This window comes from Cupressus sempervirens, chromosome 5 (assembly GCF_028749045.1).
Source record: "Cupressus sempervirens isolate cs-2001-9-10 chromosome 5, ASM2874904v1, whole genome shotgun sequence".
Taxonomy (NCBI): Eukaryota; Viridiplantae; Streptophyta; class Pinopsida; order Cupressales; family Cupressaceae; genus Cupressus; species Cupressus sempervirens.
This window is the reverse complement of record NC_143122.1, coordinates 513,058,531-513,324,930: the sequence shown is the minus strand read 5'-3', so window position 1 is coordinate 513,324,930 and position 266,400 is coordinate 513,058,531. Positions and strand designations below refer to the sequence as shown.

At 36.1% G+C, this 266,400-nt stretch overlaps 4 protein-coding genes across 8 annotated transcripts; 3 read left to right on the top strand and 1 right to left on the bottom strand.

Moving 5' to 3' along the window:
* Positions 1-100,093: 100,093 nt before the first annotated feature.
* On the bottom strand, positions 100,094-254,229 carry LOC149556957 (uncharacterized). 5 transcript variants are annotated; one of them, XM_089831596.1, is made up of 6 exons: positions 253,943-254,229; positions 253,759-253,857; positions 103,552-103,818; positions 101,889-102,093; positions 101,434-101,726; positions 100,094-101,343 (listed from the first exon to the last, which is right to left on the bottom strand). In XM_089831596.1, the coding sequence occupies exons 1-6, from the start codon at positions 253,952-253,954 to the stop codon at positions 100,399-100,401; spliced, it is 1,821 nt and encodes a 606-aa protein (XP_089687722.1). In that variant the 5' UTR covers positions 253,955-254,229; the 3' UTR covers positions 100,094-100,398. The 5 variants fall into 5 exon arrangements, with proteins under 5 accessions (XP_089687722.1, XP_089687725.1, XP_089687723.1 ...); XM_089831599.1 differs by lacking the exons at positions 253,759-253,857; positions 253,943-254,229 and adding exons at positions 107,260-107,590; positions 107,728-108,093; XM_089831597.1 differs by lacking the exons at positions 253,759-253,857; positions 253,943-254,229 and adding exons at positions 107,417-107,590; positions 107,728-107,862.
* LOC149556960 (uncharacterized) lies at positions 124,477-125,272 on the top strand. The gene is made up of 2 exons (XM_089785942.1): positions 124,477-124,892; positions 125,032-125,272. The coding sequence occupies exons 1-2, from the start codon at positions 124,510-124,512 to the stop codon at positions 125,270-125,272; spliced, it is 624 nt and encodes a 207-aa protein (XP_089642068.1). The 5' UTR covers positions 124,477-124,509.
* Positions 244,957-246,006, top strand: LOC149556959 (uncharacterized). Its single transcript, XM_089831602.1, has 2 exons — positions 244,957-245,049; positions 245,239-246,006. The coding sequence occupies exon 2, from the start codon at positions 245,271-245,273 to the stop codon at positions 245,877-245,879; it is 609 nt and encodes a 202-aa protein (XP_089687728.1). The 5' UTR covers positions 244,957-245,049; positions 245,239-245,270; the 3' UTR covers positions 245,880-246,006.
* On the top strand, positions 246,004-248,392 carry LOC149556958 (uncharacterized). Its single transcript, XM_089831601.1, has 5 exons — positions 246,004-246,230; positions 246,348-246,500; positions 246,586-246,986; positions 247,091-247,496; positions 247,632-248,392. The coding sequence occupies exons 1-5, from the start codon at positions 246,017-246,019 to the stop codon at positions 248,213-248,215; spliced, it is 1,758 nt and encodes a 585-aa protein (XP_089687727.1). The 5' UTR covers positions 246,004-246,016; the 3' UTR covers positions 248,216-248,392.
* Positions 254,230-266,400: the final 12,171 nt, after the last annotated feature.

Sequence of the window (266,400 nt, the reverse complement as noted above, 5' to 3'; positions counted from 1 at the left end):
CATAATAGCTTGAAACATTTCCTTGGACAGAAGGACCTTAATGACAGGCAACAAAAATGGGTGAGTAAATTACAGGCCTATGATTTCGACATAGCCTATGTCAAAGGGAAGAAAAATATTGTTGCAGATGCTTTATCTAGAAGGCCTCATTTGCTTGCTGTTGGGATAGTCATGGATGATTGGAGAGAGATGATCTTGGCAGAATATGCTAAGGATAGTTGGGCATCTAGCATTATTGAGGGAGCTATTCAAGATAGTCGATAAACTGTCGTAAATGATCTGATCATCTACAAGGAAAGGATTTATTTAGTACCCGGGTATGCTATGAAGCAGAAGATTTTGAGGGCATTTCATGATTCACCAATGGTAGGACATCCTGGATTCTTTAAGACATATCGGCAGGTGAGAGAGCGCTTCACTTGGAAAGGACTCAAATCAGAGGTGCTTCAGTTTGTGAGGGAATGCCCTGTGTGTCAGCAGAACAAACAGGAACATTCTTTTCTGGGTGGTTTACTACAGCCCCTACCCATACCAGAGAAGAAGTGGGATAGCATTTCCATGGATTTTATCACAGGCCTCCCCAAGGCACAGGGTCGGGATTGTATCTTTGTTGTGGTAGACAGATTGACGAAATTTGCACATTTCTTTGCAATTTCGTCTACATATTCAGCAGCACAAACAACAAAACTATTTTTTCGAGAGGTATTCAGACTACATGGGATGCCACAGAGCATAGTCAGTGATAGAGACATCAGATTTATGAGCCACTTTTGGCAGGAGTTGTTCAGGTTATGTGGAACAGAGCTCACTCCGAGTACCAGCTACCACCCCCAAACTGATGGGCAGATAGAGATAGTGAACAAATGGGTTGAGGGGTACCTTCAAAACTACATTGCAGGAGAGCAGAAGGCTTGGGTGAAGTGTCTACATCTAGGGGAGTACTGCTATAATACCTCTTTCCATATGTCTATTCAAATGTCCCCTTTTATGGCACTGTACGGGTATGATGCTCCTAATTTTTTGGATTTGTTAATTGGGGACAGTAGGGTGCCTAAGGCCAAGGATACTTTGCAGGAGTGCCAAGACATTATGCGATCCTTGAAAGAAAATTTGCAAAAAGCACAAAATTAGCAGAAGCAATATGCTGATCAGCATAGGGTTGAGAGGTCTTTTGGGGTGGGAGATATGGTGTACCTCATGTTACAACCGTATAGACAGTCCTCTCTCAAGAAGAGTGGAGCAGAGAAATTGAAACCATGCTACTATGGACCATTCAAAGTAATCAGGAGAGTGGGCGAAGTAGCTTATGAATTGGAGTTGCCTCCAGACAGTAAAGTGCATAATGTGTTCCATGTGTCACGCCTTAAGAAGGCATTGGGTCACAATGTGGTGCCTTCAGTAGTATTGCCACCTCTTGATGATGAGGGAAAGCTTATCTTGGTTCCCGAGGCCATACTTGACTCCAGGGAGAGGGTGCTTCGCAGGAGGACTATCAGGGAGTATCTAGTGAAGTGGAGGAACCTACCTGTCGAGGATGCTACTTGGGAAAATGAGCAGATTTTGCAGCATACAGAGCTGAAATTGCTTGAGGACAAGAAATTTTGGGAAGGGAAGACTGTAATGTCCCCTTTCTAGCATTCATAGCATGATGTTGTCATTAGCCTATTTCCCCACAGTCCCGTAGGCTAACTAGGACATTAAAGGGGCCTAGAAGCCATTTGGCCTAGACAGTTTCAGTTGCAGGTCTTTTTGAGGGGTTCTGGGGCAACTTTGGGCATACTTACTATTTATAATAAGTCATCTTGGACATGGCCGGACATTCAGTCACAGTGGTATGTCGATGGTAATTGTTTAAAATCGATAAGAAAACTTATTTATCATTGATAAGATTTGTTATGCATTGATAAAGCCATTTTATAAAGTTAAATTTAAATATTTAACTTTATTAATGCATATACTATAGTTTGTGGGAAATATTTAAATTAAAAGAGTTCCCTTTATTTTTATAACACATTGGAGACATAAGGTACATAAAGGGAGTTATGTTTTATCCCACATTGAGAAAACGAAAGATTGAGCTCTTGTGAGAACACTATAAAAGAAATGGAAGAGCTTTTTTTTTGTATGCTTGGATGAAGATTAATGTTATGTTGCTAGATATCTGATTATCGGGCTTGGAGGACGGAATCCCTCTTTGCTAGCATTCTCTTCGCTGTTGGAAGACACAGTCAGGAGGATCAAGGGTGTTTTCACTTTAGGAAATACACTGGCTTTCATTTGGGGCATTCGCATAAAGAAATTTACAAGGGTTTGAGATGCAGATCTGAAGTTAGTTATTGCTATAGTGCCGCATGAACAGTATTTTGCTACAGTCGACATGAACAGTATTTTGCTACAGTACGGCGTGAACAGTGTTGGTATCAAGTTTACTTGTTTTTTCGACTGATTAGAAGTTTGGAGGGCTGCCGACTACATCTGCAAAATACTACGACAACTAATTCCAGGTTTCTTCTGTCAAATTTTGATACTTTGCATAATAATTGTTGAATACAAGTTTGAATAGTTGTTGCAGCCTTTAAGGCAACTGTAAGTGCACATCTACATTTAAAAATCACCCTTAATCAGCAGATTGAAAGAGTTTCCAGATTTTTCATATACTGTTGAATGTGTGCCTAGTATTTGTGAAAATGTTATGATGTGTATTATGCATTTTAATGTCACTTCATAGTTGTTCGTAAATCTACTCATTGGAAAGCAATTTATTGAGGAAATCAACTTTATGAGTTTGCATACAAAGTGTTTGACAATATTCCTTAAGTTAAATTTCTACAAGTCAAAGTTCAAATCAGGGGAGGATATTACAGAACTACTGAAAAAACTACCAAATAATTAAATCTTGAAAAGTGTTCGAGGCATAACTTGGGAAAGATTTTAAGCAATATGGTCAATTTTCACAAAAACCCATTACATATTTGTAAACGTATGTTCAAAAACATTAAGCTTTTGATTGAAAGAGCATTGTCATTCTCATCTCCCCTAATACTTTGTTAAAATCTCAAACCCAACTCATTTATTCTTCTAAATTGAACTATTAATTTTTAATGAAAAATGGTTCAATTTTTTAAGATTTCTTTTTATGCTTAAATTTATTTTATTTATTTCTCATTATTAAAATTATTGAGGCAAATGATAAATAAATCATATTCTCTTCATACCTTCCCCTACCCTTTGATTCACATACACCACATTTTCAATTGTCTAATCTCCAAGCAGTTATAAATGCTCAAACTTTTAGCATTCCTAACATATAACAATCTTCATGCTCAAAACTCAAAATTCCAACTTCTAAGAGGTTATAGGATTGCTTAAATTTAGAGCATTCCAACTTATGAGCCTAACCTGTACTTACTTTTTAAATTTGAGTGTTTCCAAGAAAATAACTATCAATGTTACTTTCAACCTCCATTGATATATTGAGAAGAGTAGTGGTGTGATATACCATAATTGCAAGGGTGGTTCAAATGGCTTTGTTGATAAAGACTTTAGTAAGTGTCAAGCAAATGCAAATGTGAGATATCATATCATATTTACGAGTGCACTAGTAAAATGTCGGTAAAACATGGGAGTTCACACAAAACATTTGAAAGTGTTTGATCAAGTTCCTCATAGAAATTTATCATTTAATGAAATGCAAAGGAATACAATGGTTGTAGGAAACATAGGAATGGCATTTCACGTAATGCAAATGAATGCAATGGTTGTAGGGAACGTGTGTGGACTACTTGATATAATGCCTCAAAGAAATGTGGAATCATATACAACACACTTGAATTATTTGCCAAAATACCTACAAAGATGTCATCTCAAAGAGTGAAATAAATAATAAAATAATTGCAAATGTATACAGTAAAAAGATATATTACAAATGTTATGGGAATTCTAAAGCTAACACAATCAAAATTTGTAGGGAAATGCAGACTTTAGAAACTTGAGGAAAACATATTTTGCAAGTGTAGTACCATTTCACAATCTTTGCCAATATCATCCCTTATTGTTTTGAAATGGGAACTTTGAACCCATAAAAATGTGGGATATTGACTTGTGTATAAAATTGGAAGCTTAGTTGAAGTCGTGCCACTCAAAGTTCTCATACACATGAATGAAAAACGTGAAAGCATCTACTATAAAATTTTGCAGCTTTAGCAATCCAAAGACATTGGGAAGAGAAAATAAAGCTTGGAAAAATATAGAAAGAAAATAAAGCATTAAAGTAAAATAATTTATTGGTGTTTTCTGCAAAAGATCGTCTTGGCCTTTGGTTTTTGGCAACAGTGGGTGAATTGGATTATGAGTTGTGTTACCTCAACTTCTTTTTCTGCTCTGGTGAACGGTGTTCCTTCAGAGCCCTTGGTGCCTCTAGAGGACTTTTCCAAGGGGATCCTATTTCACCTTATCTCTTTATCATTCTAGCTGAGGGTTTAGGTCACTTTCTTAAGCTTCGTGCTCACAAAGGTTTGATTCATGGGTGGAAATAGGGTGTTGGCTTGCTTCCTATTTCACATCTTCAATTTGTGGATGATACTTCATTTATGGGATAGGCCCATCTTCAAGAAGCTACTTCTTTTAGGCATGCTTTGGATGTGTATCTTGTAGCTTCAGGGTAGAAAGTTAATGAGAAAAAATCCTCCATTTTTTCCTTCAATACTCCCCAGGCTATTTAGAGGTGTATTGTTGCTATTTTGAGATTTCAGATTGGGTCTCTTCCCTTTGTTTATTTGGGTATTCCTCTTACTGTTGGTAGACATCCTAGATCTTCTTGGCAAGTTTTGCTTGATAAACTATGAAAAAAGGTTAATCATTGGACTCATCGACGGCTATCAACTGCTACTCGCCTGACTCTATTAAAATCGATTATTCAAGCCCTTCCTATTTATAGGTGTTTTGCTCAAGCTGCTCCTATGTATTTTCTTCAAGAATTTAATGCTCTATCCTGTCAATTCCTTTGGAGTGGGAACCTTTCAACTCCTAAATGGAGTCTAGTTAAATGGGAAACAACGTGTAGACCTCAGAAGGAGGGTGGCCTTGGCTTATGATCAACTATGGTAAATGGATAGGTTCTCGCTACAAAACTTTATTAGTGTTGGTGCACTAACCAACATCAACTTTGGGCTCGTATTCTCACCCATAAGTATTTTCCAAATATTGGTGTGGTTGAAGTTCACCACTTTCCTCTGGAAGGGAGAGGATCCATGATTTGGAATACGCTAAAGTTTGGAGCTTAGTTGGTTAAAGATGGTCTCTTTTGGATTTTTCATTCAAGATCACAAGCTTTATTTTGGCTTGACTCTTGGGATGGGCACCTTCCTATTCTTACCACTCATCCTCAACGACATGCCCTCTACCAAAATTTTGGTGTTTTTGGTTGGGACACAATTGATTTTTATAAGATAGGGTGTGTTAGAGGTTTGGCTCCTTCCTTTCATTGAAAACACCCTTCTGAATGGCATCTAGGAGGATCTAAGGAGGATAGGAAGGAGGTTCTAGATTTTGTAGTCTCCTAAGTTTACTACTTTGGTTGGTAATGATGTTCTTGCTTGGGACAACGAAGATTTGTTTGGAAAATTTTTTGTGTCTACACAATTTGTTGAGCTTCTTCGGCAAACATTGGGGGACATTCAGATGCCTTGGTGGAAACAAGTCTCATACAATTTTTTTTGGCCCAAATGTAATTTTTTAATGTGGTTGGTGGTCCATAGCCAATGTCTTGCATGGGTAATTTATGCAAGTGTGGCTTCCAAGGACCCTCAATGTGTGTTCTATGTCAGAGTAGTGAAGAAAATATCTCTCATCTCCTTTTCCAATGCTCTTTCACTAGACATATTTGGCACTCTTGGATGTGAAATGTGTGAAACCAATCCTATTGGCATGTTTCCTCACTAGCAGAATTCTTTGCTCGCTGGGGTAAGGCTCCTATCAAGACTTCATTTCTTCAAGTTGCCTAGACTCTTGGACCCTCCTTTATTATTTGGCATATCTGGTTGTAAAGGAACCGTCGAATCTTTAAGGATGAGTTTTTAGAGGTTCCTCACTTATGGTGGAAAATTCGCCATTCTTTGGGGGGAAACTGTTTCTGCAAATGTGACACTTCTAAGGCCATGGAACCAAGGGAGATTATTTTCAATAGTCATCTAAATATTCCTCCATTGCATGAAAAACTATTAAGAAAGATGTGTAGACATCCCTTGCAAAAGATAAATAGGGTGGGGAAGTGGAGTGCCCTTCGCAGGGTACTCTTAAAATCAACACAGATGGGTCTTCCAAGGGAAATCCAGGCCCTACTAGCATTGGTGGTGTTGGTAGAGATAGTAAGGGGGATGTCTAGTTTGTGTTTTCTATTTATAAAGGTCATCACACTAACAACCTAATGGAGGCCATAGCTATTTTGTATGTTGTGAACAATGCTTGTGACCTTGGTTGGAGAAGGCTTATCTGTGAATTTGACTCACAAGTGGTGATACATATATTGAATCAACAACATTTTGAAGTTGTTAATTGGAAGTTAGCTTTGATTGCGAACTAGATTCATAATTTGTGTACTTCTTTGGAGTCTATTACTTTCACTCATATTCCCAGGGAATGGAATAGTGTTGTTGATTGTTTGGTGAAGTGGGCTTCTAACCATATATGTAATTGGAACATTGTTGATAAGATTCAACTTCTGATGGGCTTGTCCCATCAACTTGATCACTTGGTTGATCTTGACAGGGTTGTTTGATGCCCTTTCTCTATTTGTTCTTGTTTCTCTTTCAGCTTGAATAAATTTTCACCCCTCCTTTATTTCAAAAGTAAACTAATTTATAAATCTATTCAATATTGACTATTTTTACAATAAAGAAACCATTGTTAAGAGACAGAAAATTACGATGAAATGCATGAGCAACACTTATGTGAAACACATGACTAGTTTACAACACTTCAATGATATGCATGAGAAACTGATACTGTAGTAAATGAATGAGCAATTACCATCAGTCCTTAGGCATCAATATTTGGAGGAAATAACTAAAATTATGCAATGGGATTTTTGTTATGAACAAGATGAAAATTAACAGTAAATGTTGTAGATCGATAAATCATTGTAAAATTGAAGTCCAAGGCTATTAACCCCCTTAAAGTGAATTGAGGAAAGAAACTAATGAAAGGAAATTTGGAAGGGGGAAAATCCAAGCCCCCTCCCCCCTAAACAAAGACAGAGGCAATTATATGACATTTAAAAGAACATCCTCTAAGACATAAGAAAGGTGTGCACAACTATTGAATGGTTACTTGTGTGGATATTGAAATTACAGAATTAGAAATAAAAATATGAGTAGGTGGAACACGAAAGCCAAAAAAAAAATTCTAAGCATAACCAATAAGGCTATTGAACTAAAATAGACAATGTATTTAAATCAAAATACCAAACATTATTTTAATGAAACCTCATTTCTTTTTCTTTCCCCTCTAATTTAATATGTTTCTCTTTGTTGGCAAATGCACAAATAATGAGAGTAAATGACTCATTTAATAGCTTCCCTATTTCAAATGAAATGAAACAATAAAAAAGAATAAAAAGTCAAGTGAGAAAAAGATGGGTTAGTGGTTAATAATAAAAAGTAAGTAATATAATCACATTTTAATTTTTTTTAATCTGTAAATGACCGAGGCCTTGATTATATTGATAATAATAATATTAATACAATAAAGTAACTTTGTTCAAACAGGCACTAGTAGGAAAGAACGAAGAAGAAAATATTCAGTCTTGCCCAGGACCATAGTCTTATATTATTACATAATTAGAAGGGGCATTACCCCAGTTGACTATTTCAATCTTTTATTTTGAGTACAAGAAGATAAATAATATAAAATTGATCAATCAAGCTACTTTGATCAAAATGAGAATTAAAAAATTCGATCAGATCTAGTATCTTAGTGTAATGTCCCCTTTTGGGACATTTTTGATTTCCTTTCTATTTGTATTAGTTTGACAATATGTGCTATGATATTCCTCTCAATGTTTTGATTTTGTATATATATGCATGTTTCATAGAGTCATGTCTTTTCGTTAATAATAATTATATTATATTAAGAATTATAATTATATTAATTGTATATATTTATATTTAGAATATACCATATATTAAACATATAACATATATTATATCTATCATTATTAATAATATTACTTTTTATAGATATTATTTATTCATTAATCGGGTATATCATAGTATTGAGATATATATAATTTATTTAAATAAGCTTTGATTATATTGATTAATATCATAAGATATATTATACATCATTATAATATATCAACTATATATATTATATTATATTAAAATACTTTATTAATATAGTATAGCTATATTAAACATATCTTTATCATTATTTATTATTTCATTCGTATTACTATTATAATACGACATACATAATATAATTATTATAATATTACTTATAGCATAATAATATTATTTATTAATATTACTTTATATATATAAAGTATTTATTATTATTTAAATTACTTGTCAAAATGGGGACATCACACTTAGGTAGGATCCACTTCTAAAGAAATGATTTCCTCTTATTAACCTGTTGATCAGAAATAACACTTAACGAACACATTAGTTTAGTTAGTGATAAAATTAATAAATAAAATCCTTGAATTTATGGATTGAAGATAATAAAATTTTGAGTTTAACCAAAGGGTACAGGATTGCTTGAATCTAGCTTTCCTATTAATTGTTTCTTTCTATATTCTCTACATGATTAGTATGATACATATATATTCTAACAGGCATCTAAAGTCTAATAATAATTATTACAAAATTCCAATACAATGTTAAGTGGATTTACTAATACTATAGATGTTATATTATTTAATTCTTATTTTCTGAGTTATCCTTAGGCCTCATTTGGAAGATTTATCTAGTCATAATTAGAAGAATAACTTGGATTCTGATTATTTATCTTGCATTATGCAGGACTACTTATTTGATCATTATATATTAAAATATTTTCACCATTTGCACCCTTGTTTGACCGATCTACCTTTTTGTTGCCTTCCCTAAAAATGTGGGCGATCTAAAAATTTATAAAATGATCCAAAATATTAAGCATTTCTTCAAGTTTCGAGTTTAAAACCCAAGTAATATAATCACATTTAAATCTGACATAAAATGAGAAAATAAAAGTCATTTGAATATCAAATGTAAATAAAAGACGAGCATAAATAAATAAAATTTATTTATGTCTAGTGGGGGACAATAGGACATAAGAAAATCAATTGAGACCAACATTGGGATAATAATTAATTAATTAATTAAACACACTAAAATAATAATAAAGAGAGATAAGATGACTAAAATATGGTAGGATAATAGATGAGTCAAAATAATCCAAAATAATTCAAAAAACTTGAAATGAAAAAAATTAACCAATGATATAAAAGTCAACTAAAATGGGAGCTAGGTGATTCAACCATTTTTAGGTGCACATTTTGTCCCTCTAGATGATTGTTTTAAAATAGTGGCTCAAAAATAAAAAGTTGATAGGGTGCCCTCTCGAGAAATTGGGCAAAAATTTGAAAGAAAATGGCAATTTTTCAAAAATGATGCGAGGAATGTGAGACCGAAAAATATTGCTTGAATGGAAACAAGATTGATCAAGGAAGGGCATACACTAAAAGAAGAGAAAAAAAAAACCAACACAAGAGAACACAAGAAAAAGACAAAATAGGAAAACAAATAAAAAATTAATCAGTGTTTTTCTTTATCAATATTCTATTTTCCTTTTGTAGAGATCTTTTATATAGAAAATAGGATGCATCATAGTGTGACATACATGAAGTCAAATAAACCGTGTATTCTATTTTGCATGAGAACACATATAATGCAAACAAGGATATCCCCAATGCGCCTTGAAGCATACATATATCAAGAGGCGAGGTATATGAAACAATCAACAAGTGAACATCATGTGAACATAGACATCCAAATGATACATGCCCCATAACTTCATGAAAACATTCCACAAATAGATGATCAAGCCAACAAAAAAAACCATGAAACATCCTAGACACTCCCATTAGTCGCTGGCATCCTTGAGTAGCATAAGAACACACTATTAAAATGGAATCAATAGAAGATAAGACTTACTAAACAAAATAAGCCAACAACCAATCAAATCTAATTGTCATAGTTGAAAATTTGATGATAATAATGATCGACGTGTATGATTTTAAGAGAACAGATCCTATATAAGACAAATTATTGACCATGATAATGTCTAGTTTTAGAAAGGACAAATCTAATTTAAGACAAATGATTGTAGGACAAGTAAAAAATATTGAGTAATGATATCTAATTGATGACTTGATTAGGTAGGTTTGTCTCTTGATGCATGATCTGTGCAACATAGGGTCCTAAAACTCTAGATTGCATTTGTTGAGATGCATGTCTTATCACAAGGGATAATTATTGAAAATGCTAAATGAAATTAAATTGGTGCCAAAAACTAACACTTCATTGATTTGGAATTTAAAAAATAATTTTTTTTAAAGATATTTTAAGTTTTTTTTAAGTTTTTAAAATTCTTTTGTTTTGATTTTGGATATTTTACAAAATTTTAAGGACTTAATTTATTTTAAAAATATTTTTATTCTTGAGCAAGATGTTTTTGTTTTCCCTCAATATTTAACAAGGTAGGGGCATTATCAATGGATAAGGAAGGATGGCAGTGTGTGTGAAAATTATACGTATAGCTGCATAACATTACAATAAATCATTATATGTCAAGTTAAACAAATTAGATAATTAGATGAACCAAGCATGATTAACCAAACAAACTAATTTATTGCCTCATATCTAATACAAGTATGAGTTGCTCTCCAATTTTAAAGTTATAAGTGACTAGACTATACTAGAATGAAGAATTTAATATGGATGAAGATTATTCTTTTTTCTTAAATGCATTTTCTATGCAATATTAAGAAATTGAGCTAGATGAATTAATGATGATGCAATAATGAAAACACGATGATTCTATATGATATGAAAAATTGAGTGAAATAATTATAATACATAATCTTCAAAAGGTGTGCACAATATCTCTAGAAAAATTGACATGATAACTTTACTCTTGAATTGCACATGAAAAATGAAGGGAGGAGCCTTGTTTGTATAGAAAACCTAGGAAAAAAACAATTGAGATAAATAGTTTAGATTCACCTAAAGATGAGTTAAAATTTAGTTTTAAAGCACAAACCTCGAGTTGAGTGATTACTTTAAGAGGTAGAATCACATTTCACCAATATGATTTTGACTGATTTTCAAAGATAGGGGAGTTAACAGATTGATCTAATCTGTCAAGTTCAACTAACAACTTACTCCCTTTTTAGTATTATGCATTCTTTAATTAACTTGCTTTTTCAATTTATGAATACTCGAGTTATCTTTTTTAATTTCCTTTTTATCTTAATTTGTTTATTTATGAAAATTCAAGTTTTCACTCAAACTTGGATTTTATCCTTATTTTCAACAATTTTGGATAATTGAATATTTATCTCATTTAATTGATTTTTTAAAATTTTAAATATTTATTTAAATAAGTGATAATTTTAGAGATTTAATTTAATTTAATCATAATAGGTTTTTAATGTGTAAATGGAAAATGGGTTCAATTTAATTAATGTGCTAAGATAAATAATTAAATTAATTGTTTTAGAATGATATGATTGCCAATTAATGTCAATATTTAAGAATTTATTGATTTTTTTTATGATTATTCCAAATGTTGATGATTTATGTAAATTTGATTTTTAAATTAGATTGTTGATAGAAATTAAAGTGTCTTTTTGGTTTTGAATCTTTCTTATGTTTTTGATCAATATGTCAGATTTGAGGCACCTAGTTTAGAGTACCAATTTTAGGTGATTACATTTTCCCTTCTTTGAATTAATGTGTATTTTATATGAATAATATTTATTTTAATGGAGGGGTTAAAATTTATTCAAGAGAAATTAGGAAAACAAATAGAAGGCCAAGGGCTCAAGCAAAACAAAAACCACAAAGCAAGGAGCTCCAAATAGAACATCCCAAAAATATCACTACATGTTTTTTTCATCCAACAATAACCTCTCCAAAATCTCAGGATAATTAGGGGATAAACCATGCCTCCCCCCAATCTCCTAGCCATCTAAATTCTTTGAAGCCCACTTTGCCTTATAGTTAACCACTTTGGTTCACTCCCTAAGGCTATGACAAAAGTGTACATAAATCAGAACTAAACCAACAAGTAGAAAATAAATAAAAGATTATGCCCATTGTCATTGGTTCCCTAGTTAAGATGCACATCCTAGAGTTGCTCCAAGGGGAATAACAAGCAAAAAATCAATAAAAGAGAACATGGAAAAATATTTCAGTAGAGCTCAAGCATGTTTAAGTTTTCATTTTCATTTCATAAGTTCAATTGTCTTTCATGATTGATGTTCAAGGTGTCAATGGATAAAACCCTTTAGTGGTTAGTAGACATAAAATTGACTCAGATTGGATGGACAATTGCTAATACACAGATGACTCAATTCAAACGTAAGGATATTGGCCCCTAGTATAGATTGATTGCCCCAAGATTATAATATTGATCGATTTTAAGCCATGAAGGTTCTAGGGAGAACTACTAGTACTGCAAAAACATCTAAAAAGCTATACACAAGATAAAGTAGTAGATGAAAGAAACAAAACTCAAAATAAGTAAACTTGTGAGCAAAGAAAAACAATAAAGCCACCAAGGGACACATTAATATATTGAGCATTTTGATACAAGAGGTGCCTACTTACTAGGTTTTCACATTCTTGGAAAGGATTTTAGTTTTGTGAAATGTCCCTTTTCTGATTTTATATGATATTTCCAACCTTTAATCAGATCTTTAAGATCAAACAACTAATATCCCAAAGATCCACCAAATTCCTCAAGAAACCCCAAATCAGGTATGCTAAAAATAGTGCTAAAAGCTTCACAACTTCACAAATTATTAATAAATCTGAAAATGGAAATTTTTACAGAACTTTCAGCAGCATAACAGCCTAAAAATTGACATTTCCAGATCCGTATAGCCTTTACACAACAGCTCAAAAATGTAGGACCAAAACTATGCTCATTGGGCTCCCGAAATAGCACAAAATATGCCCGAAAACACCACAAAAACACTAATAATCTATCTCAGAAGTTTAATCACATCCCAATATATATATTCAGCTCTATTTTAACATTTAAAAGTCTGATATACAGCAGCAACCCAAACTGATATGAAATACTCAACTGTAAACACCAAACTCATACAAAAACACACCCGAAAACTCACAAATCTGCACTGTTCAGCACAAAGGCAAACTCTGTATGAGCATGCACATGGAATGGCTTCAAACTCCCATCCTTAGCCTTCCTGGAAACCTGCAAACTCTCGTTCTTGGGTCTCCCTGGAAACCTGCAAACTCTCGTTCTTGGGTCTCCTTCTCCACAGGTTTGGCAGCCTCTGAAGAATAACAAAGAATGAGCAAAAATCAAGTTCTGGAATGAGCCTAAAATGCCTCCAAAACCCCTTAAAAGAGGGCATAACTGTAACTCACGTCCAAGAGAGGTTAATGAAACTTATTTTAATAATAATTTTCATTTATCAGTCCAACGGTTTCCAAAGATTAACCCCCTTTTTCTGAAACTTCACTTTCTTGGGCCTGCCTGCCTTAGCAAAGATTATTATTTTTTAATTATTTGAAAAGGGGACATGACAAGTCCTCCCCTCCCAAACATTTCTTTTCCTCAAGCAATGGCTGAACAATAAACCAATCAATCCACCTGGATCCCAAATGTAGTCATGAACTATACTACTACCAATTAACACAGGCTCCTGCAATATCCTCTGCAATATGACCAAGAGGAATCCATAATCAAATTGACAATTATAGCTCAACGAAACTCCGAAATCACCACTACCACAATAAAAAACCCATGAGGCACAAACTCTTAGAACATCAGAACCCAAGTAAAGTAGACAAATCAAACTACCAACACAGTAAATACCATCAACGCATCCCATTGGCCTATACGGAATGTACAATCCAACTTTGCAACAATGGTGAATGCTCTCGAATGAAACTGTACCAAGTATGGAGAATCCACACACTGTACAACTCCTGCAGTCAACACAACTTTGCAAATCACCGGCCACTATCTCATAACCATAACTCCCATGCACTACTGATGGTGAAAAGACATTACAAGGTAAAGAGTAAGAAATGGAATCCAAACCAAATTTGTCTTCCATCAACTCCTCAGCACAAGGATCAAATGCTAACTGATGTACATACCCTGCAATATAATGTTGATAAAAAAACCAACCTCAATCAACAACTCACCATGAAGAAGTGATACAACCCACTGTGACTGATCATCGGCTAAGTCAGGAGATATCATAGCCAAAGGAGTAGAATCAATAACAACACCTGCTAAAGCATCACTCCAAAACTCTTTCTCTAAGTCATGTATTATCAACCTGTCAACTGCAGGACCTATCACCATGTCATGCCCATCACAACTCTCATCCCGAGGCATCAAACTATCCCATAACTGATGATAAGCACTAGGAACCAAAGTACATCTCTGTATCATCATCTCATCAACATGGTCATCAAAGGTAGATTGATGAGCATACCTCACAGTGTAATGCCGATAGAATGCACCAATCTCAGTCAGTGGCTCAGACTGCAATCCAGATGTAACTAACTGCAATCGATCATTAACCAAGTTGGAACTGACTACTACCTCTGAAGACATTGCGAAGGGAGTAGTATTACTAGCAGGAACCATGCCAACTATCAGCTCACCAACATCACACATGGTCTTTGATACAACATCTCTAGTCTTCGTGCCATTAGTACTAGAGGTCACTACCATGTCAGGAACACCACAAAAATCTGCTATAGCACCCAACTCAATTGAACCTGACTCTAGTGGGAATGAACCTGATATGCCAATGTTAGTATCAAGGATGGATGCATCCCCATCTCCACTGTCTCTAACAATCTCGGCCATGGACATCCTTGGATCACCAAACACCACAGCTTGTGACTGTATAGAATCAGGTAAAGACTGTAGTCGCTCTAACTCCATGGTCACCTTAGCCAAATGAAACTGTGACTCCTTGAAAGCCAACTGTGTACTCTCAAGAATCTCAGAAGTCACCTCAAGCTGCTCAGTAAGCTCACTCACCTCATCTTCCTTGGCCAACAATGCATCATATGCTATACTGCCCCACTTCATAAGATAATCTCTGTTGGCTACCAACTACATATAATTCTGTCTCAAAATCCGAATAGCCTCCCATAAAGAGTGGAACTCTGTCAAGGAAAGATAACTGCCTCCCTGCTCATCACTAGTAGGAGAACCCCATCCATAAACTGCTAACAACTGACGAGCAGCATCGAAATGCTGGCAAGTGATAGCAATATCTCGATCACTAACTCTCAACTGATTAGACACATGATGGCACTAGCTTGATTGTCTCCTATAAACCTCCTCTGATGCACTATCTAAAGGAGTATCCTCAAAGTTACTAGTCTCTAGAGTATTACCATCCACATCTTGTGAATCAAATCTAAAGCTCATATCAACATACGGAGTATCAAAAACTATAGCACTGTTGTCCAACTCCTCTGTACCCAAAGAAACTAAGTCTTCAAAACTTCCCACTGCATCCTCCTGGATGTCATCAATGCCAATATGATCCTGGGACTCATCTATACACACTGCCAAATATGAAAGATCATCAACACATTCCAACAAGTGTGGTCGATTGGATATATAAAAAAATCCCAACACCGGTGTATAAAAACTAATACCAACATCAGACAAGATACTGGCACAAGAAAAGACAACACCATGTAATCTGCTAATCAAATCCATGATAGCACCCAAACAAACACTGCTACCAAAAAGTGTTAAAGATCTCTAGTCAACTGAATCCCAAACGCCAATATAACAATCCCGAGTCCATATCCGTAAACTAGAATCAACTGGTAACTCAAGCAAACTCCTCACCTGAGTAATATGACCAATACCAACTAACTCCACATACTTGTCATGATGAGATAATGAAGTCACAATACTATCTTTGTTCACCTTCAGCTGGCGGGATAAATCATGTGAAGTACTACCTGCCTCAACCTCATGTGATGAAGCATCTAACTGTGCCTGGTACTCTTTCTCAGCAAAGTCATGAATGCTCAATTTTTGCTCATCTCTACCAGGTATCTCACGATCCTGCACAACAACATCCTCATAATCATCATCTGAACCCACTACACTGTAGTTACTGCCTGTTGTAACTATACCATCCTGAATACCTGTGGCATCACCCTTTGACAACCTGTAAACAATTGTCTCAATTTGAGTATCAAGTTGGCCGTTACTATCAATCTGTGTAATATCCTTTCCCACCACCTCCTGTGGCAGAGTAGAATCTGAGACCTCTACCTAGCTATCAGCTAGTTTCTCAAACTCCTCATGCAAGTTCTTGGGAATTGTGTAATCTGTCCTGTGAGAAAATCTGCCAAATAGAAATCCAGTCAACTTATCCACCTTAGCTGGGTCAGATAACATGTAATTCATTATACGGTGGTGCTCAACCAACTGTTTAGACATGTCATGGCTTATTTTCATAAGTTTATCTCGAATGTCTAAATAACCATCCTTTCTACTATTTTGACTCTGGCTATCAATTGTCCAAGATCGTTCCCTCTGAGACTCTGTACTATAACTGTCCATTCTGGATAAAGTAGAGTGTAACCCCAATAGGATATAACTTCTTCAAACACCAAGAACTAACATGAAAATGATTAGAAGTAGCATGCAACCATAGATTTGGACATGCAACTCATTAGAAGCAACATGCAACCACCAAATTATGACATGCAAGATCTGGGTAGTTGTCAAATCTGACATGCAAGATCTGGGTAGTTGTCAAAACTGACATGCAAACTTCTACAACCACCAAATTCACCAAGAACTAACATGAAAATGATTAGAAGTAGCATGAAACCATAGATTTGGACATGCAACTGATTAGAAGCAACATGCAACCACCAAATTATGACATGCAAGATCTAGGTACTTGTCAAAATTGAAATGCAAACTTCTACAACCACTAAATTCACCAAGAACTAACATGAAAATGATTAGAAGTAGCATGCAACCATAAATTTTGACATGCAGCTGATTAGAAGCAACATGCAATCATAAATTATGACATGCAAGATTTGGGTAGTTCTCAAAACTGAAATGCAAGATCTCGATAGTTGTTAAAACTGACCTGCAAACTTCTACAAACCCTCAGGCTGGCAAGATCATGGCTCTGATACCACTGAAATGTCCCTTTTCTGATTTTATATGATATTTCCAACCTTTAATCAGATCTTTAAGATCAAACAACTAATATCCCAAAGATCCACCAAATTCCTCAAGAAACCCCAAATCGGGTATGCTGAAAATAGTGCTAAAAGCTTCACAACTTCACAAATTATTAATAAATCTGAAAATGGAAATTTTTACAGAACTTTCAGCAGCATAACAGCCTAAAAATTAACATTTCCAGATTCGTATAGCCTTTACACAACAGCTCGAAAATGTAGGACCAAAACTATGCTCATTGGGCTCCCGAAATAGCACAAAATATGCTCGAAAATACCACAAAAACACTAATAATCTATCTCAGAAGTTTAATCACGTCCCAATATATATATTCAGCTCTGTTTTAACATTTAAAAGTCTGATATACAGCAGCAAACCAAACTAATATGAAATACTCAACTGTAAACACCAAACTCATACAAAAACACACCCGAAAACTCACAAATCTGCACTGTTCAGCACAAAGGCAAACTCTGTATGAGCATGCACATGGAATGGCTTCAAACTCCCATCCTTAGCCTTCCTGGAAACCTGCAAACTCTCGTTCTTGGGTCTCCCTGGAAACCTGCAAACTCCCGTTCTTGGGTCTCCTTCTCCACAGGTTTGGCAGCCTCTGAAGAATAACAAAGAATGAGCAAAAATCAAGTTCTGAAACGAGCCCAAAATGCCTCCAAAACCCCTTAAAAGAGGGCATAACTGTAACTCACGTCCAAGAGAGGTTAATGAAACTTATTTTAATAATAATTTTTATTTATTAGTCCAACGGTTTCCAAAGATTAACCCCCTTTTTCCGAAACTTCACTTTCTTGGGCCTGCCTGCCTTAGCAAAGATTTTTTTTTTTTAATTATTTGAAAAGGGGACATGACATTTTGCTACTAGAATGCTTATTTGCCAAGTTTTCATCAAGGCTCTTTTTCTTCTTTTCCAATTTTTTTGGTTCTTTTCTTTCTCTTTCTAATTTTTTTTTTGTATTTTTGTATTTTTGATTTTCTTTTAGTATTACCAAGACACCTATTTCTAATGCAAAAAGAGGGGTAAAAATTTATTAAGACAGAAAGGAATACAACGAGGAGAGCTCAACAAGGAGCTCGATCCTAAGCAACAAGATCATCAAATTCATGCACCATCTCAAAGGACAGTTGCCTCCTATCCCTAATATTCCAACTCGGATCATGACTAGAAGCCCATTTGGCTAAATAATCAGCAGTTCTATTCCATTCACGAGGAATATACGTGAACCTAATGAACTGAAAAGAGGAAGAGAAGAAAAGAATCTGCTTAACAACAGTGGCCAGCTGCCAACTAACATCCTCAAGCTCTTGTGAAGAAAGCATGTTCACTACCACCTGGGAATCAGACTCACAGATAATCTTACTCCATCCCCGCAAGCAACACTGTTCCACAACATATAAAATAGCCTGAGCTTCCATGAGATTGTTAGTATAATCACCCTTATGAACTGAGAAGAAAAATTTAACATCCCCAGAACTACAACGAGCCACTCCGCCAATACTAGTCGGACCAGGATTCCCACGGGAAGAACCATCAGTATTAATTTTTAGAACTCCACAGGGAGGAGGAGTCCAGTGCCCATCCCAGTTAACCCGACCCTTCCTCTGATGGTGAAACTACCTGGACATAGAAGGAAACCTATGAGCTGCAACCCCATCCTACAGATGAAAATTGAGGCAATTACAGATAGCAAGATCAACCTGATCCATACCTCCATCAAGCTCACACTTCACAAGAATAGTTTCCTGAAGAGAATGTGATATTTTCCACCAAAGATGCAAAACACCAAGCCGAACATCTTGGAATATGCGATGATTCCTCTCCAACCAGATATGCCAAAGCATGAAAGATGGGCCAGCAATCCAAGCAGCATGGAGAGAAGAAGACTTGGAGGGAGCAGTACCCAAGCGGGCCCAGAACTCAGGCAAAGAGGAAGCATGCCGAAAAGAGCAACCCCAAGCGCTCCACCAAAGGTGCCATATCTAAGTAGAATAGGAGAAATGGAAGAATAGATGGGAGACAGACTCCTCTCCATTACCACACAAAACACAATAAGAGGGGCCCTGAAATCCATGTTTACAAAGATTATCCCAGGTAAGACAACAGTTGTGAGCCACTAGCCACATGAAAAAATTGCACTTGGACCAAGAAACTTTATTCCAAACTTGCTTCCACCAAGGGACCTTAGCATCCCCAAATAATTGTCTAGTTATCTCCTGATACCTAGCAGAGACATGATATTTACCAGACAAGGTACTGCCCCAAGCCAAAACATCTGAACCAAGCATAGAAGAACACTCTCTATAGGCCAAAATTTGAGAAAGCTCCTGACGATCCATGTCTGTACCTCCAGGAGGCCAATCAGAAGAATGCTTCCATCTGTAACCAACAACAGGTCCCAATTGATAAGGAGTCTTGTAATGAGCCACTTTATCCCATCCAGCCGCAAGAAAAGAGTCACAAAGAGGCTGAAGATGAGGGTATATGGATAAAATGGAAGGGAATCCATCCCAAGCATTAGACCAAAACAAAGCCTGAGAACCTCCTTTACATATCCAGAACAGACCCCTCTTCACCAACATCGCACCTGTCTTCAAAGTATGCTAAACCATTGAGCCACGACCTTCAAGAGGAAGTGCAGAAACAGAGCAAGGATTAGCACCATGAAAATATTTATGAGTGATAATACGAGCCCAAAGTTGATTTTGTCCAGAGCACCATCGCCAATAAAGTTTAGCAGCCAAAGCTTGACTACTCAATAGAGTAGATCGAAGACCAAGACCACCCTCCTTTTTAGGCCTACAAATAGTTGCCCAATTAACCAAGCTCCATTTAGTACTACGCAAATTACCACTCCAAAGGAATAGTCAATAAAGAGCATCAAACTCCTTGAGAAAGTAAATAGGTGTAGCATGAACCATGCTACGATAAGTAGGAAGAGCTTGGATAACAACTTGAAGAAGAGTAACCCGGGCAGCAATAAAAAGCCATCTATGAGTCCAATGATTTACCTTATCCTGAAGCTTGGTAATAAAATTTTTCTAGAAGAGATGTGGTTGCCTGGAAACAGCAATAGGAATGCCAAGATAAGTCAAAGAAAGTGATCCTATCTGAAACCGTAGGATACCAACAATCCTGTGCTGAATAGAATCAGGAATGTTAAAAAAGTAAATGGAAGATTTGTGCTCATTAACTTTCTGGCCTAAAGCTGCTAAATAAACATCCAAAGCATGTCAAAAGGCTTCAGCTTCCTTGATCCTAGCAAGACCAGCAAGAGCAGAATCATCAACAAATTGAAGATGGGAAAGAGAAGGTAAGCCATTAGCCCACCGCCAGCCTTGAATAGAATTCTGGGACACCTGATGCTTAATGAATCTGCCCAAGCCTTTAGCCATGATGATGAATAGATATGGGGAGAGAGGGTCACCTTGGTGGAGGCCTCTAGAAGCACCAAATAGTTGAGAAGGTTGACCATTAATAAGAATAGAAAAAGAGGCAGAAGTAACACAACTCATAATCCAACTCACCTAGTTAGAGCTAAATCCAAAAGAAAGAAGAATACTCCTTAGGAAGCTCCATTTAACTCTATCATAGGCCTTAGCCATATCCAGCTTAACAAACATGGCTCTCTCCCTTGAAGTAGCCATAGAATGAATAGCCTCAGTAGCAATAACCACCCCATCCAAAATTTGTCTACCAGCAACAAAACCACCTTGTTCTTCTGAGATAATAATGGGAAGCCACCTTTTCAGTCTCTCAGCAATCAACTTAGTAATAACTTTTTAAACCACATTACATAAGGCAATTGGTCTAAAAAACTCCAATTGATTAGCACCCTCTCTCTTAGGAATAAGAGTCAAGAATGTAGAGTTCAAAGCTTGAAGCATCTGCTTGCTAGTATAGGATTCTTTAACCACCTCCAACAAATCATGATTAATGATGTCCCAAAATTCCTGAAAGAATTCAACTGGAAAGCCATCAGGACCAGGAGCTTTCCCCTTAGGCATGCCAAAGACCACCTCCTCCAGCTCTTCCAAAGAGATAGGACGCATGAGATAATCATTCATTTCCTGAGTGATATGGGAAGGAATACAGGACAAAATAAGATTTTCTTCATTATCAGCAAGAGGAGAGTCCTCAAAGAAGAGGGTAGAGAAGTACCAAATAGCCTCCTAGAACAAAGCTGGCAAGGAATTCAGTTGGATACCTTGAGAATTAACCAAAGAAGAGATAGTGCTATGATTTCAGCGAGATTGCACTGTTTTACGAAAAAAGGCAATGTTTCGATCACCTTCCTAGAGCCAATCAACTCTAGCCTTTGGCTTCCAAAAAATTTTCTCTCAAAGTTCCCATTCTTCTAGAGCTCTAGAAGCAAGGGATTCAGCCTTGCCAAGATCCTCTGAGAAACCTCGATCTCTAATCTCCCTTGTGATGACATCAAGATCTTCTTGAGCAAGCCTCTTCATAAAGTGAAGGTTCCCAAAGCATTCCCTATTCCATATCTTGAGCTGCCTTTTAACATATTGAAGCCTTTTAGAAAATGAGAACATGGTAGTACCATATGCAGGAGCACCATCTTTCCACCAACAAAAAATAAAATCATGAAGAGAGGAGTCACGAAGCCACATCAACTGGAACTTAAAAGGAGGATGCATCAAAACATAAGCCCCTATAGCAGAAACTTTGATTGGCCAATGATCTGAACCCCTCCAATCAAGGATTTTTGAAGAGATAGTAAGGGTGCCACTAACCCAGAAGCAAGAAACAAGAAATCTATCCAGACGTTCTGAGATAGCAGCAACACTAGTCCTGCGATTATTCTAGGTATAGAGACCATTAGAAGGCTTAACATCAGAGAGATGCAAAAGAGATATGTGTTGTCGAAGAAGAGCAGAAGAAGGCCCCAATCTAGCCAAACCATCATGCTTCTCCTCCAGACTTAAAACTAAATTGAAGTCCCCTGCTAACACCCAAGGATGATAAGGATGACAATTTCTAACATATTGAATATGTTCCCAAAGTTCCTCCTTTCCCACAAGATTAACAGGTGCATACACATTAGTAACCATGATTACCTCTCCTGAGTCTAGAGCAGAAGCTACCATAGAGAGAGCTGAGCGAGAAGACATCCAGCCAAGAGGAGAAATTTTTTGAGGATCCCAAAATATAGCTAAACCACCCGCACTGCCTATTGCCCCAACACACTGGCATTGGCCACGAGACCAAATACTAGAGGTATGTTGGACCATAGACTCCACAGAGAGCTTAGTCTCTTGGATACAAAAAACATCAGGACTATGATCAACCACCAAATTATGAATAGCTTTTTGTCTAGGGATGCTATCCAACCCCCTTACATTCCATGAGAGAATAATCATCATTGGGTAGAATTGGGAAAATGAGAATCCAAAGGTTTCACTGAACCAGACTCAATCAATATATCTCCTGTGAGTTTAATCTTCTCTTGGTCTGTTTTGCGCCCACTCCTTAGAGGGGGAGTAGAAGAAGGCCGCTTAAAGGGTCGAGGCATCAACCCCAAGGGGAGAGGAGAACCCTTGCCCTTACCTGATGGTAGCACATCCTTAACCAAGTCAGCTAAAACAACATCATTATCCTCCAACACTGCAGGAGTCACCAAAGCCTCTGTCACAGGAGCTACAGGGACCTCACAGTTCTGATATACTACAACTTGGGATGCCCCACAAGCATCAATAGGAACAGATCTCTCATCTGGGAAAACTGGATCAGAAGAGATAGGAGGAGGAATACCCTCCTCTAGAACCATACTATCCATCACCTCAAAACGGTTAAAACTTGAATCAGATAATCTCTCTTTCAAAGGCCTCTTTTGACCATGTCCCTTAGCTCGAGGGTGAACAGGGGTAAATCCATCCTTATCCTGCATTTGAGCCTTACCCTTACCTGTAGCATCTTGCGAATTCATCCCCTTGGTAGTATTAGCCATTTGAGATTGTCCTTTCCCTATAGTATCTGCCAAACCACCAGCATTGCTAGCTGTAGAACCATCCACTCCTTTGAAACTCGAGTTACGGGGGCACTGACACTGTAAATGACCATACTCATGACAAATTCAGCAACGGAAAGGGAGGGATTCATAATCTAACTGCTGCACCCAAGAAGAATCCCCCATACAAATTTCCAAAGAATCTGGTAATGGGTTATTCAAATTAATTTCAACAAAAATTCTAGCATAAGAAATAACCTTTTTATCGAGGGATTGATGTGTGATCGTAGCTGGCTTCCCCAACAAAGCAGCAATTTGTCGAAGGATGTCTTCATGCCAAAGTTCCAAGGGAAGACGAGGCAAGCGAACCCAAACTGGCACTGTTGAAGGGAGATCCTCAGCAGAATTAAAACCTAAATGCCAAGGTTTGACAAATAACCCCACATGGTTGTAGAAATAAGGGCCTCCTTCAAAAACACGATCCCGATCAGACATGCAAGAGAATACAACAAAAAAATAACTATTCCCTACCAACATAATCTCCATATCGCCTTCCACCTGCCATGAATAGCAGATCCATGCCTCAAGAGCGGATAGGGAAATCCGGATGCCAAGAAATTTTCATATCAAAGCATGCTTGGTCCAATAATCAATGTCCTCCATTATAGCCGTTGGAGGAATAACCAGAACAGGCGATCATGGCTACGCGAAAAACAACCATTAACTTTTTTCAGCTTGGAGCTCTCCCCTAAATAAAACGATTCATATCGCATTGCATGCATAGTTCACCTTTGCCCTGAAGAGCGTAGATGTCAACTGATCTGAAAGATTTCAGACACCTATTTCTATGTTTTCAATTGGATAATGAGTTTTCAAGGCTTTTTCTAAATTTTAGGACTTTTAGATACGTACAACATATTATAAGAATGTCAGTTATAGTATTTCTTTGAATGAATGGTTTTAATAGGCTCTTAGAGTTGTTCTCCTTTCATAGTTGATAGCTGATATGCACCATATCTGAAGACTTGAGTAACAATGTATGGACCAAGTTACTTAGGTTTGAACTTACCCTTTCGTTCTCTATTTTGTTGGTTCTTTAGATTCTCTCTCAGAGCGAGATCACACACTTAAATTTCTCTATGCCTTATCTTCTTGTTATATCTCTTGGACATTCTCTTTTGATAAGATCTTAAATGATCAAATGCCACTTGATGACATTCAAATTCAAGCTCTTATAGCCTATATATTATCTAATCACCATCAGTAATCAGACATCTTAGAGAAATTTCTATAGTGTGAATCTCAACCTCAATAGGTAAGAAAAATTCACCTCTATACACCAAAGAAAAAGGTGCTACCCCAATAGGTGTTATAATATTAGTCCCATAATCCCATAAAGGTATATTCAATTGAAGGTGCTAGTTCCTTCCATATTTGTTGGCTATTCAATGTAGGATCTTTAGTATAGTCTTATTTGATGCCTCTTTTTGTCCATTATATTGAGGATAGTAAATGGAAGACTAATGTTATGTAATCTTGAACTTAGCACAAAGCTCTTTGACATCCTTGTTTTTGAACTACCTCCCACTATCTATGATGATAAAAGAGGGAACACCTTATCTACAAATGATATAGTTCAAGATGAACATTGCTAGTTGTTTTCCTATGGCTTTAATAAGAGGTATTGCCTCTATAGACACCTAAATATGATCATATAAATTTGTAATCAAATTTAATAATCTTCTAAAGCACATTTTAATTAAATATTAAATTATTTTATCATTATCCTCTAATTAATTAATTAATTATAGGCCAATTAATAAATTAATAGATAAACAATAGTCTAATTTATTAATAAAACCCCCCTTCCTCTATTAAATTAAATAAATGCAAAACCTATTTAGTTTAATCTTTAAAACCCTTGTCTATTAATTAATTTAATTAATTAAATTTCTCCACCCACAAAAGCATACTCTAAACCAACAGTTACCCAAACAGAACTCATGCACTAAATATTCCTCTTTTAATTAAATAATTTATTTAATTATTAAATCTCATGTACCAATAATTTCTCTTTTAATTAAACAATTAATTAATTTAATTAAATCTCATGTACAGATAATTCCTCTTTTAATTGAATAATTTATTAAATTAATTAAATCTCATGTACCAATTATTCCTCTTTTAACTTAATAATTCAATTATTTAATTAAATCTCAAGCACCAAATAATTCCTCTTTTAATTGAATAATTCATTTATTTAATTAAACTCATCCACCAACTTTCTCTAACAAATCCATCCACCTCCCACATCCTCTAGTTGACTAAGCCTCCTTAGCCACCTTAATTGAAACACACCACCTCCTCTTGCATGTCTAAAATCCCTCGCCTGATCACTTACATAAATTAAGGCATGATTTATTCCTTCTGACTCAAGCCCAAGTCCACTCTCATGCCACATTTCCCTCATCCATCTTTAAAAATAGAAGTCCATCTCCTCCACCTATAACAGTCAACTGAAGCCTATCTTACACCTCACTTAGCTAATCATCTATCAAGAATTCTTATCTCCTTCTCACTCAATTGCCTATAAATTGAACCATTTTCTCCTCACAAATCATCCACCTAATGAGTAGAATCATTACACCATTTTGAGAGCTAATTACTTTCAAAGTGCTATTTGGCAATGTTTAGATTTTCATGCATCCATTCATGATCGTCCATTGTTGAAGCATCAAGCATATAATTGAGTATACATCCATCATCATGACCACATCAACACATCAAGGAGGCTATAGAGGTATTCAGGCTTGCATTCTCATTTTTGGGGTTTCCTTATTGGTTTATCATATATGTTTGTTAGTTGATTGATTTTGTTAGATGTTTGGCTTTGGCTTTATATCTTTTGCATCTTGACTCTAATGCATACATTCTCACTACTCCACACTTTAGAAAGTCCTTATGCGCAATCCTCTATCACTAAAGTGTTTTCCTTAGAATTTCTAGATGCTTTTGAGTTTAGGTGCTAGGTGCTACCAATAAATCCATGCATGATACATCTTTTCCTCTCGTTACACTTGGGCCCATCAGTATCGAGTCCTATCGATCTCTCTAGCACACAACTATTCTTTTTTGATTTACTCTTTCTTTTGCAATTGGATTTCAATTTTTGTTCTTGATTATCTTTTCTAATAAATTTTGTTATCCCCTCCTTAAGGTCGCTATGATCATTCATATCATGGAGTGTTGCAAATGGGGCAATCAAGGGGAAAGTTCTTGATCTGTCTTTTTTTTTTTTTTTCTTTCTTCTCTGTTTGTGATTCGGTTAGGTATAACCCTTGCATATCCAAACATAGGATCATTTATGATTACATGGTGCACTTGGAAAATATCGCTTGTTTGTGGGTTACCCAATACCGTTTCCACTCTGATTTCCATTGGGTTTCATGTGTGATGTTATGACGACCCTTTCATATTTTTTTTGAGTTAGTCCTATGCAAAAATGATGACAAGGCCTTGATGTTCTTGGTAACATGCGTCAGTCCTTGCTATTGATATATTAAATTAAGTGCTCAACTACATGGTGGTTCTCCTAATGGAGAAGTCCACACTCGAAGATTCAAATAGTTTCCATCTCATCCTCCCATTTCACAAAGAAACACCAAAAAGAGTTCATTTTAATCCTATCAACATCAATCCTTTCATTATTCTATCAACATCTATCCTACATCTTGTTGGTAATTTGGCTAGGTAGTGTTAGATTGTGGCAACTGATTAGGGAAGTACTGTACATACTCCATAATTCCTCAGTGAGGTTAGGCTACAACTATCCTAGGGATCTGGGGTGGAGCCTTGAAGATTTTTTTATGTGGCTATTTTATCAACATTTTATGGCTGACATGTTGTAATTGGTTTTAACCCTAAAGCAACAAAAAAATTGTATAAAAGGGCTTAGGGTTAGGGATTGTTTCATAAGGTGTGATCCAAAAATTGCTTCTTATGGTGATATTGAGTTGTAAGGGATTATAGATTGTAATCAGGTTGTAATCACTGAATCGTAATAATATTGGACTTTCTATTTGGTAGATTTAGCCCAAGGTTCAAGTGAACCACGCTAAATCTTGGTGTCTTGTGTTCTTTTCTATGTGATCTATTATTTTTTGATATTGTTTATATTTGCATGTAATTTTTATTTATGTCTGAGGTTTAATCCTAACAAGTGGTATCAAAGCAAGGTTGTTTTTCAATTATCCTTTGTAAGAAAGTCTCATAGTTTAGTGGGAGCGATGGAAGATGAGGGTAAGCTGAGGGTTGACAAGTTTAATGGGCAAAATTTTCAATTATGGAAGATGCAAATGGAGGACTATCTTTATTAGAAGGATATATGGAACCCATTGGAAGGAAAAAACAAGAATCAGGGATCTATAACAAATGATGATTGAGATCTTTTAGATAGAAAGGCACTTGGAAGTATTTGATTATGCTTGGCACCATCGGTGGCATTTAATATAATAGAAGTGAAGACAAAATAAGAGTTGATGGAAACCCTAGTGAAATTGTATGAAAAGCCCTCCGCTTGAAACAAGGTACTTCTCATGAAGCATTTATTTAATATGAAAATGGAAAAAGGTGGATCTGTTGCAGATCATTTAAATGAGTTTAATACTATTACTAATCAATTATCTTCTATGGGTATTAATTTTGATAAAGAAATCAGGGCTATCTTGATTTTGTGTTCTATCTTGAAAGCTGGAATGACTTGGTAATGGTTGTGAGTAATTCCATTTCTGGATCTAATACTCTAATATATGATGTGATCAATGTTATTTTGAGTGAGAAAACTCATAGGAAATCCTCAAGTGGATCTACATCAGGAAGTGCTTTGAATGCACAAAGCAAAGGTAGAACGATTGAGAGAGGAAGTAATTCTAGAAATCATGGGAGATCAAGAGGAAATTCAAAAGGGAAGAGGTCCCAATTGAGAGGACTAAACAACTGTTGGTACTATGGAAAACTAGGGCATAAGAAGAAAGATTCTTGGACTCAAAAGAAAAATGAAGGAGAAAAGAAAGATGGAGACAAAGAAACAAATGTGGTAAGTAACAAATCCAAAGAGGATGTTTTGATTCTGTCTTTAGAAAGTGTTGATGATTCATGGGTTTTAGATTCCAGTACCTCATTTCATGCTACACCTCATAGAGGTTATTTCATTGATTATGTACAAGGGGATTTTGGGCTTGTTTATTTGGGGGACAATGAACCTTGTCAGATTGTTGGAAAGGGAAAAGCTAAGATTAAGTTGCAAAATGAGAATCATTGGCTACTACATGAGGTAAGACATGTTCCAAGGTTGAGTAGGAATTTAATTTTAGTAGGGCAAGTTGTTGATGAGGGTTGTGTAATTACTTTTAATGATAAATATTGAAAGATTTCAAAAGGTTTCCTTGTAGTAACAAGAGGTGTGAAAGTAAGCACCTTATATCTTTGTATAGGTTATATTGTTCCTTCTACTTTCATTATTTTAGAGAAACATGAATGTTCAGGAATAGTTGTTGTAGTTGAGCAAGGAGAACAAATAGCTGATGTAGATTTTGATATAGCATTGTGGCACTATAGACTTGGGCACATGAGTGAAAAAGGTATGAAAGTACTTCATTCAAAGAAAGTTTTACCAGGTCTAAAATGTGTTAATATAGATTTCTATGAAAGTTCTATGTATGAAAAATAAAAGAGAGTGATTTTTGTGAAGACTGGAAAGGAAAATAAAAGGGAGAAATTAGAGCTTGTGCATACAGATGTATGGAGACTAGCTCAAGTATCTTCCCTTGGTATCTCTCATTATTATGTTACATTTATTGATGATGCAACTAAAAAAGTATGGATTTATTTTCTTAGATAGAAATTTGATGTATTTCAAACTTTTAAGAAATGAAAATGCTTGGTTGAAAATGAGATTGGCAAGAAATTAAAATGTCTTAGATATGATAATGGTGTTGAGTATTGCAATCATGAATTTGAAGATTATTGCTCCACTAATGGTATTCATAGATAGAAAATTGTTCCAAGGACTCCACAGGAAAATGGAGTGGCTGAACACATGAACAAGACTATAATAGAGCATACAAGGAGCATGAGGTTTCATATTGGGTTTCCCTTACACATGTGGGTGGAGATTGTCAATATTTTTGTATATTTGATTAATAGAGGTCCCTCTACTCCTTTGGGTTGTGGTATTTTAGGGGAAGCATGGACTGGTAAGAAGGTGAGTTATTCTTTTCTCAAACCTTCGACTATGAAGCATTTGGTCATATAGATTCTAAAAATAGAACCAAGATGGAAGCTAAGTCAAAGAAATGTGAATTTGTTGGATATGGCATTAATGAATTTAGTTATGGCTTTGAGATTTTGAAAATTGTAAAATTAAAGAGGTAGGGATTTCATATTCAATGAGAAAGTGTTGTACAAAGATCTGTTGCAGCAACATAAGAAGAAAGAAGATGATTATGTAGTGTTGGATGATACTCCAAAATATGATGTTCTAGCAATTCCTCATGATGTGCAACAACCACAAAAATAAATACCACACACACCAGTGAATATTAGACAATCAACAAGACTAATTAGACCTCCAGAAAAAATTTCTCCCTGTTTATATTCTATTTTACTAATAGATGTTGGTGAACCTAAATGATATGATGAAGTTGCACAGGTGGATACTAAGATTTAGTGGGAGTTTGCAATGAAAGATAAAATTGACTCTTTGTTGAAAAATAAGACATGGGATTTATGCAAGTTGCCTATAGGTAAAAGGGATTTACAAAATAAATGGGTTTACAAGTTGAAAGAAGAGGATGGAGGTATGAAAAGATTTAAAGCTAGGTTAGTTGTAAAAGGATTTGCACAGAAAAGAGGCACTGATTTTGATGAGATATTCTCTCATGTTGCTAAAATGACTTCTATTCACATTATTTTAAGTATTGTGGCTATTGAAGGTTTTCATTTGGAGTAGCTTGATGTTAAAACAATCTTCTATGTTGATTTGGCTAAAGAGATATATATGGCTCAACCATAGGGATTTGAGGTCAAAGGTAAGGACAACTTAGTGTGCAGATTGAAAAAAAGTTTATATGGCTTGAAGCAAGCACCTCGAAAATGGTATTTGAAATTTGACATTTTTATGCATGACCATGGATATAGTACGTGTCATTTAGATCATTGTGTTTATTTTAAGAGGTTGGCTAATGACAGTTACATTATTTTATGTTTATATGTTGATGATATGCTTGTAGCTGGGTCTAACATGGATCACATTAAGGGGCTAAAATGCTAGTTAGCACATGCATTTGCTATGAAGGATTTGGGAGCAACAAAAAAAATCTTTGGTATGACGATTTGCAGAGATAGGAAGAATAGGAAATTGATGCTATCTTAGATTGATTATGCTAAGAAGGTGTTGCAACATTTCTCTATGGAGAATGCTAAACCTGTTAGCACACCTTTACTTGGTCATTTGAAGTTGACTAAGGAGATGTTTCCCAAGACATAAGAAGATGAGGATAAGATGTCCAAGATACCCTATGCTTGAGATGTAGGAAGCTTGATGTATGCTATGGCTTGTACAAGGCCAGATATTGCACATACAATGGGAGTCATTAGCAGGTATATGAGCCATCCAATAATTGAGCATTGGAATGCAATCAAATGGATTCTCAAATATTTCAAAGGAACATCTAGTAAGTGTTTACACTTTGGGGGCTCTACTACTGACTTATAGGGCTATGTTGACTCATATTTGGTAGGGGATATTGATACCAAGCATAGTACTATAGGTTATGTATTTACTATTGGTAGGGCAGCCGTGAGCTAGGTTTCTAGGTTTTAGAAGGTTAATTTTTTATCCACTATAGAGGTAGAGTATGTTGCTACTACAGAGGCATCAAAGGAGATGATATGGCTTCATTTCTTCTTGGAATAATTGGGACACCCTTAGATGGATAATTATTTGTTTATAGATAGCCAGAGTGTCATTCATCTTGCAAAGAATTTAGATCTGCATTCAAAGACAAAACACATTTAATTGTGGAACCATTTCATTCGGTCAATTTTGGATGATGGATAGTTAAAGCTAGACAAGATACATACAAATAAAAATCTAGCAGATATGTTTACAAAGGTAGTAACAAGGGAGAAGCTAAACTCCTCTTTAGCTTTGGTTGGTCTTCTAGATTGAACAAGAATAAAAGAACAATAGAGTCCAGGGTGGTTTGATCTAGTAGGAGCCTCATGGAGTAGTGACATAGCTATAGGATTAGTCTCTAAGTGGGAGATTGTTGTTTAGTGTGGAGCCTGATTAGTCTGCAAGTGGGAGATTGTCAGATTATGGTGACTAATCAGGGAAGTACTGTACATACTCCATAATTCTTTGGCTATTTTATTAGCATTTTATGGCCATCATATTGTAACTAGTTTTAACCCTAAAACAACAAAAATACTTGTATAAAACGGTTTAGTTAGGGATTGTTTCATAAGGTGTGATGCAGAAATTGCTTCTTGTAGTGGTATTGAGCTGTAAGGGATTGCATATTATAATTAGGTTGTAATCACTGGATTGTAATAATATTGGACTTTTTTTTTAGTGGATGTAGCCTAGGGTTTGGGTGAACCACGTTAAATCTTGGTGTCTTGTGTTCTTTTCTGTATGATCTATTACTTTCTAATATTGTTTATATTTGCATGTAATTGTTATTTTTGTCTAAGGTTTAATCCTAACAGGTAGGACAAGTTTGAATAAAGTAAGAGTTGTCATTAATGGCAACATATACTTTGTATATAGAAGGCATTGCAAACATACGAAGATTTCATAGTTTGATAATGGAAATTGTTTAAGTACAAGTTAGTTGTCTAATAGAGCAAATAGAGATTTGATCAATGAAGTTTACAAAAGCATTATTGGTGCATTTAGTGTTGGGTACATACAATGTAGAGTGTCAGGATGATGTATGCTAGAGCACGAGTCAGTACAAACATTATAGAATAAGTTATGAATTATATACCAGTAAAGGCAGTGTACAAGCATAACAAAGTATGATGAAAAAAATGTGAATCATGGGTTAAGGATTTTTTTTTTAATGAAATAATTACTTGAATCTTTAGCGATGACATCCTAGATGTTAACCCTAAGAGGGAAAGAGTTAGTTTTGTATTTTTCCAAGCATGTGAAAGCTAGGTAAGGCCACACAACTTGTTCCCACTTTTCATCATGAATGAACCAGATGAAAAGTGAGAAAATAAAATTAAAGCAGCCTCAAGAAAAGCATGTGGCTTCCATCAAAGCCCTTTCCACATGGCTTCAAACGAAGCCATGTGGAAAGGGCTTCGATGAAAGTCGCAAGCTTTGCTTGAAGCCCCTACCACCCAGGGGCCCGCTTGGGCTTTGAGTGAAGCCATGGGCTTCCTTCAAAGCCTTTATGGCTTTGTGTGAAGCCCCAAAGGCTTTGTTCAAAGCCTATAAAACCCTAACTGCAAACAAAAATGGCAATTTTTAAGCCATTACCATTTTCAAATGTCATTATCACGACGATGGTTTTGCAACAGTGTTTGGAGCAAAGTTCATGACATTTGCAGTTACACCATCATTCTAGATTTTAGCATTTTCAACCTTCTTTGAGCATTCAACATACTAGGTATGTTCATTTTTGTAATTTCAATTAATATTTAGTTATTTTTAATGATCGTTTAATTATTTTGATGAATTATTAGTAGTTTTTTTTAATATTTAGTTAGTTTTATGAATTTATTTAGCTTTTTTATGGGTATTTTATTATTTTTAGTATGCAATAATTAATTTTATGTTTATATGTTGTATTTTAGTTTAATTTTAGAAAATATTGTCAAAATTGTAGTTAATGGAAGAAATATTATATGTTTAGTTTATTTAAAATGCTAGGTAGATAAACAATAAAAACAAAAAATATGATTAGATTTAGAAACCCAAAAATATGATTAGATTTAGAAAACCAAAAATAGGATTTGATGTAGAATACTAAAAATATGATCTAAGATGTAGAAAACCAACAATAGGATTAGATGTAGCAAATAAAAAATGATTTAAAATTCTAGATGAATGAAAATTAATAAAACATTATCTTCAATATCTAGAAAAACTCTCTCATCACTTTCTGTCACTTCTCACTTTCTCTCTCCTCAAACTTTCTCTCTCTTCTCACTTTCTCTCTCCTCATACTTTCTTTCTCCTTGAACTCTCTCTCTTCTCTCACTTCTCTCTCATCTCTTTCTCTCTTATCACTTTCTCTTTCACACAAGTTCTTTATCTCCTCACACTCTCTCCCTCTTCTTACTTTCTCTCTCCTCTCACTTCTCTCTGTAGACACCTAAAAACCTTTAGAAAATAAAGTATTTTTATTTTTTGAAAAAGTCCTGATGACATCATCATTTATTAATTAATTAATTAATTAATTTTTATGCCATTAAATCCCTTTATCTTAATTAAAAATATTTAATTAAGGAATCCCTCCCAAAAATGTTTAAATCTTATTTAAACATTATTTCTTTATTTATTAATTATTTAATTAATAAATTGACCAAAAATCCTAAAATAAATAAATTAATTATTTTTTACCCAAAACTTGGCCAATTTCCTTATGACCAATAACCTCTTCCAAAATCTTCTAATCCTTCTTTAATTTCGATTAAAGGCTAATCTCATCATTTCCTACCCCTAACCCCAACTCAAAATATTTAATTAAAATTAAATATTAATCCTCATGTTTATTAAAAAAGTTTTAATAAATATCTCCTCAACCCAAACCCTTGAAATAAATAAAACTTTATTTATTTCCTAAAAATCTAATTTATCCTCATCCTAGGAAATTCTAGACTATTCTAGAAAGTCTTTATCCTCATCTAAAATCTAGACTCTTCTAGAAGATGTCTTTAAACCTAATCCTAATCCCCTCCTAACCTTGTCACATTCCCTAAACATGGGTTAAAACTTACTAACCCAAGCCAAAGTTAACAAATATCTCCTCCTTCACCCACCCTCATTAAATGCCATCCACTTGCCTATCCCTAAGCTAATCCTAAACCATCCTAATCCATCCTCTAATCATTTGCACAAGCCTAAACAAGCTTAAAACCTTCCTAATCAAGTCCAAGTCAAAATTGCTCTCATCACCCTCAAAATATCTCAACCATAAAACTTTATGAAGTCCACTAGGTCATAAATGACTCTTACAAGCCCTTTTATTGCTCTTACAAGTCATTATGAGGGTCTTTATGAAGATTTTATCCCTTGAGCCTCCTTTGTTGACTCATCCTTTCCCTTTCCTCCATCCTCTCACCATGTGACATGTGTCACTCCTTGATTGGCTATAAGGAAGCACAATCCATGTGCTCTCCTCTCATGCAATCTAAGCCCTCCATAAGCTTTTTCCCATCCTTGCATCTTAGCCCTCAAACCCTCAAGCCTCTTGCCTATAAATTTGATCCTTCCCCTTTGCAAAATAACACAATCCATGAAGTAAAGTTATAATGCTATTTTGAGAGCCAAATCCATACTAAAGCCATCTATCCACACCAAAAATCCACAATCATCCATTGAAGCCTTTGGAAGCATATTGAGCATACATCCTATCCATTTAGATAAAGCTACTCAACAAGAGAGCTTCTTATTGAGAGAGTCCATTAATGGCTCATATTCTCAATTGAGAGCTCATCTTAGTCTATCTTGAAGTTTATGAATTTTGTTTAGTTTGTAGAAGCTTTATTTAAATTTGGTTTCTATTAGCATACTAACATTGCTCATATACATTTTGGCACGCCCGGTGGGACCCCGCATGGGTCATCTTCATTAGCTTTTTTAGTCAAGTTTTGTATGTCATTTGCTGATTTTGGCTAATTTTGCTTGTTTTTGTGATTGGTAGGATTGTATAAATTGGTTTTGTAGGTCCACATGAGCATGAAGAAGACAAAGGAACTCATAGTCTATCTCATAGTATTTGCAGATTTTTCAAGCTTATAGTTGGACAAAGCACTTGGAATTATTCTTCCTCTTCTTGTCTATATTCTTCTTATTCCATCTACTTCTTCTTCTTCTTGTGGGAGATCTTGGCCATTTTTTTTTTTAAGAAAGAAAAATCATACACACTTCTTTTTAATGCTTAAAATGAACCCCCAAATCATACTTAAATCCATTAAAAAATTAAAAATTTGCAAAAAAGAAAAAGTCTTTTAACAAGTGAAACTAAAACAATCTAATCATTTGCATCCTTGCAACATCAAGGTTTTAGATGCATTCATGCAAAGTTAGGAACACTTCATTTTTGGGAATTTAAAAAGAACTTCAAGTTTCCATTTCAAAAGGTTCAAAATCAACACTAAGTGCACACTAAAATCTAAATCAAACTCAAAGCATCAATCAAGGATAAAATGAACCTCATTTGCAAATATGTTAAAGTTCTTTTAAAAATCTCATGAAAACTAAGAGTCCTAAATAGTTGCCAAAATTGTCCTAAAAAGCTTTGTTATTTGTTCCAAACAAATGTCTTGTTGCAAAATCTTGAATGTTTCTTAGGTTTTTTATGCATCAAAACAATCTAAGAATATCATTTTTGGGCTTAAAACATGCAAACTAGAACACAAAATCTTGAATGAAAAGCAAAGTCCAAAGAGTCATTTTCACTTTTGAGTCCAAAACAATCTTGAATGATCTAAGGTTAAAACAAAGCACTTCAAAGTTCTTAAAACAACACACAAAATCTCAATCTTGAATGCTCAAAAGAAAACACTTGAATGTTTAACCACTTTTCTTTGAATGTATGTTGCTAAAATCACTCTTGAATGCCATGGATTAAAATCAAATTTTCCTTGAATGCATGATTAAAACAACAAATCCAATCTTGAATTCTAAGGATCAATTAACCATTGCAATATCAAACACTTCATTTGGAGCTTCTAAAAATTGAACAAAACAAATCTCTTTTCCACATGCAATCTAGGTAAAGTTTGATTTTTGGACATTTAAGAAACCTTGTTAAGTTAAAATAAAAATTTGCAAAAATCAATTTGAGTAGTTCCTTGGACTCACCTCTTTTCTAATCACCCATCAAATATTAACCATTGGTTGCAATCTCAGTGCCATTTATGGGGATGGGTCTACTTGAAAAAGGTGTTAAATGTTCCACAATCTAACTCACTCACTTGGTCTTTGAATGTTTGCTTTAACTTTATCAAAATTCTTAAATGATCAAAACTCTAGATTAAATCGATCACACTTCAAGTTTGGGCACTAAAATTGAACAACAACTGACGTGGAGAGCCTCCGGGCGCACGCTTGAAATCGAATCTCACACACTTTTGTTTTGGGCTTAAAATAAACTCACACTCAATCTTGAATGCCTTAAAGAAAAATCAATTGATACTTGACGTGGAGGGCCTCCAGTCACATGGGTTTACCTTCTTCTTGACCCTAACTCTTCTTCTTGTTCGCATTCTTCGATCAATTTTATTTTTGTCGACGCTTCAAAGTTGGAATAAACATTGTATCTTAAACATGAGTGCTTGCAAAGTCTAGATCAGAAAACTTAAGCGTCAGTTGGTAAAAGAACAAGCGTGTTTTTTAGCCCAAGATCATCCAAGTCTTCTCTCCCCTTGTCCTCTTTCGAGGCCATCTTGGGTGCATAAGATTAGGATCCAAAATCTTGTCTTAGATTTTTAGGAGGCCTGCTTGGGGATTTCATCACCCCTTGGGATGACCTCAACTCCAGTGTTCTAGCGGAGTATAAAGATCGAGAGGTGAATCCAAAGACACCTCTCTTGGGATCAAAATTTTGTCACTCGGGCTAAGCCTCAAGGAACTTTATACCCTTGAGAAGTGAAAGAGGAGAAGTGGGTTACCGCTCCTCTCGGCTGTGTGACATCTTTTTGGTCTCATCTATGAATTTGGGCCTCACGTACCTTGGGTATATCGAGGACTCCTTACCTAAACCAACTGTCAACCTTGTAGACAACCATCTAGGATGTTAATGTGTTTGAGGTGACTGATCGAAACATTTGTAGAACATAAACACTCCTTGGTGCAAGTATCACTTTCTGAGAATCAAAAACTTCTATCTGGTTGTTTCTATCTATTGCTTGATCTTTTATTTGTTGAATGAATGTTTGCCAAACTTGGTCAATCCTAGCTTAGGGCATACTTAGCGTAGTCACTGCCTATTCCAGAAGTTGAACGAGTTGAAGCAAAACAACCAAGATCTCTCAAAGCCAAGTAGATTCAAAAATTGATGTCAGAGCAACCCAAACCCAAACAGAAGTTCCACAAAGTTAAACTCAAACCATCTCTAGCATACCAAGAACTTTCAGCCAAGAGAAAAGAAATAACACCAAGCCCATGAATTGCCAAACTCCACAAAGCAGAGGACAAAGCTACCGACGAAGCACTTCAAGAGGCCTGGTTAGAGCGCACCATCAAATTTAGCCAACATCCAGGAGTTAATCCTGCTTATGCCTTACCAACTAGGCATGATTTCTATGATTAGACACCCTTGTTTCTCCACATCTTCTTGGATTAGCTTCACTTTAGAGTCATCTTTGTAGAAAAGCCAGCCATCTTAGGTTATCCCCTTAAGCATTATTAGCTCATCCATCTCATTTAGAATCAAACCATCTAGCCAGCAATCAAAACCTCACATCCAAGCCTTCAAAATTGTTGTCACTTTTGCCAAAAGTTTGCCACTCCTAAAATCTTTCAAATCCATCAATCTCACCAAGGTTATCCCTTTGACAGAGCTTTGTCTAGGGTAATCTAGCTTTGTCACTTGTTATCCCTCATCACCTTGAGCTAAAGGTTGGGATCCACAAGTGGTCAATCTCGTGTTCTTCCTAAAGGATCATCAGTCTATCCTTAAGTTGACACAATCACCACCAAGCTTGCACATAGGAAAGCAGACCTTTCATGCTTTGGCAACATATCTTTGAAGTTAGAATCTCCAACCCAATCCTCCTTAGGTTTTGTCATATAGCTTTGCCTTAACCTAGGAAATCATTTGCATAGAGAAGCCTTCCCCCTTTTGCATCCATCAGCATTATTGCATCTCATCCCTAGGAGCATTTTTCATGCCACCCGTCACTCGCTTAGCCAAGAAGAAAGAAACAATGGAGCCCTATCATTTGGATCGAACAACCTCACCCCCCTTGAGCACTCAGCCATCCTTCAACCCAGAGAAAGCTATGCCATCATGTACTGACATTGAAGCTTTCATGAACCAACCAGAAAATGTAGTATTGGTAAATGCCATTATAGACAAGAACAAAGAGACAATCATGGCTAATTTTCGAAGGGAAAATGTAGGAACCTTTGACTTTGGAAGACCCCCTCCATTATTAGATCCATCTCACCCATTGTTTGGGCAGCTACGACCACCCATAGGCTCTTATGATCCAAATTATCCTCAATATATGCCAAAAGAAGAGCCTCCAGCCAATCCATATGATCCAACAGACCCAAACATACCATCATCCACCCAAGTTGAAATCTCCATGCCGCAAGCCAACCCATCCACCACCACTCCATCCTTGGTTCATACCTCTCCGCTCCAAACCCCCTTTACCCAAAACAGCTCACCGTTCACCCCCTTCACTATTGCTGCAGCTGCTCCCCAACCCAGCCTTCCAAATCCACCCATCTCACAAATCAGTGCTAGCATCTTTGGCCAACTTCAGAAATATACAACAGGGATGCCACCCATGGGGCCAAGTAATCAACCTTTCATCACCCCCAGCTTGTTCACTGTATCCCAAAGCACAATCCCATCATTTCCATTAGGTCTTGGGAGCTCAATACCATTAGCCACAAATCTACAAGCTACTACCCTCACTCCACAAAGCTATAAAATCCCACAAGCTACTACCAATTTTCTACCAAACTCCCAAGTGACCCCAGCCCCTGCCACCACTCTACCAAGCTTCCAAATCCAACCACAAAGCTATCAAACCCCATCAGTTCCATTCCCAAGCTTTCAATTCCCACCACCTCCACCACCAACTAATCCATTACCTCCAATTACCAACTACTTTTCAATGCCACTTCTAGGAGGTAATCCACCACCCTAGCCAACCACCAATTATTTGCAGATACCATCCCAAATGGGGGCACAACCCACATATATTGGTCAAACCCCACAAGCCCCCCGATCCTTTCCCCAAGCCTCTCAACCATCTTATACCTTACCTCCACAAAGCAATCCATTTATCCCACAGCCAGCTTATGTTCCTCAATCCAAACCTCAAATCCCATATCTACAGCAAGCCTCGCAGCACATGCAGCAATATGCGCCACCTCCCCCTCAGCAACCTGTCATCCACCATGCAGCTGCCCAAACAATGTACAATCCCTATCAAAAAATCCCTCATAGCCATCCATATTCAGTGGCCCCATCTAGCACATACCTACCTCAAGGAACTCCTACATTGGGGGCACCCCAACCATCACCTATCAATTCAGAATGGGAGCAAATGAAGATAGCTCTGAAAGCCATCCAAGAAGGGAATGATCCGAAGACATTCAATTTTGAGAATGTGTGTCCTTACCCATTTGACAGAGCCATTACCATGACACCATTTCCCAAACACTTTGAGGTACCCAAATTTGACAAATTCAGAGGAAAAGGAGACCCTGCCACACATATCAAAGAATTTTACATGCACTGCCAGGACGTAGCATACAATGATGTCTTCCTCTTGCACCTTTTTCCCAAAAGCTTAGCTGGACCAGCTCTTGAATGGTTTTATAGAATCCCCTATGGCACAATTAAAAACTTTGCTGAATTATCTGAGGCATTTGTAGCCCAATATGCTCATCTTGTTGAAACAGAGCTATCAATAGTTGATCTTGTCCACACCAAGAAAAAAGGTGGAGAAAGCCTTGCCAAATACCTGCAAAGATGGCAAACCCTTACCACCCGCATATCCTGCACCTTGCCAGAACGCCATGTGGTGAAAATGTTTATTGATAATGCCCATCCTAGCTTGGCTCACCACATGACCATGAATTGTTTGCAAACCTACAAAGATATCAAAGAGAAAGGAATGATCCTTGAGCAAGGACTCATTAAAGATGGTGTGGTCAAGCTTTACAAGGAAGCCAACCAAAATCAATCACATTCCAATGACAAGTCTAGGTATTGGAACAAAAACAAGCACGTTGCAACAGATGGCGTCACTGACACCAGACATGTGAATATTGTTGGTCCTTCTCACAATCAGTCCAACCCACCATATCAACCAAAAAATCAACAAGCTATCAACTACCAACAACAGAATAACCAAAGTTATCAAAACCACAATCCAAAACCCAACTTCCAAGGGTCTAGCAATCAAGCTAATGCCATCAATGTAGCTGCAGGACAAAAGCCTAGATTCCAACCTACACCTAGAAACTATACACCCCTTGGTGAGCCATTGGATGTCATTTTTGAGAAATTAGTCAAAGAAAACCTCATCAAATTTCCTCCTACCCAAAAAATTGACCCAAGCCAATCCAAAGCTGCATGGTACAAAGATAATGAGTACTGCAAATTTCATAGGGTAAAAGGTCACACTACCCTCAGATGCATGAAACTGAAAGACTATGTGCAGGACCTCATTGATCGAAAGGAAATCACTGTTGGTGCCCAAACCTCTCCCAATGCAGGCTTACAGATCTATCAAAATGCTTTTCCTCCACACCACAACCAAAATCTTGGAAAAGCACCTATCTAAACCAACAACAACAACACCAACAATCGTCAGCCAAACCAACAGCATGGGAAGAACAATGACCACACTTCATCCTATATAGACTATGGTAGCCTTATAGGTTGTATATCTGAGAAAGAGCCTTCCGTCAATGTTATCAATATCCAAGGACCAAACAATGAGTGTGCAGTCACCACTCGAAGAGCACGATTTAACATCGCAGGCCCACCTGTTACACCAACACCATCAGCTCCATCAAAAAGCCAGTACAATATCTTGGAACACCTTGGGAACATGCCAGCCCAAATCTTCATTTTAGACCTTCTTCGCACTAGTCCTGTGTACAAGAACATCCTTGAAAGTGCTCTCATAGAATCTCGTGTCCCTTCTGATATCAATGCTACTAATTTTTGTAATCTTGTTGGACACCTCTCATCCTCATGTGCCCTATCGTTCAAACCCACCGACATACCCGTGGTCGAGCTAGATCACACCCTTCTGCTTCGCATAGCCATCATGGTATCCAACTTTGCTGTAAAAAGAGTAATGATAGATAATGGATCAGCCTTGAATATTTGCACCCTAAAATTCATAAAACAAGCTGGGTATACTAAGGCAGATATCATCAGTGAGGTTATCACCATCAAAGCTTATGACAACTTGGAAAGAACCACAGAAGGAACTATTTTGCTACCAATGCAAGAGACACTCTGCCATGTTATTGATCTAAACCTACCATTTAACATCCTCCTCGGTCGCCCATGGATTCATGCCATGAAAGCCGTTCCATCCATTTACCATCAGTGCATCAAATTTTCGCATCAAGGCACTGAGGTAACCATCCATGCCGATCCAGAACCCTTTGCTTATTGCAATGCAGTTGAAGCTTCATATACAAACCATTGACCTAGAATTGATATCGGCACATCCATCGCCAGCTCATCCCACACTTATAATGACCCAGAAACCATCCTCGCCTCTACCCTGTCTACCGTGAAGATCAATAACAAAGGTTGTGGAGAGTATAGTCTGTCAGATGCATTTGTTGTCGGGGCACTCCCACTTGATCCACATGCCCATGGACGACCAACATATCACAAAGCTAAGGAGGTTCCACCTCCTCGATACAAACAGTTTGGCCCAACAACCTTTGTATCCTCAAAAATCCCTCTTCATGAGGAGCTCACTCCAGATATCAACAAATGGTTACATAAGGATGCACCTCAAAGAAATCAAGCACGCCTTGATCACTTTAGCCAAAAGTATCCCCAAGAAAATAAGCTCATCACTAACAAATGGAACTATCAAGGTGGTGGTCTAGGACCAGAAGAAAGAGGCATGCAGTGCCCCATCGACGCACACAAGTGGGAATCGAAGTCAGGTCTTGGCGTTGGCATACCCACAATTGGGGGCACCAATGAGAACGGTCACGCTTTTTTAAACATTCACCGCAACCTTGTCGAAATCGAAGACATTCCTGAGGAAGTTGAAAAGAGAGCCTACGACGATATCCTAGACCAAATCTCCCTCGGAGACTCTGTTCTCCAAGAACTATCCATCCACCTCATTGACCTACCACTCACCCATCCACAACTCATAGATTGGGACCAACCAAGTGTCATACACATCGATGAGTTCACATCAGAGGAGGCACTTCTAAGATTCATGAGAGCTGAAACTCCTCACAAGAAAACAAAGCCAGATTCTACCTATATCTACAAGCTAGATCCCAAGGGGTATTTTGGAGAAAATCCCCAACCTAGTTTCGATACACCCAAAATTGGAACTAAGGTGAATCTAAGACTAGCTAAGGCAACGAAGAGAACCCCTCAGCAAGAAAATCTAGAAGAACATGAGGATTTAGCATTGCCTCCTCAAGATAATCAACCAGAGGTGTCTTCTATTCTAATTGAGGATACTCGAGAAGTCAACATTGGTTCATCAGAGATCCCTAGACTTGTTCACATTGCTGCATCCCTATCACAAGACCAAGCTGACCTCCTCTTTGAGGTCTTAAGAGAGAACATTGGCCGATTTGCATGGTCATATCAGGACATGCCAGGACTTGATCCAAAGCTTGTAGTTCATCATCTTGCAGTTGATCCAAAGATCAAGCCCGTCAGACAAAAGCTTAGAAAAATGCACCCCAAGGTGGCATTATTGGTCAAAGCTGAATTAGAAAGAATGTTAGCTGCTAAGGTTATCCGACCTATCGACTACTCATAGTGGATCTCCAACATGGCCCCTGTCACTAAACCTTCCGGTGACATCAGAATCTGCACTGATTTTAGAGATCTTAACAAAGCTTGTCCAAAAGATGATTTTCCCTTGCCCAACATAGATATGATTGTAGATCTTACAGCTAGACATGAAATTTTGTCCCTCATGGATGGATTTTCTGGGTATAATCAAATCAAGATTGCAGAAGAGGATCAGCATAAGACAACATTCACTACCCCTTGGGGAACCTTTTGCTACAACATGATGCCTTTTGGCCTAAAGAATGCTGGGGCTACCTATCAAAGAGCTATGACAGCCATTTTTCATGATCTCATCCATAGCATTTTGGAGGATTATGTGGATGATATCTTGGTCAAGTCTCATACCTTCATGGATCATCTTGCTGACCTGGAGAAAGTCTTTGATAGGTTAGCCAAATATCATCTCATGCTGAATCCCAAGAAATGTGTCTTTGGGGTCACATCTGGCAAGCTCCTAGGTTTCATAGTTTCTAAACGAGGTATAGAGATCGACCCCAAGAAGGTCAAGGCTATCTTAGACATGCCTCCTCCCCAGACACTGTGACAGCTTCACTCTCTTCAAGGAAAGCTCCAATCTGTTCGACGCTTCATCTCCCAGCTTGTAGATAAGTGTACACCATTTTCACATTTACTGAAGAAGGATGAGAACTTCAAGTGGGATCCTTTATGTCAGCGCAGCTTCGACCATCTCAAGCAGTATCTCATCAATCCCCCTATCTTGGTTCCACCAGTTCCTGGTCGTCCCCTAATTTTGTACATATCAGCAACACCTACTGCTCTAGGGGCACTTCTAGCACAGCTTGATGACTACAACAAAGAAAGAGCCATCTACTACATTAGTAGAACCCTAGTTGGTTATGAACTCAATTACACTCCTATGGAAAAAGATTGTTTAGCAGTTGTTTTCTCAACTCAAAAGCTTCGCCATTACATGCTAAGTCATACCATCCAACTAGTCTCCAAGATTGACCCTCTCAAGTATATGCCCTCTAGAACAGCACTTACAGGCCGTTTGGCCAAATGGGTTATGCTCCTTAGTGAATTTGACATCCAGTATGTGGATAGAAAGGCAATCAAAGGGAAAGCTATAGCTGATGCACCTCTAATAGATGCTTATCCATTGATCACAGAATTTCCAGATGAGCATATCTGTCTAATTGAAGAACAACCCCCATGGAAACTTTATTTTGATGGCTCATACACATCTCATGGATCAGGGGTAGGAATATTGTTGGTCACACCTCAAGGAGATTACATTCCAAAAGCCTTCAAGCTACAATTCTTTAGCACCAACAATATAGCTGAATATGAGGCCCTCATAGCAGGATTAAAGATAGCTGCAGAATGGAACATTGTTGAGCTACAAATCTTTGGTGATTCTCAGCTCATCATCAAGCAAGCCCTAAATGAATATCAAACCAAAGATGAAAAGCTATTACCCTACAAAGAGCTGGTTGATCAGCTAACCCAACATTTTACAAAGCTTCAGTTTACACAAGTGCCTCGAATACAGAACAAAGCAACAGATGCTATGGCTACTATAGGCTCGCTCTTGGAAATTCCCCAAGCAGCTACACAGTATGTGTTTTTAGTGGAGCAGCTCCTCACACCCGCCTATGCGAATGAGGATTCAAACTGTGTTTGTATCTTGGTTGGTCCCCAATCCCCTTGGTACCATGAGATTCACGCTTACCTTAACGATGGTATCATATCCCCTCACCTCACACATACCCAACACCAGAACCTCATCCAAAAATCATCCCACTATGTTATCATAGTTAATACCCTATATCGTCGGGGTTATCACGATACTCTCTCTCGATGTTTAGACCAAAATGAGGCCGCGATGGTGTTAAAGGAAGTACACTCTGGACTTTGCGGTGCCCACACGAGTGGTATTGTCCTAGCGCGACAAATCCTTAGAGCAGGCTACTATTGGCCTATCATTGAAGAAGACTCCTGTGACTTTGTCAGAAAGTGTCTCCCATGTCAGCAGCATGAAAATCTTGTGCACGCTCCGGCACAGGATCTACAGCCTATTGCACCACCTTGGCCTTTTGCTTGTTGGGGCCTTGATCTAGTTGGAACTATCACACCCCTCTCATCTGATGGACATAAATGGATAATAACAGCTACAGACTATTTCACTAAATGGGTGGAAGTAGTCCCCCTAGTCTCAGCTATAGGAGTTCAGGTCTCCAAGTTCATCTTGTACCACATTGTTTGCCGCTTCGGCATCCCATCCACCATCTTCACCGACCACGGAGGTAACTTTGAAAATCTCAACATGGAAGAATTATGCACTTCCCTCCACATCCATCACCGCTTTTCTAGCCCATATTTCCCACAAGGTAATGGCCAGGCAGAGGCAACTAACAAAACCCTCCTCAAAATTCTAAAGAAAGTTGTCAATGATTCCGGCCGTGATTGGCACCTACAAATAAATCCAGCCCTATGGGCCTATCGAACTTCCTTCCGTACATCCACAGGCACAACTCCATACTCCCTAGTCTATGGTGCCAAAGCGGTACTACCTATAGAGGTTGAACTTCCCTCCTTGCGCATATCTTTGCAAGGGCAAATATCAGATGAAGAATATAGAGTAGCTCGACTCACCCAGCTAGATCTCTTAGACGAGAAGCAGCAACAAGCCTATGATCATCTCACAGTCTATCAAACTCATCTCAAAAGAAATTTCAACAAGAAGGTGCTTCCACGACACTTTCAGCCAGGTGACATGGTCCTCAAAGAAAACATGAAAGTCCAAGTAGATCGAGAAAAGAAAGGCAAGTTTGAACCTACATGGCTTGGTCCTTATGTTGTCACTGCTTCCTTTGGCTCTGGAGCTTATCAGCTATCTACACTAGAAGGAGAACTCTTGAATGATCTTACTAACATCATTCATCTCAAGAAGTTCTATGCTTGAAGATCCTTGGTATACCAGGCTTTTGAAAAATACAAAAGAAAAAAATAGTAAAGAGAAATAAGTGTCCAATGGTGAAAACTTGGCAATTCAAGCACCTTGGATAGATACCTTGGTGAAAACCTGGTAATTCAGGCACCTTGTGTACTAAAGACTAATCCATTATCTATCACTATCCTATCCCTCATCCATTTACCCACCATCCCATAAGACACACTTGCTTGTTCCCTTGGTGTTCCAACCAAATATCCAAAATCTGATGAAGCTTGTAAATACCTCCTGTACAGCTTGTAAATCTTGTACCAAAGCTTGTATTATACCTTGTAAATCGTGTACCATACCTTGTCTATCCGAATCTTGTCCAAAGTTTGTACCATATTCCAGCCTATAAATAATCTTGTATCCTAGCTTGTATACTATCACGTGCACACACAAAACCCCATTTTCACTTAATCTTTTCGCAAACCATCTACCTATCCACCTATCACCTATTATAGACATCCCATCCTTCACAAACATTTCCATCTCAAAAAAATCAAAACATGAAAAAACTTGTACATTTGTAACATATCTTGGTCCATCAGCTTATACATCCTCTTTAGCTTAGTACCATTGTATCTATCCAGCGTTCGTGTCAGTTCGTCCTTGGTCAACATCTTGCACACATCGCACACTTTGGTTAGATATTCTAATGCATCCTTTAGCTAGATTTCCTATCACCAAAGTGTTATCTTTCTTAGTTCAGCTTGCCAGACGCATCACTCACCCAAATCCACCAGCTTAGGTGCTCTCCGATAGGTCCTTGCAGGATATAGCTTTCCTCATGTCTGATCTTGGTCCGCTAGTACCTCGTCCTACCCATCTCGTTGGCAAACGGTTCTCTTTTGGATTTTCACTTTCTTTTGATTTGGGATCTTCCCTTTTGGGTCTTGAAGTATCTTTTCCAAGAAATCTCCTTGTTCCCTCCTCAAGGTTGCCATGATCTTCCATATCATGGTATGCTGCGAATGGGGCAATTAGAGCGTAAGGTCTTGATCAGGTCTTTCGTTTGTTTTTCTTTTCTGCTTGTGGGTTCTCCAATGTCGTTTCCACACTGCTTCCTCTAGGATTCATGTGTGATGTTGGGGCAATCCTTGCGTGTTTGTTTTGAGTTAGTTTGTCAATCCTTTGGATGGTTGGTGAAAAGGCCTTGATGTTCTTGGTAACCTTGGCAATTAACCAACAGTCCTATAGCAAATCTAGTGCTCAACTACATGGTGGTACTTCTCTTTGAAGTATCCCCCCGCTCAAAAAGCTTCAATGGTTTTCCTTCATCTCTATTATCCCCCATCCGTATCTAGCATCCGTCTCTCCTACCCCAGCTTATGCATCAGTATCTCTTTGAATCACTCATCACTCTTAGCATTAGGGATCCACAATCCTAGTCTTAGGGATCCACCAATCCAAATCAATCCACCAAGCCTCATCTTTTGAGATCCACAATCCTAGTCCTAGGGATCTCCGAAACCCATCTTCCACTAATATGACTCTTTGAAATCCTGTTGCATCAGCTTTATAATCCCCTCATCCATCTCCCTATCCTGGATTCCTTTTTATAGCGCTCTGCTCCTTCATCCTCCACCTTCCCTAAGGTCTTAAGCTTGCTTCCTCTTGTGCATCTGATTCTCCTTTATCATTCTCCCATAGTGAGAGTTTGAGCTAATTCAGCCCCTTCTCTTTGCCAATCTGAGTCTCCTTGCTCATCTCGGATTCTTGTACTTTTCAAGAAGCCATCGAGCCTCGCTTTCTCTCCTCGCTACCTTCTTGAGGGGGCAACTCACAGTCCATTCTCTCCTCTTCTGCTCTAGCCTTGGGCATCTTATTTTCTTATCTTTGATGCCATGCCACTTGTGGCATCACATCAAAGAGGGGCAAAATGTAGACACCTAAAAACCTTTAAAAAATAAAGTATTTTTATTTTCTGAAAAAGTCCTGATGACATCATCATTTATTAATTAATTAATTTTTATGCCATTAAATCCCTTTATCTTAATTAAAAATATTTAATTAAGGAATCCCTTCCAAAAATGTTTAAATCTTATTTAAACATTATTTCTTTATTTATTAATTATTTAATTAATAAATTGACCAAAAATCCTAAAATAAATAAATAAATTATTTTTTGCCCAAAACTTGGCCAATTTTCTTATGACCAATAACCTCTTCCAAAATCTTCTAATCCTTCTTTAATTTCGGTTAAAGGCTAATCTCATCATTTCCTACCCCTAACCCCAACTCAAAATATTTAATTAAAATTAAATGTTAATCCTCATGTTTATTAAAAAAGTTTTAATAAATATCTCCTCAACCCAAACCCTTGAAATAAATAAAACTTTATTTATTTCCTAAAAATCTAATTTATCCTCATCCTAGGAAATTCTAGACTATTCTAGAAAGTCTTTATCCTCATCTAAAATCTAGACTCTTCTAGAAGATGTCTTTAAACCTAATCCTAATCCCCTCCTAACCTTGTCACATTCCCTAAACATGGGTTAAAACTTACTAACCCAAGCCAAAGTTAACAAATATCTCCTCCTTCACCCACCCTCATTAAATGCCATCCACTTGCCTATCCCTAAGCTAATCCTAAACCATCCTAATCCATCCTCTAATCATTTGCACAAGCCTAAACAAGCTTAAAACCTTCCTAATCAAGTCCAAGTCGAAATTGCTCTCATCACCCTCAAAATATCTCAACCATAAAACTTTATGAAGTCCACTAGGTCATAAATGACTCTTACAAGCCCTTTTATTGCTCTTACAAGTCATTATGAGGGTCTTTATGAAGATTTTATCCCTTGAGCCTCCTTTGTTGACTCATCCTTCCCCTTTCCTCCATCCTCTCACCATGTTACATGTGTCACTCCTTGATTGGCTATAAGGAAGCACAATCCACGTGCTCTCCTCTCATGCAATCTGAGCCCTCCATAAGCTTTTTCCCATCCTTGCATCTTAGCCCTCAAACCCTCAAGCCTCTTGCCTATAAATTGGATCCTTCCCCTTTGCAAAATAACACAATCCATGAAGTAAAGTTATAATGCTATTTTGAGAGCCAAATCCATACTAAAGCCATCTATCCACACCAAAAATCCACAATCATCCATTGAAGCCTTTGGAAGCATATTGAGCAAACATCCTATCCATTTAGATAAAGCTACTCAACAAGAGAGCTTCTTATTGAGAGAGTCCATTAATGGCTCATATTCTCAATTGAGAGCTCATCTTAGTCTATCTTGAAGTTTATGAATCTTGTTTAGTTTGTAGAAGCTTTATTTAAATTTGGTTTCTATTAGCATACTAACATTGCTCATATACACTCTCCTTACTTTCTCTCTCCTCACTCTCTCTCTCTCTCTCTCTCTCTCTCACACACACACACACACACACTCTTTCTCTCGCCTCACACTTTCTCTCTCCTTGAACTCTTGCTCACTTTCTCTCTCCTCACACTTTATCTCTTCTTTCAAATCTCTCTCCTCTCACTTCTCTCTGCTTTCTTTCTCTCTCCCCTCACATTGTCTCCCTCTTCTTACTTTCTCTCCTCACACTTTCTCTCTCCTTGAACTCTCTCTCTCTCTCTCTTTAGTTCTCTCTCCACTTCCTCTCTCTCTCTTCACACTCTCTCTCTTCTTACTTTCTCTCTCGTCACTTTTATAATATTAAGTTAACATTAAGGTCCCTTTATGTTCTTGTAATATTAAGTTAACATTTAGTTTGTACATCATCCCTATAGATGGCATACCACAATCAACCTCAGGATCAAGGATAGGGATATGGTCAAGAACATGATCAGGTACATGGATAGGATTAGGCATAGGATCAAAGACAGGGATAGGGATAGGGATAGGCTTAGGCTCAAGCTTAGGCTCAGGCTCAGGCTCACAGACAGGGACCACCTATTGATGTATCATCTATCCACCCTCACATTCTTGATATGTTGACTATATTCCATTTTTTTACTATAGAGATTGCTAGAATGAAATATGCTATTGAGTGATCTCAACATCATCTATATAGAGGTATATGTCAACAAATTTTGACTAGTCTTGAGGAACTTACTAACAGAATTAGATCATAGTTTGCATTTACCCCACAGTCTGTAGATAGAATTTTTGATGAGCTTAGAGCAAAGATCTTAGTTGGTATATCCTTAGACTAGGTTCAGAGCCTAGTTTCTAAGGAGATTATCAAATGAGAGGTCTTCCCATTTTATGAGGGGGAAGACCAAGGTGAGGGCATATCAGGTTACTAGATGTATTGTACCATAGATTTCTTGTATGATATACCCTTGATTCCTAGTAGCATGTGGTCGTTATCCTAATAACGACCAAATTTTGTTACAGTTTTCCTAACAGTTGTACGTAGAGTTCTGTTTGGGGCACAATATCAACTATTTAGATATTCTAGGATATTATGGTCAAGGACATGGTAGAGTTTGTGATCATGATGTATACTATGAGTTGACTCATGTTGTTCCTCATCATCATGTATTAGTGGGATCTAGGACCACAACAGTGACTCTAGTGATGGCTGCTACTACGGATAGAGTTGTCATTGCTTCTCAAAGGGAAGTAGTTGATCAGATCGAACACATTGCATCTATTTCTAGGAGCATTACATTTGACACTCTGGGCACATATCTTTTGAGTAGACCTATTCAATGCAGATCATCTTCTGAGGTATCATCAAGTACTACACTGCCCACTAATGAGATTTATAGAGTTGCATGTATTCCTATCCTAGGAGGTATATGTGGCCTCATTGGAGAGCATAGAAACATGGAGATGACCTTGTATCTTCTAGATGATCTTTTACATGCATATTCATACATTGTAGATACATAGGGGATTCCTTTACATAGTGTCACAGAGAATAGAGGCCTATATTTTGAGTGTCTCGTGACATGCCATCAGGTCATGCACACCAAAGTACACAACACTCTACACAGGACTTTGGCATTGAGAACTCTACACAACACTCTAGTGCTCAACAGTCTAGTGCTTAGCACTCAGCTCAACACTTAGCAAAACAATTTGTTATAGCTCCACTTGAGGGGACCTTATGAGTTAGTCAAGGTATTTCTATTTCTACTGATGGATTTGATGTGCTTGATCAACAGTTATGAGATTTGAGTCAAAATTATTTTCCTAGTGACATAGGATCATACATGGACATGTTGTTATTTCAGTCTACTAACTCTACAACACTTCCATCCCAACTTGTTAGTCCTTTGCACTCCTCACTATTTCAGAAGATTAAGACTATTGGAGATGGAGTTTCTATTGATGACACTTTATTACATGTCACTGATGACCCTCTTGCTCCTCAGATCTAGGTATGTCTCTTTTAAGTTTCATTTTTACAATAACAAATTTCCATGTACAAAGTTATAATTATGTACTCATATTTCCAAATGAATTATATTTTTGTAGGCACAAGTAGTAGAGCATGCTTCTTCTAGTGTGGGCTCTGATTGTAGTGGGAGAAGAGATGTTGTCGATGCGACACCTACTACTTGTGGTGGTACAAATATGATGAATGTGACACCCACTAGTGCTCATGTAATTTTTAGATAGAAATTTAAATTAATTTGAAATTTATTAGATACATGTGCACTTGTATCAATGCATTTAAATTTAAATATATACACTAAATATTTGAAACTAGAACCCATGTATATATACAGACCTATACATGTCTAACACATTGCTATATTTTAATTTGCAGGGCTCAGTTGATACTCCACATACACATGATCCTCACAATTCTCGATCAGAGGGTCTCTTTGTTTCATATGCATTTGGATGACTCTCTAGTTTAGGACACATGCACATGTTTCCTTTATCATTGATTTGATCGAGACATATACATTTTTGATATATATATATATATATGTATGTATGTATGTATGTATGTATGTATGTATGTATGTATGTTTGTACATGTATTGATCTTTGCACATACATGTGTTTATGATTCATTTTTTATTAAACACATGATTGGTTTGAAAGCTATTCAATCATCATATATGTTTCTATTTTATGGTTTGGATGTGATCTATATGTATTTCCTTTATGGTTAGACATGTGTACATGATTGCTTCAATTTATGATTAGAAATATGATATATACATGTTTCTATTTTATGGTCCATGTGATATACATGTATTTAGTATGGATAGACATGTGTACATGATTGTTTCAATTTATGATTAGAAATATGATATATGTACATGTTTCTAGTTCATGGTCCATGTGAACATGAACATGTATGTACTCAAATAAACTCCTAAACTTCATATAAATAAGAACACAAATAAAATCCTAAACTTCATATTTAAAATCAACATGTAAGTACACAAATAAACTCCTAAAATTCATATAAAATGAACATGCAAGTATTCAATATAAGTCCTAGAAAGTCACACATCAAATGAACACATACTAGTATACACTCGATTTAAGTCCTAGCATGCATATTTGTATGAAATGAACACATGTACACATGTCTAACACATATAATGAACATAAATGTATGTATGTACGAAATGGATTAAATTAAATATGAAATACGAAATATTCTAAGCAAGTGATCTAGAAATATGAAGTATTAAATGTAGCAAGTCCTAGAAATATGAAATATCAAAGCAAGTTCTACAAATATGAAATATGTCAAGTGGTTCCAGGTGGTTCCACACGCTCTAGACACATATAATGAACATACACATGTATGTATGAAATGGATTAAATTAAATACGAAATATGAAATATCTAAGCAAGTGATCTAGAAATATGAAGTATTAAATGTAGCAAGTCCTGGAAATATGAAATATCTAAGCAAGCTCTACAAATATGAAATACATGTCAAGTGGTTCCAAGTGGTTCTACACACTCATGGAGAACATTTAATATTCTCTCTTGGTCCTCAGTATCTAATCTCTACTTGCGACATCCACCTTTATGTTTAGCTAGATGTAGAGAAATGAACATAGCAATAACATGGTGACTATATTGAAGCACTTTACTATGAGGTTGGTAATCAACAAAGTGAATTCCATGTTTCACTAATTTGTGTTGCTTGAGATATGCTCCCTCCAAAACAACTGAACCTGCAGACCATGCATTTGAAATTTAATTTAATGTACATATGTATGTAATAAATAAATTCATCATTTAAATATAAAAACACATAATTTAAGTTAATTTAATGCACGTACCTATAGGGAATAACATTCCACCACTTTCTTAAAGTTCAATTAACTTCATCCTTTCAATTGTGCAACACAATAAATATTAACTCATTTCTAGATTTCCAAGCTTAACAATAGTTGCAAAGACTTTGCCTGTACATAATTTAAATATCATATAAATTGTGAACTCTAAGATTTATTTGTGACTTACATATATATATATATATATATATATATAATTTTGCTTACCAATTTGAACTAGTCCAGATATATGGTTATAATTACTAGAAATCAAAGGAATGTCATCAAAGTTTTCATCTTAATCTCAATTATCTATATCAGTAACAACAAGCGACACCGAATTCCATAGACCTACATATCCATAGTCCTGATTGATGCACTCATTGTAATTCTTAGCAATGCAATAACAACAAAAACATGAATAGTCTCTCATGTACAATGTCCAATTGCGATGATTGGTACTCATAATAGAATGTAAGGATCATGTTTTTCTATCCTCTTGTAACCATGCGTAGTTTCTCTCTCCAAAAATGAAGACACATAATTAATATATATACAAAAACAAATTATATATTCACATGTCATGTGTGTATAACTTAAATTAGATTTAAGAGAAAATATATATACACATGCATGTACATTTACCTTATATCTCCCAATAGACTTTACATGGTACTATTTGACTCACTCTTGATGTGCCAACCTTATTTAATGCAAAATATGTCTTGCACCATTCAACAACATCATGTGCACTATTTATAAGAATTCCCTCATAATTCATTTGATACTTTCATAGAACATGTTTGATACAAGCTCCAACACCATCATGTTCACCTTTGCTATGCCCACTTTCAAAGAAACTCCATACATGTGGTATATTTTCATCACAATGATATCGAAAAAGTGCATAAAATGGTTGAGATGATTTGAATTGTGCAGCACACCCATCTGACCAAACATAATGTTTATTGATACTTATGCCTCTTTATTTGATATATGCAAAAAAATTCTTGAAACAATGTTCTACATAATGAATATCATGCTCTTTATCATCACTTATGTAGAAGTGATATTCTTTTTTGATGACTCATGTTTCAACTATGCTTTGAATACCATCCAAATCTAACTATGCATGATGATAGCACACTAGTACCATAATAGTAACCTAATCTAAAAAATGGTAGTCTAATTGAATAACCTTTTGATGAACAAACGAGTAGTTTTCTACATAGTCAACAACTGATAAAATGGTTCCAAGGGGGAAGCTATCTCTAAGTGTTTGAAATTGTTGTGCTTGCCACTTTACAAAATATGCATGATGAATATATGGTTGTATCAAACTTTTAAATTTTTCCATAAATGCTCCAACAATAATCTCCTCTTCAACATATTCTAATATTTTTTTATCCTTTCCCAGATTTAGTTTGATTCCTTACATACTTGTAACCCTTGCAAGTTATCATTTTTTTGATAGATCAATATCTTCATTATTCAAAGGAAAAAGAGACAAATTAGAACACATGCCACATATTCCTCTAATGCAATTGATTTGACCAACATGATCATCTATTTTTTCACATAAAAAAGATGAGATGAACTCACTTCATCTATTAGGAGGGGAATTTTAATAACCAAAAGTTTCTTTTATAAATTTTTGATAAACTTGACAGTGGAGATCAAATTCAATATGATAACAACAACAAAAAGTTTCAAACACTTTGTTTCTCCTAACATAATATGGCTTGAATCTTTCAAATAATGTCTGCCCAACCTTTATATCAAGATTTTAACTACAAAATGAGACATACATTTTACATTGTTTTATGTCCAACCAATGTTTTGTATGATGTTCATAATGGTTAGGTCATCACTGGTATTTGATGAAGGACGAGTATTATCATTCCAAAATGATATTACCAAATTTTTGATTCTATCATCAATCATATCACAACAAGGAGCTCTACAAATAATTGCCCAATTTCCTTCCAAAGTGCTATCATCCAAAACCATTCTCCTCTTAATATATTTTGATATGATTTTTCTACTAAAACCAATATGTGATGAAATTAAAGATATATGTCTATTTTAGGGTATAGTACTACCAAGAATAGATTACAACATAACTCTTCTTGTAGTTCTCTTATCTTTACTTCGAGTTTTCTTCCCTATAGAGCTCAAACTTTTCTTAACATTTCCAACAATATCACTTTGCATGCTACAAAATTTTCTCTTTTTTGATGTTATTGCTACACCTAGAAATTTGTAATGACTCTTCCAAGTTTTTTTGTAAAAGAACACGAGCAAGTACTTGAGTTTTTTCAAGTGTTTCCAAAACATCATATTTACTTGCTATATCTTTTACTATCTTATTCATACCTCTTTTTTTTGGAAAGACTTAACTATTTAATATCAGCAAGTGATTCCATTTTATCCACATCCATTGTAAGTAAATTATCTAGATTTCTATGATTGATATTTTTCTTTACACTTGTGGCTAGTCTTATGTGTTCATCCATACCAATTTGAGAAACTGATCTTGATCCTTCTCCAAGTTCTGTTGGTTCATGTCCTGAATTATCATGTCCTGGATTGTTATGCCCTGGATTTTCATGTCCTAGATTGTTATGCCCTGGATTGTCATCTCCCAGATTGTTATGTCTTGGATTGTGATGTCCTGGATTGTCATGACTTAAATATTCTTCAGCGTGTATTTACTTGTCTTGTGATTGCTTGTTAAGATCTACATGCATATAAATGAATGAATTTAGAAAATTAATTATAAAATTGCAAATATACATGTCCATATGATTTTACACATGTATATACCTTCTCTTCTTTTGTGATAATTTGCTAAACTTTTCTCATGATTTCTCTATTTTGCATCAATTGATCTATTTCTTGCAAATTTACTTTTTCTTCCTTACTGTCATCCCATATTTGATTTTAAAAATATTTTGAATTGTCAAGTTGGTCTTGAAAAAACTAACAAAATATTTCAAATTGTCTTGAGTCTTCTTCATTTTTCTTCAAAACAACGAATTCCTTTAAGATTTTTGTGTATTGATTAAAAAATGAGCCTACAATTGTTTTTTATACCAAACAAATTAGTTTTTGACTTTATATTTTTTGGGCTGACAAGGGGCTTTGAATGAAACCCCTAGCACCCAAAATGGCTACCAAGGGGCTTCCTTCGAAGCCCCTTGACACCCAAATGTTTTCTAAGGGGCTTTGTTTGAAGTCCCATGGAAACCAAATGGGTTCCAAGGGGCTTCGAGCAAAGCCCCTTGGCATCCAAAGTGGCCAAGGGGCTTTGGTTGAAGACCCTTTATCTTAAAAGGTTTGGCCAAGGGGCTTCGACTAAAGCCCAATGACTACATAGGGGGCTTCGAATGAATCCCTCTAGGCCTTCCCACATGACCAATCTTGGTGGCTGGGAAACAGTCCAAGGGGCTTCGAAAAAACCCCCCCTTAAAAGTGGTAAACCTCCCAAATAGATTTGTTTGAAGCCTCTTCACAGAAAGACCCCAAAAATAGGCTTACAATAAAGTCATCTTTGTGGGAAGCCTCTAAAAATGGTAATTTCTCGGATTATGCTCAGTTTCTGCCAAATTTTCTTCTTTTGATGGCTCAAACAAGGGAAAAATAAATTTTGAAATGTGTTCTCCTTTCAATAAGCTTTCCAATGAATATATTTTTAGCATATATTGTGTTAATTGTGATGTTTTATTTTAAATTTTATTAAATATAGGTTTTTTTATCATTTTAGAAACCTCCATTTGAAGCCTTGGAAAAAATATAAAAGTAAAGAATAATTTTTTTTAAAAATATGATCATAAAAGCTATGTGTATTAGCTTCCTAGGAAGTCAAGAAAAAATTCATTTTGATATATACAAATCAAGTTATATTGATCAAAAGCAACCTATGTCTAAATTATCATTAGTGTCAACTTTGTTACTAAATAAAGCCTATAATTTTTGATGAAATTGAACAAATAAAAAATAAATTTAGTTATTGATGTTACTATTCTAGCCCAAAAATTATTTTGTAATTATTCTATTATTAAAAAAAAGTTATGTTGATCAATCACTTTTTGAAAATATCAATTTTTGTATAAAGCATTTCTTAGAGGAGATAAAAAAAGGACTTCAAATGAAATTATTTTAAAAATTACAATATATTGTTAGAAACTAGATAGAAAATACTAAAAATCACTAGTTTATATCATCATCAAATTCTTTACCATTTTGTTGTAATATGCATTTGAAAATCAAGTTTTCGTTAAAAATATCTACTTTAGTGTCAAACTTGGCCAAAAAGTGGGAGCCATTACCATGGCCTTACCTATTTCTTTGAAGGCTAACTGGACAATGTTTTGTGAATTGAAAAGGTATTAAGGTAGATTATAATATGCAAAGTAAAGTGTGCTTCTTAAGAAGACTATGCAAACTTTGTGTGATGTGAATTGTGATGTATGATCAGAGGAATGTGAAATTTGTGATGAGTCGTAATGACATATCAAACATTGAAGATATCAACAACAAGTAGGAGCCTTTTGTATCTATCTCTTTGTATCAAGGAACTATATTTTATATTGCATCTCTTTGAAGTGGGCTCATCTTGCATACATTTTGTAATTATATATAACAATTCCTAACAGGGTTGAGGATTTTAACAAAGCCTAGTCCTCTAACAAAGACCAAAACACTATATGTATGTAATAGACTCCTAACAAGGTCAATATCCTTAATCAAATAGTTTAAATTAGTGGATCATTTTGTTAGTACCATCCCCACTAGGGTTTTCCCTTGGCCAGGGTTTACCTAGTTAACAAAATATTGTGTTATGAGTTCTCTTATTGCATGGTTATGTTTACTATTGAACATTGTTAGTATACTTTCATATGCAATTATAAGGCAATTAATAATATCTAGTTTGGGCTAAATTCTGTAGAATATTGATCCCCCCCCCCCCCTATTTCTAACAAATCAAAGCATAGTTACTCAGAAGAGGCTTAACAACTTGAGTAATATCTTTATGGATAGGGAACAGTTATAAAAGAACCTTGAAGAAGCTCTTGAATAGATCGATATTCTTATTGAAGAAAGAGATAACCTAAAAGAAAGATATGAAGATGCAAAAGACTACATTGGGAAATTGAAAGACAAGATTGATCATCTCAAATCTAGAAAGGAACCTAAAGATCAAACAAAAGATAGTGAGCCATCGTAAAACATGAAACATAGAACTCAACTTGTTTTGTTTGTTTTGTAGGAAGCCATCGTAAAACATGAATTGATGATACTATAGATGAAAAATGAAGATAAAATAAATAAAATAAAAGAAATTTGAAAATTTGTTTTCATATGCAAGCTCACTTTACATGCCAGTTGGTATATATGGGTTGCAAGTGATGATGTTGATGGCCTATATTTTTGCTATCGTTCAACTGCCCTATTAAGAAGTAATAAATCGTAAAAATAAAGATAAAATACATTCTTGACAATCTCATGGAAAAGTTGAAGGAAGTTTGGTTTATGTTTTTACACAATGCTTAGTTATTTTTGAAATCATAATTGGTTGCAAGAATGCATATGCCCTTGAGCCATACACTATAAATTATTTAATGCATTTAGTTTTGTGAATGGTATCTTAAACTTCATTTAAAATTAATTAAATTTTACTCACAACATTGAAACCACTAATATATTATGGTTAGTCAACCAGTATGCAAACACTATTATTTATACATATGGAGCATGAATCAAAGGGAAAATTATTGGTACACATTTAAGAAAACCGGATGTATAAGTAGAGATTGCAATTCTTGACTTTCTTTGCTAGACTAGTTTTCACAAATTCAATTTAAATTTTTATTGACGTAAAATTAGAGATTCAATAGAAAGTATTAGGGAAACTAATTCATTAAAACATTCAATATTTGACTATTTTATATATTACAATAAATAAATCATCATTAGGGACAAAATTGCAATGAAATGCACAAGAAATTGACTATACGGTAAAATGCATGAACAATTACCATGAATCCTTAGCTAAGCATATACATCTAGAGGAAATGATTGAAATCACAAAATGACATAACCATTATTGTTGGGTAAAATAAAATTACTACGCAACTTTTATTTTCTTGATAGGTAAATAAAAGGTTGAAATTGGGTTCATAAATTCTATAAATTGATACTAAAAATAAGAACATTTGGGATGATAATTAAATGAAAGTTGAAACTATCAATTTTATGAAGATGTGTTGCTTATATTTTAAAGAACTTAATTTTTTATTTTTTATACAGAAAATTTCTTATTATTAAATTTGATGTCATAGTTTAAAGCCTCTATTTATGAACTTTATCATAGGTTGAAGCTTCTATTTATGAACTTTATTGTAGGTTGTTATATATGTTCTCCATTTCTAATATCATCCAGCTCAATTTGAAACTTCTATATATAAATGGTTAGAGCTTACTCACATACTTAAGTTTTGTTTCAGTTAACATGTTGTATGTGCCCTTTGAACTACTGATAAAACTACAAAATCTTAAAAAGTGCTTTTGTGCAATATGGTCAATTTTCACTAAAACCCATTTCAAAATTTGTAAAATTTTAAGGTTTACATATTTGTACTATATTAAAAAACATTAAGTTTTTGATTGAAAGAGCATTGTCATTCTCATTTCCCTTAATACTTGGTTAAAATCTCAAATCCAACTCATTTATTCTTCTAAATTGAAGTAATTTTTAATGGAAAATAGTTCAATTTTTTAAAATTACTTTTTATGCTTAAATTAATTTTATTTATTTCTCATTATAAAATTTATTGAGGCAAATGATAAATAAATCATATTCTCTTCATACCTTCCCCTACCCTTTTCCATGTTCACATACAACACATTTTCAATTGTCTAATGTCCAAGGGGTTAGAAATGCTCAAATTGTTAGCATTCCTAACATATAACTCTTCATTCCCAAAACCCAAAATTCTAACTTCTAAGAGGTTAGGATTGCTTAAGTTTAGAGTATTCCAACTTATGAGCCTAACTTGCACTTTCTTTTTAAATTTTAGTGTTTCCAAGAAAATAACTATCAATGTTACTTTCAACCTCCATTGATATATCAAGAAGAGTAGTTGTGATATACCATAATTGCAAGGGAGGTTCAAATGACTTTGTTGATAAAGACTTTATTAAGTGTCAAGCAAATGTGAATGTGAGATATCATATCATATTTACAAGTTCACTAGTAAAATGTTGGTAAAACATGAAAGTTCACACAAAACATTTGACAGTGTTTGATCAATATCCTCATAGAAATATCATTTAATGGAATGCAAAGGAATACAATGGTTGTAGGAAACATAGGAATGACATTTTACATAATGCAAGTGAATGCCATGGTTGTAGGGAACGTGTGGACTACTTGATATAATGCCTCAAAGAAATGTGGAATCATAGACAACACAAATTATTTTTTAGAATACCTACAAAGATGTCATCTCAAGGAGTGAAATAAAATATAAAATAATTATAGAATGTGTACAGTAAAAAGATATATCACAAATGTTATGGGAATTCTAAAGCTAACACAATCAAAATTTGTAGGGAAATGCAGACTTTAGAAACTTGAGGAAAACATAATTTGCAAGTGTAGTACCATTTCACAATCTTTGCCAATATCATCCCTAAACCCATCAAATTTTGGGATATTAACTTGTGTATAAAATGGGAAGCTTAGTTGAAGGCATGTGTAACTGAAAGTTCTTGTAGACATGAATGAAAAATGTGAAAACATCTAATATAAATTTTTGTAGCTTTAGCAACACAAAGACATTGGGAAGGGAAAATAAAGATTGCAAAAATATAGAAAGAAAATAAAGCATTAAAGTAAACTAATTTATAAATCCATTGAATGTTGACTATTTTTATAATAAAGAAACCATTGTTAAGAGAGAGAAAATTACGATGAAATGAATGAGCAACACTTATGTGAAACATATGATTAGTTTACAACACTACAATGATATGCATGAGAAACTAATACTATAGTAAATGCATGAGCAATTACCAACATGCCTTAGGCATATAGATTTGGAGGAAATAAATAAAACTATGCAATGGGATTTTTGTTATTAACAAGATTAAAACTAGTACTAATTGTTGTAGATTGATAAATCACTATCAAAATTGAAGTCCAAGGCTAACACCCCCTTAAAGAGAATTAAGGAGGAAAGATACTTATGAAAGGAAATTCGGAAGGGGGACAACCCAAACCCCTACTTCCCCCTCAAAAAAGATAGAGGCAATTACATGACATGTAAAAGAACATTCTCTAAGACATAAGAAAAGTGTGCACAACTATTCAATGGTTACTTGTGTGGATATCGAAATCATGGAATTAGAAATAAAAATATGAATAGGATGAACACGAAAGCTAGAAAAAACATTCTAAGCACAAACAATAAGACTATTGAATTGAAATGTACAAATAATGTATTTAAATCAAAATACTAAACATTTTTTTAATGAAACCTCATTTCTTTTTCTTTCTCCTCTAATTTGATATGTTTCTCTTTGTTGACAAATGCACAAATAATGAGAGAAAATGACTCATTTTATAGCTTCCCTATTTCAAATAAAATGACACAATGAAAAAGAATAAAAAGATAAGTTAGAAAAAGAAGGGTCAATGGTTAATAATAAAAATTAAGTAATATGATCACATTTAAATGTGACATAAAATGAGAATAAAATTCTCTTGAGTATCAAATGTAAATAAAAGATGAGAATAAATAAATAAAACTTATTTATGTCTTGGGGGGGGCAATGTGTTGTGGTTTCACAATGCATGCCCCATTTTGAGTCGCAAAATGGGGACCCCCTAGTTATAAGTTTCCCTATGATGCATCTAGTCCAAAGCCTCGGTCATTTTGGACCTTCTCCTAGGTCTAGGTCAAACCCTAACCTCTAATCGGGAAGGCTCGAGAAATTAGATAAGAGAAAAAGTGTCAAGTTTAAAGACTTTCATGTGCTTTTAAAGTTCGCACATGTGCACCAAGACAAGGTGCATAGGTGCACCAAGTGTGCAAGTGTGCACTTCACCCCATTTTGGGGATGCACACATGTGCACATGCGCATGTGCACACCCTCAAAGGTGTGCACCTTCTATGGAGGTGCACACTTAAGACCCCTGCCTCCCTCTCTCACTTGCACAAAGTGCGCAGATGCGCAGTTGCGCACATGTGCAAGGATGTTGTTGAATCATCATTTATTTTCATTGATTTTTCTTCTTTTAAGAGAAATTGTAATTCTTAGTAGAATAGATTTAGGAGAAATATTAGAACATGTTCTTATGAAACTCCAATTGGATTAGATCTTTAGGAGATAAAAGAAATAATTGGGAGAATGCCACTATTCAGAACAAATAAGAGGAGATTTTTAGGTTGATATGTTTTACTTGTTCCAATAAAATGTGATTAAGTTTTTGAGTAAATATTGGGTTCAATTGTTTAACTTTTGTTCAAATAGTTCTCATTATTTGACTCACTTATTTTTATTGTGTTGACATGAATTCTTTTCCCCTGCTTAGCTAGTTTTGAGCTTGAACTAGTGATTTTTGTGTATTCTACGGTTAACTATGTGGTTCAACCAATTGTGAGAGCTCAACATTATATTTTTTTTCATCTACCAAAATAACTTGATCAGCAAAATTTTGACTATTTTTCCTCCATTTATGCCAATATTGACTCTATTTCCTCTTTGCTTTATAGATATTCTAGGTGACATTTTTGTATCTACTTCTCATGGAGGTTACTTAGAAATTCACATTTTAATTTCTTCTATAGATAAGTTAGACATTCAATTTTTATTAGTTATATGCTTGGAAAACTTAAATTTTATCTCATATTTTCCCCTGTGGCTTCCAACTTTTACACTTACAAGTTGATTTTTCTTACATAGAGACTTTTTAAGAACCATTGCAAGAGAAACATGACATGGGTGTTGATGGGTATGAAATTTCTATTAAAAAACTTTACCAATTTTTCTTTTGAATCATGACTTACAAGATTAAACTCAAAATTTAAAAATAAAATGTGGGTTCTTAGGTATGTAACCATTTATTCTCGCTTTTCCATTCGTTCTAATATATTAGTTCTTATATCTTGCAACTAATGTCTCATTGGAGATTATTTTTTGTTGAATGTATATAACTAGTTGTAGAAGATTTTCAAACCCATACTCCACTCATTGTCACATTTATACTATGCATTCTATGTCAAGCTTGAGAGGCATCTTTTGTATGTTTAATCAAGTATCCTTATGGTGTCTTTGTCAGTTGTACTCATTGCTAGATACTAGGGTTTTGATGAACAATAAACCTTCGTGTTTTATCTAAATTTAATATTTAAACTTTTCTTGAGGTTATGTTTAATTATCTACATTCACTCCCTTGCAAGATGATAGTGGTGTAGGTTTCATTTTTATTAAAATATTTTTCCAATGAAATTCATAGATAGTGGTTTTGAAGAACATTGTTGAGACAAAACCAAACATGGGTCATGCCATTTTTTTTGAGATATCATCATTATTTCCTACTAGTTTTCACTGCTCTTGCATATTGGGCCAATATTTGAAGAATTTGAGAAAGCTTTTTTTATTATGATACTAACAAGGTGATTCTTGTGTTTCACATATACAACTGCAACTTATGAAAGTTAATCTTCAAGCCTTCCAAGGAAAAGATTGTGTTATGAATCTATTGTGGAACCGTAGTTGCATGAATGGAACTAAGCTATGAAAGACAAAAATACATAGGTATATATGAAGTGCATAAATATTTAGGGGCAGAAATAGAATGTTGCCCAAAAATGTAATGTCAATGTGGAAGAACCTGTAACAACTGATTGAAGGTAAACATCAAGGTAAGGGTAAATGTGTTGAATGGTCTCATCAAAATCAATGGTCTTCAAAAACACACTCACCTCAACTAGCTCTCTCTTGCACAAACCTCTCGCCCACAACCCAAATAGTGAAATGATCTCGAACCTTTTTCTTTTCTTTTTTGTTTTTGAGCCTGCATTGGTCAAAATTTTGACCAAATTGAGCTCATAAAAATTAAAAGCCAAATTTGGTCGACCTTTCAACCAAATCGGGCTTGCAAACCAAAAAAATGAATCTAAAAAGCCAAAAAGGCCTTGGTCAAAATTAAAGGTCAAAAATTGACCTCAAATATATTAGTGGGTGTTGCAAAGAGGAAGAATATAACCCTTAAGGATATGACCACTTGTATGCTACAACACACATTTCTTGATCAAGATCTTTGGGTTAAAGCTATGCGGTGTGTCAATCACATCCACAAAAATGCAAGACATTGGAACCACAAAGTAACCTTGCATATTTGTTGGCTATCCTAAGGCTCTTAAGGCATACAAACTTATGGATCCAAAGACATGTGAGATTTTCTCTGGGAGGAATATTTACTTTGAAGAGAATTGTCTTGGCTTGGCTTCTTTAACTACTCTTTATTCCTCCTTCATGGAAAGTGATCATGATAACTGTTGGAAATATAAGAGGAGTAATTGAGAGGGGAGGGGTGAATCAATTACCACTAAAATAAATCCAAGATCCCTTACATGTTAGCATAGAATATAAATACTACTTAATATACTATTGCTTGGCAAACAAATAGGCACTCGGTTAATATTGATATTATGTTGTAACTCGGTAACCACTAAAATAACAACCGTAATTTGGCAAATGCTTAACATGAAAATATTAGGATATTTTCCTTGATTAACCTTAATTAACTTAGTTGCATACACATGAAATAAATAGCATGAACATAAGTGACACCAAGATTTAACGTAGAAACCCAATTTGTGAAAAACCACCAATTGCAACTAGTTACTATTTTCACTCTTCTAAAGTGAGCCCTGTTAGGAGCCAACCTTGTTAAAGGTTACAAAACACATTGTTATGTGTGACCCTGTTAGAGGATTTAATCACCCTATTAGGAGTGGCATTGTTAGAGGTCTCTAGACACTTCAATCTAGAAATTCCACCTTGTTAGAGGATTTACAAATAGCTTTTAAGCCAACTCTGTTAAGAGATTTAGATCACTACTACAATGGTTAGAAAGTAACAATGAGATGACCTAATTTTTGATGTAACTAAATTACTGATTACATATCTCAATTCTGGCTTGAATACTTGACCCTTCCTAATTGAATGTATCTTTTCAACTCCTCAAGGATATTTTTCTTATCCTTCTAACTCACTTCCTCTTAGCACCTTCTTCTCTTCCATATACTTGCACACATTCAATCCTCAACTTGACCTTATATTTATATCTTACACATTTTCAAGTTGGCTTGATTACAACTTAGAATAATTAATATTCATCTCCTCAGTTGGATAGAACCAACAAACAAATCCATTAAACTCAATATGCCAAAACAAGAAAATCCTTCATTAGCCGACCATGCTTAGTAGACACTAACTCATAATTGATTTTCCCATGTTAACCAAGTGAACTCAATTAATGTTGCATCTTCACAGAGTTCTTTTGGTAACCAAGTGAGCTCAATTAACATTGGTTCCATCCAACATTTCCTTCATTACCTGTGTGAGCTCAATTAACACTCAACTTATGCGAACTTTTCTTCAATGCCCAAGTGAACTCAGTAGTCACTACCTTCTGAACTTGGCAAGTAGTGGAATGCTTGGCAGACATAGGAAACTATCTTTATTTCCCAAGGACATACATTTTCTAGTAAACATATGACATTTTGTGTAACATCAAAGAAAATACATAATTAACCAATTGTTTTCAGCAATAACAATGACTTGGGAGATGAAACTCCATCAAATCTAACTCACAAGCCACCACCTTTTTAGGGTCCACATATATTGGGGATATTAATTCTTTGTCTTCTTCTTCAAATAGACCTCATTGGGAATAACAAACACTTGATTCAGTAGGTCCATTGGTGGGGAATCCTTCAAACACTAGGTAGACAAGAACACAACATAAATCATTTCCACATGCTTATATAGCAATTACTTCATATCCATAATCATCAAATAATTATCAGTGGTTCTTGAGTGGGATACATCCATAGAGGAAGAATATATCTCTTTAATGAAAAACAACACTTGGGACTTAGTTCCTCTTTCTAAGGGAAGAAAGTTAGTTTGGTGCAAATGGATCTAGTAAACCAAGTTTGCAATGAATGGGACTATGGATACATAAGGCTAGACTTGTTGTAAAAGGTTTCTCACAAGTTCCTAGTGTTTACTATATTGAGACCTTTGCACTAGTTTCCAAGATGATCTCCATTAATTTGGCACTTGTTATCGTTGTAGCTCATGGTTGGGTTGTACATTAGATGGATATCAATAATGCATTTTTACATGGGGATATTCTTGAAGATGATTACATAGAGCGACCATAGGGATTCATACATGATACGACTAGGTTTTTAGGTTTACAAAGGCTATGCCAAGATGGATTTCTTTCTTCTCTTAGAAGGATTCACTAGGCATCATTTAGATTTGAATGTCTATATTCTTCATAGGGCTGAATCACATTTGATACTTTTGCTTTATGTTGATGACTTGTATGTGTGTAAAAAATCTCTACAATTGTGACACAATGCTTCAATAAGTCATTAGATTCATAGTTGGATAATCAATTAATCAAATAAATAAAAATGTGAAACCATGAGAAATCTACCTATTGCCTCATAACTAATATAAGTATGAATGCTCTAAGATTTTTAAAGCTTTTTCAATCACTATAGATGCTACTAGAATGAAGGATTTAGTATGAATGCATGGTATTCTATTTATTTATTTATTTTCAATGCAATAATAAGAAAATTAATCTAGATGGACAATAATGAATAAGCATAATAAAGAAATAATCTTTAAAATGATGCACAATATCTCTAGAGAAAATCAAGAATGATTACTCTTCAATTGTACATGAGAAATCAGGGATTGGATCCTTGAATATATAGGTCTTGAGGTTGAGTTAAAGTTGAGTTCAAAACCATGTTCCTCATGTTGATTAGATACCTTGGCACTACAATATTTGGGGTCAAATTGCGAAGGTAATTTGTGGCAACAGTGTAATTTGTGGTATTTTTCATGTTTTTTTATTGCAATTGTCCCCAACATTATTGCAATACCAATTTTGGTGTCATAATTGCGACACCCACGTGAGTATTAAAAAAATAGAAAACATGACATAAATCATTCCCCATTTGTTTTGATTGTGGAGAGCTTAATGGGAAAGAGGGTTGAGAGCTCCGAATGAGGGTGGAGAGCGATGAACGTTGGCATGCCCTTATGATTGGTGCATTTTGTTGCTATGATCTCTACATTTCGTTCTTGTGTTGTTTCTCTATGATTTTGTTGTTGTGATCTCTATAGTTTGTTGTCATGCCCTTGCTCTACAATTTGGTTGTTGTGCCCTTGTGATCTCTGCATTTCATTTTTGTGCCCTTTCTCTGTGATTTGGTTGCCATGCCCTTGTGATCTCTCCATTTCATTTTCGTGCCCTTGCTCTGTGATTTTGTTGACATTCCCTTGCTTTGTGATTTTTTTTCCATGTCATGCCCTTGCTCCATGATTTCGTTGCCATGTCATGCCATTGCTCTATCATTTCATTTTTGTGCCCTAGCTTTGCCATTTTCTTCAAGGGCTATGTAAATATTTGTTTCTTTTCCTTCTAAATAGATATCTCCTTATATTTCCTTCTAAACATGTATATTTAGAGATCTTTTTTAAGGTGCTTATTACATCTTAGCACAATAGAAAAATTGATCTAGCTGCATACATATTCTAGAATCCAAATAATAAAATAATAAAATTCACTCAACTCGTGCTAAGTGACTTACCTCAAGATCCTTCACAAAAATAATGCAGACCAGGAAAAAAGGGAAAAGTTTGCAAGAAATTTTACAAAAACATATCATATTAGATATTTTTAGAAAGAAACTAACCATAACCCAGTAAATTGGGTCTATTTTCTAATTAGTTGGGTTGATTACAAATTATTGTAGAACTATCATCAAATTAGGTACAATAAAATGAACAATCAGTTGTTCCCATCTAGCAGGATCAAATACAATTTTTCATGGTGATAAAAATTGCATATGAAGATGCATCACTTGAATGCCAGGCATGAAGCGTATTCCCAAATTTATAATGAATGGTTGGATATAAAGGCTCCATACACTAGCCCAACAATGGAAGTCAAGGATGTAACCATGCATGTATTGGCATGCTTTCCTTGCGAGGATCCCAAGTATCTACTATTGTTGTTAATTTGGGCATCACTATATGGTCTAGAATGTTATGAAGTACTGAAGTAGTTAGTAACTTCTCCCATGTCTCTAGAAAATGTAGCATAGGTTCAAGGTCCCCTAGCTCCTAGGAATTTGTAGCAACCATTATCACTGTTGGAAGAATAAATTCAATGAAGATTTTAGTGTAAGGAGTTGAAGAAGCAAGTTCTCCTTTTGTGTAAATGTCATAATCATAAGGCTCATTCCCTTGCAGAAGCCTCTACCACAATGTCATTACCTCTAAACCATGCAAAGGATGTTGAAGTGCTTCCCAACCTTGAAACACTCTTATAAGCATTTGATACTTGGGATCATCATAGGGAGACTGTGCCAGTGCCAATACTTGAAATACTCTTATAATAATTTGATATTTGGACTGAAAATTCCTAAAGACACTTACAAACTATGATTCCAATGTCAGAGTACCTACCACAACACTTTCTTGGATCCTATCTAGTGGCTCCCATAATATCCTCAATGTTGTCTAGATGTTTTTTTTTTTGTGTAGTCTCTTTGTAAAGCCACTCCTTCTCCTTCTCTTTCTAAAGTTGCTCCTTCTCCTTCACTATTGTGCCTTAAATTTTGATTATCAAACTTTTGAATATCTACCTCTACCTTATCTAATATCAACTTCACATTGTGTTGCAACTCTGACATAGGTGTTTGATCATCGATAGCTTTCATTTCAACATTCAAGTTTTCAAGATTGGTCAACACCCTCACTTGCAAACCTCTCATTTCAAGCACTTCCTATATTGTTTCAACACCATGTTCTTGCTCCTAAGTTAATAGTTCTTCAGATGCATTCTCTTGTAAAAAAATAATTTTGTTGAACAATTGTAAACTCTTAGAAAGTGCATTGTTGTTTTCATGTATGTATGTATATATGATAATTAATAATAATGTTTTCATGTTTATCAAAATAATAACTAACATTACCATTGGATCATATAATAATGAAGTAATCAACCTAGTTAATCAACAACTAGACTAATTTAACTGGTGTTTCCAATGTCATAGTACCTACCGCAATACTTTCTTTGATTCTATCCAGTGGCTTCCATAATATCTTCTATGTTGTCTAGTTGTTGTTTTTATCATGTGGTCTCTTTCTAAAGTTGCTCCTTCTCCTTCACTCTTGTGCCTTAAATTTTGATTATCAAACTTTTGAATATTTTCCTCTACCTCATCAAAATTAACTTTGCAGCGTGTTGTAACTCTAGCATAGGTGTTTGATCATCGATAGCTTTCATGTCAACAATCAAGTTTTCAAGATTGATCAACACCCTCACTAGCGAACCTCTCATGTTAAGCAATTTTTGTACTATTTCAACAACATTTTCATGTAAAACATTAATTTTGTTGAACAATTGTAAACTCTTAGAAAGTGCATTGTTGTTTTCATGTATGTAGTGTTGGTAAATAGTTTTTCCCTCACCTTGAATTGGCTTTACCTTGACTCCTAAAGCCCAAGATTGTGAGAAGAAAGCTATCTACAATAGATTGGATTAGTGCACTCCTATGTCACTAATCCCTGAATTGAAGGGTTCAACTCCCCTATGTGAATATGATATTCAATGAATGATGTTTTTACTTGATCAAATGGTGATTATGGGGTATGCTCTTAACCTGAGAGTAGAAGTTCTCTGAATCATTTTGTTAATTCAGAGGACAATACCGAAAGAAAGAAATAGTGGTATTGTAAACACATAATAAGCCATATGAAAACTTCTATTCATTCATGATACTAAAAAATTATATACAATTATGGAGAATCTCGTAAGTGAGATGTATGCCTAAGATTCAAATCATTTTTTAGACAAACTCATGGATGAGTTGTATGTCCAAGTTCATATAAGTTGGGCTATCCCCTGAATGAGATGTATGTCCATGAACTCCATAGGAGGTGGGCAATCTTGTGGATGAGATGTATGCTCACAAACTCCATATACAAGATCTAGTACAAATTGGCAATCTCAACAAAAATAAGATGTATCTCCACATCGTTCTCTTGTTCAATTCATCTTGAGCCTCTTTATGCATCTTCATGGAAGTTGAAAAGGTCACTTCTACATCTTCATTAGAAATTGAATGGACAATTCAAAAAAATTGAAAAGTGTTTGCAATTAAATAGAGATAATAATTAAATAAAAGATCTAATTTAATCTAAAATATTAGTTAATTCTAATCATTCCTCCCCTCTTACGAGGCAATGGGCCCCATTGTCTTATCAAATTTTGTGAGATATATACTCAATAATGATTTTTCAATGCAATTTAAAATTGAGATATTTTGAGATAAATGCCTATATGGAGATATCCTCTTAGTTCTCATGATCTCTCCATCTCTTAAATGAACAATAACACCAATTTATCTGTCCTTCCACTATTGGTAGTCTTTACAATCATAGCTCTACAAGAAATGTCACTTCTCTATGGTGATGAGTAACTTCTTTACTGCCTATAATAGAAGTGATAGCTGAATTTTATGTAGTAGAGTGGAGTTTTATGCCCCATGTCCTGAACAACTACTATAATAATCTCTTTCAGTGATGCACCAACAACATAGATCGTTCCAATTTCACAAAGAATAACTCCACTTTTGCGAAAGGGATACCAATTGGATTTTGTTCCAATTCATTAGATGCACAACCCATCTCAATGTCTTTACCAATGACCTATGAAGAAGCCCCCTTGATCCATTCAAATCCTCCACCATCTATGAAAAACTAATGTGACTAGTTATTGCAACAATTTTGATGGATATGGGAAATATGCCATTTCTACTAGTGCAGTCTCACTTCATACACCAAGAACCCAATGTTCAAAACTTATTTCAACACCGCCAGATGATAATGATGTTTCATATACCAAAGAATGTAAAGGGGTGACAGTTCAAGTCCATGTAGTAGGGATATCTACATCAACCTGTTTCAATGTCTTCACCAATGACCTATGAAGAAGCCCCTTTGATCCATTCAAATCCTCCACCATCTATGAAAAACTAATGTGACCGATTATTTCAACAATTTTGATAGATATGGGAAATATACCATTTCTACCAGTGCAGTCTCACTTCATACACTAAGAACCCAATGTTCAAAACTTATTTCAACACCACCAGATGATAATGACATTTCATATACTAGAGAATGTAAAGGGGCGATAGTTCAAGTCCATGTAGTAGGGACATCAACATGATCACTTTGAGTGTAGGAGGGATGTACAACCATACTAGAGTAGTTTTTAGCATGAATTTATACTATTCTTTGATTAAGGTTGAGTTATTGATCCTCAAAAAGTTGCCCAATAATTTTGGATTCTCCATAAACAACATCAAGGTGATGTTTATGGTTGATATGCAAAAGACCTCACACACAACACTCCATCCTCTCGTCTACATTTTCCCTCAAAATTATCGAAAGTATCTATCATCATTAACATCATCAACATCAAGCACGTTGCCAATTAGTTTTACCATATCTACTTCATCCAGTTTGGCTCAAGCATCATCTACTAATGCTACTAGGAAAATTAGTGGAAGTACAACAAAAATGATAACTCCATCTGCTTGGACGCCTCAAATGCCATGAAATCAAAATATTCTTATAAAGCTTGAGAGTGAGGCTGCGATAGTGGTAGAGTCTCAACATAGCTTAGAAAGAAAATTGGAGTTGATCAAGATAAATTAGCAAGAGCCCATGAAAACCTCAATGAATTTTTCAAATTCCCTTTGCAAGGCCTTGAACATAATGGTAGAACAGAAGTTTAAAAAAATTGTATTGTTTGACAATGACATCCAAAATAAAAATGATAGACATGTTGCTTCATTTTCTACTAGGAATGTGTGATTAAGTTATTTTTGCACTGCCACTTCAACTTCCACCATATCTTGTGACAAAAAAATCCATTAATTACCTCAATGCTTGGAAGATGAAGTGTCATTAAAGGGAACGGTTGAGAAGAACCAACAATCCCTCGTGCAAGCTTATTGTAATTTGAAAGATTGATTATCAATTTTGTATCAATTTAAAATATGATGTTGATTTTTGAGGAAGAATACCGCTATAAGAACACCTTCATATTGGGATAAATCTAATTGTAGGTACATCTGAAATGAGACCAAACTTGTCTCTGATACCACTGATCTGAATCATTTTTTCAATTCAGAGGAAAATACCCAAAGAAAGAAATAGTGGTATTGTAAACACATAATAAGACATATGAAAAATTCTATTCATTCATGATACTAAAAAATTATGTACAATTATGGAGAATCTTGTAAGTGAGATGTGTGTCTAAGATTCAAATCATTTTTTGGATAAACTCATGGATGAGTTGTATGTCCAAGTTCATTAAAGTTGGGCTCTCCCCTAAATGAGATGTATGTCCATGCACTCCATAGGAGGTGGTAAATCTCGTGGATGATATGTATGCTCACAAACTCCATATATAAGATCTGGTACAAATTAGCAATCTCAACAAACGAGATGTATCTCCATATCGTTCTCTTATTCAATTCACCTTGAGCCTCTCTATACATCTCCATGGAGGTTGAAAAGGTCACTTCATCTAAATCTTCATTAGAAATTGAATGGAGAATTCAAAAAACTTAAAAAGTCTTTTCAATTGAATAGAGATAATAATTAATTAAAATATTTGATTTAATCTAATATGCAAGTCAATTTTGATCAAGAAGTGGCTAACTAGATTGCTCATAGACATAAGCAACCTAGGCAAGGTTTAGGGAAAACTACTAACACTACTCCTACTCCTAAATTCAAAATGTATCTAAGCTATCAGAATATAGTCCGAGCAATGGAAAGGAAGCAAATTTGCATGTAAAAGGTAAAGTGAAATCTACCTATACTGCTAACCCTCTTCTGAAGTGGAATCTAGAGAGAAGTTATCAACTTCATACACAACTGTCCTTCAGCTTTATAAGAAACTAACCTACATGAAGAACTATCTTGACTAGAGGAGACAATGCCCTTAACATCAAAAGTTTTGATCCTAAATGGAATCAAGACCAACAAGATCCTAGTTGTAGACATCATACACATCCTCCATTTCACACACCCTCTTGATTCTCACTCAGTATCTGGAAATACAAGGGGAGAATTTGCATGAAACTCTCCAATCCTCTATTGATTGAAATGAAATGAAATATATAGGCTCCTTGCCTTGGGTTCTTGGCCATTTACAGTCATTATTACATGGAAGACTAGGAATTTTCAGCTACATTCAATTATTGCATTACCACAAAACTGGAATATCAATAGTTATTCATTACATATCCCAGGGGAAGTGCTTTTATTCTTTAGAATAATTGAGAGGGGGAGTGAATAGATTATCCAAGGACCAGATGTGCAAATAAAACTTTTCACAACTTAGTGAACCCATATTCATAAAACATTTTCATCATGCATGCATCCATTAGATCATACAATCACTTAAACTTTGTAGATTACTGTCAAATCAAATTTGCATAAATGTAAGCATGAAACATAATAGATTCAATAACACATTTGACACAATGATTTAACGTGGAAACTTAATTTGGGAAAAATCACCAGTAACATGTGACTCATTCTCACTCTTCTGAAGTGATGCCCTATGAAAGGTCAACCTTGTTAAAGGTTACAATGCACACTGTTAAATGTGACCTGGTTAAAGGATTTCAATCACCTTATTAGGAGTGAGCTTTGTTAGATGAATTTAGATCATTCACTTGGAATGTCACCTGGTTAAAGGATTTACAAATGACTATTAGTTCAACCTTAATCCAAAGGATTTACCCTAGACTAGTACAATGATTAGAAAGTAACAGTAAGGCTTAATCTGATAGCAACTTACAACACACTTGCAAATTACAGATCTTTTTTCAATCCTCCATTGTACTTGGCTTTCACACACTTCAACTCTGATAGATTTTTCACCCTTCAATCATCCATACCCTTAAGCCTTCTTGCTTTTCTTTCCATTCACTGAATGAAGCAATACCCTAGACTCCTTGTCTTCCTTAGGTTCTTGCACATGACAACCTCTGCTAACTAGCGATCTCTATAAATAAAAATTTAAGATCTTTTGTCATTTATCCTCCATTATCCATTTTAGGGTTAGGTTGGATTAGGTAGGATTCAATGAATCTACGCATCTTGCATTTTATTCCCTTCTAGAAAATTTTCCTTCAATCCTCTTTGAATTAGCCTCAAAATGGTTCATCTTGAAATTTGTGCTTCTAGCTCATTAAGCTTATCTTCCACATGGTTCACACAATCCAAGAAATCAAACTTGTCAACTCATATTCATCAAATTCATGGTCTTTCTCATAATGCTAACACTCAACATTAACTTTCTTCTAATGCTCGTTATATATTGTGTTGCTCGACATCTGCTATCAAATCACTCGACATGAATTAAAGTTTACTGGTGCTTGACTTCAACTAAACTTTACTTGGCTTACACTTTATCACTCGACATATATTGAAATTTTACTTTTCTCAGCTCCAACTAATTTTCTACTTGGCTTACACTAACATTGCTTGGCACCTACTATGTAGATTGTTAAGCTTGACAGACACAATTCATTTTGCTTTTTCTTCTAAACTTAATTAGTATATCCATCTTTTGCAACCTTAAGTAAATAATCAATGCACTATAGTATCATTGTCTTAACTGATCCTTGTACTCCTTTTTCATTTCATAATTCAACCTTTCCTCTAGGTGTATTGTTACCTCATTTGATCAAATCATCTTCACCAATCAAACAAATGATATTACTCAAATCATCCAGTAGCAGGCTTGACATCAGTGACAAAAAAATGATTGAAACACATTTTCATACTCGTATCAATTTGTTTTCAACAAGACGAAGAGATACAATAGAAATGATAAGAATAGAGAAAGTCAACCATTACATTATCACTGAGAAACATGTAGAAAACCCTAATATTCTTCCTTTTGGCATTGATGGATTCTTCTGTATAAGTTTTCATTCTCTATTAATGCTCTAATCAATGCTCCAGTTCACTCTACAACCAAAAATATTTGAACTTGTTGATGAAACATTGGCTCTTCCTTTGAGAACTTCTTTTTCCTTTGACTAACCGTTGACTTTAAATATGAGTCATTGATCTTTCAATGGATGGTTGCGATTAGATCTTTTACCTTGGCGAAGACCTTTAAGTGATTTTCCAAAACCCTAAGCTAAACCATAGATTAAAATTCATCAATGGCTAGAGATTCATCTGAATTGTTGCCTTATGTTTTAACTAGGTCCACGTGGCCTTCCTTTATTTGATCTCCATCTTAAACGGGCCTAGATGATCACCTTCCTTTATAAAACACATCAACATGGTTAATTTTTTCATGCATCTTATCTTCACAAGATTACGGGTGTCATATAATCTTTACACCATTTAATTTGGGCCCAAAATGGATTTGAGTGTGACAAATGTCATTATTCTAGAGACTTTCTCCACAAAAGAATATCAGTCAACATTTAGTCCCAAACTTCATTCAGAGTTGTTGATCTAATCTCCATCCAACGGTTAGGATCATTTGACCTTAAACTTGATATTGCTTAGTGCACCATGGGACCCTCACCACGTAGAAGCTTATGATTGGGTTTTGACTATTCAACTTTAGAGACTATGTAAACATGAAAGTTAAATCACTGTCATCGATTTGACTCTATCTGATGGTCCAGAATCATTAATAGATCCCTTTGACCTTTCAATACTCATCTTGCCATCTTGACTATGGTTCTCCACCATTACTGAATATATGAGCTCTTCCTCTGCATCGGATTCAAATTCTCTTCCTTCTAACTTATTTCCATGATATGCATCATACCCTATGGCCTTGATTTTGATGTTCTCTATTGCCTTTTGCTCTAAATATAAGTGTGATTTTCTTTTCAAAAGCATCTTGTCTTCACCATGAATACTTGATCAAAGCATGTGGGTTTTAGAACAACTTCCCTCTCATCTAGGAAATGCATAGAATTACTCTCCCTTTCCTAATCACCTAATATGAACGAATGCATTATATTTCTTTTGAATGATCACCTAGGTGCACACAAAGGGATAGATGAGAAGAGCATTTCCTTAAGGGAAATCTAGACCCAAACATGACATCACATTGACTCAACCCTAATCCTAGAAGTTTGAAAAATATAGGGGAACTAAAATCATGACAACAATTAACTCTGACTTGGGGAATTAGGCATAAATGCCTAAGCATGAACCTAGAAATCTTTTGGTTTTGCAAAAGAGATCGACAAAGACACACACAAGCACACACAACAACAGACCACCTCATTTCCTTTATTACAAAAAATGCCAAATAGAAAAGATTAGTGCCTTAGTCCATTGGGTTGCAGAGTCTTAAATAGCACAAGGAAATGTTATCTATTTGGGTGGTGGGAAAGTAGGGCAACCAACACAAAGGGAAAGCAAACACAAAAAGAAGGAAAGGAAAGAAGGACAACTAAACTAAACACACACCTAACCTAACATATGTATAGAGGTGATATGAATCTCACCTTATGAAACTAGCAGCAAAAGGTACTCAAGTGAATCCACTTACTAATTGGTTGAAGTAGGATCCGTTCCTCCACAATTGATTTTTCTTTCTAAGCAAGATTCCTAGTTGTAATAGTAGCAACAACATGGAAAATCCACATGATTGTTTGATTATATGCATTAGCTGGCTATATATTCATTCAAGTCTAGAAAACCATGCCTGATCATAGACCACCTCTTCTTCTTCAAAGCTCTTGATGTTGTTATGTAGATGATTTTCAACATTGAAAAGAAGGTAGGTAAACCTTTTCTTGATGAAAGTGGGAAGACTCTTATATTTAGTATTTTCTAGGTCATCATATCCCTCCTTATAGACCTCAACTTCATAACATCTCCTTCACCATAGGTTACTCTTTAGGACAATCACCCACCTTGTTGCCATCGGGAACAAAAAATTCTTTTGTCATGCAAGATTCTTCTTTCCTTACATCCTCTAGTGTGTGTCAAAAGTTTTCTCAATAAGAGGTTCACACTTTGGAATGACAATGTCTAGCTCATAAGGATGAGAAGGAAGAACATCAAACAACTCATCTTCAATAAGGAATAACATCTCCTTCACCACAGGGTACTCTTTAGGACAATCACCCACCTTGTTGCCATGGGGAACAAAAATTTATTTTGTCATGCAAGATTCTTCTTTCCTTACATCCTCTAGTGTGTGTCAAAATTTTTCTCAATAATAAGTTCACACTTTGGAATGATAATGTCTGGTTCATAAGGATGAGAAGGAAGAACATCAAACAACTCATCTTCAATAGCAAGATCCATCATACCTGAGTTGTTTTTAGAGATTCCTACTATCCACTTCATTGTTTCTTCAAAGGTGTTATATATGAACATTCAAAAAACTCACAAATAGTACATCCACCCTTAAGCCCTCTTCAACAAGTCCTTCATCAGGTGAGCATTTCTCAATAGGAGATGACCAAAAGGGAGAAACTTCTCTTTCTATGTCTTCTACATTTCTTTTGTTATTTAGGACTTGTTCTTCATCATCATCAGAGGTAAGGGTATTATAATCATAGATGAAATTGCCAAAACTAGAAGTTGTATCAAGATGGAAAATGGTCTCATAAAAGGGCTCTTCCTTGTCATTGTTGACTAGTTTTATATAAAGGATCGGGGTTGATTGAGACATATGGTAACCAAGGTCTTCATCTTCAATCATTAGGCTTCCTATGCTATTTTTACAAGAAAAGTGAGAAGGTTCAACAACTTGAGGATTGACATTCATGATATCCTCTTGAGGGTATTCAAAAAATGAATCTATAATCTCAGTAGGATGGGATAGGCTTTGACACATTTCAGAATGAGACTCAACAATTATAAAATCCCTATTATCAAGAACCTTAGCATCTTATATTCCTTTTTATTAGTCCTAATAAATGTAAGCTCTTTTCAATCCAAATAACTTCTTGTTTGGTAGTTTCAAGATCAAAAATTGCAATCTCCTTAAGTTGATATCTTATCTCCAAAGACATGTTAGGATGAAGAATACAGCTTGGTCATAGGAGTTGGGCATGCTATCTTCAGGGATCTTGTTGTATGTGCTCAAACCGGTCCATGAAATCTTGGATCCCTTCATCATCATTCCTCTTGATCTTCAAAAGGTTGAGTGCTAGTGAAGTCATGTCTTCTTCTTCTTTTGCATGATGTACAAGAACATTCTCTTCCTCATACTGAAGGCTCCTCTCTTCTCACCTTGTCAACTACCATTGACGTCTCACCTCTTGGATGGGATGGATGCTTTGGAATGTAATGATAACTATCTTTACTTGAACTGATATTTTCTTCATTAGATGAATCTAATGAAGACTTATTGTCTCCTCCTTCAAGATCAGGAGGGTTCACCTATTCGCCGATAATTGGGACAGACACAAGTGACTACATTGGTAGTTCTTCATGCTCAAATACCATTTGTTTCTTCAGCCTCAACATCTTACTCTCACACTCTTGCAAGTATTTTAATTTATGGAAATGATTATAGAGGTGATTCCATAGCTTCCTTTCTTTGGAGTCATCCCCTCTGCTAAGACTCTCGCCAAAATTGAGCAAGATCTTTTGAAACACTTCATCATTCGTTGTATGGAGTTGTTTGAGAGTAGGCTCAGGCCTTGGCCTTTTCTCAGTTTTCACATTAGGCATGGCCATTTCTTCACTTGTTTGGGTCCAAGCTGAGACTTCTCCTTTTGGGTGCGCACAAGAACATTCATCATTTTTTTCACAAAGAGGAGTAAGCTCTTCTTCTATAGGAACATAGGTACACACAAGTGGAGGAGCATTAGCTCTAGCTATTAGTTCTTTCTTTATTTATTCCATCTCCTGCATCATCTCTCGTAACTGTACTCAACCCAGTCTTCTATCTCATGGTATCTTGTACAAAAACGGTGCCAAAGTCTCTGACTATCAATGTAAAAGTTGCACTTCTGATATTTTTTATAAAGTTTATGAAGCAAAGGATCACTCCATCTATAGAGGTCTTCAAGGGTAGATTCAAGTCTAGACTTGACTATCTTCTTACCATTAGGTTTGGTCATTATACAGAGTTTCCAATCCTAAACATACAAGATAATTTAAAACATAGGGGAATACTAATCTTGAGATACCAGAGATCCTATTAGGATTTCTCCTCAGTGGAATCATTTGATAACCAGAGATTCATTCAGGTTTCCCTAGTATAGTCACCAAAACCTATTGGTAAACAGTTTGTTCCTCACCTTGAATTGACTTTACATTGACTCCTTATGCCCAAGATTGTGAGAAACAAGCTATCTATAAAAAATTGGATTAGTGCACTCCTATGTCACTAATCCCTTAATTGAAGGGTACAACTCCCCTATAATATGAATACAATATTCAATTAATGATGTTTTTACTTGATCAAAGGATGACTATGTGGTATGCTCTTAATCTAAGAACAAAAGAGGCTAACTAGATTGCTCATAGACATAAGCAACCTAGGCAAAGTTTAGGGCTAACTACTAACACTACTCCTACTCCTAAATGAAAAATGCAACTAAGCTATCATAATATAGCTCGGGCAATGGAAAGGAAGAAGATTTTAATGTGAAAGGTAAAGTGGAATCTACCTATACTGCTAACCCTCTTCTGAAGTGGAATCCAAAGAGAAATTATCATCTTCATACACAAATGTCCTTCAACTCCGTAAGAAACTAACCTACATGTAGAAGTATCTTGACTAGAGGAGAAAATGCCCTTAACATCAAAATTGTTGATCCTAAATGGAATCAAGACCACCAAGATCCTAGTTGTAGACATCATACACATCCTCCATTTCACACACCCTCTCGACTCTCACTCGGTATTTGGAAATACAGGGGGAGAAGTTGCATGAAACTTGCCCATCCTTTATTGATTGAAATGAAATTACATATATGGGCCCCCTTCCTTGGGGTCTTGGCAATTTACAATCATTATGACATGGAAGACTATTATTCTTTAGTTACATTCAATTATTACATTACCACAACACTGGAATATCAACAATTATCGGTTACATATTCAAGGAGAAGAAGAGATACAACAAAAAGGATAAGAATAGAGAAGGTCAACCATTACATTATCATTGAAAAATATGCAAAAAACCCTACAATTCTTCATGTGTTCATTCTCTATTAATGCTCCAATCAATGCTCCTGTTCACTCTGCAACCAAAACTATCAAACTCATCGATGAAACATTAGCTCTTCATTTGAGATCTTCTTTTGTCTTTGACTAACCCTTGACTTTAAATATGAGTTGTTGATCTTGCAACAGACAGTTGTGATTAGATCTTTTACCTTGGAAAAGAGCTTTAAGTTCTTTTCTGAAACCCTAAGTTGGATCATGGATTAAAATTCATCAATGACTAGAGATTCATCTGAAGTGTTGTCTTGTGTTTTAACTAGGTCCACGCGACCTTCCTTTATTCTCTCTCCATCTTAGCTGGGCCCAAATGATCACCTTTCTTTATAAAACACATCAACGATTAATGCTTTCATACATCCTATCTTTACGAGATTATGGGGGTCGTACAATCTGAACACCATTTAATTTTGGCCCAAAATGGATTTTAGTGTGACAAGTGTCGTTATTCCAAAGACCTTGTCCAAAAAAAATTATCGCTCAACATTTACGCCTGAAATTCATTCAGATTCATTGATCTAATCTCCATTCGACAATTAGGATCATCTGACCTTTAACTTTATATTGCTTAGTGCACTGTGGAACCCTCACTGCATGGAAGCTTATGATTGGGTTTTGACTATTCAACTTCAAAGACTGCATAAACATGAAAGTTAAATCAATGTCATCGATTTGACTCTATCTGATGGTCCAGAATCATTCATAGATCCCTTTGACCTTTCAACATTCATCCTACCACCTTGACAATGGTTCTCCACCATTATTGAATATTTCAACTCTTCCTTTGCATAAGACTCAAATGCTCTTCCTTATAACTTGTTTCCATGATCTGCATCATATCCTCTAGCCTTGATCTCAATGTTCTCTATTGCCTTTTTCTCTTAATATAAGTGTGATCTTCCTTTCAAAAGCATCATGTCTTCACCATGAACACTTGAACAAAGCATGAGGGTTTCAAAACAACTTCTCTCTCATCTAGGAAATGCATAGACTTACCCTCCCTTTTCTAATCACTTAATATGAACAAATGCATTAGATTTCTTTTGAATACCCACCTAGATGCACATAGAGGGATAGATGAGAGGAGAACTTCCATAAGGGCAATCTAGACCCAGACATGATATCACATTGACTCAACCCTAATCCTAGAAGTTCAAAAAATATAGGGAAACTAAAATTATGGCAACAATATGTATATATGTATGTATGTATGTATGTGTATATATATGTATGTATATATATGTATGTATGTATGTATATACATATGTATGTGTCTACACATTAATATATACACACATATCTTTGTGTCTATGTATCTATGTATACAAAAAGATCTTATCGATTGTGGATTATGGATTATAAACAAAAAAGAAAAGAAAACATGACATTGATCATCCCCATTTGTTTTGATTGATTATGGAGAGTTGTGTGAAAAAGAGGGTGGAGAGCTTTGAATGAGCAGCGAGAGCTCTGAATGTTGGTGGAGATCTAGGATTTTCTTGTTGTTCCCTTTTGATCATTGCATTTCGTTGTCGTGTTGTGCTCTTGTGATATTCATGCTCTTGTTCATATATAACGTATGTATATATGTATATGTATGTATGTATGTATGTATACAAAGAGATCTTGTGGATTGTGGATTATGGATTATAAACAAGAAAGAAAAGAAAACATGACATTGATCATTCCCCATTTGTTTCGATTGATTGTGGAGAGTTGTGCGCAAAAGAGAGTGAAGAGCTACGAATGAGCATGGAGAGCTCTAAACATTGGTGGAAATCTAGGATTTTGTTGTTGTACCCTTGTGATCATTGCATTTCATTGTCATGTTGTGCCCTTGTGATCTTTGTGCTCTTGTTCATATATAATGTATGTATATGTATGTATGTATGTATGTATGTATTTATATATGCATGTATTTATGTATGTATGTATATGTATGTATGTATGTATATAAATAGAGAGATCTTGGCACAACAGAAAAACAATGAAACTCGCTCAATAGGTAACATGGCCACAAATGCAATGGAAATGCCTATTGCTAAGTAGATTTCTCTTTCTCTCTCTCATTTTTCATGTGTTTATTTCACTTGAACTATTATTTTTTAGGGGGCATTTTTTAATATGGGTTTCATTTTATGCAGAAGGTGATGAGGACATTCTTGGATGTACCCGTGTGATGAATTGCTCATGAGAAATGGAGATGGACTTCCCTTGAGAGTAGCAAGAGGTGATGACGATATTCTAGGTACTTTAAAGATTGATCTCATGACATTCAAGGTAACTTACCATGCTTATACACGTATGGATATTTAGGTTATCAACCTTACATTTAATAAAAGGAATATGTGCTTTTAAACAAGCTTTTGTCACATTGATTATTGTTACAAGATTTTAAACATAACTATATAAGGAGTGAGTTAGGACATATATAAGTTAACCTTACATTAATTGTAAACTACAACACAAAGGTTGCACTAGGGTATTACAGTATTGTAGTTATAGAAAACCACCTAATTGGCTTGAGTGGGTGTATGATGGCAAAGAGTTGTATTAGGTGATTAAAGCTCACTAGTGGTTATAGGAATACAACTACATCAAAAAAATTAGAAAGTACAATTACATATTCGTTAGAGTGAGTAGTTCAAGGGTCTTGATCCCATGGATATGGGTATATAGGCAGCCCGGTAGGCAGAGTATGCCTCCAATGTGCAGACGCCTTGGACATAGTTAGGTAGCACTTAATTATTTTAAGACATTATATGTTAACTCACGAGGCTCATTCCCTTGTAGAAGCCTCTGCCACAATGACATTACCTCTAAACGATGCAAAGGATGTATGTGTGTATGTATGTATACATGTATGTGTGTATATGTATGTATGTATGTATAACAAAGGTCAAACTCACTTGTTTGCCTCACATACTTGGAATACAAAAATAGTCCTAGATTAAAAAAAATGAAAATCTCCTATTTGATATAATACCCTCAATTGGGCTATGTCCGATGACTAAGTTATGTATCTACATCACAAACAAGATTAAGTAAATGGCTCTTGAATTTTAATTCAAAGTCAATTTTCCTAAAGTTCTTTTTATTTCACCAAGACTATTGTTGCTTTTTCAGTATGAGTCTGGTTTTATGAAGACTTTGGTAGCAACATTATTACAAGAGTGAGAATCGAAACTGCTACCTGCATTTTCATTTTTAATAAAAACTTATAAGTAACAAGTAGTTTGACATGAAACTTTGACAAATTCAGTGTTTCCTTTTAGATACATTCTAATCCACAATGAACCAACAAGAAGTTAACTTTGAATAACTTAAGAAATAGTACCACCAAAAAATGAGTGGCCCATACACTTTTCAAACAGAGTTTCTCGCTGCATGATGCATTTAAGGTAAAAATTAAGTTTCAAGTGAAGTACATTGTTGATATTAATCAAACAACATTCTAATTATTTTCAAAATGGTGAGCCCAAAAATATTGTTTCGCCAATTTACAAATAGAAATCTATTTTGAAATATAGCAAAAAACAAATCTTGCAGTTACCAAATCCTAATATATAACCCACCATATTAGATTATGAATCAATGGAAACCTAAAATATAAAACCTTTTACTTCTTAGTAACATGTCTACAGAAAGAGAAAATAAATCTCATACCATGTACATACTAAATTGTACAAAATAATATCTCAAGGAGCTTATAGGCTCATGCAAATAGTCTTTGACTTCAGTCACATATTTTATGCCTTTGTCACAATGATTCATTGGTCTAGTTGTTGATTAGCTAGGTTGTGTAATCACCTAAAAATGGTCATCTAGACTATTAGCCCCCTTTTCAACATTTTGGCTAAATTAATTTAATCGTTTACCTAGACCAAATTGCTAATAATCAATTTATTTGATTATAACCTATAGTTTGACTATGCTATCTTAAGTTCATTATTTGATTAAAAGAACATGTCCCCTTTTAATTAAATAAAACACCCCATTCTTCTAACCCACTTAAAGTGCACACATAAAGTCCTTTTTCTATTTTACAATTAAAAGAAAAGGCTTGTGAGACTTTTGTCTTATATGACAAGTCAACTTATATTCTATTGGTTGACTTGTGTGTGCACATGGATCACTCTTCTTTTTGAATTCCACCATTGATCATCCACCATCTTCATCTTCATCTCTATCGTCCGTACAACTTTAAAAGGGAGAGAGCTTTCCCCCTCAAATCATATCCTCATTTTGAATATTGTTATGCTGCAGGTTTTCTAACAGGTTTCTTTGGAGCTTTGTGGAGAACTTCTACTTCTTGTCTACATTCTCTCATCCATGGCATCATGGCATTCTAGCTTAGCTTAGCTTTTATTTTTACATGTAGCTTAATCTTCATTTGCATTGCATTCTTGAGGAACTCCTTGAGACATTTGCATTCTTGCATCTTGTCTTTGGAACCTCCCATTGCATGGTTTACTAGCAAGAAGAGTATCTCTAAGGCTCATCTGAGAGCTTTCTTATTCTTAAAATATACTCTCTTGCACTCCATGGATAGGGAGCACTAAGCCGGCATCCAAACATTCCAACTCATGGAATCGTTTGGATAGAATGGTTTAGAGTGGGACACTTTTGAGTGTACATTTTTGGCGCCCACCGTGGGGCTTGAATCAAGTTTCTAGCTCCATTTGCTTTTATTTTTCATCTCTAGTTTTTTACAACAGCATATTGGATCTAATCAAATGCTTTTGTAGAATTATCACTTTGGTTTTAAGGCCAACCCATAAGTAGATTGGTTTGAAGGCCAAAAACTTAGTTGGTTTAAATATTTGATCATATCTTTTAAACCGCTTGGAGTTTGGTTCTAAACCTTTTTTTGCAGGTTGGGTATGTACTCAAAATGTCTCAATCCGATTTTCAGAACATTTTGACATGATTTTGGGAGTTATGATTTTTTCTTTTTCTTTTTTTTATAAAAAGTTGTTTCTGATTGCAAATCAGCAAATTTTTCAAAAAAACTTACATTTTCAGAAAGGGTTTTTAATTCTAATGGGGGTTCTTTCTTTGTGTTTTGAATTTTGAGGTCGTATTAAGGATCAAAAACTCAATTTGATAAATTTGGCCTGTTTTGACAAAATCAATCTCTAGAGCGCAAATGAAGAGATTTTTTAAATTTCTTTCATTTTTGGAAAGCTCTCTGATTTTTAACAGGGTTCTCTTCTTTTCATTTTTATTTTTAGATACGAAATCATAACAAACAAGTCCAATCTTGTTGACTAGGTCAAAATCAAAGAGTAAAAATGAGAGCATTTGTGATTAACTTGCACTTTCTTTGCATGCACTGGGTTGGAAGATAAATTGGATTTTTGAGGCAACTCACCACTTTTTATTGTATATTTTTATGTTATTTCACACTAACTTTTGGTGCTAACAAGTTGTGATTACAGGTTGCCATCCTTATGAAAAAAATTGAAACATTGCATAAAAAGAATGCATGTCAAAGCTTCAAATGCACAAGGGCTACTAACGATTGTTTGCAGGGCTTCCCAATGCATAAAAACCCAATTTGGCTTGTTATTTACTTTTACATGTGCGGCATATACTAGTTGTTTATTTTTAGGCACATTAAAACTTACAATTGGGATCTTTTGGTAATAGGAGAGTATGCTCTTCACCCTTGTGGTGAATCAGAAATCTTGACTTATCATTTGGTTTCAAGAGTAAGAGACAACTGAATCTTCTTGGCATTTTTGGGAGAAAATGATTGGAATAGGAGAGTATGCTCTTTACCCTTGTGGTGAATCAAAAATCTTGACTTCCAAAAGTTGATCCACTCTTTGTGTAGTTTAGAATCCTTTAGAGGGCCTGCTCTTGGACAACCTGAGAGGAACGACCCAAGTGGGGACAAGCAGATTACTCGACTCTTCCAACCCACTGTAAAATCAAGGCTATAAAGGACACAAAACCTTGGTAGACATAGTGTTTGTCTTCGCCTAGTGTGATCACTTATAGAATTTTGACCATAGGGAGATCACTAGGCAAGAATGCTTAAGGTACTCTTTTGGTCGCGAGATCGGTTACTCATCACAAGGTGAGGTGTCCTGTAATTGGGAGCAAGAGGAACACTATGAATGGAAGCCCTATCTAAACACCCTAAGTTAGTAACTACCTTTTTTAGCCGCTCAACTTCTTGGTGCAAGGATCGATCCTAGTGGACTACCCGAATCACCCCAAGATTTTACACTCACCATCTATGTTCCCTTGGTTGTGCTTATGACACTTCCATGACAAAGCCAATATCTGTTGTGGGAAACCACTTGGTGTGAGGCAAAGGAGCATCAAGTGTGGGCCAAGTTGTTGAGTAATGAACCATGACTTCTAGGTAGATATTGCTTGATGTGTTCTTGAATGTGCTAGACCTGTGAAAATCTTTTGAACATACATATGATGATAGTCCTAGGAATTTCTTTTAAGACGTCACATATGCTTGTATCATGCAAGGTTGCTTTGTCCCTTGCTTGATTGTTTGAAGAATACTCCATGTGTCACTATCTTGCTTGGAAAAAAATTGCTTTTGAACATCAAACTTGCTATGCTATCAACTATTGTCAAACTTTGTCAACCAAGTCAAAACATCAAATGCAAACATTTTCTTGTGTTGCTTGCTAAGGGGAGTCTCATCATTTGATTTTTATTTTTTATGTCTCTAGTTCTTGAACACGCTTAAAGTGACTCTTTGGTCTTGGTGCTCTTGGTCTTTCTATCTTCATGGTCTATGCATGCTTGCTAGTTATCCTTTTGCTAAAATGGTTACCTAGATTTTTTGACTACACTCTTGGGTTGGAGAGTTGTTCACTTGTCACCCTGCTTGCTCTATCTATTTGGCTATTTGGGCATCTTGCGTAGCTATTGACTTGAGTCATTCATGTCGTAAGTTTCTTGGACATATTGTTTGACAAGTCGCTTTAATCTCTCTCTACTATCTTGGCAAGTGAACACTCTACCTCCTATAGTTTCAACATCAAGTTATCTTCTAGGCTCTTTTATGCTTGGCTTTGCATCTAAAACTATGGGATCTAAACCTTGTGCTACCAAACTTCAACCAAATCTAGATAATCATGATATCCTCCATGTCACTAAAGAGTTTCAAGATTTATATGTGCAATACAAAGAACTAGAAGAGACAAATGATCTTTCTTACCTTCATTTCTCTAAGCGCATGACAAAAATGAAGTCTAAACTTGAGAAAAGGTTAGAGGAGAATATTGCATCATTACATGAATCTTCCTTAAGGTCTTTACATGATGTGAGTCACCTTCTTTGAGTCATCCTCTTCTTTTAGGTCTACATGCTCTACTTTAAGACATCAAATGTCTTCTTCTTCTAGATCTAAAGACCTCTTTAGAGAACAAGCAAGTGATACCTCCTTTGAGCCTATGCTAAAATTTCATGATGGACCTATCTTTGACCAAGATAATGATGAAGACATGGATGCATACCATTCACATGAGAAACAACAAAAGGACTCTAGACATAATTTTGATAGAACTTTTGCTCCCTTGGAAGATTCTTATGATGACACTTTGCAAAAACTTCTTGGCAATAAGATCATCATGTTACCTAAGTCTAGCTCATATGGAAACCCATTCTTGGATATCTATTGTGCTTATCATCAACATAATGAGCATAGTACATCAGATTACATTGAGCTAAAACATTAAATCCAAGATCTTATTGATAATGGAATTATTGGAACCTCTAGTGACTCATGTGTTGAGGATACTTCTCTTGAGCAAGATTACATTAATGAACCTATGTCTAGTAGTGGCTCCATTACATCTTCCACTTCTTCCAACACTCATGCATCTCCCAACACTTCAAATCTTTCCAACATGCCTCTATCAAATAAAGAACCTAATGCTTTCCACATTGACTACATGTATCCTCAAGGGCTACCTCTAAAAGAAACTCAAGCTAACCTTCACTTGGCTGCAAACCTTTTCCATGCTACTAATCCTAAACATCCTCAACCTTCATGCACTACTATGCCTAATCCAAGCACTACTCCATTCACTCTTCATTTTCCCTTGTCCTTAGAAGTGGCTCCATGTCAAGAGGGCTCTCAAAATGAAAAATTAAGAAAGATCAAGATCAAGCACCCTTTCATCTCCTTCAAAATGTCACTCCTCCATATCCTATGTCTTATCCACCTCCTAAGTATGATGAATGCACTACTTCCACTATTTTCCTTGAGCTTACTGAAAATTATGAGAAAAGTTCTCTTCCTATGCTATCCAAAGCTACTTGTCAAGATCAAAGCATCCCCTCATGTTCTACTTCTCCACATCCACTTCAAAATTGTGCTCAAGCTTCAAGTGCTTCTATTAAAAATGTTGTTCCTATCAAAGGTACTTATGAGTCCATTGATGGCTTTGACCATGTTGCTCATTCTAAAGATGTTGATATCCCTTTCCACTATCCCTTTGCATCTTCTAAATCTATCCTTGGTCCTTATCCATCTAAGCTAAAGCATTCAAACCTTCCATCCATATTGGGGCCTTATGTTCCTCCATCTCCTACATTCACTCATAGCTCATTCCCTAGCTCTCCTATATTACCTCAAGATCAACAAAGACACTCATCCTTGATGACTTTTCACCCATCTATACATCTAAACCAGTCATATCATCCTTATTCATCCACAAATCCCAAGTCCTTTGGAAGTGAGAATAAAAATAAGAATCCATTAAAAAAGAAAAATCACTATGTCTCATCCAATCGACATGTGAATGCTAAGAAGGAGAATGTGCAAAAGAGATTGCAAAGGTCCACTATTAAAAAAGCTAAATCAAAGAAAATATGGGTTCCTAAACCCATTATTGAAGAAATGTGTTTTGAAGTATCCAAAGGAAAATCTAAAGCTATATGGATTCCCAAGTCTCTTTTAAAATACTTGAATATTGAAAATACTTCAAAGTTGACATTCAAGCTTCCAAAGGCTTCCATTCCATCTTCTTCCAAAAATCTTCCTAAAAATATTCCAAATCCTTCCACTCCACTTTTTTCAAAATCTTTTCTACCACCTCATACATCTAAATCTCAAGCTATTTCATCCATGATTCCTCCATTATTCCAATACCCTTCAAGCTGTGTGTCAATGTTGATCTTGTACAATATTTCAACTACCCTCATGAAATCCTCTAAAGCTTACACTAACTTTCTATACATGAACTATTATCCTCCATATACTCTTCCTACTACCATTTCTCTTTCATCACCCTATCAATATCTTTGAGCATACCTTTCTATGGTCTTGGCTTATCATGACTTATCTTTTCTATAGGAGCATTATCTACATTCAAATAGCTTCATCTCTTTCTAAAAATTCAAAAAAAAAAAAAAAAATGAAAATGTGCCTTGGTGAAAACTACTTCTTGTGACACCTTGGTAGCAAAAATAAAGAGAAATAAATCTATCCTATGGTGAAAATTACTTCTTGTGACACCTTGGATAAGTACCATGATGAAAACTTGGCAAACAGGCATCATACGTAATTCTTCCATCATCCATCTATCCCTTCTTCTCTCTTTGATCTTGACAATGTTGAGCTATCTTTGCATATTGGCTATCTTATCCACCAAATTTTCTATTGTGCTCTCCTATTCACTCATAGCCTCTATCTTGAGCTTTATTCTTATTACTCTATCCCATTGCTATCTTATCTAGTTGACCTCTTGGTCTTAATCATAATAAATGAAACATGGTTCTCATAGGTCTCTTGACATGTCTACTCTTTTGGACTACATGCTTCATGCTATCTCACTTGTTGGCTTCACTGCTTATCCTACATGCTATCTTGCTCATTTCTTTCATTGCTTATCCAAAACATGCTTCATATGACTATTTCACCTCTTTCCCTAGCTTGGGTACTCTTGAGGAGTCAGTCCTTGAGGATCACTTTCACTTGCTTCACATTCCTTTCTTATGCATCTTTGCTTATCTATCGGCTTGTTTCTCCATCGTGTCCTATACCTTGCTAGACATTAGGAGAAAATGATGTGATCTTGCTCGAGAACTAGTAATCTCTAAATTATTCTAAAAAATCCAAAAAATCATATATGATGCTGAAAAAATCTTAAAAATCAAAAAATGTCATGAAAAAATGATCATCTTAGTGAAAACCTAGCAATAGGCACTTTGATGTATCACAAAAAAAAAATTAAAAAAAAATCTGTCAAGTGGTGAAAACTTGAAAACAAGTGCTACTTGAAACCCTCGCACCTATGTCTATCAGTCTCAATCATCCACTTCGCTACACATTTCCTGGCTTGGAATTGTTTCTTGTCCTCATCTCGAGGGCATAGCTACTTAGCCTATTGAGGTATTCTTGTGCATTAGGGTTTCTTGACAACTCACAAAACAATGTTTTTCGACACTTCCCCCACTTTGACATCAAGTATTTTTCAACACTTTTTAGATAGTTTACCTACGGTCTTCGATGTCGTAATATTTCTCACTATCAGAATCAAATCTTGAAGAAATGGCCAAGTGACTTACAGACACACACTTTAACACTTAAACAACTAAGCTATGTTGATCTTTATCTACTTTGTGTGTTGTCTATGACAATTTATTTACTATATGTTCCATCCCTAGTAGTCTTTCAAGGATGTCATTGACTAGAAGACTGGGGGCATGGGACATGTTTTCTTGATTTTTGCTTGTGGGTATACTTTGTTTGTCTATAGTGTTGTAAGCATTTATGCTTGTCGTATTCAACATTTTGACTTACAAATGTATCATCCTTGATTGTTTTGCAAGACCGCACTCAGGGTTTATCCTGGCACTTATGCCTTGATACAGGTGTAATTTTGCTAAATTAAACTTAGGGAATCTAATCGCGTAGTTATCTTGACTTACATGTCTATGATGCTTAGATTGGATTTCCACATACCTATCTAATATCGATCATATTCATATCCTCATAGTTATACTAGTGATGGTTGTATGATCTCATGATGTCCCTAATCAATGCTCAATGATGAAATTAAGAGTCTAAATGTTATGCACTTCTTGCTGGTAAACCACTTTTCATATTAGCTTGCATTTTAGGTTCATTTTCTAGCTTAGTCTTGCATTCTTACATATGGGGAGAGCTCTCTCTTCATCTTTTTGTGGACATATTAGGTAACTCCTTTCATATATTTCTTTATTTTCTTCTTGTTCATGTCTTTTCACCTTCTTAATCTTTCACTTCATCTCTTTTCTATCTTATCATCACATTATATAAAGTTTTGACCTCTTAAATAATTTCAACATCCTAGATTCATTTTCGGGATCGAAATCCAAATTCGAGTTCATCTTGATGGTCAAAATTGTCTTTTAAAATTCTACTTTCTTCTGAGCAGTTAGCTGACCTTTTGAGGTCTAATCTCTGAATCATCACTGGGGCATCTTCATTTCTTCATGTCTTCATCATTTCCATACTTCATATCTACTTCAATTCACTGTTTCATGTCTAAAATCACCTTTCTACTTGTTTTGACCTAATTTTTATGCTATATCCTTCAAGGTCAACTCTAGTCAAACTGGGGCATTTTATCAATTTTTTTATAGTCATTCTTGGGCTCTAATCATCTATCTGTCATCTTGGACATTGCTATATTCTCAATTTTCTCATATCTAGCTTGTTTCTATGTCCCCTTACCTGATTTCGATTTTGATCCCGAGGGGGCAGAAATACTCTATTGCTAATTGTTACAGCTATCTATTTCTTAGGAGCATTTGTTTGACCTTATCACTTGCTTTCAATCTATTCGTTTTTCTAGGTGTTAGAATTCTTTTCGGATCCTAACATCATATTCCTAGTGTTCAGTACTACCGCTATCAGGCTGTGCATTCAGGACTTGCTATCTATTTCTGCATTTCACTCTTCAGAATCAGACATCTATATCTATCACTGCCTACTTGGCTTTCTATTTTCTTTGACATAATGTGTTCCCAGATCGATCATGCATTAGTCAAAGAGGGGCAAATGTAATCACCTAAAAATGGTCATCTAGACTATTAGCCCCCTTTTCAACATTTTGGCTAAATTAATTTAATCGTTTACCTAGACCAAATTGCTAATAATCAATTTATTTGATTATAACCTATAGTTTGACTATGCTATCCTAAGTTCATTATTTGATTAAAAGAACATGTCCCCTTTTAATTAAATAAAACACCCCATTCTTCTAACCCACTTAAAGTGCACACATAAAGTCCTTTTTCTATTTTACAATTAAAAGAAAAGGCTTGTGAGACTTTTGTCTTATATGACAAGTCAACTTATATTTTATTGGTTGACTTGTGTGTGCACATGGATCACTCTTCTTTTTGAATTCCACCGTTGATCATCCACCATCTTCATCTTCATCTCTATCGTTCATACAACTTTAAAAGGGAGAGAGCTTTCCCCCTCAAATCATATCCTCATTTTGAATATTTTTATGCTGCAAGTTTTCTAACAGGTTTCTTTGGAGCTTTGTGGAGAACTTCTACTTCTTGTCTACATTCTCTCATCCATGGCATCATGGCATTCTAGCTTAGCTTAGCTTTTATTTTTACATGTAGCTTAATCTTCATTTGCATTGCATTCTTGAGGAACTCCTTGAGACATTTGCATTCTTGCATCTTGTCTTTGGAACCTCCCATTGCATGGTTTACTAGTAAGAAGAGTATCTCTAAGGCTCATCTGAGAGCTTTCTTATTCTTAAAATATACTCTCTTGCACTCCACGGATAGGGAGCTCTAAGCTGGCATCCAAACATTCCAACTCATGGAATCGTTTGGATAGAATGGTTTAGAGTGGGACACTTTTGAGTGTACAGGTTGGTATGAAAAAATAAACAATCAGTTGTTCTAAGCTAGTAGAACTTGCTTATCATTGTCTTCCACATGCTTTTTACCTAGCACCCTCAACATCTCTACCCTAATTACTTCTTTCTCCCATTGTCTCAACCCTTCTAGGCTTTGTATCATCTTGACTTTTTACAAAGGTATGATTGTTACTAGTTTTATGATCAGAAAAAATATTTTCCATATCTCTATTCTTGTATTTTCCCCATGCATCATATATAATAGCATCATGTTCAGTACCTCCATAAATCCCATTCCTTTGATCAAAACCTTTCATAGACTTTCTATTATATTTCTTTGAATTCATTCTGGTGTGTCTATAGTTTTTATTTTTACTATCGTGGTCATGATCATATCTTCTCCTTTTTTCCCTTTTTTCCAGTAGCTTCTAAAATGATTCATTGTTTGAATCTCTTCTCTTAGGGACTTCAGCCAAAGATTTTATGCATTTGTCACTGTGATTCAGTGGTCTAGTTACTGATTAGCTAGGTTGATTACAAATCCCTGTAGAACTACCATCAAATTAGGTATGATCAAATGAACAATCAATTGTTCCCAGCTAGCAGAATCAAATACAATTTCCCAAGGTGATAAAATTGTAGATGCAGATGCATCACTTGAATGTCGGGCATGAAGTGCATTCCCCAATTTATAATGAATGGTTTGATATAAAGGCTTCATACGTTGGCCCAACAATGGAAGCCAAGGATGTATTGTGCATGTATTAGCATGCTCTCCCTACAAGGATCCCAAGTATCTACTGCTGCTATGAATTTGGGCATCACTATATGATCCAAAATGTTATGAAAACTCCTCCCATGTCTCCAAAAAAATAGCATAGGTTCAGGGTCCCTTGGCTACCAGGAATTTGTAGCAATTATTCTCACTCCTGGAAGAATAACTTCAGTGAAGAGTTGAGTGTAAGGAGTTGAAGAAGCAAGTTCTAGTTCTATGTATGTATGTATGTATGTATGTATGTATGTATGTTTGTATTTACATACATACATACATATATATATATATATATATATATATATATATATATATATATATATATATATATATATATATATATATAGACCAGGAAAAATCCAGTAACTTGAAATTTTGCAATAGTAATAGAACAAAATATGAAACGTGTGACACTGGAGAGTGCTTTCCTAACAAAAATCTATTTCTAAAATCCAACTTTGGTTATGAACATTATCAAGAGACTGCAATGCTCTTACCCCTATAACTAGTTTTCCTATTATTTTTATCTTTTGGGAGAGATTGAATGATTCTTGTGACTGTCAAATTCTACCTAGGGAGGATTAAAGACTAATGGCAAAAAGTTGTTTGTGTCAAGCTTGAATGTACAAACAACTTTTTGTCATTAGTATTTGATCCTCCCCATAATGGGCAGAATTTGATAGTCACAAGAATCATCTACTCTCTCCCAAGAGATCAAAAAAATAGGAAAACAAGTTATAGGGGTAAGAGCGTTGCAGTCTCCTGATAATGTTTATAACCAAAGTTGAATTTTAGAAATAGATTTGTTAGAAAAGCACTCTTCAACATCACATATTACATTTTTTTTCTATTACGATGTCCTCGCAATTCCAATGGCAAGCTGTCAAACACACATCATTGTTGTCGCATAAATGTCGCACGTGTGACGGCGTCTCCGACATATAGCCATCACAATCGTGATGGTGTATGTCCCCGTCTAGCTTCAATTCACAATAGTTTTTGGCATCGCAATTGCGATGGAAGCCCTTGTCATCGCAATTTACGACAACAAAAGTCTGACGCTTGTCTAATGGGAGCCAATTCTTATTGGTGTCGCTTGGGTGACAGGTGGTCATCGCAATTCGAGCCCAAATGTAGCAGTGTGGGAAGTGGAAGCATAGTTAATACTTTTGATTTCGAGCAATTTTGGAAGATAAGGGCATCAACTAATGTGTATAATTTATAAAGCTTAGTTAATAGCTTAGCCCATTTTTATAATTTGTGCATAATTCAGTTAATTGCTTTCATGATTTATGCATACATAATTTATCTATTTTATTTCTTTTTCCCGATTGATAATTTATGCAAACTCAACTTTTGACTTAAACTTGGATTTATCTTGTTTTATAAAAAAAAATTCAAATAATTGAGAGGATAATTGAATATCTATGTTAATTAATTGGATCAATTTATGAATATTTAATTATATAATTGTTATTTTTAGAGATTTAATTTAATCAAATCAATTTAATTTATTTTTCATGTGTAATTGGCAAATGGGTTCAATTTAGTTAATGTGCTAGGACAATAAACTAAATTAATTGATTTAGGAGGATTTGCTATGGAGTTTTCTCCATGGTTAAACCCATTCTGCTTGGAGGAAACTTTGTAGTTAAGTGTGCTCAAGCTAGAGTAGTACTGGGATGGGTGACCTCCCAAAAAGTTCCTTTGTGCGCATCACTTAGATCTAATGAGTGCTAGGTGTTCTATTCATTATCATGAGAGATGGGTTGGTGTAAACCACTACTCTTGAAATATGGGTCAATGTGTTTGACTCAAAAACTACATCATTCAATTGTGATAGCAATATCACAATTTGACTTGCTATGGAAAATATCTCTTACTTATCAATTGATGAGCTTAAGGTGTTTTCTAATGAATGGTTCGTAAGGCACAATACTTAATAAAGGCTTTGCAAATAGGGTTGCAATAAATGTGGGTTTAACCATGTAGAAGGCTTTGTAGTTAAGCACACTCGAGCTAGAGTAATTGGGATGGGTGACCTCCTAGGAAGTCTCGGTGCTTCACCTTTGTGAGCATCACCTAGATCCAATGATTGCTAAGTGTTATTTATTGTCATGAGATATGAGTTGGTGTAAATCACTACTTACGAAATATGTGTCAATGTGTTTGACACAAAAACTGCACAGTTAAATCTTGATAGCAATATCACAATTTGACTTGTGAAAAATATCTCCTACTTATCAATTGGTGAGCTTAAAGGGGTTTTCTAATGAATGGTTCATAAAGCACAACACTTGGTGAAGATTTTGCAAATGACATTGCAAGCATAGTGGATTTAACCATCGATAGAACTCCATAGCTAAGCGTGCTCAAGCTGGAGTAGTATTGGGATGGGTAACCTCCCAGGAAGTTTTAGTGCTTTACCTCTATGATCGTCACCTATATGCAATGAGTGTTAAGTGTTCTATTCATTGTGTTGGGTTGGTGTAAATCACTACTCATGAAAGATGGGTCAATGTGTTTGATTCAAAACTACAATGTTAAATCCTGATAGCAATATCACAATTTGACTTGTGGAAAATATCTCCTACTTATCAATTGATGAGCTTAAGGGGCTTTCTAATGAATGGAGAAAATGGGATTGCAAGCAAAGTGGGATTATCCATGAAGGAAACATTGTAGCTCAAGCCGTAGAAGTACAAAGATGGGTGAGCTCCTGGTAAGTCCTGGTGCTTTACCTCTATGAGCATCACCTAGATCCAATGAGTGTTAAGTGTTATATTCATTGTCACGAGAGATGGGTTCGTGCAAACCACTACTTATGAAATATGGATCAATGTGTTTGACACAAAAACTACACAGTTAAATCCTGATAGCAATATCACAATTTGACTTGTGAATATTATCTACTATTTAATTTATGAGCATAAGGGGCTTTCTAATGAATGGTTCATAAGGCACAACACTTGGTGAAGGCTTTGCTAATGGGGTTGCAAGCATAGTTAATTTAACCATGGAGGAAACTTCTTAGCTAAGTGCACTTGAGCTTGAGTAGTGCGTACTAAGATGGGTAACCTCCAAGGAAGTTTCAGTGCTTCACCTCTATGAACATCATTAAGATCCAATGATTGTTAAGTGTTATATTCATTGTCATGAGAGATGGGTTGGTGTAGACCCCTACTCATGAGAGATGGGTCAATTTGTTTGTGTCAAAAACTACACAAGTAAATCCTGATAGCAATATTAAATTTAACTTGTGGAAAATATCACTTGCTTATCAATTGATGAGCTTTACAGGCTTTCTATTGAATGGTTCATAAGACACAACCCTTGATGAAGGTTTTGCAAATGGGGTTGAAAGCGGAGTGAGTTTAACAACGGAAGAAACTTTGTAGTTAAGCACACTTGAGTTGGAATATACTGGGATGGTTGAACTCCCGAAAAATCCTCATGCTTCATCTCTGTGAGTATCACCTAGATCCGATGAGTTCTAGGTGTTATATTCATTGTCATGAGAGATGGTTGATGTAAGCCACTACTCATGAAGTATGGATCAATGTGTTTCACTCAAAAACTACTAATTTGAATCCTGATAGCAATATCACAATATGACTTGTGGAAAATATCTTCTACTCATCCATGTCTTGTACTTGTTTTGACATGTCAAAGTATATGTAATGCTATGTAAAAACTCCAATTTTGTCAATTTCAAGATTTTTTAAAACCTTTGCATTATAGCATATAAAGGACAAGCGATCAACCAAGAAAATCAATGGAAGTATTTATATTGTTTATATTATATTCAAAGAAATATAAAGTACAATTAATATAGAAAACTTGACTCACAAAAATATATAGAATTTTAAAAATATATTATTAATAACTAATTAATTAATAAAATGAAACAAACATTAAATGACTAAAAACCTTGTAAATAAATAAATAAAATTATTTATTTATGAAATATACCTAGACTTTAAGAACCATAAAAAAAAATCAAAATTATCAATAATTTTTTGTATAATTGACATAAAAAAAATTATAGAACAAAGTTTACCATAACAAAATTGCCTCACCATCGCTGGTTCCTTTAAGATAAAAGCGTATTTGGCATAATAATAAAAAATTAAAATATTACTTATTAAAGAACGACAAGAAGAGATCCAAAATCTTTAAGAACAGGGTTATGGCCAAATGATCCATTTGCCCAACTATCCTTATGAATGCTTGATATTCAATCATTAAAAGATACCTCGAACACATTGAGAATGGAATCTGCATGTAATTCCATTTTATCATACAATCATGTTCTTGAGGGGCATTTTTCTGAGATAGTCTGGGGTTTCTTCAACAATGCGGCGTCTTATCCAAGATCGGCTTGCTTTTGTGCCTTATTCACATTCTTATTCACATTCATTTCCCAGTACAAGAATATAACTACCTCAGATGAAATGCGCGTTCCTTACATTTGATCTGAAACATTCATTGTGTGGATAATGTACGTGCCTCCCTGAAAGTGCAATTTACCACGTAGAAGACTTGGATGTCATAAACAATCTCTTCTGTTTTAAAAATAGGATCCTTGATATGAAATATATTAACATTGTTTTACAAATATTAATAATACATCTGAATTGCCCGACGACAAATTATTATTTGAAAGCAACTAACCTCTTTAAACATGAACAAAAAGAAAAATTAATCCACACTGCGTCAGAGAATTCATCCCAAAAGGTGTACTTTTCAAAATTTAAAAACAAATTGGTTAGAATAATCAAGCTCCTTGTATGTGCAACTCTGCTCAGCTGACCACTGAAATGGATAAGATACAACATGCCGTAGATACAGAATACAAAACAAACTCCAAAGTTAGCAGAAAACTTTAAATGGTGAATAAAATGTTCTGATTCCTTTTTGCATTTCCCAAATACTTTTAACATTCTTCGAGGCATTTTATAATCACATCATCCCCATGATTTCTTCTTAGACAATGAGATGAGCTGTATTACAAAAGGGATTAGTACAGTTGGAATGAAGTTATCCATGGACTCTCATAATAAATTATAAACTAAAAGATAAGTAATTCTCAGAATCGATGTGCTGGATAATTCTCAAATATATTTCCAATATGTATCTGGATTCTGTCCCAATTTTTAATTTCAAGAAAGAACAAAATGGAACACAGAGAAAATAACCTGTGAGGGTTAACTTGCACAAATTTGAAATCTTTAATCATGCTAGAGAACTTAGCATGCAATATATATGTACATTGTTCATACCAATTGACACGGCCAACATATAATTTTGCAAAACTAGTAAATATATCTGTTACTGCTTTTTATTAAGAATGACAACAGGAATCAGAGCAATATTTAGTAGACAGCAACCATGACTGGAGAAATCAGTGTATCAATTTCTGCTTTTGTATAAGAATAAACGATTGGAATCAGAAAAAAATTCTATAAACAGCATCAATGACTAAGTATATCAGACCTGTTGAGCACCCTTCATTAATCACCTACTGTCCCCTGAAGACTCAGCCACCGAGCTAGATTTTTGTGACATCAGATTAGTAGTTCTGTGTTTCTGAGGCAACTTACCAGAAAGAATAGGGATACATTCATGTTTTTTAGTTTCCAGCGTAAGATCATTCTCTTCCTGAAGCAATTTTCCAGTTTGCTGAAATGGACTCTCCCTTCTACGCTTCCTTTGGAATGTAAATCTAGTAGGTCTGATATGGACACATTGGTCAAGAATGCTCGTGCTTATTTTGATCTCTGAACTCTGGCCTGCTTCAATATATCTCATCTGACTAGGACAGCATTTTGAATCATCTGCTGCAGAAGGAATTCCAATTCCAATTTCTTTATCAGATTCTTGTTTAGTAATATCTAAATGTGCCGATATTCGAGTTTTTTCATCACTGTGAAGAGCCTCTATTAAAACTCCGTCACCAGAAACCTGGTTATCCACAGTCTCTAATGCTATGCCTCCATTTTCAGGAGATGAATCAACAGTGGACCTGCACAATGTAGACATTACACCCATTACATCATTGACAAGCTCAGTAGAGATTCTGCAATCATCTTCAAAAGTGATGCCTGGGTTCTCCACTCCAGAATATATGGGTATCTTGTCTCCAGAGAGAATCTTAGAAGATTCAGATCCCCATGTCTTTGTTTCTCTGTCTTGGGGACAAAATGACGCATTACATATTTCAGGAAAGGAAGCCAAAGCTTGTTGTTTCTCTTCATTTCTCAGTTTCACAGTACTTTTCTTAGTTGCCACTGGTTTGTCTTCAGTACCTGGAGAAGCATCAGAATCTGAACTTGGAGATGGTTGTACCTCTCTCTGGACTAAACCACCCTCACATGAACCACATTGCCCAGTACAAGTTGCAACCAATTTGCTTTGATGAAGAAAATATCCAGCCTCTTCTTTTTGAAGAGAACTTGCATCCTGGAATCCCACATTAACTATCATATTATCAATCTTTGGACAAGGAACCTTCATTGAAATAGAAACATATCATGCTTTAACAGTACTTACAGCCACAGGCAAAACAGTTTGACCTTGATCACCTGCATCGCCTCCAACATGCACCTTCTCAATTGAGGATGCCGAAAAGTCATTCTCACCAGAAAGGCATCGTTTATTCTCATTTATTTTTAATGCAGGCAATACATCTCCAACTTCATTTATAGTTTCTCCATATATTCCATGGTGAAGTCCATTTGCAGACAATATGTTTTCTTCAGTCTTCATGATTACAGATGACAAATAATCTTTAGCACTAGTGTTCTGCTTGGAAAAGTGCCTTGTTGAAGATATCCATTGCATTGCTGCACAACCAGAATGGGCAAAACAAGGGATACAGAACACCCCACACTATGTTATGTAAATCGGTGGCATTGCTAACAGATAAAGAGAGAACTCTCTGCTCCTATTTAAATCCTCAGAAAACTAATCCAAAGCTCTAAATCTATTCATATAACTTTTCTTACTTGAATAGTCTGTTGGAAAACACATTGGAACAACACGATGTTCATCCAATGACTCTGCCATTGTTTGCATGTGCTCTAATACTTCTCCCTTTTCTTTCAACTCAATCATCAGCTTCTTAACTGTATCTTGTGTTGCTAGTAGTTTTGCCTCCATTTCTTGTGCTCGTTTCCTCTCAATCTGACAAGCTCTTTCTGCTTCAATAATCTGAAATAAAATCAATTCTTACTGCCTTTATATTTTTTTTATGCTTGGAGAATGTAACATATATAGACTAGCCAATGAACAAACTCAAGGCACTAATCTTTACTGGTTAAATTTGGTTACAAATAAAACAATATTAGGCTAGCGTAGGACAAACTTCATGTATGCTAAAGGTCTGCATACAGAGCAAACTTTATAAGAACAGATTTGAAGAAAATACACTGTGAAGAGTGTAATCATTCAGTGTGGTCTGCCCAGACCAGTCAACAAGTATTGAACTTGTGTAAGACTAATCCACACAGCTTGGTAGATACTACGATGAAAGCCAACATCAGAACATATTAAGGAGATAATTTAAGCAATTGTATGAGGCATGGAATATTACCAATAATTGTATAGTCTAATAGAGTTAGACTGCTTTTACAATGATACAAATCATATTAACCAAAAGTCCATAGTGATTGATTTGCTCCTTTTAAGGTAGATCACTAAGCTTCCCATTACTCCCAAGTTTGATAATGAGATTGGAACCCATGGAGAACAAAGAACTAAATAGCATACACAAAGGTAAGGTGAGAAATTCCCTTTCTCACACAACGGGTCTCAAGCCAAATTGAAACTCACTAAGCTGTAAACTCAAAAGTTACCTTTGAGTTGTATCGTATCATCAACAATATTGTTTTGACGAATAATATCAAAATCACTTGACCTTGCAAATATTTAAGGAAAAATTTCAAATTATGGAATAGAATGCATGTTTCAAAAATGTATATATTCCAGTGTTACACTAGTACAGGGGTACTTCGGGACGACGGGACCCCAGGGTGAGTTTCTGGGATGCGGGGAAAATGTGCCTCATTCTCGGGACGATGGGGGAACAGCCAGGGGATGGCGATAAGAGGAGGACAGGCCAAAGAGGGGTGTTGTATAGTGTACATATAGAACTTGAAATGCTAGTTATGAAATGATGTTTCAGTAGTTCACTAGAACATACCAAATTAAAATATTTGAACATAGCAAATTGCAACGTGAATTAGAACCATTGACATTCAACATAGTAGCATATTACATACCCAATAATAACATTCAAAAATCAAAATTCAAATAGAAATTCAAGTACACATCCCAACAGCAGCATGGTTGCGGAATGGCAGAGGTGGCGGTGCTTGGGTACTCGAGTACCCGATGCGGGGACGTCTCGGGGACGGGTACTTCAAGGTTTGGGAGGGGGGTGCGAATCTCCGGGTTACACTGATATATTCAGATTAAATAATTTCAAATCCAATCAAAGATAATTTGTAATAACATATTATGACTTACCTTATGCGTGATTTTGCAACTGGCTATAAGAACTTTATCTTTTATTAAAAAAAACTAAATCTGAAAAAATGAAAAATGTAAACTATCAGCCAAATTTGACTTTTAAGTTTCCCCATATAAATTCCTAGCTAAAATCAGTACCTGAGCATCCATGTTTTGCTTCAAATGTACAAGCATATTTGATGCTTCTTGCTTAGTATTGACCAAATCCTGTTCAAAATGTACGGCATTTCTTTCAGCAACCAGCACTCTCATTGCAGCCTCTTTCCCTAAATGCTGAATAATATCCATTGACGCCTGTTTAAGAGCTGACAAGAGTTGTGATTCAATAGATTCCACAAAGTGCTGCATCATCAATGTAACTCTTGCTTCAGCTTCACCTAGAGAAGGCTGGAGAACAGCCTTGACCTTCAAAAACAGCAGCATGTTTTGGATCAGTTAGTCTGAATAACACAACATTGTTTCTATAAATATTATGAGGATGCAATTATAAACTCCAAAGTTCCATTCAATTTTCCAGAATCTTTGTTAACGAAAGGATATTTCCACAATGTTTTCAGTAGAATACAGTCCAATCAATATTAATAGAGAAGGCGAATCATACACTACATATTTTCTTTAGGTTTAGACTAGCATGAACTAATCGTATAAGTCAAAATAACTGCCAGAAGAATGAGGCCCAAAATAATGACATGTCAAACAACCTCACAAAGCTAACTTAAAGCTTAGAAGTTAGAACAGAATGATGTAGTGAGGGACCTAAGGTTACATATTCATTGCATCATTCTGGTAATTTAGTCAACAATCTTAAGAATAGATAATTTTTCGCTCCTAATAGTTATTATATAAAATCAATCCAATATTGCAAAGAGAGAGTACTTATAATTTCCTTAAAAGCAAGAAAGTTCTTCCACCTCCCAATTTTCACATACCACTCCACGAGTGGACAAATTTGTACTTGGGAAACTGGGGGCCCTTGGGTCATAACTGGGGACCTGTCTGTAGCTTAGGCTTTAGTGGTATTGAAGCTACCTGCATGAGTCGCCTTATGTTTTGTACCACAAGCTGGGCTAGCCCTTGCCTTGGTTTATTTTGTATGAAGCTTCATAGAGGATCCTAGGACACTAATTTTTCAATTGTTCACTCTCTGCTGGTGGAAAGCCAGACATTTTTTAGATGAACTTGAATCTCACTTTTTACTGTACAACTAAGTTTCAGAATATAATTCCCTAAGCAAGCCATAAGAACACCATAACTCCCAAGCTGATCCCCCAATTTGTCAAATCTTTTATCAATTTTGGTGATCATTTGCATAGTTAAAAAACTCAGCAGACTTTTTATGAGCCCTTCACAAGGACTTATGAGCCCTAGGCATGAACTTGCATGAGTCCAACATGAGGACTTCCGAATCCTTCTGATGGACTCTTGATGCTGCCTGGACATGCCCAACAACTTATAATTTGGCCATTTGTTCACTTTTTGAGTCATTTGTTATTTGTGCTTGCCCAAAACAAGATGAGATGGAGGATGGCAAAGACAAGGACTTTGTTGTTGAAGAAAAAGAATCAACTCCTCATTCAAATACCTCAATGCCTCATTGTAATGTTCCCAATTTTTAATAAAATATTTTAATTAGGTTAATTAATTAAATGGTCCTAAAACTTAAATAATATCACAAGGACTTGTTTAATTAATTGATTTAATTAATAAAGGGGCCTAATTTTTACTGATTACCACAGGTGTTTGCCGTGTCAGCATTCTTTGTAAATCCAAAGGGGTATTTATGTGTAGCATGTAGGAATTTGTTAGTATGCGATTTAAATTTTTTTATTGTATAGCGAATTCATGTTGGTGTTCAATATTGTTCGCCATTTTGGAAGTGGAAGATCTTCCCTACTTGGGTTTTCTTGGTTTTGGTGGGATTCAACCGTCACCCTATTATGTTCTCTGTATTACATTGCATGGACCTGGCGAATCTGTGTGCCATCATTATATGCTAGTATAAATTCTTAGTTCGGTGTTAATTGCATAACTCTGTGATTTGGCGAATATCTCTATTGACATATATCTTGTGCAATTGGTGTTTCAATATTTGATTGGCATCTATCAATTCCCTCAACAACATGATCTATTACCACCGTACGACTGCAAGTATTAAAACAAATTGTAGTACAGCCCATACAATGCCTGCATCACACAACACCGTACACTGATGACATTCCACAAAATTGTGCGGCCAGCATAATTACCACACACACTCTCAGTCACGCAAGTCTCTCGAGGTAATATACTCCCTGTCAAGTCTCTCTAAGTAACATACTCTTAGTCATACCAGTCTCTCAAGGTAACATACTCTCAGTCATGCCAGTCTCTCAAGGTAACACACTCTCAGTCACGCGAGTCTCTCGGGTTAACACACTCTTAGTCACATGACTCTCTTAGGATAACACACTCTCTGTCACACAAGTCTCTCGGGGTAACATATTCTTTGTCACGCAAGTCTCTTAGGGTAACACACTCTTAGTCACGCAAGTCTCTTGGGTAACATACTCTTAGTCATGCGAGTCTCTTGGGGTAACATGCTCTCAGTCATGCAAACCTCTTGAGGAAACATACTCTCAATCACGCGAACCTCTCAAGGTTAGGAACATTACAATGGTATCAAAGCTGGTGATTCTACCACCTGATGGGAGAATTGAGAGTTTGGACTTGGGTCATGTTGGGGTTCGAAATTTTGGCAAAACTGAGAGCCTCGTATAAGCAAAAAATCTTAATTGCAGCCCTTGGAATCCTATGCCAAGCGAGAAAAATCTTCATGTCATCATGTTTATCACCAATAAATAAATGTGTGCACTCATTTTTGAACCTCCTACAATCAGCTCAGAAGTATATACCATATGTTGGAATTTCAAGAGTACACATGTTTACCAAATTTGCAAATAAAACATAATCCTAGATGACCATATTTGAAACCCAGTGTTTCCATACATATGAATCCTTATGGCTACCCACTAATTCTTACATATTCTGTATACTACAAAGTTCTTATATTCCAAATTTCAGATTCATGTGATTTCATTTGTTAGTTTTCCTAAAGCTAGTCCGTATGCATTTTCTTAAATGTATCGAAATAATTTTTAAGTGGTCAGCTTTACAAACCTATATTTCATTACCAGTCTGCTGCAATACCCAAATAATTTTCTCGTTTAATTGTCTTCATACTTATGGACTCATGTTTCTATGTGTAGAGCCCCATTGATCCATTTAATATTTTTCTCGGGCCTAATCTATTTTTCATTTTTCGATTTTATTTTATTTTATTTTGATGTTACAAATGTATCAAAATAGCCTTCCATATAAACTAATATTTTAAACCAAGTTCACCTTCCCCATCAAACATTGCTTTTGCAACAGACTTCCATCTGTGCATAAAAATCTGTATAATCTGGGAAATACAGATTAAATATCTAGCGATGAACATACTTAAGCAGTGTATGAAGACAAGTATAAAAGACTATTAACAGTAACCTCTTATATGCAGAGAATAGAAATATATAAGTCGTCTCATATATCAGTGTTCAAAATGTTTCGGAAAGACAACAGCAACAGCAATATATGTGATTAAGATGATATTAAGAACTTCTGATATGAGTTCAAAATCTAAAGAGAGGAGTCCACGCAGGATAGGCAACAAAAAACAAGGAGTTTGATGCCACGATGTAAATGCAGAACCATAACAATAGGAGATATCTTTGGAAACATTTTTATTTGAATGCAAAACTTCAAATGGAATATATACAGGATAGAATTAGTGCGATATGCAAGAAACTTGAGATATCTGAAAGTAACCTGCATCCCAATTATTTTTCCCCAACAAATCTTAAGGAGCAAATTGGGTCCGATGTTAGTCCAAGAGTGAACAAAACTGTGAAGCCTTTTTGCAGATTGCTTGCATAAATTACGGGTGGAATGCATGGTTGTAGCTTTGCAAATTTCTGAACCATACCTTCGTGAATACCAAGGTCTCCCTTCCAGAACTCACCCTCATCTACAAACGAGCCCATTTGAGTGATATACGCAAGTGCTGTTGAGACACAAGCAGCGTTGGGAGTTTCTACCCGATGAATGAACTACGTTGGATACATGGTCTGTTCGGAACGATACATGTATTGACAAGAATCTAAACTTGAGGTAATACACAACAACAAGAATTGCCAATATTTGTCAGTAACAAATCATAGCATATTCAGAACATACGAAAAGGATGAGAAATTGGAAGGTGATGCAACACTGAAGAAGTTATTCCATGATATTTACCGGATGCGGATGAAGGCTGTCACTGTGTGTATGAAGCGTGCGGACCCATGAAAAAATCTCCGAATGGTAAGGTCAAACTCTGTACAAGAATGCGGATAATAATCCATGGACGTCAATGGTAATGAAGAGAGCTATGACGTCGATAATAAACTAATGGTATTAATCAATCCATTGCCTTGTCTGATTATCATTAATGTTTATGGCTAAAATGAGCCATGCGAGTAAGATTAGGAAAGATATATTAAATAATGAAGACTATTTAAAAAATTTGAAAAGTTGCGATTTGGATGTATATGGAAGGGAGGCGATGTTTCATTTTGAAAAGTCACATTTTCTTAAGATACGAGATATAAATAAGACTTATTCAAGCAAAAAGACGACACATTGGACAAGCATTTAATAAGAACAAGAAAATTTGTACGGAGGGATAAGGAGCTTAAATACGACTTTACAAGGTAAATTCAAATATTTTATTTAAGGCATGGAGATTTAAATTGTAATTGATTTGTCTTTTATAATTATTTTTAAAATTTTCTAAGCAATTTATGTCAAATAAGTGGACGAAGTCATCTATGGCATTTTAAACTTAATCATTGCAGATATTGTAAAATATTTAATTGTTTCCAAATTTGTGTCTAGTCTATCTCCCTGACCTTAGGAGTTAAAGCGCAATCTGGACTAGTTTAGAATTGCGTATATATATTTGATCCATCACGTCTTGATCATTAAACTGTTTACAGTATATGTGCATAGAACATTATAAAGTTGTACGTTATAATCTTCATTGTAGTTGACTTCGTTGCCTAAATAACCTAAAGCACTGGTCTTTTGATCATTAAGTATTGGATTTATAGTTCAAGTCAGAAAATCTATAACTCCTTTCTTACAAACCTCAAATGCTTGTCAAAACCTTATACAATTTCATTCAATTACACTCAGCAGCCAGTTTCATTTTAATTGAGTTCAAGGACTTTGCCAACCGAAGAACTCCCCAATGCTTAAATTCACTTTAGAAAAGCTCTGAACCAAGTGATTAGGTTCGAGGAGAAGGTCTACCTACCTAGGTGTAGTAGAGCTTGAAATGCAGGGGAATCAAGGTAATTCTTGTTTGTTGGCCAGAACTGATTGCGGAATCCTATCAAAGAAGTGGCATGCTCTTGGATTTCCAATTTGCAAATTTGGGAATTAACAAGTCTATTTCTAGCCGATTGGAAGGCACATCTTTTGGTCGAATACTCCAACAACAATTTTGCATGCAAATTGATAGATGGCGACATTTAGGATGATCGACACAAGATAGTCGATGATATTATCTACTACAAAGACAAAATCTTTTGGGTACCCAAGTCCAAGATGAAGGAAAGGATTCTGGAAGAAGACACTTGCACAAATATTGTTGAACCAACACCCAACGATCAGCCTAATGGAAAAAAGTGTTCTACCAAGGACCCTCCGAATAAGAAAGCTCTAGCGGTAGTTGCTCAGCTTCTTGGTGATGTGGACTTGATTAAGCATTGTTTGCAGGAGCAATATTTACAATTGGTTGAATATGGAGTTTACCTTTTGGCTAGGCCTGAGGCATACGTGATTGCCACCTCTTCGTGTGAAGGGCATCCTCGTGGAAACTACTAGTTGTACCTGAGCTATGAGATCGTTGAAGAAATTTATGAGCATGATGGTATGAAAGGTTTTGGAATTGATCATCAGGGCATCTCAATGGGATCCTAATGACTCTAGGCATGGCGTGTTTATATCAGAGTGGCGCAGCAAAAGCTTGAGTGATATTTACTTTTATCGCCTACATATAAGTGTGTGTAAGTTATCATGATGTGGCATGAAGAATTCGGTAGATACAACTATCCGCGATTGGTTTGGGATCCTGGAGATATATTGGGCAAACCATTTGATGATGGATTTCTTGAGGGCAACCAATCTTTGGGCAGCGAGGATTTGTAATGTCCCCAATTTTTAATAAAATACTTTAATTAGGTCAATTAATTATATGGTCCTAAAAATTAAATAATATCACAAGGACTTAATTAATTAATTGATTTAATTAATAAAGGGGACCAATTTTTATTAATTACCCATAGGAGTTTGCCATGTCAGCATTCTTTGTAAATCCTAGGGAGTTTTCTCCATCGGGGTATTTATTTGTGGCATGTAGGAAGTTGTTAGTATGCAATTTGGATTATTTTATTATACTATGAATTCCTATTGGAGTTCAGTATTGTTCACCATTTTGAAAGTGGAAGATCTTCCCTACTTAGCTTTTCCTGATTTCGGTGGGATTCCTTGTCATATTCCATTCTCTGTATTACTTTGCATGGACCTGTCAAATGCATGTGCCATCATTATATGTGAGAATAAATTCTTCGTTTGGTATTAATTGCATAACTTTGTGATTTGGCAAATATCTCTATTGACATATATCTTGTGCAATTGGTATTTCAGTATTTAACTAGCATCTATCGATTCCCTCAACAACATGATCCATTACCACCATATGACTGCAAGTATTATAACAAATTGTAGCACGACTCATACAATGCCTACAACATACAACACCATACATTCACGGCATTCCACAAACCATATGGCCAGCATAATTACCATACACACTCTCAGTCACGCCAATCTCTCAAGGAAACATACTCAATCATGTGAGTCTCTCAAGGTAACATACTCTCAATCACACGAGTCTCTCGGTATAACATACTCTAGTCACATGAACCTCTCGAGGTCAAGAACATTAGACTAATAGTTCAAAGCGTAAATTTTTTAGTTATATTAGGAGAGGAGAGAGGAGGATGTAGTCTTTAGTTTTCTATTTTTCACATTTGAACATATCATTCTATCTAATTTTATAAACTTATGCTGCTATTTAACTTTTAAAGTTTGCAACTATGATGATATTTCATTTAGTGAGTGTTTGAGTTTCATATGACATGCGCAATGTATCAATTAAGGCTCTTAAGTTCTCTTAATGCATAAATTTGTTTTTGTATATATTTAAAACTAGGGTTTTTTCCTTTTGCTGAGTCCTCCTGTGAGTCTTTCGTGAGTCCAAGTCTATTTTTTTGGTTTGCCAAGTCTGTGGTGAGTCCGAATCTTTAATCTATGATCACTTGAACCAAAACTCTGTAATTTTAGTGATCTTGGCAGAAAGGACCCTAAATTGGTAGCATCATCGGAGAAATGATCACAGGAATAAAAAATTGACTCAGTAGTTTGTGAAGGGGCAAGGTATACTGGTAATTCATACTCTGATTTACAGTCTTTAGCTTATGTGAAGGGGAGTATAATCATAGCAGAGCGAGTATTACCAAATTTTAAAGGAAATGGACTGCAAAACTGAAAAATCCAACGGTGGAGCGAGGACTACTAAAGTTCTAGGTCATTTGGTGTAAGAGACAAAGATGGGAGGGAAATTGGTATGCAAGTGGAAATTCTATGTGGTAGCAGTAGACACATGGAGATCACCGTCAGGAGAGTTTTGTGAGACTTTGAAGTAGAGAGAAGGAAAATGGAAATATTTATTGGTTGAGTGTTTCATGTACTTGAAAATCTTTGAGAATAGTAGGAAAGATGTGATCAAAGAGATCTGCAATGAAGGATATGATGTAAAACAGCAATAAGTAATGGGAGATTGATTGTGACAAAAGGGTATCCCTAAGTAGGGATTGGGTTTAATAAGAGAATTAATCACTAAGAATAATGTACAGGTTAATAATCTCATATGTTCACTATTTGCCAATTGTCTTGGATTGCAGAAATTAGGTTTTATGAAGGAAGCAATCATGAAGGGATGTGAGACATGTCCAAGCATACAGTAAAAGATCATTCCCAGCTGTCAAAAGTAAAGGAGGAGAATGGAAAAATATAAAAAGATATTTGCATTTATTTTCTATTTGAGAATAAGATTATAATATTCTGAACTTCATATTGCTGAGTATTATCAGGCAAATACTTCTGGATTATACTTGATGTTATTGAAACCGATACATTAACTCATTTAATTCTAAAAAGTTAGTGTGGGCCCAATTTATTATTGGGAGTATTGGAGCACATAATAATATCAAACGTCAGGCATTTAATTATTTTCAGAAGAGCTTGGCCGATGAAAGATGACATATTGGAGGCTATAGTTGAATTGATGTTTAATCCTCTTTATAAAATCTTCAATAAGGTTGTGGGAGGAAATTGCCGTGTATTTGTTATTGCGAAATTAAGATTGAGAATTTAGATTTAGAGATTAATATTTCCTGACTACGGACTCAAATTAATACTTTTGCGATTGACTTGGGGCTCTCTTTGTGCGATTAAGTTCAGTGAACACTGAATACCTTGTGTGCTTACTGTTTGCTGATCTCTGTACAAATTGAAAATGTTAACGGACTGTGGATTTGGATTCTTAACACAAAATTGAATGAGCATGTGCAAACCCTTCTATCCACCAGTATCAACATATCATTCCCACTTGTGTGCAGTGCTTGTTTCCACATTATAATGGCGACAGTGACCATTTTTATCAATTTGCTACCAAAACAGTAGTTTGATTGGAGCTGTAAACCAGTATTTCTTTGCAACCGTGACTGTATACTCTTTGTCATCAAGAGTTGCTTCAAATTTTGATGGTGGCCCAAGTAATTTGAACACATCATACTTATATGTCTAAAATAGAGACAACAAAATATTCAATGGGAAAGCCTCTATTGATATTTCTGGTTTGAGTCTACTATCTAAGACAGTTGCATTTAATATAGGTAGTAGAATGAATATGTAGTGCATCTGGTATGTCGCACATGCTTCATCATTGGCATTACTTCAATGTGCAGCGGCCATTTCATTAATTCCTGCTTCAAACTGCTGAAACAGAGGTTAGTGATTTCGGGCAAGGTGCAATAGATTCCTTTTCCTTTATATTGATATTGTCTTGGTTATATTGATGAGTATTAAATAAAAAAGAAGAGCATCTGGTTGCAATTGTTATGGGATTGCTATACTATTTGAGTGATGGCATTTCAATATTGAAGCACAACATTACCTTTTTGTTTTTATTAAATGAGTATTGTTGTTAGCATTCAACAAGTATTCATCTTACAAATATTCTAAACTGAAGTTTAGCATTCAAAGAAGTTGTTTGACAAAAATTAAAATAACCAAACATTAAATTTTTAAAGGAAATAACAACGCTATCCAAGACAATGGACTTGCCAGCCTGTGGAGTGTGCATCAGATTTGGTGAAATTCAGTTTGGATTTGGAAACAGAAAAATGAAGCCAATAGAAAATCAGAAAAGTGATATTTTCTCAACAAAATTCAATGATACATTTAATGACAATAATCTAAGGGACTTGTAGAAAGCAAAGGAAGCAAGAAATTGGCTCTTTTTAATTGGATTAAAATTGGAGTCCATGAAATTTCGTGGTGGTGTTCTTTCTAAATAGAGGTATTAGACTCATATTTGTCTAAAGTGGATCAATCAGATTTGACGCTTTTGAATTGGGATTTGAAGATCTCAATGCTTGCTTTGGTCCAACACAGGTTATTGGAACATCCTTCTGAAGAGGTGACACTTGCAGTTGCTTATTGTCACAGTGAGAAAAAGTAAAGACACCCCTTGCTATGATAGATTTTTTTACCCTTCCTTTGGCATTGGAGACTGCGAGATAAATGTATCAATTGAACCCTACTGCTTAAGTTGGGCCAACTCTTTTAAGTGTAATTCTGGATCCTTTTTGTCAAAATGATCAATCGAACTCTTTGTGAATTCCACATACGAAGTGATGGAAATGTTGTTTGTCATTGATGGCAAATATGAAATAAGTTCTTACCATGCAAATAAAAATGAATCATTGTGATTAACACCTCAAGCAAGAAGGAATCTATAGAGTAATGAATACAAGACTTTAAAGTTTAAATTAAAGATTTAAACTTTATATGGCCAATACACAACTATGATAGTTATCATGTCAATCTATCTTAATACGAAAGTACAGATAGCATACAGGTAGCAAAACGAAGATGAGGAGAAAGTATCATTTTATGAACATGAAGTATATATGTGGTGTATGTCGCCATGAAGTGACTGAGAAAAGGCAATAATGTAATTCCTGTAGCTATGTAATCATCCATTCACTGCTGAGATTCAAAGCACACCAAGGCTGGGAATTTATACTAATCATGTTATATATAATCAGCAATAAACTATTGTTAGTTTCATTTCCTTGAGTATTATAGAAGGCTCGACATACCTTGGAATGGCATCTCTGCAATAAATTCACATCATACACAAAGAAGTATCTTTATCCGTTGAAAATCAAGGAAGCTCTGTCGGTATTTAAGGGTTAACTATGTCTGCCAACTCTCGACACTCGTATGATTGAAGATAGAACAGTAATCATGTTTGAAGACCAATTACAATGATAAAAATGGCAAGAAAAATAAACCTTGGTCAAATGTCTGTGGGTATTGCATAAGACTTGCTGAAGAGGTTATACTATCTCAAACAACAAAGAAAGCCAGTAGTCAGAAAAGTAGTGAAATAGAAAATTGTAGGAGGATCCACGATGATGCCAAATAAACAGCATGGAGCATGATTCGGAGGCAAACAAAATCCTATAAAGGCAGTGATTATAATTATATTTGTCAATATAATTGATTTTGAAGAAAAATATAATCACTGCAAACATCCTAAAAGTATACGCAGCGTTGGAAAAGACTCAGCATTGTGATTAAAGAAATGACAATGAATACAACTGGCATCAACTAGTATGGGTAACACTCAGTGGTTTCATAAATAATTTGATTGACACAACAATCAATATAATGGTGATGTAGTACCGAATGAAGATCACCCACTCACCACACCGACTAGGCAACGATGGAGTTTATATCAATAGAAACAATAAAATTTCGAAGACATCAGACTGAGATATGATCAATAGTAGAGAAGCAATCGAAGGAATAAAGAGAAACCTATAGAAATAATAATAGAGCGGCAATACAGCTATTTGCTATGGTGAAATGATGAAAATAACGTCATGTATTAGCAACAATCAAAAGTGGTCAACTTCTTGGAAAATAATTTATAATTCAAGACAACTTGTGCGACGGTGATAGATTATCAGTGACAAGTTTCGATAGTGAACGATGGACTCCATTCCAGTCAGCAACCGCATCTTCCATGTCATCATTCAAAATCAAGAACGAGTCGGCATAGTTGTTTCAATAAAGAGACCGTCCTATGGATTAAGATGCTCAGCAATGAGTGAACAAAGTGAAGCAATGGATTCTGAAAAAATATGCCATAAATTTAAGTGCTTATAAATCTCCAGACAGCAGCATTTAACATCCACGTAACCATTCTTTTGAAAATCAATAACTATTGAAGTTCATTAAAGACAAGGATGATTTATTAATTGAAGAGGTGCGATTAAGTTAAAAGAAAAATAATTAATTATTTATTGAAAAAGGAGACATCCTTTCAATTCAAAAGGCATGACTTTTAATATAAAACATGAAGATATAAATAAAAATGAGTGAAAAAGAATCAGAAGTAAGAGTCAGTGGTTAAAATAAGATAGTGGAATGTAATGAAAAGTAAAGAAAGAAAAAGAGAAGTCTGTGGATGTGAAAATGGAGAAGATTGAAGAAAAATAAATAAAATAATAAGAAGCCAGGAATTGAAAAATAGTAGAAGTGTCAAGGAGTATGAGAAGATGAATTATGAGAATTAAGAAATTAAGAGTTTTTGAGTGTAGATTATAAAAAGAATATTAAGACAGAAATATTTGAAATAAAGAGTGGGGAACAGAATAATGGTCTGAAAATATACAATCACATGTATTCTGAACTTATGTGTGTAAAGGAAGATTCAACGAATCTGAATTTATATATGTGTGTAAAAGAAGACTCAACGAAGGAAGGGTGTGTGTCGAATGACTAATACAGATATAAGAAGAGGAATTATGTGCTAAAAATATCCATCATCAATTGAGTTAGCAATAGTGTGAAGGTGGAGAAACAATTTGTGTGCAGTGGGTTGGTGCTCACGAAGACAACAGTGGAGGTTGCTGCTTCCAGTAGGTTGTAACCTGCAAAGTGTGGGAGTTGGAGCTTCCAGTGAGTCAGTGCTCATAAACATAGAGGTTATAGCCTCTAGTAGGTTGTAGCCTACAAAAGCATTGTAGAAGAACAGTTTATATAAAAGCATTTATTTTCATGATTTTCTCCTGCATTGGGTTTCCAGGTAAATCTTTGTGTTATTGTGTTCAAGTGCATAAGTGTTGATTTCAACATTTTGAAGTTAATTGTTTGGATAAAAGTTTAAATTGAAAATTTGTTAATATACTAATTCACCTCACCCCTCCCCCCCTCTCAGTATATTTGTGTGCTCTTCAATTGGTATCAGAGTCAGTTCCTTCTATAAAGCCTAACCACTTGAAGGTAGATCTAATGAGCATACATAGGAAAAAGGAAAGGAAATAAGAAAAAAGGAAACTCAAAGAAGAATATTTATAATAATGCATCGACTGCTAGAGCTGAAGTGATTGTCAATGAATTCTTTGAAAAAGAAGATAACTCTATATATTGTGATGATTGTGTTGAGACTATGGAAGAAAATATGTGTGGTTATATGGAGGCAGACACATGTGATGAAGTGGTACTTGGAACACACATAGTGGCATAAAGTAATGATACGATTAATCAGGATGACCTTGTAAATGATGGAAAAGAGGTGCTTGTTAATGGAAGTAATGAATCAAATACAAAAGAAGTCTCAGATGATGGAAACCTCAAAGAAGGATCTTCTACATCTACAGAAGATGAAGAAGATACCTATAACGAAGAAGAGGATGTTGATATCATGGAAGAACTTCATTATGCCTACAAGAAAAATGGATAGCTTAAGAAGAAGAATGCAAAACAAGAATCACAAATTCAAGAATTGTATGAAGCCCAAAAAGAGTCAAGGAAAGTAATTGAAACTTTGAAAGAACAATTAGAGAAAGCCAAATTGTTTCAGGAAGAGATGATAAGAAAGTTAAATGCTAAAGAAGAGAAGATAAGATAAGATAATGATATTAATGTCCAACAAAAGACCACCAAAAGGTCTATGGGACTTGAGGGTTACAACAATGAGGTTGACAAAAGCAAGAGCACCTAACAGTGTTCAAAAATAAAAGCATGCAACAAAACAAGAAGAAAAGAAACAAAGAGAGGCCAAGACAAGATTAGGAGTCCTTTCTAGGCAGAAAGAACTCAACCACAGAAGGATAAGCCTACCAATGGGTAGAAGCTTTGCTCTGTCTCTGAGAACTCATAAAGGAGTGTTGCTGTTGTAAATAACTGGTACGGAATTTGACAGATCTCGTAGATCTAGAATGGTCGGAGGAGTTGTTAGAGCTAGACGACCTTTTCACACCACGCAAAAGAGATAATGGTTTGAAAAAGGTAGTAAAATGAGCTAAGTAGAAGTATGTCGATGAGGAAGTAGTGACTGTAGAGTGCTATTATGGAGCAAAGTGGCCTCCTGAAGGTAAAGTGCAAGACACCACTGATCATAGTAACTGAAGAAATCATAAAGAGAGAAACACTCTCGAACAGACAGAAAAATCTCCCTCTGATTTCATAGTAGATAGGACAATGGAAAAGAGAGTGAATTTCTGTCTCAATCTCATCCAAAGTACATAGCTTACAGATCTACTTTCCGCTATCAATATAATGGTTGGTCTGAGCCTGAAGATGGTGGGAACCAACTCTGAAGGACCCCAGGGAGATATGCAGGGCATGAGACCACCGCCAAGAAAGGTAGCTAGGACAAACAATAATCCCATCAGAAATCCCCAAAAAGTGCTCTACATAAAAGGACATCCTCGGACGTAATCCAACAGGCAGGTTAATCCAGGTAGTGGCAATATAAATGTCAAGTCTGACATGCTCATTTAACTCCTGTCATGAGGGGAGAAGATGAGCAGGGGCATTCAGCGAGAACTAGTAAGGGGGAAAGCGGTTAATATCTATCCCAATTTATCCCAGCAAAGAAGAGGTATGTGCATACCAACAGCGAGCTCGAGGACCAAAATCAAAACTCGCAATAGTAACCGAAGAACAGTAAGCCAAGTAGGACTATCGATCATGGTCACCCACTGAATCTACAAAACCATGTAGACGATGGAAGAACCAAATCAGATAAAAAATGGCCGCAAGACTGAAAGGATGAGCGCCAAACTTAGCAAGAATGATACTGTGAGGAGTAAACCTGTGACATCTAATGATGCGCCACAAAAACAATGTTTGAACTTGCTCGATCGATGTCCAGTCAGAACCAAGCCCCAGACCACAGACCCATAAAGCACTGTTGGTCGTAGAAGGGAGTCGAAGAGGGATAACTTGGACGAGGTATCCTGAAAGTGATGTCTAAAGCACTGTTTCTCAAGCATAGCAAGAGATCCCATACCCTTGTTAATCCGTGGCAGAATCGCCGGTCTCATACTAAACCACAGCCCAAAATACTTAACCCCCAGATAAGTATAAGATGAAGTTATCTCAATCTCCTGTCCCTGAAGAAAAAAGTAAAGATGGGAAGTCTTCAAGTAGTTAAAGATCATGACTTGAGTCTTACCTAGATTAACCACAAGCTATCACTGGTCACAAAAGGAAGCTAAGCCATCAAGAAGCCTCTTTAAACTGTTTGGAGAGGAAGCAAGAAGAACCACATCATCTACAAAAAGAAGAATGGAAATCAGGACCTGATGTAGATAGCAACCATCACCTGGGAGTGAAGACTTCATAAGGAAGTCCTCAAGATCATCAATATACAACCCAAACAAAGTAGAAGAGAGAGGACATCCTTGCTTGATCCCAATAGTGCTATGGATCGGATCCGAGAAACCCTTAGGGGTTCTAAATCTGCCAATCACAGTCTCATACAATCTCATAATAGCAATAAGTAACATATCAGAAATCCCAATCTCACAAAACCTCTCAAAAAGGGCCATCCTAGGAACAGAATCAAAAGCTTTATGAAAATCAACAAAGCAACAGTAAACCTTCTCTAATCTGTGTCTAGCCTCCTCAATAATAGCTCGTAAAGTGAAGATGTGGTCCATGGTCTGATAGTCGATCTAGAAACCAGCTTGCCCTCTAACCCTAGAACCTATCCTGTCAAGTTCACCTATCAACATAGCATTAAGGGTTGTCGCATAAAGTTTGGCAAATGTATGCTCAATCATGATGGTTCTGTATTTCCATGGATCTGAAACCGGACCAGTCTTATGGATACGATAAATCAAATGCCTGGACCAAGAAATCGGGAACTCGATGCAAATCACTCTGTTGAAAAGAATAGTGAGATAGGGGCCCAGAACCGAGGCACCAAACTTGAAGAGTTTCGCCTGGAAACCATCCTCATCCCCCGCTCTGCTACATCTCAATGATCTGATGGTCTCATAAATGCAAGAAGGGGTGAACAAGTGGCAAAAAGGAGGCGGGAGGGGGTGCAAAGAAGGTTGCCCAAGGATCTCATAAAGAGCTGCAGTGTGGAAGGCAAGGGAGTGAAAGTCGAGGGTGGAGGGCGGAGGGGAACAGCGGGGAAAAGGGTGCATCAAAAGAGCTAGGGGTTGCAGATCAGCGTGGAACAAAGGGATTTGCACTGCGAAGCGATAAAGGAACGTTTCTTCTTACGAAGAAAACGAAGGTAAGACAAACAAAGGCAAGTAAAGTCAGGGGAGTTGTTTACAGCATAGGTTAATTAAGAAACGCACACAGATAGTGAACACGAACACAAACAGCAAAACTCTTCTTATTATTATTCGCATATGCCAGAACATTACATTATGCTTTAATGATCTCATGAATACAATGCTTCCTGAAAGGGTTATAAATACTTTCCGAAGAACATTCCCGAAGGAGTCCGTTGGCCACATACATGTTGCTACATAACAAAAATCTTTCTGAAGGGACTCGTCGGCTACATAACAAGAACCTTTCCGAAGGGACCCATCGGTCGATACACAATTTCCTTTCCGAAGGGACCTGTCGGCGAATACACAATTTCTACCGACGACATCATCCCCCCCAAAAAGAAAAGTCGTCTCCTGACGACTATTACAAAATCTCTGAGACAAATCAACAACCAAAATACATTGACTGACTAACTAGTCTTCAACACTGTCACCTTAGCCAATCGGACATCTGACCTTGATAGCCACCTGTGCGGCTTTCCGCCTTCCAATTCCGAGTACACTGAACCAAGTGTCGCTGCACTGCCTCCAACTCGATGATCAGCTCCTCCCGAGCTCTCTACGCATCCACCAAGACAGCTTCACGGCCAACACCTACTCTCAGTGCCTCTGGTACACAGACACTCCATGCTTGCAGCAGCTCTAAGTCTTCTCAATTGGTCAGACTTCCACGACTGATATCCGCAATGACTGGGGGTCCAGGGCGCAATTCCCCCGGCGGGGTTGAGGGGCAGCGCCCCTCGCCACCAAGCCCAAATTAGCACTCTGAAACCCACACAAAACTACACGGAACACACCATTTCTGTCATTTTCTGCCGATTCTACACTCTTTCTGGCAATCGTTGGTTTTTCCTCTACCCTGTGGCATCATCTATTACTCATTCTGAGCATTCTTGATTTGTCGACTTTTTTTTTTTTTTTCATTTTGGAATACTTCCTGCCACCCTCTGTTACATTACATCCTTAACCTTGTACGCCAATTCCTTATGCAATAACATGCAGAAGTCGTACGCCCAAACCATGAAATTCGTACACCAAGTTTTGCCTAAGAAATCTGTATAGAAATTGCAAGTTACAGGCCTTCCCAAATTCGTACGTTGGAGAAAAAACGTGTAGGATAAATTGCAAACCCCTGGTAATGTTCCTACAATCCATAGAGGAACTATCAAATGCATACGGCGGCAAGGGTAAATGTTTCACACAATCCGCATTAAGCCATCCAAAAACCGCACCCCAATCTTCAAAATCTGTGATCTTGCAATCCAAATCCATACACAAGATATGCCTGAAAATCCATACAATCACCTCGCATTCCCAACTGCAATTTCCGTACGCTGCTTTCCTTAAAAAATCCGTACAGGAAAATGGCTCTAAAATCTGTACGCAGTGAATGATGGAGAATGATTCAACAAACCGTACAATGCCCTTCAGAGTTTAGTATGGTAACTTGACCCTTCCTCTACTTATAAAATCCGTACAACTATATCTGATGGAAACCCATACGCTAGCTACCTTAATATATTTGCTTGAAAATCCGTACCAAACACAAGCTTATAACAAGCCGTACGGTATCTTCCTCCAAAAAATCCGTACAGCAGCCTCTTGAGAAACTGTACACTGCATTATTGTTATAAAATCCGTACATCACATATTAAAATCCGTACTGTTCCAAGCTCCAGAAAAATTCGTACATTGCCTTCACTTCAGCTTCTTCCAAAATCTGTACACCGTACGAATGCAAACTAATGAAATCTGTACTGCATATAAATCCGTACACTTGCCAGGGAATCCGTACAGGAAAAGCCGTACATTCTCAGACTTTATAATATGCAAAAACTGTACACTTCCTCCAAAACCGTACGGTGAATAGTTAAGAATCCGTACAGTGCTTTGTTTCCAAAATCCATACAGTAGCTTTTTCATCACTTTTTTTCTTTTTTTCGTTTTCATTTTTTTTTTCAATAGAAAAGTCAGTTTTCCCTTCCACCGTCGACATTGTCGGTCTGCAACGACGAAGGGGTCACCGAAGGCCATTCTTTGACGCAGAAGTCTTCCGGCCGTGGTAAACCTTCAGCTTCGAGCCATTCACCGCCTGAGGCACTTCCTGTCCATCCAAAGTCCATAATTTTATTGCTCCATTGTCCCCTACTTCCCGTATCTCATACGGGCCGACCCACTTAACTTTGAACTTGCCTGGTTTGATCTCATTCCGGTCATCGTACTTCAACACCCACTGTCCGAGTTGAAACTTGCTATGCCTGTTTTGCGTCATCTCCATATCGCCCAGTTTGTTCCCGAAGCTCGCTACCATGGACTCGGTCAACTGCCCCTTCTGTCCGTCAATAACACATTCACTCTGTACTGCTACAACTTTTATTGAACCCTTCCTCTTTGTTGCCTGTGCAGACCGTATCGTGTGTCTTCCTTCTTGCCGGTACCTTTCTGCTATATCTGTGGTTCGACGTAATACTTTCTTCTTGCGCAGTCTTACAGTAGAATCTTTCCTTCTTTTGGGTTTGTACTGTATGTTTTGTACTTCAGCTTCAATCATACCCGCGTTTCCTTCTTCGGCTTCTTTGTGTTGCTTCGAACATTCATTTCCTCCTTCGGCTTCTCCATGTTCCTTCAGACATTCATTTCCTTCGTCGGCTTCTCTGTGTTCCTTCGGACATTCATTTCCTCCTTCGGCTTCTCTGTGTTCCTTCGGACATTCATTTCCTCCTTCGGCTTCTCTGTGTTCCTTCGAACATTCATTTCCTTCTTCTTTCTTACCTTCGTCGATCCTTAGCATATTACAACTTGGAAAGAGCTCGTAATCCTCTATCTGCCAATGGTAAAGACCATTTACTGAATCCAAATCGTAATCTCCTTCCAATCGTAGGACTCCCTCCTGATCGGGTTCCATACTCTGCCTCCTCTCATCATCTTCTCCTTCAGAATTCGACAATAGAGCTTCTTCTCCAACCATCTGAGTGTGTAGATCGATGACATACTTCCGGCCTTTGCTTTCAAGTGATAAAGTATTTTTCTTCCAATCGTGTTTTGCCTTGGCTTGTATCAGCCACCCCCGGCCCAGAATGGCATCATATCCTCTCCGCTTCAGTGGAATAATGACAAAGTCCAATAGGAACGGTTATGTTCCAATCGTCACTGGTTGCGCTGTGAGTACTCCCAATGGCTTGATTCCATGTTGATTGGTTGTTAACAACTGGAAGGTAGGTGGCCACAATGTTGGTTGTCCCAACTTTTTCCAGGTATCCTCTGGCAGCACATTGACACCGGACCCTCCGTCCACGATCGTGTCCGTTAGCACAGTCCCGAGAATGCCCATTTCAACAACCGCCAGATAGCGTCCAGATGAAAGAGCTAACAGCATCGGATCTTCTGCACTTGCGCCACTTTCCTTCTCCTTTTTGTCCACTGTACTTGCTCCACTTTCCTGCTTCCTTCCATGTTCTCCTGGTAGTTGAGCAGCGGGAAGGATGTTTGTGAGTGCCGATCGGAGCTGAGGCATAGTGAGCAACAGATCACTTATCCTGACGGGTATCTCGAATTGCAATATTTGCCCTACAATGTTTTGTTTTGCGCAGTTCCGTACGGAGGTACTCGGAGTATCCTTTAGGTGTGCCATTTCTATCTGCATTGCTCTCTGGATCTCTGCCCGTGCTTCCTCCAATCTCTTCTTTTCCTCCGTCGGATCAGGGTTTAGCTTCACCTGCTTCCGAGTGATTGCCAGAACTTCTTTCTCGTCTCTCCCAACGGTAATCAAGTTTACTCCAGATTTCGGGCACTTAGCATCGTCATGATCACCAGGTTCACACCATCGGCACAACTTCGGTGTGTTCGCCGTTGTGCACTCTTGGGCAAAGTGACCCCACAGATTGCATGTGCGGCATTGAACTATCGGCCGACCATTCGCATCATACTGAATTCGACTCCTTCCACCTGTATTGTTGTTGCTGCTGCTGTTGTTGTTTTGACCGTGCCGATTGTTTCTGTATCCGCTCAATGTGGCACCTTCCGTACTAGTGTTCCTGTTCCCTCCTGAAGGGGATGCCTCCTGCATGAGGAACACTTGCTGTGGTGTTCTTGATTTCAGGTTGAAAGGACCATAGTTCCAAAAATCGCCATGAAATCGCCGAAATCGCGATAAGATTCATGGCTCCCGATTTTTTTGGAATCGGAAATCGCTGGTGGCGATTTTTTCCTGTGAATCGCCTGAATCGCCAAAATCGGCGATTCATGGCAAAAATCGCCAAAATTGCCATCGTGAATCTCCAGAAATCGGCCGCGGCAGCAAGGATAGAAAGTTCAATTTAAAAAAAAAAACACATGTGTTATTTGCTTTCTAAGTTGACTTTCCTCTTTGTTATAACCCTAAAGAGCCTTCTATTTGCTTAGTATGAGTAGAAGAGAGGAAGAGTGAGAGAGAAGAAGAGAAAAGAGAATCCATAGGTTTCCAACCGGCAAGAAGGAAGAGCACCAAAGAGATCAGAAGTCCATCTGGGGAGGCCATAAATTGCATTGGGAGCATTAAGGAGTCAATATCAACACTCCTCAACTCATTTGCAAGAGGTAAGTGTTGGATTTTTTTTTGCATGTTAGTGTAGTATGCATTTTTTGTTAAATTTTTTTAGTGTTCATTTGCAAATCTTGAATGTTTTTTATTTTTACTAAATTGCAAACTAGGGTTTGTTGTTTTGTAGTTTTTGTTTATTAGTTGCAAACTTTGATTTTTTACATGAATTTTTTTATTGCAGCAGCCCTTTGCTTTCATTTTCCAATTTCCACAATGGGTACAAAAGATGAATGCTGGAAATATAATGAAGAGTTTCCTGGGAGAACCAAATATCAAACAAAATGTATATTTTGCAAAGAAAAAATAAATTCGGGAGGTATCTATAGATTGAAATACCACATTGCTGGCATACCTGGCCATGATGTCATAGTTTGCACTCATCAAACCGCTGAGGCAAAACACTCTTGTTTAGTGGCATTAGAAAAAATTGAACAAGACAAGTTGACTAAGAAAATGCAACTTCAAGAGTTAAGAGGTATTGGCTCCCGTGCTCCCACATCCGCAACCGCATCTACATCTGCAAGTGCATCTGCATCAGCTTCCGCATCCGTAGGTTGTGTTGGAGAGGGTTCTTCTAGGCCTCCTTTTCATCCTAGTGCTAGTGCTCATGTGAGTGTTAGTGGTAGTCGGTCTCATACTGAGACAGAGTCCAACACCAACCTATTGCGGCCTAGAGTGCGGAAAAACAGAATGGATAGTTACTTTGTGCCCCGCACTACTCCTGGCTCCCAACCCACGCTTGAGGGCATGGGTTTGAATAAGGAGATTCATGATGCTGCCAGAAAAGAGATTTGCAAATTCTGGTACTTTTGCAACATTCCATTTATTGCAGCCAGGTAATTGATTCTTTTTTCTTTGTTATCTTCAAAGTTAAAGTTAAAAGTAAAAGTAAAACTTTAATTATATCTACTTGTTTTATGATTTTAGTTTTTGACATCTAAATTTCTAATCAATATCATTATCTATTTGTGCCAGGACTCCTTATTGGCAGAACATGATAGATGCAGTTACCATTTGTGGTCCAGGGTTTAAAGCCCCAACTGAGGCTGAGTTGAGTGGATACCTCCTGGAGGAAATGGTTGAGGATATGAGGCATGAGCTTGAGGACAACCGAAAGGAGTGGATCGAAAAGGGTTGCACCATCATGACTGATGGTTGGACGGATAGGAGGGGAAGAACATTCGTCAATTTTCTTGTATCCTGTGGAGGTGATTGATCATTCTACTTTCCTACATACATAATTTTGAATCGTGATTGACTATTTCAAATTTTGATTTGTTGATTGCTAATAGTAATTGTTACTTGTAGGATATACCATGTTCCTCAAATCCATTGATGCTTCTGCTCATGTAAAAAACGCCACATACTTATGTGAGGTTATTGAGGAAGTTGTAGCAGAGGTTGGGGAACAACATGTGGTGCAAGTGGTGACGGATAATGCAGCAAGTTATGTTGCTGCAGGTAAACTTTTAACTTTTTAAGTTTTGAAAATAAATTTATTTGAATTTTGAACTTTTTCTAATTCTAACTTAGAATTTCTAAGTTTCCTAAGTTCTAACATGTTTGAAATTTGAATTTCTAATTATCTTAAAATTGTTGTAAGCAAACTTTTGATGGAGAAGCACCCCACCATATTTTGGTCCCCTTGTGCAGCACACTGCCTTGACCTCATGTTGGAGGAAATTGGCAAACTTGAGTGGGTCAAGTCATGTGTGGAAAGGGCAAAAAACATATGCAAGTTTATTTATAATCATTCATTTGTCCTTAGCACAATGAGTAAGTACACAGGAGACAAAGAGTTAGCTTGTCCAGGGATCACGAGGTTTGCCTCAAATTTCATCACCTTGCAGTCCTTGTTGACATCAAGGGATGATTTGAGGAGCATGTTTGTTGGGCGGGAGTGGATTTCATCTTCCTATGCTACGACCACTGCAAGGATAGATGTGGTGGATTGCATATTTGATGATGATGGTTTTTGGAAACCTGCTAGAGAAATCCTTAAGGTAATTTTATTGCAATTTAACATTTAATATTTTACAGTTTACTATGCTAATTGTTTAATGATTTAGTTTTACCTTAAGTTATATTATTGAATTATTCTATGTTTAAGTTTTGACTCAAATTTTTGTTTTACTTTATATGTAGGCCACTGAGCCCCTTATATCTCTCCTACGAACTGCTGATGGGGAGAAGCCCTCTATGGGCTACATATATGAGGGCATGGATAGGGCCAAGGAGACCATTAGAGCTCAGTATGCAGGAGTGCAGGAGAAGTATGCCCCTATTTGGGACATCATTGATAGGAGATGGCAGAATCAGCTCCACAGACCCATCCATGCAGCAGCTTACTTTTTGAATTCGGCATTTCGTTTCCGTCCTGACTTCAAAGCGGATGAGGAGGTTCTCACTGGATTATATACAGTGATCCAGAGGTTGAGTACTGATGAGGATAGCAGTGCTGCAATTATTGAGCTTGATAAGTTCAATAATAAAGAAGGGCCACTTTTCTCTAGCAAGGTAGCCATAGATGCTCGGGAAACAATATAGCCAGGTAAAAATTAAATAATATATTCAATGTTCATGAATCTAGATTCTAAACTTAAAGTTGATTATGTAATTTTAGAGTTAACTTGTAATTTGTAATTTGTAAATGAGACTAATTATTTTTATTTTCCCTTATTTCAGATAGATGGTGGCAAATGTTTGGGACCACAACCCCAAAACTTCAAAAAATTGCCATTCGTATTCTGAGTCAGCCAAGCAGTGCTTCTGGATGTGAGCGCAGTTGGTCCATGTTCGAGCACATCCACTCGAAGAGGAGAAACAGGTTGACAGTACAGAGGTTGAATGATCTTGTCTTCGTTCTTTACAACCTCCGTCTTAGGATCAAACAGATTTTGGGCACTGACTCCTCTCCGATCATTCTGGAGGAGATTGATCCAGAATCAAAGTGGCTCACAGAGGTTGTAGATCCAGTCTTCACTGAGGAAGACCGTGCGTGGATTGACCACGTGGATACAGAGGCTGAGGCAGCTAGAACACGTTCTTCAGGCATTGGTAGACGCACACGTGCACGCACAGACACAGGCCCTAGCAACATTCGTGAGCCCATCTTATATGCGGGAGATATGGCTCGACAGTCCTCTAGGACCTACATTAGACGCCTTGCTACTAGGCAGACTGGACACTCAGAGGCTGAGGCTGAGGCTGTAGCCGAGCTTGAGGATGATGTTGAAGATGATGATGACTATGAGCCTAAGGCTTGAGCTGGAGCCTTGTTTTTATATTTTGTTTACAGATATTGATATTGAATCATTGATAGACATATGTTTCAAACTTTCATGGATCTTCATCTTAGATTCTTACATAAATTTATGATTTGATGTCTTATGGATCATCTTACATACATTCTATGATTTAAATCATTATGATCATTTGATTTCTATTTACTTCAGCTAGCCTACAATTTACATTTTAGATAACATAGTTACGTATGTGATGGATTTTATGTTCCATGTTTATGTATGTTAAGTTTTAACTTCTATTTGATGATGTTATAGCGTGCTTAAGTTATATTCAATAAAGGGTGCATGAAATAAGTTTTAAATTGTTAAAATCTTTAAATTTAAAAGGTTTTTTCAAATTTGCCGATTCATCGCCGATTCATTGCCGATTCACGATTTGATTCGGCCTTGCCAATTCCGATCCAATTCCGATTCATGTTTCTTTGGAAAGGACATTCCTTTACCAAGTGTCCTAGAATCTGACAAATCTCACAAAATTGATCTTTTGGGCAGGATCCCTTCGTATGGCCTTCTTTCTTGCACTCCGTACACCATAGGTCATTGCCCTTAGTCTCCTTGTTCATGTTTTTGAACTCTTTCATCATCCGAAGCATGTCCTTCTGAAGAGAACGGACTTTCTTGCTGCTGCCTTCATCGTCGCTGCTATCTTCTCTTGAAGGCTCATCGTCATCTAAATTGGATGAGTTGGTCTTCTTCTTCTTCTTTGTCTTCTATTCACTTTCGAGGTTCAATGCCCGATTGTATGCTTCAGTATATGTCGATGGTGGCACGATCTTCATTTTTTTCCGTAGCTTCGGGTGAAGGCCTTCAATGAACCATCTTTTTTGGAGCCCATCTGCCGGCTTATTCTCCATTTTACTGATTAAGTCCTTCAACCTCCTGCCGAAGACCCGTACTGTTTCATTCTTCTTTTGCTTGGTATTGAATATCTTTGCTACAATTTCATTATCGTCACGCAGAAGTTGAAATTTTGCGATGAACTCCTTAATGTTATCCCAACTGTTTAACTTTTGTGGATCAGTATCAGTAAACCAATCAATCGCAACACCCCGTAGGGTAGCACTAAATTGTCGGATCCATTCGTTTGTATCTGTTATGCCATTTGCCCTCCAGATCGTTTCACATGTTTTACAATGTCGAATGGGATCAGTTGCTTCATCACCATCAAATTTATGCAACTTTTCTTTTGGACCTGCCATTATCACTGTATGTTGGGGGTTTTGTTGTGTACCTACGTTGTTTTGCACTCCCGCACTATTTTGAGCACCCGCGCTGTTCTGAGCTCCCGCACTGTTTTGAACACCCGCACTGTTTTGCACATCCGCATTGTTTCCAACACCCGCACTGTTCTGGACACCCGCGTTGTTCTGCACACCGGCGCTATTTCCAACACCTGTGTTGTTCTGCACACCTGCGCTATTCTGCACACCTGTGTTGTTCTGCACACCCACGCTATTTTCTACACCCGCGCTGTTTTCGGCTTCCGTGTTGTTTTCGACTTCCGCGTTGTTTTCAACACCCACGTTGTTTGCAACACCCGCGCCGTTTTCGACTTCCGCGTTGTTTAGTGAAGAAGAGGGTTCGTCAACCGAAGTTGTTCATTCTGGAAGTATATCTCGGACGAAGAGGTCACTCCATGCCCGTGCTCTTTCGGCACTTCGAGCCGTGCGAGTCGATCTCCTTCCGTCAGGATTCTCTTCCCGTGGCGTATGCAGGTTCAGAAACTCCTCCCTTGCTTCTTCCACCAAATCGAGCCGCTGTCGAGTCTCTTCCAATAATTTTTCAGTGCTTTTGTGTCCATCGATAACTTGCTGAAATCTCCGTCTACGTTCAGCCTGTTGTGCCAAAATTAAATTTTCCTGTGCTGCGCGTAATTCATCCTTTTCCTTCAACTTATTCTTATTCTTGTTCAACTGATTCGGCATTTAATCTTCATTTGCACCATACCAGGTCCATCGGGCAACGGCGCCAAATTTTTACCACATAGGTTAATTAAGAATTGCACACAGATAATGAAAACGAACATGACCAGCAGAACTCTTCTTCTTATTATTTGCATATGCCAAACAGTACATTATGCTTTAATGATCTCATGAATACAATGCTTCCCGAAGGGGTTATAAATACTTTCCGAAGAACATTCCCGAAGGAGTCTGTCGGCCACATACATGTCGCTACATAACAAAAATCTTTCCGAAGGGACTCGTCGGCTACATAACAAGAACCTTTCCGAAGGGACCCGTCGGCCGATACACAATTTCTTTTCCGAAGGGACCCGTCGACTGATACACAATTTCTACCGACGACAAGAGTGAGCCTCAAAAGAAAAATGCATCGGGTGATGGAAAGCTTTGCAATCCACATCGAACCATTGGTTCATGTGACAAGTATTACGATGCTTACTGCGGAGGGGTAGTGAAGGGCGGTGAGGAATGGAAAGGATGGCTATCGCAAGCAAGTCAAACATGGAGGTGGCTTCACAAGAGTCAAAGAAACACGCAGGGTTGAGGAGTCTCGAAAGATGAGAGCGAAAAAGCTCACAATCACCGTCAAGAAAGCAGAGATGAATGGGTGAACGAGCAGTAACAGATGAGAGACGAGGCAACGAGAGAGGGGGCAGAGCAAGAGGAGAAATGCGCATACTAAGGAGAGCATGATCCGCATGAGGGAGGCAGAGGATGGTGAAACTATGGATACTAGGGATGAAGGAGGGACAGGTGAGGGCATAATCAACAACGCTAGCACTGCCACAATGAGGCCAGCAAGTAAAGAGCTCAGAGCTAAGGAAGCAAGAAAGATCGTTCAAGATCACAGTACCTAAAGACTCACATAGTTGCAGCAAATGGCAACCAAAACAAGAGAGTGGTCCAAGAGCATCATCAGAAGAATGTTGAAGCCCCAAAGTAGTCAGATCAATCTCAATGGAGCAGATAGAATCAGAACTACGATTGTAAAGCAGGGTTTGGAGTTCTCTCGTCCTTGCATTGAAATCCCCGAGAATAATGATGTCCCCTAAAGCAGCAAAATGAGAGATAGTCTTGCTAAGATCAACGAAAGAGTCCCCATCCTCAGTACCATGGATAGCGTAATGGGAGGAAGCTAGTGGAAAATAACAAATAGCCCAGAAAAAATCACGTTGACGGTAACTCTTACGGTAAATGTGAACCCACAAAAATTTGGCAAATGCATCAAAGTGAACAATAGAAGTACCATTAAAAATATCATCCTTAATCAAACAAGCTACACCACCTGACCCACGAACCCCACCAGAAGCATGAACATCCTCCCTACAAATAGATAACCATTGATAACCTATAACACCTGGAAGAGGATGCACAGGGCTTTCATGAGTCTCGGTAATAACAAGAATATTCGCGGACCCCATAGCCTCATACAAAAGACCGGGTAATGACCATAATGAACCATTACCATTCCAGCAGTTAACAAGAAGGGAGCAAGTGGGGGTCTCCCTCTTGTTTGATTGCTAGCAGGAACGTCATTTGGCCTTGGGGATTTCTGATAGCAGCCCATTTACCAATACGCCTCACCTTGACCACAACACCATGAGCATTTTTCAGCTTGGTTACCTGAGCCTTCGTGAGATCTTCATCTAGGAAAATCTTGGAAGGAAGAGAGAATAACTTTCTCTTAGCTCTGAGAGCACATAGCCTATCGGCAAGTGAGAGGAACCAGATAAATAAGACGCCACCATGACCAACCAAACACTTGTCCAACGTGATGTCAACAAGACCAAGCTGATCACAAAGGAAAGAGCGTCCAGTTGAAAGAGGATCAGATGTAGGAAGGAGTCCACGAACTCGAAGATTAAGCTCACAAACTCGCCTCACATGATCATCTTCAATCTTCCCTTGAACCATCTTGTCAAAAGTAGCTAGAGGCATAGTATCTATGATTTTGCAAAGGGAGGCCCACGACGTAACTTTCTGTATGCCAAATTAGAGGAAGAAGTCACCATGTTGAAAAGCAATTTAGAGACAACCACTGCCAAATCAAATACCAATCTTAAATTTGAAAAGAGCACTGAAATTCTGACTAATATCATTGACAGTTAGAGGCCATCTTCCAGCAAGACAGGAATAGGTTATGAAATAGGTACAAAGCATTACGACAATACATTCAAAGGCTTCATCAAAGAAGCAAGTAGTATGGAAGATTTAGTAAGAAAGAGAAAGAACTTGAAAGACATGTTGAAGTGCTAATTAATCCTATCAGAGATAAGGAAAGAATCAGAAAACCTTTTCCTCCTAGCCAAGAGCAGAAATCTGAACTCCGACATGATTTCTATGGATATTGTTATTCATGCAAATACTTTGGTCACCGAGCAAGAGAACGCAAAATACAAAATGGATGGATAAATATAAATTGTTATGGGCACTTAGCACGACATTGTAGATATGGATTCAAAGAGTATAAGCTAAAGCACATGAAAAGCAAACAAAAAGGACCTATATTTGTATGGAGGAAGAAACTTGACAAAGACAAAGAAAATAATGAAACCTCAAGCACTTCATGGCAAAATAATCAAAAGCGAAGAACTAAAAAAGCATGGAGAAAGAAGATCACTAAAGGAGAAGAAAAAATCATTGCAAGTGCAACTTGCAATTCACGTACCTCATAGTTATGAGGATAAGCATGAATTCAGGGGGAGATGCATATGAGATACCCATTAAACCCTCGGAAAATAAAGCGAGATTGTTGATGTCATGAAGATGGAAAGTTGATTGCATTGATGTCAAAGAGAAAGCTTGAAAGAGGAAGATAAAGTAATGACAAAAATAGAACATCCAGGAACAATGAATAAATACTTCTCAGGGGGAGTACAAGAGACTTTTGACAGGGGAGCATTTGATGACTAGTTTTTTGGTTACCCCTTTGCCATTGATTTCAAAGGGGGAGAGACATAGAGGGAGTATCAGGAAAGCTAAGGATGTGTTGCCATCAATGACAAAGGGGGAGATTGATGGAAATATTGTTTGTCATTGATGGCAAATATGAAATAAGTTCTTACCATGCAAATAAAAATGAATCATTGTGATTAAAATCTCAAGCAATAAGAAGCTATAGAGAAATGAATAGAAGACTTTAAAATTTAAATTAAAGATTTAAACTTTATCTGGCCAATACACAACTATGATAGTTATCATGTCAATCTATCTTAATACGAAAGTACAGATAGCATACAGGTAGTAAAATGAAGATGGGGAGAAAGTATCATTTTATGAACATGAAGTTTATATGTGGTGTATGCCGCTATGAAGTGACTGAGGAAAGGCAATAATGTAATTCCTGTAGCTATGTAATCATCCATTCACTGTTGAGATTCAAAGCACGCCAAGGCTGGGAATTTATACTAATCATGTTATATATACTCAGTAATAAACTATTGTTAGTTTCATTTGCTTGAGTATTATAGAATGCTCGACATACCTTAGAATGGTATCTCTGCAATAAATTCACATCATACACAAAGAAGTATCTTTATCCATTGATAATCAAGGAAGCTTTGTCAGTATTTAAGGGTTAACTATGTCTGCCAACTCTTGAAACTCGTATGATTGAAGATAGAACACTAATCACATTTGAAGACCAACTACGATGATAAAAGTAACAAGAAAAATAAACCTTGGTCAAATGTCTGTGGGTATTGCATAAGACTTGCTGAAGACGTAAAACTATCTCAAACAACAAAGAAAGCCAGTAGTCAGAGTAGTGAAATAGAAAATTGTAGGAGGATCCATGATGATGCCAAATAAACAGCATCGAGCATGATTCAAAGGCAAACAAAATCTATGAAGGCAGCAATTATAATTATATTTGTCAATATAATTGATTCTGAAGAAAAATATAATCACTGCAAACATCCTACAAGTATACACAGCATTGGAAAAGACTCGGCATTGTGATTAAAAAAATGAGTCACGTTGATAAGATACAATGAATACGACTGGAATCGACTAGTATGGATAACACTCGGTGGTTTCATAAATAATTTGATTGACACAACAATCAATAATATAATGGTGATGTAGCACCAAATGAAGATCAATCACTCACCACACTGACTAGAGGCAACGATGGAGTTTATATCAATAGAAACGATAAAATTTCTCAAACATCAGATGGAGATATGATCAATAGTAGAGAAGCAATCTAAGGAATAAAGAGAAACCTATAGAAATAATAATAGAGCAGTGATGCAGCTATTTGCTATGGTGAAATGATGAAAATAACATCATGTATTAGTAACAATAAAAAGAAATCAACTCCTTGGAAAAGATTGTATAATTCAAGACAACTTGTGTGATGGTGATAGATTATCAGTGACAAGTTCCGATAGAGAACGATGGACTTCATTCCAGTCAGCAACCGCATCTTCCATGTCATCATTCAAAATCAATAACAAGTCAGCATAGTTGTTTCGATAAAGAGACCGTCCTATGGATTAAGATGCTCAGCAATGAGTGAACAAATTGAAGCAACGGATTCTGATAAAAATATGCCATAAATTTAAGTCCTTATAAATCTCCAGTCAGCAGCGTTTAACATTTGCATACCATTCTTTTGGAAATCAATAACTATTGAAGTTCATTGAAGACAAGGATTATTTATTAATTGAAGAGGTGCGATTAAGTTAAGAGAAAAATAATTAATTCTATTTTGAAAAAGTAGACATCCTTTCAAATTGAAAAGACGTGACTTTTAATATAAAACATGAAGTTATAAATAAAAGTGAGTGAAAAAGAATCAGAAGTAAGAGTCAGCGACTAAAATAAGATAGTAGAATGTAGTGAAAAGTAAAGAAAGAAAAAGAGAAGTCTGTGGATATGAGAATGGAGAAGATTGAAGAAAAATAAATAAAATAACAAGAAGCCAGGGATTGAAGAATAGTAGAAGTGTTAAGTAGTATGAGAAGATGAATTATGAGAATTAAGAAATTAAGAGTTTTTAAGTGTAGATGATAAAAAGAATATTAAGACAGAAATATTTGAAATAAAGAGTGTGGAACAGAATAATGGTCTGAAAATATACAATCAGGTGTATTCTGAATTTATATGTATGTAAAGGAAGATTCAATGAATTTGAATTTATATATATGTGTGTAAAAGAAGACTCAACGAAGGAAGGGTGCGCGTTGACAGACTAATACAAATATAAGAAGAGGATTTGTGCTAAAGATATCCATCATCAATTGAGTTACCAATAGGGTGAAGATGGAGAAACAATTTGTGTGCAGTGGGTTGGTGCTCACGAAGACAACAATGGGGGTTGGTGCTTCCAGTACGTCGTAGCCTGCGAAGTGTGGGAGTCGGAGCTTCCAGTGAGTCGATGCTCATAAACGTAGAGGTTGTAGCCTCTAGTAGGTTGTAGCTGACAAAAGCATTGTAAAAGAACAGTTTATATAAAAGTATTTATTGTTGTGGTTTTCTCCCGCATTGGGTTTCCACATAAATCTTTGTGTTATTGTGTTCAAGTGCATGAGTGTTCATTTCAGCATTTGAAGTTAATTTTTTGTATAAAAGTTTAAATTAAAATTTTGTTAATGTATTGATTCACCCCCCCACCCGCACGCTCAGTATATCCGTGTGCTCTTCACGAAGTTATCTGGTCATGCCCTGTAGTGACCATGTCCTGATGCCGCTACTCATGTGCTAAGTCATCCAAATGTAATGCTGCAAATTTAATGGCTTCCTCCCCTGACATTGAGTTTAACTGTAAATATGTATCAACCTTCTTCTCCCCATCAGCTACAATATAGATTTTACCGACAACATGCAGTAGTGCTCTAGTAGTAGTCTTCTTTAAACCATCGTAGGGTAATGTGAACTTACTCATTTTCTTTTGTAGATTACTATGTTTTTCCTACCACATGTGTGAGGCAAATGCTTCAGCCTAACATCCATATATTCTCTAAAAGAGATAGCTTCCCAGAATTCTTCTCCTCCATCTTCCCAACCTCTTTGAAACTATGCATGTAACTTCGTAATATGAGGCTCATTCTCCAGTTGTACTAGACCTCTAGGGGGAATGGTGGCTACAATTGGCCTCAAACACACTGTCCTCTCTATATCTAGCTGCATGACCAAAATTATCAGTAGTCTGTCCACCTCCATTACCTTCATTTGGTGCACGGTTCTCACCATTATTTACTCCATTGTTTATGCCATTGTTGCCTCCATTGTTCGCATCATTAACATCCATTCCTAATTGTCTTGCCATCATCTGCATCATCTAGTCCATCTGCCGGTTTTGTTCCCGTACTCTTTGTTCTGCTTGTCGCTGCCCTAGTTGTAAAGCCTCAAGCATACTAAATAACTTTTCTTCTCCTGGATCCCTTCTTTCACCCATATTGCCTGTAACTTGTTTGCTTGTGCCTAAGTGTACTTCCGGATTTCTCTATTCTTCTTGCCCTATATTAAGTAATGCCCTATCCCTCCGTGCTTGATAATGATATGATAATGGTTATACACTCAATTCAATTATGTCACTGCCTCTTCATTTTGTATTGTTCGCACCAGATGGCAGGATACACCCCTTGTTCTGAGATTTTTTTGCCCTTCCAGCTCATAGGAATTTTCTCAAACAGTTGGCTTGCAATCTGAATGCTAAGTTCTTATTTGTTTCCAAAATGCAGATGTAAATGTGATTCTTATTTGTTTGCTAAGTCTCTCAGATTTTTTTGGTTTCAAATAAAGATCAATACATACCAAAATATTTAAAGAAGTCATACTAAGACTTATTTCAGACTCCAAGAATGTTTTCAGATTTATTCGAACTTCAAGAATTATTAAACAGACATAAGTATTAAAGCAGTTCATATATCCTATACCATATGCATACCCGAGCCTCTATCATCTCATGGCACTCTCTATTAAGCACATTAGTAATACTTCCTAGCTTTTTGCAGCTCTATAAGGCATCCTTGCTGCTGTTCTAAGACTAAATATACTCAAAACAGACCTGTACGGAACTATCCTAGGTGGAGGCAGCATGTTAGAGATGATTTCAGTGTGCTACAATCTGTTTACCGTATAGGGTAAAAAGATCAACACGTGTAACACGATTCAACACAGAACAAATACTTTATTCATATATGTACTTATTGATTACAATCCGAATACAATGACTACAATGATCACAATGATGATTCCAAAGTCCATCTCGGACGTGTACATATACCTTTCCGAAGGGGTGACTCAAGCGTCACACGCCCATCCAGATACTACTCTACCCGTCGGCTACACCATATATTTTACCAACAACACAATCCTGTCCAAATAAGTACGGCACCCTACAAGTAGCTTCTTAATGAGTATGGCACCCCTTTCTCAATCACAAAAGCCCAGCCATGCTGAATGCAGCCTTCAGCAGAGTCATCCAGCCAATAGAAATATATACAACGGTCCTTGGAAACACTATTATCTTGAACTCTATCAGCAGATCAGATTTATCATTTGGTTCTTCATTTCCTACTTCCAATCTCAAACCCCTCTTGGCAATATCAACTTGACAAATAGAGATCGATATAATTTACCCTGAAGCTCAAGTGGGTCACAAAATTGTATCTTCCAACAGCATCAAGATCAACAGCATAAAGTGGTTTCCTCCTCTAGGCCCTATAGAGAAGATCTCCAAAACTTCACAAATTTCTTCAAATATGCATCTAAAGAATGAGCCGTTCACTTTATTTTATAACTTCTTCTTGGAGATTCCTTAATTGACCTGTGAATGTGCGGTAAATAATAGACATTAGATTTCCACGGTCTATAACAATTGTGTTGTATATTTCTGGATTCAATTGTGTCAAATTTATCTGCATCAAATTTCCCCTTAAAATATCATTTCTCACTAAAGTGAAGAAAATGTTCTTTTAATAATAAAACGACCTATAATAAAATGTACTCTGTTTTAATAGTCACTTCATTAATAAACCATTTAATCTTCAAGCATTAAAATAAATTATCAATCAGACTCAAAAAACCATGTACTGAAATGTCATAATTACTAAGCCTACTGCTGACTTACTATAAATAGTAAGTATTTGGAAACCTTGCTAAATGAACTACGTCTAGCCTGAAACTAGAATTGCCTAGGCCAAATCTCTCTCTCATCCCTATAAAGTCTTGGTTGGCCCATGGAGACCAAGCCAAAATGAGCTAATGACACATCATGGATTGATGGTCTAGAAAGGGGACATTGTAGATTATAAGAATAGAAACTCCTATAGCACACCCTATAATTATCACATATTGAAGAAGGTTCATTGTAGAGATCCTATAGGAGTTACGTGATGTCAAGGCCCCTAATTTTGGGAAGAGGGATAAAATGTTAGAAATTATGGCAAGAGACAGATTATTTGTCATTATGTTGGATCTCAAATGTGATTAATTGATTCTTCAAATATTCAACACATTTTAAGCAAAATCAAAAACAACATTCAATTAGTGTTGAAGCAAGTATGCAAACTATTTTATCTTTAATTGTGGATGAAGATGATGATATTTTTCAGCTGTTGCAATTAGATGTGTTAGCCATTTGGAGAAAGGAGTAAAATACCTCACCTATGGCTTAAGAGTTCTCAAAAGGCTTGATTAACCAGAATATTGAAAGGTTCAAGAAACAGACTGAAAATGAACTGACCTCAATGGGTTTAGAGGTTGCAAGGTCTCGAAAAAGAGTAAAAATCAAATGAGAAGGGAGTAGATTGGTCTCACATGTTAGGAAAAATGGACACCTGATCACAATTGTAGGGTTAGTAAGGAAAATAAGTCAGCCAAAAATGTTTTGACCAGCAATGGAGATAGGAATCCCATAGTTTTGTTCCACAAAAATAACACAAATTCTTGTGAGGAGATGGATTCAACTATTGTTATAGGTGAGGGATATAGAAATCTCTATATTGGTGACTTGGAAGTTGTTAATCACAAACATTTTGATAAAGGTGATCTTACTCAAGGAGAGAGCATGTTGGAGTCTAAAGATCTTTCCAAGGAAGAAAATGAATCTTCACGTAATGATGAATCGTTTGAGGACAATGAAATAACAATAATTTTGGCCATGCATTTAGAGACGGAGGGAGATTTATCTAATAAAACTGAAAACATTACAGCAGATAATGAAATTTCTTTTAACCAAAATGCTGTCCAAACTTGTGAGTATGAATTATGCCAAGAAAATAATACTAAAACTGATTAGGAGGACCAATCAGAAAATGTATTTCAAGATAATAGTGTCGAGACACATGCTTTGAATAATCAGCTGAAATCATTGATGTTATAACTATTGTAGCCTTAATACATTATAATAACATTCACAAGATCATTAAAGACCTCTATAGGAAGGCTCAAATTGAAAGGAGACAAAATGGTATAGAAGGTGATTTTTATTTTGCATACTTGTAGGGGGTCAAAGCAGCTCTTGGATCAATGAAATCTGATTATTTGTATTTACTTCAAGGATAATATCTAAAAGGTTGTTGAAGTGTATGCTGATAGATTGAAGGAAAAGGGGGCTGATATCAATAAGCTCATCTCGGAGCTTAATGGTACTAAGGAGATATTGGAGAATACGAAGATGGTTCTTCAAGAAAATAATCAGATTGTTGTCACTAATCACTTCAAAATGTAGGAGAACAAAAGAAAGACTAAGTTTATCAAGGCGGTGATTAAGGAACTTGACTACATACAAACAACCTTATGATTTGGACAACTGTCCCAAAAGATCAAGTCATAAAATGTTGGACAAGCAAGAACTTTGGTGTGGTTGGACTAAAGGACAATTTTCAATTGATTGACAATTCGTTTTTTGAAGTAGATGTTGTTGGGTCTTATGATAATCTACTCTTCGAATTGGATGAGGAAGCTCTTTTTTAATCCAGTGATGAGAATGGAATTGATTGTGAGATTTGGGGCCTAGGTTCAATTTCTAGTGATTGGGTCTGATCACAGGATTATAGTGGATAAATTTCTAGAATTAATATTGCTTCCCACTTTACAATCTCCATACTCTAGTTCAAACTCTGATCTACGGACGAGTTGGATGGATTCTTTGGTTCAACAATGAGTAGTTCATGGTTAAAAATTGATGGTAAGATGTGATTTGATCATATAAAAGGGATTTTTGGCTACTCCCATTTTCATGACTCTTATGTATTCAGTGGTATTTCAGATTGTCTACTATTATACTAGTTCCTCCACACCATTTGTGTTGATCTCAGTATATGGATCGTTTGAATTGTGCACTTGTAGACTTCAGTGCATCTAGTTGTGGGATATTTTTTGGGCACAACTTAGTTACTCTTTAGTTCCACTTAGGAGAATTTGGGCCACTGCAATTACTTCATAATATTGTTATATGTGCTTTCAAAAGATGACAGGTTGATTGCACTAAGATGGGTTTGTTAAAATACGAGATTTTTCTACACTAGCACTTGGAGGCTAACTATAATGTCCCATTTTTGAGACATTAGAAATTCTAAAGTCCAATTCATCAAATATTAATGTTGGCTTAAGCTTAATGCAAATTTACAAAATGGGTCAAATTAATACTATAAAGTGGGTTAAAGGTGACAAATGTTAATGATGAAGGATTTCTGCAAATGTAATGGCACTGTATGTTTTTTAATGTGTTTTCCAAGTGTAGATCCTAATGCATATATATAGGAGTGCAAGAGACATTTCTCTATGTTAATCAATATTGGTTATTGAAGTTAATTTCCATTAGACACTGTTAACAACAACTATATATGTGTGTGTGTGAGTGTGTGTATGTACGTATAATTGATAATTTAATTAAATGTAATATTGTTTAACTAATAACCTTAGGGAATGAACTCTAGATCAATTCAATCCGACTAAAGATATAACATAAACACTCCCTCTTAGCTAGGGAGGATAAACACATGACTAAATATTACCTCAATGTAATATAAGAATATCTTTGATCAGAAGATAGTCAACATTTCGTATCACTTATGATATCTAGAGTAATGGCCTCTTAATGTCAAGTCACATGACATTCACCAAGTACTCCAAAAAACATTGTTCATAATGTATGTGCACATGTATCATCAATGATACTCACCATAGGAACAACCATGGTCTGTTTAAGGAATAAATCTATCATGATTTGTTTCAGCCATCATAAGATGTCTATCATAATAGAAGGCCATGGTCTATTTAGGGAGCTTAATCCACCGTGCATTTAATCATCTTTCATGATTTGTCTTAGATGTCATAAGATGTCCATCACAATAGAAGGCCATGGTCTATTTATGGAAGTTAATCCACCATGCAATTTATCATCTATTATGATCTACTTAGACATCATAAGATGTCCAACACAATAGAAGACTGAATTATTGAAAGATTGTCACCTTTCAATAACTTCTACAGATACATTTGATAATGATTTGGAAGTCGTCACTTCCTCGTGATGCACACAGGGAGTAGGCCCATTAAATCATACAATCAAACATATGACACCAAAAGTTTAGATGAAGTCAAAACTTCCTCTAATTCTGATATGATATAGATCTTTAAAAATCAACTGAAACATATCCTCTATTTGCTCCTCCTAACGGATGTGTGTAGTGAGTACTTAGATAGATGTGATAGTACTAATGTGAATTCTAGATATATATGTTGTTGGTAACATTTCTACCATTTTGGAATAAACAATGTGTCAAACTCCCTCTTAATCTGATATCAATCTCCCCTTTTCCGCAAGAGCATACTCAGAGGAAAAGATCAATGCAAATAGCTGTTATAGTACGTACTGAAATAGGAAATAAGAGGGAGACTAATAAAATACTCAAGGATAATAAATAATTCTGCATAATAATATAAGATCATTCCAAAAATAAATATCTAATTTATATTTATTCATTTTGTCAAATTTGAATATTTATTAATTACCCTTTGTATAGATAGATATTTCAAAATAATATATATATGAGTGTGTGTGTACATATATGATTATAATATCTAATAAAACATCAAACTTAGAAAGTATTATTTTATGAAATGAACACATAGCTTTATACTTACCGTATTATACTTGCAATTTGACTGGCATGGAGTAACTATTCATCGATAATAATTTAATGGATTGAATGAATAAGGGAGTTGCTCATTAAATTTCACTTGCCTTTTATTTCTCATTTTTTTGTTACACAATGGGTATAATTTCAATAGCCTTTATTCTTTCCATTAGCATGACTCTTTGTTCTCCGTCTTGGTCACATATATAGATCTGTATTGAGAGAGCCACAAGTTTTTAACTCTAAAATTTTGGTCAAAACACTTCATGTGTCACCCTTTGCTTTAATACTTTTCTTCTAACTTTGTGTTTGAATAACATTCCCTATTCATAATACTAAACATACTCAACACCAAGATTGGAAATGCTAGCTTTGACTTGCACCCTATGTGGGCTGCCAAATAGGTCACCCTCCTCCATTTGACCAGTGTGTGGCCCTTGATGTAATGTGAAATAGGCCTCTGCCAAACTGCGATAAAGCAACATCAAACAATGATAGCAAGGATTGCCCACAATGGCCAAGTTGGCCCCTTCATTCTGTGATCTCTATTACAAAACATGGGTGTCCATGTCAAAGCCATATTGCTGGTTCCATGTGTCACCACAAGTAAATCAGGTCTCAATCTTAGTGTCCCCTACCAAAAAGCAGATTTACTGACCAAGACGAGCTCCTCTAACTTTTAAAATACCCCTAAACAAAATGTAGGCCTTTCTTTAATGTGCATGGATCTAGAAGCAATCGACACCCTTCCTTGCATGAAAATAGGCATTTTAAATCTGTCATTACCATTTCAAATCATGCAGTCCACCTTTGGCATAGAATGTTGGCGTTAAAACATGTGAAATTTTACGATTGATGTTTGTTTATTATCATAAACAACATTTGCAGCCATGTTTAATATTAACTTCTCTACTGCAATGGATATCATTGCAAGGTCCAGTCATTTCATCTTTACACTATGCGTCCAATCATGTTTTTGTTGAAGGATCAAATATTTTCTTCTAACTGGAGTATCATTTGTTGTTGATTGTATTCCTTTCAGTCTTATTCTCTCCTTTCTTACATTTGAACTTGGCTCTGATACCATGTTAGTGATGAAGGATCTCTACAAATGTAAAGACACTATATGTTTTTTTATGTGTTTTCCAAGTGCATATCAAAATGCATTTATAGAGGAGTGGAAGAGACATGTCTCTATGTTAATCAATATTGGTTATTGAAGTTAATTTCCATTAGACATATTTAACAACCATACACACACACACACACATACACACACACATATATATGTCTAATTGATGATTTAATCAAATGAAATAATGTTTAGCCAATAACTATAGGGAATCAACTCTAGATCAATTCAAACCAACTAAAGCTACAACATCAACAACAAAGAAGAAGACGAAAGGACAGGAGAAAGAAATTGAAGGGTCACCCTATTTGAGCATAAAAGAAGGATGAGGAGTTCTTTTTGGGCATGCTTGGTTATTGGATTTCAGATCAGTTTTCTCTTGGAGAGACTTGGAAGCGGATTACTTTCATTTTCAGAAGCAACTTTGAGGACGGAAACCTTCTAGCCACACAACAGTGGACGAGAACCCATTGTTTGTGGGAGACGTCATTCCAAGTATCTCACTTGTGCTTACAAGTTCTTTCTTAGTTTTCCAATCTGACTATTATATTGTGTTTAAGATTGGATATTTTTATAATTGGTTATTGTATTGCTGATGTATAATGCAATAATGTATTTTGAGGTATTTTAATGAGCATTTATTGGTTCATGGTTGGTTTATTCTATTGGTTTAATTTGCAAAAGATGCATGTTGTTTTCTAAAAATTATTTGAGTAAATTTGGAAAAAGTATCCTTCGAGATATTATAGTGGTATCAAAGCATTGAACCTACCATCGTATTGGGTATAGCCATTGGTGCAATCAGAATTTAGTTGTAGCTATACAAATAGAGTAAGAGGCTTCATTAGAAACATATCTTCAAAGAAGTTTAATTAGATTTTTATTCTTTAGGTTATGAGTTTCAATTGAGAAATATTTGAAGACCTATTGTTCATTTCGAGTCAAAGACTTTTATTAGACACGGTAAGCCATCATTGTAAGATATTTTAGAAATAAATTTGCAGGCGGTTTGAATATTCGATGTCCTATTATCTTTGGCACTGGAGCTTGAGTAAATTTATCTTTATGCACCAATGTAATCTAATAGTTGCCACACACGATAATCTAGAATAGAGGTTTTCTATTCATAGAGAAGATAACAAGTGGCCATTTTAATAAGTTTTGCTTTAAAAGGGAAGACTATAGTGTGGGATCCGTCTCATATTTTGACAACATTTTTCTTGCGACTATTCACACAAATAATATTTGGAGAGCCGTGTTGGGAACTTGTTGAGGAGAGCAGTGCTCGATAGGATTGGGAAAAACCAACGATTTGGGCAGAAACTTATATGGAAAAGGAGTTGTGATTTGTGTTCACTATCATTTCCATGAGGAGGCAAAGAACGTTGTTTAAGCTTTGAGATGAATGCAGTATTGGTTCTTACCGACGTTTGTTTAAAATATAGCACGCTAGCATTATTAGGCACTAGAAAAAGACTATACGAATGTCGCTTATTCACAGGAGGCATTCTTGTTGAAGAGCTACTATTGTAATTTGAAACTTCCTCACATTACTTTAAGCAACTCGAGAATTATTATCAAAAATAGCCAAATCTTTATTGTGCAGGATAGATTGGTAATTGGTTTTGGTTCATTTGACAGAAGAGAACAATGGGGGTGTCTTCTCATCCATTGTCGTTTGTGAAAAGGCAATAATAATTGCAAACATTTCGTGTGGGAAGTTCGCTACATAAGGCATTGAACAATGAAAACAAGAAGAAAATTCCCTGTCAAGAGTGTCAGGAACTGTCATCATTATTGGTATACGATTCTAGCAACCTATGAATAATCCAGGAGGAATATTATCGTGGAATTAGTAACGGAAAAGAGTAATAAATGTCAAGTGATGAATAAAGACGTACACCAAACCTGGAATATCGTGGGAATAGTAACAGAAAATAGAAGGGATAATCAGCATTGAATTCATTGAGAGACACGTTGGCTAATGAATGGGAGCTATTGAACAAGTCGGATAAGTCTAGCGTTACAAGAACTAAGTTTTGGAAAAGGCACTCTTCGCGAAAATTCAAGGACTGTCAAAATTGTAGCTAAGTACAAGCCATTTGAAAATAAATTACTTGTAATGCCTGGAAGTGTGAATTCCACTATCAAGGAGATGCTATTTCAGACAAGAATGTCAAATTGTACAACCGGTGGACAAAGTTAGTATGTCAAATATCCTCCAAAACAAGTGGCAGCAAACATCCGAGTATTTTCCTAAGCAACACATCTTGCTAAGTTTACATACTAATTTGAAAATTGGTGTTCTCGTTGACAATCTAACTGCATCTTCAAACTATCGTTGAAGGCAAGGACTCCATATAGGTATGTGACACCTTCTCTGTTTGTGGGTTGCAAGATATACCTATGTCACTTAGAGTAGTTGAGTTGTGCATTACAGAAATATTGTTGGAGGATTATAGAATCCGTCTTTAGCTACTGTGAGTAGGGGGCTTCGTGTTAGCGGTGTTTAGTGTGGATATTGGATCTTAGCTTCTCGAACCTAAAGCATTGCATGAATGTTTCTTATAGGCACATAGTAATGCAGAAGTGTTGACAACCACAATCGTTCTAGTTACATTCAGATAGTGAGATAAAACTACTAGTGGTTTCTTGCCTAATGGAGGTCATACAAATTTTAGCACCAAAATAACCTTATGAAGAAGACAGTATGAAGGAGGTAGTGTAGCTTATTGTCGATAGTTTTCAACATCTTGGTGACAGCAGCAATCGTCATTTCCCAATGGCAGCCATACTGAAATCTTTTGCAGAAGTCAGATTGTGTAATCTTCTAATTGACTTGGGATTGTATGATTTTATTCATACCATGTTTCAGCATTTCGTGAGCACAATTAGGGAAGAGCACCATGCAGATATTTTTGCAGCTATGGAAACTATAATGGTTATAACCATAAATGAGAGTGAAACTCATTTCCAACCTCTGATATATAAGTTGTTAGCAATTTCAAGGCAAGAACAAGAAGCCTATAATACTGCTTGTAAGCTAGTCAACAAAGTGCTCAAACAGTGTGAGCTAAAACTTGAGAAGTACAAACAGCAGCAAGTTAACCAACTAATGCAACCCCCACATTGGTAAGGACAAGGACACATTGGTAAGTGGAGACTTGATTCAGGAGGCACAAGTATATCTGAAAACAAATTGGGGGTTGACTTCCAACCACTTGAGAATGAAATTATGGAAGAGCTCATTGCTACTAATGAGAGGTATCCTAAGCTCTCAATTGGTGAGTTGTAGATTGGTATTGATAAAACTAGTGAAGAGGAGAACTCCTTTGATGAATCCATAGATGAACATAGTGCTATTCTTTTGACAGCTCAAGATGAGTGCTTGACATAAGCTGTAGAAACAATTAAGTATGATGATTATATTGCTCCAACAGTTGAGGATAAAAAAATGTGTCACATGACAGCCCTTACTCCCTAGGTGAATTTAAACACAAGCTTTTATTGCTGCAAGATTTGATGGACAGGTGACTAGTTATGAAAGAAAAGTTAGTCCAAGTGTTAACAAGGGCAGATGACTCACAAATTCATTAAAGAACTTTTGTGGAAAACTCAAAGTGATGAAAAGCAACATGGTTTCTTATGTGGAGTCACTAGTGTACATCTACAAAAAATCAAAGAGGCATTTGAAGTGATGAAATCGAACTACTTGCAGCTCTTAGCGGATAGGGAGTTTTCTATTAAATTTGGTGAAGACAAGGAAAAAGAAGAGGATGAACTTTGCCTTCAGCTAAGTATGACACACTACTCCTTATATCAAGCTAAAAATCAGAATTCTATAACAACCTGTCATGTCCCTATCCCCACAGTACTTCTATGGCGCCGGATTAATCTATCTCCACATCCGGATAGATCAACAATCAAGATGCTTACTAGTCACACGGGAGATTTATCTTGAGTTCATCTTTTAATAAATTAAAAGTTCTTTGTTAAGTTACTTTTGTTTTAAAAGTCATTTACTTTATAAAGTTACTTAAGTGACTACACGACAAAATTGTTGTTTTATCCTTTCAACACTTTTCCCTTACTCTGAGGTCATACATAAGGGACTCTACCCTAGGATTTGAACACACGAAATTTTATGAACTCAATATCTAGAAAACTCTGGTTGCTTAAATGTGACTGGTCAAACTCGAGGACAAAAACCCTTGAGAAAATCAGGAGTTGGACATAGCCCTAGTCTTCTTGTGATATCTTCTTCAGTTGGAATTCAAGTTGGCACTTTCGAATTACTGTGGAAACACATTTGGTCAATGAAGAGTGAACTTACAGATTCCCGGCTCTAGAGGACAGTCAGTTTGTATGCCGACAGGTTTTGATAGCATACTATACGGAAGAGAATGAAGACTCGTCTCCTTCAATTGTTATATGGCAGTGCAGTAGTGCAGTGGTCATAGCATTGGTCGTGGTAACCAAGACAGATTGGATTGCTCTCATAGAACCTTCTCCGTGGGAGCTAGTCTATCCGTAACTGCAGGTCGAGGGGAGTCAAGGTGGTATTAGTTGGCAGAGTTGTGGTTGTTTGTTGAAGACGCTGTGTGTATGTGCAGGGAGATGGACGCATTCACAGGATAGGAGAGCCACACTACCTCTCGGTTGGGTCATGCATCCTACCTCATGTAGGTTGCAATGGGAAGAAATGCAAACGGTCGGCAGGACATAGAGGTTGAACACTCCTAAGTATGGGAAGTTGTTCGTAGATATCTGGGCAAACATTCATTGGATTTATATTTCCATTTAGATGCATAGGGTTCCCACCAGGTTTTCTACAATTCTTTGAAATATATTTATATTAGATTCAAAATCGTGCCTTTAGCATTCTGTAACCAGCTGCTTGTTATGGAATAGAATACAATGCCTGGTTGTCATATTGAGCCTCGAGGAGGCCATCTAGAACTTAATGAATAGATGCATTTTTTTATAAGTTTATGATAATCCTTCTTATCATTTTGGGAATCACCAGCACGACTGTAGTAAAATGTTTGAGGAATAGCTTTCATGATAACTGTTTGATGAAATTCTTGTCATTTTAAGTTCAATATTTTAACATCAACCAGCAGAGATCATTACGCAATCACTCGCATAGATGATGGGCATGATCATAGAACCAAGGATATCATACACATTGTTGAAGGGATCAATACCCTTGGTGAAAATGAAGATGAGCTTAGTTCCCCTACTTCACCATATTTAGATGAGGTTCATTATGATGAATAAAGCTTCAAGAACCAATAAGAAGTCAAACACATGAGTTCTGATTTTTACAATAGTGGATATATGCTCTCACCATATCATGAGGTAGAAGATGAACCAAGTGATTTTACTTCAAAATTTGTGAGTGATGATGATCATTTTGTTGATGGAGATATTGATTTGAGTGATGATACTGATGGTGGTACTAAAAATTCAGAATTGTCCATAAGTGGTTGCTACACTTGGTCTGCTGTTACATTTTCAAATTTGGCTCAATTTTCGAAAGGTGGTGAGTTGCACATTGATCTCCTTTGGAGGCACATACCTCATGAGACGATTTTCCTTTCGATACAAAGGCAAAATGACAAGGGTACCATTTCTATTCCCAATTCAGATTATCAAAGCAACCGGTGGGGGTCTTATAAGTTGAACTTCCTACATACTAGAGATGTTTTTGGTTTTGGTGGGATAATCTCTTTGTCCAGTTGGCTAATTCAGGACGATAGCTTGATAGACACCCATTTCTACACCCAGGATTACATTGACAAGTTGGTTTGGGATCCAATTGCTAACAAAGTACTTTTTTGCATTTTGTGGATTATGTTGTGATACTGCACACTTTGAGGTTTATAATCAGAGTTGCACAGCCTATGGACACAACGGAGTATCTGAGATTGACTTGGGATCCAAGAATTTCATTGGCTAAAAGGTCGTAATTAGACACCTTGCTTCACTTTGTTATAGGATATGATTTCAGGATGGGCTACAGAGCTACTTGAAGATTTACATGGGATCTTGGCACCAACTGCTTGAGGACAAACAATCTTGAGGGAGGACTAGTAATGTACGCTTTTTGAGACATTAGAAATTCTGAAGTCCAATTCATAAATCTTAATTTTGGTTTAAGGAAGCTTAATGCAAATTTACAAAACAAGTCAAATTATTATTATAAAGTGGGTTTTAGTTAACAAAGAAGAAGACGAAAGGATAGGAGAAAGAAACTAAAGGGCTGCCGTTTCAGGGCATAAAAGAAGGATGAGGAGTTCTTTTTGGGCATGCTTGGATATTGGATTTCAGATCAATTTAGAGAAAATTGGAAGCAGGTTGATTTCATTTTCAGAACTAGCTTTGAGGATGGAAACCCTCTAGCCGGATAACAGTGGATGAGAACTCATTGTTCGCGGGAGACATCATTCTAGGCATCTCACTTGTGCTTACAAGTTATTTCTTAGTTTTCCAATCTAACTGTAATACTGTGTTTAAGATTGGATATTTTGATAGTTGGTTATTGTATTTCTAATGTATAATGCAATAATGTATTTTGAGGTATTTTAATGAGCATTTACTTGTTGATGGTTGGTTTATTCTGTTGGTTTTATGTGCAAAAAATGCATGTTGGAAAATCATTTGTGAATAAATTTGGGGAAAATGTCCTTGGGATATTACACTAACTGTCAACATCATGTATTCAATGGTTGACCACAGATGTAATACTTAGTTAATGTTGACTTTTATTCTAGTCCCTTGACAATGATGGATCAGATTCTTATTTGGGACCTCATGAGGGGAGATATTGGGAATTTTATTCAGCCCTCTTAGAGTTTTCAGACCTATAGAAGTTGTTCTAGTTTTGATGGGTTGAAATGTCTTTTCATGTGACTACAACGGGTATTCTACATTTCCACAAGATATCACTTGGAGTTGGAGAGTTGTTTGGTATTGGTAGCTCCTTGAGATACTTTTATGTCTTCATATTTGACAATTATGACTGCATTGATGGTTTGGGACAACTGTAATGTCCCCTTTATTTTGGGACACTAGAAGTCAATGAAATAACTAGGTTTATAGTTGTAAAATTATACAATTTCAATTATGAATTAAATTTATCGTTTACTTCAGAAATTTAAGCGATTTATGTCAATGAATATTATTGAAGTTGTAAGTCACTTTATGTGAAAGCCGAGACTTATAAAATAAAGTAAAACTTATAATCTCACATGGCCTTGAGAAGAGGATCGACCACTTTGAGGAAGTTATAAAATCAGAGTTAAGAGCCTCATTTGAGATGCTTATGGATATTGATTTGAAGAATTAGTCCGATGCTCTGCATTTGTTGATTCTCTAAAGACGCAAACATTCAGCAAATTGACGGAAGGGTTGGATGAAACCCTAGATCTTCTAAGGAGTAGATTCATGATGGAGTTAACACGTGCTAAATTTGTAAGCTTTGAAAATCTGTTTCAAAATATATATATATATTTACATTTATTTTCAAGTTGAGCATGAGATTACAATATTTTGAATACTATTACCAAGCAAATATTTTTGGATTATACTTGATGTTATTTAAGCTGATATATTAAGTAATTTAATTCTAAAAATTTAGTGTGGCCCCAATTTATTATTTGGAGTGTTGGAGCACATAATTATATTGTTGGCAATAAGGTTGGGCCTTTAATTATTTTTAGAAGATCCTGGTTGATGAAATATGATAGATTTGAGGCTATACTTGAATCAATGTTTAATCCTCTTAATGAAGTATTCAAAAATATTGTGGGAGGATTTTTTTGTGTATTTATCATTGGAAAATAAAGGTTGAGTCTTTAGATTTGGAGATTAATATAACTTGATTGCGGACTCATAAAATTATTACTGTTGTGATTGTCATGGAGCTCTCTTTGTGCGATTAAGTTCACTGAACACCCTATCTGATTAATGTTTGGTGATCTCCATGCCAATTAATATTGCTAAGGTAGTGTGGATTTGGAATCTTAACAAGTAATTGAATAAGCATGATTGGGAACCCTTTTATCCACTGATATCTGTATATCATTCCAAGTAGTATGCAGTGCCTATTCCTACATTATAATGGCAGAAAAGACCATTGTTATTAGTTTTCTACCAAAATGCTAGTTTGGTTGGAGCTGTAAACCAGTTTATTTGCAACCATTACTCTCTACCATCGAGAGTTTCTTCAAATTGCGATGGTTGCTAGAGTAACCTGAACACATCATATTTATGTCTATGGTAGAGATGACATTGTTACCAATTGGAAAGCCCTTATTGATATCTTTGGTTTGAGTCAATTGTCTAAGGCGGTTGCAAATAATATAGTTAGTGGAATAAATTTGCATTGCATCTAGTGTGGCACACACTCTTCATCATTGGCACTCCATCATTGGCACTACTTCAATGTGCAGTAGCCATCTCATTAATTCCAATTTCAAGCCTATCATGTCCAAGGCTAGCGATTTTGGCCACGGTGCAATATATACCTATGTTTCCTTTATATTGCAATTGTCTTGGTTGTATTAATGAGTATGAAATGATATGAAGAGCATCTGTTTGTAATTATTTTTGAAATTGCTATGCTATTTATGGATGGCATTTCAATATTACTTTCAATGTCCATTAAATGAATATCATTGTTAGCATTCAAAAAGGATTCAAGTTACAAATATTGTGAACCAAAACTGAGCATTCAAAGAAGTTGTCAAACACTGTTTGACAAAATACCCAAACATTGAGTTTTGAAGGGAAATAATAAAATTTTGAGCTAAACATAAACAGGGGATATTACAATGGTATCAAAGCCAATGAACCTCCTGTGGAAAGTGCCTCAGATTTGGTGGTATTCAGTTTGGAAAAAACAAAATGAAGCCAAGAGAAATTACAAAAAGTTGTCTTTTCTCAGAAGAAGTCAAATGATACATGTAATGGCGATCAGCTAAGTAACTTGCAAAAAGAAAAGGAAGTAGAAAATTGGATCTCTTTATAATTGGATTAAAATTGGACTCCATGAAATTTCTTGATGGTGTTCTTTCTAAATTAGAGAAACTAGACTCATATTTCAGTCAGATTGGAGGCTTCTAAATTGGGCTTTGAAACCCTCAATGCTAGCTTTGGTCCAGCATGTTATTGAAACATCCTTGTGAAGCAGTTACTTCTTGTCATAGTGAGATCACAAAAATAAAAATAACAATTCTTATAGCACCCTATAATGATGACATGTTGCAAAAGGTTCTACACTTGATTATGAAGAGCCTACATAGGTTACCCAACATTAAAGTGCCTAGTTTTGGTTAGAGGGCTAAGATTTTAGAAATTATAGCAACAGCCAAACCATTCATCATTATGTTGGATCTCAAAATGTGATAAATTATTTCTTCAAATGTTTCAACACTTCTTAACCAAAATAATAAAACAACATTTAGTCAATGTTAAAGCAAGTATGCAAAAAATAATATCTTTTGTTGTGGATGAAGATGATGATATCATAGGGAGTTGCAATTAGAATTGTTCGTCATTTGGAGAAAGGAGCATAATATCTCACCTATGGCTTATGAGTTTGTCTTGTCCCCAGTTTGGGGCATTAGAAGAATCAAGCCAAATGCATAACATGTTTCAAAAGTGAATTAATTTCCACTTAAGGAAGATTATTTTAGGTCATTTAATTATTAAAAAGGAGATGATTAAGTGACAAAAAGGGAAGAACATGAAGGACAAGGAGGAATGTGAAGTCTCACCAGGGTGAGCTTAAGAGGGGGAGAGGAGCTCATTTGCAGCATGCTTGGATTTTGGAGTTTGTTTCAAATTTCTCTTTAAAAAAAGGGGAAGCTTTGGCTATATATTGAATAGTAACTACTTCTCTTGGTTATCAAAACCGTTGATTAGAATCCTACGAGCCTTGTCTGCTCGATGCTGGGATTTCTAATTGGTTATGGCCAACTTGACAGGATTGATCAATTTGATCTAGATCCTCTACGCTTTTAGCTTCGCAAAACCAAGGCCTGTACACCTAATCCTGGACAACAAAAACTTGGATCCAAAATGCTTTATAGAGAATAGATATAATGCAAAGAAAATCTCTTTAAATGGCAAGATTCTAAGGATAACTTCTGGATTGCGAATGGTGAATATTAATCTTTGAATTTCCATTACTTTAGTTGTGAATTGTTCGAAGAAAAAATTTAAAATGAATTACTAAAACAAATAAATATCAAATCCTTCAAAGGAAAAAGATTAGATTATTGCCAGCATATGGATTGAGAATTATGAGCAAGTTAATGATCAGTGCCAAAATTTAAATGGGCAATAGAGTCAAAGTATATATTCTCACATACAACTTTATGATATTAGGTATATTGTATCTATAAACAATCTAGTTATCACAATGCCTCGAATTGTTTCGTTTTATGCATATTTAAACCAGTCTATGATGTTTTAACCCTTATACGGATAAAATAGATACAAATAAAGAAAACAATAATATTTCACAATATTTGTATTTATTAGATTTAAATAGCAGCGAACAATTTGATCCACCTATCTTGATGATGAATTGTAAATTAATAAAGAATAAAATGATCACAAAGGATGCACTATATAAATTTTAACTCTAGAACAAATAAAACTCTTATTGATTATATTGTAGAAGAATTTGTATTGAAGACACTCAGATGTTGATGCTCTACTCAACACAACTTGATCTCAACCAATATCAAAGTTTATGCCCAATAATTTCAATATCCACCGGCTTGGTTCAAAATTCAATCTTTGCCAATGAAAATACCATATATCAGAGTGCAGATACAATTTCAGAATACGAAAAAATCGTAGGAATGTGTGTTAAAATTATTGTATTTGCCTCCTTATCCTTGAATAGTCTTCACTTATAGTCAATTGTGCCTTGAATATGTTGCAAGGTTCAACACATTTTCTAAGTAATAATTGAATCTGAGTAACTACATGTATGGTAGGAATAACTACATGTATGGTAGGAGCATCCCTGATAATCTGAATACACTTCTCATTCATTCCCCATGAGTCTGCAATATATAGAGATGAAATGGTTATCAATAAAACTTTCATATATCACCTTGTTGTAATTGCTTGTATGGTTCTAATTGAATCCTCTTACACCATTAATCTTGTACAATCTGTTTATATAATCAGCCATCACTACGACATCAACCATGTTACAAAAATGATTATAATCTCCGTATAAATTGTTCACAAGGTTTTCAAATATTTTCTCAAGAGTGCTTTATTCATTATACTTCTAATTTTTCTGCCTTGCATCAAATTTATTAACACCAATGGCAATATTTTATCATAAATCTCTAACATTGTTTCTCAAATGGAGACCATAAATTGTGCAAAAAATCTAGGCTTCATTAGTGGCTCTGATTGGAGACATATGGGCATGATGAGAACCTTGGCTATCTCTGGAAGAGTAGACCTGCCAAAACATGAGTAATCAATTCCTGAAATAATATAGATAAAAATTTAAAGAAATAAAAATAAAACAAAATAGGGAAAGGGAAGAAGAACTCCCCTTTATATGTTTACTGAAAGAATGACTTAAGGTATTGTTCATAAACTCAAAAATCCTATATGCGACCATCTATATCCTGTAAAACATAAGAGTGTTCCCTAGCCTTTTCAAAGATGATAAATGGTCCTAACCATAAGGCCTCAAACTTACCATGTTTCCCTTTATCTTGATCTTTTGCATTCCATTTTAGGACCCAATCATCTATCTTAAAAGATCGGTTTAAAATTTTCTTGTCATGAAGAAATTTAACTTGTTGTTTATTAATATTTTGTTCCTGCACTAGTGTCCTTACCTCATCAAGCTCAATTAGTGCGTTTAATCTATTTTTCATTAAATTGATATCCTCTAATTGTTCTTTAGTAACAAATTTGTAAACAAGCAGTAAATTGTTTAAAGGAAGCTTCGCTTCTTTGCCATAAACTAGGTTAAAAGGAGAGAAACAGGTAGATTTTTTTACCGTAATTCTGTTTGCCCACAATGCTAAATTCAGCTTCGAATCCCAAGCACGCTTGTTATTATCCAGCATCCTTCTAATAATCTTCAAGACGTTTTTGTTACTAGACTCAGCTTGCCCATTGCCTTGGGGATGATACGGAAACGAGTATGATACAGTTATGCCATATTTCCTACAAAAATCAGCAAACTTGTTAGATCTAAAACACATACCGTTAGCTGCTATAATCTTTTGAGGATCTCCGAATCTAGTTAAGATGTTCTCAGTGAGAAATTTAATTACTACTTTACTTGTAGACTATCGAGTGGGTATAGCCTCTACCCACTTGGTAAAGTAATCAATAGCTACTAGAATCCAATTGTGTCTACCGCTCGATTTATCACTAATTTCCCCTATAAAATCAATTCCCCACATCTAGAAGGGCTCTTCTGCCTGTAATGTTCTTAAGGGAAGGGCACCATAATATTTCAACTTATAGAGAATTTCTAACAAGCCTCACATCTTCGCACATAAGAATGACAATCTTTAAAAAGCTGGGGCCAATAATAACTTGCTCGCAATATTTTATGTGTCGTGGTCCTAGCTGAAAAATGACCGCCGCAAACCCCTTCATGCATCTCTCTAAGAATTAACTGTAGATTGAGCAATATCCAAACAGAAAAGTAAAATTCCATCTTGATTTTTCCAATACAGATCTCCTTGAATCAGGACATACTGAGTGGCTTGTAGTTTAGTTCTTTTTTTATTGTCACTCAAATTATCTCTACATTTTGTATGCTGTAAATAGTAAACTATACCACTATACCAAACACATCTCTCAATACTAACTTTAGTGTGATTATCAGTGATTTGATTTACTTGTACAGCTTCCAAATTTGATGCTGCCATAAGTTTAGCCAATCCCTGTCCTCTGACTAATTTTGTGATCTAAACATCTATATTAAATTCCTTGATTTAATTTATCCAATGACATCGTCTTCCAGTAGTTTCAGACTGCCTGAATATATCTTTAATGGCAACACTAGAGACATAAGCAATGACTTCAGCTCCTACCAAATAGGGTCAAAAAGATTTAACTGCTTTAACAAGGTCATAAGCCTGCTTTTCATTTATATCGTAATTAAGTTCAGCAGCTTGTAAACTCTTACTAAAGAATGCAATCAGCTGTTCATGTCCCTCATCGTTCTTCTGCAACATAACAATGGCTATAGTATGATAAGAAGCAAACAAGAATATTTGAAAAGGTTTCTTAAAGTCAGGAGATTTAAGAATTGGAGATTCCTTTATTGCTTTCTTTATCCTAGTAAATGCTCCTATAGCTTCATTATCCCATGCAATCTTTGCTCCCTTTTTAAGCATTTTAGCAATAGGTTTAATGATTCAACAAAATTAGAAAAAAACCTTGTCACGAAATTAATTTGCCCAAAGAATGATTGGATACCCTTAGTTGTTTTAGCCATCTAGATATTATCAATGGCTGCTACCCTTTCCGGATCTATCCTCACCCCTTCCCTAGAAACATATGCCCTAATAATTTCCCTTCAATGACTCCAAAATGACAATTTTTAGGGTTTAAAGAAATTCCGAACTCGAGCTCTTATGAAAATTTTCTCCAAGTGATTACAATGATCTTCCGCTCTTTTAAAAAGGCATTGAGGTCATCCTAATAAACTACCATAATTAAGTCAATTAGTCCATCAAAGGCAGCATCCATTGCCCTTTGAAAAGTCATTTTGTTGTCGGTAAAATGTATAATGTAGCCGACGGGTAGAGTAGTATCCGAACGGGTGCGTGACGCTTGAGTCACCCCTTCGGAAAGGTATATGTACACGTCCAAGATGGACTTTGGAATCATCATTGTAAATCATAAATCATTGTAGTCATCGTAATCAGATTGTAATTTGCAAGTGCATACATGAATAAAGTACCTGTTCTTAATTGAATCATGTTATACTTGTGTTGAACTTCTTACCCTATGCAATAAACATTTGGTGCCGTTGCCAGACGAACCTGGAACGAAGGAATGATATGAAGATTGATGCCGAATTTGCCAAACAAAGATCGGAATAAGGTGAAAGATAAGAATGAATTAAGTAAAGCAAAAGAAATTTTAATTTTAACACAGCAAGCAGAACGCAAACAGAGACTTCAGCAGATTGTCGAGGGGCACCGAAGGGGTGAAGAGGCACAGACGGAGAGAGTGCACTCACCTAGTAAGCTGAGGAGTGCCGAGGAATTGCTGGAAGAAACTCGACAACGCTTGAATTTGGTGGAGGAAACAAGGGAAGAATTCCTTAACCTGTATACGCCGAGGGGAGTGTCCGAACGGAAGGGAAGCAACTCGCACGGCTCGGAGTGCCGAGGGAGCATGAGCGTGGAGGGATCTCTTCGTTCCTGATACACCGGACGAACAAATACAGGCAGAGAATAGAACATCACTTGAAGACTTGTCACAAGACAACGTGGTTGTTGGGAACAAAACTGTTGTCCAAAACAGCGCGGGAGTCCAGAACAGTGCGGGAGCATAGAACAGCGCGGGAGCACAGAACAACGCGGGAGTCCAAAATAGCGCGGGAGCTCAGAACAGCGCGGGTACACAAGTACCTCAGAATCAAAGACAAGTAACAATGGCTGGCCCTAAAGAAAAGTTACCCAAGTTTCACAGTGATGGTTCAGCAAACCCTATCAGACATTGTAAAACGTGTGAAACCATATGGACGGCAAATGGTGTGACGGATGAGGATGATTGGGTAAGACAATTTCCAGCGACCCTATGGGGTGTGGTGATAGATTGGTTTTCTGACACTAGTCCTCAGAAACTTAATACATGGGAGAATGTTAAAAAAGAATTTATCGCAGAATTCAGATTACTCCGAGATGATAATGAAATAGTGGCAGAAATCTACAGCACCAAACAAGGAAAGAATGAGACAGTCCGAACCTATGCCAGGCGACTGAAGGAATTGATCGGAAAGATGGAGAGTCAACCAGCGGATGGGTTGAAAAAACGGTGGTTCGTGGAGGGGCTACGACCGGCTCTTAAAAAGAAAATGAAGATTGTACCACCGTCATCGTACATCGATGCATACACTCATGCCATGGATTTAGAAAGCGAATAGAAAACGAGTAAGAAGAAACATAAGTCCTCTAATTCAGATGATTCATCCTCGGAGAGTAGTAGTAGTGATGAGGAATCAAACAAGAAGGTGAAAGCACTACAAAAAGACATGTTGCAGATGATGAAAGAATTCAAAATTTTGAAAAAGAATTCAAATACAGTAAAAAGAGAACTGTGGTGTACAGATTGCAAGGAGGACGGACATACGAAGGGTTCATGCCCGAAGAAGCAGTTTTGTGACATCTGCCAGGTGGCGGGGCATTCCCTGAAAGAGTGCCCGTTTAATTTGAAAGCAAAAGGACACCAACAAGTGTTACTCATGCAGGAAGCGTCGAACAATAGCAATAACGCGGGCAATGATGCAACTTCAGGTGGATATAGAAATAACAATAGATGCGGAAGGGGCGGAAGCAATAACAACAATGGAGGCCGAAGTAGAATACAATATGATGCAAATGGAAGGCCGATGATACAGTGCCGGGCATGTAATCTTTGGGGTCACTTTGCGAGGGACTGTACTACAAAAGAGGCACCGCAGCTACTGTGCAGATGGTCTGGTCCAGGGGACCATGAAGATTCGAAATGTCCTAAACAAAGTGTAAATTTATTAAGTATTGAAACAAGTAACAAGAACGTGTTGGCGATCACACGGGAGCAGGCGAGGAAGGCAAAATATCCGAATGCGGAAGAAGAAAAGGAGAGGTTACAAAAAGCCCGAGCGGAGATAGAAAAGCAGATGATAGCAGAGAAGTCACAAATAAAAGACACTACTGTAACTCCGAAAAGAAACTTGACAGAACAAAGTATGGTGAAACAGATAATGCAAATGGAGGTGCCAGTTAAATTAAATGATCTTCTTATTACCATGCCACAGCTGCGTACGGCCATTATAAATATGACACCATTTCCGAGAGCAATGGAGGAAGCACAAGATGGCTAGGAGGAAACAAAGAATAGCAAGGAAACAACCTCGACGGGAGCAACAGATCCGATGTTACTAGCACTGACAACAGGTAGACACCTAGCAATACTGGAGATGGGCATTCTGGGTACGATGTTAACGGATACAATAGTAGATGGAGGATCGGGAGTAAACATGCTGCCGGAAGATATCTGGAAAAAACTGGGACAACCTACACTATGGCCACCCACCTTTCAGTTACTTACAGCAGATCAACATGGGATAAAACCCTTGGGCACTCTAATGGCGCAGCCCGTAACAATTGGGACACAACCATTTTTACTGGATTTTGTAGTTATTCCATTAAAGAGAAGAGGGTATGACACCATCCTAGGACGGGGGTGGTTGGTGCAGGCTAAGGTAAAGCATGATTGGAAAAGGAACACCCCCTGTCAATGGAGAAGGGAGGTAGGAGATTTAAAATCGATTTGCATACACAGATGGTAGGAGAAGAAGCCACGTCATCGGACTCAGAAGGCGATGGCGAGAGTGACGATGAAGGGAAAAGAAGGATGGAACCAGATGATGAAGGGGTATTGAGACTAGAAGGAGGCTCAACTGATGACGACTTAGACTCCGTGAATGGACTGCTGCATTGGAAAATGGAAGACTATGAGGTCTTTCCGAGCTGCAATATTTTGAGTGTCGAGGAGGGAAAAGAAGGCCAAGAGTTTCCGAAGGAGTACAGTGAACTGAAGGAAGGGGAAGCGCAGGTGGATGAAACACCTGCCCATACGTTCAATAAAGATAAACCAATAAAATATGAAGAGCCGGCAGTGAAAGCAATGAACTTGGGTGATGAGGAAAATCCAAAGAACATTCTTGTAGGAGACGATTGGAACCCAATATTAAAGGCAGCAGCATTCAAAATATTTATGGAGTACAAGGATGTTTTTGCTTGGACGTATAAGGACTTGAAAGGAGTACCACCAGAACTGTGTCCATCGGATACCATTAATCGAAGGCGCAGTACCAGTACGGAAGAGATCGTACCGAATGAACAAAAACTATGCAGTGCGGGTCACGGAAGAGATTGACAGGATGCTAGAGGCGGGTATCATCTTTAAAGTGCAGACAAGTGAGTGGGTATCACCGATCGTGATATCCTTGAAAAAGGATACGACACAGATAAGAATATGTGTGGATTTTCGATATCTGAATGCCGTGACAATTAAAGACCCATTTCCGATATTGTTTACAGATAGCATTTTGGAGGAAGTAGCGGGGCATGAAATTTATTCATTCATGGACAGATTCTCGGGGTATAATCAGATATCGATCGCTGAGGAGGATAAATTAAAAACGACATTCATTGTCAAGGATGGAGTATATGCATATAACAGGATGCCGTTCGGATTATGTAATGCTCCGGCGACTTTCCAAAGGATTATCCTGTATATATTTGATAAGATGTCTATTGGAAATTTTAAAGCATTTTTAGATGATTGGTCAATTTTTAGCACAGAAGACAAACACATAACGGCGTTAGGAGAGTGTATGGAGAGGTGCAGGCGAGCAAGATTAGCATTGAACCCGAAGAAGTGCAGGTTCATGGTGCCGCAGGGGAAGCTGATTGGGCATATAGTTTGTAAAGGAGGAGGATCCAGACAAGGTCTGTGTGATCTTAGAGATGCCACCCTCGACGGATGTGTCAGAAGTGAAGTCGTTTTTGGGGCACATCGGTTATTATCGAAGATTTATCAAAAACTATGCAAAATTTTCTTATCCACTGGACAAACTTACTTGCAAGGGTGAACCTTATAAATGGGAGGCTGAGCAGAACGAAGCCTTTGACGAATTGAAGACAGGGTTCGCTACGGCTCCGATTTTGGCCTATTCGAATTGGGATAAAGAATTTCATGTCCATGTAGATGCCTCAAATTATGCCATCAAAGCAACACTGGTGTAGACTGGCGACCACGGGTTGGACCATCCAGTGTACTTTGCAAGCAGATTGTTGTCGAAGGTGGAGAGAAATTACAGTACCACAGAGCGAGAGGCGTTGGGGATGGTATATGCAGTACAGAAGTTTAGACACTACTTGTTGGCTACTCCATTCGTGTTCTATGTAGATCATCAGGCGTTACTCTACTTGGTCAATAAGCCGATTATTCAAGGAAGAATAAGCCGATGGTTGTTATTATTACAGGAATTCACATTTAAGATCGTGGTACGGCCAGGGAAGAGTCATGTGAGTGCAGATCACCTATCAAGAATAAAATCGGGGGAGCCCCCTAAAGGAGTTAATGATGATTTTTCGGATGCACAACTTTTTCATGTTACAGTATTGCCAACCTAGTATACAAGCATTGGAGAATATCTATCGACGGGGCAATTTCCAAGCAACATGTCACCGAACGAAAGACGGATATTGGTGCTCAAAAGCCGAACATTTCAGTTAATAAATGGGCTGTTGTATAAAATGGGACCGGATCAGATTCTCAGATGGTGTGTTCTTAAGGAGGAAATCTCGAAAGTACTGACGGAAGCACACAAAGGCCTCGCAGGAGGACACATGGGGCCAGATACTACTGCGCGGAAAATAATTTTGGCAGGACTATGGTGGCCGACTGTATACAATGACGCCAGGGAGTGGGTCGTTGCATATGATACATGCCAACGCGCTGGAAAACCATTGAAGAGAGATTTTATGCCTTTGAACCCATCGCATGCACAGGAATTGTTTGAAAGGTAGGGACTGGATTTTATTGGACCGTTGAAGGTAAGTAAAACAAGGTGCCAATACATCGTAGTAGCGACGGAGTACTTAACTAAATGGGTGGAAGCACGCGTGTTACCAGACAATTCTGCAGTCAGCACAGCAAAATTTTTATATGAACAAATTATTACAAGGTACAGGATCCCACTCCAATTGACCAGTGATCGTGGGGGACATTTTGTTAACCACGTTATCAAAGTTCTCACTACTGATTTCAAAATTTACCATTCATTGTCGAGCCCGTACTATCCAAGGGCTAACGGATAGGCAGAAGCAACGAACAAGATTCTGGTGGGAGTGATTTACAAATCCTATGCAGTTGAGGGGGAAGACTGGGAAGAGAAGTTACCATCTGCTTTATGGGCGTACCATACCTCATATAAAGTAACTACAGGACATACCCCGTTCCAACTAATGTACGGACAGGAGGCAGTGGTGCCAACAAAATTCATGGTACCAAGCTTAAGGATAGCGATTGAGAATAAACTAGGCAACATGGAGAGCTTATGGGAGAGACTATACAATCTGAACAAACTCGATGAGCGGCAGTTGCAGGCGCAATGGATCATCGAAGTTACACAAACAAGGAGGAAGGCGTGGCATGACAAGCACCTAAAATTGAACAACTTTCAACCCGGTCAGTTAGTGCTTAAGTATAATGGACGAAATGAAATAAGGCCCGGAAAATTTAAAGTTAATTGGGTTGGACCGTACAAGATACGGGAAGTTGGATATAACGAAGCAATTAAACTGTGGACACTAGATGGAAAAGAAATACCAGATGCCGTAAATGGATCAAAGTTGAAAATATACAGGGAAAGGAGGGATCCTCCGCGGACAAACAGTTGAACGCAAAAAAAAAAGTCTATAAATAGTGTATATATGTAGGAGGTGTATATTTTGAAGTACAGTTGAAAATATATAAATTAAACATAAAAAAAAGGAAAAAAAAAAGAAAAAAAAATTATGATAAAAGTGAAAAGAAAATGAAATGAGAAATATGTAGTTGATAGGGGAAAGCAAGAAAAACATATATAATTCGAATTGTTATCGGAAGTATATTCATCATAGAGATAGATAAGGAGTAAAAGAGGTCGAGTTATATGATAAAAGAGTAAAAGAAGTGATATATGATAAATAGAATATGATCTTTAATCAAATTTATAGATATACCATAGAAGAAATGAAAAATATGAAGAAACAAAATAAAATAATTAAGTAAATCTCTGAAGAAAAAGGCCGTACGGCCTGAGAAAGAAAAGTAAAGCATTTTATATGGCCGTACGGCCCTCTTAGATAGCCGTACAGAACTTTTGAGGGAAACAGAACAAAATAAGACTACGGAGAAAGCAATAATAAGTGAGTTTATGAATTTGTAACCCGAGCTTGTAACCGGAGTGGGGGTGCAAAAGGTTGACGAACAGGAGAATTGATTGGAGTTGTAAGGGGGGGAGTTTCTCATGACCGTACGGCCAAACTAAGACTGTACGCCCTTCTATTTTGACCGTACGGCCCTCTCTCCTGACCGTACGGCCCCCTTCATTAAATAAAATAAAAAATGATAAAAGCATAACAAGACACTAACAATCTGAAGATCTATACCGTACGGCCTTCTATATTGACCGTACGGCCCTCCATCTTGACCGTATGGCCCCCCATGAAATAAATTTAAAAACATATTGAGACGTAGAGCAAAGGGAAGGAGGAACGAAGTTAGAGCCTCTCAGTCTGTACGGCCCTATTGAGAGCATCACAGTAGATAGAAATAGAAGACCGTACGGCCTGAGCAAGACTATGTATGGACTTTGAAGGAATTGAATATAAGTTGCATGACCGTACGGCCTGTGGTTCATGCTTTAAGAAAGTCCTCAGATAGAAGATCTACCCATCCATAGAGTTCCCTCTGCGAAACTATTAAGGAAATTTGATCATTGAACATGAATCTACCCTGGATGTAAAGGAGAAAGGATTACATTATCAAATTGAAGAAACTACTGCCAGAATCCATAAGTTGGGAAGGAATTGATATCTCTGAAGACCCAAACCTAAAATTGCTTGAGGTCCAGCAACCAGAGAACAGGAGGATTGTGAAGAACCCAAGAAATTGAGACCACTTGTCTAGATGGTAAACCCGTATGGAATAGGAGAACAGTGAAAGTAAACCCGTATGGTAATAAGACCGTATGGTGCCAAGGAAGAAAGTGACCGTATGAAAATTCAAATAGAGCCGATGCAAAGAAGGGCTTCAGCATACCGAAGATCACACGTACAGCAGCAGTCAGCAACTAACCCCAGTAAGATAGGAAGGAGGAGAAGCCGTACGGCTGGGAGATAAATTTCTTGGAGAGATCAAACGTACGGATGGCTGGAGAAAATAATATTGCAAGTAAGGACCGTACATAAGAAAAGATTTGAAGCGGATGGAAATGAGAAGGATGGATATCATAAGGATGGACAAACATTGAAGAAAGTCAAGCCGTACCATAGAAATTGATCATAGGATTTGAAGAAGCCGTACAGTACGGAAGACGACAAAAATTGTGAAAAGTAACTGCCATAACGGTGTGACATTTATTCACAAAACGACAAAAGGGTGACAGTTATGCAATCAGCTGGAAAGAGGGCTTGGAAGAGAAAACTGGACGAAGACATGAACAAGAATGTGAAGACACTACCATCCGGAATCCGTGTAGCAGAAGGGACTTATGCAGGGTCCAGTAGCGCAGGTGCAAGTAAAAAGAAAGCAAAGCAAATGAAGCAGCCGAGAGAACTTCCTACAATACAGAGTATCACATTTGAAGGGTTAAATGGTGCAGAGTGCCGGAAATGGTGGCAGGAGACCCCAGACAACCACCAGGTGAAGGCTAGTATCCAAAGAGCACAGGTTGAATGGGTAGTGCTAATGCCTGTATTTTGCATCAGAGACTACGACGGGTTTTTGCACATTATGATTGAAACATATGACAGGTTCTCTAAAAGCAGTACATTTGAATATCTTGGTTGCAAGTTAACAGTATCATTCAAACCGGTGGATTTTACACGGGTATTTGGCATACCCGGTCATGCACAAGGAAGGAGAAAAATAGAAAGCAAGTCGAAAAAGTTAAGCCGTGAGGTGAAGATGAAGTTGATACAGCTTGTGTGCGGAGGCCTGTCGCAGGTAGAACAGGAGGCTCTTTCAGACACATCCAAAGGTAGAGGACTAAAGAAATCTAATATCCAGGAGGGGCATTGGCATCGTTTGATGGACATAGTTAAGAGCCGTCTCACAGGTTCGAGCCGCGCTTCAGATATCTCTTTTCCCCACGTAGCCATGATGAACGGAATCTTACACGGCAGAGTTTATGATTGGGCAGCACTATTGGCCAAGCGGATGTCAGAGTTTATGACATTACAGCACAAAACGTTCTATATGCCACATTATGCTATTGGTCTGTTTTTGGATGTGACGATGCGGATGATCCCGAATGATGCACTAGAGGCAAAATCGGGACCACTCGAGCCTGGCAAACCACCTATAATGCAGTGGAAGCACTTGGATACTCTCGACACCAAAACAATAGGGCAGAAGCGACCAAGGCTGGATGGTGGCGATACAGATAGTGGCCGAGAGGAAACATCTTCAGAGGAGAACGGGTCTAAGGGGGAAGAGGAAGATGACGAAGAGGTAGAAGTAATCACGGCTACACCCTTGAGATTTTCGGCCTGTGCTTTCGACTACGACACACTTGGTTTCGGTGGGTATACACGGTATCCCAAGGTTTGGATAGATCAGACAGCCAATAGTGATGAAACCAGTCTCAGTTACGATGCAGCTCACCGTAGAGACACGAGCTGTAGCAGAGTCACATCCAGCACCAACGGAGATAGTAGCCCCGGTGGCACCGATGGAACCGGCTCGTGAGACTCTACCAGTTACAGAGAGACTTTTGTACCTAACAGGGAGATGGAGATAGACACGAAGACAGGGGTGTTGGAGACAGGGGTGTTGGAGGTACCCGTAGGCGAGGAATTGGGGGCATCAAGTGTCCTACTAGATGTAGCAGGATCTGATGCGGCGGTTGCAGAAGACACAACACTGTTGGCATCACCTGAGCAGGACAGCAAGAGAGAGGACCGGACACAAAGGGTGAGTGCTTTTCTGAGTACAAAGTTCCACCGAACTCTAGCACCTCGAGTGACATACTTGTCAACACCCACGCAAGAAGCAGTTTCGGAGAACCCACTATAGGAGGTTGTGCAAGCACAGAATGAGGGAGTAACGCGTAGCATTGTTGAGTGTATGGTAGATGAAGTAGAGAAGGCTATGGGTACACAGTAGAATAACCCACTTGTGCAGGAGGCAATGAGGACAGAGGCAATTTTTCTTGAGGATGTCGCAGCTCTAGCATCTCGGGCTCGCCAGGTTATAGATTCGGCAAAGATGCAGGCGTTGGAGTTAGTAGGGAAGGAGCTGGAGGGAGTCATATCCTTCATGAGGATGGGATGCCCAGCTGCCTTTACCGTTTGTTTTCAGGAGAGGGGATGGCCCGATGTGGAAACCATAGAGATGCGACAGGATTGGTCCATGACAAGGGAACCTGAGAGGGAGGGCAGGATTGAGATACTGATTCAGGAGATCGCAAGGTTACACAAGGAGATATATTACACCCTTCAGAGGAGTCAAGCGGACCAGCTAGCAGCTGAGAGAGCTCGGGAGGAGTCAACTGCCAGGTTTTCTTCGGGGAAGGCAGCCTGGGAATCGAAGAGGACGGCCTGGCAATCCGAGAGGTCAGCCCTGTTAGCAGCAAAAGAACAGTTAGCAGTAGCAAATGAACAGTTGAAGATAGAAAAAGAAAAGATGGCAGCAGAAAAGGAGAGGGAATTGGGAGAGGTCGGAGAGATGATGCAGTCAGCCCTAGAGCTCCAGTTGGAAGCAGAAGCTGAGCTGAAGATCAGGAAAGAACAAGTCTACAAGCTAAGGGCAGAGGTGAACAAGTTGCGGACGCAGACGGCCACTACGCCAAGGACGCATCCCTCTGTCTAGTACTTATGCATTGATGTATTTCGTTAGAAAATTTTGTTAATGAATTTTGTTGTATTGTCGTCCGGAGACAACCTTTCTTTTTGGGGGGGATGATGTTGTCGGTGAAATGTATAATGTAGCCGACAAGTAGAGTAGTATCCAAACGGGCGCGTCACGCTTGAGTCACCCCTTCGGAAAGGTATATGTACATGTCCGAGATGGACTTTGGAATCATCATTGTAAATCATAGATCATTGTAGTCATTGTAATCGGATTGTAATCTGCAAGTGCATACATGAATAAAGTACCTGTTCTGAATTGAATCGTGTTATACTTGTGTTGAACTTCTTACCCTGTGTGGTAAACACATTTGTTAACCCGAAAGGCATTCTAGCATACACGTAAGTACCCCAAGGAGTTGTGAAAGTAGTTTTATACTGTTCAGACTCTTTAACTTTAACTTGATTATAACTCGAAAATCCATCCATCATTGATAATAATTCATTACCGGTTACCTTTTGAAGTAAAATCTCCATATTATGTAATGCATAATTATTTTTTAGGGAAGATATGTTCAAATTTCTGAAATCTATACATAATCGAATATCGCCGTTCTTTTTTCTAACTTGTACTAAATTTGAAACCCATGTAGAGTGCCTAATAGGTTTAAAGATCCCAACATCTCTCAGCTTAATTAATTTGTCTTTCATTTTTGGGGCTAGAGTTGGATTGATTGAGCGTTGCCTCTACCTAAAAGGTTTAGCATCGGGTTTTAATTGTATTTCCTATTGAAAAAAATCTTCCCTATAAGCTTTAAGTTCATCATAACTCCAAGCAAAAACATGTTTGTACTTCCTTAACAAAGAGATCAACTCAATCCTAATCTTGGATGATAACTTATTCCCTATATAAACCTTTTTGGAAGAATTTTCACTTCCTAAGTTTATTTCCTCAATATCGTTTTGAATATTAGTGGATTTGCTAGGTTTTGCACTTTCTCTTTCATCAAAGATTCTTTCTAAGGCTACTAGACCCTTAGGTATTTTGTTTGTTTTTAATTGCACTATTTCTTTTCCAAATAGCATTTCCTTGCCATCCTCTTCTTCCACACATCCGTTCCAATCAATGAACTGATTTTCATAATCCTCCTCACAAGTTAAAAACCTAATAATATCTTTGTCATCTTCAAAGACCTGCTAGTTTTGCATGTTATCTAGTATTGAAGGTCTATTTTTCATTTCTACCTGAATAACCTCATCAAATGGAAGATCAATTTGTCTAATAGCAAGGTTAGCCATTATATCAGCCAAGTAGTTGGCTGACCTATCAATCCATTTTATAGAAAGAGCATCAAAAAATTCTACCAAATCTCATACATAATTACGATATTGTTTTGATCTTGGCTTCCTAGTTGAAAACGTATGCCTAATTTGGGATACAATCAAATCTGAGTCTCCTAAAACAATGAGTAATTTAAACCCATAAATCCTAGCAATATCAAGACCAATAATCAAAGCCTCATATTCAGCAATATTGTTAGTACACTCAAAATTTAATAGGAAAGGAAATTTAAAAATTTTACTTGATGGTGAAATAAATATAACACCGGCCCCATTTCCTTCTCTACTACATGCACCATCAAAAAACATCTGCCAAATGTCATTACAATTCTCTTTTGCATGTTTTGAAATTGGATTAATAACTTAGAAGCAGGTTTAGTTATACTTTCTTGGAAATTATCCATGTCAAAATGGAAAAAGTTGACTTCAGGATCAGGAATGTAATCCTCAACTAGATAATATGATTGGAGTTACCTCTCAATTCTGATCTCTTTGCCCCCTATTGGTATAGTAGCATAGGACAAATCCAGTTGTACATGATCACCAACCAAATTCAACCACTTTCTAGATAACAACATGCCATAACTTGCTGAAATCTTAACTACAGTGATGTCAATCCTGTATGATATATGCGGAAATGATGGAAAACGAAATTCAACATTTTTAATAATACCAACTACTGGCACAAATCTATTATCCATAGCATAACACTTGCCAAAAGGGGTATCAACCTTGAGACCTATTTCTTTCATTATATCAACAGACATGATATTAATTGCTGCACCAAAATCAATCATACAATTCTTTATCAATTTATTATTTATCAGCAATGTTAAATAAAATGGGTTTACTTGATTTGAAATTTGATTCTATGCTGTCCCTAGATACACAATAGGCAGTTCATTATTTCTTGCACCGTTTTTATCACTAGTATCCTCTATGCTAGATAATATCTTCAACATTTCATCCCTGTAATTAGGAAATTTCATCATTTCCAAAAGAACAGTAATTTTCTACTGAGACCATGCATGATTCATAAAATTATAATAGTCAGATATTTTCTTATTATTATTGTGTGACCAATTGTTTGGCTAGCTTAGAAGACTAATTACTTTCTTTTTGTTTAGCCTGAGCTTGACTACCAGATTTTTTATATGTTTCTAGTTGTTGCTGATTTTTTGCAAATATACCAGCAGGATTACCTTGATCAACAGTGTTGTCTTTATTTCTTCTTTGATAAGTGTGTTTAGCATGTTCTATAGCTACAATAGTATAAGCCTTCCTTTCTTCTACTGTCAATCTCCGTAAAATAGGTATATCTTCCTCATCTGAAAACACTTACTGGATACAACATTGTCAATTAAAACCCCTATAGTGATAATCAAAATTTTGGTACTCGTTTGTAGAATCATCCTCATCTCTACCCCATAATGGTTCTGATGATATGGCGTTAACCACAAATTTTTCTTCACCTTCCTAATTTTCCTCCTCAAAAACGGATTGTGCAACAATGCAATATTTAGGATCATGGGGCAGCCTACATACATCACACCATGGCCCATCATCAACAATGTTGATTTTCTTTAAAGAATCAGGGGTGTCCTTAACATAATTCAATTTTTCTGATTTCCCATCCTTCCAATTAGTATTGTAAGACATATCCTGTAGTCTCACCCTATCATTTTTGTGTAATGATGGTCTTTCATTTCTATTTTGTTTAACCTTCATTTCTTTGAGCATGTCCATGATCTTTTTTAATTCATCCTTCTTAGGGTTTTTGGGAATATATAATTTTGGGTCATCCCTTTTGTTGATTATGCTTGTTGCTTTCCTATCATTTTCAATTGTCATAGCAACTTTAAAAGCTTGTGGCAGCGAAGAAGGTCTTTGAGATCTTATCTCATAATGAGTTTTACTATCAAATGCACTTAAGTAGAAATCAATCAAAAATGAATCAACTCGTCTAGTCTCTCTAGGGATCCTATTTAAAACTTTTTCAAATCTTTTATTAAATTCTGATACTGATTCATTTGTATTCTTCTTAATACTTGTCAATTCATGTGATGCAAAAGACGTGTCATTGTGATCATCAAATTGCTCAATAAACTGATCAACAAAATCACACCATCCAAAAATGGATCCATCCGGCAAACTTTTATACCATTCTGCAGCAAACTCAATTAATGATTGCACGAAAAGTTTCATGAATACATCCTTGTGATCCTCCTCAAAATCTTCAATTACATTTTTCCAATTAATCACATGTCGCTCAGCAGATTCTGTCCCATTTCTTGAAAACTTTGGAATAGCATTCTTTCAATCATTAGTTATTGGCTTCAGATATCCTTTGATCTCTCCGAAATCAAGCTGTCTATATCTTTCAATTGTCATTGGCTGCCTTATTGCTTGATTCCTAACGCCCTAATTTTGTACCATATAACCTTGGGTGTTTTGATTGTTATTGTTTTGATTCATACCATAAGGTTGTCTAATGTTTCCACTGTTTTGTGGAACTCCTCTGGTATGGTGCCCAGTATTCCAAGCCCATTGGTTATTGTTGAAATGCCTATTAAAATTGTTATTTTGACTCATCCCTTTTGTTCTCATATAACGAATTAACATGGCTAGTAGCGAATTGTGATTCCAAATTCTTTCTATGAGGTGGATTGTACTTTGATGATGTATTTACTTCATTTTGCATTTGATCAGACCTTTCTTCCCTCCACCTGTCTGACACATCTTCATTACATGCTTTTCAAAGTGGGGAAAAAATAAGATCCTTTGATATCCCTATTTTTTCAAGGATATAATCTAGCTGCATTGTAATGTTTTTGCTAATATTGCACTACTGCCATTTGTTGTTTCAGCCATTTTCTTTATAATCATATCCCATAGCATTATCTGTTCATGCTCTTCATCATCCTTAATACGAGTTATCTTGCAATCCGGCTCTTCATCTACCCTAGGAATGTGAAAAAATGAATTACAATTTTCTTTATCCTTTTTAGGACTATTATGACTCAATTCACCCATCTCAATTTGTTTGTTGGTCCTTTCCTGAAAATTTCTGTGTCCTGTGTAAATTATTTTTTACTTTTGATTTTTACTTTTCTTATTTCTTGGTTTTTTTCTCAAAAGTTAATTGCTCAAGCCTTTTAGGTCAAGGATTCACCGATCTTCTTCCCCACATACACCTCAAAAGCAAACAAATTCTCTTCAATAAAATATATTAATGAAACACAATAGAGTCACCACTTCTTCTTTTTAAAAGAAAGAAATGTCTAGGTGTTTACCCAGCAGAGTTCATGCCAAAAAAAACTTGAATTTGAAGAATGTTTCTTTCTGAAAATATCAATAATTTTTATTTTTTTAAATTAGTTGCTTTCAAAGATTGTGTGGACTATAATAATAAAATTTTCAGATTCAAAAATTTGGACACAATCAAAATTTTTGACTTTCAAGAAGAATCTTATGTATTTTATGCTTAAATACTAATTAAAAAACTGAGTTACAAAATCTGAAAATTATATAACAGCAAATGGTAAATACTGAATTTAAACTTTAAAAAGTAGTCACAATCTTGGCAAATGATTGGAAAAAACAAAATTTGAAACTTACCATAGAATCGTGTTTTAAACAAGTCTTTGAACTAGTCTAATGGAGTAAGTATGCAAAGCTTACTTGTAAATATTCCAGTAGAGTTGCCAATCTGTTGGTTATCAAAACCGTTGATTAGAATCCTACGAGCCTTGCCTGCTCGATGCTAGGATTTCTAATTGGTTATGGCCAACTTGATAGGATTGATCAATTTGATCTAGATCCTCTGCGCTTTTGGCTTCGAAAAATCAAGACCTATAGACCTGATCCTAGACAACAAAAACTTGGATCCAAGATGCTTTATAGAGAATAGATATAATGCAAAGAAAATCTCTTTAAATGGCAAGATTCTAAGGATAACTTTTGGATTGCGAATGGCGAATATTAATCTTTGAATTTCGATTACTTTAGTTGTGAATTGCTGGAAGAAAAAATTTAAAATGAATTACTAAAACAAATAAATATCAAATCCTTCAAAGGAAAAAAATTAGATTATTGCCAGCATATGGATTGAGAATTATGAGCAAGTTAATGATCAGTGCCAAAATTTAAATGGGCAATAGAGTCAAAGTATATGTTCTCACATACAACTTTATGATATTAGGTATATTGTATCTATAAACAATCCAGTTATCACAACGCCTTGAATTGTTTCGTTTTATGCGTATTTAAACCATTCTATGATGTTTTAACCCTTATACAGACAAAATAGATAAAAATAAAGAAAACAATAATATTTCACAAAATTTTTTATCAGATTTAAATAGCAGCGAACAATTTGATCCACCTATCGTGATAATGAATTGTAAATAAATAAAGAATAAAATGATCACATAGGATGAACTATATAAATTTTAACTCTAGAACAAATAAAACTCTTACTGATTATATTGTAGAAGAATTTTTATTGAAGACACTCAAATGCTGATGCTCTACTCAACACAACTTGATCTCAACCAATATCAAAGTTTATGCCCAATAATTTCAAATCCACCGGCTTGGTTCAAAATTCAATCTTTGCCAATGAAAATACCATATATCAGAGTGCAAATAAAACTTTAGAATACGAAAAAACCGTAGGGTGCTAAAATTATTGTATTTGCCTCCTTATCCTCGAATAGTCTTCAGTTATAGTCAATTGTGCCCTGAATATGTTTCAAGGTTCAACACATTTTTTGACTAATAATTAAATCTAAGTAACTACATGTATGGTAGGAGCATCCCTGATAATCTGAATACACTTCTCATTCATTCCTCATCAGTTTATAATACATAGAGATGAAATAATTATCAATAAAACTTTCATATATCACATCCTGTTGTAATTGCTTGTATGGTTCTGATTGAATCCTCTTACACCATTAATCCCGTACAATTTGTTTATATAATCAGCCATCACTACGACATCAACCATGTTACACAAATGATTATAAAGACCTTAAGGAAGATTCATGTAATGATGCAATATTCTCCTCTAACCTTTTCTCAAGTTTAGACTTCATTTTTGTCATGCGCTTAGAGAAATGAAGGTAAGAAAGATCATTTGTCTCTTCTAGTTCTTTGTATTGCACATATAAATCTTGAAACTCTTTAGTGACATGGAGGATATCATGATTATCTAGATTTGGTTGAAGTTTGGTAGCACAAGGTTTAGATCCCATAGTTTTAGATGCAAAGCCAAGCATAAAAGAGCCTAGAAGATAACTTGATGTTGAAACTATAGGAGGTAGAGTGTTCACTTGCCAAGATAGTAGAGAGAGATTAAAGCGACTTGTCAAACAATATGTCCAAGAAACTTACGACATGAATGACTCAAGTCAATAGCTAGGCAAGATGCCCAAATAGCCAAATAGATAGAGCAAGCAGGGTGACAAGTGAACAACTCTCCAACCCAAGAGTGTAGTCAAGAAATCTAGGTAACCATTTTAGCAAAAGGATAACTAGCAAGCATGCATAGACCATGAAGATAGAAAGACCAAGAGCACCAAAACCAAAGAGTCACTTTAAGCATGTTCAAGAACTAGAGACATAAAAAATAAAAATCAAATGATGAGACTCCCCTTAGCAAGCAACACAAGAAAATGTTTGCATTTGATGTTTTGACTTGGTTGACAAAGTTTGACAATAGTTGATAGCATAGCAAGTTTGATGTTCAAAAGCAATTTCTTTCCAAGCAAAATAGTGACACATGGAGTATTCTTCAAACAATCAAGCAAGGGACAAAGCAACCTTGCATGATACAAGCATATGTGACGTCTTAAAAGAAATTCCTAGGACTATCATCATATGTATGTTCAAAAGATTTTCACAGGTCTAGCACATTCAAGAACACATCAAGCAATATCTACCTAGAAGTCATGGTTCATTACTCAACAACTTGGCCCACACTTGATGCTCCTTTGCCTCACAACCAAGGGAACATAGATGGTGAGTGTAAAATCTTGGGGTGATCCGAGTAGTCCACTAGGATCGATCCTTGCACCAAGAAGTTGAGGGGCTAAAAAAGGTAGTTACTAACTTAGGGTGTTTAGATAGGGCTTCCATTCATAGTGTTCCTCTTGCTCCCAATTACAGGACACCTCACCTTGCGATGAGTAACCGATCTCGCGACCACAAGAGTACCTTAAGCATTCTTGCCTACTGATCTCCCTATGGTCAAAATTCTATAAGTGATCACACTAGGCGAAGACAAACACTATGTCTACCAAGGTTTTGTGTCCTTTATAGCCTTGAGTTTATAGTGGGTTGGAAGAGCCGAGTAATCTGCTTGTCCCCACTTGAATTGTTTCGTTTTATGCGTATTTAAACCATTCTATGATGTTTTAACCCTTAGACAAAATAGATAAAAATAAAGAAAACAATAATATTTCACAAAATTTGTTATCAGATTTAAATAGCAGCGAACAATTTGATCCACCTATCGTGATAATGAATTGTAAATAAATAAAGAATAAAATGATCACATAGGATGAACTATATAAATTTTAACTCTAGAACAAATAAAACTCTTACTGATTATATTGTAGAAGAATTTTTATTGAAGACACTCAAATGCTGATGCTCTACTCAACACAACTTGATCTCAACCAATATCAAAGTTTATGCCCAATAATTTCAAATCCACCGGCTTGGTTCAAAATTCAATCTTTGCCAATGAAAATACCATATATCAGAGTGCAAATAAAACTTTAGAATACGAAAAAACCGTAGGGTGCTAAAATTATTGTATTTGCCTCCTTATCCTCGAATAGTCTTCAGTTATAGTCAATTGTGCCCTGAATATGTTTCAAGGTTCAACACATTTTCTGAGTAATAATTAAATCTAAGTAACTACATGTATGGTAGGAGCATCCCTAATAATCTGAATACACTTCTCATTCATTCCTCATGATTTTATAATACATAGAGATGAAATAATTATCAATAAAACTTTCATATATCACATCCTGTTGTAATTGCTTGTATGGTTCTGATTGAATCCTCTTACACCATTAATCCCGTACAATCTGTTTATATAATCAGCCATCACTACGACATCAACCATGTTACACAAATGATTATAATCTCTGTATAAATTGTTCACAAGGTTTTCAAATATTTGTTCAAGAGTGCTTTATCCATTATACTTCTAATTTTTCTTCCTTGCATCAAATTTATTAACACCAATGGCAATATTTTATCATAAATCTCTAACATTGTTTCTCAAATGGCGACCGTAAATTACGCAAAAAATCTAGGCTTCATCAACTTCTATATGTTGACGACCTCATTTTGGTAGCCAAAACAACCAATGGGCAAGGAGAACACTTGAAGGTATTGGAAACCTTTTGTCATGAAGCAGGAGTGCAAGTGAACACTAATAAAATCAAAGTGATGATCCTCTCTTTGAAAAGAAACAAGAAGACTCCAACTGAATTTCTTTTCAAAAATGAGTACAAATATCTGGGGATCAATTTTCAAAACAAATGCAGGGAAACATGACGAGAAAAAAAATCTACAAGGATGGAAAACCTTGTACTCAATACAAAATAAGTGTAAGAATGCGGAGCTATGGGATTGCAAGACAAAGAAATTGTTGTTTGTTATGTTCATAACCTCAGCGATCCTTTATGGGTGTGAAATTTGGAGCAACAGCATATCAGATAAAAAATAGAGACAAGTAGAAAGAATTTAGAAGCATCTCATCATCAGCAGCCTCAAAATTTAAACAGCAGTAACCCATGAGATCAGTGGTGGAAATAGGTAGCTTCCCATTAGAAGCTTCAACAATGATCTGATTATTGAGTTACCTACAGAAATCAACACATGGAAAATGTAAAGTTTCTTACCAGATTTCAAATTTGTGGCTTGTTGATGCACAATTTTATTGCAGATATGAACACTGTTGACAAAGGATAGATTTGCTCCAGAATTTGTAGAAGTTAGTACAGAGATAACAAAGATAATATAATATTCTTGAACTTGAAATGTCCTTTGATCCTTTGATATGCTAGAATTGATTTTGATGCCTTGTTTATTTGGGTGGATCAAGTATACATATCCCGTGGAAGGGTGTGGGGGTGAATGGTCATGTCTCCGAATGGAGACATGGACATTCATCCTCACACCTGTTCGGTGTTAACTAATCATGCCCGATTTGTTATAGACTTAACACAAGTCTAACAATGTATTACCAAACATTATGATCTGCAGCGTGATATAAAGTAAAGATTGATAGTGATCTAAATATCAAAGGAATCAGAATAAGCTTCGAACATGCCTTAAATGATCTCAAAAAATATATATATATGATAATCAGTTTCAGTTGTGCATTGATTCACATACAACAATAATATATATATTAATATATATATATATATATATATATATATATATATATATATAAAATAGTATGTGCATCATACTGTTGTACAAATATACATATGTACATATGTTGGCCACAGTTAATGTCACATCGAAGCTACATGCTACACTCCCTCTCAGCTAGGGAAGACAAAGTGCATATATATAAGTTATGCTTATTTAAAATGATATCATCTAGATATATTTAAGAAAATCAAGTCTCGTGATTTTCTTTCCAGTTATGGTGTGTACACAGATATCAAGTCTCATGATATCCACCATAAAAGTTCATGGTATATCTATAGATATTATGTCACATAATATCCATCATGAGTTTGAACATATTGATCTTCAGCAAATATCAAGTCACATGATATCTATCAACATGCTATTTTCACCATCATGATTTTTCCATAAATATCAAGTCACATGATATTCATTATGATAGTAATCTAATAATTATAAAGTCGTCACCTTATATTATTAAAATAAACATTTCATTATAAAAGATTGTCACCTTTTAATAATGTACATAGGGTAGGCCCATAAGTCATAGAGTCACACATATGACAAAAGAGTTTACACTTTAAACATCTTTATTAAAATAATACAAATTTACAAAGTTGAGACTCAGTCTCATAAACTTACAATTCAACCATACCAAGTTTCTTTTTGAAATGATCAACCTTCACTTTAGGAAGAACCTTGGTGAGAATGTCAGTTGTTTGATCACCTATATTAATATATTCCAACTAGAATACCTCTTCTTTCCACCATGTCTCCTACGTAGTGGTAAGGAATTTCTATATGCTTGGATCTATCATGAAATACCGGATTCACAGATAACTTGATACAACTTTGGTTATCACAGTGAATAGTGGTAGGTTTCATAGGCTCACAGAATAAGTTAGAAAGCAACTTCCGAAGCCACATTCCTTCTCTAACTCCCATTACTGCTGCAATATACTCTTCCTCAGTAGAACTCTGAGCAACTGAAGCTTGCTTTCTGCAGATCCAAGAGATCATGGCTGATCCTAAGCTGAAACAACATCCTGATGTGCTCTTCTGGTCTTTTACACTTCTGGCCCAATCAGAATCAATATGTCCATGTAACTCCAAATTGGTATTCTCATATTTAAGTTCATACCCAATAGTACTTTGGAGATACCTTAATATATGCTTCAAAGTAACAAGATGAATTTCACGAGGTTCACACATGAACTAACTTAATGCATTCACAGCATAGTAGATATCAGGTCAAGTATTTACAAGATACATCAGAGACCAATTCTCTATCTGTATAAAGTGGGATCAACTAGTCTAGATTCAGCACTTGCTTCCTTTAGCTTGTGTAAGTTGGTTTCCATAGGTGTTGACATAGGCCGACAATACCACATTCCAAATCTTTTTAGAATATCAATAGTATACTTCTTTTGATGCAAGAAGATATTCCCAGACTTTTGACAAACCTCCAAACCAAGGAAGTAATGAAGAATTCCTAAGTCCTTCATTTCAAATTCAAGAGCCAAATCTTTCTTACACTGATTAATGAGATGTTCTTCCCCTGTAATCAAAAGGTCATCAACATAAAGAATTAGAATCATATCACCTTTAGTTACCTTAAAGTAAAGATTTGAATCAACAACATTCTTGGTGAATCCAAGACTTAGAAGGTATTTATCAATCCTTTCATACCAAGCTTAGGGAGTCTGTTTGAGTCCATATAGAGCCCTCTTCAATTTACGTACATAAGAGGCAGCATCATGAACCACAAATCCTTCTGGTTGTTTCAAGTATATTTCTTCCTCAATTGTTCTATTTAGAAAAGCAGTTTTTACATCCATTTGATGAATTTCCCAACCTTTGACTATTGCAATGGCTATTACAGCTCTAACTGAAGTATACCTGGCAACTGGTGCAAAAGTTTCTTCAAAGTCGATTCCTTCCTTTTGAGAAAACCCTCTAGCCACAAAATGGGCATTATGTTTTTCAATGCTAACATCTACAACATATTTAACTTTGAAGAACCATTTGGAAGAAACAACAAATTTTCTTTTAGGTTTAGGAGTTATATCCTAAACATCATTTTTTAGTATCGACCGATATTCTTCTACCATTGCATCTTTCGACACTTGATGTTTAAGTGCTCCTGAAGCATTTGAAGGTTCGAGATTTGGACTCTCACACATGAATGCATTGTATGTTAATTTTTGAGTTTTTTTGCTTTCGACTGATATTCTTCTACCATTGCATCTTTCCATGCTTGATGTTTAAGCGCTTCTGAAGCATTTGAAGGTTCGAGATTTGGACTCTCACACATGAATGCATTATATGTTAATTTTTGAGGTTTTTTGCTTTCTCTGGAAGTCCCTGAAGGTGCTGCAAATTCATCTCCTTGTATAATTTTTCTTGCCCAAGGTGGCCTTTTAGAATTATCAAGACTCTCTTCTTGAGTCCCAGGAAGAATCTTAGTTTCATTTGACATCTCTTCAAGGTACTCCCTCTAAATCTCAGGATTAGGGGCCTCTTCTTAGGAATAGGATAAATCATTTGAATCTAGTTCATCTGAAGTTTTGGCTCTTTTGAAAGCAATATCTTCTTTGAAGATGACATCTCTATTGAGTTCTATATGTTTCTATCTAAGTATGTAGATTATGTATCCTTTTACTGTTTCACTAAAACCAATAAGATTTATTTTTCTTCCAGTAGGTTCTAACTTTGTCCTTTTCTCTTTAGGTACATGAACATATACAGGACATCCAAATAGCCTTAGATGACTAATTTCAAGTTTCTTTCCTGAAAATGCTTCTCTAGGAGTTTTGTTGTCCAAATATGAGTGAGGACATCTATTCTGAATATAGACTGTTGTATTAGATGCTTCAGCCCAAAATGACATGCTCGAGTTTTGATCAAAAATCATAGCCCTAGAAGCTTCTACAGTAGTTTTGTTTTTCCTTTCAACAACTCCATTTTGTTGAGGATTGTAAGGCACTGTGAACTCCCTCTTAATCCCAGCAAGTTTGCAGAATTCTTTAAATATTTCAGAAGTGTATTCTTCCTATATTATTTGTTCTCAGAACTTTAATTTTCTTTCCTGAGGACTTTTCAGTGATACTTTTGAATTCTTTAAACTTAGAAAGAATCTCTTCAAATTCTTTGCACTTAAGTATATCCATGTCTTCCTTGAAAAATCATCAACAAATATCACTTTGTACAAGAACCCTCCTATGGATGGTGTAGACATGGGTCCACATAGGTCAGAGTGCACTAGTTCTAACACATCTTTAGTTTTGCTCAAACTATGAGGAAATGACTTTTTAGTATTTTTCCCTAAGGCACAACCTTTGCAGGATTCATTGTGAATGTGTTAGTGATTTCCCGGATTTGCTGCAAATGTAATAGTACTTCCATTGTATTTGGTATGTACTTTCCAAATGGCGGCCATCTCTTTAATATAGGATGAAGTATGGATAGACATGTCTCTTTGTGAGACATGTCTATTCATTAGAATGTAATTAATATAATAAATATCTCATATATTTAATATATTAATATATATATATATATTATATATCTCACACTTAAATATATAATATATATTTGCACTATAGTTTATCCAACTAAAGCTACCAATTATTAACACTCCCTCTTAGCTTAGAGAGGATAAACAAGATTCATACACAATATGAATAACATATTACCTCAACATAAATAATGGTTTTTAGAATGTCAACTCATATGGCATCTAATCGATGCTACAAACATCAACACTCCCTCTTAGCTAGGGAAGATAAATGGTATAATCATATTACATATCTTGTAATCACATAACACATGATATGAAGTATCATCTAACATATCATACCCTAGTTTTACATATCACCTAACACCGTGATATGAGGAATCACCTAGCATGTGATACTTGGTTTTATATATCACCTAAAACATGATATGTGGAATCCCCTAACACGTGATACCTAGTTTTACATATCACCTAACACGTGATACCTAGTTTTAGATATCATCTCAATATGATATCAGAGATATGGTCTAATCAAGAATATCAAGTCTCGTGATATTCACCATAACTCAAAATTGTTCAAAGGTAATGTTTACTTGCCATAGGAACATTCATAATCTAATGTGATCAGTTTCAGCCATTATACGATGTCTATCACAATCGAGAAGGTCATGGTTTGTTTAAGGCACTGAATCTACTATGCTAGAAATCATCTATCCTAATTTGTTCCAGCCATCACACGATGTCTATCATGATAGAAGCTAAGTTATTGTAAGATTTTCATCTTCCAATAACATCAACAAATACAAGTGATAATCATTTGGAAGTTACCACTTCCTCATGATTTACTCAAGGCCCATAAGGCATTAAATGATCTCATTACTATAATAATCATTCAAATTTACCTCATAAGTGTTTCACCTTAAACAATAAAACTCTCTCTCAATCACCATGATCGAGATTGTCACAAGTTGACTGAACTCATCTGCTCCCTCTGAAGCTCGAGTTAATCGACATTTAGACCTCTTTGAAGATGCTAGACTCTCTCTGAATCTCCCTCTGAATCTTAATTCCATATGCTTTCGTCCTTGAGTTTCAAATATTTCCTTTCATAAGGTGAGCCCATATAGGAAATATAATGCATGAATCAATTTTCGTCCTTTATTGAATATTTCATCACCCCTCTTTGTACCCTGAACAGATACAAAAGAGAAAAATATTGAAAGGTGACTTTGTACAGCCACAACTTTAGAGTATCACAAATGAAATATCATCATGAGTCTCAACTTGTCATGTTACTTTTGTTCATCACTTCTAACATCCTCGGGTGTCTTTTCCCAATTGTTTAAATGACTAATTGTATTTCCCAATCCTTCACTATCTATAGTCTTGTCATTAAACGATGACATGGAACATAGTCTCAATTCTATATGATGTGTACAATCATAAACTTTGTTTTGGAAATGAATTATTTGGTCCTTTTAGTGGATTATCATACCATGTACATGGACTCATTCCCTTTGCGTTTCATATCTTGTCACTGTAATCCACGATATCGTCAATTCATCTCCATTTATAATTTCGTTTCTGATTTTCTGAATTTTGACATTTAATTTCTTTTCAAATTGCAATAGCTTGCACATAGACCCTACCCTCAGTCTCCATGCAAGGATGCTCATTGCAGTGGACTTCAAACTTGCTCACAAAGACTTAGTAGCTCGTTACACAGTGAAAGAAAGCCAACAATCTCAAGAACCTTGACCAAATCATTTTTATTTTCTCTAGTCATTATTGTTGAGATATTTGACAAGGTCAACTTTCAAACCTTGACACCAATTATCTCCCCTTCAATAGTGTTGGGTTGGACAAGTCATTGTTCTCGTGAAACGTAGATTTCTTGGTAGTCTTTTCAGAGGAGATGCACATAGATTGTGAATGAAGATGTCCTACACAAAGATATTGTCTGTCATATATATATATTTGAATATGTGTATTTGATAGGGATCTTAATCGAAAGCTATATAATAAATTACACGCTCTTTGATCACACAATTTCCTCTAACGAAATACATATAAAAAATATGTTTTCTGACAGCAAATGTACACAATCTTTAGGAAATTCTCAGTGAAAACATTGCGCCATGATCATGCAACGAGAACCTTCCTATCGATTCATGTACTTTTGGATAAATAAAACCCCAACATAGAGCCCTACAAAGTGATTTGAACATAGAACAGATCATCACTTCGAAGCTGCACAAATTCGCATACATCAAAGGTCTATGGACTTTCTCCAGAGATCTTGGAGCACCTTCTGTCGACCTTAGAGTGAATTTGCATTGTTGTTTACAGTATCCATTTATGACATTTTTTTTTTCAATTTGAAGGTGGTAGCCTCTCGCGGTGAATTGTATGACCAATGGAAGCATTTCTTTTAGAATCAAATTCATACAAAACCGGAGTAAAATATTAAAACTCATATACTTTTGGTAATTCACCCTATTATATCTTGCATTGTCAAGATTCATCCAAATCAAATACTTTAGTCAACTTTTGGGACTTCATCCTTGTTCGTTCTGAAGGATAAATCTGAAATTTCAGGATCCAATCAAATTCTGACTTGTACAAGTTTACAAGTTTTATCCTCTAAAAAAAATTAAAAATGGCATGGAATTCCTACCTCACATCCACATTTTGTATTAATATAACTTGATTGACTACACGTACTAAAATAGTAATGTTTTTGTCTTCACTTCGACATGAAATTATCTTCATCTTTATTTGCACTTTGTTTATAAGACTCCCACCCATTTAGTCTATATTGGTGGTCTAAATTTTCTGAGTGTAATCTGGGTGTATATCACTATTAAATTTTCCATACCAACCTCTCTAATTTGAATCATCCAAATATGATTCCTGTTGATGCATGCATTATTCTCTAGTAGTTCACTATTTTGCCTTTTAATTTCCTCTCATGTGTGATAAATTATTTCAATGGAAAATGTCAATAATCCTTTCTTACATTTGTAGTCTGTCTCTGATACCATGTTAGTGTTTTTCCGGATCTGCTGCAAATGTAATAGTACTGCCACTATATTTGGTATGTACTTTCAAAATGGCAGGCATCTCTCTAATATAGGATGAAGTATGGATAGATATGTCTCTTCATGGGACATGTCTTCATTAGAATGTAATTAATATAATAAATATCTCATATATTTAATATATATATATATATATATTTGCACTATAGTTTATCCAACTAAAGCTATCAATTATTAACAATATGACTTAATTTAGGCATTCCAATTACCAACTTCTCCATAGATGTTAGAGCACGGAAGTTGATATGACCTAATCTTCTATGTCATATTTCATTTGAATCTGAAGTCTCATGAACAAGTGCAAGATTTTTTTTAGTGCAAAGCTCATATAGTAGTCCTTGTCGTACTCCTATTGTTAGAGCCTTCTTTATAGTTGAATTCTTAGGCCATGCTAGTACCTTACCTTCCATGAATGCAATTCTATAACCATCATCTTGAAGTGAAAATATAGATATTAAATTCCTTTTAATACCTGGTACATAAAGAACTCCAGAAAGGTGAATAGAATTTCCAGATTTCAATTTGATGGTGTAGGTCCCAATTCCTTTTATAGAATGTGCAGAATCACCACCAATTATAACTTTTTCATCCATTTCCATTTGCATGCTTTCTAGGTTATCTGGATATCTGTTGATGTGTCTTGAAGACCCACTGTCAATTATCCAAGTGTTGGATTTAATTGATATTTGACTAGACAATGTTGAGTAGAAGGCATACTTCTTAGATTCATGATCTTCATTTGATTTATCAATTTCGGCAAACGACACTTGAAGTTTAGATCAATCAAGACAATTTAGTGCATAATGCCCATATTGATCACATCTGAAACATGGAATTTTGGACAAGTCTTTCTTCTATTTTGACTGCCTTTTCCATGAAAGTTTCTTTTCCTTTTGTTGTTCTTCTTTCCCTTCTTATGAGAGTTGGTGTTAACAACTTGAAAATCTTCATCTAAGGTTTTATGTTTCACTTTAACCATTAATCTCAATTCTTCTTGAAGGCAATCAGATCTTAATCGATCTAGTGTAGGGATTTTAGATCTTGCACTTATACCTTGTATAAAAGATTCCCAAGAATTCAGTAGTCCTCCTAATACTATTAGTGATAACTCTTGGTTCTCAATCTCATAATTAACAAAAGATGATCTCTCAATTCTGTGATTCTCATGAAGAAGGCATTCATTATTTCTCCTTTATTCATACTGATATTATTCATTTGTCTTTTAAGAGCATGTTTTCTGCCAATGTTATTTACTATGAATGCATTTTCAAGAGCTTTAAACATGCGATACGCTATATCATGTTTTTCCACAATAGGCACTATGTGATCTCGAACTACATCCATGATTATCTTCATGGCTTTCTCAATATTTTCTATCCATTCAGTTTTCTTTGGATCATCTTTAGGTTCTTTTTCATCTCTTACAAAAGATTCCAATTTGTTTTCTTTTAATAACATTGTTATAAGAAGTTTCCACGATTCGAAGTTATCAGCACTTGTAAGGTGGTGTTCGAATCTTAACATGTTTGTCATCTTGCAGAGAAATGAGAGGCTACAATTTAATGTGAAATCTGATCTCTTAAACTTAATGAGATCTCTCCTTAACAAGGCTCTGATACCATGTAAAGTTTCTTACCAGATTTCAAATTCGTGGCTTGCTGATGAACAATTTTATTGCAGGTATGAACATTGTTGACAAAGGATAGATTTGCTCCAGAATCTATAGAAGTTAGTACAGAGATAACAAAGATAATATAATATTCTTGAACTTGAAATGTCCTTTTATCCTTTGATGTTCTAGCCTTAATTGATTTTGATGCCTTGTTTATTCGGACGGATCAAGTATACATATCCTATGGAAGGGTGTGGGGGTGAATGGTCATGTCTCTAAATTTCATTCTCACACCTATTCGATGTTAACTAATAATGCCCAATTTGTTACAAACTTAACACAAGTCTAACAATGTATTACCAAACATTATGATCTGCAACCCGATATAAAGTAAAGATTGATAGTGATCTAAATATCAAAGGAATCAGAATAAGTTTCAATCATACCTTAAATGATCTCAGAAAATATATATATGATCATCGGTTACAACTGTGCATTGATTCACATACAAAAATTTTATATATATATATATATATATATATATATATAACAGTATGTGCATCATACTGTTGTACATATATACATACATATATATATATATATGCTGATCACAATTAATGTTAGACCGAAGCTACATGTTAATTTTATAACCTGATAATCACCAGGTCTGTGAGTGCAGATTGCACTCTCTAAAACTATCTACGTATGGCTTGGTATTTATATTCTCCTCTAGGCGATGACTTTTAGACTTGTTAATATTACAAAGAAACTAACACATTTTGTTAGTTATTATTTAATGTTAATTCTTCTAGCAAATCGCCGATTTTATGAAGAGATACAAAGCCGACCAAGTGAAGTGATATGTCCTTTAAAGGTGACATCCTTTAGTCTAATATTTAGAGGGTTGTGAATGTAGTTTAAAAGACACACAAACACAACAGCCTGCTGTTCTAAGTATTCTACTTCCTGCGAATTGGAAATTTAGAGATATTGTTATTCATTCAATATCGAGTATAGAGGTTTGGACCTACATTAAAGATTAGTGATATCTGCTTCAAACAATCTGAGTATACCTATTATTTAAAGGATCATTCTCTGCCATTCGAAACTGAACTATAAGTCTGATTCAAGAACAAAAGAATTTGCAGAACTTTACATGGTATCAGAGCCAAGTTATCAGATCTAGGGCTCTGCAAAATTTCAATAATCATACCTCATATATATTCAGTAGTTTTCTCCTATCTTCAATGGCATACACAATCAGACCCGAGGACAGGTTTGGAAAGAACACTTTGAAGCCTGGAAATTCAGACTCTTGATGATTCTTGAAGAGAACAATGTTAAACAATTTGTTGATGGAGCATCCAAACAACCCCTAGTTGAACCTCACAAATCCATATGGACCAATGGAAATAGAAAAGCTATTCAAATCATCTTGGATGGAGTTAAAAATGATATCGTACCTATGCTTACAAAACATCAAACTGCCTACGACATGATGAATGCATTACAGAATGCATATGAAATAAACAATGCAACTAGGGTTCTTGCACTACAAAGGCAATTGAATCACATCCAGATAAAGAAAGGAGAATCGATAAACTCTTATTTCCTAAGAGTTGTCGGCATTAGAGATGAATTATCAAACATAGGAACCATCATTAATGACACCGAACTAACGCTCATGGCCATAGATGGATTGCCAGATTCATGGGAAACATTCGCACAAAGAATAAGTGGTAGAGATTAGTTTCTGGACTTTAACAGACTTAAGAATGATTGTCTTCAAGAAGAGTTTAGAAAACTAAAGAAAGGAGGGAAACCAAAAGTAGAAGATGAAGAATTTTGCGTTCTTAATGCAAACTCCTATAAAGGCAAGAAGAAGCACTTCAAGAAGAAAAAGGGAAATCAAAAGAATGGAAAGCCCAAAAAAGATCTATTTAAAATAAAGTGTTTCAAATGTGAAAAATTTAGACACTATAGATCTAACTATCCAGAAAATTCCAAACAATAGGCAAATTGTAAAAATGTCATTAGAGAAGAAGATACTTATGATCCTGAGAACCGTGTTTTGTATTCCTCTCTATCAAATGAAATCTCAAATAAGGCATAGGTAATTGATAGTGGATCTTACAGACGTATAACGGGATACAAATAAACTCTAGATTCTTTATCAAAGAAAGTTTACAGTGAAGTTACCATTGGTGATAACTCTGCACATTCAGTTGAAGGAATTGGAAGCTTCACTTTGAAACTAAAAACAAGAAATACTCTTCTTCTTAAAGGTGTACTCTATGTACCAGGGATTAAAAGAAACCTAATCTCAATTATAGCACTTGAAGATGACGGACACAATGTTGCATTCGTGGATGGCAAAGTATTAACTTAGGCTAAGAACTCTTCCATCAAGAAAGCTAAGTTAATTGGTCAAAGAAAGGGATATTTGTATGAATTGAGTACAGAACCTAGTCAATCCATTCAAGCCCTAGTTCACGAAGCTGAAGATTCAAACGAAATATGGCACAGAAGATTAGGGCATCTAAACTTTAAAACTTTATCAGCTATGAAAAAGATAGTTACCGAATTACCCAAATTAAATAAAGATCACCCTACTATTTGCAAAGGATGTGCTCTGGGTAAAAGCACTAGAAGTCCATTTCATGATAGTACTAGGAAAACAAATAATGTACTAGAAATAATTCATTCAGATTTGTATGGACCTATGTTCGTTCCTTCTCTTGGAGGATTCTGGTATTATATCTTGTTCATAGATGACTTCTCTAGGAAAACATGGATATTTTTTTAAATGCAAGGAATCAGAAGAAATCTTACAAAGATTTAAAGAATTCAAAGCATTAACTGAAATTTTTTCTGGACATAAAATTAAAACCCTTAGAACAGATAACGAAGGAGAATATACCTCAGATTTGTTTAAAAGGTTTTTTAAAGAATCAGGGATCAAGAGGGAGTACATTGTTCCTTATAACTCAGAACAAAACGGGGTTGCTGAAAGAAAGAATAGGACAATTATAGAAGCTGCTAGGGCTATGATTTTTGACCAAAATCTAGAATACTATCTTTGTGCAGAAGCCTCTTGTACTATTTTATATATTCAAAACAGAAGCCCTCATTCCTATCTTAAAAATAAAACCCTTGAAGAAGTATTTACTGAAGTAAAACCCGATATAAGTCATCTCAGAATTTTTGGATGTCTTGTATACATTCATGTTCCAAAAGAAAAGAGAACCAAATTTGAACCCTCTGGGAGGAAAGGTATCTTTGTAGGGTATAGTGAAACTTCTAAAGCGTATAGAATTTTCATACATAGACAGAAAACTATTGAACTTAGCAGAGATGTAATCTTTGAGAAAGATCTTACATTCAAAAAAGCAATAAGTTCCGATGAACATTCTCTTTTATCAAGTTCTAAAAGAAATAGTGAATCTGAATCCCGGAGGGAGAACTTAGAAGAGGTCGAAGATGAAATTCAAAATATGAACCTTGAAGAAAATTCAAAGAAAAGACCACTTTGGGCCATAAAAACAATTGAAGCAGCTAAAGACTTTGCTGCACCTTCAAGAACAATCAGAGAAAGTAAAAGACCTAAAAGATTCTCTGGTTAAACAGCAAATATGATTGATTTATCCAAAACAGAGCCAACCAATCATTCTGATGCTATTAAACATCTAGCTTGGAAAGAAGCTATGACAGAAGAATACTAATCAATTATGAAAAATGATGTTTGGGAAATTGTTCCAAGATCAAAAGAAAAATCTATTGTTTCTTCCAAATGGATATTTAAAATAAAGCATGTTGCTAATGGTAGTATTGAGAAATATCAAGGTTGCATGGGTACGTGGGTACGGGAACGAGAACGGGTACGGGAACAGGTACGGGTACGCATATTTTTCAAAATAGGGGACGGGGGTACGTGTGTATGCCTAATTTTTTCTATATAATTAATATTTTACAGAAAATATAAAAATCAAAATATATGTCATGAGTCATGACATTGAGCATTCAAAACAAGAAATTTGAAAATAGGAGCCATTAGTTAAATTATAATATATATATATATATATATATATATATATATATATGCTATTGCTGAATGTTTAATGTTTAAAGTAATTTTCATAATGGGGGACGGAGGTACTTGGGTATGTCAAACTTATTTAAAAATTATACTTTTATAATTATAAATAATCTGAAATTATGAGTCATGACAATGGTTTTTCAAAACAAGAACAATGATAAAGTTTGCAAATGTAATGTATTGTTTTCAGTTTCAGATTTGCTATATGTTTGAAATAATAATACATGATAAATGCTTAAATGCATAACAAAGAAGGCAGACTTTAAACATGAACAAGAAGATCCTAAATCATATGACAATGGCATATTGCAAATGATAAACTTATGACTTGAACAGTGATAAAGTTTACTGTTAATGAGTATCAAAGTTTCAAACTGATTTGGTATTGAATTAAATTTGATAAACAACAAGCTAATACAAAAATAAAAAACCAAAAAAAAATCAGAATCTTAACCAAGGTCCTTAGCTATGATGCTCTCCACCGAGTACCCGGTACGTGGGATACGTGTACTCGGTACTTGGGTACGTGGGTACGAGTACCAGGGGTGTGGGTACGAGTACCCATGCAACCTTGAGAAATATAAAGCTGGATTTGTAGCCAGAGGATTTTCTCAGAAAGAAGGGATTGATTATGAAGAAACCTTTGCTCTTGTTGCTAGATATACCTCCGTACGCGCAGTCTTAGCAATTGCCGCATCAAAGGGATGGAAGATACATTAGATGGATGTAAAGACAGCATTTCTAAATGGAAAGATTTTAGAAGAAGTCTATCTGGAGCAACCGGAAGGATTTGAAACCCATGATCCTAACGCATTTGTTTGCAAACTCAAGAAAGCTCTCTATGGGCTTAAATAGGCTCCCAGGGCCTAGTATGAAAGGATTGATAAATATCTCAGCGGCTGAGGATTCTCCAAGAATGAAGCCGATCCAAACTTATATTATAAATGAGATAAATATGATATGGTAATTCTAATATTATATGTTGATTTATTAATCACATGCGATTATCATCTTATAGATCAGTGCAAGAAAGATCTAACTAGAGAATTCAAGATGAAAGGCTTGGGGCTTCTCCACTACTTCCTAGGATTGGAAGTACGACAGAATTCTGAAAGTATCATACTTAATCAAGGAAAGTCACTTCAGATATCTTGAAGAAATTTGGAATGTGGAATTGCAAGTCTATGTCTTCTCCAATGGAGACCAATTTACATAAACTTAAAGAAGCAGTTGCAGAATCACCTCCAATGGATTCTACTCTCTACAGACAGATGATTGGGTCCCTTATGTACCCAGTAAATATAAGACCGGATATTTGCTATGCTGTTCATGCCTTAAGTCAATTTATGTGTGAACCTAAGGAGATTCACCTAATTGTTGTTAAACACATTATGAGATACTTACAAGGCACTCTTAATTATGGACTCAAATATGAGAAAGTTGCTTTAGATTTGCATGGATTCACCGATTCAGATTGGGGTGGAAGTGTTAAAGACAAGAAAAGCACTTCAAGATGTTGTTTCAGTTTAGGATCAGCTATGATTTCATGGATATGCAGAAAGCAGTCTTCAGTAGCTCAGAGCTCCACTAAAGCCGAATAAATTGCAGCAATGATGGCCTCCCAAGAAGCAGTATGGCTGAGGAAGTTACTTGTGGGATTATTTGGGCAAGCCGTGAATCTTACAATTATTCATTGTGATAATCAAAGTTCCATCAAGCTCTTAGTGAATCCAGTTTTCCATGACAGATCGAAGCATATTGAAATTCCTTACCATTATGTAAGAGATATGGTAGATAGGAATTATGTAAAATTGGAATACATTTGCACTATAGATCAGACAGCAGACATTCTCACCAAACCTCTATCTAGAGTAAAGATAGAACATTTCAGGAGGAGACTTGGTATGGTTGAGTTGTAATCCATTTGTACTCTTTTGATCATTAATAAAATTATTTTATTTTTGCAAGGCTATTGACTATTATGGGCTCCACCATGTGTAATCATTATTTAAAGAGGTGACGATCTCTGAAATAATGAATACTTGTGTAAAAGGCATTATGAGAGATGACGATCTTTTAGATAATGTGCTAAACAGTAGAGTTCTACTGTAAGATCTAGATGAGTTCAAGATCGTATTGTGATGTTGACTTTGCTATGTTCATGGGTCACAAATTGGATAAAGGAAGAATTTTAGTATTCTCCAGATTTATCCTATATTCTAGTAGATCTTAAACTTAGGATCTTGTTGTGATACAGAAATACCAGTTTCTATGAGTCACAACTTGGATAAATGAAGAAAGGAAAATTACTCTTCAGATTTATCCTATAATTTATCACTAGTAACAATTATTTGTCATATCACAGATTAAGTAATATGACATTGTGTTATGTGTTCTATGATATCACATACTAAGAAAATTCAGACATATAAAGTATTAATTCTAGCTTATTCATCTGTATTGATGTTGCTAGATATGATATCTCTCTCTGTGATTATCAAGTTAAGAGGGAGTGTTAATTTTATAACTTGATAATCACCAGGTCTGTGAGTGCAGATTGCACTATCTCTAAAACTATCTATGTATGGCTGGTATTTATATTCTCCTCTAGGCAATGACTTTTAGACTTGTTAATATTACAAAGAAATTAACTCATTTTGTTAGTTATTATTTAATCTTAATTCTTCTGGCAAATCGCTGGTTTTATGAAGAGATATAAAGCTGACCAAGTGAAGGGATATGTCCTTTAAAGGTGACGTCCTTTAGTCTGATATTTAGAGGGTTGTGAATGCAGTTTAGAAGACACACAAACACAGCAGTCTGTTCTTCTAAGTATTCTACTTCCTGCGAATTGGGAATTTAGAGATATTGCTATTCATTCAATATCGAGTATAGAGGTATGGACCTGCATTAAAGATTAGTGATATCTGCTTCAAACAATCTGAGTATACATATTATTTAAAGGATCATTCTCTGCCATTCGAAACTGAACTATAAGTCTGATTCAAGAACAAAAGAATTTGCAGAACTTTACACATGCTTTAACAGAAAATCACTGTTGGCCTAGGTTAATTATGGAGGGAAGACCAGATAGGAGAAAGAGAATATGGATGAAGCAAAACAAGAAGTGGATGAAAACATGGGGGGTTAAGATTCAAGAGTGTCCAGCTAGCAATTAAGAAATGAAGACCGGAGCTTAAATAAGATTGTAAGAGTGTCTTCAGTAACAAAGGTTTAGTCAAAGCGTATATCCATAATGACTGGAGTTAAGAGTTATGGTGGTAAGAGTGCATGAATTCAAAGTGTCGAAATCTTCTAGCTTGTCATCTTGTCAAACTGGGGGGGTGGGGGGTGAGTGGGGTGCTGTTGATGTTGGAACTACATATTTCTTGTCGACTCCTATAAAGTATTGATACTGTGAGAGGTGTCTAGTTATTTGGTTGTGAAAAGTATCAAACAATATTAAGCAATGCCTACATGCTATGAATGAACAAAGCCATCATGTAGTTGGTGGATATTGAAAATTCATGCAGACATTGTGACTATGGTATGGTTCTTTCCTTATTTCAAATCTTTAATTGTAACGACTGACTACTATGGAAGCGTCAGCTCTTAGAGGTCTAGTTCAACTCTATGTATCTCCAACTCCTATACAGTGTCAAAGAGTTTTTTAGTTCAGTATTGCATTAACAGGCAGTACTGTTATGGTATACAGAGGTTTCATTAAAGTTCCCTATTCTGCTTGTGGTTCCAATAATAAAAAGATCTTATTTTATTTTTGTGATGCAGAAATCTTTTAAGAGCCATGTCCATTCATTTCCATCATAGGCAGTTTGATATTTAAATTAAAGGACCATAGGTTTGCAAGTCAGGTATGATTCAACCATCTAAGGAGATACCAGAAAATTACAAGAGAAGTTTAAATTTTTGAACAGCCTATAAACTATTGATATCATGAAGTGTGGGGGAGAATGAATAAGGAAATTGTTTCTTTCCTAAGCATTTTTGAGCTAGACTAAAGAGGGACTCACACAGAATATCACTGTTTATCTGATATCTGTCATAGGAGGCTCACAAGAAAAATCCTCTTTTCATTGTTTTGTTGGAATGCATCCTGGCAAATATCAGGGTTGAACTTTCTAACAGAGATGCCACATATGCTACTATTATCTAGAGTTTGAGTACAGAATAAGTGAGGGTCAACACACAAATTCATTCAATTGGGTTGGAAGGATAATAATACTTCAGTAATGACCCCATTGTAGAACACTCCTCTCATATGCACGCAAACCAAATTGGGGAATCATTAACTATTAATGAAGCAATGAAGTAGGGACATTGATCACACTCTCTAGTTATCTCTGAGAACAATGGTTTTCCTGATAATCACAAATAGTCGCCATTTGAGAACGGCCATTTAACTCAAAGCCGGAGGTTTGCAAATCAGTAGTTCCAGATAGTTTTTTGTTTTCTCCAGACTGTTGTAGCATTTGTGCAGGTTAGAAAACCTGTTCAATATCTTTGTTTGTGTGGCAAAAATTAAAATATAGAAATTCACTGTTACTCTTGATATTTAGACTGCATATGCTTATGAGTTCTCATACAATAGTTTGTCCATAATAAACCATTCAAACAAATTCATTACCTTAGCAAAGATTCAAATTATAATACAGTCATGTCTGACATTTCCATTAGAAATGAAAAAGATAAAAAAGGGTCCAGTTTAGGGTAGCATCTTATAGTGGTATCAAAGCTCAGTATTGAATCTTGTAACCTATTGGGGATAAGGTGAAGCATCCTAGTACTCATAATTATTATTTCACCAGGAACAAATCAAAACAAAATTTAGAAAACGAACCAGAGATTGAATAGGCTGAAACTTTTGGAGGAACAATGGGTGATAGGGATGCACATAACAGCAGGGATCCTTTTGGAGGTAGTGAAGAGGAAAATAGGGGAAAATGAGAACAATGGTTACAATGGGTATGTGGGGCCCAATGGAAACAATGGTAAAAATTCAACAAATAATAGGGATGGATGCCAAAGAACTTCTAGTTCTACAATCAACTTAGGACTACTTATGCCAACTTTTAACCAAGTGAACATTGCTCCAGCTGAAAATGAACCAGCTCAACATAAGTATCATAGGCAAGTTTGGGCAGATTGGCAAGGCTTTGGTGTTGACTTCCAGCTTGAAATGCCTTTTAACTGACTGAACAAAAGTATCAAAGGCAAGTTTGGGCAGATAGGCAAGCCAGGCTTATGGTCGAATTTCAGCTTGAAATGCATTTTTCAAAATATTAGTTTTCAAAGAAAGGAATAGACCACAAATAGGAGGCGGTGGGCTTCAAAATCTTGAAGTGCAAAAAGAGTTTAGCAAACTAACTATTCCTTATTTTGATGGTTCAGGTAAAGTCACTTCTAGATCATGGGTTCAGAAATGGAATACTTATTTTCAACTCAAACCCATGGCTAAAGATGAAGCCATTTAATATGCTATGTACAATGGGCTGATTACTCTAGGCCATGATCAAATTGTGTCATAGCAGAGTATACAGAAAAACTTATTGACAGGTTTGATAAAAAAGACCCAAAGTTAATGCAATTGGCTCAGCTTAAATAGCGTAGTTAAGTCATATATTTAGAAACTTTCAATGAGGGTGATTGACATATCAGAAAGAAGATTGATTGTTTTCTCTTTTGATGGATTATCAGAACCTTTGAGGGTTTGGGTCTAAGCTTTCATCTCACCTACCTTGTAAGGAGCAATTAAACGAGTTGGGGACATGCAAACTTCTACCTTTAGAAGTAAGTTTCAGCAAGAAGTTTTCACAACATAAAGGAACAATATTAAGAAACACTTTTAGAAAGACTAAAATCAGAACAAGAAGATACTACTTAGACTTGTGGATGATCTACTCAAGATCTTAGGAGGAAGAAATTGTGCTTCCGATGTAGAGAAACATGGGATCCAGCTCACAACTGTACAATAAATGCTAAAGAAAAACAAATTGAGTACTTTACAGCCCCTGAATCAAGTTATTTAAACCAGAGAATTGATTCAGAGTCGAATAAGGAAGAAACTTCATCAAGAGAATTGAAAAAGAACAAGGGATAGTGTCCTGTTGATATGAGTTTTATTCCACTACAACATGCAGAACTGAAGATTTGATATCCCAAGATGGAATACCAAATTTTCAACTCTCTCTTGAATAAAGATGCTCATATGCTAAACAATGTATACAGATTGTGTGATCAAATGAGACAACCTCACGGTTCCTTCTTTATCGTGGACATCACTCAATTTTATTAACTGATATGTCAGTTATCACAAAGGAACTTACGTTGTTCATTCAATGGAAACCAAATTGAATTTAAATTCTTCGAACTACTTACAACTAAACAAACTACAAAGGATAAGAGTTAAGAAGGTTAAATTAACTCTACGAAGTTATGATAATGTTGATAATGGGGTGATTCTCTAACCAATCCTTGCTTCATTGTGTCAACTAGACATACGAGGGTCCTATCTTTATAGTATGGGAGAATGCTTTTCACATTACCAATACTCACTCAAATACCCTATGAAGGCGCAATCTAAATGAACATTTCCAATCGAAGTGAAACACTTGCAACTTAGGCCTAGACTAACCTTACACTAATACTTGCAATCAGCTGTAATGTTCCCATCATAAAATAAACGATATATTAAAATTTGTTTATAGGTCGATTTAGCATATCTTGGACCCATTTTTATTTTAATTATTTCCTAAGGAGTTTTTCGTGTCTTCTGTTGGCACATAGTTTCTACCTCAACAGGGTATATATGTCCGTGAGGTCAAGTTGTTTTGGGTGCGATTTGGATTATTCTAATTGTACTACAAATTCCAGATGGAGTTCAATATTGTTTGCCATTTTGGAAGTGAAAGATCTTCCCTACTTGGCTATTCCAATTTCCGTGGGATTCAACCCCCACCTTATTTTGTATTATATACTACTCTGCTTCAGATCTAGCACATCTGGAGCACCATTCTTGCCTGTAAATATATTTCTTATTAATTGCACAAATTTCTGTTGATATACATCTGTATTGGTATCTTTGATTAGCGAGTGTTCTGTCTAGACTCAACACCAAGGAAGCCACACTCCATTATTTGTTGGTGCGATTTGTCTCCCTTACTACGGACTGATAGCCTTACGCCTCACCAATGCTCACACCCCGTACAGACAATATCCTTGTACACCAACTCCCTCACCATTGTCATGTGCCATCATCTTCCACTATCTCAGCGTACACTACTTACTTTTCTTACCATATGCCACCCGTCTTATCCCACCATACGACCACCAAACTATTCCCACCGTATGTTGGTCTCCCCATCCACCATATGGCTTCAACTCTGTACACTCATGGTACCTCCCTCTCTGTACGCTCTGCCCATTCACCCTTCCTATATGGACTCTTCCTAAACCATATCGTACGAAGACATCAAACATCATATGGCCAGTTCTTGTTTGCCCGTACAACCCCTATTGCTTCGTACGACCAAACTTTGATTGGGATATACAACTGCACTCGTCAACATCACTTTGTACACTACCAACTATGTGCACTTGGACACCTAACTCCAAGAGGAACATTAAAGTGGTATCAGAGCCAGTGATCTTGCCAATCTATGGACAGTGAATGAAGGTATATAGTCGGAAATGGAGGAGATCTCATCCAATTGATAGAATGGGAGATTCTCGAGAACCCACTCTCGCTGAAGTCATGGCATTACTAAGGGAGCTTTCAAGGAATAAGGCACATATGGAAGAAACATTGCAGAAATTGGCCAAAAGTAAAATGTCTGGTGAACAAAATGGTCATAGCAACGATTCAATTTCGGGAAAGGCAAATCCTCATCCAAAATGCTCTCGACCTTCTATGCCAACTTTCCCTCCGCGAATGGAGGTGCCGCATAGAAGAAGGGAACCAACCTTTAAGGAAGTCCAAGAACAATTAAAAGAAGATTCAAAGAATGAAAACTTACAAAGGTATATATCTGACAAAGATTACAAATAATTAAGAATGAGAGATTCTGGGGACAGAAACCCATGGTATTTCAATGATGATCTCAAATGGAAATTAAGTAAAGTAAATTTGTTGCCATTTGATGGATTTGGATCAATATCAGTACAGGCATGGGCAATGAAGGTCGATACCTACTTCCAGAGCAACCCAATGCAGAAGAAGCAGTTAAATTTGTTGCACTCCACCTAGGAGTGGCAGCACATGAATGGTGGCATCATGGCATGATTACTCTCGAACATGACCAAGTAAGCACCTGTGCATGATTACTCTCGAACATGACCAAGTAAGCACCTGTGCCAATTTTACAGAAAGGATGATAGACCAATTTGATGGAAAAGATCCAAAACTCAATTTTAACGAACTAGCACAGTTAAGGCAAACAAGATCAATTGACCACTACATCAATGAATTTTAGAAACTCTTTGTACTGGTTAAGGACATTTATGAAAAGAGATAGATAGTATTATTCATGGACAGACTGACAAAACCGTTCAGGGGTTGGATAAAGTGTTTCAAGCCCACTACCCTCTTGGAGGCTATCAAAAAGGTGCGGAGCATGGCATCATCATCTACATCTTCTCAAGGTTACTCTCACTCTGAATAGTTGTTGATTCAGAGGTACAAAGACAACAAATCCCCGCTGAAGAACCTTCATTAGATGAAGCTACCAGACAAGAACTCCAAAGGAAAAAATTATGTTTCACCTATAAGGAGACATGGGAACTAGGGCATGGATGCCTCAATAAAGGGAAAATACACTACATCGAAGTCGTATCTAATGATGAGGATGATCAGGAGGACCACAAGGTGGTCAATCTAAACCGTGTTAAGAATGTTAAGAATGTTAGCATGTGAGAAATTGAATCTATATTATTTAATCTATACTCAATCTAATAATACATAATTGATTCATTAATTATATATATATATATATATATATATATATATATATATGTATGTATGTATATATATATATATATATATATATGTATGTATGTATATATATATGTATAAAAGATTATATCGAATCCAATTATGTAATATTCCTTTGTATAGTTTCTCATAGCGGATTGTAATCTATAATCACGTAAAGGCTATTATATTGTGTTATCGGCTATTGATAATATCCTTGTTATCGGCAGTTTATTATTGACTAAGGTTATCGACTGTGATTATACTCCTGGTTATAGGCAGTTTATTATTACCGACTAAAGTTGTTGACTGTGATTAGCGGCAGATAATGACACTACGTTGATCTCTGTTGGTTATCAACCATCGTGACCTTTGTGAGTGTAAATGGTCACCATGTCTATTCACTCCCTCACCCAATTATATAAATGGTAGACTGCAATGGAGAGGAGACCAATAACAACGACAGTCTTACTCTCTCATCGCAGTCTACTATATATATATCTGTTACATACATTTATTCTTCCACTTCAATACATCATTTTATCCATCAATAATATCAAGTGTTAAGAATATAACAGTACTACTGAAAATCAACTTCTGCAATTTTAGTCATATTGAAATTGAGATTTACACCATTCAAGACCTGAGCATATTAAGATTTACATGGTATCAGAGCCAAATTGGTAGAGAAATCTCAATTTTTTTAGGAAAAAATAATGGCAAATAACGTAAGAGTGGAAGACAGACTTGAAGGTGCATCAAATTTCTTCTCTTGGAAAACCCGTATCATTACGATTCTAGAAGAATTGGAAGTTGAAGAATACATTGAAAAAGATATCCCAATACCTCAAGATCAAACCGAAAAACTCACCTGGAAAAGACGTAATAATAAAGCTAGGAAAATCATTGTTGATTCAATTAAAGATCACATCCTTCCTTCCATATCAGAGATCAAAAGTGCATATGAAGTATCCAAGACCATAAAAAATACATTTGAGATAAATAACTCAAGTAGACTAATCACCTTAAAATCTAAATTACTGAATACTAAAATGAAAAAAGGAGATTCTATTCACTCTTACTTTGAGAAAATTTCTGAAACGAAGAAACAATTATCTTCCATTGGAAACAAAATAGAAGATCAAGAACATTCATTAATAGCTCTGAGAGGGCTTCCAATGTCTTGGGATACTTTCATACAAGTTGTAAGCAGACCTTCAATTCCTACTTTTGATCAATTGAAAAATGAATGCATAGCAAAAGAATCAAGGCTAATCTCCATAGGGATCACTTCAAATCAAGAGGGAGAAAATCAGGCTCTTCACACTATCTCAAACAAAAGAAAGAGGAAATTCAATAAAAGGAAAGTTAATAATAATAAAAAGAAGTTTAATAAAGATCATTCTCATGTTAAGTTTTTTAAGTGTGAGAAAATAGGACACATCTCCAAAAACTGTCCAAATAGAGAGAAAATTCTAGCCTCCCTTGCTGAAACAAAGGAAGATGAAAATCAACTATACTATTCCGCACTTTCAAGTGAAGTGAATTCAAATAAAGAAGCTTGGATCGTAGACAGTGGTGCATCCCGTCACATCTCTAGATTCAAAGATATGTTCGATGCATTTGGAACTTATATCACTGAAGGAGTTACAATTGGAGACAATTCTACCTATCCTATAAAAGGTATTGGGACATGTTCTATAAAATTAAAAGATGGAACTACTCTAAATCTTAAAGATGTCTTATTTGTACCAGGCATAAAAAAGAACCTAATTTCTATCTCAAGTCTAATCGATGATGGATATCATGTCACCTTCAACAAAGACAAATTACTATATTGGCCTAATAACTCGAATATGAAAAATGCTATTATCATAGGGCTCAAATTTGGAACATTATATAGACTAAGCAATATTCAAACCCAAGCTCTTAGCCTTGAAACATCCAATGTTAATGAATTATGGCATAGACGACTTGGGCGCATTGGGTTTAATTCACTTCCTAATTTAGACAACTTCTGGTACTCTAAACTAGACTCATCTCATATAGGAATTCGCAAAGGGTGTGCTCTAGGGAAAATCATAAAAAAACCTTTTCCCTCTAGTGAACATAAGTCAAAAGCAGTTTTGGAATTAGTCCATTCAGACCTTTGTGGACCCATGCCCACACCTTCTCTAGGAGGTTTCCTTCATTACATATCCTTCATTGATGACTTTTCTAGGATGACTTGGATCTATTTCTTGAAAGTCAAAGAATCATATGAAGTTCTATCAAAATTCAAAACCTTCAGAGCATTAGTAGAAAATCAGACAAGTAAAAGGATTAAAACATTAAGATCAGAGAATGGAGAAGAATATACATCTAATATCTTCAAAAGTTTTTGTAATTTTGTTGGGATTAAGAGGGAGTATCTCAGTATACAGTACCTTATAATCCTCAACAAAATGGAGTCGCAGAAAGGAAAAACAGAACTATGATTGAAGCTACAAAAGCTATGTTACATGATCAAAATATGCATGCCTCATTTTGGGCAGAAGCTTCCAAGACTGCAGTATATATTCAAAACAGATGTCCACATTCATTTCTAAAGAATACCATACCTGAAAAAGTCTTCTCAGGGACCAAACCAAATCTAAGTCATCTTAGAATATTCGGATGTCCTGTATATATTCACATACCCAAAGAAAAGAGGACTAAACTTGAACCTTCTGGGAAGAGAGGTATATTTGTAGGATATAGTGAAAATTCCAAGGATTATAGAATTTAAAAGAAAACAAGAGAACTTGAAATCAATCATGTTATACTACTCTTATAACTGAGATAAACAAAATCGAACCATCAACAACTAAAGAAGCCCTAAAGTCACAAGAGTGGAAAAATGCCATGGTAGAAGAATACAATTCCATAATTCAAAATAATGTTTGGGATATTGTACCTAGGCCTAAAGACAAAACAGTTGTATCTTCAAAATGGTTATACAAAATCAAATACACCGCTGATGGAAGTATTGAAAAACACAAAGCTAGATTTCTTGCTTGAGGATTCTCCCAAAAAGCTAGCATTGACTATGAAGAAACCTTTGCTCCAATAGCTCGTTACACTTCTGTAAGAACAATTATTGCAATTGCAGCATCAAAAGGATGGAAGATTCATCAAATGGATGTAAAAACTGCTTTCCTAAATGAGGTCATTAATGAAGAGGTCTACATAGAACAACCTGAAGGGTTCACCATAAAAGATAAAAAATTATATGTATGCAAACTCAAGAAAGCACTCTATGGTCTCAAATAAGCTCCTCGAGCTTGGTATGAAAGGATAGATAACTACCTTTCCAGACTTGGATACTCAAAAAATGAAGCCGACTCTAACATATACTTCAAAACCACTAATGATGGAATGGTAATACTTGTTCTATATGTTGATGACTTGCCGATAACAGGTGATGATAAATTAATTGAAGAATGTAAACAAGATCTGATAGCTGAATTTGAAATGAAAGATTTAGGGTACTACACTACTTCTTGGGATTAGGAGTTAATCAGAAGAAAGACTACATTTTCTTACATCAAGGAAAGTACACTCAAGATATTCTGACCAGGTTTGGAATGATGGATAGTAAGCCCTTATCTACTCCGATGGAAACAAACCTACACAAGCTAAAGGAAGAAGCATCAAAATCTAAAGACATTGATCCCACTCTCTTCAGACAAATAATTGGATCACTTATGTATCTTGTGAATTCCAAACCCGGCATATGCTATGCTACAAATGTCCTTAGTCATTTTATGTGTAAACCTAAGAAGATTCATCTTATGGCTGCAAAACATATATTAAGATATTTACGAGGATCTATTGGCTTTGGATTAAAATATGAAAACGTTGAGATAAAGTTGGAAGCATATACTGACTCAGATTGGGCAGGTTGTTCCTCTAACCGCAAAAGCACTACAAGTTGTTGCTTCAGTCTTGGGTCAGAAATGATATCTTGGTTCAGCAGAAAACAACCAGTTGTTGCCTTGAGTTCTACTGAAGCTGAGTATGTAGCCGCTTCCATGGGAGCACGTGAAGCAATTTGGTTAAGGAAACTACTATTTGGGCTATTCGAAAAACCTCTAAAACCAACTGTGATTCATTGTGATAATCAAAGTTGTATCAAGCTATCAAAAAATCCAGTTTTCCACAATCGATCAAAGCATATCGAGACTCCCTATCACTACATAAGAGACATGGTCGGCAGAGATATCATTAAATTAAGTTATATCAGTACAAATGAACAAGATGCTGATATCTTCACCAAACCTCTTGCAAAATTAAAAATTGTGTACTTCAGAGGTAAACTTGGTATGACATTATTGTAAATGCATTTATCATCTAATATATTCATGAATACAATTTTATTTTTGCTTGCAAGCTTGTAATGTGGAAAGTGACGACTTTTCTTGTGAAAGGTGACGAACTTTCGTGTGTTCCGATCCTATTATAAAGTGATGACTTTATTTTAGTTGATCTATCTTCAAACAATGGTTGAATTTGGTGTTATCTTTGGGCCAGATTTTTGCCAGACACATTGATAACCTTCATGGGCCTTGTGGGCGATAGCCGGACACCATGAAAACCCATTGTTTTGAAAGTTTGGGTTATCCTTGTTCTTTGGGCCGGATTTTGCCGGACACATTGATAACCTTCATGGGTCTTTTGGACGATAGCCGGACACCATGAAAATCCATTATGTTTTCTTTTCTTCTTTCTCTCTCTTAGTTTAAAACATAATGATGATTACATCTTATTGTGTAAGTTAACCTTACTTCAATTTCCCTTGCTAAAGAGGGAGTGTTAAAATGTTAAGAATGTTAGCATGTGAGAAATTGAATCTATATTATTTAATCTATACTCAATCTAATAATACATAATTGATTCATTAATTATATACATATAATAGTGTGTGTGTGTGTGTGTATATATATATATATATATAAAAGATTATATTGAATCCAATTATGTAATATTCCTTTGTATAGTTTCTCATAGCGAATTGTAATCTATAATCACGTAAAGGCTATTATATTGTTATTGGCAGTTATTATTGACTAAGGTTATCAACTGTGATTATACTCCTGGTTATCGGCAGTTTATTATTACCGACTAAAGTTGTTGACTGTGATTAGCGGCAGATAATAACACTACGTTGATCTCTGTTGGTTATCAACCATCGTGACCTTTAAGTGTAAATGGTCACCATGTCTATTCACTCCCTCACCCAATTATATAAATGGTAGACTACGATGGAGAGGAGACCAATAACAATGGCAGTCTTACTCTCTCATCTCAGTCTACTATATATATATATATATATATATATATATATATATATATATATATATATATATATATATATATATATATATATATATATATATATATATATGTTACATACATTTATTCTTCCACTTCAATACATCATTTCATCCATCAATAATATCAAGTGTTAAGAATATAACAGTACTACTGAAAATCAACTTCTACAATTTTAGTCATATTGAAATTGAGATTTACACCATTCAAGACCTGAGCATATTAAGATTTACAAACCGTACGAAGATCGCTACATTGGTATGACGCACAGGAACTATCGCCTTCATCGGTAACCCGAGATGCATGGTATTCAGGGTACGGAGAATCCTCCAAGGATAGAGGGTCATAGTGATGTTGAACAACAAAGCCACCTTGAACTTCATAAATTCACCACTTGTAAACGAAGAGATTTACCTACAAAGGCAACATGCGAGTTTCCAAGTCAAAGTCGTCAGAGGAACACTCTTGCCATGCACGCACCTTGTTCCCCAACTCAGTATCACCATGGCTAACCACACGGTGACAAAAGACTTCTTTATAGTGGACCTGGATGATATGGAGGTCATTTTGGGTATACAGTTGATGAAATCATTGGATAAATATATACAAAGCTTCAAACGGATATTCTTCACTTTTGTATTGATAGAAGAAGGTTGTTCTCAAAGGGATGGAATATGAGGAACTGAAGGAGGTATCCACATGAAGGATGGAGGCCATCTTCCAGCATGATGACGTTGCATGGGTCATGCATTGCTTCAGTTTGACAGAACCAATAAAGGGACAACAAGCTCACTCTCAAGATGATAAACCTTATGCCATTTTGGAGCAAAATAGTAGAGTTTTTGCAGACATTCCTCCTAATATACCTCCCCGTCGAAGTTTTGAGCATACCATCAAATTGGAAGCCAACCCCAAACCAATTATCACTACACTGTACTGCCATCCTAGAAAATTTAAAGATGAGATTGCGAAAACAATCCATGAACAACTCGACAGGGGATGGATCTATCCCAAATCTAGCCCTTTTCCATCATTAGTAGTTTTGGTGAAAAAGAAGGATGGGACAATGCACATGTTTGTGAACTATTGTGTGTTAAACAAAAAGACAATAAAAAATAGATACCCTATTCTCAAGATCGATGAATTGCTTGATGAGTTGCATGGTGCGGTTTATTTTTCTAAAATAGATGTTCGCTCCGAATACCATCAAATCTGCATTCGAGAGGAAGATGTGAAAAAGATAGCTTTTTGATGTCACTACGAGCATTATGAGTTTCTGATCATACCATTTGGATTAATGAACGCACTACCTACATTTTAATCTTGCATGAATCGCATCTTCAACAAACAATTGCATAGTTCTTGATGGTATTTTTTGATGACATTCTTATTTACAGTAAAACATGGGAAGAACATTTAAACAATTTGGATAAAGTCCTTAGAATCATGGAGGTGCAGTCATTATTCACCAAACAATCAAAGTGCAAATTTGAGGTGACAGAGATATTATACCTAGGACATGTTAGTAGACATAGAGGACAAGTCCACCAAGAAAAGATACAGGCTATCCTTGATTGGCCTCCGCCAAAATCACTCCAGAGTTGCGAGGTTTCTTTGGGTTGTACAGTTACTACAGAAGGTTTGTAAAAGGCTTCTCTAAACTTAGCGCACCATTAACGGATTTGATTATGAAAGGATCATTCCACTGGAATGAAAAGACACAATACACTTTTGATAAGTTAAAAGAAGCAATGAGTACTTGCTCGATTTTTTCTTTGCCTGACTTCACTCAACCTTTCATTCTAGAGTGTGATGCTTCTGAAGAGGGCATTGGTGGAGTACTGATGTAGGAAAGGCACTCGATAGCCTATGAGAGTCAAAAACTTACACAGCGTGAAAGGTTATATTCCATCTATGACAAAGAGATGTTGGCCGTCATGCACGCCCTGACCAAGTTTTGGCAATATCTGGTCGGTGTCAAGTTCGCCATCCATACCAATCATAATAGCTTGAGATATTTTTTGGAGCAAAGGGATTTGGACGAGAGGCAACAAAAATGGGTAAGATTCAAGATGACGATTTTGACATTAAATATGTAACGGGAAAGAATAATGTCATAGCAGATGCTTTGTCAAGAAAACCCACCATCTGTTCATTACCTCGAATTTCAACCAATTGGAAGGCGTACTTATTGGTGGAGTACTCTAAGAATACTTTTGCATGCAAACTGATGGATGGTGACCATCAGGACGTCTGATACAAGGTAGTCAATCACATCATGTAGTCTAAGGATAGGATATATTTGGTACCTGAATCCATAATAAAGGATAAAGTTTTGAAGGAAATGCATTCCTCACCATTAGCTAGACACCCGGGATTCCTCAAAACATACAGGCAAATTAGAGAGATTTTCATGGAAGGGTCTTAAGAATGATGTCTTGCAGTACGTTCGGGAATGTGGAACATGCCAACAAAACAAATCTAAACACACCTTACCGACAAGCTTGTTACAACTTACAACCCTTGTCAATACCAAAATAGAAATGGGATAGCATCTCGATGGATTTCATTACTGGACTTCCAAAGGTAAATGGAAGGGACTACACTTTCATGTTGGTTGATAGATTGACAAAGTACACACACTTCTTTGCCATTCCCACCTAGTTCCAGGCCGCCCAAGTAGCATAATTATTCTTCAAGGAAATCTTCCACCTACATGGATTGCGACTAAAAATTATGCGTGACCGAGCCAGTCATTTTCTCAACACCTTCTAAACAAAACTATTTCGCCTGGCAAAAACGGAATTGTCACCCAGTACTAGTTATCATCCCCAGATCGACAAACAAACAAAAGTTGTGAACAAATGGCTGGAAGGGTATCTCTGCAATTACAATTTGGCACAACAAAAAGCGTGGGTCAAATGGCTAATTAAGAGAGTACTGCTATAATACCATTCACCACGTCCATCAGGATGGTGCCTTTCACGACAATTTATGGACATGAACCCCCCTTATTGTAGATATAGTTTTGTGTGAGAATCTTTGCACCGAGGGCAAAGGATTGGCTGCAAGGACATGACATTTTGAGGGTCTTGAAGGAAAACCTCCAATAGGCGCAAAATCAACAAAAGATGTATGCAAGGAGACATCGAAATGAGAGAAGCTTTGAGGTAGGTGATTTGGTATATTTTTGTCTTCAACCGAACAGATAGTCATCCCTAAAGGTAAGCGACAAAGAAAAGCCAAGGCCATGATTTTACGATTTGTATTGCATAAATTGATGCATAGGCAAAGTTGCTTACAAGCTTGATCTGCCAGAATGAAGTAGTATCCACAATGTCTTCCACGTATCCCGCCTGGAGAAGACCATGGGGTAGAAAATCACTGTATCCATCGACCTGCTACCTTTGAACAAAGAAGGGAAGTTGATATTGGAACTTGTCGAAATCCTTGATGTACGAAAGAGAAAATTACGAAGTCGCACCATCAAGGAATACATGGTACGCTGGAAACTTATGTTGGTCGATGACACCACTTAAGAGGGAGAACAAGTTCTTCAGCATCTAGCATTGCGTTTTCTTGAAGTAAAGCAAATTCTAGGACAGGACTGTAATGTTCCCGTCATAAAATAAACAATATATTAAAGCTTGTTTATGGGTTAATTGATTTAGCTTATCTCAAACTCAATTTTATTTTAATTATTTCCATAGGAGTTTGTCGTGTCTTCTATCGGTACATAGTTTCTCCCTTGACAAGGTATATAAGTTTGTGAGGTTGAATTGTTTTAAATGCAATTTGATTATTTTAATTGTACTGCAAATTCCAGTTGGAGTTCAGTATTGTTCGCCATTTTAGAACTGAAGGATCTTCCCTACTTGACTATTTCGATATCGATGGGAGTCAACCCCCACCCTATTTCATACTATGTACTACTCTGCTTCGGATCTGGCACATCGAAAGCACCATTCTTATCTGCAAATACATTTCTTATTATTAGCAAAATTTTGTGTCGGTATACATCTATGTTGGTATCTATGATTAGTGAGTGTTATGTTATATGATTGCTTTAGCTTGCACTGAACTTAGCACTGAGGAAGCCACACACTTCATCATTCGTTAATGTGGCTCGTCTCCCTTAGCATGGACAGGTAGTCGTACACCTCACCAATGCCCACGCCCTGTATGGACAATATCCTTGTTGTATGCCAATTTCCTCACTATTTTTGTGCACCATAATCTTCCACTATCGCACCGTACGCTACTTACTCTTCTCACCACACACCACCCATCTCATCCCACATACGGCCACCAAACTATTCCCACAATACACTAATCTCCCTATCCATCGTACGGCTTCAACTTCATACACATAGTACCTTCCTCTCCGTACGCTCTGCCCATCCACCTTTCTTGTATAGACTCTTCCCAAACCATACCGTACGGACATGCACACTGTACGGCCAGTTTTTTATTGTCCATACAGCCCCTAATGTTTTGTATGCTCAAACTTTAACTGTGATATACATTCACACTTGTCACCATCACTCTGTATGCTACCAATTGTGTGCACTTGGATACCAAACTCCAAAAGGAACATTGCATCAACAAGTACCAAAAGATACACACTAGACCCACTATTAATCACCATTCAACAATATCTTCCATCTAACTACTTCTACTTCTACTTAACATGAAATTAAATGTAATCTAAGTGAGAAAATGAAGAAACTATGCAATACTCTTAAGCAACACAAGTAATTCACCACAAAGACCATCAATAAATTAACAAATCTTTTGATAGCATTATGGAAGCAACTGTGATATCCCTTGGCATATATTTGATGGAAATCACCAGAATTGTAGAATGTATTTTTGTATGTTTAAATAGACTTCAAAGTAACAATATTTATGTTGCAGACTAGTAATGCAATAACAACAATAGCTATCTAACATTTGAAAATGGATTCGCATATAGAGTAACTCAATATACAATTCCACACTTACATCTTGAACATTTCATATAAAATTAAATCACTGATGAACTTACAAACAATTAGAGTGTCAGTTCATTTAACAGTTGGACCATGTCACTTCAATGAACTGAAGACAAGACCCGTCAGACATACCATTGTAATCACAGACCATTCAAATCGACTCCAGCATGTACAACTGCGAACAACACAGTAGCAGTCTTCTCTGGCGAACCCAGTAATGCTTATGGAAATCACCTGGAAATGGATGTCGAGGGCGGAAGTCTAGAGAAATATCAAGCACACCAACCACTTAGCATTGCAGAAAAGATGAGTCCACGTTTTATGTTTCACACCTTTGAATCTCCTAAAATTATCGTGGCATAGGTAATCAACTAGTTTCTTCTTTTTTGCTTGAAACTTCAAATTACAACCAATCACCTAGAACCTCCATTGGCTCCACATTGTCGCTTTCAATAATTTCTTGCCTTTGTGTCCTGTGCGGGTGTCCTACGATACATATCAAACTTAGCAATTTGCAAATAGAATATGACTGTGAGTGGGCTTGTCATCCCAATCACCGTATGAATATCGGTCGTCCTTCATAGAGCAAAGAGATAAAGTTACCTTAGCAATTCTAATCACTCGATTAGCTTCCCAGACTACTTGCCCAACTATGACATGCTTATGCACCCATATCGGGGTGAGGAAAATCGTTTGGGCATTACCAAAGAATTGCCATGTCAGAAAGGCATGCTAGAGAAGAGTTACACATCCACAAACACTCGTCAAAATAAAGTAAGGAGATGGCTGACAGAAAGGAATATCATTGGACCCACGGGCAAAACTAAAATGATAGAAAGCATTGTAACCGCAACATCAATTTGGGAGTTCATGGAACTTTAACACTAAATGCTAACCTTAACTTATTGCCATTCCCTTTGAGCCTTGCTAACCTATCAAAATAGTAAAATAAGCTAGCAAAAATGTGAAGCATCAATGGAGTCGGGAAGGAGATGGCAATCCTCCCTTCCCAAGATTGTTGGCCCTCCAACAATCTCAAAGCTAGATGTTGAAAAATGTGTTCCCCCTTCTAGTGGACTAAGTGCTCTTTAATGGTCCTACGTTTCATTTGTTTCTTCTTGGTTTCTAACACCTCCATAGGTATGAGTTCTAATGTTCCTTACTCATTGAGTGGTGGTAGCCTGGATAAACAAACTGTATGTTGGCCAATGGCCTTCTTGAGACAGGAGACTGTTGATGTCAGTTTTGTACCACTACATAACATATAGCAACTGAATACTTGATATGGAATATCAAACACTCAACCCTCTCTTGAAAAGTAAATACTCATGAAGAACATGAGAAAACTCCAAGGTTCCTTACACTTGTGGATACTAACTCAATTAGATTAATGTGATTTTTTGGTTAATCACATAGGTGGGCTTACGTTGTTCTTTCAAAGATGTTGGACTTTTGTTGTGATGGTGATGAAAGCTAGCTTTGCAATATATACTAGCGTCAAATGGTGTTGATGGTGATGATGGAGAGTATGTCCACCAGCAATACTTCTAATTTTCTAACTTCCTTCTTGAATGAACTCCAACTACTGAACTACTTGTTGCTTTACTTCTACTCCTATGAATGGAAAGATTAGCAAATGGACGGGGATCAAATCTGATAAAAGCTTACTAGCGGCGCTACCTCCATAGATGCAATGATTCACGGGAAAAAGACTAGATTACCATGCAAGGCTTCCTAACAAGCCACTAGGATGCTAGTGGCCTAGTTTATAGATCCCTATCAAACATCCACTAATATCACCATACAACTATCCATCTATTCTTACTCTTGCTTAACAACTTTATTGAAATAAAATCTACTTTAACAACTTCCATGGAATTTAACTCTAACTATTGGAAGTAGAAACCATGCAATAACACCAAGTATTCTTAATCACCATGCAAGACACAATAATGATAAGAGAAGCAATTTTGGTATTATCTTAAGCGGCAATTTTCTTCAACCCTTTACAAATGAGAGCAAATGGCTTCATATAGGAGCCAAAATTACAACCAACGGTAGAGATTAAGAGGCAAAATCAATGCTCCAGATCAAATCCCAAAAACCCTAATAAGGGTTGCCAACCCATCGGCCAATGAGAAGACACCACCTTATCAATGGACCAATGAAAAAAAGGAAAAGTGGCAACCAATGAGAAGGCACCAAAATGGTGTCCAATTAGAATCAAACACCTATACTACCCAAGAAGAAAGGAGAATTTGCCACTTGGGCTTACATCAAATGATCCTCTAATATAATTCTACCCTTTTCTTTCATCTTCTCATGATCCTTCTCATTTTCTTTCACATATCCAATAAAGGCATTGAGGGATACAAGGGAACCCAAATGTTTCTTCTTGATGACAACCTTCCCCAACTCATCCAATCTCAACCCAAACTCTGTCTCATTGGCATTCTCCTCTTTGATATCTTCAAAATCAAGTGCAACCCCAACATTGCCCAACATGGTTGAAATGGAAGTGTTAACGTCTGGGCTGTGATGTGCAATCTCATTTTGTATCTCCTCAAGTATCCTCAATCTGATGGTCAAGGCAACATACCAAGACTCCACCATACTCATTCCTCCTTCATCCACGAGCTTGGTTCTTTCCAAATATCTCTCCAGTAGCCCAATAAATGCTCGTAGCCTGGGAATGGTTAAGTCCTTGACTGGAAGGAAATCCTTCCACTCCCCTTCAATGTTTTGAACTTGTCTCTAATAGCCACCAATGACCTGAATGTTGAGATAAAGGCAAGAAATTTCACCCATCTTGAATTATATCACTAATTCAATCTTTAGTTTCGTGCAGTTGAGCCTATATCTCTTCTATGTTGCTCCCGCTATCTTGTGGAAGGGTTGCCTGATGCAACTATTCGATAGGATGGCAATCTCTCCAATACTTGCTTTTGGCCTTCAACTCTACAATCCTCTTGTTTGTCTTCCTCAACCTTTCTCTAATTAAAACCATGCCTTCCTGGATCTCCTCATATTCCATGTCATCTGTGATTCTTCCCAAGTTATGCTCTACTATCTCATACTCCTGGTCTACAATCTCTTCCACTGCCTTGCTAACCTTTGGTATAGCAATCTGAACTTTTCGGTGACCCTCATCGTCACTCCTGATTACCTTTGCCATCATTTTTGCAATTTGTTTCTATTTTTCACTATCTTCCTTTTCCACTAACCCTTGAATATCTTCAACTGTTTGGACAGTCACCACCTTGCTTCTTGGTATAAGCATTTTCTTTAACCATAGTAGTACAATGCATCTCCCCAAATCTGGATTTGGTTCAACTAGCAAAGCATCACCAACGGCGCTAGGCGTTTGGCTTACTTCCTCAATATCAATTGGCCTATCCTCTTCTTCACTAGTGACTGTCATATCATCTCCATGTTGGTTCTCCAAGAGAGGAGAGTATTCAGTACTATCACTATAACCACTTGATTCCAAATTAGAGCTCACCTCTATTGAAACCCTTTGTCCACTTGTATTAACCTCTCAACTCCTAGCCTCAATTATGCTCTCCCTTGACAGTACCGCATTTTGTTTCTTTGCTAGAGGCTCCTGATGTTCTTTAATTTTCTCAACCTCCAAATTTCTCTTCTTTCCCTTAACTGCTCTTTGTTGTTGGCTATTGCCCCCACCTTTCTGTATGACTGACTCCGCTAGACCTTCTTCCTTCGGTTTCATCATCTCATAAGTAAGGCATACCTTCCAACTTTGTAATTGCCTTAATTTCTCATTGTACCATGACTCGGTGTGTAGATCAATTGTCCTTGTAACTGCTAGGGATCCTGATGATCATTCCAATCCACTGGACCCAATTTTGTTTCATCGATCGTATCATAATCCTCTCTTAGCACATTTTCATCATCTTCCAGTTGATTGGGAATATCAAGGACTCTCCATCTGATTGGCCTCATCATGCCCACTAACAATCTTGAGAAAGCTAGCTTCCTCACATGAAAGTCATTCTATGCATTAGCCCAAAAATCTTCTATAGTAGTAATATGTTTGAATGTGTTTTCGTGAGATGCCTTGATAAAACCATAGGATTGAATCCCTGTCTTGCTCAATACCATCCTAGATGATACCATTCTAACTCCTCTGCAGCTGCAAAGGCGACAAGATTGGGGCAAGTATCATTGCCTATTCCAAATGAGAAGGTAATCCCTATCTCACTTTTAAGTTTCATCTTGTCATAATGCTTGAGTTGCCTAGCCAACTCCATCAAAACTATCTTGTCGAGTGGGTACCTTGGAAGTCTCTTGGGACAAACTGTACTTCCTGCCACTTGCGGAAATTGGATGAACCAACTCCCATTTTTCTTTACTTTTGCTTCCGCTTCCAATGAAAGCCTCCTAGCAAGCGTCCCTTGTAATATTCTTATCGTCTTCATGGAAAAGGCATCATAAAACATCTTATAATCTTTGGTGTTGTGCAAATGAAGCTATGGGTAGCACTCATGCACCAAACATTGCCCCAACCCAATGCCAATCACTCCTAAGGCCTTGAATCCAGGATTTTCATATAATCTCGCAATCAGGTAGAAAATATAGGATCCCATCTAGTATTGCTTTTGATTTTGCATTATCCTAAGTTGCAACTCTAAATTTTCACTTATAATTCTAGCGCAAGCAAATTTTCTTTCCATTTTCAATTTCATCAATAAAATAGTACGTCCAGTTCTCGAATTGCATACCTTGAGCTATGCCCATGATCCGGCTAAGAAGCATAATAAGGTCGCCATACTTTGATTTGAAATCTGACTTGGTGAGCTTTGACGACTTGGTAACTCCCTTCTTGCCTTCGTGCAACCAATTCTTCTTTAGATGAATGAAGTAGGCATCCTAATCATCCTGAAAATACTTGGTCGCCTGATCCATCATTACCACTATCATGCCTGTATACTGGGGAATATTAAATACTTCTTCGACCACTTGTCCGCTGATGTTAGCCAATACTCTCTTCCCATCATTAAAAATGGACTTGGTCACAATATCAAACTGGGATGCACACTCCATTACCAATTTTGGACAAGACAAAGTAGGAGGGAAAGCCACCGCGTGTACAATTCCGCTCTTGTCGATCTTCTTCACCATGGGGGATTATCCTTCCTTCAATCTACCCTTCAACTGTACCATGTTCACCGTGTCAATATTGGTATCACTTATTCGCCTCACTTTCGAAAAGAAAGTGGTCTTAGGCATCATGTCTTCTTTGCTTTTTTTAGTATTTGTTCCCTTTGGGTTCTTTCTTGCACTAACATCTACCATCCTAAACACTTATTTCTGCCCCTTTGTTGTAAATGATATGGACTACACTTATCAATCTCCAAACTTCTTTCTATCAATCGAATCTAGCTTATTTCTGCCTCTCCAAATCCTATCTCTACACTTATCAATCAACAAACTTCAATCTTAGGGGTGGGACTACCACTTATTTCTGCCTCTTTGTTACTTTAGGATGGACTACACTTATATCTCCCAACTTCAATTCTAGGGTGGTCTAACTTATTTTTGCCTCTCCAAGTGTCCTATCATGAAATCTACACTTATATCTCCCAACTTCAGCCTATCAAAAGAAATGATCGAAGTGGTGGATGAGTAGTGCAAAAAGAAGATAAGGGAAACGAACTAGGCAAGAACAAGGAATAAAATCCGCCTTTAAAACCAATCTTCACCTCAAAAGATAAACGAAAATCTTACCTCAAATCTGCCTTCTGCCAACAATCGGGCCTCCTTACCAAAAGCGTCCAATTTGAAGGAAAATCACTACCCTAGGGCAGAAAATTCTGCTCCAAATCAGAATTTTGACCTTCTAAACTCATCCTGGAAGTGACGACTATCTCATGTTGCGCAAGCTACTCAAGCTGAGGGTTAGGAATCGTGGGGGCTTTAGTGGTGGTGCAAGGGAGGTCAGGAAGTCTAGCAGCACGGCTCGAGAAACTGAGATATTGGGTGGTGGCATTATTGGTTGTAGTTATGGCACGGTAGCAAGGGTGGCCCAACTGCAGTGGGCAGCTTGAATTTCACCAAAGTGGATGCGGTGGGTTGGTTCAAATAGTCGGTTTGGCGAATTGATGTTGGGGACTTTTTGCATTGATGTCCTCTTTCCTTTTTTCATCTGCCTTTGGTTGTGTGTATGTACTTACTACAGTGTTTGAAGTTGTTGGCAAGATGGGTTTTGTCTTGTAAGTTGGTTAGTTGGGTGGCATGTTTTTGTGGGTACTGCTTGTATTGGTGAATCTGCCAACCATGTGGCTTCTCTTTTGATGGTGCTATGTAGTCATTTTGGCCAAAGAATTTATTTTATTTTTTTGTGATGGCCTGGTTATGCACTGATCTTTCTATCTATATTAATAAAAGCAACTATTATCAATCAAAAAAAAAATTGAAATCTTGGAAATTTAGAAACCACACAAAATTGGAAATATCTTTGATAATTTAGGAAAAGTAAAAATATGGGAAGTAAATCAATTTTGATTTAAATGCAAAATTTGGAAAATTTGGAAACCTCGGAAAGTTGGTAATTTCTTGAGAATTTAGGAAAATTGAAAATATGGGAAGTAAATCAATTTTGATTTAAATGCAAAATTCATCCTTTGCAATTTTGATATTGATTTTTGATTTAAAAGTTAGTTAAATATCAATTCTTCTACTATTTTATTAACAAAATTTTACAGGGTAAAAGCAAGAAAGAGCGAACGATGATCAAAATTTCAAAAAAAAAAAAAAAAAAAAATTTGGGAAAAATGGTTTGTGGACTTTAAAATAAAAAATTAATTAAATATTGATTTTTTCGATATTTAATTAATTAATGTACAAAACAAAAACAAAAAATGGAGGAATTGCTTATTTTAGAGGAATTAGTGCATACAATGGTAAAAAGGCAAAACTTGGGAAATTTTGGTCTTTTGGATTTAAAGAAAATTAATTTTCAAAAAAAATACAATTGGATAAATTATGGATGAAACTTCTCCATGAAGTTAAGAACACTCAATAAGGAAATTTCACAAAAAGGTGGTAGAAAAATTGTGACAAGTGGCACAAAATGTCTTCAAAATTGGAATCTTGGAGGGCAAGTAAAGCAACTGCCTAATTTTAGGCTACAACTATTAAAGCAAGATTTTTTTGGCTAAGGAGTCTATATGAGAGGTCCTTTCTTATTTCAATCTCACACACAGGTTTGAAGAGCAAGTGTTGAAGAAAAGTCAGAGATTCTAGTGCATTTCTAAATAGGTGTTTTTGGAAGAACGTGAAATCCCTTGAGGGAGGAATTCTGAAATTGCTTCAAAGATTGTGAAATTGCAGAAAAAAGAAATTTGTTCAATAAGTTTGGAAATTGGTGAAAAAGAATAGATTTTCACAAGAAAGAGAAAAACATCTTTCAGATAACTCTTGGTAAAATTTCCAAATTTTCTCCTTTTGATTTCACCTACCTTTTTTACTTTCTTGCATGCTTTTATGTGAATTTATTTTTTGTTTTGCAAAAGTTGAGCTGGCAAAACCTAGAGGAACAAGCGAAACTAGAAGGCAATTGATAAAGAATGAGCAAAAAGGATTTTATCTGGAATCCAAGATTGTGTCAAAATGGGCAAAAGTTGGAGATACAAACTTTGGGGCCTAGGCATTCACAAGTTTCACAAAAGAATTTTGGTTATAGATATAATCACCCGACACACCTGGCTACTTGAATTGTCAATAGTTGAATTGTAGTTGTTGTTGGCTTCCCTTCAGCATTTCAACTCACCAAATTGATCATTGGATGTGCAAGACACTACAACTCCCAGGACAATACAATCAAAGATTTAGATGGGAATGTATTTGCAGATATTTCTCCACCATCTATTACAGAGGCTTTTGGAATCCCTTCATCCAAAAAGCTAGTTTTGAAGACAAAGGAACAAGAAAATAGAGTCTACACCTCTAGGATTTAGTACTATGAGGCAATCATAAACATAAATGAAAAATGGATGAAGAAGAATAAGACCCATTTCGCCAAATTGCCTAAGGAGCTAATCTAGCTAGATTTTCATTGAGAATACAGGGACTTAGGCATGATGCTAAGCAGAATCTTTAGCCTGTCCCATTCTTATCTATTTGAGACATAGAAGTGGTATTTTGTCAAACAAGTAGTGGAGGAGCACAACCATGTAGATTGGCTTGGATTAATCAAAGACAACTTGCATAAGTAGTTGGCATAGCTAGAACAATCAAGAAAACTCGATATGAGCTCCTATGTCATCTATGTGTTGGCTCAGAATACAAGATATGATGGACTCAAGTGCAAAGGGACAATCGGGAGTGGCAATCCATGTCTGAAAGTATATGAATGTGTAATATCCCTTGTTGGATATTTTACCAAAAACCCGTGATATAAAAGTGCAGGTTTAAACCCGAACAAAAAACCAATATTCAATATAAATTCCAGAACTTTAATCGATTTCTAACCCGCAGATTTACATACAAAAAAACTCAGAAAAGCTTGTTTTATTCCTCTAATATTTAGAAAGTACATATATAAACCAGCAGTTAACACGAATAGTTGTCAAATATTTAGAAAGTACATATATAAACCAGCAGTTAACATGAATAGTTGTCAAATAACGTTACTGTATTATACAACAGCAATACAATAACATGCAACAATCCAAATAATCCAATCTTATAAACAGAAATAACAGTCAGATTGGCAAATGTAGATAAAACCTGTAAGAAGGCTAGGTTTGCATCCAACCTCCAAAGGCTTCTTCAAAGGTTTGCGTCCTCGAAAAGATGACCAGTCACTATTTCTAGCTCCCAGATTAATATTTGTTTTAAAATTATAACTTCATAACATTCCATGTAGAGCCTGTCGTACCTTTATCACTTTTCTCAAGGTGATGCACACTCTTTTAAGCAATGTGGGATAAAGCACCTTTTTGTCCTTTAGTCACTTAAGTGAACATAGTACCCTTTTTAAATAAAGTGACAAGTTAAATGAACTTTAAAAGTCACTTAGTCAATAAATCATATAATCATTAGGCATTAAAATAACTGACCAAATGAACTTGGATAAGTGTGTGCAATAGCTCATTGGAAAGATCTCGGTGAGATGCTTGCAAACCAACACTGAGGTACCGAAAATACTGTGCTCTGTTTACTTACTAAAAATAGTAAGCATCCGATCAACCTGCAAAAACTGCTTTGATGGGTTTGAAACTGGAATTGTTTAGGCCAAACCTCGAACTAAACCTCGTAAAGAACCTTTTCGCTCCCGAAACCTAGGCGAAGTGAGTCGGTAACACTGAATTATATTTCCCAGAAAAAGGGGACATTACAAAGCCTCCCTTCCCAAAGATTGCTTGCCCTCAAGTAATTTGCTCATACCTACAGAAACTAAATGCCAAGATCCCATACCTTGAGAATGAGATTCTACTCCTCAACCGATGTGACCCGGCATGCATCTTCCCAAATCCGGAATGGTGAAATAGTGCAATAGGAATCGATGTGCCAAATAACTGAATGCCAAGATCCCAAAGCTCATCATTAAGTGATACCAACTGCCATGTGTTGCTGCCCTGTGTACCAAAACCCTCAATTAGAATGAATGCCTCACTCCATGAGTGACCCTACGAGTCTCTACTATCAAGGGATGATGGGAGCTCGACAATATACCAATATCCACCCCAAGATGATAATGACCAAACTCTCCTCCTAGCTCCCCAATTAAAGGCAATACATAAGGATGCTCACCCTGGATCCCAAGTGAGGACTTGTGCACTGTCTGAGATACCACTGACCAACTCCTGTAATATCTGCACCACTGTACCACTCCTGTAATATTTGTACCGATGACAATGACTGATCTGGCCAATCTAACTCCACTACTATATCACCCTGGTGAAAATGGAGTAATCCTTATCTCTGGAACTCTGATGTGTCAGAAGGCTGAAACACACAGATCATAATCCTGTGACTGTGTAACAACACAACATAATCCACTAGATGTAAAATACTATTAACACCTGGATACCCTATCACCCAATCAACGCGATCCTACATTAAGGGAAGAGTGATTGGTGAATCACCAACATCATGGTGAATCACCAACATCATGAAGGCTAACATTGTCTTCAAGAGATTATTGAATAAAAAATGTCGATACCTCATGAGGAATGTAGGATAATATGTGTTCTCCCCACTCATCTGCAAATAACTCACTGACCCTCGAAGGCCGAATAGAATTAGCGAAAATACTACTAACATACGCAGGCAAATCACTAATAGCTAGAATATACCAACAAGTACAATTAGCAATCAACAAGTAGGTCGTGGTCATCTTATAAGAGCTGGGTGATAAAACTCTGGGTAAGCTGAAAAATCCCTCAGAGCATGTTAAGGACAAATTTGAACTTCCTACTCGAACATGAGTACTCTCGCTTATTTCAAAGTCTTCGTAAAAGGATGGTTCACCATTAGTTGAAGTCTGTGAATTATCCTCACTTGTTGTATCACTAATCATGTGCTCCTATGAAATTGTACAGCTGTTGTCATAAAAATCAGAATTTCCAGACTCATCAACTTGCTGATCCATAGAATTCTTCTCATCATAAAAAGTCTCAGATGGGGAACACGTGATTGAATCACATTGTTTGCCTTCACATCTACCCACTTTATGAATTCCTTCAATGATTTGCGTGATTTCTTGTGCCCTTGAACCCCGGTTATCTTCTTCATGAGTGGCTGCCCCACTTGTTTGATTTTCAGCTTTGTGGATGGAGTAATGCGTTAAGCTCAATTAAAGGCATAGCTCATCTACCTCATTCTTCTTGTCCTTTCCAAATTTTATGGCTAGATCTCTATCCATTAATCATTGCAAGTAATCATATTTTATCATTTTCGAAGTTACAAAAATAGTATGTAAGAGAGGACTTGTGACACCACATACACTACCATGTCTCTCTTCTATCACAACCTTCCACATGAGATCCTCAACCAATTTGGAAGAATCATCCATCCTTGTCAACACTTGGACAATCTTGTCTTCTTTGACCAAAAGCATATCCAATAAGTCAAGGAGCAATAATGGTTTTTGACCATCTCCTTCGAACACAAGTGGGCTGCTCTCCATAGAATTTTCTGATTTTTCATCGCCTAGGGGAAAAACATTTTCAGATATGTCCTTTAACTCAACGTGTGCTATATCATCTATCTTGCCAAATTTGCTCCTCCTCAAAATTTGACATAATTTCTAGCCTATTATCACCATAAAATTTATCCAAGTTAATTTCCATGTGGCCAAATAAGATGTTGGAGTTTCCCATCTCTAAGATACGGAGTTGCCAACGTTGGCGGTTTGGTCAACTCTTCTAGATGGGCCATCAACATGCTCATCAAAAGGATTAGAGTAAACAGCTCTATAAGATACTTTTGTCTCCAAATTATCTGTTAGTAAACTTGTGCCATTATTAGTATTTTGCATATTATCCGTACTATTATCAAGTTGATTTGTATCTTCCCTATGCAAATTTTTGTAATTGTCCTCTGCAAGGAGATCCCGAGCCAAATCATAGCATTTGTTTCTTACCATATCTGTCTTGTTTTGCAGCTCTAGCTAAAGGTCCACATAATCAATGAAAGAAAATTATTTTTGAAGCTTTGACGGAAATTTGTTATAATCACCATACAATCTCTTTACTTTAGTTTTACATTCATAAGGATCTTTGACTTACCCATCACGATTATACGTTGAACTCTTATTTTTTTGAAGGTCTGTTGTAGCCATGATTTGTGTCTTCAACAATTCCCATCTTTCTATACCTGTACTGAAAGACTGATCAGGATCTGCTTTGTACTGTTGCTTGTATGAAGTCCTTTCACAATTAGCAGCATTCTGCACATTTCTTCGTGAGGTAGTAGATGATTTTGGATTCACTGCTTGAAAAGGCCTTTCATGGTTATTTGAAATACTGCCAATCTCTTTGACCCTACTAGACACAACAAGAATGTCTCTCTCATATACACCTTTATATTTTAGCTGCCTTGAGTCGTCCCTTCCAATGGACATTGAAGCTTCTTGTTTATTGGTATTTTGTGACTGAATGATAGAAGATTAACATACGGCCAAGCTACTGAATTTGCATATCTATTGTAGGTGAAGTATTTACTTCCTTGATCAACCAAATGGGGTAGCTGCTAACCAATTTAATAAGATAGCACAGAAGCTAGAAAGTCAAATGTCTTCCAAGAATGTGCATTGGTTTGGCACAAAATTACTAAATATCCATGCCATAATGAATAACTGTAAGGTACTCTGGAAAACAAAGATCGTAACAAGTAGGATAATCTGAAAACCAATCATTATTTGCTGAAAAAACCCGACATCGTTGTTAATGCATTGTTTCTCAGGAGGGAGTGTTCCATCTAAATGTTTGAAAACCTCATCATATGCACTGAAATTGCCACTTTTTGGAATCAGAATACAATGAAGCCCACATAATCAATAACGAAATAACAGCATGAAAGTTTGAAACAATAAAAATAATCAATAGTGCAACTATATTAGATCTCAGATCTCAGAATCATTGTCCCGTCAGATGAGGAATCTCAAAGGAAAAGCCAAGCCTTCCTATGGAGTCTTTAACTCTTCTCTCTAAAATTGCCAAATGCCACTTTGTTTCTTAGAAACTCAACGATATTGCCAAGTTCATAAACCGAGCTTCATCTAGCGTGGAAACCTCCTCCATACTCCATCTGGTGTAGCAGTTTTATAGAGAATGTGAGTAATATATTTGTCGAATGTTGTAGATGAATCTTGCTCTTTGTCCTCTTTAAGTTATCAGGAGTTCCAAACACCTGCCAACACTAATGTGTCTCATCTCAGCAGCTGATGCAACAGTATAGCCATCTAGAGACTCTGAAACAGAATGTAAGAATATGTTTCACATTTTCATATTGGCTGTGATAAATGTTATTTGTTCTGCCTCTTCTTCACTGTGTAAACTTACTTTACCTCACTCTCAAGTTTGTATTGGCTGTAAAAATAGACAACCTCCCAACTCAATGAAGATCACTCTCAATCTTGTGATGGCTGAAAATGATCTTTACACACTCTGTCCAGGTTCAAGATGATTCCCTATGCCTAAGACTATATCCCACAGAAGCTTCTTCATTGTTTTAGTGTCTCCCTGTAATGTAACTAAAGCATAAATCTATTGTTTCACGGATTCTGCTATCATAACCCAACAGCCAACCATCAATCTAAGCTACAGCCTATATGTGTGCAAACGTGCAGACTATATTCGTGAAGCATCTTTTCTATGGGGTTCCGACTGTCATACAATGGTTCCTTCCCGAGTGTCAATCCTACCGGATGTATGGAGTTGATACCGCGAAGGGCTCCTAGCCCACTCACGAGACCAGTAGTAGCCCTGTGAGTCGATCACCCGACCAATAGCTAGAATGACCACAAATCCCTATCCAATAGACGATTCTCTCAAACGCGGGTAGTGTATTTCCACTGCTAGGCGTGTTACTGATTGCACCTGCATGGATTGATATTCAAAGCTCCTTCTAGTTGCTATGAGGTTCGACTTTATACAGTCTATATTGCTGATAGGACGGTTCTGTTACTTCACTTTCGCTTGTAGTGGGGGCCCCGCAAATGACAGTTTCGTCTACTGATGATCGCATCCAACTAGTGTCTTCTTTCGCAGTTGCGTCCACCACTCACGTCAGGTTTCCGTGAGACTGAAACTGAGACCCAACTCCCCTCACGCTATCTATAACGTGGAACAAGGACCCGACCAATACCTCTTGAATGCTGCTAAGGATAGCTCAAGCTAAATGCTAGTTCCTTCCAACAGTATTAACTATTCTTCCTCCTCTCTGTTGTAAATTTAGTTCACCAAGGTAACAACCACTTAGAGAACTTATGTTATTCAACCACTTGTGATAAGCACTGTATTACGAATTCTCATACCACGTGCAAAGCTGGGGCTTAGCCCAGACTTCTTGCACATAACCCAAGGGTATGTCATCCTTGAGCTAGCCCAGTCACAATAAGCAACTAGAGATTTCTAAATATTGAATTCATAAAATTCCCATGTGTTGCGTAATTCCACAGGTTGGCAGGATTCTTGGCTATGATATCACTGTATATCCCTTTTCGGATATTTTAACAAAAATCCGTGATATAAAAGTGCAAGTTTAAACCCGAACAAAAAACCAATATTCAATATAAATTCCAGAACTTTAATAGATTTCTAACCAGCAGATTTACATACAAGAAAACTTAGAGAAGCTTGTTTTATTCCTCCAACATTCAAAAAGTACATATATAAACCAGCCGTTAACACAAATAGTCGCCAAATAACGTTACTGTATTATACAACAGCAATACAATAACATGCAACAATCCAAATAATCCAATCTTATAAACAAAAATAAAAATCAAATTGGCAAATATAGATAATACCTGTAAGAAGGCTAGGTTTGCGTCCAACCTCCAAAGGCTTCTTCAAGGGTTTGCATCCTCGAAGAGATGACCAGTCACTGTTTCCAGCTCCCAGATTAATATTTGTTTTAAATATTATATCTTCATAACATCCCATGTAGAGCTTGTTGTACCTTTATCACTTTTCTCAAGGTGATGCATGCTTTTTTAAGCAATGTGGAATAAAATACCTTTTTATCCTTTAGTCACTTAAGTGAACATAATACCATTTTTAAATAAAGTGACAAGTTAAATGAACTTTAAACGTCACTTAGTTAGTAAACCATATAATCATCAAGCACTAAAATAACTAACCAAATGAACTCGGATAAATGTGTGCAATAGCTCGTTGGAAAGCTCTTGGCAAGACGCTTCCAAACCAACACCAAGGTGCCAAAAATACTGTGATTTGTTTACTTACTAAAAATTGTAAGCATCCCGTCAACCTACCAAAACTGCTCTGATGGATCTGAAAATGGAATTGTCTAGGCCGAACCTTGAACTAAACCTCATAAAGAACCTTTTCGCCCTCGAAACCTAGGCAAAGTGAGCCGATAACACCAAATTATAATGTCCCATAAAAAGGGGACATTACAGAATGTTACCCTCGATTACATCTAAATGCTAAAGATGACTATGTCAAGGTCAACAAGGTCAACAATGCATTTGCAATGCGCATCGTAAGGAAAAAAGTCTTCACCTAAGGCTGTTAGTTGGAGCAATGGAGCTAGTGGAACAATATGGAGCATGGTTCATTCAGTTCCCCACTTTCTCTTACATAAGGTTATAGGGATTTTCCTTACAACCATACAAACTCCCAAGATACCCAACAAATAAATGGTGTTGTTGGAACTCACTCGGCAGCTAATAGTCTCTGACATAATTCAAAAATGAATGAAGTTGGCATTGGATTTCCTGATTTTTATAGGAGAAGACAAGACTGAAATGTGCCCATGTTTGAAAGTGATCAAGAAATCGATAAACGAGATAAGTTTTTCCATTTGCCACTATAAAGAAAGGGTTGATTTTGATGCTAACAACAGGTGCAAGATACCAACATAGAATGCACCTCAAAGATTTTTGGGTGAATGCTAGTGACGAAAATGAGGCATTCCAAATTGCCCCTCGACATCATTAGACCAAGGAAACTCTTTCATGTACCTGATCAAATGGGGTGTAGAAGGGATACATTCCAAAAAGAGAGGTCACACATCCCTATCACTAGCAAAAGAAAGAGATTATAGGCCTCGATGTATTGTCAAGACTAGTCTTGGACTTTACAAAGTAGTGGGTTGAACGTCTACTTGACAGGATAACTATACCGAAAGAAGAATAGACATACAAGTTGCTAAGTCATCAACCACTATGGGATAAGAGATCACAGAAACTTTCAGGGAGAAGAATAGAAGAAGACATTCCATCAAGAAGTACAGGACAAAGAAAGGAGAAAAAAATTGCTCAAGAGACACACACAAAGAGGAGGTTGGATTTAGCAGAGCAAGAACACTTGACTAGGTCGTTGCACAACAAATTAAGCATCAATAACTATCAAAAGCCCATGTAAGGAAGAAGTAGGGAGCACAATATGACCATGTTGTCCTCAATTTTGGCTTCACGAAATTGAGGCAACCGTACACAATTTTCTTATGGATTCGTAAGTGCACCCTCTAAGTTTTAAATGTATTGATAAAGAAGCATAAAGTCAATTTTTACCCCTGAATTGAACTTAATGTTGCTCTATCTTGCATTTCTTTTGAAGGTTTTCCTTGAGTTGAATCTCAAATTGTTTGCTAGTAAGAGTTTTTGTTCTCTGATCGCAAACGCTCAATTTTTAGCAAACTTTTGTGTCTTTTATTTGTTTTTTCTTTGTGTTGTAAATAGTTTTTGGACTTGTTTTTTCCTTAGGCGAATAACCCTTGGAATTCCGCTCGTTTTTAGGTAACTTAGGTCAAAATCGGAGTTGTCTAGCTCAAGTTATAGGAGAAAAAGTGGGGTTTTCCAAGACAACTGCATATCTTTTATAAAAAAACCTCATAAAAGTGGGCTTTTTATTGGTGAAAGCATGATATAAAATTAGATTTGATATTTAAAGTGGATTTCGTGTTCTTAAAAGTTCAACTCATTCTGAGTTGATTTGACTATAGTTTTTTATGTTTAATGAAAATAGCCTATTTCAAGACTATTTATCATGTTACTTTATTTATAGCTATAGTTAAATATTAAATTTAATTACATAAGACTACTTAAATGCTTAAAAATGGGATTTTCATTACACATTGCATACATCAACATACAAATCACTATGTGAAAACCCACTTCCAATAAATTACAAGTCCCAGCATCATTAAAGTGCACTTTTTCAATGCAATAACACATTAATGTATTAAGTGAGTTTTTAATATGCATTTGCATATTTAAAACTTATTAAATCAATGTAAGTGGCAAATTCTAACCCATTTACATATGTTTTAGCATATATAAGTTCATTTTAATGTTTTAATACATTTAAGTGGAGTTTTCCAAACCTATTACATATGCATTTTTTAAATTGCCACTTAAGTGGATTTTTGAGATCAATTTATATGTTATTATAACATGCAAATACATGTTTTAAGAGAGTTTTCACTTAAGTAAACCAAAAGTGGTGTATTTTAACCCTAATGCATATGTATTTGGTAAAAGAAAACACATTTCTATAAGCCAAAACTAGAAGTGGGGAATTTCGACTCGATTACATGTGTTTTAAATGCTAAAAAAACATGTATATGCATTGAAAACATTTGTTTTTCACTTATAGATCATAAGTGGTGATTTTTCATGCAATAACATGTAATTTTAAACATGTTTTTCACTTCTAAAAATGCATTTAAGAAAGTGGCGATTTTAGACCCATTTGTGTATCATTTAAACATACAAATGGCTTCTAAAAACCCATTTTTATGGCTTGTAGTGTATTAAAATCCAAATTGGTGATTTTCCAGCCATTGCATATGTTTTGAACATGCAAATGCAACCAAAAAATGAATTTTACTTCATAATATCAGGTTTTTTCATCAAACACCTTAAAAAGGTGATTTTTAGCTCAAAAACACATATTTTTGGCTCTCAAAGCTTTACTTTTTTGGGCGGTTCTCTCCAAAAAGGGATTTTGCAGCCTTCAAATGCTCATATCTTGGGCAATATTTGGTTGTTCTTGATGATCTATGGGTTATTTTTGCCTAAAATCACCCAAAGAACACATTGGGCTACTCAAATAGGGAGTTTGTTGGGTGTTTTCTTCATTTCTCAACCCATCTAGGGCACGTTTTTGCTAAAACAATTCCCTAGTTTTGAGCAATTTGCACCATTAAAACAGCAAGTCTTTGGATCAAGGTAAGATTGAAAGCATTTCCTATCCTTTCTAGCTTGCATTCAAGTCTTTTAAATCACTTGATATGCTTTGGACGCCATTTTCTAAATTCTTTGCATGTTGCACATTGCTTGGTCAAAACAGTTGCTAAAATGATGCAATTTTTTGCTCTAACTTCTTGCACTTGGAAAGCTACGAATTTTGACTCATCTCTTGCAAGGATCGAGTCAAGATGCGAAATCTAATTAACACTTCATCTTGCAATCTTTCTAAATCCAAAAAATCTCTTTGATTGCATTTTCAAATTTTTCACAAGTATTTAAAATGACTTCTTCTCTTGCCTCTTGATAAAAGGGTATGATTCCTTGTTTTTTTTATAAGGTTTTTGTTGCATATATTTGTCTCATCATTCCCATTTTCAGATTCCCATTTGTTTTGTATATGTCAAGTTGCTTCTTCTATTCTTTTGTCTACTTCTTTAAGTTGCATATGCAAAGTCACACTTACTTACATATGCAGTCGGGGGCAAAATCTCGTTCAAACGAAAAGGCAGGCTCTTTATTTCCCCTCATGTAGATGCAAGTATAAATCCCACCATCGCGCATTTTATAAACCTCCATATGGCTTCCCTATGGTTGAAAAAGAGTTTCCCACATGCTTGTCAGAAACATAGTATGACTTACACTTATTAAAAGCATGCTATGTTTCCATTCCACTATGTTTTACTCCTCATTTACACATTTTAAAGTTTGCTCATATGTGTAGTGCACCTAGAAAAACCCATTTTTAGTTTTTCTACTCATTTTAGAGCCATTCCGAGCCTAACCCATTTGCTCATTCACTATCAACAATCATCCCATACACTTTTCCTATTCATACTTTGCCCAAATCCATGTGTTTACACATCAAAAGTGATAAATGGATCCATCTATGCTTGGAACATGTGTTGGTTTTTCTGGAAACTCAATAACAAAAACATGCATAACCCAAACATGCAAAGAAGAAAGAGGAATGTGAAGCAAGAGCGATCACATAATGGAGCTTACAATGAGATGAGAGAATGATTGAATGCATAAAATGTTTTCAAAACGGAGATGAAAAGAAAAAATGTGCTTTTCAAGAAACAATCGTTATTACACTACAGAGCAAGCAAGGATGCGAGTTCAGGTTCCAGTTCAAGAGCTTCCACCAAACTCGAGCAAGTCAACCATTGAGCATCCTATAGCAACATGAAGATAGAAAAAGGATGATGTAATAAGAGGCATGTATTGTTAGGTACTTGGATTATTTTCAGCACGTATCATGCATTTGAAATTGACATATTACATGTAATGAAAAAGCAAGGTGTAATTGCATGTGATAGTATCACGTGCAAAGTTGTAACATGTAATCAAGTTGCAATCACATTAGACATGTAACTTTGAATAAGTCAAATTAGTTAGTTAGAATTTTGTTAGAGAATAAAATCAAGGTGGTTGAAGATTTCCTCTTTTTCCTCCACCTTTCTCTCTCTTATTTTCCTATATAAAGGAGGGTACTCATTGTAAATAATCATCTTTTGGCAAGACAAGAAAAGTCTACCAATTTGTATTGTGCACTCTAAGACTTTGTGCTTGGATGTAAATCAGATTTCTTTCAATAAAAGAGGCATCTTGCTTTCAAACTTTCTATTGATTCAAGGTGTTATGTGACAACATTTTCTGGATATTGATTGTGAGTTTTGGAGCTTTGATCAAGAGAGATTTGAATTTTATCGTGAAGACTTTGAGCTGACTATTATATTCAAAGCCAATTCAAACTTTTGAAGACTTTGTCCTAGAGGAGGTCAAATTGTAATGGATAGTAGTGGCTGTAATCACTTAGATTTGAAGACTTTAGGCTTCAATTGTAAATGTTTTTATTGAATTTGACAGTATCCAGCAAGAGACTTTGTGCCTGATTAGTTATTCTTGAGTCTTCATTCGAGACAAATACAAAAGAATGTGGGTTCCTGTTTTTGTTTCACAAAATATAAAAAGTAAATTGCTGCCCCTGGTGTTGTTCTTACGTCAATTCCAGGGTCACTGGTAATATCGTAGCAATAAGGCACTTTTTGTTAAGTTGAAAAATTAGAGTTGTATGTAAATCATTCTTGAAAAAGAGGAATTGATCAAAAGAACCATCCTTTTTGTAATTTCAGTTAAGTTCCTATCAAAGCCACCTATATTGAATTTTTTGAGGACTGTTGCAAATGTACTAAGCACTGCAGAGTATTTGGTATGTGTTTTCCAATCACAGCCACCTCTTATATTTATAAGGGAGTGCAAGAATGGACATGTCCCTTTATGGGACACGTTTTTTCATTAACATAATTAATATCTCTTAGTTATATATTATATAACTAAGAGAGGTCACAAGTTCAAATCCCACTGGGGGGTAGGGTATGTACGCCTCGTTTGTAGCGCCAAGCGCCTCTCGAAAAAGAGTACGAGGTAGTCCCATATCATTGTCACCATATGTAAACTCAAAAACTATGGCATAGTGTCGTGGACTATAAAACCCACTTACTTTTTCTTTTTTTTTTATTATAAATATACAAAATCTCTTAATATAAATATTATATATGTATATATATGTTTATATATAAATCTCATATATACATATCTTGATGTAATTTATCCGAGTAAAGCTACAAAACACCAACACTCCCTCTTAGTTAGGGAGGATAAACACATTACCATATATTAACTCAATGTAATATACAAATATCTTTCACCAGAAGATATTCAACATTTTGATATCAGGAGTATTGGTCTTTTAGAATATCAACACATGATATTCACCAGATACTCAGTTAAGGTTTGGTATAACATCTAATATCATTAGTCCTGGTCTCCCAAAATATCGACATTCGATATCCATCAAGTACTCAAAAAAATTTGATATCACATTTGATATCATGCGTATTAGACTATTAGTCTCCCAAAATACATGATATTCACCAATTACTCACAAATGTTTGATATCATATATGATATCATGAGTATTGGCCTCCTAGAATATCAATGATATTCACCAAATACTAGAGTAATGGCCTTCCAGAATGTTGAGATGCAAGATATTCGCCAAATACTATGAGTAATGCCTTTTAGAACATCAAGTTGTGTGATATTAACCAAGTACTCTTGTGAGTAATGTCCTTCTAGAACATCAAAACACGTGATATTCACCAAGTACTTTGTGTAATAGCCTTCCCGAATATCAATATGCATAACATTCACCAAGTACTCAAAAAAATGATTATAAGGTATGTGCACACCCATTCTCATAATGCTTACCATATAAACATCCACTATGCAAAGAATAATCTATCATGATCTACATAGACATCGTAAGATATCCATCATAATAGAAAATTAAGTTATTGTAAGATCATCACCTTTCAATAACTTCTGCAAATACAGGTGACATCATTTGGAATTCGTCACTTCCTCATGATGTACACAAGGATTGGGCCAATTAAAATCACATTGTCATGAAGTATATGCCTGAATCACAATCCTCTTAACTACTACAATTTATTGATCATTGGAGAATCCATCTCAGCATGGTTTACTCCCTCTAAATCAATATGACTGAGCTCACCGAAGGTTGACTGAATCATATCCTCTACAGCTCCCTATGATAACCCTATCCCGATTATTTGCTGATTTCTTTTAATAACAAACAGAAGAACCCAACTAAACCTTGCAGGTGTGTTCCGACACAACGAATTACAGTACAATAGCTGACAGAGGGTTAACAAACTTCTTCATAATAATAATATTCAAACTCAGAAATAGGTGATTAGAATACAATACAAAGCTTAAACCAGAAATTTCTTCACCAAAAAAAAAAAACTGGTTCCTTAGAATAATATCCAGAATTCCAAGTATAGGCTGATGTACTGCGAACAGCAATAAGAAACTAGTACTTTTCCAAATAAATCCGTCTACCTCAGAATGTTATTAAAGGATTCAAGCATATGAGAAGGTATTACAAATCAATAGAATTAAAACCGGTAATCCTTTAACACCCCTAAACACGTTATTGCATTATACAACAGCAATACAATAACCAGCAACTATAAATCCAATCTTAAACACAGTTCTACAGTCAGATTGGAAACTAAAGAGAAGAACCTGTAAGCACAACCAAGACACCTAAAATGATATCTCCCCTGACAATGGGTTTTTGTCCACTACCTGCCTACACGAGGGGCTACGTCCTCACACTGGCTGAAAGCTGAAGCTTTCTAAATGACTCTCACAAGAGAGAACTGAAAATCCGAATAATAAATCAAGCATACTGAATGAAAGGGTCCCTTCTCCTTTTAATCTCACAGTCGTGACTCTTCGACTACCTTTCTATCATTTCGTCTTATCTCTCCTTGTTCTCTTTTGTCCACTTGAAATATTAATTTGACTTTTAATTAGTGAAGTTTCAGCTCTCCTAGTAAATTCTAATATTATAGAGATGGCCCCCTTAGTATTTCTAACGTCCCCAGAAAGGGACATTACACTCCCTCTCTTTCAAGGTTGCATCTAATGAAAAATGTCAGGCTCCCTCTAAATTTGTGTCTCCCTCTTCCTGCAATAACATTCTCGGAGGAAAAGATCAAGGCAAATGCTCGTATAGAAATACAAATGAGAGAGATTTACTTTATAAAATATGATACTTAAAATTGTACCAAAAAAAAACTTATGTAGTCAAAGAATGATGCTAGAATGGTGATCTACCTTAGGATTTGAGACTGATTTTAGTGTAAGAGAATTCCTCCTCATCAGAACCATACTTCACATACTTTTATATTTCTCACTTCCTTTTGATTCACTTATATTTTTACATCTTTACTCTAACTTTTCATATCATGGTGATGACTTTTAAAACAAAAGCATGTCTCTTGATAAATAAATTATATCTATAATAAACATTATTTATATAACTTATTTATTTAGAAAAATTCACAATATTCTATATATTTATGCACACACATATATCAAAATTTATATATTTCAATTAGATCATATTAAATAAATAAATATTATGAATAGAACATACCTTTATTACGCTTACTTTATGTCTTTTCCCCTTGTACATTTGATTGACTTTTCTTATGTTATACGTACGAAGGGGACAATAATTCTTATTGCCACCTAACTATGCAATCTCCTCCATTCAATGTGTGATGCAGGGTTAGCTATTCCCACGTGGAGCAAGGGCTATCAAATTTCTTTTGTATTAGATCTCTTCTCTTAAATATGGATGGATCTTCTTGATTCAATGAATCTATTTTTTGGTCTATGAATTATAAACGTCTCTACTTAATATACAGCATTAACTACTAAAATATACACTTCAATGGTTATCTAGAATATTCAAATACTAATCTCCATTGCTGCAATTGTAGCCAAGGAACTGATAAATTAGGTCTGATCAGAATAACTCCTGATGGAGATAACAAACCCAATTTGTAACATAGATATATCAATCCTTAACCCGTCTGGGATATCACTTCGAAGGATGTCAGAGATCATGGATCACCAAACATTATAGTTTCTTTATTACATCTCTATTGGGATCACTCTAAGCAAACAATAACTTTCTTTAAGGCAATCAATAGTTTTACTATAATACCGCTAGTAGCTAAAATATAGGGGAGAGCAAAACTCAGTATAATATGGCTAGAGAAAGGAATGACACACAGAGATACTCTAATTGTAATAGCTGCTAAGAGATATCCAATATCTAATTTATTTCCTTCACTTGCCCCTTTGCCATGCCCCAATCAGGACAATAGTCGGAATTCAAGGAGACCATCATCAATAATAAGAAAATTCATATCATATTTGTCATTGAATGTTGATCTTTCACAACACATATGTATTGAAACATTGTCATCATTTGTAGTACCTACAAAGACCTTGCAACCCTCTTTGTACTGTATTTTTAGGGAGATCTCCGCACACATCTGATAATCACTTGACATTCTCACATATATTCTCCTCAGACAATTTTTGTAGTTGTTTTCATCCCCCAGCAATCTGAATGACTCCTCATTTTATTCTCCCATTACATGTTAATCTACCTTCAAGCTATTAGGCTTTGTAGAAGGAACTTGGCTCTGATACCATACTGAATTTTTCAAGGACCGTTGCAAATGTACTAAGCATTGTCGAGTATTTGGTATGTGTTTTCCAATCATAGCCACCTTTTATATTTATAAGGGAGTGAGAGAATGGACATGTCCCTTCATGGGACATGTCTGTTCATTAACATAATTAAAATCTCTTAGTTATATGTTATATATTATAAATATATAATATCTCTTAATATAAATATTATATATGTATATATAAGTTTATATATAAATCTCATATATATACATATCTTGATGTAATTTATCCGAGTAAAGCTACAAAACATCAACAACCTATGCTAAGAAGGGAGCCTCCCCTATTGCTGAGAGGAGAGAGAAATCTCATGAAATGTTGCCTACAGTCACAATTTTGTAAGTCATAATCAATGACGTACAAAAAATTTAGCCAACAGACCACAGAAAAAAGACTTGGAGCATTGCTACAAAGGGAAATGATGGAGGAAGATGTTCTAAAAAAAGAGATGAGGTTCCTCCGGTAGAAGAAAAGATTCGGGAGGTGACAACACCTAAGAAAATAGCAGCAACTCCCTGAGCTAAAGAGGAAATTGATATATGAACAGTACACGGACAAGAGAAGGTCATTGTACTAAAGGATCACAATGTTGATGTCCCTGAATGGGTAAGGAAGAAAATACAAAAGAGTCCAGAGAAGGAAGTTGATCATGTGATTAAACTACAAGAAATTATGGACCAGATCAACTATTCAGAAGATAAAGGAAAAGCAAAAAAGTTAACTAGAAATCATCAAAAGAGAATTGGAATCCAAAACGCTATGAATTACAACTCCTGCAGTGGACAAAACAAAGGATCAAATTACCCCAGAAGAGTACAATGTAACAGAAATTGATCTTCATCATGCCCCCTCGTGCACAACTCGTGGAGGAGTTTGACGATTTTGACACAAATCGTAAAGGACAAGATGAAGAGACTCGAAGAAAAATATCAAAAGATGAAAGGCAAGACCAAGACTTTGCACGAATTCATAAACAGTCTACCTCGGCCAGTGAGAAGCGAAGGCTCATCTTTGTTTCTCCATGAACTCTTCCAATTGAATCAATTGAGGGCATTGGTAGAATCAGATGGATTTCTAGGGGTGCATAGGTTTGGATTGAAGGCATCCAGAATGAAGCATATAAGCATGTTGAGAGCTTGGTATAAGTTCACAAAAGGGCATTGGCCATCCTTTCCAGAATTCACTGCATGGAGGAGTCATGGGAAGATGAACGCATCTATCTAGAAGAAATGATCTCAAATTTGTAGGAATTATTAGAGACACTCAGGAAAACATTGGTTAATGGTGAAGTCATTAGTGAAGGAGATATAACTTTCCTTGATGGTATGGTGTAGTACTCATGGAAAAAGAAATGTATGCACAATTCACCAAAGACTCCACTCGACTGAAGGGAATGGTTTAGAATATCTAGCAAGAGATCTCCAACACCATAGCATCATTACTATCATGGAGGACGATTGAAGATGAGATAACTATATACAACCTTAAGAGCAGATTTGAGGAATCTTTCAAGTTGAATCTCTTCTATAGTGATGATTTTGAGAACCTCTCCACGTTCTCAAATGACATGCACACAGTCCAAGACTTGTTGTCTAAATGGGAAGAAAGTTTGAGGAAATTTGAGCATGTTGTGACAACCTTGGAATTCAAGCATTAATCAACACCAAGCGTCAGTGTGGATGAATTAGAGAAAGTATTGGATAGATTCCAGGAATTCAAACATCAAATTCAAAGATAGATGCATTTCATGCATAGTGGGTGAGAAGTGGCCATTTATTTCACCTTACTCTCTTCTTAAATGAACAAGCATAGTAGGCATTTATTACCCACTACGGTAGCGGATTCTTTTTTGCATTAATGTAGATTCCTCTTTCTTTGCCCTAACCCTAATTTGAGCTAAAGTGGAAAAATCTAGGCCATGGGTTATTGTTTCAATCCAGGCCACTTATTGTATCTAAGGATCTATATAAAGGCCTTTTCTTCTCATTTGTAAGAAGAGGATTTTAAGATTGTTTCTGTGAGCTACTTAGACAATAAAGTTTTTATTAAAGTTTGGTGAATACTTTAAGTATTTTAGTGTTTTCTTGTTCTCTAATTCCCTGATTTAGATTAAGATAGTTTAGATAAAGTGTTGTGATTGCAATGGAGAATATGATAGTGTTTAAATAAGTTCCTTTGGTTCATACTTTTGATGTTTTATTGATTGTAAGTCGTCGTGCAAAGTTAGCATGAACCTCATTCTTGTGTATGCTTAACTTCTATCATTCATGTTCATTGTTCTTTCTAATGGTGTTCATGGTGATATGAAAATCTTTTGCATAACCCTTTAAGATTGCACCTGTTCATGCTCAGTTGTAGCATAAATTGGCAAAGTAGAGCTTGGTAATTGAGGAATTCATCCACCAAAGTACCATTTGTTGTTATAACTACCCTTAGGAGTAGATTAGAATTTATGAACCCTAATTCCCTTTTTCTTTTTGCATATTCTATGAAAATCCCAAAAAAATGAACTTTTCTACAAAATCTTATGATAGCTACCACATCTAGTATAATTTGAAATAAATCTGAGTGAATATACGTAAGGCCCCTTGTGATATTCAGAAAATCACATCAACCATCGAGCTTATCCATGGTCAAGACCTGATATAAAAGGAACCTTGGAGTCATCGTATGATCTTCTCACAATCTTAGCATATATGTGACTTTGTTCAAGACAAGATAAGATACCTCGGGATTTTGTTCTAGCGTTTGGTGGGTCAAAGAACACACATAAGCAGGTTCATGCATTCTTCTATGTGGTGTTATTTTCGACAACATATCAACAATTAAAGCCTCCAAGAGCAATAGCCTTGTGCAAGAATTCAATGAGTTCACTGAAATGTTGCTTTCTTTTCCCATGTTTCCATTGCATTGATCTAATAAAATATAAGAAATTAACACAATCCTCCTTTGTAAAAACTTCAGCAACCCTTGCATGATAATTACAACTATGCAAGGTTTACTAGCCAAACCAGAAATGCAAGCTGAGAACAAGAGATTACAACTACTGGGCACTTAATTTCCATTGAATACACAATTGGATAATCAAAATTTAAATCCTATTCAACTAAAACCATGTACTAACCTTTCTGAATGATTGAGTGGCCTAAAAATCGACATTCTCTATTCAAGAGTGAAATCGGTGATGAATAATCTGATTTTTCCTTAATCAGCACCTTGCAAGCTGAACAACAACAACAAAGATGAGATTTCTAATGAATGCTTAGTTAATTAAGCTTAAAAATGAGATCATCAACTTCTTTTTCTTTTCTTTCCAATACATCAAGGACAAACTTAAAGCTACAATCCCAATCTAAAAGAAAATTCCAAAGCAGCTTTAGCTATTTGCAAACCTGCAAGATTGGCTCCTCCTTCAACGTCCCCTATCTCTTCTTAACTTGGGCCTTCTAGATGTGGTCTTTGATGAATTTATATGTACCATCAACTCCCAACAAAACTTGAACCACTCCCTCTTCTATGAACAAGAATTGATTCTTCAATTCTTGCAACTACCTAGCCCTTTCATCAAAATCAGAAATGTCAATTTGGGCAGAATTTTCTTCCTCAATTTTTGAATAAGATTCACTACCTTTGAGATCATCTTGGCACTTCCTATAAATAGATTTTGTTTGGAGATCAATCTTGAACTCATTTTTTCAACTTCTGAATTGTCATCACTAGAGTGGTGTGTGTGCTCATCATTGATTGTTCTACTTGATTTTTCAGTTGGCTCAACATCATCTTTAACAGCAAAGTAGCTTTCGATAGATTCATTTTGAGAATTCACACCGTATACCTCTAGAGATGTGATATTGCTATGCAAGAATGTTCTGATTATCCATCCTGTTTGCATTTACACTCCGCTCTGAAAGTTTATGCTGTGAACGGACCCTTCATCTTCCTCATGCTCCACTATCAAATATGATTTCAACTCTTCTACACATTGACTAACAACCATTTCAGCTAACACATTTGCAACTGATAAAGATTCTTGGTCTTTTTTCATAAGTTACCATAGTCGCCCCTCAGCATGCAAATTTCACATTCGATTTGTAGCTAATTCGAAGTCGGTTCTAGTTCTTGTCAAATTTGTCATTTGTCTGATGAATTCCCTACAAATTCTCTTTTTCGGACCCTAGACGAATTTGAGCGAATGTCGTTTGAATTTTGTAGTTGACGGAAGAGCTCGAGAGGAATGACTGCGAAGTTGGAGCGAATTTGGGTGTGCAACCAAAAAAGTTTGACTTTTTAATGTTTTTATTGTTTTGAAAAGGCGTTTTTTTGGTTTAAATATAATCTAATTTATTATCCAACCGACCCAACCCTAAAACATGCCCGCAATTCATATAATGGTGTATGAACTTATTTGTTGCAAAATATCTTTACATATATATGCATACATATACATATATATAGTACGGACGAACCCGAACCCAACCCAAAAAAATTTGATCAAATTTTGAACCCAAATGTTGAACCCACATCCGAACTGGCAACTTAGCTTTTTTCCTCATATTTGCCAATAAAACAAATAAGAGTGGATAAGGAACATGTAATGACCCCTACCAATAGGCCACTAAAAACCTCTAATGCTGAACTAAGAAATTCTGTCAAACACTTGGCATGCAACTGAAGACTACTACTGAAAGTAAATGCTGAACATAGGAAATTGCTCAAAACCATATGCCATTCATATATCAACAATTTGCAACAATGCCATACATATTTCAGCCAATAATATGATCATCAAACCCTAGGTTGGCAATATAGATAGTCTAAAAATTATAATACTCTTTCACTTGCAAAATCCTAGCCTTCCTTTGATACCAATAATGCCAAATGGCAAACAAAGACAAGTACAATGTAAAATAGTAAAGTGTTGAAGCTATATTTTGTACTCAGCTGAAAACAAACATTTCTCAGAATATATGCCAAATGCCAAATGAGAAGTGAAGGACTTGATTGTAGATAGCTGTAATAATTTTTACCAATTCTGAAGATGCCAACACCCAAGCCAAAGTCACCCCAAATCTGAAAATGTACTTCCTTGCAAATTTTTGAAAATGTCTAGGAGTTTTGAAAAATTCCTTAAAAATAAATCATGGCATTTTGGAACTCCAAAATGCACCTATCTTTATCTCCTTGATGATAGAAATTCGATGCAAAAATACCCAGAATGATATGCTGAGTAATGAGGAAGATATGAACAAAAATGTGGTTCCAAAGCCCTATCCTGAAATTCTGAAAATTGGATCAGACCTGTAGCAAAAACAAACCAACAACTATAAATCTTTCCTCCACCACAATTAAGCCTTCTAAAGATGTCCTGCAATCAATCCATGACTGAAAATGAATAGTCCTCAAAAAATGCCCTCCTTTTATAATTTCGAGTCTGCTGAAAAAAGCCTCTTAAAATTTTGGATCTGCTAAAAATGCCTTCCTATAATTTTGGACCTACTAAAAACGACCTCCTATAATTTCGGCCCTGCTAAAAATGCCTCTTGAAATGCTGAAATGCTGAAAATGGCCTTAGGCCCAATGATGCCCTAGCTAAAGTGACTGTAGTATCACCTCCAAATGTGCAACCCTTCAGAGGATATCTCACCCCCTCAGTTATGCAAATCCAAGGGAGACTCCATTCCCAAAGACCTAGTGACTATCTGAAACCACTTGGCACAATAATAAACTATGTGACTAAATCACAATTTGATGTTAAGGGAGAAAATACAAACTAGATGATCAAATGCAATACCTATAGGATCTATTTATTCACTTTTCAGTAGCTTCCTCTAGAAGTCACTTAAACATTCTAGAAGCATCCAAATATTCTTATGAAATAAAGTGCACTTTTATAAAATATTACTTTATAATAAAAAGTGCATCTCAACATCAAATTATAACACTAGGCCCGAATAAAGTAACTTTAGATTATAACAAACGTAGGCCCAAATCACTAATCAACTGTAAGGACAAAATACTGCCAAATAGTTGTTGGTCGACTCTCTCCACATCACCACCAGTCTACGAGAGCCTGTGATAGACTAATCTGGCATGCTAAACGATGTCAGCCAAAATGGGGACATAACAATCTGCAGTTCCTAAAATTGCTTGTCCCCGAGCAATGACTGAACAATAAACCAATCAACCCACCTGGATCCCAAATATAGTCATGTACTATACTATTGTCAATCAATGCAAGCTCTTGCAATATAACCAAGAAGAATCCATGAATGAAGCGTGAATCACTGCTCAACTAAACTTCAAATCCACTACTACCATAGTCAGGAACCCACGAGACACAAACTCCCAAAATATCAGAACCTAAGTAGAGTGGACATCCCAAATTGCCAACACAATAAATACCATCAACACATCCCACTGGCCTATGCGAAACGTACAATCCAACTCTGTCACAATGGTGGATACTCCCGAATGAAGCTGTACCAAGTACGAAAAATCCAGACACTGTACACCTACTGCAATCAGCACAACTCTGGAAATCACCGGCCACTGTCTCATAACCATAACTCCCATGCACCGTTGATGGTGAGTAGACATCACAAGATAAACAGCAAGAAATAGAACCCAAACCAAGTCTGCCTGCCATCAGCTCCTCAACACATGGATCTAATGCAAACTGATGAACATACCCCATAGTATAACGCTGATCAAAAGAACCAGCCTCAGTCAATAGCTCGCCATGCACAGGTGATACAACCCACTGCAACTGATCACCAGCTAAGTCAGGAGATGACATAGCCAAAGGAGTGGAATCAATAACAACCGCTGAAGCATCACTGCCAAACTCTTTCTCTAAGTCATGTACTATCAAGCTGTCAACCTCAGAACCTATCGCCATGTCATGCCCATCACAACTCTCATCCCGTGGTGTCAAACCGTCCCATAACTGATGACAAGCACTAGGAACCAAAGTACATCTCCGTATCATCATCTCATCAACATGGTCATCAAAGGTAAATTGACGAGCATACCTCACAGTGTAATGCCGATAGAATGCGCCAATCTCAGTTAGTGGCTCAGACTGTAATCCAGATGAAACTAACTGCAACTGATCACTAACCAAGCTAGAACTAACTACTACCTCCGAAGACAGCGCCAAGGGAGTAGTATCACTAGCAGGAACCATGCCAACTGCCGGCTCACCAACATCACACATGATCTCTACCACAACATCCCTAGTCTCTGTGCCATCAGTAGTAGAGGCCATCACCATGTTAGGCATACCACAACAATCTGTTGTAGCACCCAACTCAACTAAACCTGACTCTAGAGGAAACAAACACGATATGCCAATGCCAATATCAAGGATGGATGCATCCCCATCTCCACTGTCTCTGACAATCTCGACAATGGACATCCTCTAATCACCAGACACCACAGTCTGTGATTGTACAGAATCTGGTAAAGACCGCAATCACTCTAACTCCATGGTCACCTCAGCCAAATGAAACTGTGACTCCTCAAAAGCCAACTGTGCACTCTCAAGAATCTCAAAAGTCACCTCAAGCTATTGAGTAAGCTCACTCACCTCATCTTCCTTGACCAATAATACATCGTATGTTGTACTCCCCCACTCCCTAAGATAATCTTTGTTGGCTACCAACTGCATATAATTATGTCTCAGAATCTAGATAGCCTCCCATAAAGAGTGGATCTCAGTCAAGGAAAGATAACTGCCTCCCTGCTCATCACTAATAGGAGAACCCCATCCATAAACTGCTAACAACTGACAAGTGATAGCAATGTCTCGCTCACTAACTCTTAGCTGACTAGACACATGATGGCGTTGGCTAGACTGTCTCCTACAAACCTCCTCTGACGCACTGTCCTCAAAGTTACTGGTCTCTAGAGTATTACCATCCACATCTTGCGAATCAACTCCAAAGCTCATATCAACATACAGAGTATCAACAACTGTAGCACCACTGCCCAATTCCTCTGTACCAAAAGAAATTGCCAAGGAAACTAAGTCCTCAAAACTGCCCACTACATCCTCCTGGATGTCATCAATGCCAATATGATCCTGGGACTCATCTGTAAACACTGCCAAATATGAAAGATCATCAACACATTCCAACAAGAATGGTCGACTGAATACATGAACAAAGCCCAACACCGGTGTATAAAAACTAATACCAACATCAGACAAGCTGTTGGCACAAGAAAGGACAATGTCGTGCAATCTGCTAATCAAATCCATGATAGCACCCAAACAATTACTGCTACCAAAAAGTGATAAAGATCTCCAGTCAACTGAATCCCAAACGCCAATATAACAATTTTGAGTCCATATACGTAAACTAGAATCAACTGGTAACTCAAGCAAACTCCTCAGCTGAGTAATATGACTAATACCAACTAACTCCACATACCTGTATCACACTGTCCCTGTATCCTAGATGTGAATCCAAGATGAACTCACAACATTATCAACGACCACATTTGATCCGCCTGCCGCAGGAAGCTGAGTATCAGGTGTGCAAGATGGTACTAAACTCAACTCCAAGCCATGCTCATTCCCATTTCTTTCAAGTCCTGTAATGCCAATGGAGTATTCACCAAGGAAGCTCGAGTGTCCTCAAGCTCGCGAGAAAGCCTGTCAACTTCCTTCTCCTTCCTCCTCAAGGCATCTGAATAATCACCGACAAGGCTAAGAAGATGGTCACGATCTAATAGAAGATGTAAATAACTCAACTTCATCGTTCCCATTCCTTCTCTAATCGCCTGTAAGTCAACACAAGAAGACTCTGCCTGAACTCCCTTATGTTTGCCTTGTAACTGAATCATCCAGATGTGATCCTCTATCATATCCCGCATCCTGTCATGATGAGATAATGAAGTCACAATACTGTCTTCACTCACCTTCATCTGGCTGGACAAATCATGATAAGTACTACCAGCCTCAACCTCATGTGACGAAGCATCCAAATGTGCCTGGTACTCCCTCTCAGCAAAGTCATGAACACTCAATGTCTGCTCATCTCTACCAAGTATCTCACCATCGTGCACAACAACATCCTCAAAATCATCATCTGAACCCTCTACGCTGTAGTCACTGCCTGTCGTAACTAAATCATCTCGAGTACCTGTGACATCACCCTCTGGCGACCTGTATACAACTGTCTCAACTTGAGTATCAAGTTGACCATTACTATCAATCTACGTAATATCCTTTACCACTACCTCCTGTGGCAGAGTAGAATCTGAGACCTTTGCCTGGCTGTAAGCTAGTTTCTGGAACTCCTCATGCAAGTTCCTGGTAATTGTGTCATCTGACTTGTGAGAAGATCTGCCAAATAGAAATCCAATCAACTTATCCACCATAGCAGGCTCATCATACGGTGGTGCTTAACCAACTATTCAGACATGTCATGGCTTATTTTCCTAAATTCATCTCGAATGTCTAAATAACCATCCTTTCTACTATTCCGACTCTGGATCTTCCTACTTTGTCTATCAACTGTCCAAGATCGTGTCCTCTGAGACTCTGTACTATACTTGTCCATTCTAGATAAAGTAGAGTGTTGATCACTCATACAAGACGGCTCTTACCCAACAGAATGGCAAGAAAACCGCTCTGATACCACTATAATGACCCCTACCAATAGGCCACTAAAAACCTCTAATGCTGAATTAAGAAATTTTGTCAAACACTTGGCATGCAACTGAAGACTACTACTGAAAGTAAATGCTGAACATAGGAAATTGCTCAAAACCATATGCCATTCATAGATCAACAATTTGCAACAATGCCATACATATTTCAACCAATAATATGATCATCAAACCCTAGGTTGGCAATATAGATAGTCTAAAAATTACAATACTCTTTCACTTGCAAAATCCTAGCCTTCCTTTGATACCAATAATGCCAAATGGCAAACAAAGACAAGTACAATGTAAAATAGTAAAGTGCTGAAGCTATAGTTTGTACTCAACTGAAAACAAACATTTCTCAAAAAATATGCCAAATGCCAAATGAGAAGTGAAGAACCTGATTGTAGATGGCTGTAATAATTTTTACCAATGCTAAAGATGCCAACACCCAAGCCAAAGTCACCCCAAATCTAAAAATGTACTTCCTTGCAAATTTTTGAAAATGTCTAAGAGTTTTGAAAAATTCCTTAAAAATAAATCATGCAATTTTGGAACTCCAAAATGCACCTATCTTCATCTCCTCGACGATAGAAATCCGATGCAAAAATACCCAGAATGATATGCTGAATAATGAGGAAGATATGAACAAAAATGTGGTTCCAAAGCCCTATCCTGAAATTCTGAAAATTGGATCAGACCTGTAGCAAAAATGAACCAGCAGCTATAAATCTTTCCTCCACCACAATTAAGCCTTCTAAAGATGTCCTGCAATCAATCCATGACTGAAAATGAAGTCCTCAGAAAATGCCCTCCTATAATTTCGGGTCTGTTGAAAAAAGCCTCCTAAAATTTCGGATCTAAAAATGCCTTACTATAATTTCAGACCTGCTAAAAACGACCTCCTATAATTTCGGCCCTGCTAAAAATGCCTCCTGAAATGCTGAAAATAGCCTTAGGCCCAATGATGCCCTAGCTGAAGTGACTATAGTATCACCTCCAAATGTGCAACCCTTTAGAGGATATCTCACCCCCTCAGTTATGCGAATCCAAGGGAGACTCCATTCCCAAAGACCTAGTGACTATCTGAAACCACTTGGCTCCATAATAGACTATGTGACTGAATCACAATCTGATGTTAAGGGAAAAAATACAAACTGGATGATCAAATGCAAGACCCATAGGGTCTATTTATTCACTTTTCAGTAGCTTCCTCTAGAAGTCACTTAAACATTCTAGAAGCATCCAAATATTCTTATGAAATAAAGTGCACTTTTATAAAATATTACTTTATAATACAAAGTGCATCTCAACATCAAATTATAAAATTGGGCCCGAATAAAGTAACTTTACTTTATAACAAACATAGGCCCAAATCACTAATCAACTGTAAGGACACAATACTGCCAAATAGTCCCTGGTCGATTCTCTCCACATCACCACCAGTCTACGAGAGCCTGTGATAGACTGATCCGGCACGTTAAACGATGTCAGCCAAAATGGGGACATGATAGAACATCGTCGCTATCATTGACCATCAATGACTTGATTTTTTGCATGGTTATACAATGTTTATTGAATGGACTCTTTTAACAATGAGAGAGAAACAATTGAACATTTGAAGTAGTAGATCTTCATGGTCAAAATAAAGCATCATCACAAAAGCTCTAATATTAGCAATGGTTTCTAGAATTCTCACTAGCTTGGCAAAAGAAGGATGCTTAGAATCATCAAAACCATAGTTGAAAGACTTCGGACTCACCAATAACTTTGCTGACCCAAATCTTTCAAAAAACTCGGGACTCAGCAACAACTCGGTAAGAAAACCAGCAATAACTTGGCAAATTTATTGAACATTTGAAAATATATAATTTCTCAAAATATTCTTAAAAACATATATATATGCCACTTTATGAAGAACATCATGCTATTGATTTTCAAATATATAAAAGACTAATTATAGATAATATATATTAGTACATATATTAATATAAATATTAAAAATCATAATTGAAACGTAATTCACAAGATTCAAATTTGAATTCAAGTTGGACAGTCATAAAAATCAAATGAAATTCACATCATGTAAGTTTTTTTTTTTTTACTTTTAAAAATTAGAAAAAATTAGAATAAAATAATGTATTTTCATTTCATGGAATTTTTTAACTAAAATATCTAAATTAAATATAACATTTTTAAATGTATATTATTTAAAAATTTAATGCATATAAATAACATTTTTTTATATATCTTATAACATTTATATAAATAATACATAATATTACAAATTATATCGAAGTTTTATAAGAAAAAAAAAAAACTTGTAGAAGAACAAGTTGTCTCTCCCACATGAACAAAAGTTTGATGAAATCTGCACTAGCATCTGCAAACAATGTTCCATCATGGTTGTGCCCTAGGTCTCCAAACAATGCTCCATCACAAGCTCGGAAGGGAAAAATGCGGAAAAATATCACACTAATGTCACTTTGAACGATGCCTAGTGATTTATGGCGAGTTTGGTCAAACAAAATTGATGTTGCATATTGAAAGAGTCATAGCCAATATTTTTGGCAATTTAATCGTATGCATAGATTTTGCATATATCTGCAATATATCTGAGCATTTTTCAACTATGATTAAAACCTTAGAAACTCTTCATTATCACCTAAAATACTGTTCATTATATCACTATATAAAATTTCAGGTTCTGTGATTCCTTACATTCACTAATGCAAGAAATGACTGCAATGCTTACTTCTTCATCTCAATATCTCAGAAGTTACTTAACCAATGAATTTTTGGTTGAAGCCATAACAAGTTTCATCTACTTGCAATCAAGCTGATCTATCATCAAGAAACAACTTGCCACAATATCCAAAAAGCATTGTAATTCATCCCTTGTTAGACACAGCTGGTCAAGTCTTTTTTCTGTCTTATAAATCTTCTCCTCAAATACACAAGGCGTATTCAATTTCTGAAATTTCCTGCTCTCACAACTTGATGGAGATGTGTTGCAACCAGAGTAACGAGAATCGCCATAAAATCGCCTGAATCGGTGATTCGGCGATTAGATTCAGCAATGGCGATTTTTTTGGAGTTGGAAATCGCCATTGCTGATTTCTTCAAGTGAATCGCCTGAATCGCCGATTCAGGCGATTCAGGCAAAAAATCGCATGAATCGCCTGGAAAAATCGGCAGGAATTGCCCGCGGCAAATAAAGTATAGAGTTGTAAAATTTTAAAAAATTGCTTGGTTTGTTTACTTTGTTTTTGACCATTTCTCTTTGTTATAACCCTAAAGGGCCTTCTATTTATTTAACATGAGTAGAAGAGAGGAAAAGTGAGAGAGAAGAAGAGAAAAGAAAAGCCATAAGTTTCTAACCGACAAGAAGAAAGAGCACAAAAGAGATCAGCAATCCATTTGGGGAGGCCATCAATTGCATTGGGAGCATTAGGGAGCCAATCTCAACACTCCTCAACTCATTTGCAAGAGGTAAGTGCTCTTTTTTTTTTTGCATGTTAGTGTATTATGCATTTTTTGTTAAATTTTTATTGTTTTCAAGATTTTTAGTTTAGATCTTGAATGTTCTTTATTTTTACTAAGTTGCAAACTAGGGTTTGTTGTTTTGTAGCTTTTATTAGCTTCAAACTTTGATATTTTACATATAAATTTTTATTGCAGCAGCCTTTGCTTTCATTTTTTGCAAATTCGCAATGGGTAGAAAAGATGAATGTTGGAAATATAACGAAGAGTTTCCTGGAAGAACCAAATATCAAACAAAATGTATTTTTTGTAAAGAAAAAATAACTTCTGGGGGTATTTATAGATTGAAATACCACATTGCTGCTATACCTGGACACGATGTTACAATTTGCACTCACCAAACTCCTGAGGCAAAACGCACTTGCTTAATGGCATTAGAAAAAATTGAAAAAGACAAAGCCAATAGGAAAATGCAACTTGAAGGGTTAAGGGGTATTGGCTCCCATGTTCCCGCATCCGCATCTGCAGCCGCATCCACATCTGCATCTGCATCTGTAGGTTGTGTTGGAGAGGGTTCTTCTAGGCCTCCTTTTTATCCTAGTTCTTCTGCTCGTGCTAGTGCTAGTCAGTCACATACTGAGACAGAGTCCCACACCAACCTATTGCAGCCTAGAGTGCGGAAAAACAGAATGGATAGTTACTTTGTGCCCCGCACTACTCCTGGTTCCCAACCCACGCTTGAGGGCATGGGTTTGAACAAGGAAATTCATGATGCTGCCAGAAAGGAGATATGCAAATTTTGGTACTTTTGCAACATTCCATTTATTGCAGCCAGGTAATTGATTCTTTTTTCGTTGTTTTCTTTAAAGTTAAAATTAAAAGTAAAAGTAAAACTTTAATTATATTTACTTGTTTTATAATTTGAGTCTTTGACATCTAAATTTTTATTTGTGACAGGGCTCCTTATTGGCAGAACATGATAGACGCAATTGCTATTTGTGGTCCGGGGTTTAAAGCCCCAACTGAGGCTGAGTTGAGCGGATACCTCTTGGATGAGATGGTAGAGGACATGAGGGTTGAGCTCGAGGAGAACCGAAAGGAGTGGATTGCAAAGGGTTGCACCATCATGACTGATGGTTGGACAGATAGGAGGAATAGAACACTCCTCAATTTTCTTGTATCCTGTGGAGGTAATTGATCATTCTACTTTCCTACATACATAATTGTAAATTTTGATTTGTTGAATGCTAATTTGTTGATGATCCATTTAATTTTAATATTCTAATTCGTTGTTTTGTTACTTGTAGGATATACCATGTTCATCAAATCCATTGATGCTTCCGCACATGTAAAAAATGCCACATACTTATGTGAGGCTATTGAGGAAGTCATAGCAGAGGTGGGAGAACAAAATGTGATCCAGGTGGTGACGGATAATGCAGCAAGTTATGTTGCTGCAGGTAAACTTTTAACTTTTCAAGTTTTGAAAATAAATTTATTTGAATTTTGAAATTTGAATTTCTAATTGACTTAAAATTGTTGTAGGTAAACTTTTGATGGAGAGGCACCCCACCATATTTTGGTCCCCTTGTGCGGCACATTGCATTGACCTCATGTTGGAGGAAATTGGCAAACTTGAGTTTGTCAAGTCATGTGTGGAAAGGGCAAAAAACATATGCAAATTCATTTATAATCATTCATTTGTCCTTAGCACAATGAGGAAGTACACAGAAGGCAAAGAGTTAGCTCGCCCAGGTATCACGAGGTTTGCCTCGAATTTCATCACCTTGCAGTCCTTGTTGACATCAAGGGATGAATTGAGGAGCATGTTTGTTGGGCGGGAGTGGATTTCCTCTTCCTATGCTATGACCACTGTAGGGATAGATGTGGCGGATTGCATATTTGATGAGGATGGTTTTTGGAAACCCGCTAGAGAAATCCTACAGGTAAATTTATTGCAATTTAACATTTAGTATTTTACTTTTACTTTAAGTTATATTATTTTATATTTAAGTTTTGACTCAAGTTTTTTGTTTAACTTTATATGTAGGTCACTGAGCCCCTTGTAGCTTTGCTACGAACTGCTGATGGGGAGAAGCCCTCTATGGGCTACATTTATGAGGGCATGGATAGGGCCAAGGAGGCCATCAGAGCCCAATATGCAGGAGTGCAGGAGAGGTATGGCCCTATTTGGGACATCATCGATAGGAGATGGCAGAATCAGCTCCATCGACCCATCCATGCAGCAGCTTACTTTCTGAATCCGGCATATCGTTTCCGTCCTGAGTTCAAGGCGGATGCGGAGGTTCTCACTGGCTTATACACAGTGATTCAGAGGTTGAGTAGCGATGAAGATAGCGCTGCTGCGATTGTTGAGCTAGACCAGTTCAACAATAAAGAGGGGCCACTTTTCTCTAGCAGGATGGCCATAAATGCTCAGACAACACTACAGCCAGGTAAAAATTAAATAATATATTCAATGTTCATGAATCTAGATTCTAATCTTAAAGTTGATTATGTAATTTTAGAGTTAACTTGTAATTTGTAAATGAGACTAATTGTTTCTATTTTCAATTTTTCCCTTATTGCAGATAGATGGTGGCAAATGTTTGGGGCCACAACCCCAAAACTTCAAAAAATTGCCATTCATATTCTGAGTCAGCCAAGCAGCGCTTCTGGATGTGAGCGCAGTTGGTCCATGTTCGAGCACATCCATTCGAAGAGGAGAAACAGGTTGACAGTGCAGAAGTTGAATGATATTGTCTTTGTTCATTACAACCTCCGTCTTAGGATCAGACAGATTTTGGGCACTGACTCCTCTCCGATCATTCTAGAGGAGATTGATCCAGAATCAGAGTGGCTCACAGAGGTTGTGGATCCAATCTTCACTGAGGAAGACCGTGTGTGGGTTGACCAGGTGGATATAGAGGCTGAGGCAGCTAGAGCAGGTTCTTCAGGCATTGGTAGACACACACGTGCACGCACAGGCACAGGCCCTAGCGACGTTCATGAGCCCATCTTACATGCGGGAGATATGGCTCGGCAGTCCTCTAGGACCTACATTAGACGCCTTGCTACTAGGCAGACTGGATACTCAGAGGCTGAGGCTGAGGCTGCAGCCGAGCTTCAGGATGATGTTGAGGATGATGATGATGACTATGAGTCTGAGGCTTGAGCTGGAGCCTTGTTTTTATATTTTGTTTACAGATATTGATACTGAATCATTGATAGACATATGTTTCAAACTTTCATGGATCTTCATCTTAGATTCTTACATACATTTATGATTTGATGTCTTATGGATCATCTTACATACATTCTATGATTTAAATCATTGTGATCATTTGATTTCTATTTACTTCAGCTAGCCTACAATTTACATTTTAGATAACATAGTTACATATGTGATGGATTTTATGTTCCATGTTTATGTATGTTAAGTTTTAACTTCTATTTGATGATGTTATAGTGTGTTTAAGTTATATTCAATAAAGGGTGCATGAAATAAGTTTTAAATTGTTAAAATCTTTAAATTTAAAGGGTTTTTTCAAATTTGCCGATTCATCGCCGATTCATTGCCGATTCATTGCCGATTCACGATTCAATTCGGCCTTGCCGATTCCGATCCGATTCCGATTCTTGTTACTTTGGTTGCAACTGCTGAAACAATAATATGCAATTGAACAATCTAGGTCTGCAGATGGATAGAAACTGCAGTGTAACAGAATGGGCAGCAAGAGAATCATGTTGCACACTAGCTCGCATCCAGCACATTGCAATTGGATAACGTCATAGATATCTCTTCAATCATACCTCAAGCTCCTCTAAAAGACATTGGAAAGGATGAATATCTGATAACTCTGATCAGCAAGGTACATGTCTGCAATGACTAACAACAATAACAGTTCCATCATATCACCACAACACCCTCACACTACAAAATCTCACACCCAGCAATACCAAGAAATAAAGCTAAGCACTTCAAACATCTCCACATACACTTTCTAGTACATCAAAAAAAAAGCGACAATCTGTTATAATGATATCAAATGTCAACAACAGTGAATATTTCTACCGGGATGCAAAGAAAACAATCAGAAAATGCACATCATTCAACAAGTCCTCACCTTTTCACTGGATAATAGCTTAAGAATATTAGAATAACCAAAGGTAACACCATAAAGTCAGTACAACAACCCAAACAAGAGTGATCCAACTCCCATTTCACACACCCAGCACACAAATGGTACAACCTATCCTTTTTTCCTTGTTTCAGCTTCTCGATCATACAACCTGAAATAACATAAAGGATGACCGAATTTGCAACTTAAATTACACTAAATCACCATTATACCTGAAATAGGTTGGAATAGCCAAATATGAGGGTTTAGAAGTGGGTCAGCCATCCAAATCTTCCCACACTGACTCCAAAGTAACACAAAACTTCAGAAAACAATTTATTCAGAACCAATTCAAAATCTTCACTCGAACTCCACAAGATCTTCAAATCAAAACCAAAACTGAATCTTCAATTTGCACAATTGTGGACTCCAGAAGAAACCACATCAAGTTTGAAACTAGTAATCTTAAGAGGGTTTTCCTCTTCTGAAGATTGTGGAATAACTCTCAAGTTCAAAGCAGCAACATAACGATATCAATCAACAGCATATGCAAAAATGAGCCCTAGCACCTCCTTTTATAGCTTTTTGGATGGAAGAAACCAAAGCAAAAATATAGTTCACTTTATTTCCCTCACAAAGACTATTTGAAATAGTAATAGGATTTCATGTACAAAGGCACCATTATCTAGGCATCCAACTTTTAAAACACTTAAATCACCTTTCCAAAAACTATAATAGTGAATTGTCCTTTTGATATTTCTCAACACTAGACAACATTAATGAAATATTAATTAATAATTCAATAACTCTCCCAAATTACAAAAAAGCACTGCAACAACATCAAAGTCCAATTCTAAACACATCATGAAGAAGCCAAGGTAGTATGATAATAATTGGAATCAACTCGGTGACTAACTAAATATAGGCATGCTCTCCAAGAAGTTTGGAGAACAACCCACATGTCAAAATACACTTTTGAAAGTGTCATAATGCTCCTCACTATCAATTGGGCTCATTAAAAAGAACAAAATCCCTAGCGATGTGCACTCCAAGAACTTTGGGATTCCCTAGGCCCACCAATTAGCCCCCAAAAGAGCTTTACAACAAGCTAATTATGCACAAACCAGTTTTGCTAAAATCAGCACATTACAATAGACCTCATTGCTCAAGAATTACACAATTACAAGAATGGTAAATGTAAGTTTTTTTCTTTCAACACTGGCTATTTGAAGAAGTGTTGGATGCATGAATGCTGATGATACTTCTATGGGGGAGTATTGTAGAAACATGATTATATCATTATCATGATGATATGTTACATTCATGACAGTGTTTGTCATTGATGTCAACATAGCAGTTTTTTGTGGTATTTGACAAAAGAACAGCGGAAAGATCAAGTTGGTATGGATAGACATTTGAGCATTTCCACTAAGCGAGGTCAAAGGGAGATACTACTAAGTGTCTAATATATGCAGCTAACCTCAGAAGCATAAGATATTAAGTCTAGAAGAAGTTATGCGAGTTTCGGTGAAGACTGTTCTGAGATGGAGTTTACAGAGGCATGTTTTGGTAAACTTGTTATATCTCTTAGCAGAGTTGTTATTTTGAGAAGCCGAAGTTAAAGATGTGAAGAAGACATTCTGGAGATGATGTAGCTAAGCTCGCTCGTCATAATGTTACATGTACGGAAAGATATTCAAGTTACAAGAGGAAAGATTAATGCTATCACTAAGTGTAACGTGTTCTTAATGAGGTCCTATAATAATTAATTGAGAAGGTGTAATAGCCGACTCAGGGAATTGTTTTATGGATTCGGTATAAAGGAAGGACATTTTCCTTTATCATGAGAGATATGATGAGATGTACAAATAATGTCAAAGAGTAGAATGCGAAGATAAGCAAAGCAAAGCAAAGGTGAAGAAAACTTCATTGCCGAGGTTTATTGTGTGATCCAAAGTTTGATACTTGGATCTGAGGTTCGTGACCTGGTCTATAAGGTCTGACAATGATTGGTCCGGTCGACAGGACAGAGGACAAAAGTTAAAGTACAGTACAAACAATTATCCTGCAAGGAATAGTTGAGAGATCAGTTGGACAATGAGTTCAGTGGCCTGGCCCCAGAAGTTGTTTAGACAGTGGGTCCTTCTGTCTTCTACAACTCCTAACAGGGTTGGAATCTTCTAACAAGGATTCAAAGTCTGCTAACAGGGACTCATATGTATTAAATGTTGTAATTGACTCCTAACAGGGTCCATCCTCTAACAAGGAATATTTATATTAGTACATCATCTTGTGGGCATCATTCCCATTGGGGTTTTCCCTCTAATCAAGGATTTCCCTAGTTAACATATCTGGTGTAATTGTGTATGTGCATCTTATTATGGTTTCTGTTTACTTTGGTTGAATGGTTAAGATTATTTAAAGTGGATAAATGTTTTAATTATTGGATAACTGATTCAACCCCCCCCCCCCAAGTTATCTTGGTGGACTATTGTTTCTAACAAGAAAAAGCACTCAATCACCAAGTAACAAAAACCAGAGTCTTTACATCACATGCATCTTACAAGCTATGAACTTCAAAGTTAATTCTTGAATAACTCATTTTGTAGGTTCTTGGTGGGTAGATTGGAATATAAACACTCCAAATCTTGAAAGATAAGCATTTTGCATTTTGTGTCAAACTTGTTGTGAGCACAATTGGAGGATCTTTGAGTACATACACATGAAGGAAAAAAATAAGTTAACATTTGAGTACATACACATTAAGGAAAAAAATAAGCTAACTCAAAAACATCTCAACGACCTGGTCTTTCTGCAATACAACCTTCAGCTTCAGACAAGAAATGCCAAGAAAAAATCAAAGGAGTTTATGGATATGGATGGCGTTGATCCTTATAGCAATTGGACAAGGTAGGATGAGAAGCCCCCATTGTCTACCACAAATGAGATTCTTGACATTTTGAGATGTAGCCAATAGATGATGTGGCTTCAGAAAAAGTAGCTAGCTGCACAATTGTCAATGAATGGCATTGATGAGGCAGAGGAGTCATCACTGCCATCTACTAGCAAGATGGAGATCGCGCCACAGCCACAAGCGCAACATTCTATAATAAGCAAGTAGTCACAATAGAGTGCAAGCATTAGAACCTCAGCCTCTCCCCACATTCTCATTAGATTAAGGAAGAGTAAAATGAAAGATTGTTGTAATATACAATTCATGAATTATGATGATAATTTTCCAAGGCAATCATCATTAATTCATAATTTTTGTCAGTTATCTATTGTTTCAGGATTCTACTTGATGGTACAAATTTGTATTCAAATTATTCCAATTTAATAAAAACACTTCTGTGCTCATCCATGGACTTATTGGATGCATTTTGTAATTGAATTTTGAAAAAAGAAATATGATCTAAAGACATTTAAGCAATTTTTTGAATTCTTGAATTTTACTTGAGTCTTTTCTGCGTCACAAATTTTGACTCTGCCAAAATTTAGCCAAGTCATTGTGCTAGCAAAGACCAGGAGATGCAGGGCCACCAGTATTACAGGGAAGAGGACTCCAATCGAATTTGGGTATGTGAGTGAATGAATAAGTAAACAGCTGTATTATAGATAGTATTTAGTCACCACAAATTGTGGGCACAGGTACAAAGTAAATGGTCCACATTCCTATAATGAAGCTTCATGGCAGCTATGTCTTGGTGCTATTATAGATATTTTATGTGGCCGTCCCTTGTGACATCCCCTGTCACGATAAGGATACACTTCAACCATCCTGAGAAATTGTCCCACTTTTCCCATCCCTAAACTTCTGAGCCTGGGGCAGAATCTTGTTTTTTGAATCTTAGAAATTCAACTGTATGTAAAAACAATTTCAATTTTGGGTTATTTTAAGACATTTCAAACTCGGGCTTATCATAGTCTGCTCTTAAATTCAAATTTTGAATATAACTGATGGGCTGATTCTAATCTACTCTAGTAATATGTCATCTTTTCTGCGTTTTTGTTCGTATAAAGGGGTCCACTATCCACAACGTTGAACTCGTTTCAGTAACAGATCCGCTCCTCATTCTACAAAGCACAATTATGAGCCCTTATTTCATCTCACTTCTGAAAAAAGCTTCATATTATTGGTGACCTGCATTACTCAAAACATAACTATAAATTATAAATATTGTTAATATTTCATTGAATTCGAATATATTTCATCGAATTCGAATACTATCTATAAAGATTGCTTATCGCCACGTTTCATCCTGATAGTATTCAGAAAAATATAATTCCCCAATTTAAATGCGAAACCGAGTCAGCTAAGTGCTTGTCCGTATCAAAGTTGTACTTGGTCAAAATCTAGAACCCGATGGTACTCTCCCAACGTGAATTTGATTCAGCATAGCCAACTATGTGGTATAATAACAATTATACTAAAATTGCAGGAATATTAGCATAAAGTAACATAATAGATAGCATAGCTCGTTTGAGGACATTAAAGTAAACGGAATTTAAAGGTCATTAGAGCTAGCGAAGTTCAGCTGAACATAACAAGGTCTACGACTATTTAAATTTCCTCATTGAAATTGAATTTGCAACATACTTGTTCCTTCCAGCTATCGGGGTCTTTGACGCACTCCGCCAAGGCTGACCGAATCCTACCACTCTGCATTTCCATTTCAAATCCTCCATCTTTTCTGCCCTGCATTTTTATGCAAAAGGAAATCTATCATAAAAATAATTCAACGAACCATAATCTGGTAAAAGTGTTTAATGTGATAATTGACCTCTTGCTCCATTGATGGAGAAAATCCTTCAGGTTCCAGGTTTCTTGTAAAAAACTTAGTGTCAATAATTTGGCCGATGAAATATTAGATGTAGTTAAAGAAGACAGAGCCTCCGGACAACTAAAGCATGCGCTGAAAGCAGATAGATGTCGCTGCTGCTCTAGTATTGCGTTTCCTGTTGTATTCGGAAAGCTCTGTATTTCCTCACTCCCGGAACTCTTGCACGTTTTGGTGGTCCGATTGTGATTTATGGAAAGAGAGAAAATAATTTTAATCCGTACGAGGCTAGAGAAGGTAGTCTCTGGGACTCGCTCTTTCATAGTGTTGGTTTTTTTTTTGGTTTTTTTCCTCTTCTTTTCTTTTCTTTTTTAAATTGATGATGAGTGCTTTTAATTGTTCAATTGTTTTTTTATTGATAAATCTATTTATGACCTAGTTAATAATAATGGATTTCACACTAAATCTATTTATGAGCTAGTTAATAATAATAGATTTCATACTATTTATATTATTATTATTGAACCTAAAGTTAACCACTTTGTCTAGTGTATTTTTTACAAGGCTTGTTATTAGACCCTCATCTTTGTCGTTTGAGATGTTGGATCATCATCATCTATTTTGTGGACAACTTCAAACTTGTATGCATCTTTTCCAATATTACAAAAGAGCCCAATAAGTGTAGGTTTTGATTCATGACTTCTTTTGACCTTTTCAACTTGCACCCTACTTTTGGCATGACTTTCTTGGGAGATTCCCTACAAGTTGACATGGACATGTCATGCTTTCAGGATGGAAATCATCTTCAATTTGTGAAAAGATAGAAATGCAATGTTAGTTTCTCATAGCTCTCTTATATAAATTTGTATTTGTATTTGTATACTAAAGTATGTGTATGTAATAATGCCATAATGCAAATTCAAGTTCGAGCAAATAAAGTGGCATTTGAAGTGGCCCACTTGCAGGAGTTTCTTCAGCTTTGGCATGATGCCCCTTCTATAGTCATTAGTCTCATCAGACCTATTAATTTTCAAAGATCGTTCTCCACCTCATGGTCAACCATGCGCCCACAGTTCCTCTACATGTCATTCTCTCATGCCACGTTTGTAGGTCCCTCATCACTAGTCTAATAAGAGCAATGACTTCCAACATCATCACTCTGCCTCACTCTCTACATGGTAGCATTTCTTTGTGGTGGTCTATGGGTAGTGCTAATCCTTTGACTCCTACTAGCTCTTATCGCTTGGGTTTTAACAATGATGTTGGGTGGCCTAGCTCCTCTAAGTGGTTCCCCTCACTTTCCATTGTCTTTTCTTTAGCCATGAAGGAAACATAAAAAAGAAGAAACAATATAAGATGGGTAGTTTGTTCTAGATCCTAATCCTGACCTCACTGATGTATGGGGGACAAAAGATGATAGAGATTCATTGCCTCCATTGGCCATTGCTTTAGTTGATTAGTGGCTAGTTTGATTTTATTTTGCATTTGAGATCTATCTACATTTTTGTTGATCTTGGTTTTCTAGGCACTGTGTGAGAGCCTCTCGAGGAATGATTTTATATCCTCCTACTTTTTTGTGAATAGTGTATTGTTTTGATTAAGTAAAAATAGGTTTTGAAGGACTCGAAACCTTTTACAAAATATCAAATTGAACAAGCTAAGAAATTCCACAAGGAATTGTGCATCAACACCCAAAAACAAAACAAACTAAGATAGGAATCCCTAATACAACAAATAGGAAAATACAACACCCAGACAACTACAAGGTCTTCAGTAACTCAGCAGCCTAATCTGCAAGGATATTCATGTTCATAGTAGAGGCCTTCAACTCATCAATTTCTTTGTCTTCCATAACCTGTGTGAATTAGCCCTGGTGTGTTTATTGGGGCCTTGATCCTCTTTCATGTCCTTAAACCCTTGAATTCTCCCCTATCCCAGTTTGTCCAATAGAGTTTTAATGTTATCCGTTATAGTCTTCAAGATGGAGCAACTTTGATCTGCAAGTTTTTTAACAGCATTTTTTCGTGTTAACTCTGTTTCCCATGACATCCATCTTTTTCTACATATCCTTCATCATTTGTTCCATAGCTCTGTTCTTCACTTCCAGAGGTGGGACTCTCTTCATTAAATTCTTGACTTCTTCCACATTCTCAATAAACATCAAAGAGTCTATCCAAATGCTAACCAAGAGTCCTCTCACCTCTAGGAGTCCTGCTTAGCTTATCAAAATCCCTCCTGATATCCTACATCTATTCCTTCATACTATTGATATCCCTTTTCATCATACTCGGGTTTCCAAGGATTCCCTTCATATACCCCTGTTCATCGTAATCCTTTCTTTGATGCAGGTTTTCCTCATCCATGTCCATAGTGTTTATCTTAGTATATGTTTCCTTGATGCTTATGTCATCATTCTTCCCTTGAGATAGCACTTTCTTACCTCTCAACTCCTTTTTTATCAGAGTCTCATCGTCTGAGGAAATGTTCAAAACTTGATCAATCTTCTTCACCTTGGTTCTGGTAACAATATCAGTTTTGCCTTTGGTTTTCTTCCCTATAACATCCTCAAGATCCTCCTCATATTTTGTCTCCATCTCATAATCCACCTCCTTACTCTTTATTTTCTTAGGAAATGAGCTCCCAGGTGAAAGGTTTTTCCTCTTCTTGTCAACCATCTCATCTTCTTTGTCCTTTGTTTCCTCTTTGTAAACCTCATCTTGATCACTCCCCTTTGTATCACACTCCAAGGTTTTTTTACTGATACAAGGTTTGTCCACTTTTTTCTCTTTAAAAAAATTCATTATCAGCACCATCAAACCCTCATGGCAAGCATGATCCCCCTCAGGGTCGTTCTGGATAGCTAAAATGGTATTATCCAGTGATTGCCTTAGGTAGAAAGGGAAACTAATTCTAACCTTATGCCTAAAATGATTTACCAGCATAAAGTGGTGCCCAAAAATCTTTGTAAAATGGTCGTCAAGGGTTAGGTATTCAATCACAACAAGCATAAAAAACCTCCATGGTTTGGAAATGGAATGAGGACTAAAGTAGGAATTACCAATTTTGACCAACTTGTTTCTCTCCTTGGTCGTCTCCACAAACTCATCAACAACACAATCAAACAGCTTCCTATCCCTGTAGAAATTGATCTCGTCCATATCAAGACCAGTGGCTTTAGCTATAATGTCCTCTGTGACTTCCATTTTTTGGTTTCCCATCAAGATTGTAATAATCCTTGCTAGTTATGATTAAAGAATTCAAATCTAGAGTAGAAGAATTTTGTTAAATAGTTGGCAATTAACTGAAATATGAAGGTCGAGTATTTCTATTTGATATAAGACTATAGGAGTAATCCCACAATCACTCATTAAGCTGTAAATCAGAAAATACAATAGAAACCAAATACTTTTCATTTACCATTTGTTATTATAATAGTAAGGACCAATGCAAACCCGATGAAGAAAGCATTCATATGAACTGGACAGTTTCGTACATATGGATAAGTGCAGACTCTTGAATGTAACACTCTACTCAATCATAGTTCAAAGCCATTATAACTATAAGTTCATTCACTTACATGTGATAATAGTGAGATGGATGTGATGACTTGGACCTAGGGGTCTATAGAAGAAAACTAGGTAATCTGCAATGTTGTCGTTGGCTACTCCTTAGTGATAGTCACCACCAAGACCCTCTATCCTTGACATGGAGTCTAGATAACCATTCCTATAAACTGCATAAATCTTATGACCATTTCTGATATTGGTGAGACTCTTGTAGTGTATTAGCCTCAACCCACAGGTTGCACCACGTGAATACCTTAATTGACCTTCAAGAGCGAGAGGAGAGGAATGTCAGATATTGAGAGAATGTGTGGATGATGTTTAGACTGTGATTGCTCATGAGGATACTTTAGCCGATTGTATGTTAACTTTTGATGGCTATTGAAAAGACCATACCAGTCCACGCCTCCCAGTTATGCTCCTATAATCTCTTAGTTGATGTAGCTACTACTCATCATCTACAGAAGAAAATGATATGTTTGAATACTATTCTTATTATATGCTTCAACCAATAATTTACTTCCAATCTTGAAAATAATGTCATAGGTCTCTTTGCTGATTTTTGCTAGAAATTGCCTTCTGAGTCCAAATGAGGTATTGGGGTGACGTCCAACTTCCTCACACAACTCGAGGGGTTTCGTCCTCAGAGTTACTAGTCACATTAAAGCAACCACTTGAAACAAATTATAATATTTATCATATTCATTCATTGTGTCTTTCCCAAGACAGAGTCTCTTATTTATAACCTCAAAGTGAGGGAAAAGTTTTGGAATAAGAGATGTGGGATAAAACACCAATTTCATCTTCTAGTCACTCAAGTCACTTTATAAAGTGAATTCCTTAATAGAACATAAAGTACTTTTATACATTAAATGGCGAACTTAAGACAAATCTTCTCTTGTGACTGGCAAACATCCTTACTGAAAATGTCGTTAATCTATCTAGATGTGGAGATAGATTAACCAAGCACCAAAAGAACTATGCAAAAGAGGGGACATGACAAAGATGCTTTTGTTCTTCCATGTCTTGATAAACTGGCAGGTTATGGCTAGATTGTTGCCTTTTAACTTCTCCATGAAGCCCATAAATTGACCCTGTTCTAAAATATCCCAAATTTCAGTCTTTTGCTTCCATTCCTTGCAACTTGCAGGCTCAACACCACCTATATTCCTCATACTACAACAGTTCCTCATAGTCCTCACAAGCTCATATGAAATGGAGATCTTTGTATCAAAATACCAAAAAAGTTTTCTCTTATGCAAAAATACCCACAATGTGTCTGGTAATGAATGAGTTGTCTCATCAAATATAATCATAATCCATAACTCCTCATTCCTATGCAAATCATAATTATTCCTAAATGTCGTTTCCATCATTATTAAAACTCTTTTGCGTACTTCTAACCTTATCGTACTCTATCAACAATAGCCCGTCAGTAGGGATGTTGTCACCATAATTTCATATCATCTTTGTATGGTTTTTTCATGCTATGTTCGTAGACCAATTGGCCATGTTGTTGGTTTCTCTATAGTTATGAGTGATAACACATTATGCAAAGGAATTAATCAAATTACTAGCCTTGCAAATTATATTATGGATGGTCCAAGAGGGGTTATTAACTTTATTAAGATAATTAATAATATTAAGGGAATCCACTTCAAGCCAAATTTTCTCAAAATTCATGCTCTTGGAAAATAAAATACCATAGAGAGCCACACTAGCTTCCGCAATGGTTTGATACCCAATAGGAATAGCCATAATACCCAAACTAACCCCATTTGTATTTTTGATAATAACAGCACAACCTACTAACCCTAGGTTGCCCTTCAAGGCCCCATCAAAATTAATCTTATACCATCCCTATGGTGGACAATCCCACCTAGCCAAATTTCTAAGGTTATTATCATTTTGAGAGTATCTAATCCCTTCCAAGTTCTAATTCTGAATCACTTTAGCTTCCCAGTTATCTTGAGGCTCTTGACCTTTCCCTATTATTCTAATATTCTCAATCACCATAAGCTTACTCTTATGAAATATCTGATTGGAAGTAGTCTCCTTACCCCTAAAAACCATATCATTTCTTTCCTTCCAAACACCCCAACATAAATACAGAAGGATGAAATCCCATAAATTAATAAGCAAAGTATTACAAGAAGGAGACTTCCAGGCTAAGAATAATTCTTAAAATACCAAGGGGAAAAACCCAATCCACATCTAGAAGTCTAAAAATCCTCTCCCATAACCTTCTTGTGTAAGAGCAATGTGTTAGAATACTTTAGAATAAATTGGGCGGGGGGGGGAGGAGAATCAGTTATCCAAGGTCCAAATGTATAAATAAAACTTTTCACAGCTTAGTGAACCCATAAAACATTATGCATCATGCATGCATCCATAAGATTATGTAATCATTTAAAACTTGCAAGTTACTGTCAAATCAACTTACAAAAATCTAAAGTATGAAACATAATAGATTCATCAACACACTTGACACAATAATTTACAAGGAAACCCAATTTGGGAAAAATCACCAGTAACATGCTACTCTTTTCACTCTTTTGAAGTGATGCCCTGTGAAAGGCCAGCCCTATTAAAGGTTACATTACACATTGTTAAATGTGACCATGTTAAAGGATTTTAATCACCTTGTTAAGATTGGGCCTTATTAGAAGACTTTAGACCATTCACTTGAAATGTCACCCTGTTAAAAGATTTACAAATGACTGTTAGGTCAACCTTAATCCAAAGGATTTACCCTAGACTAATACATTTGTTAGAGAGTAATAATAAGGCTTTGATCTTATACAACTTACAACTTCATTTACAGATTATAGATCATTGTTCAATCCTCAATTCTGCTTGGCCTTCATACTTTGCATCTCTAATAGCTTGTTCACCCTTCAAGCATTCATACTCTTAAGCCATCTTGCTTAACATGTTATTGTAGACTCTTCTTTTAGGTCACTAGATGAAGCAAAACCCTTGACTCCTTGTCTTCCTTAGGTTTTCGCACATGACAACCTTGCTTCATGACTAGCCATTCCTATAAATAGGAAATTAAGATATTTTGATTCTCATTCTCCATTGTTCAATTTAGGGTTTGGATGGATTAAGTAGGATATAATGTATCTACCCCACATCTCATATCTCTTCTAGAAACTTCTCTTAGAATCCTCTTTGAATTTTCCTAAAAATGGTTTACCTTGAATTTTGTGCCACCAGCTCTTCCACCTAGTTCACATAATCCAACAAAACAAACTTGTCAGCTCATGATCTTTTAAATAATGCAACAACTCAACATTATCAAGCTTTTGATGCTCGACACATACTGTTGGGTGATGCGACGCGCTCCCCTGCCCACAGGTGGTTAATTATGTGGTGTTTCATGTTCACTAACAGTCATGGCTTTTGGTGCAACGGTAAATGGGCCCAACAATTGGTATCAGAGCCTGGTTTTGGCCTGGTCATGGGTTCAAATCTCCCCGGTGCCTTCCCGACCCGCATAAGCACCTGGTATGTGCGTCGAGGGGGAGATTGTTGGGTGATGCGACGCGCTCCCCTGCCCACAGGTGGTTAATTATGTGGTGTTTCATGTTCACTAACAGTCATGGCTTTTGGTGCAACGGCAAATGGGCCCAACACATACTACGTTGCTTGGCATCCACTATGAAATTACTTAGCACGAACTAAAATTTACTGGTTCTCGACATCAACTAAACTTTACTCGACATCCACTATTCTACTCAACATACACTAGAATGAACTTTTATTTGGCTCTAACTAATTTTTTGGTCAACTTGCACTGACTTTGCTCAACACCTACTATCCACTCGGTCAAGCTTGGTAGACAAACTTTGTGTAACTTGTCCTTCTAAACTTTCTTAGTGTAACCAACCTTTATAACCTTAAGTAGATTATCAATACATCATGTTATCACTATTTTAAGTAATTCTTGTACTTCATTACATAATCATAACTCAACCTTTCCTCTAGGTGCTATTGTTACATATTTTGATCAAATCCTCTTCATCAATCAAATAAGTGATAATACTTGAATCTTATAAGAAGTTGTCTTACCAACAAATAACAAGTTTGACATCAATGACAAAATAATGATTGAAACACATAGTCTTCTTCAACAATCTCCCTCTTTCAATCTAGTTTCAACAATCTCCTTCTTTGATTAGCTTCTTCAATCTATTCTCAACAATCTCCCTCTTTGGCATTGATGGCAAACCAAACTGATTAACCAAATTAACTAAATGGTAAACACTTTGTTTAACCAAACTGACTAGGTTAAAACAATAAGACAATACCAAAAAGAAAACTTGTATTAAAATCTCTCCCTCTATTAGCAACTTCCATCTTCTAAATAGGTTACTAAACACTTTCTTATAACTCCCTCTTGCTATATCTCCCTCTTACTAGGTAGATGTTAAGATTTCTCTTTCTTTTCTCTCTTGATCAACAATTGTCTTCTTCAATAATTATCTCCCTCTTAGGATCAATAAACTCTCCCTTTTTGACAAAAATGCTCTTCTAATATAATCTCTCTTGATCAGTAAATTTATCCCTCTTTGACAACAATGCCAAAGACTTGTCATCTTTAACATGAAAAATATAAACTTTTTTAGTTTCTTCAATTTCTCCCTCTATCACCATGTTCGTGACTAATTTGAAGTTTTAGCTCTTTGATTACTTTAGGCAGCTCCTAAAGTAAGATCCTATGCATCAATGTGTAACATATAAACATCAGCTTGTTTGATGCAGGGAAGTCCTCTTGTTACTTAGATAGCCTTAGATAGGGGTATCACCCCTAGTTTAGCTCTTAGATACTCATGAGCATCCTTAGGTAATGCTTTTGTGGAGATATCACAGTTTACTCCTTTGTGTTGACATATTCCATCTTCACCTCTTTATCTTGGACTGCCTCTCTCAAGTAATAATACTTGATTGCAATGTGCTTGGTATTTGTGTGCATCATAGGATTCTTTGATATATTTATAGCACATGTATTACCACAATAAAGTATCACTGGTTCTATGATCTCTTCCTTCATACCTTTGAGTAGTTGTTTGATCCATACAATGTTTGTACAATTTATAGCGACAGCAACATATTCAACTTCAGCGGTAGATTGTGAAGTGCAATTTTGTTTCTTGCTAGTCCATGTGACTAGTCTTTTGCCTAAGAAAAATACTCCTCCACTAGTGCTCTTTCCGTCATCAATGTTTCTAGCCTAATCAACATCAGTGTAGGCTCTCAATTGAAATTTCTCATTCTTCTTTTAGTATAGACCAAACTCTTTTGTTCCTTTTAGATATCTTATTATTCTCTTTACAGCCATCAAATGATTCTCCCTAGGATTAGTAGAGAATCTTGCAACTATCCCTACAGATAATGCAATGTCAGATCTACTATGTACTACATATTGCAATTTGCCAATCATAGACCTATAAAATGTTTGATTCACCTTAGTTGAATCATCATTCTTTGACAACTTGTGTCCTATTATCATAGGTGTACTTAGTGATTTGGAATCCTCCAATCCAAAAGTTTTCAATATTTCCTTGACGTACTTTGATTGAGTGATGTATATACCATATTTTATCTAATATACTTGCAAACTCACAAAAAATTTGATCTCTCCAAACATAGAAATCTAAAATTGTTGCTTCATCTGATTTTCAAAATCCTAAAATATAGCATCTTGACCTCCAAATATGATATCATCAACAAAAATTTTAGATAAAAAAATACCATTTCCTTTCTTTGTCTTCATGTATTTATTATTTTTATCATCAACCATTTCAAATCCAATCTTCACAAGATAATTATGAAGTCTCTCATACCATGCTCTTGGTGCTTGTTTTAAAACATTTAGAGCCTTGTGTAGTCTACATACCATGTTCTTATTGTTAACATCAACAAAACCTTATGGTTGTTCTATGTAAACTTCTTCCTATAATATACCTTGCAAAAATGCAGATTTAACATCCATTTGATAAACTTTGAAACCTTTGTATGTAGAATAAGCAACTAAAGTTCTTACTCCTTCCAATCTAGCAACAGGAGCAAATGTCTCTCCATAGTTAATTCCTTCTTCTTGTGCATATCCCTTGAAAACTAGTCTTGCATTGTTCCTTGTGACTTCACCATCTTCATCTAGCTTGTTTCTGAATACCCACTTGGTACCAATCACATTTTTGTCTTCAGGTCTAGGAACTAAAGTCCATGTTTTGTTTTTCTCAATTTGTTCAATTTCTTCTTCCATGGCTTTGTTCCAGTCATCATCTTCTAAAGCATCTCTCATTGATTTGGGTTCCTTCATGCTTAACAAACATGTATCATTTGTCAATTTATTTCTTGTCTTTGGTCTGGCATCTTTATCTCCAATTATTTGAGCAGCAAGATGATGTCTTTTGACATACTTAAACAATCTTGGTCCAGCTTTGGTTTCTTTATTTTATCTTTCAACTTCAGAGTCACTGTGTACATCTCTATTAGGTAGCTCAACATCTCTTTCATGTACACTAATAATCTTAGAATCAGAATGTGCATCCACTTCATTCTATAACTCAGCATTTATATGTAGCTCAATTCCTAAGTGCAACTCAGCATTCATAGGGTGTGACTTGATAGTCACTGAAACTTGTTGTTGATTTGTAGCTTGATTTGCAACATCTTCATTAGTAGGCATACCTCCATTAAAATAAACAAATGATTTGTATTTTTCTGGTTCTTTCATAGGTTCAGCTTCATATACGTCTGTATATTCACCAAAGTTCACATTTGCACTTTCCACAATTTTGTTAGTGTTAGTATTCAAACACTTATAAGCTTTATTTCTTGTGGAGTATCCCAAGAATATACCTTCCTCACTTTTTGCATCAAGTTTACCTTTGCTAACATCTTTAAGAATGTAACACTTATTTCCAAATACCTCAAAATATTTTACATTGGGTGAGTATCCATACCATAGTTCAAAAGGTGTTGAATTAGTACCTTTCTTGATTTGCACATGGTTTAAGGTATAGACAACTATACTTACAACTTCTCTCCAATATTTCAAAACAAAATCCTTTCCATCATGAGTGTTCTAGCACATTCCATTATAGATCTATTCCTCCTTTCAGCTACTCTATTTTGTGGAGTTGTTTTAGGGGAAAATGCTTGTCTTTTGATTCCTCTATCATTACAGAACATTTCAAACTCATTTGATGTGAATTCTCCTCCTTTGTTAGATCTTAAACACTTCAAGCTTTTACTTGTTTCCTTTTCAACTCTTGCTAAGTACCACTTAAACATTTGGAAAGCATCAGATTTCTGTTTCAAAAATATAACTATCATCATCCTAGAATAGTCATCAACAAATAACATAATGTACTTATCTCCTTTGTAGCTTTGCACATCAATTGGTCCACATAAGTCAGTATGAACAATCTCTAGTATTCCTTTAGAGGTACAAGTTTTATTCTTAAAACTTGACTTAGTCATTTTTCCTAACTGCCATTGTTTGCATATTACATTATCAAGCTTCTTCAATTTATAAAAACCTCTAACTTTCTTCATGTTACTAATACTAAACAAGTTATCAAAATTAACATGACATAACCTCTTGTGCCATAGCCATACATCATCAAATTGTATAACAAGACAAGTAACATTCTCTATATCAAGATAGAATAGATTACTTCTAGTTTGATCACCATTTCCAAGTAGTTTCCCATTTGTGCCATATATCTTAGTAATCTTGTTTTCAAACTCAACCTTACATCCCAAATTATTCAGTTGTGACACACTCAACAAATTATAGTTAAGTCCTTCAACATAGTAAGCATTGTCACATAAAATCTTATCTGTGAGTTTGACAGAACCTTTTCCTTTTATCAGATATGATGCATCATTACCAAATCTTACACTATTTCTATCATAATAATTCAAGTTAATGAACTTACTTTTGTCTCCAGTCATGTGATGTGAACACCCACTGTCAATGATCCATTTATCATTCTTGTTCACACAAGTCACAAGTGTAGTTGCCTCATCTTCATCAGATTCATCCTTTATTGCAACATATACCACTTAATCATCATGTTCATCAGATTCTTCTCTTGTTTCCTCTTCAACAATGTAGCATGACTTTTTGCCTTTGTCTTTGTAATCCTTGTTGTCTTCGTCTCTCCTACTCTTGTATTTGTCATTACTTCTATAGTTCTTCTTCTTTAGACATCTAGCAGCAATATGACCAACCTCATTGCAATTGAAACAAATGATGGGTAACTTACCTTTGAACTTACATTTACCTTTGTGGAATCTTCTTACCAGTAGTGCTTCAAGTTGTTCAACATCCTCCTCATCTGTATCACTATCATTAGACCCATACTTTTGTTAGAGTAATTATTTGTTCGCACTTATTAATTAAATCACTTTGATTTAATTAAATAAGTTGTCTATTACTCTAGTTTGCTTAAGCTATCTTGTAGGTGCATATAATTAATATTCTATTAATTATATTGTGCAACCTAGTTTTTTTAAGGCTTTAGGTTACCCTTTTCGAGTTTCAATTTCCTTTTATAAGGATTGATCTCTTTGTATTTGTCATTATGAAGATTCGTTGAATAATATTTTCTTTGTTTGAGTTTTTCAGATCAAACCCTTGCCTCTTCTTGTCTTTTTCTTCTCTATGACAGGTTTTCTGCATGCAGGTTTTCTTGGGCTTCATGAATTTGTTGTGTGCTTTTGCTCAAATCTTACATGGTATCAGAGCCAGATCTATTGTAGCTTGTTCGGTGTTTCAAGAAAAAGGGAGAACAAGGGTTTGGCGGATCAGATCTGGTGTTTTTTTGAGTTTTTCTAAGAAAACAGGGGTCATCGATTTTCACAGTAGTTTGAGGCCAA

Bases quoted from the DNA above. Each gene is read 5' to 3' on its own strand.
- LOC149556957 (XM_089831599.1), bottom strand. From the start codon at position 107,385: ATGCATTCCACCCGTAATTTATGCAAGCAATCTGCAAAAAGGCTTCAC. The intron at 101,727-101,888 runs GTAAGAAAAGTT...CTGGTTGTGCAG, and splicing joins TTTTCCAACAGACTATTCAA to CAATGCAATGGATATCTTCA. The intron at 101,344-101,433 runs GTAAGTACTGTT...GTGGGATTCCAG, and splicing joins AAACTGTTTTGCCTGTGGCT to GATGCAAGTTCTCTTCAAAA.
- LOC149556960 (XM_089785942.1), top strand. From the start codon at position 124,510: ATGCAACTTCAAGAGTTAAGAGGTATTGGCTCCCGTGCTCCCACATCC. The intron at 124,893-125,031 runs GTAATTGATTCT...TATTTGTGCCAG, and splicing joins ATTCCATTTATTGCAGCCAG to GACTCCTTATTGGCAGAACA.
- LOC149556959 (XM_089831602.1), top strand. From the start codon at position 245,271: ATGGGTAGAAAAGATGAATGTTGGAAATATAACGAAGAGTTTCCTGGA.
- LOC149556958 (XM_089831601.1), top strand. From the start codon at position 246,017: ATGATAGACGCAATTGCTATTTGTGGTCCGGGGTTTAAAGCCCCAACT. The intron at 246,231-246,347 runs GTAATTGATCAT...TGTTACTTGTAG, and splicing joins TTTTCTTGTATCCTGTGGAG to GATATACCATGTTCATCAAA. The intron at 247,497-247,631 runs GTAAAAATTAAA...CCCTTATTGCAG, and splicing joins TCAGACAACACTACAGCCAG to ATAGATGGTGGCAAATGTTT.